A 280,498-nucleotide genomic window follows, 5' to 3' on the forward strand; every position below is an offset into this window, starting at 1 on the left:
ATGAATAGAGTCCTCGGTTACAGACGGTGCAGCATGGCGATTCCACCTAGGAATAGAGTCCTCGATCAGAGACGGTGCAGCATGTCAATTACACCTAGGAATAGAGTCCTCGGTCAGAGACGGTGCAGCATGTTGATTCCACCTAGGAATAGAGTCCTCGGTCAGAGACGTTGCATCATGGCGATTCCACCTAGATATAGAGTCCTCGGTCAGAGTCGGTGCAGCATGGTGATTCCACCTAGGAATAGAGTCCTCGGTCAGAGACGGTGCAGCATGGCGATTTCACCTGGGAATAGCGTCCTCGGTTAGAGACGGTGCAGCATGGCGATTCCCCACCTAGGAATAGAGTCCTCGGTCAGAGACGGTGCAGCATGGCAATTCCCAACCTAGGAATAGAGTCCTCGGTCAGAGACGGTGCAGCATGGCGATTCCACCTAGGAATAGAGTCCTCGGTCAGAGACGGTGCAGCATGGCGATTCCACCTAGGAATAGAGTCCTCGGTCAGAGACGGTGCAGCATTTCGATTCCACCTAGGAATAGAGTCCTCGGTCAGAGACGGTGCATCATGTCGATTCCACCTAGGAATAGAGTCCTCGGTCAGAGACTGTGAAGCATGACGATTCCACCTAGGAATATAGTCCTCGGTTACAGACGGTGCAGCATCTCAATTCCCCACCTGGGAATAGAGTCCTCGGTCAGAGACGGTGCAGCATGGCGATTCCACCTAGGAATAGAGTCCTCGGTCAGAGACGGTGCAGTATGGCGATTCCACCTAGGAATAGAGTCCTCGGTCAGAGATGGTGCAGCATCTCAATTCCCCACCTGGGAATAGAGTCCTCATTCAGAGACGGTGCAGCATCTCAATTCCCCACCTGGGAATAGAGTCCTCGGTCAGAGACGGTGCAGCATCTCAATTCCCCACCTGGGAATAGATTCCTCGGTCAGAGACGGTGCAGCATCTCAATTCCCCACCTAGGAATTGAGTCCTCGGTCAGAGACGGTGCAGGATGGCAATTCCCCACCTAGGAATAGAGTCCTCTGTCAGAGACGGTGCACCATGGCAATTCCCCACCTAGGAATAGAGTCCTCAGTCAGAGACGGTGCAGCATCTCAATTCCCCACCTGGGAATACAGTCCACGGTCAGAGACGGTGCAGCATCTCAATTCCCCACCTGGGAATAGAGTCCTTGGTCTGAGACGGTGCAGCATGGCGATTCCACCTAGGAATAGAGTCCTCGGTCAGAGACGGTGCAGCATGGCTATTCCACCTACGAATAGAGTCCTCGGTCAGAGACGGTGCAGCATGGCGATTCCTCACCTAGGAATAGAGTCCTCGGTTAGCGACGGTGCAGCATGACGATTCCACCTAGGAATAGAGTCCTCGGTTACAGACGGTGCAGCATGGCGATTCCACCTAGGAATAGTGTCCTCGGTCAGAGACGGTGCAGCATGTGGATTCCACCTAGGAATAGAGTCCTCGGTCAGAGACGTTGCATCATGGAGATTCCACCTAGGAATAGAGTCCTCGGTCAGAGTCGGTGCAGCATGGCAATTCCCCACCTAGGAGTAGAGTCCTCGGTCAGAGACGGTGCAGCATGGTGATTCCACCTAGGAATAGTGTCCTCGGTCAGAGACGGTGCAGCATTGCGATTCCACCTGGGAATAGAGTCCTCGGTCAGAGTCGGTGCAGCATGGTGATTCCACCTAGGAATAGAGTCCTCGGTCAGAGACGGTGCAGCATTGCGATTCCACCTGGGAATAGAGTCCTCGGTCAGAGACGGTGCAGCATGGCGATTCCACCTGGGAATAGAGTCCTCGGTCAGAGATGGTGCAGCATGGCAATTCCCCACCTAGGAATAGAGTCCTCGGTCAGAGTCGGTGCAGCATGGCAATTCCCCACCTAGGAATAGAGTCCTCGGTTAGAGTCGGTGCAGCATGGCGTTTCCACCTAGGAATAGAGTCCTCGGTCAGAGACGGTGCAGCATGACGATTCCACCTATGAATAGAGTCCTCGGTTACAGACGGTGCAGCATGGCGATTCCTCACCTAGGAATAGAGTCCTCGGTTAGAGACGGTGCAGCATGACGATTCCACCTATGAATAGAGTCCTCGGTTACAGACGGTGCAGCATGGTGATTCCACCTAGGAATAGAGTCCTCGATCAGAGACGGTGCAGCATGTCAATTACACCTAGGAATAGAGTCCTCGGTCAGAGACTGTGCAGCATGTTGATTCCACCTAGGAATAGAGTCCTCGGTCAGAGACGTTGCATCATGGCGATTCCACCTAGATATAGAGTCCTCGGTCAGAGTCGGTGCAGCATGGTGATTCCACCTAGGAATAGAGTCCTCGGTCAGAGACGGTGCAGCATGGCGATTTCACCTGGGAATAGCGTCCTCGGTTAGAGACGGTGCAGCATGGCGATTCCCCACCTAGGAATAGAGTCCTCGGTCAGAGACGGTGCAGCATGGCAATTCCCAACCTAGGAATAGAGTCCTCGGTCAGAGACGGTGCAGCATGGCGATTCCACCTAGGAATAGAGTCCTCGGTCAGAGACGGTGCAGCATGGCGATTCCACCTAGGAATAGAGTCCTCGGTCAGAGACGGTGCAGCATTTCGATTCCACCTAGGAATAGAGTCCTCGGTCAGTGACGGTGCATCATGTCGATTCCACCTAGGAATAGAGTCCTCGGTCAGAGACGGTGCAGCATGGCGATTTCACCTGGGAATAGAGTCCTCGGTTAGAGACGGTGCAGCATGGCGATTCCCCACCTAGGAATAGAGTCCTCGGTCAGAGACGGTGCAGCATGGCAATTCCCCACCTAGGAATAGAGTCCTCGGTCAGAGACGGTGCAGCATGGCGATTCCACCTAGGAATAGAGTCCTCGGTCAGAGACGGTGCAGCATGGCGATTCCACCTAGGAATAGAGTCCTCGGTCAGAGACGGTGCAGCATTTCGATTCCACCTAGGAATAGAGTCCTCGGTCAGAGACGGTGCATCATGTCGATTCCACCTAGGAATAGAGTCCTCGGTCAGAGACTGTGCAGCATGACGATTCCACCTAGGAATAGAGTCCTCGGTTACAGACGGTGCAGCATCTCAATTCCCCACCTGGGAATAGAGTCCTCGGTCAGAGACGGTGCAGCACGGCGATTCCACCTAGGAATAGAGTCCTCGGTCAGAGACGGTGCAGTATGGCGATTCCACCTAGGAATAGAGTCCTCGGTCAGAGATGGTGCAGCATCTCAATTCCCCACCTGGGAATAGAGTCCTCATTCAGAGACGGTGCAGCATCTCAATTCCCCACCTGGGAATAGAGTCCTCGGTCAGAGACGGTGCAGCATCTCAATTCCCCACCTGGGAATAGAGTCCTCGGTCAGAGACGGTGCAGCATCTCAATTCCCCACCTGGGAATAGATTCCTCGGTCAGAGACGGTGCAGCATCTCAATTCCCCACCTAGGAATAGAGTCCTCGGTCAGAGACGGTGCAGGATGGCAATTCCCCACCTAGGAATAGAGTCCTCTGTTAGAGACGGTGCACCATGGCAATTCCCCACCTAGGAATAGAGTCCTCGGTCAGAGACGGTGCTGCATGGCAATTGCCCACCTAGGAATAGAGTCCTCAGTCAGAGACGGTGCAGCATCTCAATTCCCCACCTGGGAATACAGTCCTCGGTCAGAGACGGTGCAGCATCTCAATTCCCCACCTGGGAATCGAGTCCTTGGTCTGAGACGGTGCAGCATGGCGATTCCACCTAGGAATAGAGTCCTCGGTCAGAGACGGTGCAGCATGGCGATTCCACCTACGAATAGAATCCTCGGTCAGAGACGGTGCAGCACGGCAAATCCCCACCTAGGAATAGAGTCCTCGGTCAGAGACGGTGCAGCATGGCGATTCTCCACATAGGAATAGAGTCCTCGTTCAGAGACGGTGCAGCATGGCAATTCCCCACCTAGGAATAGAGTCCTCGGTCAGAGATGGTGCAGCATCTCAATTCCCCACCTGGGAATACAGTCCTCGGTCAGAGACGGTGCAGCATGGCAATTCCCCACCTAGGAATAGTGTCCTCGGTCAGAGACGGTGCAGCATGGCGATTCCACCTAGGAATAGAGTCCTCGGTTAGAGACAGTGCAGCATGGCGATTCCTCCTAGGAATAGAGTCCTCGGTCAGATACGGTGCAGCATGGCGATTCCACCTAGGAATGGAGTCCTCGGTCAGAGACGGTGCAGCATGGCGATTCCTCACCTAGGAATAGAGTCCTCGGTTAGAGACGGTGCAGCATGACGATTCCACCTAGGAATAGAGTCCTCGGTTACAGACGGTGCAGCATGGCGATTCCACCTAGGAATAGAGTCCTCGATCAGAGACGGTGCAGCATGTCAATTACACCTAGGAATAGAGTCCTCGGTCAGAGACGGTGCAGCATGTTGATTCCACCTAGGAATAGAGTCCTCGGTCAGAGACGTTGCATCATGGCGATTCCACCTAGATATAGAGTCCTCGGTCAGAGTCGGTGCAGCATGGTGATTCCACCTAGGAATAGAGTCCTCGGTCAGAGACGGTGCAGCATGGCGATTTCACCTGGGAATAGCGTCCTCGGTTAGAGACGGTGCAGCATGGCGATTCCCCACCTAGGAATAGAGTCCTCGGTCAGAGACGGTGCAGCATGGCAATTCCCAACCTAGGAATAGAGTCCTCGGTCAGAGACGGTGCAGCATGGCGATTCCACCTAGGAATAGAGTCCTCGGTCAGAGATGGTGCAGCATGGCGATTCCACCTAGGAATAGAGTCCTCGGTCAGAGACGGTGCAGCATTTCGATTCCACCTAGGAATAGAGTCCTCGGTCAGTGACGGTGCATCATGTCGATTCCACCTAGGAATAGAGTCCTCGGTCAGAGACGGTGCAGCATGGCGATTTCACCTGGGAATAGAGTCCTCGGTTAGAGACGGTGCAGCATGGCGATTCCCCACCTAGGAATAGAGTCCTCGGTCAGAGACGGTGCAGCATGGCAATTCCCCACCTAGGAATAGAGTCCTCGGTCAGAGACGGTGCAGCATGGCGATTCCACCTAGGAATAGAGTCCTCGGTCAGAGACGGTGCAGCATGGCGATTCCACCTAGGAATAGAGTCCTCGGTCAGAGACGGTGCAGCATTTCGATTCCACCTAGGAATAGAGTCCTCGGTCAGAGACGGTGCATCATGTCGATTCCACCTAGGAATAGAGTCCTCGGTCAGAGACTGTGCAGCATGACGATTCCACCTAGGAATAGAGTCCTCGGTTACAGACGGTGCAGCATCTCAATTCCCCACCTGGGAATAGAGTCCTCGGTCAGAGACGGTGCAGCATGGCGATTCCACCTAGGAATAGAGTCCTCGGTCAGAGACGGTGCAGTATGGCGATTCCACCTAGGAATAGAGTCCTCGGTCAGAGATGGTGCAGCATCTCAATTCCCCACCTGGGAATAGAGTCCTCATTCAGAGACGGTGCAGCATCTCAATTCCCCACCTGGGAATAGAGTCCTCGGTCAGAGACGGTGCAGCATCTCAATTCCCCACCTGGGAATAGAGTCCTCGGTCAGAGACGGTGCAGCATCTCAATTCCCCACCTGGGAATAGATTCCTCGGTCAGAGACGGTGCAGCATCTCAATTCCCCACCTAGGAATAGAGTCCTCGGTCAGAGACGGTGCAGGATGGCAATTCCCCACCTAGGAATAGAGTCCTCTGTTAGAGACGGTGCACCATGGCAATTCCCCACCTAGGAATAGAGTCCTCGGTCAGAGACGGTGCTGCATGGCAATTGCCCACCTAGGAATAGAGTCCTCAGTCAGAGACGGTGCAGCATCTCAATTCCCCACCTGGGAATACAGTCCTCGGTCAGAGACGGTGCAGCATCTCAATTCCCCACCTGGGAATCGAGTCCTTGGTCTGAGACGGTGCAGCATGGCGATTCCACCTAGGAATAGAGTCCTCGGTCAGAGACGGTGCAGCATGGCGATTCCACCTACGAATAGAATCCTCGGTCAGAGACGGTGCAGCACGGCAAATCCCCACCTAGGAATAGAGTCCTCGGTCAGAGACGGTGCAGCATGGCGATTCTCCACATAGGAATAGAGTCCTCGTTCAGAGACGGTGCAGCATGGCAATTCCCCACCTAGGAATAGAGTCCTCGGTCAGAGATGGTGCAGCATCTCAATTCCCCACCTGGGAATAGAGTCCTCGTTCAGAGACGGTCCAGCATCTCAATTCCCCAGCTGGGAATAGAGTCCTCGGTCAGAGACGGTGCAGCATCTCAATTCCCCACCTAGGAATAGAGTCCTCGGTCAGAGACGGTGCAGCATCTCAATTCCCCACTTGGGAATAGAGTCATCGGTCAGAGATGGTGCAGCATCTCAATTCCCCACCTAGGAATAGAGTCCTCTGTCAGAGACGGTGCAGCATGGCAATTCCCCACCTAGGAATAGAGTCTTCGGTCAGAGATGGTGCAGCATCTCAATTCCCCACCTGGGAATACAGTCCTCGGTCAGAGACGGTGCAGCATGGCAATTCCCCACCTAGGAATAGTGTCCTCGGTCAGAGACGGTGCAGCATGGCGATTCCACCTAGGAATGGAGTCCTCGGTCAGAGACGGTGCAGCATGGCGATTCCTCACCTAGGAATAGAGTCCTCGGTTAGAGACGGTGCAGCATGACGATTCCACCTATGAATAGAGTCCTCGGTTACAGACGGTGCAGCATGGCGATTCCACCTAGGAATAGAGTCCTCGATCAGAGACGGTGCAGCATGTCAATTACACCTAGGAATAGAGTCCTCGGTCAGAGACGGTGCAGCATGTTGATTCCACCTAGGAATAGAGTCCTCGGTCAGAGACGTTGCATCATGGCGATTCCACCTAGATATAGAGTCCTCGGTCAGAGTCGGTGCAGCATGGTGATTCCACCTAGGAATAGAGTCCTCGGTCAGAGACGGTGCAGCATGGCGATTTCACCTGGGAATAGCGTCCTCGGTTAGAGACGGTGCAGCATGGCGATTCCCCACCTAGGAATAGAGTCCTCGGTCAGAGACGGTGCAGCATGGCAATTCCCAACCTAGGAATAGAGTCCTCGGTCAGAGACGGTGCAGCATGGCGATTCCACCTAGGAATAGAGTCCTCGGTCAGAGACGGTGCAGCATGGCGATTCCACCTAGGAATAGAGTCCTCGGTCAGAGACGGTGCAGCATTTCGATTCCACCTAGGAATAGAGTCCTCGGTCAGAGACGGTGCATCATGTCGATTCCACCTAGGAATAGAGTCCTCGGTCAGAGACTGTGAAGCATGACGATTCCACCTAGGAATATAGTCCTCGGTTACAGACGGTGCAGCATCTCAATTCCCCACCTGGGAATAGAGTCCTCGGTCAGAGACGGTGCAGCATGGCGATTCCACCTAGGAATAGAGTCCTCGGTCAGAGACGGTGCAGTATGGCGATTCCACCTAGGAATAGAGTCCTCGGTCAGAGATGGTGCAGCATCTCAATTCCCCACCTGGGAATAGAGTCCTCATTCAGAGACGGTGCAGCATCTCAATTCCCCACCTGGGAATAGAGTCCTCGGTCAGAGACGGTGCAGCATCTCAATTCCCCACCTGGGAATAGATTCCTCGGTCAGAGACGGTGCAGCATCTCAATTCCCCACCTAGGAATTGAGTCCTCGGTCAGAGACGGTGCAGGATGGCAATTCCCCACCTAGGAATAGAGTCCTCTGTCAGAGACGGTGCACCATGGCAATTCCCCACCTAGGAATAGAGTCCTCAGTCAGAGACGGTGCAGCATCTCAATTCCCCACCTGGGAATACAGTCCTCGGTCAGAGACGGTGCAGCATCTCAATTCCCCACCTGGGAATAGAGTCCTTGGTCTGAGACGGTGCAGCATGGCGATTCCACCTAGGAATAGAGTCCTCGGTCAGAGACGGTGCAGCATGGCTATTCCACCTACGAATAGAGTCCTCGGTCAGAGACGGTGCAGCATGGCGATTCCTCACCTAGGAATAGAGTCCTCGGTTAGCGACGGTGCAGCATGACGATTCCACCTAGGAATAGAGTCCTCGGTTACAGACGGTGCAGCATGGCGATTCCACCTAGGAATAGTGTCCTCGGTCAGAGACGGTGCAGCATGTGGATTCCACCTAGGAATAGAGTCCTCGGTCAGAGACGTTGCATCATGGAGATTCCACCTAGGAATAGAGTCCTCGGTCAGAGTCGGTGCAGCATGGCAATTCCCCACCTAGGAGTAGAGTCCTCGGTCAGAGACGGTGCAGCATGGTGATTCCACCTAGGAATAGTGTCCTCGGTCAGAGACGGTGCAGCATTGCGATTCCACCTGGGAATAGAGTCCTCGGTCAGAGTCGGTGCAGCATGGTGATTCCACCTAGGAATAGAGTCCTCGGTCAGAGACGGTGCAGCATTGCGATTCCACCTGGGAATAGAGTCCTCGGTCAGAGACGGTGCAGCATGGCGATTCCACCTGGGAATAGAGTCCTCGGTCAGAGATGGTGCAGCATGGCAATTCCCCACCTAGGAATAGAGTCCTCGGTCAGAGTCGGTGCAGCATGGCAATTCCCCACCTAGGAATAGAGTCCTCGGTTAGAGTCGGTGCAGCATGGCGTTTCCACCTAGGAATAGAGTCCTCGGTCAGAGACGGTGCAGCATGACGATTCCACCTATGAATAGAGTCCTCGGTTACAGACGGTGCAGCATGGCGATTCCTCACCTAGGAATAGAGTCCTCGGTTAGAGACGGTGCAGCATGACGATTCCACCTATGAATAGAGTCCTCGGTTACAGACGGTGCAGCATGGTGATTCCACCTAGGAATAGAGTCCTCGATCAGAGACGGTGCAGCATGTCAATTACACCTAGGAATAGAGTCCTCGGTCAGAGACTGTGCAGCATGTTGATTCCACCTAGGAATAGAGTCCTCGGTCAGAGACGTTGCATCATGGCGATTCCACCTAGATATAGAGTCCTCGGTCAGAGTCGGTGCAGCATGGTGATTCCACCTAGGAATAGAGTCCTCGGTCAGAGACGGTGCAGCATGGCGATTTCACCTGGGAATAGCGTCCTCGGTTAGAGACGGTGCAGCATGGCGATTCCCCACCTAGGAATAGAGTCCTCGGTCAGAGACGGTGCAGCATGGCAATTCCCAACCTAGGAATAGAGTCCTCGGTCAGAGACGGTGCAGCATGGCGATTCCACCTAGGAATAGAGTCCTCGGTCAGAGACGGTGCAGCATGGCGATTCCACCTAGGAATAGAGTCCTCGGTCAGAGACGGTGCAGCATTTCGATTCCACCTAGGAATAGAGTCCTCGGTCAGAGACGGTGCATCATGTCGATTCCACCTAGGAATAGAGTCCTCGGTCAGAGACTGTGAAGCATGACGATTCCACCTAGGAATATAGTCCTCGGTTACAGACGGTGCAGCATCTCAATTCCCCACCTGGGAATAGAGTCCTCGGTCAGAGACGGTGCAGCATGGCGATTCCACCTAGGAATAGAGTCCTCGGTCAGAGACGGTGCAGTATGGCGATTCCACCTAGGAATAGAGTCCTCGGTCAGAGATGGTGCAGCATCTCAATTCCCCACCTGGGAATAGAGTCCTCATTCAGAGACGGTGCAGCATCTCAATTCCCCACCTGGGAATAGAGTCCTCGGTCAGAGACGGTGCAGCATCTCAATTCCCCACCTGGGAATAGATTCCTCGGTCAGAGACGGTGCAGCATCTCAATTCCCCACCTAGGAATTGAGTCCTCGGTCAGAGACGGTGCAGGTTGGCAATTCCCCACCTAGGAATAGAGTCCTCTGTCAGAGACGGTGCACCATGGCAATTCCCCACCTAGGAATAGAGTCCTCAGTCAGAGACGGTGCAGCATCTCAATTCCCCACCTGGGAATACAGTCCTCGGTCAGAGACGGTGCAGCATCTCAATTCCCCACCTGGGAATAGAGTCCTTGGTCTGAGACGGTGCAGCATGGCGATTCCACCTAGGAATAGAGTCCTCGGTCAGAGACGGTGCAGCATGGCGATTCCACCTACGAATAGAGTCCTCGGTCAGAGACGGTGCAGCATGGCGATTCCTCACCTAGGAATAGAGTCCTCGGTTAGCGACGGTGCAGCATGACGATTCCACCTAGGAATAGAGTCCTCGGTTACAGACGGTGCAGCATGGCGATTCCACCTAGGAATAGTGTCCTCGGTCAGAGACGGTGCAGCATGTGGATTCCACCTAGGAATAGAGTCCTCGGTCAGAGACGTTGCATCATGGAGATTCCACCTAGGAATAGAGTCCTCGGTCAGAGTCGGTGCAGCATGGCAATTCCCCACCTAGGAGTAGAGTCCTCGGTCAGAGACGGTGCAGCATGGTGATTCCACCTAGGAATAGTGTCCTCGGTCAGAGACGGTGCAGCATTGCGATTCCACCTGGGAATAGAGTCCTCGGTCAGAGTCGGTGCAGCATGGTGATTCCACCTAGGAATAGAGTCCTCGGTCAGAGACGGTGCAGCATTGCGATTCCACCTGGGAATAGAGTCCTCGGTCAGAGACGGTGCAGCATGGCGATTCCACCTGGGAATAGAGTCCTCGGTCAGAGATGGTGCAGCATGGCAATTCCCCACCTAGGAATAGAGTCCTCGGTCAGAGTCGGTGCAGCATGGCAATTCCCCACCTAGGAATAGAGTCCTCGGTTAGAGTCGGTGCAGCATGGCGTTTCCACCTAGGAATAGAGTCCTCGGTCAAAGACGGTGCAGCATGGCGATTCCACCTAGGAATAGAGTCCTCGGTCAGCGTCGGTGCAGCATGGCGTTTCCACCTAGGAATAGAGTCCTCGGTCAGCGACGTTGCAGAACGGTGATTCCCCACCTATGAATAGAGTCCTCGCTCAGAATTTTGTGTTAGTGGCTTTCTTGCTGGAATAGCTTCCATCCATTTTAAAAGCTTCTCCACTGTTACCAGTATGCCTGAATATCCTTGACACTTGGGCAAAAATAACGTACGTAGTCCACTTCTAGGTGTTAAAATGGACCATGTGGGGCAGGAGCACTTAATTGTTGTAACTTTTGCACTGCTGCTGGATTCGTTTTCTGGCAAGTTCAGTTTATTGTCATTCAAGTGTACACATGAATACTGCCTAATGAAACAACCTGTCGCCAGACCAAGGTGCACAACACAGTACTTGCAACTTATAGGCATAATATTACCACAAGTAAATTAACAAATAATGAATTACATTTATGACACAAGTTAAAAAAAAAGTAAAACATTACTTCTGTGTCATGTGAGATGGGACTGGGTAGTGTCAGGGAGTTCAGTAGGGGGAAGAAGCTGTTTCCCATCCGAACAGTTCTTGTCCAAATGCTACAGTACTTCCTGCCGGATGGTAGGGAGTCAAAGAGATTGCTGGACAGATGGGAGGGATCCTTGTACATGCTTAAAGTCCAGTGTACACAGTGCTCATGATTAATATCTCTGATGGGTGGATGAAAGGCCCCAATGATCCTTTCAAAAGTTACCATGATCCTTTGTAGGGACTTGTGATCAGATGCCTTGCAGTTTCAGTACCAGATGGTGATGCAGCTGCTGGGCACTCTCAATGGTGCTATCATAAAAATTATGTAGAATGGGGCTAAGACAGGGGCGTATCTACGGAAAATAGTGCCTATGGCAAGCACTGAAATAGCACCCCCATCCAAACATCTAACACCCATCTTTTAGATAATTTTACCATAATATTGGCTCAAAAATACAAGTCAAGCTTGTTAATCTTTTAATTAACAAATTATGGCACTACATGAAAATTATCACTGCACCTTCCTTGCTTTCACTGATGCAAATTGGTCTATGATGTGATCAAAGTCAGTTTTTTCAATTTCTTCTCTTTCTACACTCAGCAGGGCAAGATCACAGAGTCTGCCTTGACCCATGGAGGCTCTCAAATATGAAAGTATTAGTTTTAACTTGCTGAATGATCTCTCACAGCTGCCGATGTAAACTGCGATGGTTAGCATTATCTGAATAGCAATGCGAAGATTGGGGAAGACACTGTTATCTCTATACTGAACAATAAATTCAAGAAACTCTTCAGGTCTTGATATTTTCATGTTGACCCGCCTTGATAGCAACATTTTGCTATCCAAAATTTCTTCATATAGCTGCTGTCCATCAACATAAGAGCCATACAATTTGCCCAAATTTTCGCACTTCTTCTTTAGGTCATTACTGTTGGTGCCATAACATAGTCCCTTGACATCAAGAAGGAACCCAAACTTGGCGTCAGTGTCATGCAAATGAGCTAACCTTTCATCCATTTTTCTGTGAAGATGGTCGAGTGTTCCCTTCATGACTCTTTCCATTTCCTCCTTAGCTGTTAACCCAGCATCTCTCGAGTTCTGATCAGCCATTCATTTCTTTTGCCTCTGATGTCTTTCAACTTCAATATTCCATTATTGACAGAGACTGACTCCTTCTTCGAGCGACTCATTGACCAACACTTCTCTTTCATCATAAGAATGATCTCGGAGGACTTTCAAATCCAGGGCAGCATTGTGGAAGCTCATGCTAGGATTCTGCAGCCTCTTTTGAATACAGTCAATGTGAATGAGTACTTTGTTCCAAAATCCTAGCAAAATCAGAAAATCGTAACAACTGCCTTGCGACACTTCTTGTTTCACTGGTCTCGTTTTCATTGTCTGTCATGTCCTGGAGAACTTGAAGTATCTCCTCAAGGTACTTGTTGACGGACTTCTCTGCTTTTGTCCTTGCACTCCACCTGGTTTCGGACTCTGACTTAACAACCCCAGGCACGGCGTTTTTGAGTTTTTCCCAGCGCTGTGTTGAATGAGAGAAAAACACATAGAGGGCTTCGATGATTCCAAAAAACATGACCATCATTGTATCCTGCTTGGCTGCATGTATATTCCGCAAGTTGAATGAGTGATTGTCGCAATTCACAAACACTGCCAGGTTGTTTTTCTCACTTATTCTTTGATGAACACTACTTCTGTGTCCAGCCATCACACCAGCGTTGTCATAGCACTGTGACCGACAATCTTGTAGCTCCACTTCGTCCTTCTCTAGCTGTTTCAAGATGTCTTCAACCAAGCTCTCAGCATCCTTCTGGCTTACCTGGATAAAACCAAGGAAGGACTCTCTAACATGGACTGTTTTTCTCTCAAAATCAACTTCCACATACCTCACTACTTCTGACATCTGCTCACGGTGTGCCTGATCAGGAGCCGAGTCGAACATGAGACCATAGTACTTGGCTTTACGAATGCTTCTCAGTAACCTCTGGTGAACAGTGGATGCCATCACGTGGATGAATTCGTTCTGGACACCCGGTGAAAGATGAGACGTGGATCCAGGATGACTTTCCACATGAGTGAGGTGTTCTTTTATTACAGGGTCAAAGATGGCCAGTAGTTTCAGTAAGCCAAAGAAATTTCCCACATTGGAGCCATCATCTAGCTGAAGTGACTCCCTGTGTCCTCGCAAAGCCAGGTTCTGAGTCGCAAGGAATTTTCTGCAGTGAAGGATTCTCGTCAAGATATCACGCCACTTCTGCTTTTCCTTCTCAATCTATGACTGAAATACTGTGTTAGTAACTCCTGTTTCCAGCTAAATTTCTTTCCATTTCTTTCCACTGTGTGAAGCATTCCCGATGATTCTTGGCATTTTCATGAACACTAATCCTTTCAGGTGCTTTCCACTAGTTGAATCCACTTTCCTGCTCCAATGAGGATTGATGGTCTGACCGGGAATCGGGGAGACAACAGATACAAAATGCAGACTTTTTAGAAGGGGAATAGACCAGCCATGAGCAAGTCACTTCCTCACTACGACCATTTCCCAATGGTCTTGAACCAAGTTTTGTTCATTGAGCGGTTATTTGTTGGTAGGAAAGGCCCCTCACTGTTCTGGAAATACTTCGATCCCAGCTTTATTCTTTCTGTTTTCAATGCATCAGGCAGAATTGCTTTTCCAGTATCCTTGTCGAACTTCAGAAGTCCAATGTCATGCTGTTCAATCATTTCTGGTATGACAGTTTGAGGCTTTTTGACACCATCCAGTTCACTAGGTTCAATGTTGTCAGGTTCAATCTCATCAGGTAAAATCTTGTCAATAAACTCAACATCACCACCACCACCACCACCATCATCTTCCCCTCCTGTCATGTCAACGTTCTCTGTGGCAGCCTCATTCTTAATGTCGTCATACTCGGATTTATCTGACTTGACTTCCTCCTCAGCTTGTGATGCATTTGTACTTGATCCACCTTCGGATTCTAACAAAGCTGTAGCAGGTTGTGATGAGATCTGAAGGACTATTCTAAAGTGGACTGTTCCTTTAAGAGAGAGAGAGAGGGAGCGAACAGCTTGTGTGCTAATTCAGCAGCAGGACGAGAGAGAAAGTCTGTGTGTTGCCTTGGAAACTGAAAAGTGGAGCTATATGATGGACAGCTGGTGTTCCACACTACTGAGATATGTACAAGGTCAGTTGACTTTTTAATCAGACACACAAGACACAGAAGACACACAGGAGACACATGACTCCAGAGGCAAGGAGGCTGATGAGCTTTGTGTACCCACGACAAGAGTGGGGTTTTTGCTCACAGTGTGGACAAAGGGGTGACCGGTGGGGAGCTATCGGTGTGTTTAACCCTGGTCTGGGGTCGATAACTCCACCACAGAAGATGGCATCCCCTTTTTGTAGTCACAGTCAGTGACTTTAAGCTTTGGGAGCAGGAGGACAATGTGGAGGATTGGCATCGGCATCAGCACTGGAAGACAAACCAACACTCTATCTCTCTCTCTCTCTCTCTCCAACTCTACTCAAACCAAATTCCAGAACTGAACTGATTACTTACCATACCACCGTAAGACTGTATCACCTAATCACCTGAGCTGGGGAGCTTGGAAACCTTATTTACTCACCTATATATGCATATACTCTGCTAACCTGTTTACTTTATCTCGTTTTATATTACTTTATTCACGTAGTTACTAATAAAATAGAGTTTATAACAGAAGACTCAGACTCCAGGTGTGTCCATTTCTGCTGGTTCTTTTTAACCCGTTACGGGGTACATAATAAGGTGCATGCAAATCCATGGAACTTGTCCCGAGCTTTTCAAAGAAAGGCATGAAGAACTTGCTGGACTTCTTGGCTTCCTTCGCCTTCAACTTTCATCTCTTCCATCATTCAGCTTCTTCATTCAGTTTCTTCTTCGTGAAGAAATGTTTCATGGTCTTCTTACACAATGCTCTGAAATAAGGCCATCCTATGCTTCTCACCCATGATAATAAAGACAGATCATACATCTGAAGAAAATTCTTTTTTCACTATCCGAGGATGGCTTGTCTAACTTTAATAGAAACTGCTCAGTGGAGTTCCCCCCCTTCAAGTGGCGCCCAGGGTATGTACCATACCTGCCATACCTTAGATACGCCACTGGGCTAAGAAGCCTCACTCACCTCAATTTCCTCAGGAAGTAGAGACACTGCTGTGCTTTCTTGACCAAAAAGGTGATGTTGAGGGACCAGGTGAGATCATCTGTTATGTACATTCCCAGAAATTTGGTACTCTTAATTCTCTCCACAGAGGAGCCATGTATGTGAGGTGAGGAGTGGTCAGCCAGCACCTTGCTAAAGTCCACAATCACCTTTTGGTCTCATCCACGTTGAGCCTGAAGACACAGACTCAATGTTTCAGGAACAGCTTCTTTCCCTCCGCCATCAGAAATCTGGATCAACAATGAACCCATGAACACCACCTCAGTATTTTTCCCTCCGTTTTATTTTGCTCTACTTATTTAATTTATTTTTTATATATACCTATTGCAATTTATAGTTTTTAATACTATGTAGTACACTGTACTGCTGCTGTAAAATAACAAACTTCATGACATAGGCCGGTGATATTAAACCTGATTCTGAATCTGACATCAGCTGTTCCTCTGTGGGACCTTCTTTGCAGACGTATCATTCTGTGCATCAAACTGAGCATAAAAGGCATTCAGCCTATCAGAGATGGCATAGATCTTCAGTGTGGAATCAAATGTGCAGATAAGTCAGCCAACCAGAAAGCTCCTATTCAAATAATACAGCTCCAGAAATGCTCCCAGAATCATACAAATGTAACCAGTAGGGGTCACACTAAACAGCTGCACATACATACTTTGGTCACTAGGAAGCACACTAAGCAGTTACTAGTATATAAGTAATTATACAAAGTACTTCCCAATACTGATGTCAGGCTGATTGGCAGATTCCTGGGTTGACTTTGCTGCCGTTCCCAAACAATAGAGCAACATTAATCACATCTTATCTTTGTTAGTTTCACCAAAGACCTTCCAGATGTCCTTTCTAGCCTGTCACAAAGTCCAAGGATGCAATTGGTCAGGTTTTGGTGATTTGTCCACCCTAATGTGTAGTAGATCTGTAAATACCTCCTTGTCACTGGTAGTATGAATGAACTCCAAAACGTTTCCACTTGTTTCCCTTATTTCTTGAGCAACATGATTTTCACCTCAGTAAACACCAGGGAGAAATATTTATTAAAAATCCCTGGTCTTCTCCCGTGGACCTGTCCTATTCCTTTCCATTGTCTTAGAACTTAGAGTTACAGCCAGTAAAGCCAAAGTGCTCCCATTCTGCTACTTCAGTTATAAGCTCAGCCTTGCTCCTAAGAGTAGGTCCTGTATTTCACTCCTAACTTGGGCCCTCTATGTATTGATTTAGAAATCAATTGATTTAGCAGATAGGGAGACAGATTCTGGAAAGATGCAATAATAACAGGATTGTCGTGGTGGGAGATTTTAATTTACCCAATACTGATTGCCATCTCCCTAGAGCAAGGGGTTTAGATGGAGTGGCGCTTGTTAGTTGTGTTCAGGAAGGTTTCCTTTCTTCGGTATTCACTAAGGAGAAGGATATTGAATTGTGTAAGGTAAGGGAAACTAGTAGGGAAGTTATGGAATCTATGACTTTAAGGAGTATAAAAGTGGATAAATCTCTAGGTCCTGACAGGATATTAATATAATTAATATTCCCTAGGACCTTGAGGGAAGTTAGTGTAGAAATAGCAGGGCTCTGACAGAAATATTTCAAATGTCATTAGAAACGGGGATGGTGCTTGAGGATTGGTGTATTGCTCATGTTGTTCCATTGTTTAAAAAGGGTTCTGTAAGATTGACGTCAGTGGTGGGTAAATTAATGGAAAGTATTCTTAGAGATGGTATATATAATTATCTGGATAGACAGGGTTTGATTAGGAACAGTCAACATGGATTTCTGCGTGGAAGGTCATGTTTGACAAATCTTATTGAATTTTTTGAAGAGGTTACCAGGAAAGTTGACGAGGGTAAAGCAGTGAATGTTGTCTATATGAACTTCAGTAAGGCCTTTGACAAGGTTCCGCATGGAAGGTTAGTTAGGAAGGTTCAATCTTTAATATTGAAATAGAAAAATGGATTCAACAGTGGCTGGATGGGAGATGCTAGAGAGTAGTAGTGGATAATTGTTTGTCAGGTTGGAGGCCGGTGACTAGTGGTGTGCCTTTAGGCCAGTTAGAAGAGTGGGCTGAAAGATGGCAGATGGAGTTTAATGCTGATAATTGTGAGGTTCTACATTTTGGTAGGAATAATCCAAATAGGACAACCATGGTAAATGGTAGGGCTTTGAAGAATGCAGTAGAACAGAGTGATCTAGGAATAATGGTGCATAGTTCCCTGAAGGTGGAATCTCATGTGGATAGGGTGGTGAAGAAAGCTTTTGGTATGCTGGCCTTTATAAATCAGAGCATTGAGTATAGGAGTTGGGATGTAATGTTAAAATTGTACAAGGCGTTGGTAAGGCCAAATTTGGAGTGTTGTGTACAGTTCTGGTCACCGAGTTATAGGAAAGATGTCAACAAAATAGAGAGGATACAGAGGAGATTTACTAGAATGTTACCTGGGTTTCAGCACCTAAGTTACAGAGAAAGATTGAACAAGTTAGGTCTTTATTCTTTGGAGCATAGAAGGTTGAGGGGGGACTTGATAGAGGTATTTAAAATTATGGGGATAGATAGAGTTGACGTTGATAGGCTTTTTCCAGTGAGAGTAGGGGAGATTCAAACAAGAGGACATGAGTTGAGAATTAGAACATAGAACATAGAACAGAATAGTACAGCACAGTACAGGCCCTTCGGCCCACAATGTTGTGCCGACCCTCAAATCCAGCCTTACATATAACCCCCCCACCTTAAATTCCTCCATATACCTGTCTAGTAGTCTCTTAAACTTCACTAGTGTATCTGCCTCCACCACTGACTTAGGCAGTGCATTCCACGCACCAACCACTCTCTGAGTGAAAAACCTTCCTCTAATATCCCACTTGAACTTCCCTCCCCTTACCTTAAAGCCATGTCCTCTTATACTGAGCAGTGGTGCCCTGGGGAAGAGGCACTGGCTGTCCACTCTGTCTATTCCTCTTCATATCTTGTACACCTCTATCATGTCTCCTCTCATCCTCCTTCTCTCCAATGAGTAAAGCCCTAGTTCACTTAATCTCTGATCATAATCCATACTCTCTAAACCAGGCAGCATCCTGGTAAATCTACTCTGTACCCTTTCCAATGCTTCCACATCCTTCCTATACTGAGGCGACCAGAACTGGACACAATACTCCAAATGTGGCCTAACTAGAGTTTTATAGAGCTGCATCATTACATCACGTCTCTTAAACTCTATCCCTCGATTTATGAAAGCTAACACCCCATAAGCTTTCTTAACTACCCTATCTACCTGTGAGGCAACTTTCAGGGATCTGTGGACATGTACCCCCAGATCCCTCTGCTCCTCCACACTACCAACTATCCTTCCATTTACTTTGTACTCTGTCTTGGAGTTTGTCCTTCCAAAGTGTACCACCTCACACTTCTCCGGGTTGAACTCCATCTGCCACTTCTCAGCCCACTTCTGCATCCTGTCAATGTCTTTCTGGAATCTTTGCCAATCCCCTACACTGTCTACAACATGACCAACCTTTGTGTCATCTGCAAACTTGCCAACCCACCCCTCTACCCCGACATCCAGGTTGTTAATAAAAATCACAAAAAGTAGAGGTCCCAGAACAGATCCTTGTGGGACACCACTAGTCACAACCCTCCAATCTGAATGTTCTCCCTCCACCATGACCCTCTGCCTTCTGCAGGCAAGCCAATTCTGAACCCACCTGGCCAAACTTCCCTGGATCCCATGCCTTCTGACTTTCTGAATAAGCCTACCGTGTGGAACCTTGTCAAATGCCTTACTAAAATCCATGTAGATCACATCCACTGCACTACCCTCATCTATATGCCTGGTCACCTCCTCAAAGAACTCTATCAGGCTTGTTAGGCACGATCTTCCCTTCACAAATCCATGCTGACTGTCTATGATCAGACCATGATTCTCTAAATGCCCATAGATCCTATCTCTAAGAATCTTTTCCAACAGCTTTCCCACCACAGACGTAAGGCTCACTGGTCTATAATTATCTGGACTATCCCTATTACCTTTTTTGAACAATGGGACAACATTCACCTCCTTCCAATCCTCTGGTACCATTCCCATGGACAACAAGGACATAAAGATCCTAGCCAGAGGTTCAGCAATCTCTTAGGAGGCAAAAGTTTAGGGGTAACACGAGGGGGAATTTCTGTACTCAGAGAGTGGTAGCTGTGTGGAACAAGCTTCCAGTAGAAGTGGTAGAGGCAGGTTCAATATTGTCATTTAAAGTAAAATTAGATAGGTAAAATTGGATTGGATAGGAAAGGAATGGAGGGTTATGGGCTGAGTGCAGGTCGGTGGGACTAGGTGAGAGTAAGCGTTCGGCATGGACTAGAAGGGCCAAGATGGCCTGTTTCCGTGCTGTAATTGTCATATGGTTATAATATGTAGATAAGCCTACAAGAGGAGAGGCTGTACTTGATCTGCTATTGGGAAATGAATCGGGTCAGGTGTCAAGTCTCTCAGTGAGAGAGCATTTTGGAGATAGTGATCACAATTCTATCTCCTTTACCATAGCATTGGAGTGGGATAGGAACAGACAGGTTAGGAAAGCATTTAATTGGAGTAAGGGGAAATATGAGGCTATCAGGCAGGAACTTGGAAGCATAAATTGGAAACAGATGTTCTCCGGGAAATGTACAGCAAAAATGTGGCAAATATTCAGGGGATATTTGCATTGACTTCTGTATAGGTACATTCCAATGAGACAGGGAAAAGATGGTTGGTAGGGTAGGAACCATGGTGTACAAAGGCTGTTGAAAACCTAGTCAAGAAGACAAGGAAACGTTACGAAAGGTTAAAACAAGTAGGTGATGATAGAGATCTGGAAGATTATAAGGTTGGCATAAAGAGCGTAGGAATGAAATTAGGAGAGCCAGAAGGAGCCATGAGAAGGCCTTGGCAAGAAGGATTAAAGAAAACCCCAAGGTGTTTTACAAGTATGTGAAGAGCAAGAGGATAAGACATGAGAGAATAGAACCAATCAAGTTTGACAGTGGAAAAGTGTGTACGGAACCGTAGGAGGTAGCAGAGGTACTTAATGAATACTTTGCTTCAGTATTCACTATGGAAAAGGATCTTGGCTATTGTAGGGATGAGTTATAGTGGATTGAAAAGCTTGAGCATATAGACATTAAAAAAGAGGATGTGCTGGAGATTTTGGAAAGCATCAAGTTAGATAAGTCTCTGGTACTGGACGAGATGTACCCCAGGCTACTGTGGGAGGTGAGGGAGGAGACTGCTGAGCCTCTGGCAATGATCTTTGCATCATCAATGGGGACAGGAGAGGTTCCAGAGGATTGGAGGGTTGCAGATGTTGTTCACTTCTTCAAGAAAGGGAGTAGAGATAGCCCAGGAAATTATAGACCAGTGAGTCTTACTTCAGTGGTTAGTAAATTGATGGAAAAGATCTGAGGGGCAGGATTTGTGAACATTTGGAGAGGCATAATATTATTAGGAATAGTCAGCATGGCTTTGTCAAAGGCAGGTCATGCCTTACGAGCCTGATTGAATTTTTTGAGGAAGTGACTAAATATGTTGATGAAGGTAGAGTAGTAGATGTAGTAGATATGGATTCAGCAAGGCATTTAATAAGGTACCCCATGCAAGGCTTATTGAGAAAGTAAGGAGGCATGGGATCCAAGGGGAAATTGCTTTGTGGATCCAGAACTGGCTTGTCCACAGAAGGCAAAGAGTGGTTCTAGACGGGTGGTCGGTGACCAGTGGTTTGCCTCAGGGATCTGTTCTGGGACCACTTCGTGATTTTTATAAATCACCTAGATGAGTAGGTGGAGGGATGGGTTAGTAAATTTGCTAATGACACAAAGGTTGAGGGTGTTGTGGATAGTGTGGCGGGCTGTCAGAGGTTACAGTGGGACATCAATAGGAGGCAAAACTGGGCTGAGAAGTGGCAGATGGAGTTCAACCAGGATAAATGAGGGTAAGCATTTGGCACAGACTAGAAGGGCTGAGATGGCCTGTTTCCATGCTGAAATTGTTATATGTGTGAAGTGGTCCATTTTGGTAGGTCAAGTATGATGGCAGAATATAGTATTAATGGTAAGACTCTTGGCAACGTGGAGGATCAGAGGGATCTTGGGGTCTGAGTCCATTGGATGCTGAAAGCTGCTACGCAGGTTGAATCTGTGGGAAGGAGGCATATGATGCATTGGCCTTCATCACCTTGGGATTAAGTTTAAGAGCCAAGAGGTAATGTTGCAGGTATATAGGACAGTGTTCAGTCCCGACTTGGAGTACTGTGCTCAGTTCTGGTTGCCCCACTACAGGAAGAATGTGGAAACTATAGAAAAGGTGCAGAGGTGATTTACAAGGATGTTGCCTGGATTGGGGAGCATGCCTTGTGAGAATAGATTGAGTGAACTTGGCCTTTTCTCTTTGGGGTGGCGGAGGATGAGAGGTGACCTGATAGAGGTGTATAAGATGATCATGTGGATAGTCAGAGGCTTTTTTTCTGGGGCTGAAATGGCTAGAACTAGAGGGCACAGTTTTAAGCTGCTTGGAAGTAGCTACAGAGGAGATGTCAAGGGTAAGATTTTTACAGAGAGTGGTGAGCGCGTGGGATGGGCTGCCGTCAACAGTGGTGGAGGCAGATACGATAGGGTCTTTTAAGAGACTCCTGGATAGGTACATGGAGCTGAGAAAAATAGAGGGCTTTGCGTATCACTAGGTAATTTCTAAAGTAAGTACATGTTCGGCACAGCTTTCTGGGCCAAAGGGCCTGTATTGTGCTGTAGGTTTTCTGTGTTTCTATAATACTAATTGAAAGAAAAACACAGAGCACAGAATCTTAGGTGCCGCAGCTTCCTTTTTGGTGGTTGCAGGAGTTCACTGCAGGGAGTCTAACAGCTCTGGACACCTTTCTTCTGGACATGTTGGCATCCCAAACATTGCATGGCAAGCTTCTCGATCTGCTGATCTATCCCAGGCCACCAGACAAAGCTTCCACCCAATGCTTTCATTTTGTTCATGCCTAGATGACCACACGTGTAGCTCCTCCAACACTTCAGCTCTCAGCTTGGATGGTATACTCTCAATCCCCACATAAGACAACTTCCGTCAAAGGGAAGTTCATCCTGGTGCTGGTAAAAATAGGGAACTGGGATTTCACCTGCACATTCCAGCCATTTTGGGTGGCCATGTAGACCCGAGATAGTTTTTTCTGGTTTCCCTATTTCTGCCGTAATAGGGAAACTTTGATTTCCATTAGGGAGAATTACTGTATGTCAAGAGGAGAGTCCTCTTTTGTAATTTTTTCAGGTATTTCCTTTTCCAAGGGTAAAAGGGACAATCCATCAGCTTTTCTATGATTAGTTGTCCTCTTGAATTCAATCTTGTAATTGTGTGTTCCAAGAAACATAGCCCATCTCTGCACTTATGCTGCTGCTGTTGGTAGAACACCTTTCTGTGGGTTGAAAATGGACACTAGTGGTTGATGATCAGTAATGAGGGTAAACTCTCTTTCAAACGTTTTACATCCCAAACCAGACTCAAGGCTTCTCTGTCAATCTGTGCGTAACTTCTCTTTGCAACAGTAAGGGAATGTGATGCAAAGGCTATGGGGCATTTAATTCTGTCACTGCACCTTTACCATAAGGTGAGTTGTCACAGGCAAGTTTCACTGGACAGTGTTGATTATAAGGTGTGAGTACAGTGTCTGATGTAACCAGTTCCTTTACATTTTGGAAAGCTACCTCACACTGTTTTGTCCATTGCAATTTGTTCCCAATCTGTAGTAATGAGTTCAAGGGGTGGAGCACAGTAGCCAGGTTTGTCTGGAACCGGTTATAGTAATTGACAAATCCTAAAAAAGACTGCAACTGTGACACATCCTTTGGCCTTGGGGCATCCACCACTGCTTGAATTTTCTTAGCATACTTGTGTAAATCTTGTGCCTCAACTGTGTGACCACAGAAAGCAATGCTTGGTATGAAGAATTCAAACTTGTTGCATCATGCTCTGAGCCCACAATATTATAATCTTTTTACCACAGTCTTGAGATTTTATACATGTTCCTTGTCATCCTCACTGGTAACAATGATATCTTCCAGATAACACTGGGTGCCTGGGCAGCCTTGCAGCACCTGGTCTGTAGTTTTCTGCCAGAGTGCAGGTTCAGAAGCTTCTCCAAAAATAAATCTATTGTAGTGATAAAGCCCTTTGAGTGCTTCTGGTGAAAAACACTTTGGACTCTTCTTCCATCTCCATCTGTAGGTAGGCCTCTGCTATCCACTTTGCTGAGGTGGTTCCCTCTAGAAAGTTTTTCAAAGATATCCTCTATATCAAAGACATCTTGGATAGAGGGTATTGATCTACAGAGGGTATCTGGTTCATGGTGACCTTAAAATCACCACAGATCCTAACAGACCCATTTTCCTTTGCTACTGGGACCACTGGTGTTGCCCATGAGCTTTAATCAACCTTAGAAAGAATTCCTTCAGCCTCCATGCAATTAGCTCACTGCCTACTTTATCACAGATAGTAGAAGGAATGGGATACACTTTTTAAAACTTGTGTGCGGCATTTTCATTTAACACTATTTTACCCTTTATGTGTTTGAATTTTCCAGTGCCATCCTTGAACATTGCTGTGGCATCATCCAGTATCTTTCTTAATCTGCTTTCAGTTGACTCCATTTCAGGGGATGTGGCATGCAAATAGTGGATGGATCTCCAATCAAGTTGTCATATGCACAATGCTGCCCTTCTGTTTTTGCCACGTACAAGCCCAATGAGACTTGTATTTCACTGTTACAAATGCCATTCCCAAAGAAGTTACCTTTTCTCCAGACTAATTTCTTGGTTGGATATCTGCAGGCTTCAGTTTAGCATCTTTGAAATGCCATTCATACTAATTTTGTGAAATGACTGAAACAGCCAAGCCAGCGTCCAATTCCATTTTACTTAATTTATCATTCACTTCTGAAGTAAACCATATTGCTTATCTATTGTTAGTCTTCATGCTGTAAATCTCAAGGCTACTCAGTCTCGTGTCACTTATAATTATCAGATCTCTTCATTAAGAGCATGCAGATTAGTGCTCAAGTTTTGAAACTGCAACTTGACTCTTAATCTTTTCTTCCCTGTGCAGTCCACTTATTTTTGTCTGCCCAAAATTGCTCTTTGTATGTGTCCTATTTTGTTGAATTTCCTGCAAGTTTTGCCTTTAAACATGCATTGGTCTGGTGTATGTGAGCCCCTGCCACAATGGTAACACAATTTGTTCAGTCAGGCCATTTTCTGTTTAGATGCTGAAATTTTGTTCACACTTACTTTTATTCCTGAATGTAAATCAATTCCACCTCTGGCTGCTGTTTCCATTGATACAGCTATTTCAACTGCTCTTTTAAATTTTTGTATTTCAGTTAGTAGCTGTTTTTGAATGCTTTCTTGCAAGATTTCACATACTAAATGATCTCTCAGTGCATCATTGAGCCCATGAATGAACTAACAATGCTCAGACAATCTCTTCAATTCAGCCAAGTAAGCTAAAATGGAATTTCCTGTCTTTTGAGTCTGCTTATAAAACATAAAACATTCTGCAATCAACAATGGTTTCAGTTCTAAATGTTCCTGCATTGCTTTCACAGTATAAGCAAAGTTTCTTTCGGCTGGATTGGTTGGAGCAGTCGAAGTTCTAAGGAAACTGTATGCTCTTCCATCTACTACACTCAGCAAAATTGGTACTCATTTCTCATTGGCTATTGCATTTACTTTAAAATATTGCTCAATTCATGCAGTATAGAATATGCAGTTATCTCTTGTGGAATGTATCTATTTTCCAATGTAGCCCGCTGTTTCTGTTTTTTAAATTTATGATTAGTATCATCCAGTACCTTATCTTTATGAATGCATGAATTCATCCATTTTCTGCCTTTTTTTAAACTTACCTGTTTACTCCTCTTGCAAAGAAAGCACTCTGTGCTTTTTTAAAAACCCAAATGCCTTGCTGCGCTTTTTGTTTAACTCAAGCGTCTTGCTGTGCTTCAACAGGTAGGCAGTTATTTCGGGTTCAATTACTTGTCACCACAGTTACTGTATCTTTTGTAACAACAAAACATAAATCTAATTGAAAGAAAAACACTGAGCCGGGAGATGTCTGTCTTAGTTTCATTTTACTTCCCTCTTCTTCTTGTGGTGGTTGGGAGACCAACTTAAGGTGTGTTACCATCACCAACTGATTTAGAGTGTGGAGTAAAGAGACAGGAATTGTATCCACTTCGTGCTCCCCACCAATAAAACCAAATGATATCAAAAAGTCTAATACTTTTCAGAAAGGCAAGTACGTATTTATATACATTACAATGACAGTGATATCCTAACAAACTTTCCATATTAAACTGTGCCTGGCCCAAAGAACTCAATTTAGCAATTAGATGTTTGCTTTGCACCTGCATTCAAACTGTACCATTTCTTGACACGTGCACACCCTACAGATGCCCGTATCATGCTTATTAATTCTGAATTCAACCTTGTTTGTCCACTCTGTAAACATGTAAGTATAACTTCTCACCTTTATACCCATCTCCCAGTTGAGTTCCCACCATCCTCTGAATTTTATATAAATGCCATCCTTTCTTTTCCTTATCCTAACTTTGTTGCCACAGTGATTGAGTAGACTTATTAATTATGGCTTTCACCTCCACCTAATGCAAAGGCACCACTGCATTTATATCCTTAATTATAAGTGATTACTTGGCAAGAATGTCTGCCACCTCATTTCCTTCCACCCCAACATGGACAGGAACCCATATGAAATGTATACCCAGGCCAAGACCCTGCAGCCTCAACAGATGTTACCTAATCCCAAGAAGAATGTCTGGCCTACAGTTTGAAGTACCTGTTTTAATAAATGTCAAGACCAAAAATGAATCAGACCACAGAAGTACATAATTAGGGCATACTTCTTTGACCCAGTCCAAGGTAAAATAATTGCAATCATCTCAGATGTGAGTACTATTTCTTTGTCTGATAATCTTTTCTGAAACTTTGGAACAGAACCAGACACACCTGAACGACCTGTCGCTGGATCTTTTGAACCATCTGTGTAGATATGCAAGAATCCATAATATCTGCCTTGCCTAGCTTGCTGAACTTCCTGTGCCACTGACAAACATTTGTTCCTTGTTGCAAGTATTAAGGCATTTTAGGGAGGTGTTGGCAAGTATTAAGCTGCTTTAGGGAGGTGTTGGCAAGTATTAATGTGTTTTAGGGGTGTTGGCAAGTATTAAGGTGCTTTAGGGGGCTGTTGGGCTAAAAAAGTTTGGGAAACACGGATCTATGTAATACACTGCAAACTCCTCAGACAGCACCTATGAACTTTACTAGTTAGTAGGAAATTGGCATCAATAGCTTGCAAACACCACCATGAGGAAGTTGTCTTCCAAACCACATATTCACTATGGCTGGGACAAGATCCTGGAACTCTCTCCCTCACAGCATTGTGGGTATACACACATCTCAAGACTGTTGCAGTTGAAGAAGCGAGGCCAAAAAGAGATGTGAAATTAAATGTTTCCTCTGCCTACCAACTCCACATCCTTTGATTGAATAAAAAACACTCAACAAGTCAGGCAGCATCTGTAGAAACAGAATCAAAGTCAACTTCTCTTCTGGTTTGGTTTCTCTATTCATAGATGCATGCAACTTGCTGAGAGTTTTCTAGTTTCCAGAAACTAGATTGAGAAATAGTAGCTGAATTTGCCAGCTGTGAGGCTAAGAAGAGTTTAGACCACAGAAATGGGTACAGTCTGAAGGGTGAGAGTTCAAGTAATAAGAGGATATAAGTTTGGAAGATAAGTGGCAGAGAGGGTGCAGAAGAGGAAGAACGGAAAGAATTGTGGAAAATTCTTCAAGAAGGATGAAAAGTTTGGGATTTGAGGTCAGAAATCAGGATTGATCAGGTCAGGATTAGGAGGGTGGCTAGGGGCTGGTATTCTTCAGGAGATGAGATTGAAAGTAGACAAAGGAACAAAATCAAAGCTCACTATCTCTGCTTCAACAGGAGACTAAAGAATTTTGACATCTCCTCTTTGACCCTCACCAATTTTTATCAACTCAGATTCAGATTTATTTATAAGACCATAAGGTTCAGGAGCAGAATGAGGCCATTTGGCCCATTACATCTGCTCTGCCATTTCATCATGGCTGATTCAATTTTTCCTCTCAGCCTCAATCTCCTGCCTCTTCCCTGTATCTCTGCCTCCCCTGACTAATCAAGAATCTATCAACCTCTGCCTTAAATAGACATAAATATTTGGCCTCCACAGCTGCCTGCGGCAAAGAATTCCACAGATTCACTACTCTCTGGGTAAAGAAATTCATACTCATTGCCATTCTACAAGGATGACCCTCTATTCTGAGGCTGTGTCCTCTGGTCTCAAACTCTTCTCACTACAAGAAACATCTTCTCCATATCCACTCTGTCGAGGCCTTTCACCATTCGAAAGGTTTCAAAAAGGTCACTCCTCATTCTTCTAAATTCCAGTGAATGCAGCCTTCAAATGCTCTTCATATGACAAGCCATTTAATCCTGGAACCATTTTCATGAAACTCCTTTGAACCCACTCCAGTTTCAGTACATCTTTTCTAACATAAGGGGCCCAAAATGGCACACAAGACTCCAAGAGAGGCCTCGTTAGTGCTTTATAAAATTTCAACATTACGTCCTTGCTTTTATATTCTAATCCTCTCAAAAGGAATGCTAACATTGCATTTTCTTTCATTACCACTGACTGAACCTGCAAATTAATCTTTAGGGAATCCTGCACAAGGACTTCCAAGTTGTTTTTCCACCTCATATTTTTTAAAATTTTCTCTCCATTTAGAAAATAGTTTACACTTTTATTTCTTTGACCAAAGTGCATGACCATATACTTCCTGGCACTGTATTCCATCTGCCACTTCTTTGCCATTTTCCTAATCTGTCTAAGTTCTTCTGCAGCCTGTCTACTTCCTCAACACTACCTTGATGCACATCCTCTTTCTTAATATCTATATGCTCAAGCTTTTCAGTCTGCTATCAGTCATCCCTACATCACCAAGGTACTTTTTTGTAGTGAATACTGAAGCAAAGTATTCATTAAGTACCTCCACTATCTCGTCCGGTTCTATACACACTTTTCCACTGTCACACTTGATTAATCCTATTCCCTCGCATTTTATTGCTCTTCACGTACTTATAGAATGCCTTGGGGTTTTCCTTAATCCTGCTCGACAAGGCCTTCTCATGGCCTCTTCTGGCTCTCTTAATTTTGTTCTTAAGCTCCTTCCTGCTAGCCTTATTATAATCTTCTAGATCTCTATCATTACCTAGTTGTTTGAACCTTTCGTAAACTTTTCTTCTTGATTAGATTTTCAACAGCCTTTGTACACCATGGTTCCAGTACCCTGCCATCCTTTCCCTGTCTCATTGGAATGTACCTATACAGAACTCCACTCAAATATCCCCTGAACATTTGCCACATTTCTGCCACACATTTCCCTGACAGCATATGTTCCCAATTTATGCTTCCAAGTTCCTGCCTGTTAGCATTGTATTTCCCCTTGCTCCAATTACTGTTTACGATTTATGTCAACGATTTAGATGAAGGCATTGAGAATAACATCAGCAAGTTTGCTGATGATACTTAGCTGGGTGGCAGTGTGACATGTGATGAGGATGTTAGGAGAATTCAGGGTGACTTGGATAGGCTGGGTGAGTGGGCAGATACTTGGCAGATGACGTTTAATGTGAATACGTGTGAGGTTATCCACTTTGGGAGTAAGAACAGGAAGGCAGATTATTATCTGAACTGTGTAAAGTTAGGTAAGGGAGAAATACAAAGACATCTAGGAGTCCTTGTTCATCAGTCACTGAAGGTGAATGAGCAAATGCAGCAGGCAGTGAAGAAGGCTAATGGAATGTTGGCCTTTATTACAAAGGGAATAGAGCAAGGAAATCCTCTAGCATTTGTACAGGGCCCTGGTGAGACCACACTTGGAGTATTGTGTACAGTTTTGGTCTCCAGGGTTAAGGAAGGACATCCTGGCTGTAGAGGAAGTGCAGCGTAGATTTACAAGGTTAATTCCTGGGATGTCAGGACTGTCTTATGCAGAGAGGTTAGAGAGACTGGGCTTGTACACGCTGGAATTGAGATTGAGAGGGGATCTGATTGCAACATATAAGATTATTAAGGGATTGGACAAGATAGAGGCAGGAAATATGTTCCAAATGCTGGGAGAGTCCAGTACCAGAGGGCATGGTTTGAGAATAAGGGGTAGGTCATTTAGAACAGAGTTAAGGAAAAACTTCTTCTCCCAGAGAGTTGTGGGGGTCTGGAATGCACTGCCTCGGAAGGCAGTGGAGGCCAATTCTCTGGATGCTTTCAAGAAGGAGCTAGATAGGTATCTTATGGATAGGGGAATCAAGGGATATGGGGACAAGGCAGGAACCGGGTATTGATAGTAGATGATCAGCCATGATCTCAAAATGGCGATGCAGGCTCGAAGGGCCGAATGGTCTACTTCTGCACCTATTGTCTATTGTCTAAACACTTTCCTAACTTGTCTGTTCCTATCCCTCTCCAAAGGAGGTAGAATTGTGATCACTATTTCCAAAATGCTCTCCCACTGAGAGACCTGACACCTGATCGGGTTCATTTCCCAATACCAGATCAAATACAGCCTCTCCTCTTGTAGGCCTATCTATATATTGTGTCAGGAAACCTTCCTGAACACACCTAACAAGCTCAATCCCATCTAAACCCCTTGCTATAGGGAAATGGCAATCAGTATTGGGGAAATTAAAATCTCCCACCACAACAACCCTGTTATTATTGCATCTTTCCAGAATCTGTCTCCCTATCTGCTCCTTGAAGTCCCTGTTACTATTGGATGGTCTATAAAAACACCAGATAGAGTTATTGACCCCTTCATATTCCTAACTTCCACCCACAGAGACTCAGTAGACAATCCCTCCATGACTTTCTCCTTTTTTGCCAACTGTGACACTATCTCTGATCAGCAGTGCCATGCCCCCACCTCCTCTGCCTCCCTCCCTGTCCTTTCTGAAACATCTAAAGCCTGGAACTCTAAGTAACCATTCCTGCCCCTGTGCTATCCAATTCTCTGTAATGGCCACAGTATCATAGCTTCAAGTACTGATCCACACTCTAAGCTCATCCACTTATTCTGAAAATTCTTCTTCACTGACTGCAGGTATAAGCAGTACCCTTGCAAATCACCATCTGTGAAAGAGAGTGCCATACTCTCCCTGCAAAGAAACTGTGAGAACATTCTTCTTCAAATGTTTTGCTTATATATTTCCAATTTTCCAAAAAAAGTGGACACTGCACTTTTTACCTGATTAAATTGAAATTCTCATCCTGCAGTTTCATATTTAGAATGTTCATTTTGTCATACAGATCAGCTAGGTATGCCACTTCTCCACGTAAAAGTTTAATCTTGTTTCCCAAGCTCTTGTCGATTTTGAGCAAAAATTCAACCACAATGTCAAAAAGGCCAAATAAATATTTCAAGCAGTAGCCTTTTGACAGCCAATGCAAGCCTTCAAACTCTTCATTGTTATTTTGGCATAAATGACAAAATATTCTGCTATTTAATAGATGAATTTTAATTTTGTTGATAGCAGATATTACAAGAGTCATGCTTGAAAAAAGTTGCTGGCTGAGGTTATTGGCTGTGAGATGTTGACGATGAATTACACAATGGATTGCAAACCGATTTGGAATTTCTTTTTTCATAAATGCCACTAAACCAGCATGGTGACCTGTCATATATGAAGCCGCATCTGCTGCACAAGAAATCATGTTCCTACTCTGAATACTTTTATTCTCAATATACATTTTGAGCTCATCCTAGATTGATTCTACATTGATATTTGTTTTTAACTTTTCGGAAAGAGAATCTCTTCATAAACTTTTCCATTTTTGATAAACCATACATATGGCATTAGCAATGTCTCATTGTCTTGCATAGTTGATTCATCCAGTTGTGTCCCAAATTGCTGTTTTTTGTAGTTCTGTGCATAGTTGATACTCAATGCCTTCACTTATTTTGTCAATACGATAAGCTACAGAGTTATCACACAGAGGAACTGAGTTTTAAAATACTGGTATCCATTTTGGGAACAGTGGTGAACAATTCTGATTATTTATCTTTCACCAATTGTATGAGATTTTCCATACTCTGCTATCATTTTGGAAATGTTATAAGAAGCAATGAACCACTATCAAGGCCCTTTTTAACTTTCTTAGCAATTGACTCGAGTGTGCAAGGTTTTTCAAATGCTTCTTTCATCTTCTGGAACTGAGTAATTCCATAAGTAGCCTTTTCAGGGTACCTTTTATGGAAGAGTTCCTGCAATCTTGATGGTTTCATAGCTTCATTAGACAGTACAGTATTACAAATAAGACACATGGGGCATCGCTGATCTGACAGGAATGGAATAAAACCCTACACCAGGCCTTACTCGTTCATAAGGCCAGTGATGTTGTGGGGGTGGAACTGGACTCTCTGACAGTGGTGTCTGAAAAGAGGATGCTGTCCAAGTTGCATGCCATCTTGGACAATGACTCCCACCCACTCCATAATGTATTGGTTAGGCACAGGAGTGCACTCAGCCAGAGACTCATTCCACCGAGATGTAACACTGAGCATCATAGGAAGTCATTCCTGCCTGTGGCCATCAAACTTTACAACTCCTCCCTTGGAGTCTCAGACACCCTGAGCCAATAGGCTGGTCCTAGACTTATTTCCACTTGGCATGATTAACTTATTTAATTATTTATGGTTTTATATTGCTATATTTCTGCACTATTCTTGGTTGGTGCAGTTGTAACGAAACCCAGTTTCCCTCAGGATCAATAAAGTATGTCTGTCTGTCTGTAACATTACATTGACGTACTTTCTGTAGTTTCTGTTTCTTAGCAGGATTAGAGTTTAAAGTTTCACCACTTTCAAGCTACATACGTATTTATCCATCATTAACAGAGCTAAATTAAAATTTAAAATTAACACAAACTGGGAATGCCTATCAGATGTTGATGACATCTTACTCTTACTCGGTGATTTTTATAAATGACCTGACTGAGGAAATGGAGGGATGGGTTAGTAAGTTTGCTGATGACACAAAGGTTGAGGGTGTTGTGGATAGTGTGGACGTCTGTCAGAGGTTACAGCGGGACATTGATAGGATGCAAAACTGGGCTGAGAAGTGGCAGATAGAGTTCAACCCAGATAAGTGTGAGGTGGTTCATTTTGGTAGGTCAAGTATGATGGCAGAATATAGTATTAATGGTAAGAATCTTGGCAGTGTGGAGGATCAGAGGGATCTTTGGGTCTGAGTCCATAGGACACTCAAAGCAGCTGCGCAGGTTGACTCTGTGTTTAAGAAGGCATATGGTGTATTGGCCTTCATCAATTGTGGAATTGAATTTAGGAGCCAAGAGGTAATGTTGCAGCTATATAGGACCCTGGTCAGACCCCACTTGGAATACTGTGTTCAGTTCTGGTCGCCTCACTACAGGAAGGATGTGGAAGCCATAGAAAGGGTGCAGAGGTGCAAAGGACGTTGCCTGGATTGGGGAGCATGCTTTATGAGAATAGGTTGAGTGAACTCGGCTTTTTCTTCTTGGAGCGAAGGATGAGAGGTGACCTGATAGAGGTGTACAAGATGATGAGAGACATTGATCGTGTGGATAGTCAGAGGCTTTTTCCCAGGGCTGAAATGGTTGCCACAAGAGGACACAGGTTTAAGGTGCTGGGGAGCTGGTACAGAGGAGATGTCAGGGGTAAGTATTTTACTTGGAGAGTGGTGAGTATGTGGAATGGGCTGCCGGCAACGGTGGTGGAGGCGAATACGATAGGGTCTTTTAAGAGGCTTTTAGATAGGTACATGGAGCTTAGTAAAATAGAGGGCTCTGGGTATGCCTAGTAATTTCTAAGGTAGGGACGTGTTTGGCACAACTTTGTGGGCCGAAAGGCCTGAATTGTGCTGTAGGTTTTCTATGTTTCTATGACAGCAGCAAGCTGAAACAGATGGAACGATGGTAACAGTGTGCAAAGGAAAGGTGAGGTGGAGATGAAGATGATCACAATAGCAAAAATTACATTGACAAGGATTCAGACTGGAATCTGAATGTTAGTCTGGATAGAGACTTAATAATTCTTGACCTCACCCGCAACATCCTTATTCTAGTCCTTGCCTTCGTACTCCTGCAGTCCTGAAACTCCTTTGAACTATTCTATTTATGTGCTTCAGATGAAAATTACCTCTGAAAAAAAAAATCACCAACTACCTTATTCCCTTTTCCAGAATTCCCTCATTTAAGCTTTGTTTTCACCAATAGAAATTTACGAATGAAACTTGCCAACACTCAACGTCACTTCCCAGGAATATATTGCTCCGAATCACTTTGTTGGAACAGTTTATAACAATGATCCTTGGGACTTCCTTGAAGTTAAAGATCCAGCTGTGATAGGGTTAGGAAGAGTACAGAGGGTATTTGAAGTTAAAGATCCAGCTGTGATAGGGTTAGGAAGGGTACAGAGGGTATTCGCAAAGATGGTGCAATGGCTGGCAAATTTTAGTTATGAGAAGAGATTGTAGTTCTTTATGACTCAGAACATCTGAGCAGAGATTTAATGAGGACTCATAAAATACACATCAGATTTTACTAGAAAACCCTTGCAATAAAATAACTTTTCAAGTTATGAGGTCTCCATTTGCTTGCTTGGCAGATTCTAAAATCTGAACTGGTATTTTGCTTGTCATCATTGTAGTTACTTGATAACACTAGCAAATATGCTTAGGCATAAACTTTTATTGCTGTAACTTTGTTAATCAGTGTCTTATGGCAGTAATAAAGACATATGCTGCATTTCCATAATCAAGACTAAACAATAGTGTGGTTTTCTAAAAATACTTTCTATCTCCTTTCCATGGCTGTTACTGGACAAATATCAACTCAACTCCTGGATACCAATATGACCCGCTAGACTTCCTCCTCTCCACCCCAGACAGATAAATGGCCATTGGGCATCAATGCAGGGCCTGGGACCCCAATACTGGGTGATTGTGTAATGGTTCATTGTCAGATTCAATTGCATGAAGGTACTGCAAAAATGAGGCCTTCACCAAGAAATATGCAGAAAGCATAGCCAAGATGAAGGCACAGCAAAGAATCTAGCCATCAGATGTGAAGTATTCTCAGTATTTCTCTTTCTGACATGACCAGCCTCCCAAGTGGGACTTTGTCAATGGCCTTGCTAAAGTCCATATAAACCATATAACCATATAACAATTACAGCACGGAAACAGGCCATCTCGGCCCTTCTAGTCCATGCTGAACGCTTACTCTCACCTAGTCCCACTGACCCGCACTCAGCCCATAACCCTCCATTCCTTTCCTGTCCATATACCTATCCAATTTTACTTTAAATGACAATACCGAACCTGCCTCTACCACTTCTACTGGAAGCTTGTTCCACACAGCTACCACTCTTTGAGTAAAGAAATCCCCCCCCGTGTTACCCTTAAACTTTTGCCCCCTAACTCTCAACTCATGTCCTCTTGTTTGAATAAAAGTCCACTGTCTCTCTTTCATTGACTTTCTTGGTAACTCCTTGTTAAACACAACCTATTATGCACAAAGCCATGTTGACTATTCTTAATGACATGGGCATGGTATGGTCAAAGCATTCTTGTCTTCTAGAGCAACGGCCTATTCGCAATGGAATTCTGCAGGCTGGTATACTTCAGGGGGTGGTACCATGTTCAACTTCCAGGTGAAGTTTAATTGTCATTCAACTATACCATGAATACAGCCAAATGAAGCAGTGTTCCTCCAGGCCCAAAGTGCAAAGCACATTACCAAAACCCATAGACAGCACAGCACACACAGACATATAACTATGATGGCTGTAAAACATACAGTCACAAATAGAACTCTAGCCCTGGTCCCTGAGTGTCAGAGTCTTGACCTGTAGATTGATGTTGTCCTGGGGCTAGCTTTCTGTACACAACAGTCCTAATCAAGTGTTGGTGTAGCCGTAGGTGAACACAATCCAGCTCATCTTCCACTGATGGAGGGCAGGACCAATGGGAAGGGCCAGCCCCCAATCTAGCCAGGATATTCAACGTGTAACACCACCTCCAATTTCTCCTTCCTGGGCTTTTGCAGCAGGCAATCCCACGGCACGAGGGCCTGGTTTGCGCTACAACTGAGGCCACACAGCTCCCCCACCAAAGACCAGTGAACCACATTTGCAGTATTTTACATTACCAATGCACAATTAGGTCTTGCAATCCCAAGAAAAATGTCCAAGACACTCGTTTGCACCATTTGTTGGACTGTGCACTGCTTCTACACCTTCGCCATGGGTTGCTACAGCAGGCAGCAAAACAGCACACAATCCAGTTCCACCACTATTGAGCAACTCACTACAGGGGTAGATTTGAATGACTTGATTTCCTCAAAATCCAGTAATGCCTTGTAACCTTTAAAATCAGAAGTACAAAACAAACAATTGTACTTTTGGTTGGACCCGGAGAGGCCGCAGTGACTGAATACACTGCCATCTTTGTGTACATACTGAAGCTTGGATCAAACAGCACAAAAACTTGCTGGGGAAAGGTTCTTGTTTAGTGCCCTCCCACCATTGTATAATGTTTAAAGGCTTCTCAGATGGTTTACTCATGAAATGTAAGAAAGGGAACATTGATCTCATGCCAATAAACAGAGAATCTTCTGCATTGGTAGAATGCTCTGCCTTGTATTGTGGAAAGTGTTGCATTCCACATTGCAATTTTTTTGAATAACTTACATTTGGGAAAGATAAACTATGAATATGCCAACTTTTCCAGCAAGACTTTCTTCAGCTTTAATGAATATTAACTGCATATACAAATTATTGTAAGTAATATTTCTGTTTTAATGCATTTAATCCAGGAAATTATAGACCAGTGAGTCTTACTTCAGTGGTTGGTAAGTTGATGGAGAAGATCCTGAGAGGTAGGGTTGATGAACATTTGGAGAGGTATAACATGATTAGTAATAGTCAGCATGTCTTTGTCTAAGGCTTTGTCTTACTAGCCTGACTGATTTTTTTGAGGATGTGACTAAACATATTTATGAAGGTAGAGCTGTAGATGTAGTGTATATGGATTTCAGCAAGGCATTTGCAAGGCTTATTGAGAAAGTAAGGAGGCATGGGATCCAAAGGGACATTGCTTTGTGGATCCAGAACTGGCTTGCCCACAGAAGGCAAAGAGTGGTTGTAGACGGGTCATATTCTGCATGGAGGTCAGTGACCGGTGGTGTGCCTGAGGGATCTGTTCTGGGACCTTTACTCATCGTGATTTTTATAATTGACTTGGATGAGGAAGTGGAGGGATGGTTAGTAAGTTTGCTGATGACACAAAGGTTGGAGGTGCTGTGGACAGTGTGGAGGGCTGTCAGGGGTTACAGCGGGATATTGATAGGATGCAAAACTGGGCTGAGAAGTGGTTCCTTGAGTTAAAATAGAATCATTTCAAACTATCGGTCTGAGCATATCCCTTCTCTATCACCTGCCTATCTTCGCTCTCTCCAAGCCAGCCACCCCTTCCTCTGTCTCTTCAGTTCAGTTCCCACCCCCCAGTGATTCTAGTTTAAACTCTCCCCAATAGCCTTAGCAAACCTCCCTGCCAGGATACTGGTCCCCCTTGGATTCACGTGCAACAAATCCTTTTTGTACAGGTCACACCTACCCCAAAAGAGGTCAAAATAATCCAGAAATTGTGTGGATAGTCAGAGGCATTTCCCCAGGGCTGAAATGGCTAGCACGAGAGGGCACAGTTTTAAGGAGCTTGGAAGTAGGTACAGAGGAGATGTAAGGGGTAAGTTTTTTACACAGAGTGGTGAGTGCGTGGAATGGGCTGCTGGCAATGGTGGTAGAAGCAGCTATGATAGGGAGGTTTTATGAGGCTCATATTTTATGAGGCTCCTCAACAGGTACACCGTGCTCAGAAAATAGAGAGCTATGGGTAACCCTACATAACTTCTTGGGTAAGGACATGTTCGGCACAGCTTTGTGGGCCGAAGTGCCTGTATTGTGCTGTAAGTTTTCTATGTTCTATGCATTTCAAATGATCTTCAGGGAAATGAACATAGAAACATAGAAATATAGAAAACCTACAGTACAATACAGGCCCTTTAGCCCACAAAGTTTTGTCGATCATGTCCCTACCTTAGAAATTACTAGGCTTACCTATAGCCCTCTATATTACTAAGCTCCATGTACCTATCTAAAAGTCTCTTAAAAGACCCTATCATGTCCGCCTCCACCACCATTGCCGACAGCCCATTCCACACACTCACCACTCTCGGAGTAAAAACTTACCCCTGACATCTCCTCTGTACCTGCTCCCCAGCTCCTTAAACCTGTGTCCTCTTGTGGCAACCATTTTAGTCCTGGGAGAAAGTCTCTGACTATCCACATGATCAATGCCTCTCATCATCTTATACACCTCTATAAGGTCACCTCTCATCCTCTCTCGCTCCAAGGAGAAAAGGCCAAATTCACTCAACCTATTCTCATAAGGCATGTTCCCCAGTCCAGGCAACATCCTTGTAAATCTCCTCTGCACCCTTTCTATGGCTTCCACATCCTTCCTGTAGTGAGGCGACCAGAACTGAGCACAGTGGGGTCTGACCAGGGTCCTATATACCTGCAACATTACCTCTCGGCTCCTAAATTCAATTCCACGATTGATGAAGGCCAATACACCATATGCCTTCTTAAACACAGAGTCAACCTGCGCAGCTGCTTTGAGTGTCCTATGGACTCGGACCCCAAGATCCCTCTGATCCTCCACACTGCCGAGAGTCTTACCATTAATACTATATTCTGCCATCATATTTGACCTACCAAAATGAACCATTTCACACTTATCTGGGTTGAACTCTATCTGCCACTTCTCAGCCTAGTTTTGCAACCTATCAATGTCCCGCTGTAACCTCTGACAGCCCTCCACACTGTCCACAACACCTCCAACTTTTGTGTCATCAGCATACTTACTAACCCATCCCTTCACTTCCTCATCCAGGTCATTTATAAAAATCACAGAATAAGGGTCCCAGAACAGATCCCTGAGTCACTCCACTGGTGACTGACCTCCATGCAGAATATGACCCGTCTACAAACCACTCTTTGCCTTCTGTGGGCAAGCCAGTTCTGGATCCACATAACAATGTTCCCTTGGATCCCATGCCTCTTTACTTTCTCATTAAGCCTTGCATGAGGTACCTTATCAAATACCTTGCTGAAATCCATATACACTACATCTACTGCTCTACCTTCATCAACATGTTTAGTCACTTCCTCAAAAAATTCAATCAGGCTTGTAAGGCACGACCTGCCCTTGACAAAGCCATGCTAACTACTCCTAATCATATTATACCTTAACCAAATGTTCATAAATCCTGCCTCTTGGGATCTTCTCCATCAGCTTACCAACCACTGAGGTAAGACTCACTGGTCCATAATTTCCAGGCTATCTCTACTCCCTTTCTTGAATAAAGGAACAACATCCGCAACCCTCCAATCCTCCAGAACCTCTCTGTCCTCATTGATGATGTAAAGATCATCACCAGAGGCTCAGCAATTTCCTCCCTCGCCTCCCATAGTAGCCTGGGGTACATTTCATCCGGTCCCGGCGACTTATTCAACTTGATGCTTTCCAAAAGCTCCAGCACATCCTCTTTCTTAATATCTACATGCTCAAACTTTTCAGTCGGCTGAAAGTCATCACTACAATCACTAAGATCCTTTTCCATAGTGAATACTGAAGTAAAGTATTCATTAAGTACCTCTGCTATTTCCTTGGGTTCCATACACACTTTCCCACTGTCCAACTTGATAGGTCCTATTTTTTCACGTCTTATCCTCTTACTCTTCACCTGGGAGGCAAACTACCATCCGTGTTTCTTTCCTGGGTCCACAGAATCACCTGTCTGACCCCTAACTATAGAGTCCCCTTTCACTACTGCCTTCCACTTCCTCTTCCCTACCCTTCTGAGCCACAGAGCCAGACTCTGTGCCAGAGGAACAAAATAGGCTTTAGTTATAATTTCCTCCTTGAAAGAATTACTTGAATGAAAGAGTAATGAAAGAAAACTGCGAGGTATTTTAATTTCTATGTAGATCTACACAAAATTTCAATTGTCCAGAAAAGTTTTTACTGGACTTTCCTTTGCAAGTCTGACTAGAACAACATTTTAATCAATTCTGTCTGCAGTCGTGACAGACAGGTTTGTGAAGATACGTAGATTGTTTACCAGATCATCCTAGTTTAATAATTAAACCTTGTACAAGCCGGAGGAAGTACTTTTGCAACCATCTTTGGTGGAAGTCTATCTACCACAGAAAACAAAGGGTAGTGTCCTGTGTAGCTTATTCCTTTCAGTGCCCTTCATTATGAAGATGTGGTTTGTACTTTTGTTTATTCTTTTCAATCCTTTTATGGCTGCAGGGTCTAGAGCCACAGCATCGGGTCAGATCTGTTCGAAAGGTATGCTATATTACTGAAGCTCCATATTTGTCAATTTCCATCTTGTATGCTTATATCAATGTAATTATGTGATACATTGCTGTAGCCAATTACATTTATTATTTGACTTTTGGGATCACATAATTTCAGATTTTTAAAATCTAGTTATATATTAAGCAATGCCAAAATCAGATTTAAAATCTCATTCAGAAATGACTGAAACTTACAATGTTATGTAGACTTGGTATGGTTTAGCTTCTTCTCACTCAGCATAAAGACAATCTAAAAGACTTTTATAACAGCATTTGGGATCGAGGGTGAGCCAGTCTGCACAAGATAGTTCATGTAATGGCAGTGACTAGATAATCTGTTCTTGCAACTTTAAAGGATAAACTTTATCTGGAACTACAGCATAGCTCTCTTGATCATCTTCAGCCATGTGTCATCGCCTTGGCCATGGGTTTCTTTAAAGTTCTGAGACAAGAAATGGTCAATGTTTTAACAATTCATTCACAGCTACCTACCCCAGTGCACTGATCCAGCAGTACTGCATGCAAAGTTAGGAGAAATCTCAAGAGTAAAATTTCAGTCTAAAACTTCCTCGCTCAGCTAAGAATACTTCCAGTTTAAGAAAGCTGACATAGTTTTGTAACTGTATTCACCAATACGGGGCATCTTTTGAACAAAAAAATCGGCTTCTGAGTGAGTTTGATATTTTGTTCGTTATCATTCATTTCAGATTCACCAAATGCATTTAAAGTAAGAATCAGCCTGAAGGCAGCTCTTGGAGATGAGGCCGTAAGTTCATCCTCATTAGAGACATGTGTTATAACATGTAAAGTATGGGTGATTTAAACCGACTACAGACTGGAAAAAAATGCTAATAATGTTCTTGGAATCCAAAATGAGTTTTGTGATCAGTACATTAAAGAACTGATACTGGAATAGGCTATTTTAGATTGAACTGTGCAATGACAAAGTTTAATTAAGTAACTGTATCTAATTTTAAAGAGCCCCTTGGTGACCATTAAATGATAGAATTTTAACAGTTATTTCAATATGAAAATAGCATTTTCAGTCAAAACAATTCGAACAATGAAAGTATGAGGCCAAGCTAACTGGGTAGACAGTATGAAAGAGTATGATAATAGTATAATAATGAAAGAGTATAATAGCATAATTAACATGATAATAGTATGATGAAAGCATGCTAATAGCATGATAATAGTATAATAATAGCATGAAAGAGTATGATAATAGAGAAGCAGATGCCAGCATTTTAAAAATATGCAATTTGCAGCATAGATACAATGCTTTAAGGCACAAAGGTACAACAGAAGAAGTGGCTCAACCATGGATTACAGAAGAAATTAAAGATTTATAGGTATATCTTTGAAAGTCTCTACCTTGGAAGGCTGTGAAGTCTCAAGTTAAAGAATTTCTGGATTTTAGAAGGAACATGGAATCCAGCGATGGGGTATAAATGTATTGTTGTAGTAGTTTAGCTTTAACCTCCTCAAAAGGAACATAGAACCATAGAAAACCTACAGCACAATACAGGCACTTTGGCCCACAAAGCTGAGCCAAACATGTCCTTACCTTAGAAATTACCCATAGCCCTCTATTTTTCTAATCTCCATGCACCTATCCAAAGACCCTTAAACTCTTAAAAGACCCTATCGTATCGGCCTCCACCACCGTTGCTGGTAGCCCAGTCCATGCACTCACCACTCTCTGAGTAAAAAACTTACCCCTGACATCCCCTCTGTACCTACTCCCCAGCACGTTAAACCTGTTCCCTTTTGTGTTATCCATTCAGCCCTGGGAAAAAGCCTCTGACTATCCACACGATCAATGCCTCTCATCATCTTATACACCTCTATCAGGTCACCTCTCATCCTCCGTCGCTCCAAGGTGAAAAGGCCGAGTTCACTCAACCTGTTTTCAGACAGATAGACATACTTTATTGATCATAAGGCATGTTCCCCGATCGAGGCTGAAGAAAGCAAGCGCGGAGTCCTGTTTCTACTTATTATATTCTGATTGAGGTTTGTTGGGTAGATAGGGAGAGTTATCTTTCTCTGGTGAGAATCTGAAGTTTGGAGGTAGGTTGTTCAGATTTTTGGTGAGGAAGCAGATTAGATGGAAAGAAAAATGGAAACTTCACAAAGACACAATTAAACCTGAAATCTAACTCTGAATTTCAAAACAGTTAAGGATAAATTATTGTTATGCTCACACAGTCAGGGTAATGGGACTTACACAGGTGCTAAGATTTAAGATTCACATCATATATCTTAATGGTAGAACAGGTTTGAGATATTGAAAAGTTATTACATAACTGTGAAGAGTAAAAGCTGAGCAGAGTTTTATTTATAAACCCAGGAATCTAGGATATGTTTACCTATCCAGCCATTTGTCTTGAGGGATTTAAAATATGTAGAGTTGCCAGTCAGTGCCAGACTGGGTGACTGATTATTCCTGAAATGAGAGATTAACTTTATCACAGCATCTAATGGAAGTGATTCCATGAGAATTTGACAGCTCTTTTAATCTGGCCCTTTTTGTGCAGAGAAGCTTTTACCCTGTACCAAAATCACTGAAGCAGAAGAGTGATAATCATGTGGCTTCAGACAGAGCTGAATGTTAAACATTACTCCCTGTGTTTGCTTTTAGAAAGCGGAGATAGGAAGTAGGGCATGTGAATGCAGGCTTAATGATTTTAATTCTTGTTCAATGACAGTATGATTGGGATGACAATGAGCAGTTCTACTTTCAAGCGACAGTGGCGTATGGTATGAGAAAATTAATGAACCAACCATTCAAGTGAGTACTTTGTTGGTGAATCATGGGACTATGTTTTGATTGTCCCATTTCTTCCAGTATATCCTGTTATCATAACAAAGGCAAACAATGAATTTGTATCAAGTCAATTAGATTGAAGATTCAATCGTAATTCGAGTATATGTATGGAGGATTATGGAAGCCCCAGACAGCCTACGTCAGATCAGGCACTTTTCCCAGTGCTTATGGCTTGCCCGAGTGCGGCCAACCTGTTGTATAGGGCAGAGAAATGTCGAGTCTCCATCTCCCTCTAGTGCTCCCCTCCCCCTTCCTTTCTCCCTAGGCCTCCTGTTCCATGATCCTTTCCCTTCTCCAGCTGTGTAACCATTTTGCTAATCAACTTTCCAACTCTTAGCTTCTCCCATCATTTTGGATCACCCCCTCTCCCTCCCATTTTCAAATCTCTTACTATCTCTTCTTTCAGTTAGATAGGGTCGACGAAGGGTCTCGGCACCAAAACGTCGACTGTAGTTCTTCCTATAGATGCTGCCTGGCCTGTTGTGTTCCACCAGCATTTTGTGTGTGTTGCGAGAATCACAGAGTTACAGGATAGAACAACCTTCACAGGCATTTTCTTCAATAGCCAAATTCTGCTTGATAAGAGATTTTATTTCCCATAGACAAGAGAGCTGCAAATCTATGAGGCAATAAATCACAGGAAGTCTGAAACAGCCTCTTAGACCAGCTCAACCTATGCAGAGTGAGTGTGGGCGATGTGAGTCACCAGGGAGTGAGTGTGGGAGATGTCAGTCCCTGGGGAGTAGGTGTGGGTGAGGTGAGTACCCAGGAAGTGGGTATGGGTAATGTGAGTCCCTGGGGAGTGGGTGTGGGCGATGTGAGTCTCCAGGGAGTGGGTGTGGGAGATGTCAGTCCCCTGGTAGTGGGTGAGGTTCATATGAGTCCCCAGGCAGTGGGTGTGGGTGATGTGAGACTCCAGGGAGTGGGTGTGGGTGATGTTAGTCCCTGGGGAGTGGGTGTGGGTGATGTGAGTCCCCAGGGAGTGGGTGTGGTGATGTCAGTCCCTGGGGAGTGGGTGTGGGAGATGTCAGTCCCCTGGTAGTGGGTGAGGTTCATATGAGTCCCCAGGGAGTGGGTGTGGGTGATGTTAGTCCCTGGGGAGTGGGTGTGGGTGATGTGAGTCCCCAGGGAGTGGGTGTGGTGATGTCAGTCCCTGGGGAGTGGGTGTGGGAGATGTCAGTCCCCTGGTAGTGGGTGAGGTTCATATGAGTCCCCAGGGAGTGGGTGTGGGTGATGTTAGTCCCTGGGGAGTGGGTGTGGGTGATGTGAGTCCCCAGGGAGTGGGTGTGGTGATGTCAGTCCCTGGGGAGTGGGTGTGGGAGATGTCAGTCCCCTGGTAGTGGGTGAGGTTCATATGAGTCCCCAGGGAGTGGGTGTGGGTGATGTTAGTCCCTGGGGAGTGGGTGTGGGTGATGTGAGTTCCCAGGGAGTGGGTGTGGTGATGTCAGTCCCTGGGGAGTGGGTGTGGGAGATGTGAGTCCCTGGGGAGTGGGTGTGGGTGATGTGAGTCTCCAGGGAGTGGGTGTGGGTGATGTGAGTCCATGGGGAGTGGGTGTAGGTGATGTGAGTCTCCAGGGAGTGGGTGTGGGTGATGTGAGTCCCCGGGGAGTGGGTATGGGTGATGTGAGTCTCCTGGGAGTGGGTGTGGGAGATGTGAGTCTCCAGGGAGTGGGTGAGGTTCATGTCAGTCCCTGGGGAGTGGGTATGGGTGATGTGAGTCTCCTGGGAGTGGTTGAGGGAGATGTGAGTCTCCAGGGAGTGGGTGAGGTTCATGTCAGTCCCTGGGGAGTGGGTGTGGGTGATGTGAGTCCCTGGGGAGTGGGTGTGGTGATGTCAGTCCCTGGGGAGTGGGTGTGGGTGATGTGAGTGCCTGGGGAGTGGGTGTGGGAGATGTGAGTCCCCGGGGAGTGGGTGTGGGAGATGTGAGTACCCAGGGAGTGGGTATGGGTGATGTGAGTCCCCAGGGAGTGGGTGTGGTGATGTCAGTCCCTGGGGAGTGGGTGTGGGAGATGTGTGTCCCCGGGGAGTGGGTGTGGGAGATGTGAGTACCCAGGGAGTGGGTGTGGGTGATGTGAGTCTCCAGGGAGTGGGTGTGGGTGATGTCAGTCCCTGGGGAGTGGGTGTGGGAGATGTGAGTCTCCAGGGAGTGGGTGTGGGTGATGTGAGTCCCTGGGGAGTGGGTGTGGGTGATGTGAGTTCCTGGGGAGTGGGTGTGGGTGATGTGAGTCCCCAGGGTGTGGATGAGGTTCATGTGAGTCCCTGGGGAGTGGGTGTGGGTGATGTGAGTCCCCAGGGTGTGGATGAGGTTCATGTGAGTCCCTGGGGAGTGGGTGTGGGTGATGTGAGTCCCTGGGGAGTGCGTGTGGTGATGTCAGTCCCTGGGGAGTGGGTGTGGGAGATGAGAGTCCCTGGGGAGTGGGTATGGGTGATGTGAGTCCCCAGGGAGTGGGTGTGGGTGATGTAAGTCCCCAGGGAGTGGGTGAGGTTCATGTGAGTCCCCAGGGAGTGGGTGTGGGTGATGTGAGTCCCTGGGGAGTGGGTGTGGTTCATGTGAGTCCCTGGGGAGTGGGTGTGGGTGATGTGAGTCTCCAGGGAGAGGGTGTGGGTGATGTCAGTCCCTGGGGAGTGGGTGTGGGTGATGTGAGTCCCTGGGGAGTGGGTGTGGGTGATGTGAGTCTCCAGGGAGTGGGTGTGGGTGATGTCAGTCCCTGGGGAGTGGGTGTGGGAGATGTGAGTCTCCAGGGAGTGGGTGTGGGAGATGTGAGTCCCTGGGGAGTGGGTGTGGGTGATGTGAGTCTCCAGGGAGCGGGTGTGGGTGATGTCAGTCCCTGGGGAGTGGGTGTGGGAGATGTGAGTCCATGGGGAGTGGGTGTAGGTGATGTCAGTCCCTGGGGAGTGGGTGTGGGTGATGTGAGTCTCCAGGGAGTGGGTGTGGGAAATGTCAGTCCCTGGGGAGTGGGTGTGGGTGATGTGAGTGCCTGGGGAGTGGGTGTGGGAGATGTGAGTCCCCGGGGAGTGGGTGTGGGAGATGTGAGTACCCAGGGAGTGGGTGTGGGTGATGTCAGTCCCTGGGGAGTGGGTGTGGTGATGTCAGTCCCTGGGGAGTGGGTGTGGGAGATGTGAGTCTCCAGGGAGTGGGTGTGGGTGATGTGAGTCCCTGGGAAGTGGGTATGGGTGATGTGAGTCCCCAGGGAGTGGGTGTGGGTGATGTGAGTCCCCAGGGAGTGTGTGAGGTTCATGTGAGTCCCCGGGGAGTGGGTGTGGGTGATGTGAGTCCCTGGGGAGTGTGTGTGGGTGATGTGAGTTCCTGGGGATTGGGTGTGGGTGTTTTGAGTCCCCAGGGTGTGGATGAGGTTCATGTGAGTCCCTGGGGAGTGGGTGTGGGTGATGTGAGTTCCTGGGGAGTGGGTGTGGGAGATGTGAGTCCCTGGGGAGTGGGTGTGGGTGTTGTGATTCCCCAGGGTGTGGATGAGGTTCATGTGAGTCCCTGGGGAGTGGGTGTGGGTGATGTGAGTCCCTGGGAAGTGGGTATGGGTGATGTGAGTCCCCAGGGAGAGGGTGTGGGAGATGTGAGTCTCCAGGGAGAGGGTGTGGGTGATGTGAGTCTCCAGGGAGAGGGTGTGGGAGATGTGAGTCCCTGGGGAGTGGGTGTGGGTGATGTGAGTTCCTGGGGAGTGGGTGTGGGAGATGTGAGTCCCTGGGGAGTGGGTGTGGGTGATGTGAGTTCCTGGGGAGTGGGTGTGGGAGATGTGAGTCCCTGGGAAGTGGGTATGGGTGATGTGAGTCCCCAGGGAGTGTGTGAGGTTCATGTGAGTCCCCGGGGAGTGGGTGTGGGTGATGTGAGTCCCCAGGGAGTGGGTGTGGGTGATGTGAGTCCCTGGGAAGTGGGTATGGGTGATGTGAGTCCCTGGGGAGTGGGTGTGGGAGATGTGAGTCCCTGGGGAGTGGGTGTGGGTGATGTGAGTTCCTGGGGAGTGGGTGTGGGAGATGTGAGTCCCTGGGGAGTGGGTGTGGGTGATGTGAGTTCCTGGGGAGTGGGTGTGGGTGATGTGAGTCCCCAGGGTGTGGATGAGGTTCATGTGAGTCCCTGGGGAGTGGGTGTGGGTGATGTCAGTCCCTGGGGAGTGGGTGTGGGTGATGTGAGTCTCCAGGGAGTGGGTGTGGGTGATGTCAGTCCCTGGGGAGTGGGTGTGGGAGATGTGAGTTCCTGGGGAGTGGGTGTGGGTGATGTGAGTCCCTGGGGAATGGGTGTGGGTGATGTCAGTCCCCGGGGAGTGGGTGTGGGAGATGTGAGTTCCTGGGGAGTGGGTGTGGGTGATGTGAGTCCCCAGGGTGTGGATGAGGTTCATGTGAGTCCCTGGGGAGTGGGTGTGGGTGATGTGAGTCCCTGGGGAGTGGGTGTGGGAGATGTGAGTCCCTGGGGAGTGGGTGTGGGTGATGTGAGTCCCCAGGGTGTGGATGAGGTTCATGTGAGTCCCTGGGGAGTGGGTGTGGGTGATGTCAGTCCCTGGGGAGTGGGTGTGGGAGATGTGAGTCTCCAGGGAGTGGGTGTGGGTGATGTGAGTCCCTGGGGAGTGGGTGTGGGTGATGTCAGTCCCTGGGGAGTGGGTGTGGGAGATGTGAGTCTCCAGGGAGTGGGTGTGGGTAATGTGAGTCCCTGGGGATTGGGTGTGGGAGATGTGAGTCCCCAGGGAGTGGGTGTGGGTGATGTGAGTCCCCAGGGAGTGTGTGAGGTTCATGTGAGTCCCCGGGGAGTGGGTGTGGGTGATGTGAGTCCCTGGGGAGTGTGTGTGGGTGATGTGAGTTCCTGGGGAATGGGTGTGGGAGATGTGAGTCTCCAGGGAGTGGGTGTGGGTGATGTGAGTCCCTGGGGAGTGGGTGTGGGAGATGTGAGTACCCAGGGAGTGGGTGTGGGTGATGTCAGTCCCTGGGGAGTGGGTGTGGGAGATGTGAGTTCCTGGGGAATGGGTGTGGGAGATGTGAGTCCCTGGGGAGCGGGTGTGGGTGATGTGAGTTCCTGGGGATTGGGTGTGGGTGTTTTGAGTCCCCAGGGTGTGGATGAGGTTCATGTGAGTCCCTGGGGAGTGGGTGTCGGTGATGTCCGTCCCCAGGGAGTGGGTGTGGGAGATGTGAGTCCCTGGGGAGTGGGTGTGGGTGATGTCAGTCCCCAGGGAGTGGGTGTGGGTGATGTGAGTCCCTGGGGAGTGGGTGTTGGTGATGCGAGTTCCCAGGGTGTGGGTGAGGTTTATGTGAGTCCCTGGGGAGTGGGTGACGGGGATGTCCGTCCCCAGGGAGTGGGTGTGGGTGATGTGAGTCCCTGGGGAGTGGGTGTGGGTGATGTCAGGCCCCAGGGAGTGGGTGTGGGTGATGTGAGTCCCTGGGGAGTGGGTGTGGGTGATGCGAGTTCCCAGGGTGTGTGTGAGGTTCATGTGAGTCCCTGGGGAGTGGGTGTCGGTGATGTCCGTCCCCAGGGAGTGGGTGTGGGTGATGTGATTCCCCAGGGAGTGGGTGTGGGTGATGTCAGTCCCTGGGGATTGGGTGTGGGAGATGTTAGTCCCTGGGGAGTGGGTGTGGGTGATGTGAGTCCCCAGGGAGTGGGTGTGGTGATGTTAGTCCCTGGGGAGTGGGTGTGGGAGATGTGAGTCCCTGGGGAGTGGGTGTGGGTGATGTGAGTCCCCGGGGAGTGGGTATGGGTGATGTGAGTCTCCAGGGAGTGGGTGTAAGTGATGTGAGACTCCAGGGAGTGGGTGAGGTTCATGTCAGTCCCTGGGGAGTGGGTGTGGGAGATGTGAGTCCCCAGGGAGTGGGTGTGGGTGATGTTAGTCCCTGGGGAGTGGGTGTGGGTGTTGTGAGTCCCTGGGGAGTGGGTGTGGGTGATGTGAGTCTCCAGGGAGTGGGTGAGGTTCATGACAGTCCCTGGGGAGTGGGTGTGGGAGATGTGAGTCTCCAGGGAGTGGGTGAGGTTCATGACAGTCCCTGGGGAGTGGGTGTGGGTGATGTGAGTTCCTGGGGAGTGGGTGTGGGTGATATGAGTCCCCAGGGTGTGGATGAGGTTCATGTGAGTCCCTGGGGAGTGGGTGTGGGTGATGTGAGTCCCTGGGGAGTGGGTGTGGGTGATGTTAGTCCCTGGGGAGTGGGTGTGGGAGATGTGAGTCCCCAGGGAGTGGATGAGGTTCATGTGAGTCCCTGGGGAGTGGGTGTGGGTGATGTCAGTCTCCAGGGAGTGGGTGTGGGTGATGTGAGTACCCAGGGAGTGGGTGTGGGTGATGTGAGTCTCCAGGGAGTGGGTGTGGGTGATGCGCGTCTCCAGGGAGTGGGTGTGGGTGATGTGAGTCCCTGGGGAGTGGGTGTGGGTGATGTGAGTCTCCAGGGAGTGGGTGTGGGTGATGTGAGTCCCTGGGGAGTGGGTGTGGGTGATGCGCGTCTCCAGGGAGTGGGTGTGGGTGATGTCAGTCCCCAGGGAGTGGGTGTGGGTGATGTGAGTCCCTGGGGAGTGGGTGTGGGAGATGTGAGTCTCCAGGGAGTGGGTGTGGGTGATGTGAGTCCCTGGGGAGTGGGTGTGGGAGATGTGAGTTCCTGGGGAATGGGTGTGGGAGATGTGAGTCCCTGGGGAGTGGGTGTGGGTGATGTCAGTCCCTGGGGAGTGGGTGTGGGTGATGTGAGTTCCTGGGGAATGGGTGTGGGAGATGTGAGTCCCTGGGGAGTGGGTGTGGGAGATGTGAGTCTCCAGGGAGTGGGTGTGGGTGATGTGAGTCCCTGGGGAGTGGGTGTGGGAGATGTGAGTTCCTGGGGAGTGGGTGTGGGTGATGTGAGTCCCTGGGGAGTGGGTGTGGGTGATGTGAGTTCCTGGGGAATGGGTGTGGGAGATGTGAGTCCCTGGGGAGTGGGTGTGGGAGATGTGAGTTCCTGGGGAATGGGTGTGGGAGATGTGAGTCCCTGGGGAATGGGTGTGGGAGATGTGAGTCCCTGGGGAGTGGGTGTGGGTGATGTCAGTCCCTGGGGAGTGGGTGAGGTTCATGTGAGTCACTGGGGAGTGGGTGTGGGAGATGTGAGTCCCTGGGGAGTGGGTGTGGGTGATGTGAGTCTCCAGGGAGTGGGTGTGGATGATGTGAGTCCCCGGGGATTGGGTGTGGGAGATGTGAGTCCCCAGGGAGTGGGTGTGGGTGATGTCAGTCCCCAGGGAGTGGGTGTGGGTGATGTGAGTCCCTGGGGAGTGGGTGAGGTTCATGTGAGTCCCTGCGGAGTGGGTGTGGGTGATGTGAATCCCCAGGGAGTGAATGAGGTTCATGTGAGTCCCCGGGGAGTGGGTGTGGGTGATGTGAGTCCCTGGGGAGTGGGTGTGGGTGATGTCAGTCCCTGGGGAGTGGGTGAGGTTCATGTGAGTCACTGGGGAGTGGGTGTGGGAGATGTGAGTCCCTGGGGAGTGGGTGTGGGTGATGTGAGTCTCCAGGGAGTGGGTGTGGGTGATGTGAGTCCCCGGGGATTGGGTGTGGGAGATGTGAGTCCCCAGGGAGTGGGTGTGGGTGATGTGAGTCCCTGGGGAGTGGGTGTGGGAGATGTGAGTCCCTGGGGAGTGGGTGTGGGTGATGTCAGTCCCCAGGGAGTGGGTGTGGGTGATGTGAGTCCCTGGGGAGTGGGTGTGGGAGATGTGAGTCCCTGGGGAGTGGGTGTGGGAGATGTGAGTCTCCAGGGAGTGGGTGTGGGTGATGTGAGTCCCTGTGGATTGGGTGTGGGAGATGTGAGTCCCCAGGGAGTGGTTGTGGGTGATGTCAGTCCCCAGGGAGTGGGTGTGGGTGATGTGAGTCCCTGGGGAGTGAGTGTGGGAGATGTGAGTCCCCAGGGAGTGGGTGTGGGTGATGTCAGTCCCCAGGGAGTGGGTGTGGGTTATGTGAGTCCCTGGGGAGTGGGTGTGGGTGATGTCAGTCCCCCCGGAGTGGGTGTGGGTGATGTGATCCCCTGGGGAGTGGGTGTGGGTGATGTGAGTTCCCAGGGAGTGGGTGTGGGTGATGCGAGTTCCCAGGGTGTGGGTGAGGTTCATGTGAGTCCCTGGGGAGTGGGTGTGGGTGATGTGAGTTCCTGGGGAGTGGGTGTGGGTGATGTGAGTCCCTGGGGAGTGGGTGTGGGAGATGTGAGTTCCGGGGGAATGGGTGTGGGAGATGTGAGTCTCCAGGGAGTGGGTGTGGGTGATGTCAGTCCCTGGGGAGTGGGTGTGGGAGATGTGAGTTCCTGGGGAATGGGTGTGGGTGATGTGAGTCCCTGGGGATTGGGTGTGGGAGATGTGAGTCCCTGGGGAGTGGGTGTGGGTGATGTCAGTCCCCAGGGAGTGGGTGTGGGTGATGTGAGTCCCTGGAGAGTGGATGTGGGTGATGTCAGTCCCCCCGGAGTGGGTGTCGGTGATGTGAGTCCCTGGGGAGTGTGTGTGGGTGATGTGAGTTCCCAGGGAGTGGGTGTGGGTGATGTCCGTCCCCAGGGAGTGGGTGAGGTTCATGTGAGTCCCTGGGGAGTGGGTGTGGGTGATGTCAGTCTCCAGGGAGTGGGTGTGGGTGATGTGAGTACCCAGGGAGTGGGTGTGGGTGATGTGAGTCTCCAGGGAGTGGGTGTGGGTGATGCGCGTCTCCAGGGAGTGGGTGTGGGTGATGTCAGTCTCCAGGGAGTGGGTGTGGGTGATGTGAGTCTCCAGGGAGTGGGTGTGGGTGATGTGAGTCCCTGGGGAGTGGGTGTGGGTGATGTGAGTCTCCAGGGAGTGGGTGTGGGTGATGTGAGTCCCTGGGGAGTGGGTGTGGGTGATGCGCGTCTCCAGGGAGTGGGTGTGGGTGATGTCAGTCCCCAGGGAGTGGGTGTGGGTGATGTGAGTCCCTGGGGAGTGGGTGTGGGAGATGTGAGTCTCCAGGGAGTGGGTGTGGGTGATGTGAGTCCCTGGGGAGTGGGTGTGGGAGATGTGAGTTCCTGGGGAATGGGTGTGGGAGATGTGAGTCCCTGGGGAGTGGGTGTGGGTGATGTCAGTCCCTGGGGAGTGGGTGTGGGTGATGTGAGTTCCTGGGGAATGGGTGTGGGAGATGTGAGTCCCTGGGGAGTGGGTGTGGGAGATGTGAGTCTCCAGGGAGTGGGTGTGGGTGATGTGAGTCCCTGGGGAGTGGGTGTGGGAGATGTGAGTTCCTGGGGAATGGGTGTGGGAGATGTGAGTCCCTGGGGAGTGGGTGTGGGTGATGTGAGTCCCTGGGGAGTGGGTGTGGGTGATGTGAGTTCCTGGGGAATGGGTGTGGGAGATGTGAGTCCCTGGGGAGTGGGTGTGGGAGATGTGAGTTCCTGGGGAATGGGTGTGGGAGATGTGAGTCCCTGGGGAATGGGTGTGGGAGATGTGAGTCCCTGGGGAGTGGGTGTGGGTGATGTCAGTCCCTGGGGAGTGGGTGAGGTTCATGTGAGTCACTGGGGAGTGGGTGTGGGAGATGTGAGTCCCTGGGGAGTGGGTGTGGGTGATGTGAGTCTCCAGGGAGTGGGTGTGGATGATGTGAGTCCCCGGGGATTGGGTGTGGGAGATGTGAGTCCCCAGGGAGTGGGTGTGGGTGATGTCAGTCCCCAGGGAGTGGGTGTGGGTGATGTGAGTCCCTGGGGAGTGGGTGAGGTTCATGTGAGTCCCTGCGGAGTGGGTGTGGGTGATGTGAATCCCCAGGGAGTGAATGAGGTTCATGTGAGTCCCCGGGGAGTGGGTGTGGGTGATGTGAGTCCCTGGGGAGTGGGTGTGGGTGATGTCAGTCCCTGGGGAGTGGGTGAGGTTCATGTGAGTCACTGGGGAGTGGGTGTGGGAGATGTGAGTCCCTGGGGAGTGGGTGTGGGTGATGTGAGTCTCCAGGGAGTGGGTGTGGGTGATGTGAGTCCCCGGGGATTGGGTGTGGGAGATGTGAGTCCCCAGGGAGTGGGTGTGGGTGATGTGAGTCCCTGGGGAGTGGGTGTGGGAGATGTGAGTCCCTGGGGAGTGGGTGTGGGTGATGTCAGTCCCCAGGGAGTGGGTGTGGGTGATGTGAGTCCCTGGGGAGTGGGTGTGGGAGATGTGAGTCCCTGGGGAGTGGGTGTGGGAGATGTGAGTCTCCAGGGAGTGGGTGTGGGTGATGTGAGTCCCTGTGGATTGGGTGTGGGAGATGTGAGTCCCCAGGGAGTGGTTGTGGGTGATGTCAGTCCCCAGGGAGTGGGTGTGGGTGATGTCAGTCCCCAGGGAGTGGGTGTGGGTTATGTGAGTCCCTGGGGAGTGGGTGTGGGAGATGTGAGTCCCCAGGGAGTGGGTGTGGGTGATGTCAGTCCCCAGGGAGTGGGTGTGGGTTATGTGAGTCCCTGGGGAGTGGGTGTGGGTGATGTCAGTCCCCCCGGAGTGGGTGTGGGTGATGTGATCCCCTGGGGAGTGGGTGTGGGTGATGTGAGTTCCCAGGGAGTGGGTGTGGGTGATGCGAGTTCCCAGGGTGTGGGTGAGGTTCATGTGAGTCCCTGGGGAGTGGGTGTGGGTGATGTGAGTCCCTGGGGAGTGGGTGTGGGAGATGTGAGTTCCGGGGGAATGGGTGTGGGAGATGTGAGTCTCCAGGGAGTGGGTGTGGGTGATGTCAGTCCCTGGGGAGTGGGTGTGGGAGATGTGAGTTCCTGGGGAATGGGTGTGGGTGATGTGAGTCCCTGGGGATTGGGTGTGGGAGATGTGAGTCCCTGGGGAGTGGGTGTGGGTGATGTCAGTCCCCAGGGAGTGGGTGTGGGTGATGTGAGTCCCTGGAGAGTGGATGTGGGTGATGTCAGTCCCCCCGGAGTGGGTGTCGGTGATGTGAGTCCCTGGGGAGTGTGTGTGGGTGATGTGAGTTCCCAGGGAGTGGGTGTGGGTGATGTCCGTCCCCAGGGAGTGGGTGAGGTTCATGTGAGTCCCTGGGGAGTGGGTGTGGGTGATGTCAGTCCCCAGGGAGTGGGTGTGGGTGATGTGAGTCCCTGGGGAGTGGGTGTGGGTGATGTGAGTCCCTGGGGAGTGGGTGTGGGTGATGCGAGTTCCCAGGGTGTGGGTGAGGTTCATGTGAGTCCCTGGGGAGTGGGTGTGGGTGATGTGAGTCCCCAGGGAGTGGGTGTGGGTGATGTCAGTCCCTGGGGATTGGGTGTGGGTGATGTGAGTTCCCAGGGAGTGGGTGTGGGTGATGTGAGTTCCCAGGGTGTGGGTGTGGGAGATGTGAGTTACCAGGGTGTGGATGTGGTCTACATTAAATTGGTAGCAATTTCTTGCAATGGGCTTTATTTTTAGGTGGTTTTGTTGCTATCAGCCAGCAATCCACTTGCATCCCTGTACTGTCTTTGCTCCCCTCATCTTCATTTTTCCCATTCCAATCTCTAATTACATGGATGTGCTTCTGAAATTGACAATGTCTCAATTATAGTTGCTTGGATGTTTGTCTAGGGCAAGAGCAGTAACCTTCAGACTATTTACTTTCTTTATAGAAGTGCAAACAGGTGGCACCGATTATAATTGGTGGTTCTAAAATAACTAGAAAATTAGGCAGGGAAATTGAATTGTTTTGAAAACTAGCATCGACTCAGTGAACTAAATGGTCTCCATCTATGATAAGGAGAATGCTATTTATAATAATTGTGCAGCATAATAGCATAGTGGTTCGTCCAAAGGCTTACTGTAGCTGCGGGGCAGGTTCAACTCTCACCATTGCCTGTTTAGCAATTGTACATCCTCCCATGTCTGTGTGGGTTTCTCTGGGTGCTCCGGTTTCCTCCCATGGTCTAAAGACAATTAAACTGGGGAATTGGTGGGCAGCTCAGCTCGAAAGGCCAGAAGGGCCTATTCTGTACTGTATCTCAATAAAAAGATTCATTTACCTAAGTTGTTATGTTCCCAGAATGCAGTAACATAGTCTCTTTAAGGGTTTAGCATTGTAGTTTCTGTCATAATAATGTCTGGAGCAAACACAATCTGAAAATGTGCAGTGAACATTATCATGTGAATTTACAATATTTTAAAGGAACAAAGTTCATTTGTTTTATAATAAGCTAGTTTCAACTAGAGTTTCTGGGGGCAATTCAGAAGATGCAGGACAGATACATCCAAAAAATGAAGAAGTATTCCAAATGGAATATGAAGCAACAAGAGAAGTCAAGGACAGCAGTAAAACAAAGACCAGGACAAATAAAAAAACCATAAGGAGAGAAAAGTTGAAGCATGAAGGTAAGCTAGCCAATCATATCAATGAATTCCAAAGTATTTTTCAAACATATAAAGAGTAAGAGAGGTGAGAGTAGATATCGGACCACTGGAGTGGCAGTAATGGTGGGCGAGAAGATGGCAGAAGAGATTAATAAGTATTTTCAAGTCAAGTCAAGTCAAGTCACTTTTATTGTCATTTCGACCATAACTGCTGGTACAGTACATAGTAAAAATGAGACAACGTTTTTCAGGACCATGGTGTTACATGACACAGTACAAAAACTAGACTGAACTACGTAAAAGAAAATAACACGGAGAAAACTACACTAGACTGCAGACCTACACAGGACTGTGTAAAGTGCACAAAAACAGTGCAGGCATTACAATGAATAATAAGCAGGACAATAGGGCAAGGTGTCAGTCGAGGCTTCGGGTATTGAGGAGTCTGATAACTTGGAGGAAGAAACTGTATCATAGTCTGGTCGTGAGAGCCCGAATGCTTCGGAGCCTTTTCCCAGATGGCAGGAAGGAGAAGAGATTGTATGAGGGGTGCATGGGGTCCTTCATAATGCTGTTTCCTTTGCGGATGCAGCGTGTAGTGTAAATGTCCGTGATGGCGGGAAGAGAGACCCCGATGATCTTCTCAGCTGACCTCACTATCCACTGCAGGGTCTTGCGTTCCAAGATGGTGTAATTTCTGAACCAGGCAGTGATGCAGCTGCTCAGGATGCTCTCAATAAACCCCTGTAGGATGGGGGGGTGGGAGATGGACTTTCCTCAGCCTCCGCAGAAAGTAGAGATGCTGCTGGGCTTTCTTTGCTATGGAGCTGGTGTTGAGGGACCAGGTGAGATTCTCCACCAGGTGAGCACCAAGAAATTTGGTGCTCTTAATGATCTCTTTTGTGTCAGTCTTCACTGTGGAGGACACTAGCAGTATGCTAGAAATTCAAGAATGTTAGGAGGCAGCAGTGAGTGCAGTTGCATTGCTAAGGAGAAGGTGCTTGGGAAGCTGAAAGGTCTGAAGGTTGATAAATCACTTGGACCAGATGGGCAACATCCAGTGATTTGAAAGAGGAAACTAAAGAGATTGTGGAGACATTAGGATTAATCATCCAAAAATTACTAGATTCTGGAAAGGTTCTGGAGGACTGGAAAGTTGTAACTGTCGCTCCACTCTTCAAGAAGGGAGGGAGGAAGAAGAAAGGGAAATATTTATTTATTTATTTTTGAGATCCCGTGCAGAGCGGGCCCTTTTAGCCCTCCAATCTGCACCATGCAGCAACCCCCTCATTCAATCGTAGGCTAATACTGAGACAATTTTACAATGACCCATTATCCTACCAACCTCTCGTCTTTGGAGGAAACACATGCGGTCACGGGAAGAACATACAAACACCTTGCAGGCAGTGTCAGGAATGGAACCATGGTCACTGGTACTGTAAAGCATTGTACTAACCACTACACTACCATGCCCCCCATTATAGGCCAGTTAGCCTGTCATCAGTGGTTGGGAAGATGTTGGAGTCTATTATTAAGAATGAAGTTTTGGGGTACTTGGAGGCACGTGATGCAGTAGGTCAAAGTCAGCATGGTTTCCTTAAGGGGAAATCTTGCCTGACAAATCTGTTGGAGTTCTTTGAGGAAATAACAAGCAGGATAGACAAAAGGGAGACAGTGGATGTTCAAGCTACGAGACCATGACATTACAGAAAAGATACTAGCATGGATAGAAGATTGGCTGATTAGCAAGAGTGAGAATAAAGGGGACATTTTCTGGTTGGCAAATGGTGCTGACAAGTAGTGTTCCGCAGAGGTCGGTATTGGGACCTCTTCTTTTTGCATTATATGTCAATGATTTGGATAATAGAATTGATGGCTTTGTGGCCAAGTTTTCTGAAAATGCAAAGATAGGTGGAGGGGTAGGTAGCAGTGAGGAAGTAGGGAGTCTGCAGAAACACTAGGACAGATTGAGAGACTGGACAAAGAAGTGGCAGATGGTTGGAATAATGTGCAGGGGAGGGTATGGACATACACTTAATTTTGAAGTGGGGAGAAAATTCAAAAATCAGAGGTGCAAAGGGTCTCAAGTTGAATTGGTGGTAAGGAAGGCAACTGCAATATTAAATACATTTTGAGAGGGCTAGAATATAAGAGCAAGGATGTGATGCTGAGGTTTCATAAGGCATTGGTCTGATCTCACTTGAGGTATTGTGAGCAGTTTTTGGCCCATTATCTAAGAAAGGATGTGCTGCCAATGGAGAGGATCCAGAGAAGGTCCATGAGAATGATTCCGGGAATGAAAGGGTTAATGATGAGCTTTTGTTGGCTTTGGGTCTGTACTCACTGAAATTTAGAAGAATGTGGGGGGATCTAACTGAAACCTATTGAATATTGAAAGGCCTGGATACAATGGAGGTGGAGTGGATTTTTATTATTTTTGGGAATTCTAGGACCAGAAGGCACAGCCTCAGAATAGAAGGACGTCCATTTTGAACAGAGATGAGGAAGAATTTCTTTAGCCAGAGAGTGGTGAATCTGTGGAATTCATTGCCACAGACAGCTGTGGAGGCCAAGTCATTAAGTACATTTAAAGCAGAGGTTGAGAGGTTTTTGGGTAATCAGAGCATTAAAAGTTACAAGGAGAAGGCAGGAGAATGGGTTTGACAGGGATAATAAATCAGCCATGATGGAATGGCAGAGCAGTCTTCATGGGCGTGTGGTCTAATTCTGCTCCTGTATCTTATAATCTTATAAGATGCACAGACCTAACTGCATTTCAGCTCCAAATCGCTTTAAGATCTGCTGTCAAGTATTTAAAAGGGACATTCTATGTTGTAACATTGTTTAGCTAAGTATATTACTTGCATTACCTATACTTGGTAGCCAGTAAGATTGCACAATCATCTGGTAGTTCCTCTCAGGTTTATCTTACCTTGAACAGATAGCATTCTGCATCATTCCCATTCTCTTCAAAAACAATTGTACCTGCTCCAGAGACTTAACAAAATCTAATCCGGTGAAGGGCTGAAGATATCAGAATCAGGTTTAATATCACCAGCATATGTCATGAAATTTGTTAACTTTACAGCAGTACAATGAATTACTTGTTAACTAAATATGAGTTACATTAAGTATTTATATGTCTGCTAAATAGTTAAGTTAAAATTAGTGCAGAAATAGAAATAGAAAGTACTGAGTTAGTGTTACACGAGGAAATCTGCAGATGCTGGAAATTCAAGCAACACACACAAAATGCTGGTGGAACACAGCAGGCCAGGCAGCATCTATAGGGAGTGCTCCTTGAAGATATCTTGGATACTATGGAGGCTGGCACCCATGATGGAACTGACTAATTTTACAAATTTCTGCAACTTACTTCAATCTTTTGCAGTGACCTCCCACACCAGATGGTGATGCAGCCAGTCAGAATGCTCTTCATGGTGTTATGTACTCCTAGGGTTCATGTTTTCTGTGGACAATCACTTTAAAATGTCAGGAGAATGAGACTGGCTTTTGGACACTGTTTGAGTTGTTATTAAGAGAGAGAGAGAGAGAGAGAGAAGAATGCTCAGAAGGTTGATGTTATGGTTTCTCAGCAGTTTGTTCACATTTCCACAAGGACACTGCCTGCTTGTGAGTTCTTACACAGAGAGAGAAGGGTGGCGCAGTTTGCTGGACCCAAACACATACAGTTTTAGACACTGGATGAGCTTGTTGTGCCCACAGGAAGGTGTGTTTTTGGAGGATCGATCAGGAGAATCGATCAGTGGCTCTTGCAGTGCAGAAAAGGTGCGACCGGTGGGGAGTTATTTGTGTGTCCAACCCTGACTTGGGTTGATAACTCTATCACAGAAAAACGGTCACCTTGATTATGGTCACAGTGGGAGATTTTAAAGGAAGAGAAGAGGAGAGAAGAAGGTTTGAAACAGAAGAAATTTAGTGACAAAGAGGTCACTGTTTGGACTCTCTTCTCTGTAGCCCGTAAGGGTGAGTTTGAGTTCCATTCGAATACAAAGGTGTGACTGTCACGTAGTTAATCCACAGGAGTGGGTTCTGTGGTGAGGAGGAAACCTTTGTGATTACCACTTGTGTGTACCCTTGTCTGGGTGTGGTAGTTCACTGAAGAAAGGCACCCCTGTGGCAAATCACTGTAGGAGTTATTTCGTATGTCGTGGAACTGGATAAGTGGCTATCACAGTTGTGTGTTTGGGGTAACCTTGTGTGAAAACTACCTGTGTGTGATAATACTTGCCTGGGTTGGTAGTTTTACCACCTGAAGATGGTACGTCAGTGATAAGCTACTGTTGGTGATCATCCATACATGGATTCTGTTTGAGTATCCTGTGGCCACCACTTTGGGATGACCCATAGCTGAGTTCGGGTGTGGTACCACTTGTGTTGAAAGGATATTCGTTGAAGATCACTGTCAGTGATACTTCGTGTGTGGAGTAGAACAAGTCCGGAGATAAAACCTACTGCTATTGTTATTTTGGAATATTGACATAATTACCTTCTCACAACATAGGCCTTTGGATTACAAATCTCTCTCTCTCACCAACATTAGCAACCTCATGCATTGAACTGACCTTTCTTACATATCATCGTAAGACTATTCATTTACTCCTATATTTGAAAGAGCCTAGTTTTGTTCCTATTTCCATATATATAATTGCTAACCTGTTCATTATATTTGCATTTATATTACTGTATTGCTTAGTTACTAATAAACACTATTAGTAATACCAGACTGCAGTGCGTTTTCCATTTCTGCTGGTTCTTTAGCCCGTCCCTGGTCCCTGACAATGGTAATTTGTAGTTTTCCAGTGTTTTAGTTGACAAACCAAATCTCCTCAAACTCTGAATGAAATATAGTCGCTGTCTTGCCTTCTTTATAGTTGTATCGATATGTTGGGACCAGTTTAGGTCCTCAGTGATATTGACACCCAGGAACCTGAAATTGTTCACTCTCTCCACTTCTGATCCCTCTATGAGGATTGGTTCGTGTTCCTTCATCTTACCCTTCCTGAAGACCATAATCAGCTCTTTGGTCTTGCTGACACTGAGTGCAAGGTTGTTGTTGCAACACCACTCAACTAGCTGGTATATCTCACTCCTGTACGCCCTCTCATCACCAGCTGAAATTCTGCCAACAATGGTTGTATCATCAGCAAATTTATCGATGCTGTTTGAGCTATGCATAGCTGCACAGTCAATGGTATAGAGAGAGTAGAGCAGTGGACTAAGCACATAAACCTGTGTTGCACCAGTGTTAATTATCAGCAAGCTGGAGATGTTATTTTCAATCCGCACAGATTGTGGTCTTCTGGTTAGGAAGTGAGGATCCAGTTGCAGAGGCAGGTACAGAGGCCCAGGTTCTGTAGCTTTTTAATCAGGACTGATGGTATTAAACTGTGAGCCATAGTCAATAAACTGTATACCAATCTCGGTATGTGTTAGGCTTCTCAAATGAATTGCTGCCTATGAATTATTGACTAGCATTGACTTAGGATCAATGCACTCAACAGGAATGAGGTTGAATGGTATCGAAACAAATAGATTGGCACCAAGAAAACACAAATAAAGCATCTATGGATTCAGAGAAAATGCACGTGTAATAGACTCTGTGAAAAGCACAGGAATATGCAGAACATGGTAGGATGTGGACATTGTGTAGACTGAACAGATTCATTCAGTAGGGGAATTAATTGCTAATTTAGCAGTTTAGTACCACATCATGGACCAAAGGGCCTATTCCTACATTCTAAGGAAGACTGGTGAAGTATTTTCATATGCCACCCTCTTGTTATTTGTGTAAGCTGGATGCCAGGAAATTAATGCAGGGTACAGAGGCCTATAGGCAATAAGTGGCTGGTAATAATCCTCCTGGAAACATGCAATAATAATCCACCCAGAAACATGTAGTAATAATCCACCCAGAAACATGTAGTAATAATCCTCCTGGAAACATGCAGTAATAATCCACCCAGGAACATGTAGTAGTAATAATCCTCCTGGAAACATGCAGTAGTAATCCACCCAGAAACATGTAGTAATAATCCTCCTGGAAACATGCAGTAATAATCCACCCAGAAACGTAGTAGTAATCCTCCTGGAAATATGCAGTAGTAATCCTCCTGGAAACATACAGTAATAATCCTCCTGGAAACATACAGTAATAATCCTCTCAGAAAAATGCCTAGAATTGGATAAAGAAGGCCCTTCTCCTATGTACCAGTTTCTTTCTGGCATTGCAGAGTACAATTTTTAAGCATTTAGGATTCTAAAGCCTCAATGTAGCCTGAAGAACCTTTCAGATCAAACAAATCTTCAATGTTTAATTTTCTAATATTCCCACATTCCAAAGCCATTCGGGTTAGTAGGTACATTGGCCACATGGGTGTAATTGGGTGGCACAGGCTTGTTGGGCTGGGAGAGCCTGTTACTATGCTTTATCTCTAAATAAAATAAATATAACATTTCCATTGTGTTTCTTTTTATATTAAATATATGATACAGCAGTTGCAACATGCCTTACAATTTCAGGATCAGAATTGGGTTTAATATCACGGGAATATGTCATGAAATTTGTTAACTTTGTAGCAGCAGTACAATGCAATACATGATAAATAAATATAGAGAAAAAAATTGAGTTATGTTAGGTATATAATTTGAGGAGAAACTAAATTCCAATATGTTGGTATTTCAGTGGAATAAAAGAAATTACAATGGTATGAGAGGGGAAATGGTCAAGGTTGACTGGAAAGGGACACTAGCAGGAAGGATAGCAGAGCAGCAATGGCTGGAGTTTCTGCAAAAAATGAGGGAAGTGCAAGACAGATATATTCCAAATAAGAAGAAATTTTCAAAGGAAAGAAAGACACTACCATGGCTGACAAGTGAAGTCAGAGCCAAAGTAAAAGCAAAAGACAGGGCATGCAAGGAAGGCAAAGCTAGTGGGAAGATAAAGGATTAGGAAGCTTTTAAAAACTTGCAGAAGGAAACTAAGAAAATCATTAGGAAGGAAAAGATGAATTATAAAAGGGAGCTGGCGACTAATATCAAAGAAGATAGTCAAAGCTTTTTTAAGTACATAAAGGGTAAAAGAGAGTTGAGGGTAGAAATAGGACCAGTAGAAAATGACGCTGGAGATATTGTAATGAGAGATACAGAGATGGCAGGGGAACTGAATGCGTATTTTGCATCAGTCTTCACATTGGAAGACATCTGCAGTGTACCGGACATTCAAGAGTGTCAAGGAAGTGAAGTATGTGCAGTGAAAATTATGACTGAGAAGGTGCTCAGGAAGCTGAGGTCTGAGGATGGATAAATCTCCTGGACCTGATGGTATGCACACTCGGGTTCTGAAGGAAGTACTGGAGAGATTGCGGAGGCATTAACAATGATCTTTCAAGAATTGATAGATTCTGGCATTGTACTGGATGACTGGAAAATTGCAAATGTTACTCCGCTATTTGAGAAGGGTGGGAGGCAGCAGAAAGGAAACTATAGACCTGTTAGCCTGACATCAGTAGTTGGGAGATTGTTGGAATTGTTGGTTAGGGATGAGATTACGGAGTACCTGGAGGTACATGACAAGATAGGCCAAAGCCAGCATGGTTTCCCGAAAGGACTATCCTGCCTGACTAACCTACTGCCATCTTTTGAGGGAATTCCAAGCAGGGTAGACAAAGGAGCTGCAGTAGATTCAGAAGGCTTTTGACAAGGTCCCGCACAAAGGCTGCTTAGCAAGATAAGAACCCATGGAATTACAGGGGAGTTACTAGCATGGGTGGAGCATTGGCTGGTCGGCAGAAAACAGAGTGAGAATAAAAGGATCCAATTCTGGTTGGCTGCCAGTTACCAGTGGAGTTTCACAGGGGTCGAGGTTGGGATCACTGCTTTTTAATGATGTGTGTCAATGATTTGGACTATGGGATTAATGGATTTGTGGCTAAATTTGCCATGGACCTCTAGCACAAGAGGACACAACTTCAGGATTGAAGGATGTACATTTAGAACAAAGATGCAGAGAAATTACTTTAGTCAGAGGGTGATAAATCTGTGAAATTTGTTGCCACGAGCAGCTGTGGAGGCCAAGTCATTGGGTGTATTTAAGACTGAGATAGATAGGTTCTTGATTAGCCAAGGCATCAAAGAGTATGGGGAGAAGGCAGGGGAGTGAGGATGACTGGAAGAATTTGATCAGCCCATGATTGAATGGCGGAGCAAACTCGATAGGCCAAATGGTCTACTTCTGTTCCTATATCTTATGGTCTTATATATATATGTTTATTAAGTAGTTAAGTTAAAATAAGTAGTGCAAAATAATAGAAATAAAGAAGTAGTTAAGTAGTGTTCATGGGTTCAATGTCCATTTAGAAATCAGATGGCAGAGGAGAAGAAGCTATTCCTGAATCACTGAGTGTGTGCCTTCAGGCTTCTGTACCTCCTACCTGATGGTACAGTGAGAAAAGGGTGCCCTGGGTGCTGGAGGTCCTTAATTATGGACAATTTCTCATATATTCTCTTTGTATACCTGCAAAGTCTTTCTCTTATTACAGCACTGTCCTGGGTAAGGTAGGTGTATTAAAAATGTTATTCATAGAGAAGATGTTGAAATTGTACACATTGCTGTTTTACAGTGTATCTGATGTATCAGTCTGTGAGGAAACAAAAAGGATCTCATTTTATTTTGTGGTGACAGATCCATATAATGGATTAAAACCTCTTCCTAAGACAGATGTGGAGAAAGCAATCAGGTATGCTTGGCAGTGTTTTTAGAGAAAAGACCATTTAATTTTTTATAAAAGATTAATTTTTAAGGTATGCTACTCTGTTTTCATTTCAGAATGGTCAAAGCCAGGTTCAATAACGCCTTTTCCCTGGACGAAAACACACTGGAGTTTGTGGGTATCATCCCCACGTTTGCCCCAGTCCCAGAGCCACCTGTCACTGTGTGGCTGATTGTTTTTGGAATCATCATGGGCTTGATAGTGTGTGGTTTAATTATGATAATTGTGACTGGTCAACGTGATAAAATGAAGTAAGTACTTTAAAGCATATTTTCTCCTTTTTCAATCCAGGATGAAATAGTTACGAAGTGAGAATCTTTCACTTATAATGAGAGTAGGGTCCTTGTGAACAGTCAGTTGAAGGCATGTAAAATTGTCCTGAAAGGCATCTCTTGTTTTTGGTTCCTTTCATACAGTTAAAGGAATTATGAAAAAAACACAAGCATTATGAGTTGAGTAAGCCGTGTCTCAAGCTTCCACCAGCAGTCAAAACAATTATCGATCCATTGCTTCAGCTCCACTTTCTGACACCTACAATATAAGATCCAAAAGTCTATCTCATCCCTGAAAGTAGTCAACGAGCCACTGTCACAGCTCCGCCCCCATACGTCAATCACCACACTGCAGTGTAAACGCTTTAAACCATTGTTTCTAATGCTACTTCCATTGTAAATGCATGCGGGTATTTATGTCTTGACACACATTTTATTCCATATCCTTACCTCTAGTTCTTTATATAATTCCTTATTCCTTATCATTGTTGAATATTGTTTTTTGTTGCATGTCGAACTAGTACATCACAGCAAATTCCTAATTCGTGTAAATGTATATGGCAAATAAAATTGACCCTTGACCCTTGGTGTAGTAGAAAATTCTAAAGATTTACAACCCTCCATGAAAAAAAATTATGCTCATCACTATATTCAGGCACTCTGGCAACAGGAGGCCCAGAATCTACACCGTCACACTCTCTGAGAATCTTGCATTCATCTCTCATTCTCCAAACTCAGTAGACCAATTTAATTCAAGATTGGAAGGACAGATTCAATCTATTGAACCTTTATTACATTGATGCATTAGGCACAGACCAGTATAATACATAACTGATAAGGTCTCACAGCTTTCATTCTGGGCTCTGCTGTGTTTTTACCACACGAGGTATCACCTCCCATCAGTCCTCTGCTAAGTCTCCTGACAAGACCACCAAGCCTACCAATCACTCAATCTTTGACTACCCCCTCTGATCCATATCCATCCCTCCTTTGTCCTGTCATCTCTGCTCTTCTCTGTGCTGCAAGACCTAGTTGCAACCGCAGTCACTGCAGCAGTTAACGAGGAAATTTTAAGCAATCATGTTTCTATATTTCCTGCCCCAATAGTTTACCTTTTCTTCAAACAGATGTTCCTCTGGACATGATGTTAGGTTTCCAGAAACTGTTTTGCCTTAGCTATCATTTTAATCCTGAGTGGTATTCTGCATACTGCAGACATGGAGATAATCTGAACACATGCATGCCATATAGATGTTTGAAAATAATTTGAGATAATTGTCTTACAAACAACTCAGGCAGCAGCAGTTTTACAGTTACATCTTTGAGATAGAGCCCTCTGATGCACCATCAATAACTCACGCTGAGACTTAGGAAGCGAGATATCGGCTTTTATTGACTGGAAGAATAAACAACACTACATCCTGGGGAAAATGAGGGAGAGCAGCAGCCCACAGTCGCCTTTATACAGGGGTCTGTGGGAGGAGCCACAGGAGCAGTCAGCAGGGTCTGTGGGAGGAGCCACAGGAGCAGTCAGACAGGTATATCTAGTTCACCACACCCTCCATCAGGAGGAGAAGGAGGAGGAGAGAGGCTTTTGATGTTCAGAGTATGATTGCAACTTCATCACTAAATGTGTACAATCCATTTTTCAGTCCAATCTGGTTAGAAACGCAACAACAGACCAAATTAAAGCCAATTTTTATTCTTCAACTTTATTCCTTTTCAAAAGTGACTACATGTTAGAAATACCACTGGCAACTATAGTGCTCCAGTTTTTTTTGGTTGACAGTTGTTGATGTTTAAGCCATTTTCATGTTCTGTATTTTTGTGCTTTTTCCAAATATTGTTGAAGGGCACAGATTCATCAGTTAAGAGACAAAAGCAGGTTGTTTCCTTAACTACGTTTGACTGGGTGTAATGAGACTTCAAGGAGTCTAGAATCAATGTCAAAGACTCCAAGCCTGTTCAGCACTGTAATGCTGTCTCTGATGCTTGTGATATGCCAGGATGCAGCCAAGGATTTGATGGAGGGCTCTGTATCAAAGATGTATTCATAAAACTGCTGCTGCCTGAGTTGTTTGTAAGACAATTATCTCAAATTATATTCAAACATCTATATGGCAGCATATGGGTTAGAGATTACCTTGATTTCAGAGAATCCATTGTCTAGATCAATGTTGCGTGCTCCCTTAGGTTTCTTAATGTTTTTCTTTAGCAGTTTGGCATTGAATTGAAGTTACTTAATTAGCTCAATTTAACTTTCCACTATTGGTGTAACGCTGACTCAAATGCTGAACACGTGATCTTTATTATGGTTGCACCTCCCTGTTTATTAGTCATTAAAATCTGTATGAGAGTGAAATTTGTATTGGTCATGCAGTCAATGGGTCCAATGTTCAGTAGTAAATGTATGGGGAAGCAACCAGTGCTAACACTCAGCAAGAAGTCATTTGTTTACTATTTTAAAACATCGTTAATCTGCTTTTGAAACTTAGGAACAAGCTTCTGGGAGATAACATGAGATAGTTTTAATTGCTGACTACTATCACTATGATTTGAACAGCTGATGATAGAACCACAGAACGATTCAACAACAAAAAGATTTGTGTAGCAAACTTTACCTTAACATGGTATTCCATACTACACAGGAGCAAAAGCAAGCTGTATGTGGTTAAGGGTAGGAATAATAGAGAGAATAATTAGTGATAGAAATGCATTGTGTGAAAGGGAGATCTTCATACCCTTGGTTTGTTTGCTGCTGTGGAAAGATTCAAGTGCATAATGCAGTCTCAAATCTCTTATACAAATTAAAAGGTTTGTCCCTTAACTTCATCAAATTCTAATTGTTCCAATGAAATCATAATAGGAAATAAATAAACTAGATTTTGTTTCTTTGTCTGGGTTTGGAAAGGGTTTATTCCAACTGCATATGGTCATATATTTTGCTCTAACATGCTGTTGCTGTTGTAGGAAAGCAAAAGCTGCAGAAAAGGAAAGAGAAAACAAAGAGGCAAATTTCACAGGAGCTGAGAACGGAATCTCCTGTCAAACACTGTATCAGACTGAAGGCTGTCAAAATGAAGCATTCCATCCAGATGATGAAAAATTAACAACCCTGTAAAATCAGCTTTCTCCTGTCTGAGGGTCATTGCAGCCTTTGGTACTTTAATGGAAGAATTCACTTGGTCAGTGTTATTAAAATTAAATGATAATCTTTAAATCAGCTCAGTTATACTTTTTCATTTTTAGAGAGTTCATTTGCTTCACACTGAATGAAGACAAATGTGGAGCATTATTAAATGGTGCAGGAAATAAATCAATGTTAAATTGTGTCTAAAGTTCAAGTCCTGTTTATCTCTCTTCCTTTTATGATGAATGTTTACTACTTCAGGGGTATTTCACTGGCACCATCAAATTATAAAAATACCTGGGCTCAAAAAGTATCATTCAAATAAAAAAACATTTTTACCTTGACATGCCTTTTCTTATCCATTTAATTCAAAATAGTTTGAAATAAGATTTTGCTGAAGACTCAGGTACATTAAAATTATATGAAAAATAAAACCTATTTTATGCAAATAAAAAATATCAAAAGACTTAATTCAATATGTCCTTCAATACTTTACAGCCCATATAAAATACAAAAATTTCCGTCTCCATAGTCACGGAAAATTTGCACCATTAGAAGTTATTCAGTCCCATGAGTGTCCACTAGTCAAAAAGGCAATATACAACTTTATCCCATTTTCCAATACTAGGACCCAGCAGATCACAGCTATCAATGTGCACATCCAAGTAATTATCCTGTTGTTGATGACTTCTGTCTAAATTTATATTGACTGTAGCAAGGCCTTCGACAACATCTCACATGCTGGTTTAGAAGGTTCAGTCGCTTGGCATTCAGGCTCAGGGAGTAAACTGAATGCAACATTGGCTTCATAGAAGAAGCCAGAGAGTGGTAGTGAATGGTTGCCTTTCTGATTGGAGGCCTGTAACTAGATGTGTGCTGTAGGGACCGATAGTGGGTCCAGTGGTAAATTGGATCAGCAAATTTGCGAATATCATCAAGATTAGGGGTGTAGTGGACAGGGAGAAAGGTTATAATGACTTGTAGCAGGATGTGGACCAGCTGAAAAAAATGGGTGAAAAATTGCAGAAGGAATTTAATGCAGTCAAGTGTGAGGTTTTCCACTTTGGAAGGTCAAACCAGGGTAGGACTTATACAGTGCATGGTAAGGCACTGAATAGTGTGGTAGAACAAAAGGATCTGGGAATAAAGATTGATAATTGCTTGAAAGTGGTATCACTGGCAGGTAGGATTGTAAAACGAGCTTTAGGCACATAGGTCTTCATAAATCAAAGTACAGAATAAATGACACACACAAAATGCTGGTGGAACACAGCAGGCCAGGCAGCATCTATAAGGAGAAGCACTGTCAACGTTTCGGGCCGAGACCCTTCGGGTCCCTTGACCCTATTGGATAGGGCATGGAGGGCTATGGTCCAGGTGTGGGTCAATGGCACTAGGCAGAATAACAGTTTAGCACAGACTAGGTGGGCCGAAGGGGTCTTTTCCATACTGTAGTGCTTTATGACTCGATAGAAAGATATTGTCTTTGCTCTAAAATTTTATCAATATAAAGCAGTGATTGGATTCAGAAATCTTATCCAATTAAGAAACTGGAATATATCTATATACCTGACAGTAGGCATATCCATAATTGTTTTGTAAAATATTTCTTGTAATAAATAGCAACACACAGATTTTCATATATTATGAAAATAAACTAGCACAAAATATAAAACCAGAAGTAAAAGTTTTTATAATTATATAAAGTGGAAAAGGGTGGTCAAAGTGAACTTAGGTCCCTCAGAGGACAAGAAGGGAGCATTGATCTTGCTTAATGAGGAAATGGCCGAGGCTTTGAATGACTATTTTGTGTGTGGTTTCATGGTGGAGGACACACCTAAAGTGCCAAAGAGAGATGATATGGATGCAATGAGAGGTAAGGACCTTGAAATGTAGTGCTGAACAAATTTGTGGGCCTAAAGATAGACAAGTCCCCTGGTCCTGATGGAATGCATCCCAAAGTACTGAAAGAAATGGCAGAAGTTATAGTAGAGGCTTTGGTGATAATTTACCAAAATTCTCTGGACTCTGGGCAGGTCCTGGCAGATTGGAAGACAGTGAATGTCACGCCACTGTTTAAAAAAGGATGTAGGCAAAAGGCAGGTAACTATAGGCCAGTTAGTTTAACATCTGTAGTTGGGGAAAATGCTTGAAGTTATAAAAGAAATAGTGAGGAAAGAAATGGATCCATCAGGTAGATGCAGCATGGATTCAGCAAAGGAAGGTCCTAGTTGACAAACTTACTGGAGTTCTTTGAGGATACAACAAGCGCAGTGGATAGTGGGAACAGATGGAAATTATTTAATTGGATTTCCAGATGGTGTTCGATAAGGTGCTACATGAAAGTCTTATCAAGAATATAAGGATTCATAGAGTTGGCAATGATGTATTAGCATGGACAGAGGATTGGATAACTAATAGAAAGCAGAGTGTTGGGATACATGGGTGTTAGTCTAGCTGGCAATCAGTGGTGAGCAGTGAGCCGCAGGGGTCGGTGCTGGGCCTGCAACTGTTCACAATATATATTAATGATCTGGAAGAGATCGGGCAGCGGTGTGCTCCTTATGCAGTATGTGGGAGGTCAGGGTCAACACAGTTGTTCCTGATTACCACACCTGCAATAGGTGCATCCAGCTGCAGCTCCTATCAGACCGAGTTAGGGAATTGGAGCAGGAGCTGGATGAACTACGGATCAGTCGGGAGGCAGAGGCAGAGATAGATAAGAGTTATCGGGAGGCAGTCACACCGAAAAGACAGGAGGTAGGCAAATGGGTGACAGTCAAGAGAGGCAGGGGGAGCAGACAGAGAGAGAAGAGCACCCCTGTGGCCGTTCCCATCAAAAATAAGTATACTGTTTTGGATACTGTTGGTGGGGATGACCTACCAGGAACAAGCTGCAGTGGTCCTGTCTCTGGCACTGAGGTTGGACCCTTGACTAGGAAGGGGAGGAGGGAAGGGAAGAGAGCAGTATTGATAGGGGATTCTATAGTCAGGGGGGCGGATAGGAGATTTTGTGGGGAAGATCGGGAGTCTCGGATGGTATGTTGCTTCCCTGGTGTCGGGGTCCGAGACATCTCAGATCGGGTGCAGGTTATTCTCGAGAGGGAGGGCAAGAATCCAGATGTTGTGGTCCATGTAGGGACCAACGACGTGGGTAGGATGAGTGAGGGGGTCCTGCGTAGGGAGTTCAGGGAGTTAGGTGCGAAGCTGAAGAGCAGGACCTCCAGGGTAACAATCTCAGGATTGCTACCTGTGCCACGTGCGAGTGAGGCAAGGAACAGAAGGATTATACAGATTAATACGTGACTGAGAGGATGGTGCAGGAGGGAGGGCTTCAGGTTTGTAGATAATTGGGCTTTGTTCCAGGGAAGGTGGGATCTGTTCCGAAGGGACGGTTTACACCTGAACTGGAGCGGTACTAACATTCTTGCAGGGAAGTTTGTTAGTGCTTCTTGGGGGGGTTTAAACTAAATTTGCAGGGGGCGGGGATCCAGATTGTGAAAGAGGATAGCGAGAGGAAGAATAAAGGACAGGTGGGGACTACACGGTTCCGGAATATTAAGTGTGTAGTAGAGGAAGGTGGGACGGAACAAGTGATAAGGAGGACTCATGTACAGAGGGATGGTCTGACGAAACATGGAGTTAAATGTGTTGAAAGAATAAGTAAATTTAGGAAGGACAACAAAATTCTAGGGGCGTATAGCCCGATGGGAGTTTGGGGAGCTGGGTTAAGCACAATAGGCAGTGATTCAAACAGAGAGAGGAGAAATGGGCTAAAAATTCTATATCTGAATGCACAAAGTGTCAGAAATAAGGCGGATGAGCTTGAAGCCCAGGTGTGAATGGGTAACTATGATGTTGTTGGGATAACGGAGACATGGCTGCAGGGAGATCAGACCTGGGAAATGAATGTACAAGGGTGTACATGCTATCGTAGGGACAGAAATGTGGGCAGAGGGGGTGGGGTGGCCCTGTTGGTGAGGAATGAGATTCAGTCCTTTGCAAGGGGGGACATAGGGTCAGGAGAAGTAGAGTCTGTGTGGATAGAACTGAGGAACAGTAAGGCCAAAAGGACCCAAATGGGTGTTGTCTACAGGCCACCAAACAGTAGCATGGATATTGGGTGCAAGTTGAATAGGGAGTTAACATTGGCATGTGGCAAAGGTAATGTCACAGTAGTTATGGGGGATTTCAACATGCAGGTGAACTGGGAGAATCAGGTTGGTGCTGGACCACAGGATAGGGAGTTTGTAGAGTGCCTACAGGATGCATTCTTGGAACAGCTTGTATGAGAGCCGACCAGGGACAAGACTATTCTGGATTTAGTGTTATGTAATGAACAGGATTTGATAAGCGATCTCACAGTAAAGGAGCCATTAGGAGGTAGTGATCACAATATGATAAGCTTTTATCTGCAACTTGAGAAAGATAAGGGCAGCTCGGAGGTGTCAGTGTTGCAGATGAACAGAGGAAACTATGGAGCCATGAGGGAGGAGCTGGCCAAAGTGGACTGGACGGATAGCCTAGCAGAAAAGACAGTGGAACAGCAATGGCAGGTATTCTTGGGAATAATGCACAAGGTGCAAAATCAGTTCATCCCCCAGAGAAGGAAGGATTCAAAGGGGGGAAAGGGTCCACAGTGGTTGACAAAGGAAGTCAGAGATTGCATAGCATTAAAAAAAAGGAAATATGACAGAGCTAAGGTGAGTGGGAGGACAGATGATTGGGAAGTGTTTAAGGAACAACATAACTAAGTTTAAGGAACTAAAAAGACAATACGGGGAGAAAAAATGAGGTACGAATGCAAGCTAGCCAGGAATATAAAGGAAGATAGCAAAAGCTTTTTTAGGTATGTGAAGAGAAAGAAGATAGTTAAGAACAACGTTGGGTCCTTGAAGAATGAATTGGGTGAAATTGTTATGGGAAACAGAGAAATGGCAGAAGAATTTAATGAGTACTTTAGATCTGTTTTCACTAAGGAAGACACAAGCAATCTCCCAGATGTATGGATGGGCCAAGGACATAGGGTAACAGAGGAAATGAAACATATTGACATTCGGAAGGAAACGGTGATGAGAAGACTGATGGGACTGAAGGCTGACAAATCCCCAGGTCCAGATGGTCTTCACCCTAGGGTACTAAAGGAGGTGGCCCTGGAAATTGCGGATGCATTGGTAATCATTTTCCAATGTTCCTTAGATTCAGGATCAGTTCCTGAGGATTGGAGAATGGCTAATGTTATCCCACTTTTTAAGAAAGGAGGGAAGGAGAAAACAGAGAACTATCGACCTGTCAGCCTGACATCGGTGGTGAGAAAGATGCTAGAGTCCATTATTAAGGATGAAATGGTGGCATATCTAGATAGCAGTGATAGGATTGGGCCGAGCCAGCATGGATTTACCAAGGGTAAATCATGCTTGACTAATCTGTTGGAGTTTTTCGAGGATGTAACCAGGAAGTTAGACGGGGGAGATCCAGTGGATGTAGTGTACCTCGATTTTCAGAAGGCATTTGATAAGGTCCCACATAGAAGATTGGTGGGTAAAATCAAAGCTCAGGGCATCGGGGGGAAGGCATTGACATGGATAGAAAACTGGTTGGCAGATAGAAAGCAAAGGGTAGCGGTGAATGGGTGTTTCTCAGAATGGCAGGTGGTGACTAGTGGGGTGTCACAGGGCTCGGTATTGGGACCACAGCTGTTTAGCATTTACGTTAACGATTTGGATGAAGGCATAGAAAATAACATCAGCAAATTTGCTGATGATACTAAGCTGGGTGGCAGTGTGACATGTGATGAGGATGTTAGGAGAATTCAGGGTGACTTGGATAGGCTGGGTGAGTGGGCAGATACTTGGCAGATGGCGTTTAATGTGAATAAGTGTGAGGTTATCCACTTTGGGAGTAAGAACAGGAAGGCAGATTATTATCTGAACGGTGTAGAGTTGGGTAAGGGAGAAATACAAAGAGATCTCGGAGTCCTTGTTCATCAGTCACTGAAGGTGAATGAGCAAGTGCAGCAGGCAGTGAAGAAGGCTAATGGAATGTTGGCCTTTATTACAAAGGGAATTGAGTACAAGAGCAAGGAAATCCTCTTGCATTTGTACAGAGCCCTGGTGAGACCACACCTGGAGTATTGTGTACAGTTTTGGTCTCCAAGGTTAAGGAAGGACATCCTGGCTGTAGAGGAAGTGCAGCGTAGATTCACGAGGTTAATTCCTGGGATGTCTGGACTGTCTTACACAGAGAGGTTAGAGAGACTGGGCTTGTACACGCTGGAATTAAGGAGATTGAGAGGGGATCTGATTGAAACATATAAGATTATTAAGGGATTGGACAAGTTAGAGGCAGGAAATATGTTCCAGATGCTGGGAGAGTCCAGTACCAGAGGGCATGGTTTGAGAATAAGGGGTAGGTCATTTAGGACGGAGTTAAGGAAAAACTTCTTCTCCCAGAGAGTTGTGGGGGTCTGAAATGCACTGCCTCAGAAGGTAGTGGAGGCCAATTCTCTGGATGCTTTCAAGAAGGAGCTAGATAGGTATCTTATGGATAGGGGAATCAAGGGATATGGGGACAAGGCAGGAACTGGGTATTGATAGTAATTGATCAGCCATGATCTCAAAATGGCGGTGCAGGCTCGAAGGGCCGAATGGTCTACTTCTGCACCTATTGTCTATTGTCTATTGTCTATAAGAGGGGACCAAGTGTAGTGTATGTAAGTTTGTTGTTGACACTAACTTAGGCTACTGTGGGAGGCGAGGGAGGAGATTGCTGAGCCTCTGGCGATGATCTTTGCATCATCAATGGGAACGGGAGAGGTTCTGGAAGATTGGAGGGTTGTGGATGTTGTTCCCTTATTCAAGAAAGGGAGTAGAGGTAGCCCAGGAAATTATAGACCAATGAGTCTTACTTCAGTCGTTGGTAAGTTGATGGAGAAGATCCTGAGAGGCAGGATTTTTGAACATTTGGAGAGGCATAATATGATTAGGGATAGTCAGCATGGCTTTGCGAAAGGCAGGTTGTGCCTTATGAGCCTGATTGAATATTTTGATTCGGAGCAAGAAGGCAGCGGGAAGACATTTTGAGTTCTCAGGGGAAGAGAGAGGCCAGACTGCGCAGGCGCGTGACGTCAGTCAGTTGAGCGCGAACAGTTTAAAAAGAAGGCAGCCATATCCAGTGGGCAGCGGAGTGAGAAGCAGCAGAGTGAAAGGGCTTTGGCTCAACAGGCTTCAGCGGTAACGGGACAAGGTGAGGCAGTTGGTGATTGCAAAAGGAAGTAGTATGTGTGTGAAGGTGGTTTTCTGTGGTCGGTGTCAGATGTGGGAGGTCCTGGAGTCTCCTGGCATCCTGGATGGCCACATCTGCACCCTGTGCATCAAGATGCAACTCCTAAGGGACCGCGTTAAGGAACTGGAGATGCAGCTCAATGACCTTCGACTGGTCAGGGAGAGTGAGGAGGTGATAGAAAGGAGTTATAGGCAGGTGGTCACTCCGGGGCCATGGGGGACAGAGAAATCTGTCACAGTCAGGAGAGGGAAGGGGAAGAGTCAGGTACTAGAGAGTACCCCTGTGGCTGTACCTCTTGACAATAAGTACTCCTGTTTGAGTACTGTTGGGGGGACAGCCTACCTGGGGGAGGTGACAGTGGCCGTGCCTCTGGCACAGAGTCTGGCCCTGTGGCTCAGAAGGGTGGGGAAAGGAAAAGGAAGGCAGTAGTGATAGGGGACTCTATAGTCAGGGGGTCAGACAGGTGATTCTGTGGACACAGGAAAGAAACTCGGATGGTAGTTTGCCTCACAGGTGCCAGGGTCCAGGATGTTTCTGATCGCGTCCAAGATATCCTGCGATGGGAGGGAGAACAGCCAGAGGTCGTGGTACATATTGGTACCAATGACATAGGTGGGAAAAGGGAAGAGGTCCTGAAAAAGACTACAGGGAGTTAGGAAGGAAGTTGAGAAGCAGGACCACAAAGGTAGTAATCTTGGGGTTACTGCCTGTGCCACGCGACAGTGAATAGGAATAGAATGAGGTGGAGGATAAATGCGTGGCTGAGGGAATGAAGCAGGGGGCAGGGATTCAGATTTCTGGATCATTGGGACCTCTTTTGGGGTGGGTGTGACCTGTACAAAAAGGACGGGTTGCACTTGTTCCCAGGGGGACCAATATCCTGGCGGGCAGCTTTGATAGAGCTGTTGGGGAGGGTTTAAGCTTGTTTGGCAGGGGGGTGGGAATCAGAATGTGAGTGTAGGGATTAAGGTGGAAGGACAATGGCATGATGCTAAGAGTTCTGAGTTGATGAGGAAGGACAGGCAGGGGATGAAACATAATTGTAGCCAGTTAAAGGGGTTGAAATGTGTCTATTTCAATGCTAGGGGTGTTAGGAACAAGGAGGATGAACTTAGAGCATGGATTAGTATGTGTAGTATTAGTATGTTGTGGCCGTTACTGAAACTTGGTTGGAGGAAGGGCAGGATTGGATGATGCAGGTCCCGGGGTTCAAGTGTTTTAAAAGGAGTAGGATGGGAGGTAGAAAAGGGGGGGGGGGAGTGGCATTGCTGTTCAGGGATAGTATCACGGCTATAGAAAGGGAGGACGCTGCAGATGGAGTGTCCACTGAGTTGGTCTGGGTGGAAGTCAGAAATAGGAAGGGATCAATCACTGTGCTGGGAGTAGTCTATAGGCCCCCAAATAGCTAGCCCTCAGGACACCGAGGAGCAGATAAGTAGGCAGATTTTAGAATGGTGCACAAAATACAGGGTAGTAGTTATGGGTGATTACAACTTCCCTCATTAATTGACTGGCACCTCCTGAGTGCAAGGGGGATAGATGGGGCTGAATTTGTCAGGTGTACTTGTATTTCCAGCATCTGTAGATTTTCTCTTATTTCTAACATTGCATTTGCCTTCCACACCACCAACTCAACCTACAAATTAACCCTTAGGGAATCCTGCATGAGGACTCCCAAGTCCTTTGGCATCTCAGATTTTTGCATTTTCTCTCCATTTAGAAAATCGTCTACCTTTTCACTTCTTCTCTTCAGTATGCGGACCGGCTGACAAGAGGAGACGCTATACTGGATCTAGTCCTGGGTAATGAACCTGGTCAGGTGACAGACCTCTTGGTGAGGGAGCATTTTGGTGAGAGTGACCAGAACTCCCTTAGCTTCAGCATAGCTATGGAAAGGGATAAAATCAGATGAAGTGGTAAAGTGCTTAACTGGGGAAGGGCTAACTTTGAAGGGATGAGCCAGGAACTAGCGAGAGTAAATTGGAAACAGATGTTCAATGAAGAAAGCACAGAAGTAACGTGGGAGAAGTTTAGGGACCACTTGAGCTGGGTTCAGGATAGGTTTGTCCCACTGAGGCAAGGAAAAAATGGTAGGAAAAGGGAACAGTGGCTGACGAAACATGTGAGACAATTCGTCAAGAGGAAAAAGGAAGCATATGTTAGATACAAGAAGCAGGAAGTAGGAGGGGGCTCATGTGAAATATAGAGTAGCCAGGAAGGAGCTAAAGAAAGGACTTAGGAGAGCTTGAAGGGGGCATGAGAAGGCCTTGGCATGTAGGATTAAGGAGAACCCCAAGGCGTTCTATGCATATGTGAAGAACAGGAGGATAACAAGAACGAAGGTGGGACTGCTAAAGGATAAAATGGACAACATGTGCCTGGAGGCGGAGGAGGTTGGGGAGGTCCTAAATGAATACTTTGCTTCAGTATTCACAAGTGAAAAGGATCTTGATCAGGGTGAGGTCGAAATAGAGCAGGCCTGTAGGCTGGACAATGTGGACATTACGGAAGAAGAAGTGCTGGATCTTCTTAAAAACATCAAGATTGATAAATCCCCAGGGCCGGATATGATACACCCCAGGTTGTTGTGGGAATTGAGAGAAGAGATCGCTGGAGCATTAGCTATGATCTTTAAATCCTCTTTGGCTACAGGGGAAGTGCCGGAGGACTGGAGAATGGCAAATGATAGATAGATAGATAGATACTTTATTCATCCCCATGGGGAAATTCAACTTTTTTCCAATGTCCCATACACTTGTTGTAGCAAAACTAATTACATACAATACTTAACTCAGTAAAAAATATGATATGCATCTAAATCACTATCTCAAAAAGCATTAATAATAGCTTTTAAAAAGTTCTTAAGTCCTGGCGGTAGAATTGTAAAGCCTAATGGCATTGGGGAGTATTGACCTCTTCATCCTGTCTGAGGAGCATTGTATCGATAGTAACTTGTCGCTGAAACTGCTTCTCTGTCTCTGGATGGTGCTATGTAGAGGATGTTCAGAGTTATCCATAATTGACCGTAGCCTACTCAGCGCCCTTCGCTCAGCTACCGATGTTAAACTCTCCAGTACTTTGCCCACGACAGAGCCCGCCTTCCTTACCAGCTTATTAAGACGTGAGGCGTCCCTCTTCTTAATGCTTCCTCCCCAACACGCCACCACAAAGAAGAGGGCGCTCTCCACAACTGACCTATAGAACATCTTCAGCATCTCACTACAGACATTGAAATGTAGTTCCCTTGCTTAAAAAAGGTAATAGGGAGAAACCTGGGAATTATAGACCGGTGAGTCTTAAGTCGGTGGTCTGCAAACTACTTGAAAGGATTCTTAAGGATAGGATCTACGAGCATTTGGAGAAGTACAGTCTACTCATGGATAGTCAACATGGCTTTGTGAAGGGAAGATCGTGCCTCACGAGCCTGATTGAGGTTTTTGAAGAGGTAACAAAAGAAATTGATGAGGTTAGGGCAGTGGATGTGGTCTACATGGACTTTGGCAAGGCATTTGACAAGGTCCCTCACGAGAGACTCATCCAGAAAGTCATGAAGCATGGGATAAGTGGAACCTTAGCTGTTTGGATAAAAAATTGGCTTAAAGGAAGAAAGCAGAGGGTAGTTGTGGGAAGAAAGTATTCTGACTGGAGGTTGGTGACTAGTGGAGTGCTGCAGGGATCTGTCCTGGGACCCCTGCTATTTGTGATTTTTATAAATGACCTGGATGTAGAGGCGGAAGGATGGGTGAATAAGTTTGCGGATGACACGAAGATTGGAGGAGTTGTGGATGGAGATGCAGGTTGTCAAAGGTTACAAGAGGATAAAGTTGGGGGCAGCAAAATGGCAGATGGAGTTCAATCCGGATAATTGTGAAGTGATGCATTTTGGAAGGAGAAGACTGAGTACAGGATTAATGGTCAGTTACTTAAGTGTGTGGATGAACAAAGAGACCTTGGGGTTCAAATCCATACATCCCTCAAGGTCGCTGTGCAGGTTGATAGGGTAGTTAAGAAGGCCTATGGGATGCTAGGCTTCATTAACAGGGGGATTGAGTTCAAGAGTAGAGAGGTCATGTTGCAACTCTACAAATCTCTGGTGAGACCACACAGAGTATTGTGTTCAATTCTGGTTACCTCATTATAGGAAGGGTGTGGAAGCTATGGAGAGAGTGCAGAGGACATTTACCAGGATGTTGCCTGGTTTGGAGAACAAGTCATATGAAGCAACGTTAGCAGAGCTGGGACTTTTCTCTTTGGACCGTAGAAGAATGAAAGGGGACTTGATAGAGGTCTACAAGATTATGAGAGGCATAGATAAGTCAGTACTTGTTTCCCAGGGCACCAATAGCAAACACCAGAGGGCATATGTACAAAATTAAGGGAGGGAAGTTTAGGGGAGACATCAGGAGTAAGTTTTTTACACAGAGGGTTGTGAGTGCCTGGAATGAATTGCCAGGGATGGTGGTGGAGGCTAAAACATCAGGGGTATTTAAGAGCCTCTTGGACAGACACATGGATGAAAGAAAAACAGAGGGTTATGGGGTAGTGTGGGTTTAGTACTTTTTCAAAAGTATTATATGGGTCAGCACAACATGGAGGGCTGAAGGATCTGTACTGTGCTGTAATGTTCTATGGTTCTATGTGACTAAACACATTGATGATGGTAGAGCAGTAGATGTCATGTGTATGGATTTCAGCAAGGCATTTGACAAGGTACCCCATGCAAGGCTTATTGAGAAAGTAAGGAGGCATGGGATCCAAGGTGAAATTGCTTTGTGGAGCAAGAACTGGCTTGCCCACAGAAGTCAAAGAGTAGTTCTAGAGGGGTCATATTCTGCATGGAGGTCGGTCACCAGTGGTGTGCCTCAGGGATCTGTTCTGAGATGTCTTCTCTTTGTGATTTTTATAAATTACCTGGATGAAGAAGTGAAGGGATGGGTTAGTAAATTTGCTGATGACGCAAAGATTGGAGGTGTTGTAGATAGTGTGGAGGGTTGTCAGAGGCTACAGCGGGACATTGATAGGATGCAAAAATGGGCTGAGAAGTGGCAGATGGAGTTCAACCCAGAAAAGTGTGAGGTTTTTCATTTTGGTAGGTCAAATATGATGACAGAATGGTAAGACTCTTGGAAGTGTGGAGGAACAGAGGGATCTTGGGGTCCGAGTTCATAAGACTCTCAAGGCTACTGTGCAGGTAAGGACATGTTTGGCTCAGCTTTGTGGGCCAATGGCCCTGTATTGTGCTGTAGGTTTTCTATGTTTCTATGTTTCTAAATTGAGTGGAGAGTCTGCAGAGAGATATAGATCGGTTAAGTGAGTGGGCAAGGGTCTGGCAGATGGAGTACAGTGTTGGTAAATGCAAGGCCATCCACTTTGGAAGGAAAAATGGAAGATCAGATGATTATTTAAATGGTAAAAAATTGCAGCATGCTGCTGTGCAGGAGGACTTGGGAGTGCTTGTGCATGAATTGCAAAAGGTTGGTTTGCAGGTGCAGCAAACCTGCAAATGTTGGCCTTCATTGCTAAAGGGATTGAATTTAAGAACAAAGAGGTTGTGCTGCAACTGTACAGGGTACTGGTGTGGCCGCATCTGGAGTACTGCATGCAGTTCTGGTCTCCTTACTTGTGGAAGGATATACTGGGTTTGGAGGTGGTGCAGAGGCAGTTCACCAGATTGATTCCAGAGAGGAAGGGGATAAACTATGAGGAGAGATTGGGTCGCCTGGGACCGTACTCGTTGGAATTCAGAAAGATGAGAGGAGATGTTATAGAAACATAGAAAATAATGAAAGGGATAGATAAGATAGAGGCAGGAAAGTTGTTTTCACTGGTAGGTGAGACTAGAACTACTTGACATACCCTCAAGATTTGGAGGAGTAAACTTAGGATGGAGATGAGGAGGAACTGCTTTGTATCTCTGGAATTCTCTGCCCATTGAAGCAGTGGAAGCTACCTCAGTAAATATATTGAGACAAGGTTGGACAGATTTTTGCATAGTAGGGGAATTGAAGGTCATAGGGAAAAGGCAGGTAGCTGGAGATGAATCCATGGTCAGATCAGCCATGATCTTATTGAATGATGGAGCAGGCTCAATGGGCCAGATAGCCTATTCCTGCTCCTACTTCTTATGTTCTTAAGTTCATACAAAATACTGGAGGAACTCAGCAGGCCAGGCAGCATCTATGGAAAAGAGTACAGTTGACGTTTTGGGCTGAGACACTTTTCCTGATGAAGGGTCTGAGCTCTAAACATTGACTGTACTCTTTTCCACAGATGCTGTCTGGCCTGCTGAGTTCCTCCAGTATTTTGTGTGCGTTGCTTGGATTTCCAGCATCTGCAGGTTATTTCTTGTTTGTACAATAAATAATTTTGACTCCCAAGTATTTTTTTCCTCTTCCTGCACAATGAAAGAAAAAGCTTATACTGACAGATGAGATATTTGTACTGCTCTGAAATGGGACATCTAACACTACTGCCCACCCTCCTGACCATATTAATTCTCCTCACCAGGTCCCACTTCTCATTCCTGCTGATCTCATCTTAATTTGTGTCCATGTTGTCTAACTGCTACATATATCATGCGAAACACTTCATTTTTATCGAAGTTGTGTCAGCATTGAGTGGGGGTGGGGTGTGTACACCCTTTTCTCACTCACTTTACCCTTTCTTAGATAGTCCCCTGGAATTCAGAATGACTTGCTTCAATTCTGGCTCTGTGCATCCTGAATAGCAGGTCAGATGGATAGATAGGTTGTGAAATGATGTGTTCTTTCTGTGACTGCAATTGTGTGATCCAAGGGCACCTCTGTCCTCTGTCCTTTGTAGTGATGATGAGACTTTTCCCACAGGTGCCTCCAATATGTCTTCATTCTTCATGAACTGTAATCCTTAACCTGAATCTCCCTATTTCTAACACCTTTCCTCTCAGCCACTCTCTCTTAGTCAAAGCAAGTTCAGGAGTACACGCTGGTCTTTACCTTTCACCAACTGTCCTTGCAATTGCAAAAATCAAAAGTAGCAATTTCTCCAGAGCAGACAAATTTCCACCATCAGTCATCTATTCCTCTTTCCTTTCAGCTTGCTGAAGGGCCTGTTACTTGTACAGTCCCTTATCCACTACCCCACCCCTCTGTTATCTATACAATCCCACATCCACTCCTCTATTCATACCCCTCTGTTACCTACACAATCCCTTATCCACTACCCCACCCCTCTGTTATCTATACAATCCCACATCCACTCCTCTATCCATACCCCTCTGTTACATATACAATCCCTTATCCACTCCTCTATCCACACCCCTCTGTTACGTATATAATCTCTTATCCACTCCTCTATCCCCACCCCTCTGTTACGTATGCAATCCCTTATCTACTCTTCTATCCCCACCCCTCTGTTGCCTATACAATCCCACATCTACTCCTCTATCCACACATCTTTTTGTTACCTATACAATCCCTTATCCACACCCTTATATCCACCCCTCCATTACCTACACAATCCCTTATCCACTCCTCTATCCACACCCCTCTGTTACGTATATAATCTCTTATCCACTCCTCTATCCCCAACCCGCTGTTACGTATGCAATCCCTTATCTACTCCTCTATCCCCACCCCATGTTACCTATACATAGCCCACTCGTAACCTTATGGTAGAAGGAAGATTGTTGATGAAGCAGCTGAAGATGGTTGTGCCTAAGGTATTGCACTGATCAGTTCCTACAGTGATATCTAGTGACTGAAGATAGTTGTGCCTAAGGTATTACCCTGATCAATTCCTACAGTGATATCTAGTGACTGAAGATAGTTGTGCCTAAGGTATTACCCTGATCAATTCTTACAGTGATATCTAGTGACTGAAGATAGTTGTGCCTGAGGTATTACCCTGATCAATTCCTACAGTGATATCTAGTGACTGAAGATAGTTGTGCCTAAGGTATTACCCTGATCAATTCCTACAGTGATATCTAGTGACTGAAGATAGTTGTGCCTAAGGTATTACCCTGATCAATTCCTACAGTGATATCTGGTGACTGAAGATAGTTGTGCCTAAGGTATTACCCTGATCAATTCCTACAGTGATATCTAGTGACTGAAGATAGTTGTGCCTAAGGTATTACCCTGATCAATTCCTACAGTGATATCTGGTGACTGAAGATAGTTGTGCCTAAGGTATTACCCTGATCAATTCCTACAGTGATACCTAGGGATTGACCTTCAGCAACCGTTGCTATCATTCTTAGAGTGAGATATGATTCCAAATGTTTTCTTTTAGATGTTTATTGACTTCAGTTCAACCATACATGGTTAAATGGAGCAAAACCTGGTGAAGGAACATCACACTCACCTCTTCTATAGAATTTCAGCTACTTGGTCCATGTTTGGACTAGGTCTGTGATGACTGCATGATGTAGTACCATACAATGCAATGAAGAGTACTCTTGATGAAAGTGGATTGGGAGGGTTATAGCCCAGAGTAAAGGATGTGAGTTTCTTCCTGTGACATCCTGGAACGGGACCTAATCACAAACTTCCACCGTCACCACCTGGATTACCCTGGACTGTCGGGTGCAGGAGGGGAGCGGTCCAGTCGTACCTCATCTGACCAATGGGGGGGTGGGGGTGTGCAGAGTCCTCCAGACACTGATGACTGATTATTTTCACCTATGTCTTGTTGAGTTGTCGGTGTGCCTGTGACTGCTTTTGTCTATATAAGTTGCTTCTGTTTTGTTCATCATTGATCAGTTTTGAGTTTCCCTCCCCTCCAAGTGCGTAATGATTCTGTTTCGAGTTTCCTGCCCCATGTGTAGTGATTCTGTTTCGAGTTTCCTGACCCGTGTGTGGTGATTCTGTTTCGAGTTTCCTGCCCCATGTGTAGCGATTCTGTTTTGAGTCTCCTGACCCGTGTGTAATGATTCTGTTTTGAGTTTCCTGCCGTGTGTGTGGTGATTCTGTTTTGAGTTTCCCTGCCCTGAGTATAGCGATTCTGTTTTGAGTTTCCCTGCCATGTGTGTAATGATTCTGTTTCGAGTTGAAGAATGCCGTGATTCTGTTTTGAGTTTCCTGACCCGTGTGTAATGATTCTGTTTTGAGTTTCCTGCCCTGTGTGTGGTGATTCCATTTTGAGTTTCCCTGCCCTGAGTATAGCGATTCTGTTTTGAGTTTCCCTGTCATGTGTGTAATGATTCTGTTTCGAGTTGAAGAATGCCGTGATTCTGTTTTGAGTTTCCTGACCCGTGTGTAATGATTCTGTTTTGAGTTTCCTGCAGTGTGTGGTGATTCCATTTTGAGTTTCCTGTCGTGTGTGTGGTGATTCTGTTTTGAGTTGAAGAATGCCTTGGGGTTTTCCTTTACCCTACTCACCAAGGCCTTCTCATGCCCCCTTCTTGCTCTCCTCAGCCTCTTATTTCTTGCTACCCTGTATTCCTCAATAGACTCATCTGATCCTTGCTTCTTAAACCTCACATATGCTGCCTTCTTCCATCTGACTAGATTCTCCACCTCACTTGTCCTTCACCCTACCATTCTTTATCTTCCTCACCAGGTCAAATTTATCCCTAACATCCTGCATGAGATCCCTAAACATCGACCACATGTCCATAGTACTTTTCCCTGCAAACACATCATCCCAATTCACACCCGCATGCTCTAGCCTTATAGGCTCATAATTTGTCCTTCCCCAATTAGAAATTTTCCTGTCCTCTGTGATTCTATCCCTTTCCATGATAATGCTAAAGGCCAGGGAGCAGTGGTCACTGTCCCCCAGATGCTCACCCACTGAGTGATCTGTGACCTGACCTGGTTCGTTATCTAATACTAGATCTAGTATGGCATTCCCCCTAGTTGGCCTGTCAACATACTGTGACAGGAATCCGTCCTGGATGCACTTAACAAACTCTGCCCTGTCTAAACCATTGGAACTAATCAGGTGCCAATCAATATTAGGAAAGTCATCAAATTTTGGCTAAAAAAATGGCATTTAGGGTGTCTTTACTGTTGTCAAATGTCAAAACGAGTCAAATTTGACCCGAACAGTACATGAGTGTTAAATTCCCGAGTATCACTGTCAGAAGACCTGTCCTGGACTCATAACATATATATATATATGTATATATATATATATATATATATATATATATAATTGCAAAGAAGGCACAACAGCACCTTTACTTCCTTAGGAGTCTGCAGAGGTTTGGCACGTCATCGAAAACCTTGGCAAATATCTATAGATATGTGGTGGAAAGTGTGCTGACTGGCTGCGTTACAGCCTGGTATAGAAACACCAATGCCTTTGAATGGAATCTTACAAAAGGTAGTGGATTCGGCCCAGTACGTCACAGGTCAAATCATCCCATCCATTGAGCATATCTACATGAAACATTGCTGTAGGAAAGCAGCATCCATCATCAAAGATCCTCACCACCCAGACCACTCTTTCTCAGTGCTGCCATCAGGTAGAAGGTACAAAAGCCTCGGGACTCACACCACCAGGTTCAAGTACAGTTACTACCCCTCAACCAGGATGATAAAGCTGAGGATGAGCCAGCAAGTTTACAAGTACAAACGTTTGTAGATGATGGGTGTGACTTGAATGTAAGGAAGGAAAAGCCAATCATTGGGTACAAATGCAGACAAAGCAAAGAGTTAAATTATACAACAGAGGCAAAATTCAAAAAGGCAAAGAATGCAGGACTGAAGGTGTTGTATTTAAATGTGCATAGCATTCGGAATAAGGTAGACAAACTGATAGCGCAATTGGAGATTGATTGGTATGACGTGGGCATCACTGAGTTGTGGCTGCAAGAAGGCCATAGCTAGGAGCTTAACATCAAAAGATATACTTTGTCGAAAGGACAGTCAGGAAGGTATAGGCGCTGGTGTGGTTCTGTTGGTAAGAGATGGAATTACCCCTTTAGAAAGAGGTGACATAGGGTCAGAGAATGTTGAACCTTTGTGGGTGGAGTTAAGAAACTGCAAAGCTAAAAAAAAAACAATTATGAGAATCATATATAAACCTCCAAATAGTAGCCAAGGTGTGGGGTTGAGATTGCTAAGGGAGCTGGAAAGGGCATGTAATAAGGGCAATGTCACAATTGTAATGGGAGACTTCAATATGCAAGGAGATTGGGAAAATCAGATTGGTGCTGGATCGCAAGAGAGAGAATTTGTTGAATGCCTATGAGATGGCTTTTTAGAGCGGCTTGTACTTGAGCCTGCTCGGGGAAAGGCTATCTTAGATTGGGTGTTGTGTAATAACCCAGATCTTATTAGGGAGCTTAACGTAAAGGAATCCTTAGGAGACAGTAATCATAATATGACTGAATTCATACTGCAATTTGAGAGGGAGAAGCATAAGTCACATGTATCAGTATCACAGTGGAATAAAGGGAATTATAGAGGCATGGGAGAGGAGCTTGCCCAGGTGGATTGGAGGATGATACTGGCAGGGATGACGGCAGAGCAGAGATGGCTGAAGTTTCTGGGAACCGTTCACAAAATGGAGAATAGACATATTCCCCACAGAAGAACTTGTTCCCAAATGGCAAGGGAAGTTAAGGACTGCATAAAAGCCAGGGAAAGGGCATTTAAGGTAACAAAAGTAAGTGGGAAGTTGGATGACTGTGAAGCTTTTAAAATCCAAGAAAAGGAAACTAAAAAAGCTATAAGAAGGGAAAGGATGAAATGAGGGCAAACTAACCAATAATATAAAGCAGGATACTAAAAGATTTTCAGTTATATAAAGAGTAAAAAGGAGATGAGAGTTGATATTTGATCACTGGAAAATGATGCTGGTGAGGACAAAGAAATGGCAGATAAACTTAATGGGTACTTTGTATCAGTCTTCACTGTGGAAGACACTAGCAGTGTTCCAGAGGTCTGTGAGTGTCAGGGAGCAGGAGTTAGTGCCATTGCTATCACAATGGAAAAAGAGCTGGTCAAATTCAATGGTCTTAAGGTAGATGTCACCTGGACCAGATGGACTACATCCCAGAGTGCTGAGAGAGGTTGCTGAAGAGATAATGGATGCATTGGTCATGATCTTTCAAGAATCACTTGATTCTGGCATGGTCCTGGAGGACTGGAAGATTGCAAATGTCACTCCACCCTTTAAGAAGTGAGGAAGGCAAAAGAAAGGGAGTTATAGGCCAATTAGCCTAACCTCAGTGGTTGGGAAAGTGGGGGAGTCTAACATTAAGGATGAGGTTTCAGGGTACTTGGAGATTAATGATAAAATAAGTCAAAGTCACCATAGTTTCTGTAAAGGGAAACCTTGCCTGATAAATCTGTTAAAGTTTTTTGACGAAGTAACAAGCAGGGTGGACAAAGGAGAGGCTGCGGATATCACTTATTTGGATTTTCAGAAGGCGTTTGATAAGGTGCCACACATGAGGCTGTTTAACAAGATAAAATCAATTGGCATTACTGGCATGGATAGAGGAATGGCTGACAGGCAGAAAGCAGTGAGTGGGAATAAAAGGAGCCTTTTCTGGTTGACTGCCAGTGACTAGTGATGTTCCTCAGGGGTCAGTATTGGGACCGTTACTTTTCACATTGTTTGTCAGTGATTCGGATAATGGAATTGTGGCAAAGTTTGTGGATGACACAAAGATAGGTGGAGGGGTAGATAGTACTGAGAAAAAAATGTGTTTGCAGCTAGACTTAGACAATTTGGAAGAATGGGCAAAAAATGTGGTAGCTGGAATACAGTGTTGGGAAATGTATGATAATGCATTTTGGTAAATGGAACAATGGTTAAGACTATTATCCCTCTGCACCTCTGAAGCTTTAAACATCAGAGGTGCAGAGGGATTTGGGAGACCTCATCCAAGACTCCCAGAAGGTTAATTTACAGGTTGAGTCTGTGGTAAAGAAGGCAAATGCAATGTTGGCATTTATTTCGAGGGGAATAGAATATAAAAGCAAGGAGAAAATGCTGAGCCTTTATAAGATACTAATCAGGCTGCATTTGGAGTATTGTTTTTGGCCCCATATCTCAGAAAGGATGTGTTGTCATTGGAGAGAGTCCAGAGGAGGTTCACAATAACGATTCCAGGAATGAAGGGGTTAACATATGAGGATCACTGGAATCCACAAGAATGCGGGTTGGGGGTGGATTTTATTGAAATTTACCAAATGTTGAAAGGACTAGATAGGGTGGATGTGAAGAGGATGTTTCCTGTGGTGGGGGAATCTAGAACTAGAGGGTACAGCCTCAAAACTGACAGGTGACCTTTTAGAACAGAGGGAAGGAGGAATTTTTTTTTTAGCCAGAGCGTAGTAAATCTGTGGAATGCTCTGCCACAGACTACGGTGGAGTTCATGTCCGTGGGTATATTTAAGGCAGAAGTTAATAGTTTCCTGATCGGCCAGGGCATCAAAGGATATAGTGTATCAAAGGCAGGTGTATGGGCTTGAGTGGGATGGAGGATCGGCTATGATGGAATGGTGGACCAGATTTGATGGTCTGGATGGCCTAATTCTGCTCCAATGTCTTATGGTCTAACCATCAGCTCTTCAATAAAAGGGTATAGTTACACTCATTTAAAGATTGGTATTTCATGCTCGTTATTTATTTATATCTGCATTTGCACAGTGTGATTGCAGTTAAAAGTTCCTGATGTTTACAGTTTATAGTTACTGCTCCATAGAAAACGAACCTCAGGGTTGTATGTGGTAACATGTATGTACTCTGATAATAAATTTTACTTTGAACTTTGAACTTAAATCTCCTCTGTGTTCTTTCTTGTGTAAATATCAGAACACTATCTCACCAGGACAAGCCAGACAAGGCAATAAATAACAACCATCCTACAATGGCATTATACAATTGAAGAGTAAACTGGAGAATTGACAGACATAATGCCACAAACTGGGCAGGATTCTCCTTGCACAGGGAAATGATTTAAATTCTGCAGTTTGAGCTGAAACATTGTCATTGCAATAGATCATATATTCACAATACATTAAAAATCATAATTCAATGTTTGCAGAACAATCTACTTGTGGTTTGTTATGTTTAGTAACTTCAAAACATTAAACAAATTCAAACAATGACAGGGGAATCTGAAATACAGGTCTAACTTCAAATTTACTTTAAGCGAGTCACGTCCACATTTCACGTGCTATTGTGGTGGTGGCATATGCAATTAATGTATTTTACATATTAATTATTTAAATGAACAAGAATAATCATACAATATATATGCAAGATTACTCAAATATAACTGAAATGTTAAATACACAGCACTCCTCCCTGCTAACTCAATAGAGAATGCATCTCAACTATATTTAGTCTATACTATATAATCTAACTACTATAACAGATATCTACAGCATAGTAAACTTTAAATTGTCCCATTCTGGGTTAGAGATGGAGGCTTTCTTACTCTTCTGGGATAATGTCTTTCCTGACAAGAGGGGTCACTCTGCTTGACAGGTGAGACTTGTGGCTGTGAAACAATCTCAGGTTCTGGGTCCTCCACCGTGATGGTTATAGGAGCTGACTCTGGATCTGCAGGAAGTGGTTCCAACAGCTCTGGACACCTTTCTTCTTCTTTTCTCTCTTTAGATCCACTTCGATCACTTTCTTTTTCTTTCTCACACTCTTTCTCTCTTTCACACCATTCTCTTCCTCATTCTCATTCTTTCTCAACATTTTGTCCCTCCTTTTTTGCATTTACCAACATTTTACTCCATCTGCCAGACCCTTGCCTACTCACTTAACCTATCTATATCTCTCCGCAGACTCTCCACTCAATTTAGAAATATAGAAACAAAACCTACAGTACAATACAGACTCTTTGGCCCACAATGCTGTGCCAAACATGTACTTACTTTAGAAATTACCTAGGATTAACCATAGCCCTCTATTTTTCTAAGCTCCGTGTACCTATCCAGGAGTCTCTTAAAAGACTCTGTCATATATGGAGGTATATGGAGGAATTTAAGGTGGAGGGTTATATGGGAGGAAGGGTTTAAGGGTTGGCCCAACGTTGTGGGCCGAAGGGCCTGTACTGTGATGTATTGTTCTATGTATCTACCTCCACCACCATTGCCGGCAGCCCATTTCACACACTCACGACTTTCTGTGTAAAAAACTTACTCCTGACATCCCCTCAGCATCTTTTTCAAAGCACCTTAAAACTATGCCCTCTTGTGTTAGCCATTTCAGCCCTGGGAAAAGCCTCTGACTATCCACATGATCAATACCTCTCATCACCTTGTACACGTCTATCAGGTCACCTCTCACCCTCCATCGCTCCAAGAAAAAAAGGCTGAGTTCACTCAACCTATTCTCGTAAGATATGTTCCCCAATCCAGGCAACATCCTTGTAAATCTCGTCTGCACCCTTTCTATGGCTTCCACATCCTTCCTGTAGTGAGATGATCAGAACTGAACACAGTTCTCCAAGTGGGGTCTGACTAGGGTCCTCTATAGCTGCAACATTACCTCTTGGCTCCTAAACTCAATTCCATGGTTGACGAAGGCCAATGCACTATATGCCTTCTTAACCACAGAGTCAACCTGTGCAGTAGCTTTGAGCATCCTATAGACTGGCTCCCCAAGATCCCTCTTATCCTCCACACTGCCAAGAGTCTTACCATTAATACTATATTCTGCCATCATATTTGACCTACCAAAATTAACTAGCTCACACTTATCTGGGTTGAACTCCATCTGCCACTTCCCACCATAGCCCAGTTTTGCACCCTATCGATGTCCCACTGTAACCTCTGACAGCCCTTCACACTATCCACAACACCCCCAACCTTTGTATCATCAGCAAATTTACTAATCCATCCCTCCACTTCCTCATCCAGGTCATTTATAAAAAGCATGAACTGAAGGGGTCCCAGAACAGAGCCCTGAGGCACACCACTGGTCATCAACCTCGATGTAGAATATGACTCATCTACAACCACTCTTTGCCTTTTATGGGGAAGCCAATTCTGGATCCACAAAGCAAAGTCCCCTTGGATCCCATGCCTCCTTACTTTCTCAATAAGCCTTGCATGGGGTACCTTATCAAATGCCTTGCTGAAATCCATATACGCTACATCTACTGCTCTACCTTCATCAATGTGTTTAGTCACATACTCAAAAAATTCAATCAGGCTTGTAAGGCACGACCTGCCTTGCTGACTATTCCTAATCATATTAGGCCTCTCCAAATGTTCATAAATCCTGCCTCTCAGGGTCTTTTCCATCAACTTACCGACCACTGAGGACTCACTGGTCTATAATTTCCTGGGCTATCTCAATTCCCTTTCTTGAAAAAGGGAACAACATCTGCAACCCTCCAATCCTCTGGAACCTCTCCCATCCCCATTGATGATGCAGTGATCATTACCAAAGGTTTAGCAGTCTCCTCCCTCTCCTCCCACAGTAGCCTGGGGTACATCTCCTCCAGTCCCAGAGACTTATCCAACTTGATGCTTTCCAAAAGCTCCAGCACATCCCCTTTCTTAATGTCTATATGCTCAAGCTTTTCAATCCACTGTAAATCATCCCTACAATTGCCAAGATCCTTTCCCATAGTGAAGACTGAAGCAAAATGTTCATTAAGTACCTCTGCTATCTTCTCCAGTTCCATACACACTTTTCCACTGTCACACTTGATTAGTCCTATTCTCTCATGTCTTATCCTCTTGCTCTGCACATTTTTGTAGAATGCCTTGGGTTTTTTTAAAATCCTGCTAGTCAAGGCCTTCACATATTGTGTCACAAAACTTTCCTGAACACACTTAACAAACTCCACCCCATCTAAAACCCTTGCTCTAGGGATATGCCAATCAGTATTTGGGAAATTAAAATCTCCCACCATGACAACCCTGTTATTATTGCATCTTTCCAGAATCTGTCTCCCTATCTGCTCCTTGAAGTCCCTGTTACTATTGGATGGTCTATAAAAACACCAGTAGAGTTATAGACCCCTTCCTGTTCCTAACTTCCACCCACAGAGACTCAGTAAACAATCCCTCCATGACTTCCTCCTTTTTTGCAGCAGTAACACAATCTCTGATCAGTAGTGCATGCCCCCAGCTCTTTTGTCTCCCTCCCTGTCCTTTCTGAAACATCTAAAGCCTGGCACTCAAAATAATCATTCCTGTCCCCGAGCCATCCAAGTCTCTGTAATAGCCACAACATCATAGCTCCAAGTATTGATCTGCGCTCTAAGCTCATCTACTTTGTTCATGATGCTTCTTGCATTAAAATCATCGGTCTGAGTATGTCCCTTAGAGTGTATTCTTCTTCTAGTTTGTGCATCTTGATCTTGGGAAGGTGCATTTAGTTCACTGGAGTATTCTTGTATTAATCCCTCTATTGCTCCCTTCATGATCTGATCCACCACATTATCTGCCGAACCCTTAGTTTTCATTTCTCCAATGACTCCTTTCTTTTTGGCCTTATATTCATCCAACTGGGCTTTGGTCTTTGCATCTACTTTTACAAGCAGTTTTTTGTCTCCCACTTGAAAGTCCTGCAATGACCTTAATGGACGCAGACTAGAATGCTTGCAAATTTCCTGAAGCTCATTGAACTCTCTTCCAGCTTAAAACTAAGCCACATTTCATCAGTAACTGCCTGATTAACATATCGGAAGCTTTCTCAGTTATGTTGCCTCCGAAAACTGTTGTCGTCAGACCAGTGCTTTTGTTACTTTCACAATTCCTCTGAGCAGCATGGTCCTTCCTTGGTCCAATATATTTTCTAACTAGAGGCACGGAGGATGGCACCAACACCTGTTTGTTCTCTTTGGCAACGGTTCATGGTGTTCAGCATGGAGACAGTTGTGGCATCATTGAGTATCTTTCTTGTTTGCTTTCACATGGTTTCATTGCAGGGGTTGTGGCATGTAAATGGTGGTTGGATCTCCAATCAAGTTGTAGTTGTTTCAGCAAATCACAGCCCCACAATGCTGGCCCTTCTGTTAATACCACATACATGCTCAATGTGGCTTTTTGGTTGTTGTATTTCACAGAGCGTGGATCAGTACTTGGAGCTATGATGTTGTGGCCATTACAGAGACTTGCATGGCTCAGGAGTTATTTTTTCCCCAGTGTAAGTTCTTAGTTGGATATCCACAGGCTTCAGTTTGGTATATTTGAAATGCTGTTCAAACTTATTTTGTGGAGTGACTGAAGCAGCTGAACCAGTGTCCAATTTCATTTTAATTAATTTTCCATTTGCTTCTGGCATAAGCCATAGTGCTTGTTTATTTTTAATTTTCACAATGTAAATCTCAAAGCTTCACAATTTGGTGTAACTCTCATCATTATCAGATTTTTCATCAATAACGTGCAGATTAATGATCTTTTTGAAACTGCAACTTGACTTTTTAGCATTTTCTCTTTCACGAGCAGTCCATTTAGTTTTGTCTGCCTGACAGGTTCTTTGTATCTGACCTACTTTGTTGCATTTTCTGCAAATCTTGCCTTTAAATCTGCATTTGTTTAATGTATGTGAGCCCCTGCCACAATGATAACACAATTTCTTCGGCCATGCCAGTTTCTGTTTATATGCTACAGTTTTGTTCACGCTCTCTTTCATTCCTGACTGCAACTCAATTGAGTTTCTGTCTGTGGTTGCATTGAAACTGCGATTTCCACTGCTCTTGAAAATGTGACCTGTGCTTCAGATAGGAGCTGTTTTTGAATGCTTTCTTGTAAGATTCCACAAACTAAGTGACCTATTGTTGAGGAGGTCTGCCCTGATTGCTTTGCCCCTTTCCTGTCTCCTGTGTCCTGCACCTACGGTGAAACTACCTCTCTATCTGTTACCACCTCAGCCTCCCAAATGACCAGAGTTCATCCAGTTCCAGCTCCATGTCCTTAACACAGAGTGTTAGAAGCTGTAGCTGTATGCACTTCTTGCAGCTGTAGTCGTCAGGGACACTGGAGGTCTCCCTGCCTTCCCACATGCCCCTAGAGGAGCATTCAACAATCCTGCCTGGCATCCTTACTGTCCTAACTGTAAGGGAACAATAAATAAACTGGAAAAAAACATCCACCTACATAAACTTCTCCTCACTGAAGCCTCGAAGAGCTAAAGCCTCAAATAATCACTGTAACACTCTCTGCTCCTACAGTGGCTGCTCAAACAATGGTCACTCCACTTGCCCCCGCCATATTTTATATTTGTTCTTGCCAATCCTTTCCGATCGCTGATTGGCCACTGCTCAAAACACCAAACTGCCGCGAATCGATGTCTTAACTACTTAATCATCGAACTTGAGTGAGCTACTGTTACGTGGGATGAGAAAACCAGATGGAGATGGGGTCCAGAGTTAACCCCCCCCCTGTGAACTATGCTGCAGATGTGAGAGAGAGACAAAGATTTAAAGTTATGACTCCATGGATGATCTAGTATTATGACTTCTTCACTGATTATTTACCTTTGCTACAAGAACACTCTTCTTTGCTCGTTAACATTCTTGCTGAGACAGCAACGAGTGGCCCAGTTTGATGGACATGGACATGGTCAGTTGATGGATGGCTGGTACCCTGGCAGGGGAGATAAAAAGGGAGTCTGCTGAGACACCGGCAGACACGCCACTGGACACTGAACGAGCATTGTGCACCCACAGGAAGGTGGGGGTTTGGAGGATAGATTCGGGAGAATCGATCAGAGGCTCACAATGTGTGAAGGCAGGCCGGTGAGGGCTTGTGAGTGTGTCTGCCCTCGCCTGGGGGACAAGCTCACCACTAAAGAACAGTCTGGTCGTGAACGGAGAGGTCACAGTCGGTGACCACAACAGCACAACAGAACAAGACAATGGAAGGTTTGCCTGCTACAGCTGCTCATCTCTCTCTCCCCCTCTCCCCCTCCACCCCCCAACAGTACAACGGCAACTACCTCGACTTAAACCGAACTGAACTCTGCATCATCTTAAGACTATTCATTTACCCCTAGACTTTGATAGAGCTTGGTTTTGATTTATATTTCCACACTTCTGTATATATCATTGCTAACCTGTTTTATATGTATATTTGCATTTTATTGTACTGTATCACTTAGTTTACTAATAAACACTCTTAGTTACAGTACCACCAGACTCCAACTTATCATTCCATTTCTGCTGGTTTGGTAATCCGGTCACGGGGTACGTGACAAATTGGGGCCTCGTACTGGGATTTGAATATCCAATTGGGGGGCTGTTGAATTGATTGGGGTAAATTCCCTTATCTGATTTGGTTGTGTGGAAAGCCAAAAAGGAAAACAGCAGAAATGGATGTTGAGGGATTTTTGTTAAGTCCAGACCCTGCGGGCTTATGGAAAGCTAAAAAGGGTGAGTTGTGGGAAGTTGTTAATGCATTGCAACTTAAGGCACAGAAAAGTATGACGAAGGTGGAACTCCGAATGATAATAGTGGAGCACTATATTTCTATGAAGCATTTTAGTGAGAAGGAGGTAGAAATGTTTCCTCTAGAGATCCAGATACATCTGGAAGAGATGAGGATATAGAGAATTAAGTTAGAGGTTGCAGAAAGGGAAAGACAGAGACAATTCGAGAGGAAGATGTGGCAGCTGGAAGGTCCAGTGTTGGACACTGATGATTTATATAGCTTGAAGGAGCTGGTTGTTGTTGAGGAATTTGAGGAGTGTATTCCCGATGATGCAAGGACATTCTGAGAGGAAAAGGATGCCGCTACCTTGAGGGAGTTTGCTGGGTTAGCAGACGAGGTTGTTTCAACCCGCAAGGTTGAGTTTACTCCGAAGGGAAGTTTCCCAGAGAGTAACTGGGAGGATCAGGGGAATTTGGAATTTGAAAAGGGGACTGGTATTGAAAGCCTAGAAGAGGCAGATGTCCCATTTGCCTGTGTTCAGGTTGTTGAAGTACCTGTGGATTCACAGGGTACTGAGCCTTGTGTTGAGACTCAGAAATGGTCTGAGGTGTCTGACTTGGTTAAAAAGGAATGCAATCCTTTTGGGTCAGATGGACTTGGTTCAGTGAGTAAGGGGTTAACCCTGGCACCAGTGCAAAGTGAGGATTCTCAGTCACTTGTGTTAGAAGTTGTTCTAAAAGTTAGTGATGAGATGAAAGCTGGTGATGTGAATTTTATGGACAATAGTGAGAAAGGGGCTGTTGTTCAAGATGACAATGTAGAGAAAAAAGATTGTTTTGGTTTTGGGTTTGAGAGACCACCTGTCTGGGTTACTATGGGGACGAATCGAAGTAAAGGTCGAAAAAGCGGAATTAATGGACTGTTTGGGAACTTTCAGAATGTAAACATGGTCTTCCTAAGCTTAATGATAGTGCAGAGATTGGTTAAAAAACATTAAATTGGCACCTAACCAGGGTGAAGTTAGTTTAACAGTTCAGCTCACGAGTAAGCCTGTAGGTGCTGAGGACCCACCTACAAATTTTGAAGTTTATCCCGCCTGCGCAGTTATCCGGAGCATGACAAAAAGGGCTGCTGGAAAAGGCCCTGAGGTAGCTGCAGCAGACGTGGATTTAGCTGAGACGTTTTTACTGACCCTATATCAGAAGGGGTTAGAAGATGAGAAGAAAGGATAGTGGAGCTGAGGAAAGTAAGGGAGAGGAGGTGGATTTACCCTTATCGAGGAAAGAGTTTGTGAGGGAACAGAGGAAAGATGAGGAGCTTGTGGCATTGAAGGAGACAGCTCTCTCTGAAGCGGGAATTAAGAAGGAACCAGTGGGTTACTATATGAAGGAGAGAGTATTAATGAGAAAGTGGAGGCAGATGAGGACTGGGCGGTGGTACACCAGGTGGTGGTTCCGAAGGTTTATTGGGACATAATATTGAACCTGGTCCACAAGATACCCCTAGGTGAACACTTTGGAGTAAGGAAAACTGTACATAGGGTTAAGAGGGACACAATTGAGGAGTCCCTGGGGTTTAGCCCATTTGAGATTGTTTCCGGTCACAGGCCCAAGGGACCTTTGACCTTACGTAAAGGGAAATGGTCTAACCCGGCAGTGCATATCAATATAATCAACTACGTTTTGAAATTTCGAGAGCCTTAGCAGGATATGTGACCTTGCCAAGGAAAATCTACGAGACTCCCAAATTAAAATGAAGCAGTGGTATGATAGACAAACACGAGAACAGGTATTTCAAGTGGGCGATAAGGTCTTAGTTCTGTTCCCATTAGTGACCAACCCCTTACAGGCGAGGTTCCAAGGTCCATACAAGGTAATTAAGAAAATAGACTCTCTGAACTATGTTATCGAAACCCCTGATAGGAGGAAGCCGAGCCAGTTAGTACACATTAAAATGCTAAAAGCTTATCATGATTCCAAAGTAGCCCCAGTCGGTGCTGTCATGAAGACAAATGAAGCTGTAAGGACTGATAATAAGGGGCCAAAGCAGCTTGAAAAGATAAACATAGTGCCCACCAGACTAGAAAACTCTATTGTTTTGGCCAACTTTGCTGATAAGGTATGTCATTTGAAGTCTGAACAGAGGGAGCAGCTGACAAAGCTAATTAACCGGCATGAAGATTCATGTTCAGATGTTCCGAGACGATGCAAGGGAATGGTACATGATGTTATTGTTACTTCAGCCCTGCCTATTAAGCAGCACCCCTATCAGATAAATTTAGAAAAGAGCAAGCTGGTGGAAAAAGAAATTGAACATATGCTAGCTGCTGATATTATTAGGCAATCTTCCTCAGACTGGGCATCTCCATGCGTGGTTGTCCCAAAGCCTGATGGTAGTGTAAGGTTTTGTACAGATTACAGGAAGGTGAATGCCATTACAAAGACTGATGCTTACCCCATCCCAAGAGTGGATGATTGCATTGATAAAGTGGGAAAGGCTAGATACATCAACAAGATTGACTTGCTAAAAGGATACTGGTGTGTTCCTTTAACTGTCGAAGTTAACTGTCCTGACAAAAGGTCTCGGCCCGAAACGTTGACAGTGCTTCTCCTTATAGATGCTGCCCGGCCTGCTGTGTTCCATCAGCATTTTGTGTGTGGTGTTCCTATAACTGACAGGGCTTGAGAAATTTCAGCATGTGTCACTCCATCAGGGTTCTATGAGTATAATGTCTTGCCTTTTGGAATGAAAAACGCTCCAGGGACATTTCAGAGGATGATTGACTCAGTGATAAAAGGGTTAAAGGACACAGGGGCTTACATTGACAATTTAGTGATTTGGAGTGATACGTGGGACGAGCACATTGTGGCTGTGGAGGAACTGTTTAAACGGCTGCCTAAAGCTAATCTCACAGTGAAGCTCGCCAAAAGTGAGTTCGGTCACATACCTGGAGTATGTGGTAGGACAGGGGCAGCTGGCTCCTGTGCAGGCTAAAGAGCAGGCTATTGCTGAAGTTCCCGTCCCGACTAATAAGAGAACTCTGAGAAGGTTTCTGGGAATGGTGGGGTACTATCGGAAGTTTTGTAAGAACTTTGCGGATATTGCCCTCCCTCTTACAAAGCTCTTGCAAAAGAATGAAAAGTTTGTGTGGAGCAATCCTTGCCAAGAAGACTGTGAGAGGCTGAAAAATATACTATGTTACCACCCTGTGTTAAAAGCACCTGACTTTTCGTAACCTTTCTCTCTGGCAACTGATGCAAGTGACGAGGCTGCAGGAGCGGTGTTACTGCAGAGAGCCGAGGACGAAATTCAACACCCAGAGGCTTATTTCTCTAGGAAGTTCAATGTGCAACAGAGAAATTATTCCACTGTAGAAAAAGAATTACTGTCACTTATTCTGGCGTTACAGCATTTTGAGGTTTACATTTGTCTGGCACAGAAGCCATTGGTAGTTTATACTGATCACAATCCATTGGTATTTTTGACTAACGTGAAGGATAAGAATAGATGGTTACTAAGTTGGAGTCTGATGTTACAAGAATTTGATATAAAGATACAACATGTAAAGGGGACTGACAATGTAATTGCTGATTGTTTATCTAGGTGTTAGATTTGAAATTATATCTGTGTTACTCTGTTAGTTAATGACTACTTCTGTATTATATAAAACTCTGTAATGTGCCTTACTATTGAATTTTCCCCCCAGTAAAAATTCTTTTTAAGGGTGGGGGTGTTATGTGGGATGAGAAAACCAGATGGAGACGGGGTCCAGAGTTAACCCCCACTGTGAACTTTGCTGCAGATATGAGAGAGAGAGAAACAAAGATTTAAAGTTATAACTCCATGGATGATTTAGTATTATGGCTTCTTCACTGATTATTTACCTTTGCTACAAGGACACTTCTTTGCTCGTTATACATTATACATGGTTTACCACAAACCCAATTCTCTCTTCATAGCTCAGCCTGCTGAGTACTTTTAGCATTTTGCCTCACATCTAGAACCAGGCTACTCGAGTCTGATTGGAGCCAACTAAATGATGTTTTCTGGTCAGATCTGGTGTATTTTATGGCAACTCTTGGATCCTGCTCAGATCAGATCAGGATGTACTGTGCCAGATCACTATCCGGGTCGGGATAACTCACATTGGATAGGATACACTTGTGTTGATGGCCAGAGACAAGAGCATTCCTCAAGTTCAGGTTGGGGTCAGTTGGCAATAGTGTTGGCTTTAATTTTATAACTGAATACATGCCTACTCCTAATGGATTTAATTGAAAGAGGAAAATGTCTAGAGGAACCATGGGAAGAAAGGACAGACAAATAGAGCAGAGCAAGAAAACACCAAATGTTTGTGTGTACATCCAATGTCTCTTTTCACTCTAAATCTGTAATAATTATGTTGATGGCTCATAAGATACTTCCTACCTCAGAGAGGATACAGATTCCTTCAGACTACAGATAGTAGACTTCCCATTCCATCAAAGATCCCCAACATCTGTGCCAAGCCATCTTCCCATAGTTACCATCAGGCAGGAGATACAAAAACCTGAACTTGCATGCCACCAGGTTCAAGAACAGCTACTTCCCTTAACTATTTGGTTCTTGAACCTACCTGCACAATCCTGATCACTACAACAATAACAACACTTTGACAACAATTTTTGTAAAATTGCATAAAACTTATGTTTTTTGTTTTGAATGATGCATTTCTAATGCTATGAGCCTGTCATGTTACTGCAAGTAAGTTTTTCATTGCAACTGTGCATATGATAACAAACTCAACTTCAACTTTGACTTTGAACTTCCAGCAACTTTTAGATTATTCATTAGTTGTACTGAAGTCCACAAACAGGTTAACTACTTCAGTCTTATCTCATCTGCAGCTAGAGGGCACATTTCAACCAATTAGTTTTCTGAGCCCTTTTTTCTTGTTCAAAGGCCATTATGGTACGGGCTGATTAAGCAGTAGTACTTGGACAAATTAGTCTCACTTGGAGATATTCAACCTGTGGTGAGGATGTTTCTGCAAGGACTGTGTATTCTAAGCTTCACTACAGTTGTACTCTCCCTGTCACCTGAGAAAGAAGCCGGGAAATTTTTGGAGAAGTTTAGTGCAGATGCTGAACATCTGGTCTATCAATCTTCAAAGGCATCGTGGAACTACAATGTCAATATCACTCAGGAAAATGCAGAAGAGATGGTAAGTGTTCTGTTAAGCATGCTCATGAAGTCCAAACTGTGATTAGCAGGTTGGAATATCTACTTTAATCATGAATACTGGAGGCACATGTTTGGGAGATTTCAATGCAGTTGTACCAGGTACTTTGACACCTATCTACTTCACTGTGCTACCTTTTAGCCTCTAAGACATCAAATCAGGCTGGTCCATCAATAGTAGAACAGGCAGAATTTCTCCTTTATGAAAAAACATAGCAAATAAAAACAAGAGTACCATAAGTCTTTCAGCACTTCAAGACTGTGCTGCCATCCAATGGCTGACCTAACTCAATACCTTGTGCCACTGCCTCCCAGCTCCAGAGACCTGGGTTCAATCGTGACTTTGGATGCTGTCTGCGTGGAGTTTGCATGCTCTCCTTCTGATCATGTGAGTTCCCTCGGAGTCTCCAGTTACCTCCCACATCCCAAAGATGTGCTGGTTTGAAGGTAAATTGGCCCAAGTGCAAGTAGATGGCTGGGGAAATAAGGGCAGACTATAGAGCTACAAGAACAAAGTTGGGATTAGTGTAATGGGCAGTGGGGTGTGATGTATCAAGTGCCTGTTTCTGTGCTGTACTTAAATACTTACTGCTCATTGCACTGCTGACATTTAAGACAGCAATGGACATCCTCCATCTCTGTCTGTCCTTGGCCATCTGTGTCCCAACTGTGGTTCAAGGTCTTCATCTCTGTCTCTATGATATGGCACCAAGTTGTCTTTGGTCTCCTGTGTTTCCTCGGCCATTCAGGGCCCATTGAAGTGTAGTATTGATGATGGGGCTGGCCTCTCTTCTGATCAGATGCCCAGCCCATCTCCTCCATATTCTCTGAAGGAGTAGGGTGTGGTTGGAGATCTTTCTTGGCCTCAAGATACAGAGGATCCTCCAGTGGCTTGTGGTGTGAAATGATGACAGCTCAGCAAGGTTTCTCTCTGTCATGTGCCGTACAAGAGTGTTGGCAGGACACAGCTCTGCAACTGCTTCACCTTGGTGTGGACACTGTACTTCGATGATCCCCGTATTCTGCTCATTGTTCTGAAGATGCTTCTACCTTTGATGAGACTTATGGAATCTGACCCAACCATCCTGCCAAATGATGCTGCCCAGGAAGGTGAACCTGCTGGTGCTGGGTAAGTTGACACCATATAAGACACTATATTGAGCATCATGGTCTCAGTTTTCTCTGTTTCTCTGGCTGACTCTGGCCTGTCCACTAAAAGTACACAGGCATTAAGTTTTCTCTTGCATGTTCTGGTGTGTATGTGATAGTAATGCAGGGTCATTTGCAAAGTCAAGGTTTTCTAAAGTAGAGAATAGAGTCCATCTAATGCCTCTCTGCTCATCTTTCATTGCTTGCCTCATAACTCAGTCAATCACCAGGTTTAACAATATCACTGACATCACACAGCCTTGTCTTGCCTTCAGAGTTCAAGCATCTGAATACTACTGTGCAGGTGCTTAGTATAGAGACTCTGGATGAGCTGGACTGGTTTGGAAGGGGTCCCCGATGATCTGAGAATGCAGCAGAGGCTCTCCCTCTGGATGCCATCAAAAGCCTTTTCAAAGTCCACAAAATTTACATACAGTTGTCTCTGCCATTCTGTGCACCGCTCTATGATGTGTGAAGATCTAATCGACATGGCCTCTGTTCTTCCTTAATCACGCATCAACAGCATCTGCAATGACTTTGGTGACAACCCCGATTGACATTGACAAAACTGCAATTCCATGGCAGCTGTTGCAATCACTTAGCAATCCTTTCTTGGTGATCTGAACAATAACTCCTTTTGTCCAGTCCTTGGTACTTATCCCCTTTCCAAGATTACAGTTAAAACTGGTTGCAGGATGGTTGCTGCAACTTTTGGTTCAGCTTTCAAATTGTCAGGTTTTCTCTCTCTCATTCTTTTTCTCACTCTGTTACTCTTTGTTTCTCTCCTTCCCTCTCTTTCTCTGTCTGTTTCTCTCTCACTGCCTGTGTCAGTCTCTCCCTTTCTCTGTTGCTGTTTCCCTCAGTCTGTCTGTCTGTCTTGCTCTGTTTCTCTCTTTACATTTACATTGAGATATATTGTGCAAAGCTGGGACCCATGCACTGATGTCTGTTGTATCCCTATACTCACTGTGTGCTACATGAAAAACCATATAACAATTACAGTATGGAAACAGGCCATCTCGGCCCTTCTAGTCCATGCCAAAAAGGGAGCTGTTTATTCCAGTTCCAATCTCTGTTTCCTATCTGTCACCTAACTCTCCATGCTGGTACAATTCACCAATCCAACATGCTCTAATTTTGCTCTAAAATTCATATCTGGGACTTCCAGATGACTGTGTGGGCAGAAAGCAAAAAGTCAATGACCACCCCCTCTCATGTCAGCAATCCCAGAGCCAGATGCATGTGGGTGTAGAGGTCAGAGGAGCCCACAGGTCAGCAATCCCAGAGCCAGAGGTCCATGCAAAGTTTGAGGACTGGAGTTCGGGGCGCCTTGATCAGCGAGTCCTGGGTTTGATACCAAAGATCAAAGCCGAAGATTGAAGACCAAAGTCGGTGAATCAGGAAGTTGAGACCCAATATCCATGAGTCTGTGAGTCCAGTGGGGAAGCTGGAGACCTGATGTCTCCAAGCCTATTGGCTAGCTGGAGACTGGAGGCCCAGATGTGGCCTGTCTGTATGTGTGAGTGGGTGGGCTGCTGCTGTATTTGTTCTTGTTGCTTGTGTTGCTGAACCTTGTGAACCCTTAATGTGCAGGCCGCTCTTCTCTCATTGTTAATGCAAATGACACATTTCACTGTATATTTCAAAGTGCATGTCATAAATAATTGAGACAGAGTCATAGAGAAGTACAGCACAGAAACAGGCTCCTTGACCCATCTAGTCCATGTTAAACCATTTTATATTACCTAGTCCCATCGACCTCCACTGGGACCATACCCCTTCATACCCCTACTATCCATGAACTTCTCTTAACTGTTGAAATCAAGCTCCCATGCAGCACTTGCACTGGAAGCTCGTTCCATACTCTCACAACCCTCTGAGTGGAGAAGTTTCCCCTTATGTTTCCCTTTAACAGTTCACCTTTCACCCTTAACCCATGACCTCACCCCCCCCCCAGTGGAAAAAGCCCACTTGCATTTATCCTATCTATACTCATCATAATTTTGTATACCTCTATCAAATCTCCTTTCAAACTAGAATATTCCCAACCTATTCAATCTTTCCTTATAACTCAGGTCCTGCAGACCCAGCAACATCACTGTAAATTTTCTCTGTACTCTTTCAGCTTTGTTTACATCTTTCCTGCAGGTAGGTGACCAAAACTGCATACAATATTCCAAATTAGGCTAATGTCTTATATAACTTCAATATAACACACAATTTCCTGTACTCAATACATTCATTTATGAAGACAAATGTGCCAAAAGCTTTCTTCATGGCCCTACCTACCTGTGACGCCACTGTCAACGAATTATGTACCAGTATTCCCAGATCCCTTTGTTCTATCACACTCCTCGGGGCCCTACTGTTCACTATGTAAGACCTACCCTGGTTGGTCCTACGGAAGCACAAAACCTCAACATGTCTCTTTTAAATTCCATTACCATTTTTCTGCTCACTTTTCCAGCTGATGCAGATCTGTCTGCAAGCCATGATAGCCCTCCTCACTGTCCACTACGCCTTCAATCTTGGTGTCATCCACAAATCTGATCCAGTTAACCACATCATTGAGATAGATGACAAACAATAAAGGGCCCAGCATCAATCCCTGTGGCACTCCACCTGTCAAAGGCTTCCAGTCAGAGAGGCAAGTCTTGACAACCACTCTCTGGCTTCTCCCAAAAAGCAGAAGTCTAAACTAATTTACTTCCTCATCCCGAATGTCGAGTAACTGAACCTTCTTGACTTGCCTCCCATATGGAACTTTGTCAAATGCCTTGCTAAAGTCCATGTAGACAACATCCACTGTCTTGCCTTCATCAACTTTCCAGAAAACTTCCTCAAAAATCTCTATAAAATTAGACATGACCTACCACACACCAAACCATGCTGACTATCGTTAACCATGTCTGTCCAAATACTTATATATCCAGTCCCTGTATATCCAATCCCTTAGTAGACATTACAGTAACTTTCCCACTATTAATGTCTGGCTCACTGGCTGATAATTTCCTGGTTTCTGTTTAAGAGCCTTCCTTAAACAGCAGAACAACATTAGCTACCCTCCAATCCTCTGCTATCTCACCCGTCACTAAGGATGATTTAAATATCTCTGATAGGGCCCTGGAAATTTCTGCACTTGCCTCCCCGAGGAAACACCCTGTCAGGTCTTGGGGATTTATTAAGTCAATCTGATCCAACTTTATCAAAGACCTTTTGAAATCCAAACATACCACAACCGCTGGCTCTCCCTTATCTCTTCTGTAAATTTCATCTTCCAGTGGGTATTTCAAATACAATTCCCCTTTCATAATTTATGGTAACTTCGTCTAATCTCATCGCCAGGTGTCCTATAATAGATGCAACATTTTCCCCAACTACTGAAGTTAGGCTAACTGGTCTGCAGTTCCCTGATTTCTCCCCTCTCCTTTTTACATTTGCCATCCTCTTTTCTGAAAGTTATTCTATAATTTATAGAACTGTGGAAGGTGATACCATTGCATCTGATGTTTTCATGGCTACCGGCTTTAGTAATTTAGGATGCAGATTAACAGGCTCTGGAAATTTATCGTATTTTAGTCACTATAATCTCTTCAGTGCCACATTTTTATGAAAATAAATTTCCATTAATTATTTCTGTTCATAACCATATATAATCATATAACAATTAGCATGGAAACACGGAAACAGGCCATCTCAGCCCTTCTAGTCCATGCCAAACACTTAACTCTCACTTTGTCCCACTGACCCGCACTCAGCCCATAACCCTCCATTCCTTTCCCATCCATATACCTATCCAATTTTACTTTAAATGACAATACCGAACCTGCCTCTACCACTTCTACTGGAAGCTCATTCCACACAGCTACCACTCTAAGTAAAGAAATACCCCCTCATGTTACCCCTAAACTTTTGCCCCCTAACTTTCAACTCATGTCCTCTTGTTTGAATGTCCCCTACTCTCAATGGAAAAGGCCTATCCACGTCAACTCTATCTATCCCTCTGATAATTTTAAATACCTCTGTCAAGTCCCCCCTCAACCTTCTATGCTCCAAAGAATAAAGTCCTAACTTGTTCAACCTTTCTCTATAACTTAGGTGCTGAAACTCAGGTAACATTCTAGTAAATCTTCTCTGTACTCTCTATTTTGTTGACATCTTTCCTATAATTCAATGACCAGAACTGTACACAATACTCCAAACTCGGCCTCACCAATGCCTTGTACAATTTTAACATTACATCCCAACTCTTATACTCAATGCTCTGATTTATAAAGGCCAGCATACCAAAAGCTTTCTTCACCACCCTATCCACATGAGATTCCACCTTCAGGGAACTATGCACCATTATTCCTAGATCACTCTGTTCTTCTGCATTCTTCAATGCCCTACCATTTACCATGTATGACCTATTTGGATTATTCCTATCAAAATGTAGCACCTCACACTTATCAGCATTAAACTCCATCTGCCATTGTTCAGCCCACTCTTCTAACTGGCCTAAATCTCTCTGCAAACTTTGAAAACCTACTTCATTATCCACAATGCCACCTACCTTAGTATCATCTGCATACTTACTAATCCAATATTCCACTCCATCATCCAGATCATTAATGTATATGACAAACAACATTGGATCCAGTACAGATCCCTGAGGCACACCACTAGTCACCGGCCTCCAACCTGACAAACAGTTATTCACCACTACTCTCTGGCATCTCCCATCCAGCCAATGTTGAATCCATTTTACTACTTCAATATTAATTCCTAACGACTGAACCTTCCTAACTAATCTTCCGTGTGGAACCTTGTCAAAGGCCTTACTGAAGTCCATATAGACAACATCCACTGCTTTACCCTCATCAACTTTCCTAGTAACCTCTTCAAAAAATTCAATAAGATTTGTCAAACATGACCTTCCACGCACAAATCCATGTTGACTGTTCCTAATCAGACCCAGTCTATCCAGATAATTATATATACCGTCTCCAAGAATACTTTCCATTAATTTACCCACCACTGACGTCAAACTGACAGACCTATAATTGTTAGGTTTACTCTTAGGACCCTTTTTAAACAATGGAACCACATGAGCAGTACACCAATCCTCAAGCACCATCCCCGTTTCTAATGACATTTGAAATATTTCCGTCAAAGCCCCTGCTATTTCTACACCGACTTCCCTTAAGGTCCTAGGGAGTATCCTGTCAGGATCCGGAGATTTATCCACTTTTATATTCCTTAAAAGCGCCAGTACTTCCTCCTCTTTAATTGTCATAGTTTCCATAACTACCCTACTTGTTTCCCTTACCTTACACAATTCAATATCCTTCTTAGTGAATACCGAAGAAATTGTTTAAAATCTCCCCCATCTCTTTTGGCTCCACACATAGCTGTCCACTCTGATTCTCTAAGGGACCAATTTTATTCCTCACTAACCTTTTGCTATGAATATAACTGTGGAAACCCTTTGGATTTATTTTCACCTTACTTGGCAAAGCAACTTCATATCTTCTTTTAGCTTTTCTAATTTCTTTCTTAAGATTCTTTTTACAATATTTATATTCCTTGATCACCTAATTTACTCCATGCTGCCTATATTTATTGTAGATCTCAACACAAAAATACAACTGCAGATGCTGTGGATCAAAGAATACGAACACAACTCTGGAAGAACTCAACAGGTCAGGCAGCATCCGTGAGAAAAGAGTAGCCAATATTTCGGGCCGAGACCCTTCATCTGGACCCTTCCTGATGAAGGGTCTCGGCCCGAAACATCAGCTACTCTTTTCTCATGGATGCTGCCTGACCTGCTGAGTTCTTCCAGTGTTGTATTCTTATTTATTGCAGATCTCTCTCTTTTTCCAAACCAAGTTTCCAATATTCCTTGAAAACCATGGCTCTCTCAAACTTTTAACCTTTCTTTTCAACCTAACAGGAACATAAAGATTCTGTACCCTCAGAATTTCACCTTTAAATGACTGCCATTTCTCTATTACATCCTTCCCATAAAACAAATTGTCCCAATCCACTTCTTCTAAATCCTTTTGCATCTCCTCAAAGTTAGCCTTTCTCCAATCAAAAATCTCAACCCTGGGTCCAGACCTAACCTTCTCCATAATTATATTGAAACTAATGGCATTGTGATCACTGGACCCGAAGTGTTCCCCAACACATACCTCCGTCACCTGACCTATCTCATTCCCTAACAGAAGATCCAACACTGCCCCTTCTGTAGTTGGTACCTCCATGTATTACTGCAAAAAACTATCCTGCACACATTTTACAAACTCCAAACCATCCAGCCCTTTTACAGAATGGGCTTCCCAGTCTATGTGTGGAAAATTAAAATCTCACAATCACAACCCTGTGCTTACTTCAAATATCTGCTATCTCCTTGCAAATTTGCTCTGCCAATTCTCGCTCCCCATTAGGTGGTCTATAATACACCCCTATAAGTGTTACTACACCTTTCCCATTCCTCAATTCCACCCAAATAGTCTCCCTAGATGAGCCGTCTAATCTATCCTGCCAGAGCACCACCATTATATTTTCTCTGACAAACAATGCAACACCTCCCCCTCTTGTCCCTCCGATTCTATCACACCTGAAGCAACAAAATCCAGGAATATTTAGTTGCCAATCACACCCCTCCTGCAACCATGTTTCACTAATAGCTACAACATCATATTTCCAGGTAGCAATCCATGCTCTAAGCTCATCCACCTTTCTTACAATGTTCCTAACATTAAAATAAATGCATTTAAGAAATTCTCCACCTCTTCCTCTGTTTATCTCTAGCGGTGCAAACAACTATCTTCTTTTTCTTCCTTCTCCCATACATCTGTTCCTACACTCTGGTTCCCCTCCCCCTTCGTATCTAGTTTAAATACACTGGAGCCTCTCTAGCAAACCTACCTGCAAGAATATTTGTCCCCCTCCAGTTCAGATGTAAACCATCCAGCCGGAACAGGTCCCACCTTCCCTGGAAAACTGCCCAATTATCTATACATCTGAAGCCCTCCCTCCCACACCATGTCTTCATAAGGTTACTTCCTCCTAGCATTTCTGGAAAATTCACTTCCATGAAAACAGAAGAAATATTTTTGTTTAATTGCTGTTCCATTAATTTGTTCCTCATTAGAAATTCTGCCACTTCTGATTGTAAAGGACTTACGTTTATCTTCACTAATCTTTCCTTTACAGACTGTGTTTGTGTTCCTTCCAAACCTACTCTCAATACTCTAGCTTTACTCTTTCAATTGAACTTTTGTTCCACTTTTGCTTGTTTATAAACTGATCCCATCCTTCAGCCCTGCATTTTCTTGCAACTTTGTATTCCTCCTTTTTACAAATAATACTCTCTCAAACTTCTTTAGTTGGCCATGGTTGGGTCATATTTCCTTCAGTATTTACACTGCACAGAAGAATGAGTAACTGTTGCAGTTCCTCTTCATTCATTCATCAAAACATTAGGAAATCATCACACTAACGGGCCATTTGGCCATGGTATCCATGCCAACCAGTAAATCCCTTCCTACATTAATGGGCCGTTTGGCCACAGTATCCATGCCAACCAGTAAATCCCTCCCTACACTGATGGAGATGGGATCATCCTTCATTTTTGCCAGCTGCAACAAGACCGCACTAGCAGCCATATCTTCTCCTTGCCATGCTTTTCACATTCCGTAGGGGCCACTCCTTCTGTGACTTTCTGATTCACTCACCCCTCTGCCACTTTCATCTGCATCTGTAAGAGGGGCAACACTTTTTTGTATACCTCCTTCCTCGCTAACATCCAAGGACCTAAAGAGCCTTTCCAGGAGAAGCAGAGATTCATAAGCATTTCCTCCAATCTTGGCTACTACATTCGGCGATCCTGATGTGGTCTCCTTCACATCACTAAGACCATTCTCCTCTGGTCCTAACATTTTTGTCCCCTTTCCCATTGAAACTCTACCCCTATGATAAAGGTCTTTTCTCCAGGCCATCGTAAGGGGGCCTAAGGGGACATTGGTGTGCGTCATGGTGGGCAAAAGCAAATAAGGTCAACAGGAACCCAGGAGTGCTGTACGTCATGATGAGAGGTAGGAATAAGTGAAAAGGAATCGAATTTACTGAGGAGGCTGCCTACGTACCAACTCAGCTATGGAGAACTGCAGGTCCTCTTTTGGAGCTCAGCAGGACCCATGGGAGATGATCATGCTAACACTCATCCATCAGGGAAGCCCTCAGAGCAGCCTTTAAGGAGCAGCAAAACCGCTTGCATAGGCCATTGGACTGCGGGTGATACACCATGTTGTGATGTAGCCTAACGCTAAGCTTCTGGGCCATCACAGCCCAAAGGTCTGAAATGAATTGGGGACTATGGTCAAAGGAAATATCAGATGGGGTGCCAAACTGAGCAACCCAGGAGCTAATGTATGCTCAAGCTATGTCTGCAGCTGTTGTTGATGCTAGAGTGATGACCTCTGACCACCTGGTGGTACAGTCCACCATGGTAAGAGGTGCATGAAACTGTGGGGAGGGTGAAGAAGAGAACCAACAAGGTCCACATTGACATGGTCAAATGAGTGCTCAGGGATTTCAAAAGGTGCCAAGGGTGCCTGAACATGATGGTTAATTTTTGCCCTCTGGCACTCCACACTGGCTTTTGTCCAATCATGCATATCCTTTCTAAGACCATGCCACACAAATTTTAGTGTAACCAGTTTCTGTGAGGCCTTTCGGCCTGGATGCAAGAGACCATATTTGGAATCTAAAACAGTCTATCTCCAGTGTCTGGATATTAAAGGGTGAGGGCAACCAGTTGAGACATCACACACAAGAGAAACCCTGGCTTTCTCGAGCTGAATGTCAGCCACCCACAGTTCAGTGACTGCTGTTCAGTGAGTCTGGGCCTCTGGGTCAGTAGCTTGGTTGGCTGCCATGCTGGCATAGTCAACCCCGATGTTTACGGCCTCAGTGGCTGGCTTTGAGAGGCAATTGGCCATGGCATTATATTTTCTCCTGATATATCAGCTGTGAACTCATATTTAAGTCAGGTGGTGCTACTGCTGTGCAGACCAAGAGTCTGATATTTTGGCCATCATATGCACAAGGGGTTTGTGGTCACCAACACTGAAATGGTGACCCTCCAGAGGAAAACAAAAATGGCAAACAGCCAGATAGAGACCAAGAAGCTCACGGTCAAACATGCTGTACTTCTTTTCAAGGGGATGGAGCTGTCGGCTGAAGGTGAGCAGCTGCCACACACATCTGTCCAGCTGTTCGTGCACAGCACAGCTTCAGTAGTGATGGCTTTAGGTGCGTTAGGGAGCAGGTACACCAGTAGAATCACATTGGAAAGAGCTTGTTTGGTATTATCAAATGTCCTGGTCACGTCCACTGACCAGTCGAGCGCGTGATTCCGGGCATTACCTCAAAGTGCACTATACAGGGGAGAGCAAGTTCAGTAGCTCACGGAATGAAGCAGTGATAGAAATTAACCAAACCTGAAAACTCCTGTAGTTTTTTAGTAGTGTGGGGTGGTGGGAAATCCATAATAGCATTTACCTTTAATGGGAGAGGATTTGCACTTTCTGTGGAGATGCAATGGCTGAGAAAGTCAATGGTTGACAACCCAGACTGGCATTTAGTAGGGTTAATAATTAACCCATGTTGGCTTAAGTGCTCAACGTGTGGAGATGAGATACCTGTTCGGATTTGGATGCATTGGCAACAAGTATGTCATCCAGGTAAACTAAAGGAAAATCTAAGTTACTTTAATACAGAATCCATCAGCCTTTGGAAAGTCTGTGCTGCATTTTTCAGCCTAAATGGCATGTGTATAAATTCAGAGACTAAATGGGGTTATCACAGCCTTTTTGGGAATGTCCTCTGAGCACACAGGCACCTGATGGTAGCCCCTAACTAGATCGACTTTGGATAAAATTAACTTCCTGGCTAAAAAGTCTTGGATGTGTGGGACCAGGTAACAATTGGAGGTGGTGACCTTGTTAAGGCATCCCCACTTGGGCAGCAACTACCAGTTTTTCTGGGTCCAGTCTACGCATATGGGCATGTACTGCCAGGCCAGTTGTGGAAATGTGGTGCTTGACCCCATGTTTTGTGACTGGAGTGGAGAATGTGGTCTGGGTGAGGTTTGGGAATTCATCTAGCAGTCAAGTAAATTCACATGTGGTGGTGTATGTGCCTGACAGAGTTCTTGTGGGAAACTTACTGGCAGAGCAGGATAACAACCCAAAGTCCTTGACATCCACAAACATAGGAAAGTAGAAAACCTACAGCACAATATAGGCCCTTTGGCCCACAAAGCTGTGCCCAACATGTACTTAGAAATTACCCATAGTTCTCTATTCTTCTAAGCTCATATACCCATCCAGGAGTCTCTTAAAAGACCCTATTGTATCTGCTTTCACTACTGTTGCCGGCAGCCCATTCCACGTACTCACCACTCTGTGTAAAAAAAATTACACTTGATATCTGGTCTGTACCTACTTCTAAGTACCTTAAAACTGTACCCCCTTGGCAGTTCATAAGATTGACTAACAGTCCTTGGGCATACAGGAAATCTGCACCAAGTAGAGGTCTAGCCACTTTAGCCAGGACAAAGTCCCATGTGTAACATTGCCCACTGAAGCAAAGTTTAACCCATCACATCCCATAGGTCTTGATCCTGTTGCCTTTGGCGGCCTCCATCCAGGTTTCATCACTCTTTGCCTTCTCATCGATAGGCGATGCTGGCAGCACAATCACTTGAATACCTGTGTCACACAGGAAGTGTTGCCCTGAAAGTGTGTCTGTAATGAACAGTAGACATTCCTGCCAGCTGGAGCCCATGGTGTTCACAGACCTCTGTTGTCCTGATGAACTGGCACTGTTGAAACTGCCAGGCAGTCATAACTTCCTAGACTTCGTGCCAAAGTGAGCATGTTAAAACATAGGCCTGATGTTGTCTGTTTCACAGCCATGAGCATCTTTGTATTGGGGGCCTTGCTGACTGGGCTTATTGAGGCAAGGAAAAGAGAAGGATTTATGCACCTCAGCCTGGGTGTGTGCAGACTATCAGCCATTTTAGCAAGCTCCCTATAGTCCATCACGGGGTACATTAGCGAGGGCTTCACAAACTGGATCAGGCATTTACTGCATGAAGAGTTTTTTAAAAATCAAAAAAGGATGGTGATTTCCCATGAGAGACAACATGTGGTCCATTAGCTCCAGAGGCCTAGCATCACCAAGAGCAGAAAGGAGAGCAGCTGCTTGGCGTGCTCAGACTCTGACAGTATGAAAGTCTGTAAAAGGTAAGTTTTCAGCAGTCGGTATTCTCATGTTCAGGAGGGCGTTCTAATAGACTCACCACTCTCGCAGTTGTAGAGTTACTGAGCGATGCTACCACATAGAAATATTTGTCAGCAGTGATTTCTCACAGCGTGGGTCAAGCCTCAGCCTGTGTAAACCAAGCAATGGCATTTTGCTCCCAAAACTCCAGCAGTTTCAAAGCAACTCTGTTGGCCAACATGTTCAATAACTCCAGAATCATCCTAAAGCATCAAAGTAACCAAAGTAGGTTTTCGCAAGTAAAACCGCGAGGTTTTAAGTTTAAGAAAAATTGTAACAACTCAGCTATTGTAGTCCAAACACCTAACACAAAAAGCACAGTACGAGAACTTCACATCATCATGTCAGACGAGCCTTTTAAACTGAACTGCAACTCAACATCGGTGGGTGTGAATTATGTATAACCATATAACAATTACAGCATGGAACCAGGCCATCTCGGCCCTTCTAGTCCATGCTGAACACTTACTCTCACTTAGTCCCACCAAACTGCACTCAGCACATAACCCTCCATTCCTTTCCTGTCCATATACCTATGCAATTTTGCTTTAAATGACAACACTGAACCTGCTTCTACCACTTCTACTGGAAGTTCATTCCACACAGCTACCTCTCTGAGTAAAGAAGTTCCCCCTCGTGTTACCCCTAAACTTTTGCCCCTTAACTCTCAACTCATGTCCTCTTGTTTGAATGCCCCTACACTCAATGGAAAAAGCCTATCCACATCAACTCTATCTATTCCCCTCAATTTTAAATACCTCTATCAAGTCCCCCCTCAACCTTCTACACTCCAAAGAATAAAAACCTAACTTGTTCAATCTTTCTCTGTAACTTAGTTGCTGAAACCCAGGTAACATTCTAGTAAATCTCCTCTGTACTCTATTTTGTTGACATCTTTCCTATAATTTGGTGACCAGAACTGTACACAATACTCCAAATTTGGCTTCACCAATGCCTTATACAATTTTAACATTACATCCCAAGTCCTATACTCAATGCTCTGATTTATAAAGGCCAGCATACCAAAAGCTTTCTTCACCACATGAGATTCCATCTTCAGGGAACTATGCACCATGATTCCTAGATCACTCTGTTCGACTACATTCTTCAATGCCCTACCATTTACCATGTATGTCCTATTTGGATTATTCCTACCAAAATGTAGCATCTCACACTTACCAGCATTAAACTCCATCTGCCATCATTCAGCCCACTCTTCTAATTGGCCTAAATCTCCCTGCAAACTTTGAAAATGCACTTTGTTATCCACTAAACCACTTATCTTAGTATCATCTGCATATTTACTAATCCAATTTACCACCCCATCATCCAGATCATTAATGTATATGACAAACATTGGACCCAGTACAGATCCCTGAGGCACACCACTAGTCACCGGCCTCCAACCTGACAAACAGCTATCCACCACTACTCTCTGGCATCTCCCATCCAGTCACTGTTGAATACATTTTACTACTGCAATATTAATACCTAACGATTGAACCTTCTTAACTAACCTTCCGTGTGGAACCTTGTCAAAGGCCTTACTGAAGTCCACGTAGACAACATCCACTGCTTTACCCTCATCAATTTTCCTAGTAACTTCTTCAAAAAATTCAATAAGATTTGTCAAACATGACCTTCCACACACAAATCCATGTTGACTGTTCCTAATCAGACCCTGTCTATCCAGATAATTATATATACCATCTCCAAGAATACTTTCCATTAATTTACCCATCACTGACGTCAAACTGACAGGCCTATAATTGCTAGGTTTACTCTTAGGACCCTTTTTAAACAATGGAACCACATGAGCAATATGCCAATCCTCCAGCAACGTCCCTATTTTTAATGACATTTGAAATATTTCTGTCAGAGCCCCTGCTATTTCTACACCGACTTCCCTCAAAGTCCTAGGGAATATCTTGTCAGGATCTGGAGATTTATCCACTTTTATATTCTTTAAAAGCGCCAGTACTTCCTCTTCTTTAATCATCATAGTTTCCATAACTACCCTACTTGTTTCACTTACCTTACACAATTCAATATCCTTCTCCTTAGTGAATACCGAAGAAAAGAAATTGTTCAAAATCTCCCCCATCTCTTTTGGCTCTGCACATAGCTGTCCACTCTGATTCTCTAAGGGAAAAATTTTAACCCTCACTATCCTTTTGCTATTAATATAACTGTAGAAACTCTTTGGATTTATTTTCACCTTACTTGCCAAAGCAACCTCGTATCTTATCTTAGCTTTTCTAACTTCTTTCTTAAGATTCTTTTTAAATTCTTTATATTCCTCGAACACCTCATCTACTCCGTGCTGCCTATATTTATTGTAGATCTCTCTTTTTCTGAACCAACTTTCCAATATCCCTTGAAAACCATGGCTCTCTCAAACTTTTAACCTAACAGGAACATAAAGATTCTGTACCCTCAAAATTTCACCTTTAAATGACCCCCATTTCTGTATTACATCCTTCCCATAAAACAAATTGTCCCAGTCCACTCCTAAATCCTTTCGCGTCTCCTCAAAGTTAGCCTTTCTCCAATGAAAAATCTCAACCCTGGGTCCAGTTCTATGCTTCTCCATAATTATATTGAAACTAATGGTATTGTGATCACTGGACCCGAAGTGCTCCACAACACATACCTCTGTCACCTGACCTATCTCATTCCCTAACAGGAGATCCAACACTGCCCCTTCTCTAGTTGGTACCGTTATGTATTGCCGCAAAAAAACTATCCTGCACACATTTTACAAACTCTAAACCATCCAGCCCTTTTACAGAAATGGGCTTCCCAGTCTATGTGTGGAAAATTAAAATCTCCCACAATCACAACCTTGTGCTTACTACAAATACCTGCTGGCTCTTTAAAAATTTGCTCCTCCAATTCTCGCTCCCTATTAGGTGGTCTATAATACACCCCTATAAGTGTTACTACACCTTTCGCATTCTTCAATTCCACCCTAATAGCCTCCCTAGCCTCCCTCTAATCAATCCTGCCAAAGCACCGCTGCAATATTTTCTCTGTCAAGCAATGCAACACCTCCCCCTCTTGCTCCTCTGATTCTATCACACCCGAAGCAATGAAATCCAAGAATAATTAGTTGCCAATCACAGCCCTTCTGCAACCATGTTTCACTGATAGTTATAACATATTTCCAGGTAGCAATCCATGCTGTAAGCTCGTCCACCTTTCTTACAATGATCCTGGCATTAAAATAGATGCATTTAAGAAACTCTCCACCTCTTACTCTGTTTATCGCTAACAGTGCAAACAACTTTATTATCTTTTTCTTCATTCTTCCCTACGTCTTCGGTCTGAGCACTTCCCTTCTCTGTCACCTGCCTATCCTCTCTCACATACTGTCTACTAGCTTTCTCTATTTGTGAACTAACCTCCTCTCTCCTAGTCTCTTTAATTTGATTCCCACCCCCAACCATTCTAGTTTAAAGTCTCCCCAGTAGCCTTTGCAAATCTCCCCACCAGGATATTGGTCCCCCTAGGATTCAAGTGCAACCTTCCTGTTTTGTACAGGTCACACCTGTCTCAAAAGAGGTCCCAATGATCCAGAAACTTGAATCCCTGCCCCCTGCTCCAATCCCTTAGCTATGCATTTATCCTCCATCTCATTCCATTCCTATTCTCACTGTCAGGTGGCACAGGCAATAATCCTGAGATTACTACCTTTGCTGTCCTTCTTCTCAACTGCCTTCCTAACTCCCTATATTCTCCTTTCAGGACCTCTTCCCTTTTTCTACCTATGTCATTGGTACCTATATGTACCACGTCATCTGGCTCCTCACCCTCCCACTTCAGGATATCTTGGATGCGATCAGAAACATCCCGGACCCTGGCACCAGGGAGGCAAACTACCATCCGGGTCTCCTAATTGCTTCCACAGAATCGCCTGTCTGACCTCCTAACTATCGACTCCCCTATTACTACTGCCTTCCTCTTCCTACCATTCTGAGCTACAGGGCCGGACTCTGTGCCAGAGGCATGGCCACTGTTGCTTCCCCCAGGTAGGCTGTCCCCCCAACAGTACTCAAACAGGAGTACTTATTGTCAAGGGGTACAGCCACTGGGGTACTCTGTAGTACCTGACTCTTCCCCTTCCCTCTCCTAACTGTGACCCACTTGTCTGCCTCCCATGGCCCTGGTGTGACCATCTGCCTGTAACTCCTCTCTATCAATTCTTCACTCTCCCTGACCAGATGAAGGTCATTGAGCTGCAGCTCCAGTTCCCTAACACGGTCCCTTAGGAGCTGCAGCTCGGCGCACCTGGTGCAGATATGGACATCCGGGAGGCTAGGAGACTTCAGGACCTCCCACATCCGACACTGAGAACAACAAACTGCCCTCACACTCATAATACCCCTTTCTTCAAATAACAGGAAAAATTGAAAACTAAACCTACCTTGCCTCGCTCATTTCCGCCTAAGTCCATTGAGCCAAAGCCCTTAAGCCTTCACTCTGCTCCCAGCTACCTGAAAATGTTGTTGCCTGCTGTATAAGGCTGTGTTCCTTTTAAATCTTCCGTGCTACACTGCCTGACATCACACGCCTGCGCAGTCCCGCCTCTCTTAACCCCAATGAGAAGAAAAAATCAAAATGGCTCCCACAGCATTCCCACTCCAATTCTCAGACTTCCTTCTCCAAATTCACCGGTATGTTTCCACTGATTACATTATGCTACAGCAGTAATCAGGCTACTGGCAAAACTGAAACCAACAGCAGCATTCCAGTGTTTGAGGCTGTTCTTTACAGAAAGGAGGATCGGTCATGACTTCTTAGGTCAACCATCCCAGTCCCTCCGCAGGTGCTCCTCAAGGAAGTATCCAATGTCCAATCATTTAAAGCTGCTTTGGCAATAACCTTCCTTTCATATGGTCAGAAAAGGATAATTCCACAATAAATGAGACTGGAGAATGAGCTGTTTCCATGCTATTACTAAGGCAATATGTTACTTAAGATGCACTGACCCTTTCATCTTGTTAACCAGCTGTAAGTCCACAGGTTGGAGGTTAATGGGTAGCAGTGTTGCCTCATTAACTTTCTGTTATCTATTAGCACATTAAACAGGTTAGCCAAACTGAATTCACCTCTGGCAAATCCATGTTGGCTCTTCTATTCACAAACTTCACCAAGTCGCTCCTTGAATGTTACTTTGCAGAGTTTCCCCAAGAACAGGTACCTTCAGTTGTCTGGTTTGTCCTTTTACTTATCTTAGCTCCTCCCGAAATCTAGGTTGGCTTGAAATGTTATTGTATGCCTTACGGTATCATCCACCCTCTCCTTCCCTAATCTGGCACCCATCTCATCCAGTACTGGTGAAACTTTTCAACATAACCACCCTTTCTAGTACCATTTCCCTATCAACTTCCACCCACACGTCACTTTTACTGAACTTTGGCAGGATCTTTTTTGTAAAAGACCAAAACAAAGGACCTATTGTGCATTCCAGTCAGGCCCTCAACAGCAAAGTGTTGGTAACTCTGCAATTTATTGTTCAGAACAGGCTGCAAAAGATTGCAGAGAGCTGTGAACACAGCATTCCATGACAGAAACCAGCCTCCCCTCTTTTGTCTGTACTTTATACTATCTTAGGAAAGCAGCCAGCATAATGAAGGATCCCTTCTACCGTGGTGATTCTGAGGCTGGGGCACTCTCTGGTCCAGGAGGAGAGCTATCAGCCTCCTCAGTAAGAGAAAGCTTCATGTTCACTGGAAACTGCAACTGTCACCTTCTGCAATGCCAATCTATCAAGCACAAACAGCACTGAGGCTTGTGTGGAGGTGGTCAAACTCCCAGAGAAGGCCAGACAAACTTGAGCTTCTGTGTGCTCACAGTGCAGATGAGCCCACCCTTCTGCTACATTCTGTATATTCTGGTCAGGTAAAAGCTGGACAAAGTTGGTAGTTTGCTTTCTGCCTAATATTATATCTCAGCCAGAACTCTTCTTCCAATTCTAAGGTATGAAGGTAGTACAAAGGAAAAAGCAAAAATAGACTGCAGAATATGGTATTACTTTTACAGAGAAAGTGCTGTGTAAATAGCCAGTGAGTTTCAAGATCCTTGTTGAGGTTGATTGAGAGATTAGGAGTTCCTTATTGTATAGCTGCCATCATTCTTTTACCAAAGAACTCCACACCTTCAGAACTAAATGACTACTGGCTGCTGGCATTGATGCCAATAATCAAGTGCTTTGAATGGCTGGTAAAAACTCCATTCCGGCCACAATATACTTACCGACAGAACCACTCTGCAACAGATGTCATAGCATCAGTTATACATCTAGTCCTGACACACCTAGAAAACAAGAACTCTTACGTCAGAGTGTTACTTCTGGATTTCATTTCCACATTCAACACTATTGTTCCACAGACCTTGATGAATTCTTTGGTCAAAACAGACTACTGTGCAACTGGGTGATGCACATCCTAACCACCAGATCTCAGATAGTCAGGATACACAACCCCTCCTCCGTTCCCATCATCCTCAACACCAGTGCCACCCAGGGCTGTGTGCCGAGCCCATTGCTGTAAACTCTGCTCACACACAACTGCACAACCAAACTCCTGAGTAATCACATTGACAAGTTTGCCGATGACTCGACTGTGGTGAGGGTCATCACGAGGCAACCTACAGAGCAGAGGTGGAAGAACTCAAGGTTTGGTGCCAGGCAAATAACCTCTTCCTTAATGTCAACAAGGCAAAGGAGATGGCTATCATCTTTAGGAAAACTCGCACCACTCACACCCTCCTTTCAATCGCTGGCATAGCAGTGGAAACTGCAAGCAGTTTCAAACTCCTGGGAATGTACATAGAACATATTATGGTCCCTGAACACATCCTGTACTGTCAATAAAGCCTTTCAACTTTCCAAGGAGGCTGAAGAGGGCTGGACTTCACACGTCCATACTCAGGCCATTCTACAGATGGACTGTTCTGCCAAGCTGCATCACCGCTTAGTATGGAAACCGAACTGATGGATAGGAATGCTCTGCAACAGGCAGTCAAACCTGCCCAATACATCTCCAGCACCAGTCTACCCACCATCAAGGATATATATACACAGAAAGGTACCAGAACATCATGAAGGATCCCACACACCCAGCTCATGGACTGTTTGTCTCACTCCCATCAGGGTGGAGGCTACATAGCATTCATGTCAGGACCACCAGATTCAAAACCTGTAACTTTCATCAATCTACAAGGGTGATCAACACCTCCACCTTCTAACAGCCCTTTACATGCCCAACCCCCAGTACTCTATCATTTCCTGTCAAAGTCACCTTCAGTACAGACACTCCTGTGCCCAGCCTCACTTTATGGACATATAATCAATCTATGTATATAATCTATCTTGTGTATTTATACTTATCGTGTATTTTTATTATGGTGTTCTTAATCTTATTGTGTTTTTTGTGCTGCATTGGATCTAGAGTAACAATTATTTAGTCTCCTTTACACTTGTGTACTGGAAATAACATTAAATAGTCCTGAATCTTGGAAAAGACCATCCAAGAGTTTTATAACAGTAGAATAGAACCTATTCTTAAGCCTGGTGGCATGTGTTCTCAAGTTTATGAATCTTCTGCCCTCACCTCCATTGAACCGAGAGCATAGAACTACACAGCAGTTTGGATCCTTTAGCCAGAATACTGTGCCAACCAATAGAAACCTGCTCTGCCATCAATCTAACCCTTCCTTCCGACACAACCCATAACTCTTTTTTAAATCCATGTGCATATCTAAGAGTCCTTTAAAATGTCTCTTTTGTATCAACATCTGCCACCATCCCTGACAGTATGTTTCAGACACCCACCACTCTGTGTAAAAAAACTTAACTCCCCTAAACTTTCTTCCACTCACCTTAAACTGATAACCTCTGGTATTGGTTATTACTGTACTGAGAAAAGGTGCTGGCTGTCCTCTGTATCCATGCCTTATATAGCTCTGTCCAGTCACTTCTTATTCTCTGTTATGTCAAAGAGAAAAGCCCTAGCTTTTGAGCAAGCTTTTCTCATAAGACATGTATTACTGTCTACTCTTCCTGCCTCTGGAAAGCAGGCAACAGAAACACCCCTCCTTCTCCAGTCATTCTCTCTTTCTGCTTCTTTCAGGCTTGAAAACACCAACCACCAAGCTGAAAGGATATCTTCTATCCTGCTCTTATAAATCTCTTGAATGGACTTTTTGGAAGATAAAATGAACTCATGATCTCTCAATCTACCTTGTCACAGCACTTGAAATTCAATTGTCAACCTGCACGGCACTTTCTCTGTGGCTGTAACACTCATTCTGTTTCTCTTTTGTATTACTTTCATGTACTTTCTGTCATAAGGTGGGCGTTGGGAACAGACCCAAATGCAAGACACAAACACTGAAGTACTAGGGACAGGACTAGGTGTGTCAAGAAAGCAAGGGAAGTGGGGAAGAAACGACGCTGGACAAGACACAGGCCCTGGATGAGACTAGGATACAGGGCCTGGGCTAGGGCTAGTCTAGGAAAGTGGGACCTGGACGAGGAACCAGGGACTTGGAACCTGGACAAGGACTCTGAGCCAGAGACTGGACAAGAACCGGGAACCTGGGTCTTGAATCGGGCTTGGACTCCGGATCTAAGGGAGGACAAGATGTGGCAAGGCAACAGTACTGGACATGGAGGCAGGATGTGGGACTCCTGGGCTGGATGAGGACATGAAGCTCAGACTCGGACTTGGGAGACTGGAACACAGAGCCTTGGTCCTGGGAGACAAGAACGCGGAACAGGATGTAGGGCCAGGACTCATACACAGAAAGCTGAACATGACTAGACAGTTGCAACTCAAGGTAGCAGCAAACAGCCAGACCTACCTAGCAAAGGTGAGGACACAAAAAAACAGTTCCAAACAATGAAAGACAGTTCCTTATCTAAACACAGCAAGGATCCAGTCTTGCTCCAGCAGTAGAACTTGACAGCAAGAATAGGCAAGGACAAACACAGAGCCTTGGTCTTGAGAAACAGGAATGCAGAGGGCGAAAGGTAACCAGCGAGGCCCTAGCCAAGGGCTACAGAAAGAAGGGGAAGGGAAGGGAACAGTCCAGCCTCAGGGTAACAGCAAAGACAGCCTGGCTTACCCAAAGGGGGCAAGGACAAGATACTGACAAGACAAACCAGAACCTACACTCGAACCCAGGGCCACTTATATTCCCAGCCCCAAGACGATCATCAGGTGCCTATGATTAAGCCCAACTAAAACAAGGGACAGCCAGAAGACCTGGAGTCTGGAGACCACGGAGCAGACTGTGAACCGGAACATGGACTTCTCGGACCGGACCATGACACTTACATTTGAAATGATCTGTTTTAATGGCATACAAAATGAAGTTTTTCATTGTTTCTTGATAGATATGACAATAATTCCAATTCGAATATCTCAACACTCCTATAGAATGCCCTTGTGGCAATGCAAAGTGTCTTGCTGATGTATCTCGTGACTTTCTGATTCAGATGTCAGAGTGCTGTACCCTGTCATACTGACATCTGATCTGATGACAGATGGCGAAGCCACACTTGGAGGGTTTGCAGCTTTTGCCACCCTGCATGATTAAATGAGGAAGAGTGCAAAGAAAGATTTAAAGGATATTGCCAGCACAGTGGGTGTGAGTTATAGGGAGAGGGTGAGCAGGCTAGGTCTACATTTCTTAGAGCATTGGCGAAAGAAAGGTGATATTTTAAAGATTTGTAAAACCATGAGGGCCATAGATAAGGTGGATGGTAGCAATCTTTGCCTTGGGGTGGGGTGTCCAAAACTAGAAAGAATAGGTCTAGGGTACAATGGGAAAGATTTAAAAGGAATCTGACTTTTCACACAGAGGGTGTGAATCTATGTAACAAACCGACATAGGAAGTGGTACAATAGGGTAATGAAAGACTTGTAGAGGCAGAGCTTATAGGCTGAATGTGGGCAAATGGGACTGGATGAGTGGACATCATGGTTGGCATGGACTTGTTGGATCTATATCTGTGCTGCACTGACCTATCAATCAATGTTTTATGGTGGGGATACCAGTTGATGGCATTCAGATGATAGATACCAGCAACACCCTTTCTTGTCACTTATTAACTAGGAGATAGAGCTGACTTGTATCAGGAAGCATATCAAAAGATCGTAGACTACAGGGACATTTAATGGAAAAAAAAACAATGAATGATTAACGAGAGCAAGGTGACGGTAATACAAGGTTAAATGTTAGAGACGTAAACAAAGACACAAATATGTCTTGCCACACTGAATTTTGAAGCTGCAGAGCTCTTTTCTAGAATTAGTGTGAGCTGGTAATTGGAACATAAACCACCCTACAGGCCTTTGACAGGGTGCCTCACATTAGGCTGCTTAGGAGCTAAGAGGATTGGTCTGATAGGAAAGACACTGGCATGGATAGAAGAATTTTAAATTCCAATGTAACTGCCATTATATTAATAATGATGATTATTATTAATTCTTTTCTTTTTGTATTTGCACAGTCTGTTATCTTTGAACACTGGTCTCTCTATCCTGTGCAGTTTTTCATTAATTCTTTTGTGTTTCTTTCTATCAACTATGAATGCCCCAAAGAAACCAAATTTCAGGCTACTACATGGTAACATATATCTACTGCGATAATAAATTTACTTTGAATTTTGAACTTTGATTGGCTGATTGGCAGGAGGCAATGAGTGGGAATAAAGGAGTCCTTTTCTGGGTGGCTGCTGATGACTAGTGCTGTTCCACGAGGGTCAGTGTTGGGACTGATTCTTTTCTCGTTAATATGTCAATGATTTGGATGACAGAATTGATGGCTTTATGCCCAAGTTTGCAGATGATACAAAAATAGAGGGGCAGGGTCAAAGTGCAAAGTACATTTATCATCAAAGTATATAAACCATATACAACCTTGAGATTCGTCTTCTTGCAGGCAACTGAAAAACACAGAATAAAACACAATAGTATATGTGAAAAAGCTCACACCACAAAAACCATCAAACAACCAATATGCAATAAAGAGATCAAAGTGTCCAAACAATATAAAAGTATACAAATATCACAGAACATGAATGGCAGAGCCTGAAAGTGAGTCCACAGCCACAGAGCCTGTTCACTACTGCAGCTGGTCCAGGACCCCGATGACTGCAGGTTACAGCCACAGAGCCTGTTCACTATTGCAGCTGGTCCAGGACCCCGATGACTGCAGGTTACAGCCACAGAGCCTGTTCAGTGCTGTAGGTAGTCCAGGAGCCTGATGACTACAGAGCCTGTTCAGTGTTGTAGCCGGTCCAGGAGTCTGATAGCTGCAGGTCACAGCCACAGAGTTAAATCAATGTGTAACGCCTATTGGAGTAGAGAGCTGAACACTGGTTCATCCTTTGCTCATGGCCTCAATGCTTTCATTTTAAAATCTGATTCGGCACTTAAATAGGCTAAACTTCAGTTTGTTTTCACTCCCAGGCCTAGGCATAATTTCAGTCCAGCCTCAGGTCTACTCCAGCAATGGCCACTGTGACCATATCTGCCTACTCATGACTCCAGTTCACCGAACCCTTGAGCATACAGCAAAACAAGCCAGGTTCAAAGCACAATTCCCAAAGGGAAATCACAGGCTGCAGATTGCAGTGATGGTAGTCCAGAGAAGGTATTTTTAGTAGAATAGTTAGTAGTTTAGTGATGGTAGTACAGATAGAGAAGGCATATATAGTAGGATAGTTAGTAGTTTAGTTAGCTGCCTGCACAATGTCACCAGCGCCACTTGGTAGTGTTGAACAAGCAGGGAGACTTCAGAAGAACTTGGAGAGATTAGAGAATGGGCAATGATGTGGTGGATGGAATATGTATGGGCAGGCACTTTTGAAGAGGGAATAAATAAGACCATAAGACAGAGGAGCAGAGTTACGCCATTCAACCCATCAAGCTTACTTTGCCATTTTATCATGGATGATTTATTATCCCCCTTAACCCCAATCTCCTGCCTTCTACCCATAACCTTTGACTGATCAAGAACCTACAAGAACCAAACCTCCACTTTGAATATATCCAATGACTTGGCCTCCTCCACTGTCTCTGGCAATAAAATCAGGGGTGCAAAAGGGACTTGAGAGTCCTCATGCAGGATTCCCTAAAAGTTAACTTGCAGGTTGAGTCAGTGGTAATGAAGACAAATGCAATGATAGCATTCATTTCGAGAAGACTAGAATATGAAAGCAAGGATGTGATGCCGAGGCTTTATAAGGCATTTGTCAGACTGCTTTTGGAGAACTATGAGCAGTTTTAGGCCCCTTATCTAATAAAGGATATGCTGGCATTGGACAGGGTGCAGAGGAGGTTCATGAAAATGATTCTGGGAATAAAAGGCTTATCATATGAGGATTGTTTGATGGCTCTGGGCCTGTACTCACTGGAGATTAAAAGATTGGAGGTGGGGAGGAATATCATTGAACCCTATTGAATATTGCAAGGCCTGGATAGAGTGGATGTAGAAAGGATGTTTCCTATACTGGGGAGCCTAGGACCATATTGCACAGCCTCAGAATAGAGGGATGTCCATTTAGACCAGAGATGAGGAAGAATTTCTTTAATGAGAGGTAGTGCGGAATTTGTTGCGATAAAAGGCTGTGGAGGCCAAGTCATTGGGTTTGCGAGGGATAATGAATCAGCCGTGATGGAATGGAGAAGTGGCCTGCTGAGATGAATGGCCTAATTCTGCTCCTCTGTCTTATGCTCTTTAAAGACCATCCCTCAGGTTCCAATTGACACTCCACCTTCTCAACTTAAAGCAATGCTTGTAGTTCCGACTCTGGGAAAAATACCATGTGCATTCACCCGGTCTATAGCCCCCTTCGAAAGGGCACCCCTCAGTCTCCAGCACTCCAATGAGCTTAGTCCTAGCCGGCCCAACCTCTTGCAGATCTTCAAGGCAGCATGGTGACCCATTAGTCACTGCTGCTGGCTCACTGCTCCAGAGACCTGGGTTTATCCTATCCCCTGGTACCGTCTGTGTGGAGCTCACACGTTCTCCTGGACCTTGTGGATTTCTCCAAGGTACTCTGGTTCCCTTCCACATTCTAAAGATGTGCTGATCAGAAGGTTGATTGGTCAAGTGTAGGTGTTCACACTTGGGGGAGGGGTGCAGGTGCAGGTGTGCTGTTCATAGGCTTGTGTTAGAGAGAATGGTCTCAAAGGAAATAGGGAGAGTGAGACCGATAGGATTTCTCCAAGGACTGGATGACAGAAACATACCTCTATGTCATAAGGAAGTGTACGTTAGCAAAGACATGGAATTAATGTTTGGATTTCAGTGATTGGATCATAAACCCTTTATAAATCCCTCCACGTATTCACTCTTTTTGGCCCTGTTGCCTTTGCCCTGGTAGCTAGGAAGTAGATTAAGAAGCGAACGACCTCTGTCCGACCCACAGACAGGAGAGAAGCTGCAGTCAGCAAAACGTTGAGCTATCCTCAGCAAAATCAAATCTTTACGGCACCTTATAATGTCATAAAAATCCATATAATGAGCATTATGAAATAATAAGTCTCCCTTTGCCAGAACCGAAAATAAAAATTGCAACATGGCAATAACTTATTGGAAGAGTTCTGACGAGCAGAATCAGTTTGTACTTGGGGAGGCAGGGATTAGCGAGGGACACAGTAGTCAGCACAACTTTTTTAAGGGTTGCTCTTTGTCTCGATTATTTGATTAAACCTATGAAAGAGGGAACCAAGTGTGTCTGTATGGACTTTGATAGAGGAAACTAGTCCAATAGTGAGCGAGGGCAATTTTGAAAAATTGGCTTGGTAATTGGAGGCAGAGGATGGTTGTGAAGTGTTGCTTTTGCGATTGAAACCCTATGCTCTATCAGAGGGAATGATGTCAGTTTTATACATCAACAATCTGAATGTGAATGTAGTAAGTTTGCAAATATTGACTTTACATCTTTCAAACCTATTTCTAAGGATTTGAATTCATTTTTTACCAACAGAGCCACACCAGGCACTTTGCCTACCTGCTTATGACAGAAAAGTACAGCATCAAAACAGGCCCTTCGGCTCATCTACTCCATGCTGAAATCATTTAAACTGCCTACACCCATCAACCTGCCCCATAGCCCTCCACACCCATGCCATCCAGGTAGCTTGTAATACTATTCTTAAATGTTATAATCAAACTCACATGCATCACCCAACATCATCACAACATCACATGTTGGCTGCTCACTCAACACTCTCTTGGCCCTCCGAGTGAAGAAATTCTCCCTCATATTCCCGTTAAATGCTTCACTATTCACTTTTAACTCATGACACATTTTTACACATTTCTATGTTTCTATGACCTCTAGTTGTAGTCCCACCCAGCCTCAGTGGTAAGGACTGCTTGCATTTACCCTATCTATGCACATCATAATTTTGTATATCTCTATCCAATCTCCTCTCAGTCTTCTATGTTCTAAGCAATAAAGTCTGAACCTATTCAATCTTTCCTTATAACTCAAGTCCCCCAGTCCTGGCAACATCACCGTAGATTTCTACACATAAATAATACACATAATACTCTAAATTAGGCCTCACCAATGCTTTATATAACTTCACTATAGCATCCCATAACCTGGACTCAATTCTTTGATTTAGAAACATGGAAACATAGAAAACCTACAGCACCTTCGGCCCACAAAGTTGTCCCTACCTTAGAAATTACTAGGGTTACCCATAGCCCTCTATTCTTCTAAGCTCCATGTACTTATCCAAAAGTCTCTTAAAAGGCCCTATCGTTTCCGATATGATACAATAAAATACAATATGATTATGAAAGCCAATATGTTAAAAGGTTTCTTATCGACTCTATATAACTGTGATACCACTTTCAATAAATTAGAGACCTGTATACCCAGATCCCTTTGTCCTATCGCATTCCTCAATGCGTTTCCGTTCACTGTGTAAGATCTAACCCGGTTGGTCCTACCGAAGTGCAACACCTCACACTTGTCTACATTATGTTCCATCTGCCATTTTTCAGACCATTTTTCCAGCTGGTCCAGATCCTACTGCAAGCTCTGATAGTCTTCCTCACTGTCTACTACACTTACAATTTTGTTGTTATCCACAAATTTGCTGATCCAGTTAACCATATTATCATCCAGATCACTGATATAGATGATAAACAACAACAGACTCAGCACTGATTCCTGCAGCACTCCACTAGTCACAGGCCTCCAGTCAGAGAGGCAACAATCTACTACCACTCTCTGGCTTCTCCCACAAAGTCAATGTCTAATCAAATTTATTATGTTATTTTGAATACCAAGCAACTAAGCCTTCTTGACCAGCCTTGCATGTGGGACCTTGTCAAGTGCCTTGCTGAAGTCTACGTAGACAACATCCAGTACCTTGCTTTCATCGGCTTTTCTGGTAACTTTCTCAAAATGCTATGTTTGGTTAGACACGGCTTATCACGCACAAAGCCATGCTGACTATCCTTAAGCAGTCCGTGTCTATCCAAATATTCACATATCCATTCTCTTGGAATATTTTACAATAACTTTCCCACTACTGATGTCAGGCCCACCAGGTTAAATTTCCTGGTTTATTTTTAGAGCCTTTCTTGAACAGTCTAACAATATTGGCTATCTTCCAATCCTCTAGTACCTCACCTGTCACTAAGGATGATTTAAATATCTCTGCTGGAGCACTTGCCTCCCACAAGGCCTGAGGGAACACCCTTGTCAAGCTTTTTGGATTTATCCACCCTAATTTGCCTCAAGTCTGCAAATACCTCCTTTTCTGTAATCCGCATAGAATCCTTGGCTTCGCTGATGCTTTTCCTCACATCAACTCTGTGTCCATCTCCGGTGTCGATACAGATGCAAAAATTCCATTTAAGATCTCTCTCACCTCTTTTGGCTCCATGCATAGATGACCACTCTGATCTTCCAGAGGACCAGTTTTGTCCCTTACAATCCTTTTGCTCATAGCCAGAGAATGACGTTACCATGGGGGACAGTCTCCAGACTTTTTCATCTTTGTTTTCTTTTCAATGTGGTTCTGGCCCTGTTGGAGTCTATGATCTGGAATTTAATGGTGTTGAGTTATCTGGGCTTTGCTGTCTCAGAGAAGATTCTGGGACGCCAGAGGGGTTGAGACCAAGAAGCTTAGAGGCGAACCCCTGATCGAATCCATTTCTTGCCAATTAATATTCCTCGCCTGAAACATCGAGGCGAGTGCGTGTTAGGTGCTGTCTACCAGCCTCTCACTCACTGCTCCTGAGGGAAGCTGTCTGCATTGATGGTCTCTCTCTCTCTCCCTTGATCACTACTCCTGAGGGAAGGTGTTTTCATATGACGGTCTTGCTCTCTCCCTCTCTCTCACACTTACTGCTCCTGAGGGAAGGTATTTGTGTGTGATGCTCTCCCTCTCTCTCTCTCTCTCTCTCTCTCTCTCTCTCTCTCTCTCTCTCTCTCTCTCTCTCCCCTCCCCCCTCGCTTGCTGTTGCTGAGGGAAGGCCCCTGCATTTGAATGGTCAATCTCTTCCTCTATGTTGTCAGAGGACGGAACTGAAGTTCTGGGTGTGTGGTTTGTGGATGGACTAACACTGAGCTGAACTGAGTATGGACTTTTTGATCTTGTGTTTCATTTTCTGTGTTTTTGCATCTTTTTCCTTGTTGCCATTTGTGCGATTCATTTTTATTTGCACATGAGAGGGTTGATGTTGCCGATTGTGCAATTTGTTTTTTTGTGTGGTGAGTTGATGATTTTCTTTGAATGGGTTCTATGGTTTTCTTTGTTTTGTGGTTGTCTGTGAGGAAAATGAGTCTCAGGGTTGAATACTACATACATACTTTATAATAAATGTACTTTGTATCACCTTGTCTTCTAGGGCAACCTCATGCCATGCCCTCATGCCCATAGACCTCTATTTTTCTAAGCTCCATGTACCTATCCAGGAGTCTCTTAAAAGACCCTATCGTATCCACCTCCACCACTGTCGCCAACAACCCATCCCACGCACTCACCACTCTCTGCATAAAAAACTTACCTCTGACATTTCCTCTGTTCCTACTTCCAAGCACCTTAAAACTGTGCCCTCTTGTGTTAGCTATTTCAACCTTGGGAAAAAGCCTCTGACTATCCATACGATCAATGCCTCTCATCATCTTGTACACCTCTATCAGGTCACCTCTCATCCTCCGTTACTCCAAGGGGAAAAGGCCAAGTTCACTCAACCTATTATCATAAGGCGTGCTCCCCAATCCAGGCAACATCCTTGTAAATCTCTTCTGCACCCTTTCTATGGCTTCCACATCCTTCCTGTAGTGAGGTGACCAGAATTGAGCACAGGACTCCAAGTGGGGCCTGACCAGGGTTCTATATAGCTGTAACATTATCTCTTGGCTCTTGAACTCAATCCCATGGTTGATGAAGGCACAGTATGCATTCTTAACCACACAGTCAACCTGCATAGCAGCTTTGAGTGTCCTATGGACTTGATGTTTTGGTGGCCAGTATATACCAGACTGCAGGAATTCATGAAGTTCAGAAAAGAAATTAGAAGGCTCTCTAGTAGTGCAAAAGTCCAATTTAATGTCAGAGAAATGTATACAATATACATCCTAAAATGCTTTTTCTTTGCAAACATCCACAAAAACAGAGAACTGCCCCAAAGATTGAACAACAGTCACAAGGATCAGTGCTGTGTCCATTGTTATTTGTCATCTATATCAATGAACTGGCTGATAATGTGGTAAATTGGATCAGCAAATTTGCTGATGATACAAAGATTGGAGGTGTAGTAGACAGTGAGGAAGGTTTTCAAAGCTTGCAGAGGGATCTGGACCAGCTGGAAAAATGAGCTGAAAAATGGCAGATGGAGTTTAATACAGACAAGTGTGAGGTATTGCACTTTGGAAGGAAAAACCAAGGTAGAACATACCAGGTAAATGATAGTGTGCTGAGGAGTGCAGTAGAACAGAGGGATCTGGGAATACAGATACAAAATTCCCTAAAAGTGGCGTCACAGGTAGATATAGTAGCAAAGAGAGCTTTTGGTACATTGGCCTTTATAAATCAAAGTATTGAGTATAAGAGTTGGAATGTTAAGGTGAGGTTGTATAAGGCATTGTTGAGGCCGAATTTGGAGTATTGTGTGCAGTTTTGGTCACTGAATTACAGGAAGGATATGAATATGGTTGAAAGAGTGCAGAGAAGGTTTACAAGGATGTTGTTGGGACTTGAGAAACTGAGCTACAGAGAAAAGTTGAATAGGTTAGGACTTTATTCCCTGGAGCATAGAAGAGTGAGGGGAGATTTGATAGAGGTATATAAAATTATGATGGGTATAGATAGAGTGAATGCAAGCAGGCTTTTTCTACTGAAACTAGGGGAGAAAAAAACCCAGAGGACATGGGTTAAGGGTGAAGGGGGAAAAGTTTAAAGGGAACATGGGGTGGGGGGGCTTCTTCATACTGAGATTGGTGGGAGTGTGGAATCAGCTGCCAGATGAAGTGGTAAATGCTGGCTCACTTTTAACATTTAAGAAAAACTTGGACAGGTACATGGATGAGAGGTGTACGGAGGGATATGGTCCAGGTGCAGGTCAGTGGGACTATGCAGAAAAATGGTTCGGCACAGCCAAGAAGGGCCAAAAGGCCTGTTTCTGTGCTGTAATGTTCTATGGTTCTTCTATAGTTAAATGTGGGAACCCCAAAGTCCTTCCCAGCTCCCCCTCCTGTGCATAAGCGGCAGCGTGCTGCAATCCCCCTCTCCCCACCGGCAAAAAAAAGCAAGCATCACACTCAAGCATGAGCAAAGCAATAGCAAAGACACAGACTTGTAGTTACCCCAAAGACTTTGCGTTTCATCTGGCATTCAACATACCACAGGCTCTCTCTGTCTCTCTCTCTAATAAGGACGAGGGAGGAGGTTATTGGAGAAAGGTTCTTGGGACAGGACTAATGATCACTTGGAAAGGCAAGGACTGATCAGCAATAATAAGCAAGGCTTTGTCAAGGACAGGTTCTGCTTGACCTATCGGACTGAATTTTTGAGGCCTAGATGTCTCTGCAGTGGAGGCGAATAAAGAGGACAAGACAGAGATATGTAGAATTCTGATGAGCAGACTGCAAGAAACCTTGTCCTTTATCAAAGGTGAATATAACTAAATTGAGGATAATGGATAAGAAGGGATCTGAGGGGTATTTTTCTACTGAGAGTGGAGAGGACCTGGAATACATGACCAGATGAAGGGGTGGAAGCAGAGTCACTGCTGACCATTAAGAATCATCCAGACAAGCAATTGTATCACCCAGGCAGAGAAGGTTTACAAACCAAGTACTGGAAAATGGGATTAATGTGTGTAACACTCGCTTTGCCTAGTGGCATGATCTCGGGGGTGATAACCTCCTGCCTGGCCAAACTTTAGAACTCTCATTCGGGTGGATGCTGCATGCCGTGTCTCCTGTTTCAAACCAGTACCCCGGAATAACAAGCAGTGCACAATATGCGGTTAAACGATTCAGATTTTATATTTGACTATGGGGTTAGTAGAGAAACAAAATATAAAATAAAAGGTGCCAAGAATTTTATTAATCAGCTCGTGCACAACTTGTGCTCATGGTTCCCCTTCACTGATTCCTCCTTCGATTGTCGTTGACCTCCGGCTCCCACCGGAGCCCGGAGTGTCGGGTAGCCCACCGACTCCTCAATTTGCGTTTCGTCTCTTCATTCCCCTCACGCTTTCTTGCCAAAGCTTGCGAAAACTAACAACGTTTATACAGACAAGGAAGAATAATATCTCTCCCTTTGGTTAACAACTGAATTCCAAGTCCCATTATCTCTAGTTATAACCCAAACATGCTGCTACAGAGAACTCATTAGCTCAGCAGTTAACATTACAGAGAAGCCATTTTATTAGCCTTAGCAGTTAACATGAAAAGAAAAACCCTTACATGTGAATGGATTGGTACAGATGTGATAGGCTGAATGGCCTGTTTCCATGAAACCTACACATTCACAGGGAGAACATATCAACAATAAGGAGGCTACTGAGCTACAAGGCACCAACTCTACTCTGCCACCCACATCCTGGATTTGAGGGCTACACACTGAGGACTGGGATTAGTACTTGGCCCATGTTTCCTTGCTGAATGACTACAGCAGGAAAGTGTATACCAACAGAATACAAAGGACTGAACTAAAATGAAAAAGCTAAATGAAACTTTTAAAATTGATTAAAGGATTCAAATGGTCAGTGAAAAAATAATGTCAGCAAGACAATGTATGGGAGAATGAATTGTCAAAAAGCACAACTAGAATCTATATTTGGAGACAGCATTCTGAAACAAAACCAGAAACGAGTGGAATTGCTCAACAAGTCAGGTAGTTCCTGTGGAGAGAAGGACAGACCTGCTGTCAGGTGAATGCAAAACTGAAACTAGACACAATGTATGGCAAAGATTTTGATTCAAATCAACTTCCTTTTTTTTGCAGAATGCGGCAGGTGCTGTGTGGTCTCAGTTTTACCAACAAGCTTCTGATAATGCCAGCAAGATTGACCTCACCCAGATAGAGAATGAAGCAATCAAACAACAACTGAAAATGCTTCGAGACAAAGGATCTGGCATTTTACCCACAAATGATTATAACCTCGTAAGTAACCATCCTCTTTAGAGCAGTTACCCACTGTATTCTATTGAAAATGTTAGCAGATATGCAGAAACAGCTGCCTTGAATTTAATGGTAAGATGGCGCTGCTAAGTGCCAACTCTTTGCATGTAGATCTAATGGGAATCATCAAATATAGTACTACTACAGCTGAAATCCACAGTCACAGTCATGGGGACTTCAGAAAGCAACATTGTTTCAAGAGGTTTTAAAAAATCTATCGGTACTCAAAATTGAAGAACCTCAATTAGCAGATTCAGGTTGTGAGTGCAGTTCCTCTTTAAGAAATTCTAAGCAGGCAGGTTACGCCGGTGCCACAGTTATCACCGACTTCATCAAAACCTGTGTGGATGTGTGGGTGTGCCTTCAAGAATATAGCAGAGATGCCCAAACAAAAGCTGTGGATGAACCAGAACAACAGAGTGATAGATCTTCAAGACCGGTGATCCAGAACTATGCAAGAAGTTCAGGTATGAACAATGGGAGGCTAATTTAAGGGCAAAAAACAATTCTGATTGAGGTTAGAGATGGAATCGGATGCATGTCATCTCTGGCAGGGTTTGCAGGTCACTAGTTCCTACAAGCTGAAACCTAACATCATGAATGGCTGTGATGCTTCACTTTCAGATGAGCTCAATGCCTTTTATGCTCGGTTTGAAAGGGAGAATAAAATTACACCTGTGTGAACCCCTGCAGCAACTGGTGACCTGGTGATCTCTGTCTCGGAGGCCTACATCAGAACATCTTTCAAGAGAGTGAACACTTGCAAGGCATCAAGCCCCTGATGCTGTACCTGGTCAGGCTCTGAAAACCTGTGCCAACCAACTGACTGGACTGTTGCAAATTCAGACAGTTTCATCATGGACACTAGCTTCTCCAGCATCCAGGACATCTTCAAAAGGTGGCATCCATCATTAAGGACCCCCACCACCCAGGACATACCCTCTTCTCATTGCTACCAGCAAGGAGAAGGTTCAGGAGTCTGAAGACACACACTCAACATTTCAGGAATAGCTTCTTCCCCTCCACCATCAGATATCTGGATGGACAATGAACTCATGTGCACTACCTCAGTTTTTCCCTCTCTCTTTTGCACTACTTATTTAATTTGTTTTTTAAAAATATCGATTTCCTGGTGGTGGCTGATGGAGTAGCAGCAATCTCCCATTGCTCCAACTCTAATTATCTTAGTATTTCAACCTGTCTTGAAACTTCCTTTTTAAGTGTGATATTTTTTCATTATTACTACATCAAGGGGTGGCAGAGGTACTAAAAAGGATGATCCCCCTGTTTCTTTAGATTCTATTATAGATTTGCTGCAAAATCATACATGAGAAGCCTCTGAGAAGTTTCAACAATTCAGCTCTGAATTTAAACAAATAGTTGGTAAATTGGATTCTATTCAGCTGTAACACTTACCCAACAGGCTGGTATATGTCTAGGGGAAAAAGAGATCCAGCCACACACCAACCCACCTCCCGTACACGCAGGTGCTGTGAGAATCGCGTTTATGCCTCGCGCCCGCCAACAGTATCAAACCCACAACAAATACCATTATGAAATACACTTTAAAGAGTTTACTAAAATTAAAAGAGTATTAGGCAATACAATATATATATATACAAGAAAAAAAACAAAAGGCGCCAACTTATCAAAGTTCAGTTAGTTTAGTGCACATCGGTGGAGCTCATCCAGCGAACCACTCGACTCCTCGGTGGTTGTCCTCCCGAAACTCCCACTTCGGACTCCCCGGTCGTCGTCCGAGCGCACGTCCTCCTTCCTCGGCGTCTCCCTCCGGACTCTCCTCACACCCCAAGCCCGCGCAACCCCTCCCCCAAGTTCCCAGCCTCACAAAACACAATAACATTCCCCATTCATTAACAAATGAATACAATTACCATATCAGCCATTCTAAAGTGAAACAACGGCGAGAGAAACATTTAACAGACAAAGAAGCATTCCTACTCGTAACAAACCAAAGAAGCCCTTTTTAGTAACATACACAGGACATTGTACATTCTCTCCCCACCAGCAAATGTCATGCCCTCATGGCATTACTAGAGTTCCCCAAAGCTTCTTGCAACACCCAAAACCCAACCCAGGTGCAGAAAGCAGTGACATAACTACCCAGAGCAGTAGAAATCACACTCGGTTCTCCTGGTACCACATATGTCAACCGCTCTGGGGGGGCGCCTAATCCTCTGAGATCTCCATACCCCTTCTGCCCCCCTGGGCTCCCTCTCCACCTGCGAACCCACTGTCTCGGACACCCCAGGTCTTCCTGACAGACCCTCACCCCCTTCCTCACGGGGATCCTCCCTCACCTGAGATCTCTCCGGCTCACGCTCGGGCTCCACCCTCTCTCCCACCACTGTTGGCTGCTTCTCCATCTGACCCTCAAGACCTTCCCTCCTCTCACCCAATTCAGTATGGGAAGGGCCAGAAGCCTCCTCTCCGGGTACTGGAGCACCAGCGAATGGGAACAGGGGCCACTCATCTGAGTCGTCCTCTTCCGAATCAGTAGCCATTTCCGGGCGAGGGACCCGTCCCCGCTCTTCAGCAGCGGTCTCTTCCCTTTCTCTGCACCCTCGTAGAGTCCTTGTACTGGGCGTAACCTCCCACTCTGGCTCTGTATCCACCTGCACCGCTTGACCCAGCGGCAGCAGGTGATTCCGATGGAGTACCTTGATAGGCCCTTTCCCATCCTCAGGTTTCACCCGGTAAACTGGCAGGTTCAGCATCTGGCTCTCTATTACATAGGGGCTGGCCGCCCATCGGTCTGCCAACTTGTGCTTACCAGGGAGTCCCAAATTCCGTAAAAGGACCCGGTCGCCCGGCAATAATTGAACAAACTTCACCTTTCGATCATACCGCATCTTATTCCTCTGATTTTGTTTGGTAGCCGCCGCCTCGGCCAACTCGTGCGCCCGCTGTAACTCCCTCTTCATGTCGGACACATACTTTAGATGGGACTTCCCGGGTAATTCACCCACTTCACCCCCAAAACACAAGTCAATGGGCAACCTCGCTTCCCGCCCGAATATCAGATAATAGGGCGAATATCCTGTAGCATCATTGCGAGTACAATTGTAACAGTGAACCAATTGTCCAATATGACGACTCCACCTGCTTTTCTGCCCAATCTCCAGCGTCCCGAGCATATCCAACAGGGTCCGGTTGAACCTCTCTGGCTGCGGATCTCCCTGTGGGTGATATGGGGTAGTCCTGGATTTCTCAACCCCAAGCATAGTCAGTAATTCATGGATAAGGCGGCTCTCAAAGTCCCGCCCCTGATCGCTATGGATTCGCCTGGGAAGGCCGTAATGAACAAAATACTTCTCCCATAACACCTTCGCCACTGTCGTCGCCCTCTGATCCTTAGTGGGAAATGCCTGAGTGTAATGATCGGTGATGACTAAGACATTCGCGGTGTTGCTGGTGTCAGGTTCAATCGACAGAAAATCCATACATACCAGGTCCAGAGGTCCCGCACTCTGCAAGTGCGACAGTGGAGCCGCCAACGCGGGCAGGGTCTTCCTCCAGATGCAACAACTGCAGCCCCTACAATATTCTTCGACTTCCCCCCTCATCCGGGGCCAGTAGAACCGGTCTTTGAGTAATCCATAGGTCTTTTCCACCCCCAAGTGTCCAGAATCATCATGTAGGGCCTGGAGTACAGCCTGCCGATACTCCTTCGGCAGGACCAGTTGCCATCAGTGGGGTTGGTCCAGAGGCGCCATTACCCGGTACAAGATTTTGTTCTTTAACTTCAACCGAGACCACTCCTTCAACAACAGGGGCACGAATGGGTGTTTCGCCTTCTCAGCCAATGCCCCATCCCCCCTCTCGACCGCTCTCCACACTGTGCCAATGCCCGGGTCATTTTGCTCAGCAGCTGCCACTTCCCCCGGACTCAGTTCCGGCAACTGTTTAGTCCGCAGTGCGGTCAGGTCACAGTAAGCTAGGGGTATGGCGTCGTCAAAACCCCCCAAATGGTCCACGGCTCGTTCCAGCCTCCCTCTTCCCTCGGCCTTCACGGTGATAGCAAACTGACACATTGCCTTCACTCCAGGGGCAGGGACACTCTCCCACTCCTCATCCCTCTCCTGTTCCCACGGCTCCCGACGAGACAAAGCATCCGCCTCGACATTCTTGCTTCCGGGCCGGTACCTCAGGCTGAAATCATATACCGACAAGGCCACCAACCACCGACGTCCTGTGGCATCCAGCTTTGCCGAAGTCAAAATATAAGTGAGCGGATTGTTATCTGTTCGCACCTCAAACTTGGCTCCGTACAGGTAATTGCCCAACTTGTCCACCACCGCCCACTTCAGCGCCAGGAACTCCAACTTGTGAGTGGGATAGTTTCTCTCCGATGGCGACAAGCTTCGGCTGACAAAGGCTACCGGCCTCAATGCTTTGCCATGCTCCTGGAACAGAACAGCCCCGAGACCCTCTCGACTAGCATCCGTGTACAGCACATATGGCTTCTGGGGATCGGCAAAAGCCAACACCGGGGCCTGGGTCAGTGCCCTTTTCAAAGATCGGAACGCCTCTTCACATTGATCATCCCATCTCGAGCCAAAAGGTTCCGCCGGGTTCCAGTATCCTCCAGCGTCCTGCCTCTGGTCCCCCGTCCTTTTCTTTCCCACCGGGGGATAGCCACACAACAGCTGAGTCAATGGGTGACACACTTTGGCGTATCCTTTCACAAATCGCCGGTAATACCCACAGAACCCCAAAAATGAGCGCAGAGCGCCCACTTTCTGGGGTCTCGGCCAGGTGGTCACGGCATCTATCTTGGTTGGATCAGTAGCCACTCCCTCTCGCGAAATGATATGACCAACGTAGCTAACCGACAACTTGCAGAACTGGCATTTGTCCAGGGAAAGCTTCAACCCTTCTTCATTAAGCCGGCCCAACACCTTCAGCAGCCTCTCCTCATGTTCCTCCAAAGTCGATCCAAACACTATCAAATCGTCCAGGTACACCAGCACCTCTAACAGATTCATATCCCCCACAGTTCTCTCCATGAGCTTCTGGAAGGTGGCTGGGGCTCCCGATATGCCTTGGGGCATTCGTTCGAACTGAAAGAACCCCAGCGGGCAGATAAAAGCGGTCTTCTCTTTATCGCCTGGACTCATCGGGATCTGGTAATACCCACTTCTTAAATCCAGCACACTGAACCACTTCGCACCGCTCAGGCAGGCCAGCACATCCTCGACTCTTGGGACAGTATATTGATCAGGGACAGTTCGCCGATTCAACGTCCTGTAGTCAACACACATGCGCACTCGCCCACTCTTCTTCCGTGCCACCACTATTGGGGACGCATAAGGACTTCGGGACTCAGCTATGATTCCAGCCTCCTTCAACTTGCACAAGTGCTGCCGCATGTCCTCAACATCTGCCGGAGCCAGCCGCTGGGATCTCTCTCGGAACGGGGTGTCCTCCGTCACCCGGATGGTGTGGCGAGTGCTTTTGGAGCAGCCAACATCAAACTCGCCCCGAGAAAAAACAGCTTCCATCTTCAGCATCTTCTCCACTAGCCTGTGTTTCCACTCCGGCGACACAGGGGAATCCCCGAAGTTAAAGACTTCAGCGGTCAGCTCCCTTCGATGCTCCGATCCCTCCCCATTAGGGGTCCTCACTGGTGTGCTAGACATTACCGTCACCGGGAACAGATGTGCCAGTGGCATTCCCCTCTTAAAGGTGATTTCTCTTGCCGTGGTGTTCCTGACACTTATAGCTATACGCCTCGCATGTACCACCCCTGGTCTCTGCACTTCGGGCCTCACCAGCGCCCCCGCCGGAAATCGTGTCTCTCCTTCAAGATTGTCCGGGGCGTCTACTAACAGGGCTTCGCCCGTCGGCACTCCTGGGAATCTGGGGGTCCCCATCACTAGTGCTACCTCCCCGGGTCGGATCACCTTGGGCCTCACCTGCGTACACCACACCGTCCCGCGTTTACACTCCGGGTCCAGTCCTAGTGAGGCAACCCTTCTTCGAACACTACTCGAAACACTGGATGCACCGAGAGGGTCTCCAGAAAATCTTCCCCCTGCTTTCTCCTTACAAGCTCCCAGGAGCCGTCGCACAACGGGGGAATTAGTCCCCACCAGGAGGGCAGCACCACCAGTTTCCACCGGGTCAGGACACACCAACTCCAACGTCTCAATAGCTTCGGACACTCCCACATCGCCCTCCGAGAACTCCAATCTCACCGATAGGTACCCATTGTACGGGTAGTCACCCTCGCTCACACCCCAAATCTGCAGGGCGTCAAATGGGGTTACGGGCAAATGCTTTAGATATTGGTTGTAGAAAGACCGGTACAATAAGGTCACCTGCGATCCCGTATCCAGAACGGCTTTTGCGTAAACTCCCTCTATCCGTAGACCCACACTGGCACGGGGTCCTACCAGCCCATCTGGAATAGAGGGGTGGGCACCCGGTGGTCCCCTGGCTGATCTCTGGGAACGTGTTCCTCCAGAGGCTCCAGTCCGTTCCCTCACTGAGCCTCTCCTAAGTTTCCCGACACCTCCCCCTTCTTAGTCGCAGGGGGGCTTGTCCTCCACGGAACTCCTTGTCTCTCACAATCCCACCTAAAGTGTCCCTCCTCTCCACAGCTATAGCACACCCTCGGCCGCCCACAGTCCCGCCTGAAATGCCCCTCTTTCCCACAGTTAAAGCACATGCTGCCTGCCACCCCTCCTCTCCCAGGACGACTCCCACTCCCAACCCACGGCACTGGTCGCCCCTGAGAGTGGGTACCTCCCCTGTCCCTCCCCTCCAGAGGGGATTCTTCCTCCACCCAGCCACCACTTCCTGTATCGCTGAGGATTGCTCCCGCAGGCCCGCGCCCCTTTTCCGCCCCAACGCTCTCTCTTCCTCCCGCACCTCTCTAATCAGTTGCCCGAATGATGGAGGGGGGCCTTTCCTATAAGCCTGCCTAATAGTCCACGCCACCTTGTCCTCCTTCAGAGAGCCACTGAATAACTGACTCATCCTCACACTAGCCACGTCAGGCGCCTTCACTACCCCCCGGCGCCGCAGCCCCGAGAGCATCCCCTCCATCCTAAATATGTACTCAGAGAGCTTTTCCCCTCTCCATTGTTCCAGGCATTGGAACTCTGCTAAAAGCAGCCAGGGTTCCCCTGACAACCCAAATGCTCCCTCCAAAACTTCTATACATTCCTCCACTGAGGCCCCAGACTTTTCAGCTTTCCACTCCCAAACTGTTTTGGCTGCTAAACCCCTCAAACTTCCCACCAATCGCTGCCGCTTCTCTTCCTCCGAGCCTGGCCACTCCTCTAACATCAAGGACGTATGCTCGATCCAGGTCTCATAGTCCACCTCCCCATCCAGAGTAGGCTTGGCTCCGGAGAACACCCCCAGCTTCAGCCGTGGCCTCTCGGCCACTCCCACCAGCTTCCACTCTACCTGGGGAGCGGGGCCTAGTCACGACTCCCTCCTCCCTCCTCCCTTTGCTAGTGCCTGCCACCTCTCCGGGGTTTTCCTCTAGCTCTAGCTCCTCCTCCGATGTCTCCTCAGCCTCATCCTCGGAGAGAGTGTAGAGTCCCCACAGCTCCTCCTCCCCCGGTACACTGACCGTCGCCGGCAGTTCCAACGTCCTGACGTCAGCACTCGTACTAACCAACACCCAGCTAGACTCCATCTCTTTACCACACCGTCTAGCTACCAATTCTACCTGCCCCATACCCTTCACCAAACTTAACCCCCGCACTACCGTGTCTCCCAAAACTCGAAAATCCACTCCGCTCACTACGCATGCGTACTGTACCGGTACACCTTCAAATCGGCACCAGCGAACAATTTTCTCTCTCTCCATTTCCGCTCACTACCTGCGCGATTCCACAGCCCTCTGACAATCCAATCCCGGATGAGCCCCCACAAATGTAACACTTACCCAACAGGCTGGTATATGTCTAGGGGAAAAAGAGATCCAGCCACACACCAACCCACCTCCCGTACACGCAGGTGCTGTGAGAATCGCGTTTATGCCTCGCGCCCGCCAACAGTATCAAACCCACAACAAATACCGTTATGAAATACACTTTAAAGAGTTTACTAAAATTAAAAGAGTATTAGGCAATACAATATATATATATATATACAAGAAAAAAACAAAAGGCGCCAACTTATCAAAGTTCAATCAGTTTAGTGCATATGCTCTCTTATAGCTAGGAGGATGCTTTTGTTTAAATGGAAAGATGTTTTTCCTCCTGCTCATGCTCAATGGTTATGCGATGTTATGTCATGTTTAGATTTAGAGAAGATTCATTGTTCAACTTCTGAATCTTGTCAAGACTTTCAAACATAGAGGGGACTTTTCTGAATTATTTTCAAAACCAATTCGTTGTTTAAACTCAGTTGTTGGCTATTACTAATTTTTATTATATAAGAAGGTATTTTACCTTCTTTGCTCCTTAATGAACAGCTTCAGTCTTGGTAGGGATTAGATTCTTTTTTTTTGTAATAAATTAGTATAGTTCAATATAACTATTGATTAACTTATATGAATACAGGGTAATGATATTGTTATTAAGAACAGATGTAATGTAATTGGTAATTTAAAAAAATCTTTTTTGACCTTTTATATACACTTTCTTGTACACTGTATTCTTCTATGGAGAAACTAATAAAAATATTGGAAAAAGAAAGAAAAAATATGTATTTCTTATTGTAATTTACAGTTTGTATTATGTATTATAATATGTATTATGTATTATTGTATAGCTGCTGCGAAACAACAAATTTCACGATATTTGTCAATGATATTAAACTTGATTCTGATTCTGTTTCCGAACTATTATTATATTAGAAACCTATGAATTATGAATTTAGTAGCCTTTATGAATGCATTACAAGGATGGCACAGTGGCGCAACTAATAATTGATAATCTATTTATTATTTATCACATGTACCAAGATACATGGTAAAGCTTTGTATGCCACCCAGACAGATCATTCCAAATAAAATGCAGAATGAAGTGTCACAGTTACAGAGATAGTGCAGCACAGGTAGAGAAATAAAGAGTAAGGTCAATGGAGAGATTAAGAGTTCATTGTGACCATACAAGAAGTCTGTTTAAGACTATGATAACAGTAGAGACAGTAGGAGCTGCTGCTTCACAACTCCAGTGACATGGGTCCAAGCCTAACACCCCCTTGCTGTCTGTGTGGAGTTTGCATGCTGTTCATGTGACCTTGCAGGTTTCTTCTGGATGCTCCCATTTTCTCGAACATTCTGACTGGCCAGTAAATTGTCCCAAGTGTGTGATGGAATCTGGAGTATTGTTAGGAATGGGGAAGATTACAAATTACACAAATAGGTATTTAATGGGCTGTTGGATCAATGAGTTTCAGTGCCTGATTCTGTGCTGTTTAATTCTATGACAAAAATTTTCAACATAATACTTCAGGGATTTTTTGTACTGAAATGTTTCTTCCCATTCACCTTTCAGTGGTTATCATTGTTTGCCAGCACTGAACTAGCCCCTCACATCTTCCACTAGGTGTGGGAGGTGCTGATGAGAACGTGGAAGAGTGGAGGAGTGTGTGTGCTGTTGATTTTGATGCCATTGTCCAGCAGTAGCTAAGTTAACAGGAGGGAAACGGGACAGGGAACAACTCTTGACATTGGCAGGTGGTTGAACCTTGTGACTTGGGTTTGCTGAGTGTTCTGTGACTGTAGGATTTGAAAGGCTAGGTGGGAAGGGGTGTTTTGGGAGTGGGAGAAGCCGAGGTTTTCCTGGAGTAGCAGGTTTCATCTCTAATGTTTCCCAGCATGGAGATTTGCAGATAAAGGACTCAGCAAACAAACAGCTTGCTAGTGTTATTGACAGTAACAATCATGAGAGTGCAAACGTGGGTGTTCACTCTACTCTAGTAGCAAGCAACTCATTGCATGTGATGTCATCACAGCGCTTTGATCACATGACTTATAAAAATTGTTTTGGAAGATGTGTAGACTTCCCTCTGTTACTCCCAGGCAAATGGCTGACTGCCTTCCTTGCACTCAGTGTTTGTTTCTGACTTTTTTTTTTCTGGATCTTACAATTCTCAGCCTTATAACTTGCTTTACTGATGTCCACAGCTCCTGAATAATCAGAATAGATGTTCATTGTCTCAGTGTCATGGCTGTATTGAGACAGTAAAATGCAGATGTTCAAAGCAAAGCACCTTATTAATATTTCTTATTACAGCTGAATAATATTCTGAATAATATGAGCACAATCTACAGCACTGGAACCGTCTGCTATCCAGATCAGCATTCCAACTGCTTGGAACTAGATCCAGGTAATGAAAGCCACTCATGTCTTAACTTCTTCTAATATAGCCCTTCCCATAGATGTACAGTGCACACACACACATACACACTCATAAACTCAACACTCACACTCACAATCACACACTTAACACTCACACACCCAACACACACACACTCAACAAACTCAACACACACAATGCACTCAACACAAACTCACACGCTCACGCACACACAACACAGTCAACACACTCAACACACTCACACACTTAACACTCCCACACTCAATCTCACACTCACACACTCAACACTATCACACTCACACACTCAATTCTCACACACTCAACACTCACACTCACTCAGACACTCAACACGCACACTGAACACTCACACATACTCAACACTGACACTCATACACTCAACACACACACTCACACTCAACACTCCCACACTCACCATTCCCACACTTAACACTCCCACACTCACACTTACACACTGAACACTCCCACACTACAGTCACACTCAACACTCACATGGTTACAGTTTTTTTATTAATATATATTGCAATGTAACAATGTAGGAATGATGGTGTTAAATGCTGAGCTGTAGTCAATAAACAGCATCCTGATGTAAGTATTAGTGTTGTCCAGGTGATCTAAAGCCGATGAAGAGCCAATGAGATTGTATTTGTTGTAGACCTATTGTGGTGATAGGCAAATCGCAGTGGGTACAGATCCTTGCTTAGGCAGGAGCTGATGCTAGCCATGAGCAACCTCTTAAAGGCATATGGACGAAAGAAAAGTGGTGAGCTATGTGGGTGAGGAGGGTTGGGTTGATCTTGGAGTATGTTAAAGGGTTGGCACAACATTGCGGGCTGAAGGGCTTTTACTGTTCTGTGTTCTTTCTCTCTGTCCCTCCTTCTCCTTCCTTCTCTCTCTCTCCCTCTCTCTTCCCCTCCTATCTTGCTCTCTTAAAAGTTTATTAACAATATAACATGATATAATGACTTGATAAACTGGTTTGTATTTTCTTTAAAAATTCACATTGGGCTTGATTATCTGATAGATTATAACTAGAACACAGGACCAGATGAATGAAGTTAAAAGTTGGAATAAAAACATTTAAAGCATGAACAATTGTCAACAAAGGCTTTTGCATTCACAATTTCAACCTTAAACACATACTGGTAACATGGTGTCATAGTTGTATGATTCAGATTTAAACATTCCTCCCACCACTGTTCACTATTGCCCCTAATCCTCCTGCCACCAGCTTTGGTCTGACTGGATAAAGTGCTTAGTGAGGCATTGAAATCACATCCTTCTGATTCAAAAGGATAGCTCGTGATCCAGTTGGAAGCAGACAGCCATTGTGCTCAGTTCAAAGCGCCAAAATCTTCTAGGATCCTCCACATTACTGACTGATAATTCAGCAGTATAGGTGCACAGGTCTGTCAGAGTCAAGGCAGCCAAAGGGGGCCTTCTCAGGGACAAAATAATGCCTTTGGTTGTATTGTGAAGGCTCCTTCATGAGCCTGTTGGACACTTGCTAATACTCTTGCTTCTGTTCAGAGTTGACCAATCTAATGGCCCAAAGCAGAAACTATAACGAGAGGCTGTGGGCCTGGGAAGGCTGGCGAGTTAATGTGGGGAAGAAACTCAGACCACTGTATGAGCAATACGTCATTCTGAAGAACAAGGCTGCCAAGATGAATGGTAAGCAAGTAAACAACGACATGTGAGATGATGAGCAGTCATGTAAGAATGTGTCCAATGATCTAACTGGTTATTCTGTGTAGAATGTGTCCAATGGTCTAACTGGTTATTCAATGCAGGATGTGTCCAATGATCTAACTAGTTACTCTGTGCAGGATATGAAGACTATGGTGACTACTGGAGGCATAACTATGAAACCACTGGCACGGGAAAGTTTGCATACAACTCTAACGAACTGCTGACAGACGTGGAACGGCTGCTCAAAGAGGTTCAGCTTATTTCCATCACTGATCTTGTGTTCTGTCTATACATGGTGCATTGGGATTGTTTATTATGTTTGTTGCTTGTGTCTGTCCAGCCACTAAACTCTCAGGGCATTTCCTGAAACAATTAGCTGAACACATGGGAGAAGCAGCAGGAGATTGCATCCTGGGGTAATTGGTAGGTGGTTCATAATTGTTACGTCCAGCAAGATACAATGAAAAGGTCATTCCATACGCAAATACTTTGGGGTAGCTTTAGTATCTTCTGCCCAGTGGGAGCGTGAATGAAAAGAGAATGACCTGGTGGGAAGAGTCTTTGATTACGGTGACTGTTTTCTTGAGACAGCAGGAAGTGTAAACAGAGTAAATGGAGAGAAGGGTTTCCCCTAAGTGTTTCACCTTTCACCCTTAAACTATAACCTCTAGTTCTAGTACTCCTAATTGAAAAATTAAAATTATTGCTACTGTTTCTCATAAAAATTATTCCATTAGCTTTATGAAAGATGTATCACTGCTGATAACCCAAGTCCATATATATAAAATGTAAGCTGAGTTTATTTCCATAAGTGCATCTATGCACAGGTGCAATAAAAAACTTACTTGCAGCAGCATCACAGACACAGAACATCATAGAAAAAGTTCAGCAAGAAAAAACACAAATACAACAAAGAAAACAGTCCGGTTTAGTGGAAAGTGAACAAAATAGCCATAGTCTTGTAGAGATTAGGGTTGCGACAGTTGGTTCAAGAACAATAGTTGAAGGGAAGCAGCTGTTTTCAAGCCTGGTGCTGTGGGACTTTTGGCATCTGTACCATTTACCCAATGGTAGCTGAGAGAAGATGGCATGGCCCAGGCAGGGTGTTGGTGGGGGGGGGGGGGGGGAATCACTGATGATGGATGCAGTGCCCCCTGTAGATACTACCAATGGTGTGCCCATGATGAATTGGGCAGAGTTCACTACTCTCTGTAGCTTCTTACATTCCTGTGCATTTGAACTGTTACACTAGACTATGATGCAACCAGTCAGGATACTTTCAATAGTAAATCTCCAGAAACCTGTAGATCTAAGTACATTGGTACATCTATAGCCTCCAAAGAAAATAAGCACACTGAAGCACCCTTCCTTGTGATTACGGTACATCTGTGCTGGGCCCAGGATACATCATCCAATAACTCTGACACCCGGGAATTTAAAGCTGCTGATTTCCTCCACTGCCAATCCCTCATTTTAGACTGGTACATATTCACCATCCTTCCCTTGGTGAAGTCTACAACCAGCCCTTTAGTTTTATTGACACAGCAGGAGATTGTTGCTTTGTTACCACTTAACCACCTGAATCATCTAAATCCAGGTGAAGGGTCTCGACCTGAGATGCCTACAGTCTACTTCCCTCATAGATGCTGCTTGATCTGCTGAGTTTCTTCAGCGTTTTGGGTGTTACTATATATAATCAAAATCTCCTTTTACTTCTTATACACTTATATAAGTTTCTGTGATGAAGGCAATGACGTGCCGTTCATTAGGTGCTTCCACTCACCCAAAGAACATTTTCAGTGAATGGTTGATCCAGGATTGTACACCTCTGCTGCACAAGTTATATTTTGCCTGTGTGTGATATCCTGATGCATTTTAAAGAAAATTTAATTCTTCTATTTATCAGTTCCATTGCACAAAACCTGGAGAACTGGGCATCTGTGTCTGATATTTTAAAAAAGGCCCATAATAACAGAGTACCACACCTTTCCTTAATTCCAGGAGAAGTATAATATTGGCCACTAATAATTACTGACATTAAAAGTAAGACATGAAGGCCTTCTGGTTGAGGATAGCATTTTTCCCAGCACCACGTCATGTCATAGCCTGTGATATGCATTGAACTCAGTGTTTTTCTTTATGGGTTAGCTAAGTCCAGCTCTGCAAACCCAGGAAGCAAGACCATCGTGAACTTTGATTTCCGTGTTTCCCAGTATCTCTGCAGGGTTCTGAAATTTCTATCTATCTCCAAAGACCAATATATCTTCTTTCATGGTCTTTACTCCATAGAGTCCTTCCAGAACAGCATCCAGCTTAGGCAGAAATTCCTCTACTGCTGTTTGATTCCAAGTAGAACTTCTTCAATGGTATCTGCTAAATGGTGCATTGAAACAGGAGAAAGTAAACGGTGGGCCATGAACAACTTGACATCAGGAGTAGAGAGATGGCTGGAACTTATGAGTGGGATAGTGGTAATAGGGCACTCAGAAAATAACAATACGATTGTGCAGCGAATGCATTGGTTTATGAAAGGGAAAGCATACTACACTTTTGTTTGTTCTTTGGAATTGTAACCAGCAAAGTAGATAGTGATGAACCAGTTAATGTGGAATTGGACTTTCAAAAGTCCCTGGTTAGGCTCCACACATGGAAATCCTTGAGTAACATTACAGGTTTGAGAATTGTTTAACAGAACACAAGCAGGCAAATATCCAGATCATTTTCTGGCTGGGAGTCTGTGCATACCATGGTGTCAGTTCCAGGTATTTGCAATCTGTATCAAAGATTTATTCAAAGGGATCACTTATAATACATTGCAAGTTATTGATGATACACAAGTCTAGGAATGTGATTGTTAGAAGGATGCAGAGAGGGACATATGAATCTACTGACAGAACATAGAACACTACACCGTAAAAGAGAGGTGAGAGTGGATCTCAGACCTCTGGAAAATGATGCTGGAGAGGTAAAAAGGGGGGACAAGAAAATAGTGGATGAACTGGTTAAATATTTTGCATCACTCTTTACTGTGGAAGACACTAGCAGTATGGTGGAAGTTCCAGATGTCAGGGGCATGAAATGTGTGAATTTACCATAACTAGAGAGAAGCATAACTGTGGAGGGATTAGTAATGATCTTTCAAGAATCGCTAGATTCAGGAGTGGTTCTGGAAGACTGGAAAATTGCAAATGTCACGCCACTCTTCAAGAAAGAAGAGAGGCAGAAGAAAGGACAGTACAGGCCAGTTAGTCTGACCTCAGTGGTTGGGAAAATGCTGGAGCCAATTATTAAGGATGAGGTCTCAGGGTACTTGGAGTCAGCATCGTTTCCTCAAGGGAAAATCTTGCCTAACAAATCTGTTGGAATTCTTTAAAGAAATAACGAACAGGATCGACAAAGGGGAATTGGTTGACAAGGTGCCACACACGAGGCTACTTAACAAGCTACAAACCCATGGTATTACAGGAAAGATTCTAGCATGGATAAAGCAATAACTGATGGTAGGAGGTGAAGAATGAGAATAATGGGAGCCTTTTCTGGCTGGCTGCCAGTGACTAATGATGTTCCACAAGGATCTGTGTTGGGACTGATTCTTTTCACATTATAAGTCAATGATTTAGATGATGGAATTGATGGCTTTGTTGCAAGGTTTGCAGACAATATGAAGATAGGTGGAGGGGCAGATAGTTTTGAGGAAGTAGAGAGGCTACACAAGGACTTAGAGAGATGACGAGAATGGGTAAAGAAGTGGCAGATGGAATGGCAGTGTCTGGAAGTCTATGGTCATGCACTTTGGTAGAAGAAATGAAAGGGTTGACTATTTCCTAAATGGTGTGAAAATACAAAAAACTGAGGGGCAAAGGGACTTGGGAGTCCTTGTGCAGGATTCCTTAAAGGTTAGTTTTCAGGTTGAGCCTGTGGTGAGGAAGGCAAATGCAATGTTAGCATTCATTTCAAGAGGGCTAGAGTATAAAAGCAAGTATGTAATGTTAAGGTTTTATAGAGGTCTGGTGAGGCCTCACTTGGAGTATTGTGAGCAGTTTTGCACCCCTTATCTTAGAAAGGGTGTGCTGAAACTGGAGAGGGTTCAAAGGAGGTTCACAGAATTTATTTCTGGATTGAGTGGCTTGTCATATGAAGAGCATTTGACGGCTTTGGACCTGTAGTCACTGGAATTCAGAAGAATGAGGCGTTGACCTTATTGAAACCTATCGAACGGTGAAACTCTTTGATAGACTGGATGCGGAGAGAATATTTCACATGGTGTAAGAGTCTAAGACCAGAGAACACAGCCTCAGAATAGAGGGGCATCCTTTTAGAATGGAGCAGAGGAGGAATTTACTTAGCCAGAGAGTGGTGAATCTGTGGAATTATTTGCCACAGGCAGCTGTGGAGGCTACGTCTTAATGTATATGTGAGGTAGTGGTTAATAGAGTCTTGATTGGTCAGGACATGAAGGGATATGGGGAGAAGGCAGGAGATTGGGGCTGAGAGGAAAATTGGATCAGCCATGATGAAATGGTGTAGCAGACATGATGGGCCTTATGGCCTAATTTTGCTCCTATTTCTTATGGTTTTATGGTATAATGTACTGGTAACTTCCTCAAAAAAGTTATAAGATTGGTTAGATGCAACCTACCATGCACGAAGCCATGCTGACTATTCCTGATCAGCCTCTGTCAATCCAAATACTCACATATTTGTTCACTGAAAATAGCTTCCAATAACATTTCCACTACTAATGTCATGCTCACTGGTCTATAATTTCCTCATTTAGTTTTAGAGCCTTTTTTAAACAGCAGAACAACATTAGCTCCCCTCCAATCCTCCAGTATCTCACCTGTCACTAAGGATGTTTTAAATATCTCGGCTAGGGCCCCCGAAATTTCTGCACTTGCCTCCCACAAGGTCTGAAAGAACACCTTGTCAGGCCCTGAGGATTTATCTACTCTAATTTGCCTCAAAACAGTAAACACCTCATTCTTTGTCATCTGTATAGGGTCCATTACCTTGCCTCTGCTTTGCTTGACTCGGTGTCTGTTGCCCGAGTAAATATAGATGCAAAATATCCATTTAAGATTTCCCCCATCTCTTATGGCTCGATGCATGGATTACCATTCTGACCTTCCAGAGGACCAGTTTTGTCCATTGCAGTATTTTTGCTCTTAACATATCAGTAGATAACTTGGGATTCTCCTTTGTCTTGTTTGCTGGGGCAATTTTGTGTTTTCTTTTAGCCTCCTGATTTCTTTATTAAGTGTTCTCTTGCATTTCTTACACTCTGTAAGTACCTCATTTGTTCCTACCTGCCTACACCTGCTATACACTTTTTTTTCCTTACCAGGGTCTCAATATCTCTTGAAGCACAAGGTTCCTTATACTTGTTATCTTTACCTTCTATTCTGATAAGCACATACAAGCTTTGTACTCTCAACATTTCACTTTTGAAGGCCTTCCATTTACCAAGTACACCTTTACCAAAAAATAGCCTGTCCAAATCCAGCCTTGCCAGATCCTTTCCGATACCATCAAAATTGACCTTTCTCCAATTAAGAATCTCACCCAATTTTGATTAAAACTTCTTTTTACCATTGTAATACCCTGGGAAAAGTTTCACTGACAACATGATAGTCTTTCTGCAGAAGCAGTGCATGGGTTATGGTTATGGTTTGGAATGTATGCTGGTGGGAGATGAAGAGGGAAGACACTGGAGAGATCTGGCCATAGGATTCGACCCAATGGGAGACTGTGATTTGATGGAGCAAAGTGCCGCAAGGGACTGAGGATCTGTGAATATTACTTTCAGAAGTGTTGAGCTCCAACTTGTGCACATTTGACTGTTTAATGATAATGGGCCCTTTTGGTTTTTTCTTTCTTTTTAACCCTTTGGTTAAGTTAAGATTCATAAATATAATTCCCTTAATCGTACACAATGTGCTGTATGTAGTTTCTTGGTGCTGAGTTGTAACAGGGTAGCAAATTACTCAGCATCCACACAAACTGGGGTTTGGGGTGAGAGATCCACCTCAATCTTACGGGTTTTGTGGGACCAGAGTGTGTATTCCCTAGACCTATGCATCCAAGGAAACCAGCAGGGTTTCATTTGTGGGGGCTCATCTGGGATCAGTTTCTTTGGATACTGTGTGATTGCCTTGAGCATTGCTCCAGTGCGTTGTGTGCTAAACTATTAGATAGATAGATAGATAGATAGATAGATACTTTATTCATCCCCATGGGGAAATTCAACTTTTTTCCAATGTCCCATACACTTGTTGTAGCAAAACTAATTACATACAATATTTAACTCAGTAAAAAATATGATATACATCTAAATCACTATCTCAAAAAGCATTAATAATAGCTTTTAAAAAGTTCTTAAGTCCTGGCAGTAGAATTGTAAAGCCTAATGGCATTGGGGAGTATTGACCTCTTCATCCTGTCTGAGGAGAATTGCATCGATAGTAACCTGTCACTGAAACTGCTTCTCTGTCTCTGGATGTTGCTATGTAGAGGATGTTCAGAGTTATCCATAATTGACCGTAGCCTACTCAGCGCCCTTCGCTCAGCTACCGATGTTAAACTCTCCAGTACTTTGCCCACGACAGAGCCCGCCTTCCTTACCAGCTTATTAAGACGTGAGGTGTCCCTCTTCTTAATGCTTCCTCCCCAACACGCCACCACAAAGAAGAGGGCGCTCTTCACAACTGACCTATAGAACATCTTCAGCATCTCACTACAGACATTGAATGATGCCAACCTTCTTAGGAAGTACAGTCGACTCTGTGCCTTCCTGCACAAGGCATCTGTGTTGGCAGTCCAGTCTAGCTTCTCGTCTAACTGTACTCCCAGATACTTGTAGGTCTTAACCTGCTCCACACATTCTCCATTAATGATCACTGGCTCCATATGAGGCCTAGATCTCCTAAAGTCCACCACCATCTCCTTGGTCTTGGTGATATTGAGACGCAGGTAGTTTGAGTTGCACCAAATCACAAAGTCCTGTATCAGTTTCCTATACTCCTCCTCCTGTCCATTCCTGACACACCCCACTATGGCCGTGTCATCAGCGAACTTCTGCACATGGCAGGACTCCGAGTTATATTGGAAGTCTGATGTGTACAGGGTGAACAGGACCGGAGAGATTATGGTTCCCTGCGGCGCCCCTATGCTGCTGACCACCGTGTCAGACCTACAGTCTCCCAACCGCACATACTGAGGTCTATCTGTCAAGTAGTCCACTATCCAATCCACCATGTGAGAGTCTACTCCCATCTCCGTTAGTTTGTGCCTTAAGATCTTGGGCTGGATGGTGTTAAAGGCACTAGAGAAGTCAAGGAATGTAATCCTCACAGCACAACTGACCCCCTCTAGGTGAGAGAGTGATTTGTGCAGCAAATACATGATAGCATCCTCCACTCCCACCTTCTCCTTATACGCAAACTGAAGAGGATCCTGGGCGTGCCTGGTTTGTGGCCTCAGATTCTGTATTATCAGCCGCTCCATGGTCTTCATCACGTGCGACGTCAAGGCAACAGGTCTGAAGTCATTCAACTCCTTTGGTTGTGGTTTCTTCGGTACCGGGACAATACAGGATGTTTTCCACTGTCTGGGTACTCTTCTCTGCTCCAGGCTCATGTTGAAGATGCGCTGTAGTGGTTCTCCCAGCTCAGTCGCACAGGCCCTCAGTAATCGTGGGGAAACTCCATCCGGTCCAGCCGCCTTGCTAGTACAGATCTTCCTCAGTTGACCTTCCACCTGTGCAGCCGTAATCCTGGGCGTGGGCAAGGTCTCCTGTGAGTGGCTATTATCCAGTAAAGTGATTACAATACATGGTTATGGATGCTGCAGGGACTGAGCGGTGGTGTGAATCCATGGTGTTACTGGTAATGAATGTCTGCGTATTGAGTGGGGTAGACATTCCGATGAATTATTGATTAGGACTCTGAGTACCATTAAAGCATCAGGAACAGTTATAATCATGGAGCGGAGGTTTGACAAAATGGCAGGCAAAGACTTTGTTTTAGTTCAGACTAGCACTGACGTAATGACAGTGAATATGCCTGGTACCAATGGGGCCCCGGGAGAGAGGAGGCTGTGAGCTGTCCGTACTTTCTGGGAGGGGAGTGTAGGTGAGCATACTGAATTGGAACCAGAGTCCTCCGTAGCTGGGGGCGGAGACTTTAAAGACAGGTTGCTCTCATTTCTTCTGACCAAGGGTAAGGGGTGGTCTGTTGTGGAAGGTCTAATGAGTCCTCCAACAAGGGGTGAGCATTCTGAGTTGGAAGCGGCCCTTACCACCCTGGCGAATAAATGACAAAATGCCCAGGTTCAAAGTCCCAGTTATTGTAGGCTCAACATGTTCTTGGAAATAATGCCCACCCCTGTATGAGACTTGGGCAGAGCAGACCTCTCAGATGTTGGATGAGTGGCAGTGCTCTGATGACAGTGATTGGTAGAGAGTTTGAGGGGGCTGTCTGCTGGCGTAGTGAGATCCTTAAAGACACAGAACCCCTTTGCTACTTTTGTGGGCTACATACAAGCACTAGAAAATGTTTTTGGCATGACAGGAAGCCCAATGGAGCTTCTGACAGAGTTTCAAAACATGTTTCAGGAGAAGGGGGAGAAACTTTTTGCCTATGTTTTCTGGCTAGAGTGGCAGCTGAGTTGCTTGCAGAGTGGGGGGGGGGCATTCAAACGGCTGGGGTGAATTGGTTAAGAGTGGACCAAGTGGCGAAAGGCACCCAGTCACATGGCATAACTGCTTCCGGTCTCTGAATGTCTCGTAAGACGAGCCCCCCTCCCTTGTTTATCAAGCTGATCAGAGAAGTAAGAGAGGAGGAGAATGCAAGAGGCCTCTGTTCACAGGGTGCAGCCCTCGGTAATAGCCCCCTTGGCTGAAGTGACCACTGATAATCCACTCATGGAGTGGTAAAGGAGCTCATGGCAGAGTTCAGGACTGAGGTCCTGTTGTTATTGGTGGGTGCGGCCACCCTGCACTATAAAGCCAACAGGGAGTCAGACCCCTTGAAGGGATGGACTACACAGAGGGCTGCAACCAGATCCCACGAGAAGGGAAGTGGCCAGTATTATGTGTTATAACATGTCAGGTGAGACTGCGAAGGTTGGGAAAACCCTCAGAGAGTGAGCTCCCGGGTACCTAAACAGAGAGACCCAGTGAGGGAATGGCCTGGCGTCTTGGGGAGAACACATTCCCAGCAATATAACAAAGAACATTCTAAAGCAAAAAAAAACCCCTCTTCCTGAAGGTTTAGTGGGACCAAGCTCCAGTGTATCGCTACAAATTGAGGGTATTTATACTAGACCCATACTTGACACTGGCTCTCAGGTTACTCTGCTGTACCGTTCATTTTAAACCAGTATTTGACATATTTGCCATTGACACCACGCAGTGCTCTAGAGATCTTGGGTCTTAGTATGGATGACTATCCATACGATGGTTACTTGTCTTTGAAGCTGTTTTCTTTCTTTACTAACCCTTTAGTTAAGATTCATAAACATAATTCCTTGGATTATATGCAGTGTGTTCTCTAAATTTGCAAATTACACAGCCCCCACACAAACCAGTGTTTGGGGTGGGAGAGCTGGCTCAATCTCACGGGTTTAGCGGGGCCAGAGTGTGTCTTCCCTAGACTTATGTAGCTAAGGAAATCAGTAGGGTTTACTATCATTAAATAAAGAAATGTATTGTGTGCTGTAAATCAATATTCTTTATAATTTTCATGTAATGGCCAGAAAGGGAAATGGTTTCACTGGGGATGTGGTCTGGAAGATTCAAAGTCTTTCTGAAAATCCAAGTGAACAACATCCACTGACTCTCCTTTATCTATCCTACCTGTTACTTCCTCAAAGAATTCCAACAGACTTGTCAGACAAGATTTCCCCTTAAGGTAACTGTGCTGACTTTGAGCTAATTTACCTCCAATAATGTGCCTCCAATTACCCCCAAACTCCAACCTGAATAACACTGGACAGAAATTATTTTCAAAAGTGTTGCTTCATCAAATATCATTTATGGTTATGAGAGACCACTTGAAGCTGAACACAAATATAATTTCAGACAACCTGCATGATATAGAAATTTAGAGAAACAAGAAATTAACTTTTATTGTATATAATGGGTTTAATTGCAAAATGGTGTTGATGCTTTACAATAGTTCAACTAAGCTAAAAATGTTTTGTTGGTCATTTTCATTTGTGTTCAGCTTAAGTGCCAAACAGTAATCAGCCAGTCACAAATAAGCAAAAATCTGCAGATGCTGGAAATCAAAGTAATACACACAAAATGCTGGGAGAACTCAGTAGGCCAGGTAGCATCTATGGAAAATAGTAAACAGTCAACATTTTGAGCTGAGACTTTTCCCAAAACGTTGACTGTTTACTCTTCTGTAGATACTGTCTCCAGAATTTTGTGTGTGTTATAATAATCAGCTAGTATTGATGGATTCAAGTTGCCCTGATACCATTTCTCCATGACCACAATGTCCTGGTGAAACCTTTCACCATGCTCGTCACTGACAGTGCCAAGATTTTCAGGGAAGAAGTCTAAATGGGAATGCAGAAAATGAATCTTTAGTGACATGTTGTACTTCATGGTTTTGTATGCTTGAAGCATTTTGTCAACCAGCTGCACATGGCCAGTCTAGTTGCCAAGACAATTTTTAACAACATCCTTGAATTCCTTCCATGTGATTTTCTTTGGTCCCACTAGAAGTTCTTGTCATTGATGACCTATTTGATTTGTGGACCAACAAAAATGTCTTCTTTAATCTGGTATCAGTTATTCTGGGAAACATCTGTCTCAGATTTTGAAATCCTTCACAGAATTTTTTTGTGCCTGGTGACAGAAGATTCCATCCTTGTAGTATTGAACCCAGGAATTCTACTTTTGCCTTTGACAAACCCAAGTCTCTGACCAGGTCATTTAACTCAGATTGAAGCTCACTCAACATAAAGAGTCAAAATCTGTATTAGTATCAGTGTCGTTTTCCATTCTTGGCTCATGCATCATGGCATCTTCATCTGTCTCCTCTAGACTCCATGCATCTGGAGGCTTGGATACAGCAAGATTATTGTCATGTGGCACAGATCTCAGAGAGATTGGGGTATTCAATGATTTCTTGTCTTCAGCAGAGAAACCAGACACACCAGTTAGACAGAAGTAGCCATCTATCACTTGATCCTTCTGCTCGTGCTATGTCATTGGGACAGCAAAAGGCATCAACTTCCAAGTACTTCTAAGCCAAGGTCTAAAATCAATGTACATGTTGTGCAACAAATGTGAGGAGCACAGGCTTTGTCTTAGTCACCAATTTTACACCCAAAGTAGAGCTCAAAGGTTTTCTTAATAAGAGGAGTCAGGTTCCATCTTTGAGATTTAAGCGTATACTCACCACAAATATAACAGAAAGTATCGTGGCTGTTGCAACATTGGTGAGACACTTTGCTATCCACAAATACTCCTGAAAATACAATTACTTTATTATAATGAGTACACATGATATTCTGTGCGCGTAGAGCAGGTGCATCAATATAATCACAAATTGATATATGTGTAAGCACAATGTATACAACAGTGCATGCACGCTGATTTTACAGCCTTTCTAAAGCTTGTCCTGCCATGAAGCATCTGCCCTGCTTAAGCATGTCCGCACATGTCTGGACAAGATAGAAAACTTCTCAGCTTATTTTGAAGGCAACATTTTAATTGACATAAATTACGAATTGAAATAATAAATATAGGTGATTTCAAAACAATGGTGCACGATAGGGAAATTTTGTGGTGATGTTCATGATCAGCAGTCCAAAATGCATAAGATACACACACAAGTATTCAGAAAGCAAAGTTTTTGTGGTCAAATATAATGGATTCCAACATCTTACCAACCACCAAAATCAGGCTCACTGGCCTATCATTTCCTATTTTTTGCCTCCCTCCTTTCTTAACAGGGGAGTGACAATTACAACAGACATGTGTTCTAAGTTCATCACCCTTGTTCCTGATACTTCTTTCATTAAAACAGGCACACTTCAACCCATCCTACTGACTGCAATTTTGCTTTATTAACTGCCTTTTCTGCCTCACAGTCTTGTACACCAACGGCCCCTTTCACTCCAGTTCCTACCCCCCACCAAATTAGTTTAAACCCTCCCCAAAAGCTCTCGTGAATCTGCCTGCAAGGATATTGGTCGCCCTTGAGTTCAGGTTTAACCAGTCGCTTGTGCATACCTCCCCTAGAAGAGGTCCCAATAATTCACAACTCTAAAGCCCTGCCCTCTGCACCAATTCTTCATCCATTTTGAAGGGGTAACAATATGGTAGATGGAACATAGTGTAGAAGACTGTGAGGTCAGTAATTGTGATGGTAAATATAGAAGACAGTGAGAGTTGAATAGTGACAGTTGAAAGATATTGGTATCTGGAAGGAACTGAGTGTCCTTCTACAAAAATCAATGGAAAGGATAATGTAAAGGCAGAAAATACGCTGATTTTTGTTGCAAGTGGAGCTGAGTACATCTTCTCCCAGTTACATGGAGCTTACTCCTGGATTCCACAAACGTGTAACTTGTAAAACTGCCATTATCTGTGAGCATTCATAGCATGCTTCAGCTATTGATGACTCTCCCTACTCCTGATTCCTTGTAATGGACATGTGAAGGCCAACTCTTTAACCTCTGGATAGGTTAACATCTGCTGATAATGTGTGGAATGCATTCTTGAGGGTTTTGTGATAAGATGCACTTCACTTTCGTTTTGTGATCAATGATACACAGTAACATACTCATTTAGCTCTTTTATCTACTGTGGCCAACTCAGTGCACCTTGTAAACTCACTGTCCAGTAGCAAGTTACTTGCAGCTCAAGCATCCTTATGTATTCCAGTGGACACTCTCTTTTTGAACCTCACCGCTCAGTATACACTCAAGTCTTATTTCAGTGGGGTGGGTTCACACCAAGGGTTTGCTATTCCACTTCAGAGGTTCAATCTATGTTTCATTCAGTGTATTTCCTTCTAAAATAGAGGAAAACAGGTAGTCATTTAAACAAGGGAAATCTATTGGAAGAAGACAGTATTCTCTTTCATGGCCTTCCACAGAGACAGGCAGACTCTGCAACTTCCACACTGAACAATGCTTTAATAGCTTGTTACATGGTACTAAAGTTTTATAATACACATGTCCAGCCTCACAGCATCCTGAACAACATCTCGTCACCACTCTTACTCCAACACCAGGGGTTGTGGTTACACTGTTCACCATCTATTAAAAACACACACCATTCAACAGGGTTTCTTCAATAACACTTGACAATAGGTCTCTGTATGTTTCATTCAAAGGCATACACCATTCTGATGTGTAAATCATGGAATTCCCTCATTAACAATACTGTGAATGTGGTTTCACTAACTAGACCACAGAGTTATTACCATATAACCATATAACAATTACAGCACAGAAACAGGCCATCTCGGCCCTTCTAGTCCGTGCTGAACGCTTACTCTCACCTAGTCCCACCGACCTGCACTCAGCCCATAACCCTCCATTTCTTTCCTGTCCATATACCTATCCAATTTTTTTTTAAATGACAAAATCAAACCTGCCTCTACCACTTCTACTGGAAGTATAACTTCCATAACTTGTACTATAACATATATTACATAACTTGCTGAATCTTGAGCATGCCATAAGATTTCTTAATCAATAACTAGGCAATGATTTCTGTTGGATCGCACTAGGCTGAATGCTATGTTGCAATGCCTGAAGAGCATGATCAGCTGTAATGTACTAATGATCTCAAATATAATCTGAACTTTCTGTGAAAAGCACAATTTTTGTAGGCATCCGTATCAATAGCAATATTGTACTTATTTTCACCATTACAGGAGCCACGAAATCTGCTTTCTAAATTAATCATGGCTTAGAACAAAAATATTACTGTAATGCTGAGTGTTATATATTTAATAAGTGATTCATGTGATCGTTCATTAACATACTAATAACTACAAACTATTCCTCCAACGCCATTAGATAATGCCACTGTACAAGGAACTGCATGCGTATGTAAGAGCAAAGCTCAGCGATGTCTTCGGTTCACAACGTATCAGTCCAAAAGGATGCCTCCCTGCTCACTTATTAGGTAAGATCATCTTGTTGTCTAAAGAGCATGCAATTACATGAGAACAGCTTGACAAAACACTAATATTCAGATGTAGGTTCAAATGCTGTTGAGATCATTGCACCTGGTGTAGTACAGCACCATTTGTTAGTGAAATGTTCTTATTTAATGCTTGGAATTAAATCCAGGCATCAGATTATAAGTGAGCCACTGTTAACCTGAAACCTGGCACCAGGAAGCTCTGCAGAACGATTTCAATTTCCAAATAACGACTTACGACTACTTTCATTGAATTTGTTTTCTGTAAGAGGCCACCTACTGGCAATTTTATTAAGTTTAAACAGACAACCTTTGCCCGCTGTATCCATGGCGCAAGCAGAAATGAAGTATTCAATATCCATTAAAATGAAACCACATGGTTACCACATTCTTTTTATCTCAAATATTAACTGATCACTGTACAAAGCAGATTCCAAAGTCACATGTTTGGTAACAAAAGATCATAGGAAACAAATATATATAGCACTGGAATTATAAAACTATGATTTTTTAAGTAGACACTGGTAGAAGAGGAAGGCCCTAGTAAACCTGCAACTATTGGGATAATGCCCATACATTCTTCTAGGTGACACACAGTTTATCAATATCTTTTCATGCTGACCTTTCCCTAGATATTGAATATCATTGGGCTGTCATATTTCCCGAAGTACAATGGCTACTGATAGTTGAAATACATCAACCTATGATATTGTGTGAAAACTCACTATTCCACGTTCATGTAGATAACTTCCTTGGGGTTTTTCCCATCATCTCATTGCTGTTGCACACTGGCAAGAGCTTTTGGACTTCACTAGGCTTTGTACTTTTGACCAACTAACACTGCTGCTTCCCCTTTTGCTGAACTTTCTTGTGGCCCTTGAATATCCTATGTTTACAAATTCACAGACACCTTACTCAAAAGTCTAAGTTTGAATCCTTCTTCCTAGGTGTCCTCCACAGTGTTGAAAGTTTCTGATCAAAGTCTCTCCTAATTTTGTGATTTAACAATGTCATCCTCCTCCAACACCTCTTCACGTTTTAATCTCCTTTATCTGGTCTCACATTTACATAAATAGTTGTAAGCAGAGAACTACCTACAATAATTACTCCTCTCACGTTTCCTCTTTTACTTCTGATGTTCTCTGAGGATTCATGCATGGGCCTTGTCTATTTCTCATCAATGTAATGCCTTTCAGCAGTTATGAAACATTTTTGCCCAGTGAATTGCATCACGTGTCTACAACCTTTGTGCTATAATTGATGGGGAATTGAGCTGATCTGCCATCTTTATCTTTGCCATTATTGCCCATGTTCGCCCCTGTTGCATTAGTTATCCTTTATCTAAGGGAGGTTGAGCAATCTCAAGAGTTTAGAGGTCTAACCTCCATGACCTTTCCCCTCCAAGATACCTCGCTTTCCCAGCTCTAGTTTGTCAATCATTCCTAAATTTAATTGCTCCACTGTTAACAATTAGCACCTATAAACTATCAGGACCAAAGGAGCACAAGATATAGGAGCAGAAGTAGACCATTTGAGCCATCGAGGCTGCTCTGCCATCACATCATGTCTGTTTTATATCCCACTCAACCCCATTCTCCTATCCTCTACTAACCTTTGATGCCCTTACTAATCAAAAAACTATCAAACCTATCAAATTACATTAAATTACTTGGAACTTATAGCTGCCTGTGGCAATGAATTCCACAGATTCGCCACCATCTGATTAAAGAGATTTCTCCACATTTTTGTTCTAAAGGGACATCCTTCTATTGTGAAGCTGTGCCCTCTGGACCTAGAGTCCTCCACTATATGAAACATGCTCTCTATGTTCACTCTGTCTAGGCCTTTCAATATTCGTTAGGTTTCAGTGAGATTCCCCCCTCATTCTTCTAAACTCCAGCAAATACAGGCCCAAAGCCATCAAACACTTCTCACATGCAAACTCTTTCATTCCCTGGAGCATATTTGTGAATCTCCTCTGCATCCTCTCGAATGCCACCACATCCTTTCTTAGAAAAGGGGCCAAAAACTACTCACAATACTCCAAGTGTGGTCTAACCAATGCGTTAAAAGCCTCACCATTACATCCTTGATTTATATTCTAGTCCTCTCAAATTGAATGCAAACATTGCATTTGCCTTCCTTACTACTGATCTTTAGGGAATCCCAAGTCCCTTTGCACCTCTGGCTTTTGGATTTGCTCCATTTAGAAAATAGTCTACATCTTTATTCCTTCTATCAAAGTGCATGACCATATACTTACCTACACTGTAATCAAACTGCTACTTCTTTATCCACTCTCCTTATCTGTTTAAATCCTTCCTCCGCACTACCAGCCACTCCACCTATCTTTGTATCATCCATAAGCTTGGCCACATAGCCATCAATTCTATCATCCATTGACGTACAACACAAAAAGCAGTCCAATATCAAATTCTGTAGTAAAATGCTCCTGTGAAATGTCAACACAATTTGCAAATTAATGGTGCTGCAAAGAAAAAAAAGTTATTTTCAAAAACAGTTACTCTTTGAAATTTTTGATTGTAATTAGTACAAGAGTTCCAGCACCTCACACTTACCTTTGTAACATGCAATACCTCACATTCATTTAAAAAGCAATGATTTGACCATAAGACATAGGAGCAGAATTAGGCCATTCATTCCATTGAGTCTGTTCCATTTTATCATGCTTAATCCATTTCCCTCTAAACCCCATTCTCCTGCTTTCTCTACATAACCTTTCACATCCTGACTAATCAAGAGTTGATCAAAATCCACCTTAAATACACCAAATGACATGCCGTGTCCCGACACTGTATTCCATCTGCAGTTCTTCGCTCATTATTCTAATCTGTCTAAGTCTTTCTTCAGCTTCCCTGCTTCCTCAACACTACCTACTCCTCCAACTATCTTCATGTCATTTGGGCACCAACAAAGCATGTCCAAAAATGACTAACTCTAACCATACTTCTTTGGACTGTGGGAGGAAACCAGAGCACATCTATGCAGTCTCCTTATAGACAATGGCAGGAATCAAACCCCAATCAGTGATCACTGGCATTGTAAAGTTTTTGCACTGCTATGTTACTGTGCCCCAAAACCCTATTTGATCAACCTCCAATTTAAGTATACTCAATGACTTAAATGCTCCTCATACATTAACCCTTTCATTCCTGGAATTATTCTCATGAACCTCTCCAATGTCACAGCTTTTCTTATGAAATCCTTTTTACTGGGCGTGTCTAGAGTTGTGGCTCACAGCCACAGGACTCAGTGGTAAAAAACCACCTTTCTCAGACTCCATACATCTATGGTATATATGACTTGGGTCCTGTCAAACCCGTGAGATTGAGATGTATCGCCCTCCCGAACCCCAATTTGTGAAAATGCTGTGTAATTTACTGTCCCCATGCAATCGCCCATCAGCAAGAAATAACAGACCGTACACTGTATACAATTATTAAGAAAATATATTTATGAACATTAACTTAATCAAACAGTTATTAACGAAAAGAAATTTAAAAAACAAAAGGGCCCATCATAATTAAACAGTCAAATGTGCACAGGTTGGAGCTGAAATCTTCCAAAGTCATTGTGTCCGATGTACCAATTCATATTCACCAATCTGCTCTTGGGCTCCATCAGATCACACATTCCCATCTGATAGAATCCTAATGCCAGTTCTCTCGAACTTCTTCTCTCTCCATCTCCCACCAAAAAAGACATTAACCCACCTCAGTGTCTATTACAAAACCTCTCCCCTAGCATTCTCTAGAACCTTCTCCCAGTTCCCTCACCCTGATTGAATGGTACAACATTCCTAAGCATCCCCCAACTTTAACTGTCACCCAAACACTACCAGCAGAACACACAGTTTCTGTAGAAAACCATTAAATGAAATTAGCAACATTAGCAGTAAAATCTTTACCATGGTGTTACACTTAGATAAGGGGCTTAAAACTGCTCATAATACTCCAAGTGTGATCTGACCAATGCCTTATAGAGCCTCGGCATCACATCCTTGGTCTTACATTCCCATCCACTCAAAATGAATGCAAACATTGCATTTTCCTTCCTACCACAACTGAACCTACAAGTTAACCTTTAGGGAATTCTACACAAGGACTCCCAAGTCCTTTTGCACATCTAATTTTTTAAATTTTCTCAATTAGAAAATAGTCTATGCCTTTATACCTCACACTAATGTCCATGACCATACAGTTCCCTACACTATATTCCATCTGCCACTTCTTCTAATCTGTCCAGGTCCTGATGCAGACTCCCTGCTTCCTCAACGCTACCTGCACCTCCATCTATCTTTGTACTATCTGAAAACTTGGCCACAAAGCCAAGAATTCCATCATCCAAACAATTGACATATAACATGCAAAGAAGCAGTCACAATAACACCCCTTGCAAAAAACCATTAGTCACCAGCAGACAACCACAAAAGTCCCCTCTTTATTCACAGTATTTGCCTCCTGCCAGTCACCCAATCTTCAATCCATACTAGAATCTTTCCTGTAATACCATGTTAAGCAGCCTTATGTGTGGCACCTTATCAAAGGCCTTCTGAAAATCCAAATAATCAACTCCTTTTTCTATCTTGCCGGTTTTTTCCTCAAAGCAATCCAACAGATTTGACAGGTAAGATTTCCCCTTGAAGAAACCATGCTGACTTTGGCCTAATTTATTCTGTGCCTCCAAGTACCACAAAACCTCATCCTTAATGATGGACTCCAACATCTTCCCAACCAGTGAAGTCAGGCTAACTGGCCTGTAAATTTCTTTCTTCTGCCTCCCTTCTTAAAGAGTACAGTGACCTTTACAATTTTCCAGTGCTCTGGAACATGCCAGAATCTATTGATTTTTGAAAGGTCATCTCTCCACAATCTGGTCAGCCACCTCTTTCAGAATCTTGGGGTGTAATCCTTTCACTCTTTATATACCTGAAAAAAATGCTTCATATCCTCTTTGATATTATTAGTTATCTTCTTACCTTAGCTTCATCTTTTACCTTTTCTCTCCTTGTGGCTTTTTGTTGTGTTTTGTTGTTTTTTAAAAGCTTCCCAAACCTTTAACTTTGCAGTAATTTTTGCTGTATTATATGCCCTCTCTTTTGCTTTTATGGTGGCCTTGTCACCTACAGTTGCATCATCCTGCCTTTTAGATTACTTCTTCATCTTTGGGATGTATCTATCCTGCACCTTCCGAATTGTCCCCAGAGCATTGCTGCTCTGCCATCATCCCTGCTAGTGTCCCCTTCCAGTCAACTTTGGCCAGCTTGTCTCTCATGCCCCTGTAATTCCCTTTACTCCATTGTAATATCTATGACTTTATCTTCTCCCTTTCAATTTGCAAGGTGAAGTAGAGCATAGAACATAGAAATCTACAGCACATTACAGGTCCTTCAGCCCACAATGTTGTGCCAACCATGTAACCTACTCTAGAAACTGCCTAGAATTTCCCTACCGCATAGCCCTCTATTTTTCTAAGCTTCGTGTACCTATCTAAGACCCTATTACATCCATCTCTACCACCATCGCTGGCAATGCATTCCATGCACCCACCACTCTCTATGTGAAAAACTTACCTCTGACATCCCCCCTGTACCTACTTCCAAACACCTTAAAACAATGCCCCCTTGTGTTAGCAATTTCAGACCTGGGAAAAAACCTCTGACTATCCACATGATCAATATCTCTCATCATCTTATTCTATCATTTTATGATCATGGCCTCCTAGGGATTCATTTATCTTAAGCTCCCTAATTAAATGCAGTTCATTGCACAACACCCAGTCCAGAATATCTGATCCCCTAGTGCATATATGTCAAACTCAAGGCCCGCGGGCCGGATTTGGCCCGCGGTGGAATTATCTTTGGCCTGCAAGATAATATCTAATTACTATTAAAGCTGGCCCCAGTAATCGAAGCGCCTATGGCGTATGATATGGCTAATGCTGAGTTTATTCAGGTACCAGGTTTTCAGGGTTTTTAGTGTTTATTCGGCAGTCTTGCTCGGCAGTCTTCTTCATAAGAAACGGAATTTGTAAAGTGAAACACTTTGTAGTTATAGCAGAGACTGAGACACATGAGAGCAGGCTGAAAAAACGGAGGCAACGAAAGCTGCATTCGCACGCGTCCAACTGATCCGGCCCGCATGAAGCTGCATTTTGCTCAATCCGGCCCGTGACCTAAAATGAGTTTGTCACCCCTGCCCTAGTGGGTTCAACCATGAGCACATCTTGTATGCACACTAGAAATTCCCTCTCTTGGGATCAAGCACCAACCTTATTTTCCCAATCTACCTGCATATTGAAGTCCCCCATTATTATCGTAACATTGCCCTTTTGACATGCCTTTCCTATTTCCTGTTTCAATTTATAGCCCACACCCTGGCTACTGTTCATAGGCCTACATTAAATCCCATCAGGATCTTTTTATACTTGCAGTTTCTTAACTCTACCCACAAAGATTCTACATCTTTTCTCTTCCATCTGTTTCTAAGAATTTGATTTCATCTTTTACCAACAGAGCCAACCCTCCCCCTCTGCCTACTGCTTGTCATTTCAATACAATATGAATCCTTGGACATTAAGCTTCCAACTATGATCTTCTTTCAGCCATAATTCACTGACGCCCTCAATGTCATAGCTGCCCATCTCTAACTCTGATCATCTACTGCATACTACATGCATTCAAATATAACACCTCCAGTCCTGTAGTCGTCACCCAGTTCAATTTGTATCCCCATTACACTGAAACTCATCCCACTGACTACAATTTTGACCGATCACCTGCCTGTCCTTCCTGAAAATCTCAGTACACACTTCCTCTGTTTGTATACCATCTGCCCTATCCTCAGCCCTATCATTCCAGTTCCCATATCCCTGCCAAATTACTTTAAACTCTCCCCAATAGTTCCAGCAAAACTGTCCACAAGGATATTGGCTCCCCTTTTGTACAGATCATATCTTCCCCAGAAGAATGATCCAGAAATCTGAACCCTGCCCACTGTAACAATTCCTTGGAGATGCATTCATCTGCCAAATCATCCTCACTGGCACATGGCACAGGCAGCAATCCAGAGATTACTACCCTTACAGTTTTCTATCTAGCCCCCTATATTTTCTCTTCAGGACCTCCTCCCTTTTCCTACCCATGACATTGGTGCCAATATATACTAAGATTTCTGGTTGCTCACCCTCTCCCTTTAGGATGCCGTAAAACCAATCTGAAACATCACTGACCCGGGCACCAGGGAGGTAACATGCTACCCAGGTGTCTCTATTGCATCCACAGAATCTCAAGTCTACTCCTGAAACTATGGAATCTCCTATTCCTCCTCTCCCTTATGAGCCACAGTACAAGACTCAGTGCCAGAGACCCATTTGCTGCGGATTCCCCGGTAGGTCAATCACCTCAACAGTATCGTTAAGTGGAATACTTATTATTGAGGGGAATAGCCACAAGAGTACTCTGTACTGACAGTCCATTTTCTTTCCCTCTCCCAACAGTCTCCCAGGTACCTGCCTCTGTAACTTAGTGGTGACTACTTCCCTGTAGCTCCTGTCTATCATCTCCTCAGTTTCCCATATTAAGTATCTGTAGCTGACAATGAGATGTCTTGAGGTCATCAAAGAGGACACAAAAGGCAGGCTCTGTTTCTTTTTTAAATATGTGACCTTCTGAACCATAGATCTGAAATCTCAGAAATGAAATCTCAGTCAGGTTGAGTGAAGGCCTGGCATCAGTTAATAGGGAACTTTCTCAGTCTTGTCCTGTGGCTGTTTTTGGGTTTTGTACTTGGCCATTTGCTTCATGCCATCTTAATGGCAATCTAACCCAAATTCTATTTTATCTTCAGGTGACATGTGGGGAAGATTTTGGGGAAATCTATATAATTGGTCAATTCCATTTCCAGAACAGAAAGATATAGATGTGACATCTGCAATGGTAAATCAGGTAAGTTATTTACTGTCTTTGCTAAGCCCAAGTATCATTGGATTAAGCTAAACCATTCAGAAATAACATATCTTTGATATACTGCTGGTATGAATGGGTCAAGTTATTAGTTAAATCCTTTCTGTGTTTGGAATATTATTGGATTCATTTAATCCATTGCTATGAAATAATTCATAGCAATGTATCGGAGTCATTAATAGTTTTGTTCAACAGGTTCTTCTGAAACTAACATTGTTAATGGGTTTATTTATGCCCAATCAAATGCAACATATCCATTCTACACTGGGACTGTCACCTCGACACTCCCATTAACCATCTTGTTGGACCTTTTCTATCAGTTGGATGTAATTGCATTCTCTTAAATTCACCTTTCTTCCTACCTGGACATCTCCAGGGGACAGAATTCTTTTCATTTGTCTTCCTAGCCCTGGCTATCATTTCCAGATTTACTTAGCTTATAATTCCTTTGACAAGTACCAGTAAGAATATTCACATAATCAAGAATTCCCAATATGCCTTCCCTTGGCACCAAGATAGTTGCTAATTAGCAGAATATCTACCTTGTTGAAAAGTTGATGTACAAAAGTTGTATAGTTACTGAAACTATCACTGACAGAAGTGGTATCAAATGAGGATAAACCCATCAGATTATCTAGAGAATCATCATCAAGAGGTATATAAACCTCATCAAAATCCCCTGGACCAACAATATCCTCATCTTCTCTTCATCAAGAATACCTACAACACTAACACCCTGATTAGAAGCAGCTATCCACCTGATGATTAAACATCTTATTCTTAGCCAGCCCCTCAGGACTGAAATTGACTAACTTCCACTCTGCCATTGTGAGTTTTGAGTGACCAATGAGGCCAATATGGACACTGGCATAGGGAGAACATGCAAACTACACACAGACTTTACCAGCTACATCACTTTCACTTGAGCACAATAAAAAATTAGACAACATGGCACAGAATGCAAGGACCCAGTCAGACTCATTTGAAATATTGTATCAATACACATAGGTTGGAACAAAATTAACAAAACCTGTGGCATCATAGATAAATAGTGTTGTAAAGAAAGCTTCTGGCACATTGCCCTTCATAAATCAAAGTACTGAGTACAGGAAATGGGATGTTATGTTGAAGTTGTATAACATTAGTGAGGCCGAATTTGGAGTATTATGTGCAGTTCTGGTCACCTACCTACAAAAAAGATACCAATAAGATTTAAAAAGTACAGAAAAAATTTACAAGGATATTGCCAGGACTTGAGGACTGAGTATAGGAAAAGGTTGAATAGGTGAGGACTTTGTTCTCTGGAGTGTAAGAAAATGAGGGGAGATTTGATAGAGGTACACAAAATTATGAGGAGTATAGCTAGGGTAAATGGAAACAGGCTTTTTCACTGAGATTGGGTGAAATTATCATAGGTTAAGGGTGAAAGGTGAAATATTTAAGGGAATATGAGGGGAACTTCTTTCCTCAGAAGGTGGTGTGAGGTTGGAACAAGCAGCCAGAGTACATGATGGATGTGGATTTGATTTCAACATTTCTCAGAAGTTTATGTAAGTATGGAGGGCCATGGTCCAGGTACAGGTTGATGGGAGTAGGCAGAATAACAGTTGGACATGCACTATATACTGTGAGAGTAAGCGTTTGGCACGGACTAGAAGGGCCGAGATGGCCTGCTTGCATGCTGTAATTATTGTATGGTTATATGGGTCAAAGGGCTGTTCCTGTGCTGTAGTGCTCTATGACTCTACTGTGGAATATGTAAAACAAAAAGATTAGGTGAAATTAATGAATGTCCCCTACAGACTGAGTCAGAGAAATAGCAGAAAAATTAAACGTCGATCATCAGTGAAGATACAGACTGCTCAGTGTAGAGTAAATGAGGAATTCAAATGCATATGCATTATTGGACAGCTGGATTTTGAGAAAGTAATAGCACTTAAAGCAGACAAATCCAAGAGATCGGCTGACCTGCATGTGAGAATTATCAAGGAGTTGGAGATGGAAATAGCTGATGCTCTGGTTCATCTTCCTAAATTCCATAGATTCTTGAATATTTCCCACAGGTTAGCAAAATATAACTACACTTAATGAAAGAAGGGAGAGAGAATAGATAGGCAAATCAATTTATGTAGTGCATTTGGACTTACAAATCACCTTTAAAATGCCAGAGAAGAAGATATTAACCAAAATTTGAGCACATTGGATTCTGAGGAATAAATTCATTTAGACTATAAAATACAGCATGCCTGTCCTGTAATAGTTTACTGAAGTATTCAAGAACCATGTTATATCACTGTTCAGATTTCAACAATAATCACCCCAAAAACAACATAGCCAATGACTAGGAAATCAGACCAGCCATCTGACAATGCCTGATTCCTTTCACTTGCAGGCTTGGGATCCGAAAAGGATGTTTCAAGAGGCTGATGAATTCTTCCAGTCTTTGGGCCTCAGACCAATGAATAGCAACTTCTGGAAATACTCCATGATCGAGAAACCTACTGATGGACGTAAAGTTATCTGTCATCCAACAGCTTGGGATATGGGCAATGGAGAGGACTTCAGGTACAGCTTGTTCAGAACATGAAACAGTGGATCCTCCATGAACATATCTACAACATAGAGCAAAGAACAGTACAGAACAGGAAACAGACCTCCACTCTACAATGTCTGCACCCAAGTTAACTAAATCTCTTCTGACTGTACATGATCAATATCCCTCCATTCCCTGCATGTTCATGTGTCTTCTAAACACCTCCATGATACCTGCTTCTATCACCAAAGCCCACTTCAGGAACCTACCATTCTCCATAAGAACTTGTCCCAATCATTTCTAACATCCCCTCTCTCACCTTTGTACTTGAGATTTCTTAGACATCCAATGATTAATTTACGTTACATCAGACAGCAATACATTTAGAGAAAATAAAATCTTAATTTTCATATATATTGCAAATTTCCACTTTTGATTAGTGTTGTATTTGGTGCAAGTGTAGTTGATGAAAAAGTCAAATTTATTGAATTTGTTCACACCATGAACTTCTTTCCTTGCCATTGAATATCCATGGAATATCCCTGGAATCACCCTGAGCATTCTCCAGCCTGTCGGCCACATTACAAAATCAGAAATATTCTGAGGGCCTCAAGTGTTAAACAAAATTTTCCTCTGAGTTACACAATCAACCAAAGCTGGATCAAAGAAGGAGAGTTTAAGGAGTGTCTTAAAGGAGAAAAGATTGAAGGCATCAGAAGGTTTTAGGAAGGAATTCTGAGCTATTCATCAAATTCTTGGGCTGTCCACAATGGAGGAGCGATTAAATTCAGGAGTGACCAGCATTATATTTGTTCTTAATATAGAAAAACTAAGTGTGTGTTTATGGTAGAACTATAATGTCCTGGGTAAGATTTCTACTGCTATGCTGTGAGGTATTTTTATTTTAGAAGTTTTCTGAAAAGCAGAATGTCCTGATAGTCAGAGTGTTTTGGGTTCAGCTAAAGATAAGGAGCCATGTTGCCCAAGTTAGTTGTGTCAGCCAATCAGAACTGTCTGGGTACGTTTTGTGATGTCCTGCCCAGTGAGATGCGAGAGAAGATTCTAAAGTGCTGGGCGGAAAGAGATTTCAGAAGGCAGGAGTCCGGTTTGGGGAGTTTTTGGTGGAGGTGTGTAGAGAAGAGCACCAGGGAAGATGCACGGAGGGTCTCATCCAAAGGGGGATCCCTAATGCAAAGAACGCTTTGCAAGACAAAGAATTCCAAGAAGGGAAATTTTACCTGTGGTTGGTGATGAGAATTCATTGCAGTAAATAAAGTGATACACCCAGCTACTACAGAAATGAGTTCCAACGTTTATGTGCACATTTAGACTGGTTTAACTGTAATGGTCCCTTTTATCTTCCTTTTCTTTTACCTTTAACTGTTTGATAGATTTGAAAAACTGGTAAATATACTTCCTTTATAATTTTGTGCTGGTGTATGATCCAGCATTTGTTAGTGACTGATAATTGTGTGTGAGCAGTATTTACACAGCATTCGCTACTATCAATGTTCCTTAATCAGAACATCACATCTTTCCTGTTTGGTTAAACCCCCAATCATACTGACTGTAGATGTATGTTATTTATGAAAAGTGGTCTTCTAATCACTAACTCATGTGATTGTTAGCAGACTTAGTTAATGTGCCAAGTTTGTATACGAACCCTTGTGATAGGGTTACACTTATGGGGGCTCATCCGGGATGCGGATACCACATATCTTCGGTATTCACTAAGGTGAAGGATATTGAATTGTGTAAGGTAAGGGAAACAAGTAGAGAAGTTATGGAAACTATGACAATTAAAGAGGAGGTGCTTTTAAGGAATATATAAGTGGATAAATCTCTGGGTCCTGACAGGATTCCCCAGGACCCTGAGGGAGGTTAGTGTAGAAATAGCAAGGGCTCTGACAGAAATATTTCAAATGTCATTAGAAACGGGGATGGTGCCGGAGGATTGGTGTATTGCTCATGTGGTTCCATTGTTTAAAAAGGGTTCTAAGAGTAAACGTATCAATTATAGGCCTGTCAGTTTGACGTCAGTGATGGGTAAATTAATGGAAAGTATTCTTAGAGATGGTATATATAATTATCTGGATAGACAGGGTCTGATTAGGAACAGTCAACATGGATTTGTGCATGGAAGGTCATGTTTGACAAATCTTATTGAATTTTTTGAAGAGGTCACGAAGAAAGTTGACGAGGGTAAAGCAGTGGATGTTGTCTATATGGACTTCAGTAAGGCCTTTGACAAGGTTCCGCATGGAAGGTTAGCTAGGAAGGTTCAATCGTTAGGTATTAATATCGAAGTAGTAAAATGGATTCAACATTGGCTGGATGGGAGATGCCAGAGAGTAGTGGTGGATAACTGTTTGTCAGGTTGGAGGCCGGTGACTAGTGGTGTGCCTCAGGGATCTGTACTGGGTCCAATGTTGTTCGTCATATACATTAATGATCTGGATGATGGGGTGGTAAATTGGATTAGTAAGTATGCAGATGATACTAAGGTAGGTGGCGTTGTGGATAATGAAGTAGGTTTTCAAAGTTTGCAGAGCGATTTAGGCCAGTTAGAAGAGTGGGCTGAATGATGGCAGATGGAATTTAATGCTGATAAGTGTGAGGTGCTACATTTTGGTAGGAATAATCAAAATAGGACATACATGGTAAATGGTAGGGCACTGAAGAATGCAGTAGAACAGAGTGATCTAGGAATAATGGTGCATAGTTCCCTGAAGGTGGAATCTCATGTGGATAGGGTGGTGAAGAAAGCTTTTGGTATGTTGGCCTTTATAAATCAGAGCATTGAGTATAGGAGATGGGATGTAATGTTAAAATTGTACAAGACAGTGGTAAGGCCGAATTTGGAGTATTGTGTACAGTTCTGATCACCAAATTATAGGAAAGATGTCAACAAAATAGAGAGAGTACAGAGAAGATTTACTAGAATGTTACCTAGGTTTCAGCACCTAAGTTACAGGGAAAGATTAAACAAGTTAGGTGTTTATTCTTTGGAGCGTAGAAGGTTGAGGGGGGATGATAGAGATATTTAAAATTATGAGGGGAATAGATAGAGTTGACATGGATAGTCTTTTTCCATTGAGAGTAGGGGAGATTCAAACAAGAGGACATGAGTTGAGAGTTAGGGGGCAAAAGTTTAAGGGTAACATGAGGGGGAATTTCTTTACTCAGAGAGTGGTAGCTGTGTGGAATGAGCTTCCAGTAGGATTGGTAGAGGCAGGTTTGATATTGTCATTTAAAGCAAAATTGGATAGGTATATGGACAGGAAAGGAATGGAGAGTTATGGGCTGAGTGTGGGTCAGTGGGACTAGGCGAGAGTAAGCATTCAGCACGGACTAGAAGGGCCGGGATGGTCTGTTTCCATGTTATAATTGTTATATAGTTATATGGTTATATGGAATGCTGTTTAAGGATTGATTAAATGATTTATTTGTGTGTTTAAGCCAGTGTTTGTGGAAACTGAGGTGAATTGTAATTCTTTATGATAGATGCTGCGGAGATTAAGGTTTGGTGTGATTTGAAGAGCATATCCATAAGCAATGTTTATGTTCTGAGCTGGGTGGATATTTGAATTCCTGATGAACTGCTACTTAGAGTGTTGAGTTCTGTAAAAGTATTGGGGAAATTTATACTGACTGAATGGCGTTTTAACCAATCAGTGGGTAAGGATGTTGAGTACGTCCAGGCTACCAGAATCGTGACTGAAGATGCACTGCCAATAAGATATAGGCACCTGGAGAGGCGGGGTCATGGGCAGTCCATATTTTTAGAGAAGACAGGCTTTAAAGACAAGTTGTTCTCATTTTTCTAAAGTATGGGAAAGGAACAGTCTGGTGTGAAAGGTCAAATGGGTCTTTCAGCGGTTGATTTAAATTCTGAGCTGGTTTTGGCTATTACATTACTGGTTGATAAATGTCAAAGTGTACGCATTAGGGAGCCAAAGTTATTATAGGCTCAAAGTGTTCTCTGAGCCAAACCCAACCCAATGGCAATGAAGAATACAAGGCTTGGGCAGAGCAGCCATCTCAGTTACTGGATGAGTGGCAGCACTCAGATAACATGAAAAGAACAGCGACTGGTAGAAAGTTTGAAAGGTCAGGCTGCTGAGGTGGTGAGGTCCTTAAAGGCAGAAACCTGTTTGTCACATCTTTGAACTACTGTACATGCAAGTGTTAGAAAACATTTTTGGCAAATGGACAGCCCAGATGAGCTGATGATGAAGTTCAAGCACACATTCCAGGAGAAAGGGGAGAAAGTTTCTGCCTACATTCAGGCTAAAGAAACAGCTGCATTGCTTGTGCCAAAAAGGGGCCATTAAAATGGCTGAGATAGATCGATTTAGGATGGATCAATTGTGTAAGGTGTAAGGTGTAAGGTGTAATACCTGGGTTTCAGCACTTAAGTTACAGAGAAAGGTTGAACAAGTTAAGTCTCTATTCATTGGAGCGTAAAAGGTTGAGGGGAGATTTGATCGAGGTATTTAAAATTTTGAGAGGGATAGATTGAGTTGACGTGAATAGGCTGTTTCCATTGAGAGTAGGGGAGATTCAAACGAGAGGAATGATTTGAGAGTTAGGGGGCAAAAGTTTAAGGGAAACACGAGAGGGTATTTCTTTACTCAGAGGGTGATAGTTGTGTGGAATGAGCTTCCTGTAGAAGTAGTAGAGGCCAGTTCAGTTGTGTCATTTAAGGTAAAATTGGATAGGTATATGGACAGAAAAGGAGTGGAGGGTTATGGGCTGAGTGCGGGTAGGTGGGACTAGGTGAGATTAAGAGTTCGGCACGGACTAGGAGGGCCGAGATGGCCTGTTTCCGTGCTGTGATTTTTATATGATTATATATGATCAAGTTGTGAAGGGCGTGCTGTCACATGGCGTGATCAAATGACTCACAGGAAGTAACTGAGCTGCTCAGGGAAGTAAGAGAGGAGAAAAATATAACGGAGGAGTGGGAGGCCTCCACCAGTCAGACATCTCCGCTCTACCAGTAACCTGATAGAGGTGTACAAGATGATGAGAGGCATTGATCACGTGGATAGTCAGAGGCTTTTTCCCAGGGCTGAAATGGTTGCCACAAGAGGACACAGGTTTAAGGTGCTGGGGAGTAGGTACAGAGAAGATGTCAAGTGTAAGTTTTTACTCAGAGAGTGGTGAGTGCATGGAATGGGCTGTCGGCAACGGTGGTGGAGGCAGATACAATAGGGTTTTTTAAGAGGCTTTTAGATAGGTACATGGAGCTTAGTAAAATAGAGGGCTATAGGTAAGCCTAGTAATTTCTAAGGTAGGGACGTGTTCGGCACAACTTTGTGAGCTGAAGGGCCTGTATTGTGCTGTAGGTTTTCTATGTTTCTATGTTTCTTCATGAGGCTCTTCATTACCTTGACTGAACTCTCTGCTAGGCCTTCGGATTTTGGGTGATGTGGGCTTGAAGTTTTATGTCAAAAGTCCCCAATTATTGGCAAAGGGCTCAATCCACAGCTGGAAAATTGTGGACCGTTGTCTAATACCACTTCACATGGAACTCCATGCCTCGCAAACACAGTTTTCAGGAAGGTGATGATATCATTGCAGTGTAGCAACCTCTGGGTAATTAGAAAAATAGTCTGTTACAACAATATGACTCTTCCTATTACAATCAATCAGATCCAGTCCAACTTTGAACTATGGCCTGTCCGGTACAGGGTTTGGTGTAAGTGGTTCTGCTTGTTGCTTTGATCTGCAGGTAAGGCACATTTCACACAAAGCAGTGATCTGGCAAATTTCTTGGTTCTTCCTTGGCCAGTATATCTCTTCCTGAGCTCTACTTTTACATTTTTCCTCACCAAGCTGCCTTTCATGTATCTTCTAGAACAATTCCTTGTGCAGCGACTCTGGAATCACAAAGCTGTTCCTTTTGAAGACCATACCCTTCTCTACTGACAGACCAGCTCTGCATGCCCAATAATCCTGAATACACATACTTACCTACTGGCCATCCTTTCCATATTGTATCTTTGAGTAATTTCATTGTCTCATCTGATCCTGCTGCTTTCCTAATCTGCTCTGTTCTCTCAGGAGATACTGGAAGGGAGGTGACAATAATGTCAACATAGGCATTAACCTCTGGGTCACTCTTTTCTTTCTTGTTGACTGCTTGAGACAGCATATGAACAGCAAGCATATATTTTCCCAGCGTGTAGATCCTCTTAACATTATATTTCTGCAGCCTTATCAACGTGCGCTGTATCCTCATGGGACAGTCATTCAGTGGTTTGGACATAATTGAGGCCAATGCTAAATGGTCGGCCTCCACTTCACAAGCTTGTCCGTAGATGTACCAATGAACCTTTTGCATGTATATGTAAGAGCAAGAAGCTCTTTCTCTATTTGTGCATAGTTGTCTTCCACACTTGTTAAAGCCCCGATGCATCAACCACAGTTTGCCATGTGTCATCATGCTGCTGCAGTAATACAGCTCCAAGGCCATCCGGGACACATCAGCCGAGATCCTGGTATGCATTTTCACCATAAAAATCCAGCATGGGCTCTTCAGTTATGACTCCTTTCAGCATCTGGAAACACTTGTGAGACCAAATCCATTCATTACGCTGCTCAAGGAGTTACCTAAGTGGTGCTGACACAATTCACATTTAAGGGATGAACTTAGCCAGGTAAGTCACCATCCCCAAGGAACACCTCACTTCCTCTTTGTTCTGGGGCTTCTCCATGTTTTCAATGGCTGCCATCTTGCTTAGGACAGGCTTCACTCCCTCTTCAGATGTAACATCTCCGATGAAAGTCAGTGTCTTAACACCAAACTCATATTTCTCTTTATTTAATTTCAAATTAACATTCTGTGTCATGTCAAGCACTTGTCTCAGTTGTGTATGGTCTCAGCACCAGGTATGCCCTCAAAAACCATGCAGATAATTTTATTGTTGACTTCAGATGCAGACAGAATCCCATATGGTGGCCAAAAAAAAGTGATATCTGCCCTGTGATGTTAAGAATACACAGTCTCTAACTTGCCTCATCAAGCTTCATCTGCCAAAACCCAGATGATGCATTGAGCTTGCTAAATCACTTGGCACCTGAAAACCAGGACGTGATCTCCTCCTGTGTTGGAAAATTTAAATGCACTCTCACCTGATGGCTTTATTGAGATCTCTTGGGACTAGACATATCCACAATGCTCCATTTTTCTTTTGCACAACGACCAGTGAGCTCACCCAATCTATTGGTTCTTCAATCTTCTGAATGGCATTCATCTGTCCTATGCATGCTAGTTCTTGTTTGAGTTTGTTTCTAAGCAGAAACTGAACTTTCCTGTATGCATGGATGACAGGAGCAATAGTCTCATCTACTGAATTTTGTGTACAGCAGGCAATCATCCAAGCCCCTCAAAGACATCTGAATACTTTTTAATGTGGTCATCTTTGGTCCGTGAAGCCACTATGAAAACTCCTTTCACCAGGTTGAGCTTTTCACATGCGGGCAGACCTAATATTTGTTATACTCTGTTTTCTACAATCAGTAGCTGTGACTTTAGGTACTGCCCCTTGTGCTTGATGGTCACTATAGAGCACAAGACATGTCCTGTCCAGTATAGCCAATCACTTTTATCTTCACTGTATAAATTTTGCTCTTTAATGTGAAAGCCTTGTGATCATCCATTGATAACAGATTCACCTGGGTTCTGGTGCCAAGATCGAATGGAATTACTGTCTCACTCACAGTCACTGGAACATCCCATTCTGTTTTACCAGCACCAACAGTCTGTAGAAAATCCACAAAGACTGCTTCTATTTCCTTATTAACCGTGTACACCTTTCTCTTTGGAGCCCCTGCTCTGCAGCACTTTGCAAAGTGATTCTTCTTTCCACAATTATTGCAGGACTTTCCATACGCAGGACACATTTTTGGAATATGACTACCTCTGCATTTGCTGCATTTCCTGTTTGATCCACCCTTTTTGCTTTACTGTTGCTCTGGGAAACATCTTGTGCATTGCTTCTCTGTTTTCACAGCATGCACTGTTGTGTCTGACCTTTGTAGCTTCTTAGCTTGTGCTTGTCTGGTCTCTGCTGCCCTATACGTATTCAGAATCAAAATCAGAATCAGGTTTAATATCACCAGCTCATGTCATGAAATTTCTTAACTTTGTGGCAGTAGTTCAGTGTTTATTATATAGAAAATAAAACTGAATTGCAGTAAGTATGTATCTTAAAAGTATATGCTGAATTGCGTTTTGAAGCGTTTCTAGTTATCAGCTAGAATTCCGATAAATTGCATAGGTGCAGGAGGACTTAGATTATCCACGATGGGAACTCTCGGCCTTTCACCTGAAAGACCTGAATCTCTCTTGCTGAAATTTGAGAACAACGCCCTCTCTCTTCTCACTAGCCAGCTGCTTTCCATCAATTGCTGCTCACACCTTTGTACTCACACTCCCTTTCTCAGTCACGCATGGTATTCATTTACTCTCTATGTTTAGACCTCATGCCGACTCCTGCCTCCATGTTATGTTTGTTCTTAGTAAAGTCAAACTTGGTGTGGGTTTACATTGGAACATTTTACTACTGAACCTAGCTCAACACTGCACATGCACGCCCGGTCACCATTGTAGCTTCTGGTTCCGAGTGAACCACTTGCATTGCCTACTGGGGATTGAAGTTCTTCATTAAGCGCACATACTGTAATAACACAGCCAGGAGGATAGAAAGGGAGGAAGTCAGATCTTAAAGGCTTGTAATCAGATCAGGATGAATATCACTGGCAGACCGTATGCCATGAAATTTGTTGTTTTGTGGCAGTAGTATTGTGCAATACATAATAAAAATCCATAAATTACAGTGAAAAATATAAAATATATATACATATAATAAATTAAATAAGTAGTAGAAAAAGAGAGCAAAATGAAACAGTGAGGTAGTGAATATGGGTTGATTGCCAGTTCAGAAATCTGATGGCAGAGGAGGAAAAGATGCTCCCGAAGCAAATCATTGAGTGTGTGGCTTCAGGCTCCTGTACCTCCTCTCTGATGGCAGGGTGTCCTGGATAATGGGGTCCTTAATGACAGATGCCGCCTAATCCTAGAGATTAAGGAGATATTGTGATACAAGGTCATAGGAGGTTCAAAAGTACCACGGCGAACTTCAGTGCCTGTCACCATGTCCAACCACATACCCATGGTTCTATTTCTACTCACCTCATCATAGAACATTAAATAACAGAGAAGAGCGCAAAATAAACTAACATTAACCCTATTTCTCCCTTTCTACACACGCTGTTTGAATGCTGAGTAGTTCTATCATTTTTTGTTTTTCTCTCTGATTTCCAGCATCCTCAATTTTTTGCTTCTGGTTTCTATTATAAACTCTTTCTGTCAAAAATGAGCTTATTAACTGTTTGAAGGGCAAGGGCAAGTGTATAAAAGCTGGAGCCCAACAGTGGACTCAAATAGGAATTGTCCCATTATGAAAGGAAATGGAGAGAGGAATGTAAGCCTAAATTCTAAATACAGAACCTTGTTTTAAATCCAGGATTAAAATGTGCACTAAAGTTAACATGGAAGACTTCCTAACTGTCCACCATGAAATGGGACATATTCAATACGACATGGAGTATGCGAACCAAACATACTTATTCCGAAATGGAGCCAATGAGGGCTTCCATGAGGCTGTTGGTGAGATCATGTCACTCTCTGCAGCCACCCCAAAGCACTTGAAATCTCTACACCTTCTTCAGGACTCTTTTATTGAAAATAAAGGTATGTACCAACTCTTTATAAAGTTATATCCAGATGTTGAATTCCAGTCTTGGTAATTTTATATTCGAAATGAATATTAGAACATAGAACACTTCAGCACACTACAGGCCCTTCGGCCCACAATGTTTTACCAACCTTTTAACCTGCTCTAAGAATATTGCTGGGTTGCAAATGATAGTGACATTTATTATTGTCAGAGAGTGTGAAAAGCTTTTGTTTGCATGCTATTCCATATGTAAGTACATTGCAGTAGTACAAAAGAAAAACAGTATGTTTAAAATATAGTCTTAGATTAGAGAAAATACAGCGCAGGAAGACAAATAAGGTACAAGGACCATGATGAGGTTGACTGAGACATCAAGCGTTCCGCTTTGGCTTGTTTACTCATGAGTCTGATAACAGCAAAATAGAAGTTGTCCTTCAGCCTGGTGGTACTTGTTCTCAAGCTTTTGTATCTTCTGCCTGATGGAAAGGGCGAGATGAAATCAGGGCAATTCATGTAGTTCCCTTTTGTCAGTGCTTTGAGCAGGCATATTATCTGACAAAGCTGACAATGGAATGTCTAACTTGGATCAACCTTCTGACTGAGAAATTCTTATTGATACGTGTTGAGAATCATTTTGCTGTTTTTTCCACTGCAGTTCAAAAATGTTGTATATGTCTTATTCAGATCTTTCCTACGCCCAGCCCACATCCTCTGATTTCTACAATACTCAACAATCTATGAACTTGAGTCACTAATTCCAGAAAATACTCAGAGACTGAGCCTCAAAAGCTTACTTAGACAAAGAATGTCAAATGTTCATTCCTTGTAGAATGAAGAAATTCTTCCTCATCTCTGACTTCAATGGCTAACTCCTTAAACTGGAGTTAATATCATAATATAGACTCTTCCCATTCCCATTCACATTCCCATTCTTGCCACTGATGAAAATGCTGAAGCTTCATAAGGCATTGGTTATTTCATATGCAGAGTATTGTGAACAGTTTTAAACCCTTATCTAAGGAAGATGTACTGGCATTGGAGAGTGTTCAGAGGATGATTCTAGGAATGAAAGGCTTATATGAGGAGCATTTGATGTTCTGGGCCTGTACATTGGACTTAAGAACAATAGATTTATTGGATTTAGTGGATTTAATCAAAACTTACCAAATATTGTAAGGCCTAGAGAGAGTGGAGGTGAAGAAAATGTATCCAACAGTGGGAGAGTAGAGGACCAGAGGGCACAGACACACATTAGGAGGACATCCCTTCAGAACAGAGATAAGGAGGAATTTCTTTAGCCAGAGGGTGATAAATCTGTGGAATTCACTGGTAATTGACTCTAGAGGCCAAGTCTTTGGCTAAATTTAAAGAGGAGGTTGACAAGTTTTTGATTAGTAAGGGTGCTAAGGTTATGACGAGAAAGCAGGAGAATGGAGTTGAGAGGAAAAATATATCAGCCATGATGGAATGGTGGGGAAAAATGGGCTGACTGGATTAACTCTGCTCCCATGTCTTATGGCCTTCTGGTCTTATTATTCCCAAGCAAGATAATGAGGTCAATGTAACTGACCCACTCCCACTCTAGCAATTGACCCAAAATAGAGGTGTAGATGTTGGCTTATTATTAAAATGTTCAGCATATATTCAACCAGATTTCTCACTGCAGACAATGAGAATGAAAATCAGACATTTGATTTAATAACACCGATTATATACCCAAAACTAAAATACCAGAAGGACTTAACTGAGAATTCCTTTGTTTTGATGGAGTCATTTCACCTTTTAACATTGTTTCCTTCAATAGAGTCATACAGGCTCTCTGGCTCTACACAGCCATGAAATCTGGTCCATGAAAGCTGGCTTGTGTTTGACCTACGTACCTCACAACCTTTCCTATCCACGTGCCTGTCCAAATGTCTTTTAAGTTTTATAATGTTACTTGCATCAATTTGGTAACTCTTTATATAAGCAGATTAACCACTGACTGAAAAGGATGCCCCTCAGGTCCCTTTTAAATCTTGCTCCCCTTACCTTAAAACCCTGGTCTTTAGTTTCTGATTGCCTTTCCCTGCCTCGCTCTATCGATGCCGCCCCTCGCAGATTTTATACACCTCCATAATATCATCCCTCAGTGTCCTAAACTCCAAGGAATAAAGTCCTTAGTGTGCCCAGCCTCTCCCTACAGGACAAATTTTCAAATCCTGGTAATATTCTCATAAATCATTTCCATACTCTTCAGGTACTTAGCTACCAACAGCTGTCCTGAAGGACAATCCGTCCAGTTGATGTTAAGAGGATACTGTTAGCAGGCAAAAGTTAAACATGGCCTGACGGAACAGAAATATCCCACACTGTTTCCCTGAATTAGTCAAAGTACCCAAATCAGTGTTGGCCAAAAGAAATGGCTTCAATATTTCTGAGGGAGACAAAGAGACATTTCCATTTTCCATCCCCATATATTTCTATGACACTTGACCTTGTCACCAATGTGACTTCAGTCACTTTGCCATGAAGAGATCGCCCCAGGAAAGTGATTAACACCTGTTTGAGTGGATCTGCTCCAACTTACCTACTGAAGGAGCAAGTCCATAGCAGGTGCCATCTCATTGGCTCTTCACTCAACCCTGGAACATCTGGGCAGCAAAGTTGCTCTTTATCAATTACATCTCAGCATTTAATACCATTTTCCCCTCAAAACTAATCAGTAAATTCCAAGACCTTGTGAAATTGGATCCTGGCTTTCCTTACTTGTCGACTCCAGTCAGTTTGGATTGGTAAAAACACCTCCTCCACAATCTCCAGCAGCACAGGTGCACCACAGGGCTGTGTGGTTAGCCCTCTGCTCAACTTGTTTACACCTGTGACTATGTGGCTAAGTATAGCTCCCATGCCATATACAAGTTTGCTGATAACACCACTGCTGTGGGCTGCATCAAAGCGGGTAATGAATCAGCATACAGAAAGGGGATTGAACACTTGGCTCAGTGGTGTAGTAGCAATAACCTCTTACTCAGTGTCAATAAGACCAATAAACTGATTGTAGACTCCAAGAGAGGGAAACCAGAGGTCCTTGAGCCAGTACCCAGTGGAGGATCAGAGGCGGAGATGGTCAGTAAGTATCTCTGAGGACCTGTCTTGGACCCATCATATAAATATAATTGCAAAGAAAGCACGACAGCACCTCTACTTCCCCAGGAGTCTGCATGTCATCAAAAACCTTGGCAAACTTCTACAGAAAGTGTGTAGACTGGCTGCATTACGGCCTGGTATGGAAACACCAATGCCTTTGAGCTGAAGGTAGTGGATTTGGCCCTGTACATCACAGGTAAAGCCCTCCCAACCATTGAGCACATCTACATGAAATGTTGCTGTAGAAAAGTGGCATCCATCATCAAAGAACCTCACCACCCAGGCCATGCTCTCCTTTTGCTGTTGCCATCAGGCAGGAGGTACAAGAGCCTCAGGACTTGCACCACCATGTTCAAGATCAGTTACCACCCCTCAGCCATCAGGCTCCTGAAAAAAAAAGAGGATAACTACATTCATTCTATTTCTGGTCTTCCCACAACTGATGATCCCAGTTTAAGGATTCTTTGTCTTCTTACTGAAAGATCAAGAATCCATTTTAATATTTAAGATGTCTATTCAAGTGTCTTATAACACTGGGGTAGAAGCCACTCTGGATCCTGGCCAAGTTAATTTTAAATGTTGTTAATGTATCTGCCTCAACCATTTCTTCTGACTGCCCATTCCTATACAGGCCTTCATTTGGAGTTGGCTTCAGGTAGCTACTAAATCTTCATTTCTCACCTTAAACCAATGTTCTTTAGTTCTTGATTCCCCAACCCTGGAAAAAAGACTGAGTCCTCTCACCTTATCTATTTTATACACCTCTATAAGACTCATTCTCTTCATGTTTTTAACTTTTTAAAAATTGGACTATCTACAGTATGAACAATTTCCATGATATTAATCAGAACATAGTTGTAAAGTAACAGCTGTGAAATCTGTGGTCTCTTCTCTAGAAACTGACATTAATTTCCTGCTGAAGCAAGCCCTGACTATTGTTGGCACTTTGCCTTTCACTTTCATGCTGGAGCAATGGAGATGGAAAATATTCAGAGGAGAAATACCCAAAGATCAGTGGATGAAAAAGTTCTGGGAAATGAAGTAAGTTCTAGCGCCATTCAACATTTAAATCTGATTTCTGAATTCCTCTTACTTGCTGGTTGAAAGAAATAGCATCAGTCTTTAGACCCTTCTTGAATGCTTCAGATGCATTAATATCTTTCCTTAAGTAAGGAGACCTACACTGTAGGCAATACATCAGATGTGGTCTCACTGATATTACTCCATATAATTGAAACATCCAGTATCCCATGTCTCTTTATAACAAAGAAGAAAGCCATTTGACCCACTGAGCCTATGCCAGCTCACATGTTAATTCTATTTCTCTACTGATATTCTTTGTAGGTTATCCTCCCTGAATTCCCATCAGCCCTCAGGTTTGAATTGAAGATTGATGAACATCTTAAAGATTCTCATCCGTATGTTGTTGAGAATTCCATGTAGACACGGGGAGAACATGCAAACACCTCACAGACAGTACTTCAGATCAAGATTGAACATATGTCACTGGAGCTATATGACAGTGCCTCTACTTGTGTGAAGCACAATTTGCCTTTGTATTCATTTCCCATACCAATAAATTATAATGTTCTAGTAATATCTAGTAAGGTGTGTAATTACTTGATATACCAGAACACCAGCCTTTAAGATAACAGGACATCAAAAAGCCTCTTAAAACAAAAGAGATGAGTGTCGAGGCTTTAAAAGTAAGATGAGTTTACAGTAGCATTCATATCAGCGTGAAACCTTCACAGAGTACTTCACAAGTACTGAGCTACAGTGTTTATGGAATTAGTCAGCATGTGAGATAACCATGAGGTTATTCACAAACAATATAACAATGGCCAGGAAGTTCCACATTGATCCACCAGTGAATATTTTAGTCACATTATCACATTTGACTGGGATTAATGTTGACCAACTGGCACACAACAGCTCATATCCAGAGAAGGACCATGGGATGAGCCTCTCGTCTGAAGGATGTACTGCAGTAGAGTGACAGCTCAGGTTTTTATACTCAGATGTTTGAAGTGGAACTTGAAGCCACGATTTTCCACCCTGTAAGCCACAGCTCCCCATATTTATGAACAAAAGTCGAGGCTGCAAATGTATGGGTTGTTTTAAAGCCTTATGTAGCATTGGGTAATCCTCAGCCAGAGCACTATGTCCAGTTACGGTCATATGGAGTGACTGTTTTCTGCAGTGCAGAGAAGGCTGAGGCTAAAGGCAGTTGTTCACACATGGTGAGAATAAGAATTAAATATAATTTCCTGAGCAGACTGTTAAACCCTGATGTCCTGGTTCAGGTTTAATTGCCATGCAACCATACACATGAATATAGCCAAATGAAAAAGCATTCCTCCAGGGCCAAGGTGCAGAACAGGCACACACAGCACACAATGCACAACACATACAGCACATATAATTATGATGCAGTTACAAAAAATATGAAATATAGTACTAGTATAGCTGACAATAGGATGGAGGCAATCAAAGAGAAGTATATTTTATAAAGACCATTAAAGTCTAAATAAAAATATTAGTTTCTCAATATAATATTTGAAAGAGTGTGGGAGAAGATTCAAAACAAAATGTTCAAAGGGGAATTTAATAAATGCTAGAATTGTTAAAGTAGACAGGGCTGTAGGGAAAAGGCCAGATAGTGGGGCTAATTGGAAAGTCCCTTTGTGGGTATGAGGAGGTGAACTGGCTTTCTGTGCTATGTTGTTCTGGAACAGCTCTGCCTTTCATTCCACTGAAGAAATTAATTATTTTCACCTTTCTTTAGACGAGAGATTGTTGGTGTTGTTGAGCCCCTGCCCCACGATGAAAACTACTGTGATCCAGCTGCACTGTTCCATGTTGCCAATGACTACTCCTTCATAAGGTACATATGTTTGCTTGCTCTTCTTCCAGGCACCAGGCACAGACTGAGCCTCGAATAGCACTTCAATCTTTGAATTAGTTGTAAAAGATTTTGGTCAAATGATGTATGCATCCTCGATGGCTGCAGGACTGGAGGGTGGCTAATGTTGTTCCTATGTTTAGGATTGGCAATAGGGTAATCCTGACAATTCTAGACCAGGGAGTCTTTGTCAGTGGTGGGCAAATTATTGGAGAGGATTCTTAGAGACTTACATGGTGAGTGGTGGAGCACTGAGGACTGCACTAGAGAGGGGTCTGGCAATACAGATCCACAATTCTTTGAACATGGTGTCACCGATAGATCAGGCTGTAAAGAAAGCTTTTGACATATTGGTCCTCATCAATCAATGTATTGAGTACAGGAATTGGGATGCTTGCTTTGAAATTGTACAAGACATGCCACAGTGGTGCAATGGTTAGCACAACACTTTATAGCACAACATGGGTTCAATTCCCACTGCTGCCTGTAAGTTCTCCCTGTGACTGCATGGACTTCCTTTGGGTACTCCGGTTTCTTCCCACAGCCCAAAGATGTACTGTTAGGTAGGCTACCGGTCATTGTAAATTATCCCGAGTTTAGACTAGGGTTAAATCGGGGATTGCTGAGGACTGAAAGGGCCTTCTCTGTTCTGTATCTCAGACACAAGGTAAACAAACAAACAAATAAGTGGATAGATAGATTAAAAACAGGCATTGGTGAGGCCCAATTTTCCAGTTTTGGACACCTACCCACATGAAAAATATAAGTAAGATTAAAGACAACAGAGAAAATTTACAAGGATGTTGCCAGGACTTGAGGACATGAATTATAAGGAAAAGTTGAATAGGTTAGGAGTTTATTCCCTGGAGCACAGAAAATTGAGGGAAGATTTGATAGAGGTATACAAACTTATGAGGGGTATAGATAGCGTAAATGCAGGCAGGCTTTTTCCACTGAGGTTGAATGAGTCTAGAACTTGAGGTCATGGGTTAAGGGTGAAAGGTGAACTTTTTAGAGGAACATGAGTGAATTTTTAAGAGGGAACTTCTTCACTCAGAATATGGAGTGAGCTTCCATCACAAGTTATGGGTGTGGGTTCAATTGAAGAGAAATTTGGATAGGTACATTGATGGGAGGGGTATGGCGGGATATGGTCCAGGTGCAGGTCAGTGGGACAAGGCAGATTAATTGTTTGTTACAGACTCGATGGGCCAAAGAGCCTGTTTCTGTGCTGTAGTGTTCTACAAGTTTATTCAAATGACTCTAAGGTAAGTAGGGCATTTATTCACAGTTTCCCAGGATAGGCTCAGTCAGAAAGTCAGAGGGCATGGGATCCAGGGAAACTTGGCTGCATGGATTCAAAATTGACTTGCCCACAGAAGGCAGACTGTGGTTATAGATGGGGCATATTCTGCCTGGAATCTGTTGTGGGGCCTCTGCTCCTTGTGATTTTTATAAATGACAAGTAAGTGTGAAGGAACAGAGGGATCTCGGGGTTCACATCCATAGATCTCTCAAATTTGCAGTGCAAGTTGAGAAAGTACTCAAGGAGGTATATGGTGTGTGTGGATTGAGTTCAAGAACAGCCAGGTAATGTTACAGCTCTACAAAGCTACACTGTTATGTTGTGCATTGGGCAATACTGCAGCTCCATAAAACTCTGCTTAGAGTACAGCAATGCATTGAGGATTGTGTTCAGTTCTGGTCGCCTCATTATGTTTAGGATATGAAAGTTTTAGAGAGGTTGCAGGAGAGAGTTGCCAGGATGCTGCATGGACAAGAGAGAATGTCATATAAGGAGAGGTTTAGCGAGCTATAGCTTTTCTCTTTGGAGGAGCGGAGGATGAAGCGTGGCTTTAAAGAGGTACACCGAAGATAAGAGGCTTGGATAGAGTGGATAGCCAAAGACCTTTCCCAGTGAGGAAATGGCTAATAATGAGGGGGCATAAGTTTAAGATGGTTGAAGGAAAGATGTAGGGGAGATGTCAGATGTAAGTTTTTTTTACGAAGTGTGGTGGGTGTGCAGAACCTGCTGCCGGGGTGGTGCTAGAGGTGGAAACATTAGGGATGTATAATGGACTCTTAGAAAGGCACAAGGTTGGAAAAAATGGATTGCTATGTGGAAAGGAATGGTTAGATTGATCTTAGAGTAGCTTAAAGGGTTGGCATATGGTGATGTTGATGAAGGTGAACAGCAGCGTATATGGATTTCAACAAGGCATTTGATAAGGTACTCCACACAAGGTTTATTGAGAAAGTAAGGAGGCATGGGATCCAAGGGGACATTGCTTTGTGGATCCAGAACTGGTTTGCCCACAGAAGGCAAAGAGTGGTTGTAGACAGGTCATAATTTGCATGGAGGTCGGTGACCAGTGGTGTGCCTCAGGGATCTGTTCTGGGACCCCTACTCTTTGTGATTTTTATAAATGACCTGGATGAGGAAGTGGAGGGATGGGTTAGTAAGTTTCCTGATGACACAAAGGTTGGAGGTGTGGATAGTGTGGATGTCTGTCAGAGGTTACAGCGGGACATTGATAGGATGCAAAACTGAGCTGAGAAGTGGCAGATGGAGTTCAACCCAGATAAGTGTGAGGTGGTTCATTTTGCTGGGTCAAATATGATGGCAGAATATTTGGCAGAATAGTCTTAATATAGTAAGACTCTTGGCAGTGTGGAGGATCAGAGGGATCTTGGGGTCCCAGTCCATAGGACACTCAAAGCTGCTGAGCAGGTTGACTCTGTGCTTAAAAAAGCATAAGGTGCATTGGCTTTCATCAACCGTGGGATTGAGTTTAGGAGCCGAGAGGTAACATTGCATCTATATAGGACCCTGGTCAGACCCCACTTGGAGTACTGTACTCAGTTTTGGTTGCCTCACTATAGGGAGGATGTGGAAACCAGAGAAAGGGTGAGGAGGAAATTTACAAGAATGTTGCCTGGATTGGGGAATATGATTTATGGGAATAGGTTGAGTGAACTCGGCCTTTTCTCCTTGGAGCGATGGAGAATGAGAGGTGACCTGATAAAGGTGTATAAGATGATGAGAGGCATTGATCATGTGGATAGTCAGAGGGTTTTCCCAGGGCTGAAATGGCTAGCATGAGATGGCACAGTTTTAAGACGCTTGGAAGTAGGGACAGAGCAGATGTCAGGTGTAAGTTTTTTACGCAGAGAGTGTGACTGCGTGGAATGGGCGGCCAGCGATGGTGGTGGAGGTGGATACGATAGGGTCTTTTAAGAGAATCCTGGGCAGGTACATGGAGCTCAGAAAAATAGAGGGCTATGGGTAACCCTAGGTAGTTCTAAGGTAAAGACATGTTTGGCACAGCTTTGTGGACCTGTATTGTACTGTAGGTTTTCTATGTTTCTATGGTGGGCTGTACTGTGCTTTATTGTTTTATGTTCTATGTACTATTGTGTCCAGGTACTTCACCAGGACCATCTATCAATTCCAGTTCCAAGAAGCACTGTGTGAAACTGCAAGCCATACTGGTGAACTGTACAAGTGTGATATCACCAATGCCACAAAAGCAGGCACAAAGCTCAGGTAAGCGGTCAGTCTGGATTCTGGGAAACAGGTGTCTGGATGCTTCCAAACTCAAAGTTGTTCTGAAAACAAGGCTGTCTAGAAATTCTGACACGTAGTGCAAAGATTCAAAATGTCATGATATTGTTTCTGACTGATGAAAGAAATCAATTACCACCTGCAAACTTACATTTCCACCACAATCTTCCTTCCATATGGCATGCTCCTGAAGAGAAGCCATTAAATATACTGCAATGGGCTGTTGGTGGGAAACACATGCTGCTGGTATGATATTCTAGTGGTGATTGGCTACAACAAGTAAATATGCACAAGCTAACAAAAATAAATACAATTTCTATGGTTAGAAACTCATAAAAAAGATTTCAATTCCTTAGCTCATTCTCCAGCTGTTTGCTGAAGCTCATTAGTCATCTGGGAGTAATATTTAAATAAGGATCAGATGCCTTCATTTCCCTCATAGAGATCCAGCCCTGAAACAGACCAATCAGCCCACTAAATCCACACTATCCATCAATCTTCCATTTTTCTTGTTCCATTTGCTCTCTTCATATTCTTCCCCTCACCTACACAGCAGCCCCAGCACGTCCTTCGGTTGTTAACACAAGCAACATATTTCACTGTATGTTTCTATAAGAGTTCAGGTGATAACTAAATCTGAATCTGAATCAATCATTCCAGCAGCCTGACCTGTCAGGCATCACCAAGGCAGATACTGAAAAAATACCTCCACTCTATATAAATTAGAGATGTGTTTGCAACTGACAGCAACAGCCAAGTGTTTGCAAACCTTTGCAGAGGTTATAGCTCTGTAAACTGTTAGAAAAAGAAAATACACTTCAGCCCATAATGTCCAGTATGATGCCAAATTAAAGTAAATCTCTTCTGCCTGCTCACCATCCATTCCTGCATATTTGTGCATCTACCATACAGCTTCTCAATTGCCACTATTGTCACAATTAGGCCATTCAGCCCATTATGTCTGCTCCGCCATTGCATCATGGCTGATCCTGGATCCCACTCAACCCCATACACCTACCTTCTCACCACATCTGTTAATGCCCTGACCAATCAGGAAATGATCAACTTCCGCCTTGAATATACACACGGACTTGGCCTCCACCACATTCCATGAATTTACTACTTTCTGGCTAAAAATATTCCTGCTTACTTCTGTTCTAAAAGGTCACCCCTCAATTTTAAAGCTGTGCCCTTTAGTTCTAGATACCCCCAGTATAAAACATCCTCTCCACAACCACCCTGTCTAGTCCTTTCAACATTTGGCAGGTTTCAATGAGATTCCACCCCCCTTCCATTCTTCTATCCTTTGCCTTATGAACTATTCTCAGAAACTTCAGCCATCTCTGCCATCACCCCCCACCAGTATCCCCCTCCAATCCAGCTGGGCAAGCTCCTCTCTCATGCCTCTGTCATTCCTTTTATTCCATTGTGATACTGATACATGTGACTTGTTCTTCTCCCTCTCAGACTGAGTATGAATTCAATTATATGATGATCACTGTCTCCTAAGTGTTCCTTTACATTAAGCTCCCTAATAAGATCTGGGTTATTACACAACTCACAATCTAAGATAACCATTCCCCAGTTAGGCTCAAACACAACTGTTCTAAGAATCCAGCTCATAAGCATTCAGCAAGTTCCCTCTCTTGCGATCTGACACCAGTCTCCTTGCATATTGAAGTCTCCCATTACAATTGTGACATTACCCTAATTACATGCCTTTTCCAGCTCCCTTTGCAATTTCAACCCCACATCTTGGTTACTACTTGGAAGTTAATATATGATTCCCATAATAGTTCTTGAACCCTTGCAGTTCCTTAACGCCACCCACAAAAATTCAACGTTCTCTGACCCGATGTCATCTCTTTCTAAAGATTCCATCTCTTACCAACAGTGCCACACCACCACCTATGTCTTCCTGCCTGTCCTTTTGGTACAAAGTATATCCTTTGATGTTCAGCTCTTTCAGCCATGGTGGTGGCTGCAACATCATACCAATTAATCTGTAATTACACCACGAGTTTGTCCACCTTATTCCGAATGCTACATATATTTAAATACAGCACCTTCAGTATTGCATTTTTTGCCCTTTTGAATGTTGCCTCTGTGGTACAATTTAACTCTTTGCTCTGTCTGCATTTGTACCCAATCATTGGCTTGTCTTTCCTTGCATTCATGTTACACCCATCATCTACTTGTAAACTTGCTGGCTCACCCTCAACTCTATTATACTGGTTCCCATCCCCCTGCCATAATAATTTAAACCACTACCAACAGCTTTAGTAAACCTGCCTGCAAGAATATTGACCCCCCCCCCCCCGTGTAAAAGAAAGCTTAATTTCCACCAAACAATTTAAAGTTCAGCCACCTTGTATTAACCATTTCCTCCATGGGACAAAGGCTCTAGCTATCCACTTGAAGCAAGTACATTTGAGATTCTTAGACAGGCATATGGATGCTAGAAAAATGGAGGGCTGTGTTGGAGGGAAGGGTTAAATTGACCTTAAAGTAGGTTGAAAGATCACCTTGGAGTACATTGAAAGGTCACTGTGTGGAACCAGTAGGTGTGGGTGAGGTTCTAATAAGTACTTCTTGTCTGTACTCACCAAGCAGAGTGGGGTGGTCATTAGTGAGGTAGCTGAAAGTCTAGAGCATGTCATTATTAAAAAGTTATTAGACATCTCAAAATCCATACAGATGGGTAAACTCCAAGGGGAAAATGAAGTCTACCCCAGAATGTATTTAGATATGCACATAAATAGACAAGGCATGTCAATCTCTATATAAAGAAACTTGCTTTGTAAATCTGCTTTTAAACTTTCCTCCTCTACCCTTATAGGTAAACCTTATAATATTTGATATTTCCACCCTGGTTAAAAGACTGACAGTCGATCGTATCTGTGTTCTGTTAGGTCTCCTCTCAGCCTCTAACGTTCCAGAAAAATCAATCCAAGTTTGTTCACCTTTACTCATGGCACATACTCTCTAATCCAGGCAACATCCTGGTGGATCTCTTCTGTTCCCTCTCCAAAGCCTTTACACTCTTTCTGTGATGTGTTGGCCAGAATTGCACACAATCCTCCAAATGTGACGTAACCAGAGTTTTATACAGTTGCCACATGATTCCTCAACTTTTATGTTCACCATCCTGACTGATGAAGGCAAGCACACTGTATGTCTTATTTCCCAGACTATCTGCTTGTGTTGTCATTTTTAGGGAGCTATGGACTTGGATCCCAAGATCCCTCTATGGATCAGTACTTCTGTATAGATCATTTACTGTACACTCTCACATTTGATCTCCCAAAATGCAACACCTCGCACTTATCTGGATTAAACTTCATCTGTCATTTCTTTGACAACATTTCCATTGATCTATATTCTAATGTATTCTCACTATCCTGACAACATCCCTCACTACCCACAACTCAGCCAATTGTTGTGTTATTTGACAATTTAGTAATCAGCCCACCTATACTTTAGCCCAAATCATTTACACCTGCTTGCTAATGCAAATATTTAATCAGACAATCATGTAGCATCACCTCAATGCAGACATGGTCAAGACAATCAGTTGTTGTTCATACCAAACATCAGAATGGGGAAGAAATATGACCTAAGTGACTTGGCGCCAGACAGGGTGGCTTCAGTATCTCAGAAACTGCTGATTTCCTGGGATTTTCACATACAACACTCTCTAGAGTTTACAGCGAATGGTGCCAAAAATGAAAAAGGTCCAGTGATCTTCATTTCTGTGGGCAAAAGTGCTTTGTTGATAAGAGAGCAAGGAGAATGAGGGTGCAGGCCCAGAGGCTGTAGTAGCACAGTGGTTAGTGACAGTTAGGGGCATTGATTTCAGAGTTCAATTCTAGTGCCTTCTGTAAGGAGTTTGTATGTTCTCTCTGTGACCCCTTGGCTTTCCTTCTGGTTTCCTCCCACAGTCCAAAGACGTAATAGCTGGTAGGTTAATTGGTCGTTGTAAATTATCCTGTGATTGATTAAATAGGGTTTGTTGGGCAGCATGGCTTATTGAGTCAGAAGAGCCTGTTCTGCATTCTCTCTCTAAATAAAAATGGCCAGGCAGGTTCAAGTTGATGGGAAAGCAATCCTAACTCAAATAACCACACATTGGTGTGCAGAAGGGCATCTCTGAATGCACAACACATTGAACCTTGAAGTGAATCAGCTACAGCTCACAAATGTACACTCAGTAGCCACTTTATTAGGTACAGGAAGTGCCATTGAGTGTGTGTGTGTGAACAGAAACATAATGCTAAGAAATGTGAAGTGTTTCTATTTTGGCAGGAAGAATGAGAAAAGGCAAAGTAAACCAAAGGAAGCCATTCTAAAAGATTAGAGAGGCCCAGATGTTATAAGTGCACAATTTGTTGAAAGTATCAGGGCAAGTAGCATATGTGGTTAAGAAAGCAAAGCTTTACAAAGAGGGAGATAATCAGACAACAAGAGAATTACAATGATCTTTTATATTTTGGGGGCCGAATGTTTTCAAAAATGTGTAAAGTTTTTGTAGAGAAGATAGAAAAAACTTACCAGAATGATTCTAGGGAATGAGGGAATTGAAATGGAGAAACTAATGAAGCTGGAGTTGTTTTTTAAGAACACAGGAGTTACAAGAGGATCTTCAAATTAAGATAGAGAGAGAGAGAGGAGCCAGTGATAGAGGAGTCAAGGATGCAGTGGGGCGTGAGATAGGGAGTAGTCAAGTCTGGAATGGACTGCTGGGATAGTAGTGGATGCAGTGTTCAAATTGGAGCTGAATAAAGTGTCTGAAACAAAAGGGTTTACAAGAGGACCAACGAGCGAGACTGTCAAATTGCTCCAACACAAAACCAGTATTGGGCTCAACAGGTCAAATGGCTCTGTGACACTTACCATTCATATCATTCAGTATGACCCATACTGCTTGCAGCCTCAATGTCTCATATAAGCCAACATGGAACATTCTTCCCTTGATTGCATGAGACCATAGACTCACAATTCTGTCCTATTTTCTTTGTGCTCTTGTTACTGAAGTAATCATCCAAATCCTTCTCCATCCTCTCCCAGGCTTCTCCATCTGGCCTTGCTTCTATCACCCTTCATCTAGGCTGCCTGCCTATTTCCGCTGATGAGAACAGTATTGACCCACGTGCTGCTGGTTTGTGGGACCATTTCTCAACCATGGCTGGTGGTCTGGAGAAACAGATCTTGCTGATCAATCACGGGGAAATCTGCAGATGTTGGAAATTCAAGCAACACACACAAAATGCTGGTGGAACACAGCAGGCCAGGCAGCATCTATAGGGAGAACCACTGTCAATGTTTCGGGCCAAGACCCCTCATCAGGACTCAATGTTGATCATACAAAAGGACCAGGAGAAAGGCATATAGACCCCAGGCCTGCAACCCACTGTCCTGCCAGGTCCCCATGACCTTCCTATCTCAGCCCTTATTGTACTTATTAATTTGGCCCAACTGTGTGAAGCAGAGAATTCCAAAAATTCCCATAATTTGACAAAAGTAATCCCCCTTCATCTGAGTTATATGGATGTTTAACTATCCTGAGGCTGTAGACTACCTCACCATGAGAAACATCCTCACAGTATCTATCTTGTAAAACTCTGCTATCCTGGGAAGAGCCAATGTAATTGAGGACCTCTTCCATCCCATTCTTCTTCCCCATCAGGCAGAAGGTACAGAAACTTGAGAATACGAATGACCAGCTCAAGGACAGTTTCTATCCCACTGCTATGATTCTCTTAAATACTAAAGGATGAATTCTTGGTCTCTCAGTCTGCCTCACTGTGGCCCTTACATTTTGTTGGTCTACACTGCACTGCACTTTCTCATTAATTGTAACACTCCATACTGCATTCTCTTTTCCTTTATACAATCTGAAATTATCTGTCTGGATGGTACGCAAACAAAACCTTTTCACTGTATCTTGGTACACGTGACAATAATAGGCTAACATCAAGGTCATTATCTTACTGTACATAATACAATAGATCAACTCTCCTCTTTCCAAGCTCCTTCAAATTGTTTTCCCTTATTTTCAAATTATCACACTGTTCCCCTGTAAACTCCACTGGTCACACAATGCTTGTGTTCATCCAGCCAGCCTGTAAGTATCCCACAGCTCCTTCATTCCTCAATGGATGGCAACATCCTCACAGGACTAGACACTCATTTTTGGGTTCTTTTCCAGAACCCCTCAGCCTCAAACTGTCCTTTGTTATTCAAATAACAAGCCATGGGTAACAAAGGACATTAAGGACATCCTGAATGCTAAAAAGAGGGCGTTTAGAGATGGAAATAGGGAGGAGCTGAGGACAATACAGAGGGACCTGAAAGCCAAGATCAGGGAAGCTAAAGACGGGTATAGGAGGAAGCTTGAGTAGAAACTCCAGCAGAACAACATGAGAGAGGTCTGGAATGGGATGAGGACCATCACTGGGTTCCGGCAAACTAGCAACAGAGGAGCTGAAGGCAGCGTAGACAGGGCCAATGAACTTAACCTGTTCTTCAACAGATTTGACACTGTGGCCCCTGCCCGTCCCCCACATGATTCATCTGTTGTCGGCCCCCAACCAACACATACTCCATTCTCCCCTCCTACCCCTCCTCACAGCCCCCACCCCACTCTCATGACTACACCTCTCCCCTACCTGAAACCACCACAGTGGGCTTCACAGCTGAACAGGTGAGAAGACAGCTGAAACGCCTCCACCAAGTAAGGCTGCAGGCCCGGATGGTGTCAGCCCCAGGGTGCTCAAAGCCTGTACTCCCCAGCTATGTGGAGTACTTCACCATGTCTTCAACCTGAGCCTGAGTCTCCAGAGGGTTCCTGTGCTGTGGAAGACGTCCTGCCTCGTCCCTGTACCGAAGATGCCGCGCCCCAGTGGCTCCAATGACTACAGACCGGTGGCATTGACCTCCCACACCATGAAGAACCTGGAGAGATTTGTTCTAGAGCAGCTCCGGCCTATGGTTAGGCCACACTTAGACCCCCTCCAGTTCGCCTATCAGCCCTGACTAGGAGTTGAGGATACCATCATCTACCTGCTGAACCGTGTCTACACCCACCTGGACAAGCTGGCGAGCACTGTGATGGTCATGTTTTTTGACTTCTCCAGTGCGTTCAACACCATCCGTCCTGCTCTGCTGGGTGAGAAGCTGACAGTGATGCAGGTGGATGCTTCCCTGGGGTCATGGATTATTGATTACCTGACTGGCAGACCACAGTACATGCGCTTGCAACACTGTGTGTCAGACAAAGTGGTCAGCAGCACTGGGGCTCCACAGGGGACTGTCCTGTCTCCCTTTCTCTTTACCATCTACACCTCAGACTTCAACTACTGCACAGAGTCTTGCCATCTTCAGAAGTTTTCTGATGACTCTGCCATCGTTGGATGCATCAGCAAGGGAGATGAGACGGAGTACAGGGCTACGGTGGGAAATTTTGTCACATGGTGTGAGCAGAATCATCTGCAGCTTAATGTGAAAAAGACTAAGGAGCTGGTGGTGGACCTGAGCAGGGCTAAGGCACCGGTGACCCCTGTTTCCATCCAAGGGGTCAGTGTGGACATGATGGAGGATTACAAATACATGGGGATACGAATTGACAATAAACTGGACTGGTCAAAGAACACTGAGGCTGTCAACAAAAAGGGTCAAAGCCGTCTCTACTTCCTAAGGAGACTGAGGTCTTTTAACATCTGCCAGACGATGCTGAGGATGTTCTATGAGTCTGTGGTGGCCAGTGCTATCATGTTTGCTGTTGTGTGCTGGGGCAGCAGGCTGAGGGTAGCAGACACCAACAGAATCAACAAACTCATTTGTAAGGCCAGTGATGTTGTAGGGTGGAACTGGAATCTCTGACGGTGGTGTCTGAAAAGAGGATGCTGTCCAAGTTACATGCCATCTTGGTCAATGACTCCCATCCACTCCATAATGTACTGGTTAGGCACAGGAGTACATTCAGCCAGAGACTCATTCCACCGAGATGTAACACTGAGCATCATAGGAAGTCATTCCTGCCTGTGGCCATCAAACTTTACAACTCCTCCCTCAGAGTGTCAGATGCCCTGAGCCAATAGGCTAGTCCTGGACTTATTTCCACTTGGAATAACGTACTTATTATTATTTAATTATTTATGGTTTTATATTGCTATATTTCTACACTATTCTTGGTTGGTGCAACTGTAACAAAACCCAGTTTCCCTCGGGATCAATAAAGTATGTCTGTCTGTCTGTTTACTCTTTCATTTAAAGGCCCTCTCTACACAAGGCTTCTTGTCGTTCTTCTTCCACTGAGTCATAAGGTCAACAGTATGAAAACAGTTTCTTTGGTCCAATTGGTCCATGCTTAACAAGATTTCCATCTAATCTAGTCCCACCTACCAGTGTTTGTGCTATATCCCTCTGAATTATTCCTGTCCAGTGTATTAAATGTTGTTAATGCCCTTCCACTTCCTCTGGAAGCTCACTTCATATACACACCACATTCTGGTTGAAGAATTTGCCCCTCAATTTCCTATTCAATCTTTCCCTTCTGATTCCCCATTGATCTATTCCTGTCTTGATTTTATACACCTCTATAAGATCACTTCTCACTTTCCTATACTCCAATAAACAAAGACCTAGCCTGCTCAACCTCTCTCTATAACTCAGTCCCTTGAGTTCTATAACATCTTTGTGTATATACTGTGTATATTTGCATTCTTTCCAAACCCTCTTATAGCAAGACAACCACAACTGGACACAATATTCCAAATGTAATATCTAATACAATTACAATCTAACATCACAAGTTCTATACTCAGTGCCATGACACACTCAAACGCTTCTTCACCACCCTGTCTACCTGCAGTCCCTCTGTTCTATAACACTACCCAAAGCCCTGTTCTTCACTGTGAAAGTCCTATCTTCATTTGTGTCACCAAAATGTAAAGAACTCACTTATAACATATAACATATAACAATCACAGCACGGAAACTCAGTTGATCTGTAATTCCTAATAACCACCTTCGTTGCCTACAAGCCAACTTACTTTAGTGTAATTTGCTGACTTATTGACCATGCCTTGTGCATTCTTATCCAAGCGTGTGCATGTTGTGTACTGTTTCCATCTTTTACATCTTTGTGATGACATTTAACTTTGCCAACAGTTCCTTTTCTGAACTGGCTTTACCTATTTTTACATACAACTGGAAATCTTAATATGAAGCAATATGGAACTACAGAACTCTGTAAAAGCATGTTTGCCTTTGTTGTCTCTTCCAGTAACATGCTCAAACTCGGGAGCTCCAAACCATGGACCGAGGCACTTTGGCAAGTAACTGGACAGACCAGAATGAATGCCACACCTCTCCTGAACTACTTTGAACCCTTATATACTTGGCTGAAGAAAGATAATCAGAACAATGCTAGATTTGTTGGCTGGGACACCAAATGGAGCCCATGTAAGTGAAGTGATTAATGAAACAACATGGTTATTAACTCTACAGTTTTCATTGCTAGTGACTGTATTTGGCTTTCCTGACAAGAGCAGCTGTTGTTAATAGTTCTGGTAGTAAAAACTGCAATGAGACAAAGGCAATACTGGAGGATCAGGAGAGGGAAAAAAATTGAAATGGTAGGTTGTAGTGACAGGATCTGTAGGTTGCAACAATGGGAAGTTACAATGGATGGAAAATTCTGTGTGGATGATGAGAAAACGGGCAGAGAACAAAAGGGTTTATACACGCTACACTTAAATGTATATGTGTTTCAGACTACTAACTTTCAAATTTTTGTTCATCATCTGAATCACATTTTATGCCCTCTTTTTTTCTCAGATCTAAAAGATTCATTTAAAGTACGGATTAGCCTGAATGCTGCTCTCGGAGAAAATGCCGTAAGACTTACCTTCTCAATATTTCCAAAAATTTCCCTGTGAATCCTCAGATTGTGGTTCAATCTTGGTCCCCAGAGCATGGGTTTGTGAGTGCCAGGCTGTAGGATGGTGAAATAAAGTAGCTTGTTTAGACAATAGTAAATCAGAAGGATTGGGTATCCAAGGTGTTACTTCCCAGCAATTTAACTTACAAAAATAAGCATGCATTTAAGGTGAGAGGGGTTAATTCCAAAGGACAAGTTTTTTTTCCACAGAGTGGTGGGTGCCTGGAATACAATGACTGAGGTGGTGGTAGAGGCAGATACATTAGAGATGTTTAAGAGGTAGGCACATGAACATGAGGAAACTGGAAGGATATAGACATTGTGTAGGCAAAGGGGATTAGTTTAGTTGGCCATTTGATTACTAATTTAATTAGAATGGCACAATACTGTAGGCTGAAAGGCCTGTCCTATGTTGTACATGTTCTATGTTCGAAAAGCAAAATCATTTATGGACAAAATGGGAACACTTTTTAACCTTACTTTTAATACATATACCATAAAATGTGGGAAATACTCACCAGGTCAGGCAACACCTGTGGTGAGTAACAGAGTTAATATTTCACGTTAATGATTCTCCATCAGAACTAGTTCTGACTGTTTCCACCATACTACTGTTTTTATCAGCAATCAAATCGGCGGAGAACCTCAGTAGGTCAAGCAGCATCTGAGGGAATGGTACATGGTTCAGCTTAAATGTCCATGGTTCAGCTTAAAAAACATGATGTAGGGTTTTGAGCCAAAATATCAACAATTCCTTTCATCCTACAGACACTGCTTGGTCCACTGAGGTCCTCTAGCAGATTGTGTGTTTTCTGTTTCAGATTTTCAGCATCTGCAATTTTTAGATTTTCAGACTGTCAATAATATTTAACTGCCTGCTCCCAGAAGCTTTGAATAAATCAGAATGAATCCCTCATATTCTTTCACAATGAGGCCTCCTCAGCCCCAGCAAGGGGTAAACCTCAATGAATCATGCTTTCTCTCACCTCTGGTCACCATACTGTGTTGTAACTCAGTGCAGTGAAAGTTCATCAAAAGGACAGTGTCATTTTATGCAACAACATTATAGACCAGATGCAATTATAGAAACACAGAAACAAAGAAAACCTACAGCACAATACAGGACCTTTAACCCACAAAGTTTTGTCAAACATGTCCCTACCTTAGAAATTACTAGGCTTACCCATAGCCCTCTATTTTTCTAAGCTCCATGTACCTATCGCGTCCGCTTCCACCACCGTTGCTGGCAGCCCATTCCACACACTCACCACTCTCTGAGTGAAAAACTTACCCCTGACATCTCCTCTGTACCTACTTCCCAGCATCTTAAACCTGTGTCTTCTTGTGGGAACCATTTCAGCCCTGGGAAAAAGCCTCTGACTATCCACACGATCAATGCCTCTCATCATCTTATACACCTCTATCAGGTCACCTCTCATCCTCCATCACGCCAAGGAGAAAAGGCCAAGTTCACTCAACCTATTCTCAAAGGCATGCTCCCCAATCCAGGCAATGTCCTTGTAAATCTCCTCTGCACCCTTTCTATGGCTTCCATATCCTTCCTGTAGTGAGGCGACCAGAACTGAGCACAGTACCCCAAGTGGGGTCTGTCCAGGGTCCTATATAGCTGCAGCATTACCTCTCAGCTCCTAAATTCAATTCCACGATTGGTGAAGGCCAATACACCATACGCCTTCTTAACCACAGAGTCAACCTGCACAGCTGCTTTGAATGTGCTATGGACTCGGACACCAAGATCCCTCTGATCCTCCACACTGCCAAGAGTCTTACCATTAATACTACATTCTGCCATCATATTTGACCTAACAAAATGAACCACTTCACACTTATCTGGGTTGAACTCCATCTGCCACTTCTCAGCCCAGTTTTGCATCCTATCAATATCCCGCTGTAACCTCTGACAGCCCTCCACACTATCCACAACACCTCCAACCTTTGTGTCATCAGCAAACCATCCCTCCACTTCCTCATCCAGGTCATTTATAAAAATCACAAAGAGTAAGGGTCCCAGAACAGATCCCCCAGGCACTTCACTGGTGACTGATCTCCATGCAGAATACAGAATATGACCCGTCTGTAGCCATTCTTTGCCTTCTGTGGGCAAGCCAGTTCTGGATCCGCAAAGCAATGTCCCCTTGGATCCCATGCCTCCTTACTTTCTCAATAAGCCTTGCATGGGGTGCCTTAACAAATTCCTTGCTGAAATCCATATACACTACATCTACCACTCTTCCTTCATCAATGTGTTTAGTCACATCCTCAAAAAATTCAATCAGGCTCATAAGGAATGACCTGCCCTTGACAAAGCCATGATGACTATTCCTAATCATGTTATACCTCTCCAAATGTTCATAAATCCTACCTCTCAGGATCTTCTCCATCAACTTACCAACTATTGAGGTAAGACTCACTGGTCTATTACTTCCTGGACTATCTCTACTCCCTTTCTTGAATAAAGGAACAACATTCGCAACCCTCCAATCCTCCAGAACTTCTCCTGTCCCCTTGATGATGCAAAGATCATCACCAGAGGCTCAGCAATCTACTCCCTTGCCTCCCACAGTAGCCTGGGGTACATCTCATCCGGTCCCTGTGACTTATCCAACTTGATGCTTTTCAAAAGCTCCAGCACATCCTCTTTCTTAATATCTACATGCTCAAGCTTTTCAGTCTGCTGCAAGTCATCACCACAATCATTAAGATCCTTTTACGTAGTGAATACTGATATAAAGTATTCATTAAGTACCTCTACTATTTCCTCCGATTCCATACACATTTTCCCACTGTCACACTTGATAGGTCCTATTCTTTCACATCTTATCCTCTTGCTTTTCACATACTTGTAGAATGCCTTAGGGTTTTCTTTAATTCTGCTTGCCAAGACCTTCTCATAGCCCCTTCTGGCTCTCCTAATTTCCTTCTTAAACTCCTTCCTATTAGCCTTATAATCTTCTAGATCTCTAACATTTCCTAGCTCTTTGAACCTTTGTAGGCTTTTCTTTTCTTCTTGACTAGATTTATTACAGCCTTTATACATCACAGTTCCTGTACCCTACCATAACTTCCCTGTCTCATTGGAATGTACCTATGCAGAACTCCACACAAATATTCCCTGAATGTTTGCCACATTTCTTCCGTACTTTTCCCTGAGAACAACTGCTTCCAATTTAAGCTTCCAAGTTGCTGCCTGATAGCCTCATAATTCCCCTTACTCCAATTAAATGCTTTTCTAACATCTGTTCCTATCTCTCTCCAATGCTATTTTAAAGGAGATAGACTTATGATCACTAACTGCAAAATGCTCTCCCACTGAGAGATCTGACTCCTGACCAGGTTCATTTCCCAATACCAAATCAAGTACAGCCTCTCCTCTTGTAGGCTTATCTACATATTGTGTCAAGAAACCTTCCCAAACACACCTAACAAACTCCACCCCATCTAAACCCCTTGCTCCAGGGAGATGCCAATCGATATTTGGGAAATTAAAATCTCCCATCATGACAACTCTGTTATTATTACACCTTTCCAGGATCTGCTTCCCTATCTGTTCCTCGATATCCCTGTTGCTATTTGGCAGCCTATTAAAAAACACCCAGTGAAGTTATTGACCCCTTCCTGTACCTAATCTCCACCCACAGAGACTCCGTAGACAATCCCTCCATGGCATCCACCTTTTCTGCAGCCGTGATACTATCTCTGATCAACAGTGCCACGCCCCCACCTCTTTTGCCTCTCTCCCTGTCCCTTCTGAAACATCTAAAACCCAGCACTTGAAGCGACAATTCCTGTCCTTGAGCCATCCAAATCTCTGTAATGGTCACCACATCATATCTTCAAGTACTGATCCACACTCTAAGCTCATCTGCTTTGTTCACAACACTCCTTGTGTTAAAATAGACACATTTCAAACCTTTGGTCTGAGCGCATCCCTTCTCTATCACCTGCCTATCCTCCTTCTCACACTGTCTCCTAGCTTTCTCTATTTGTGAGCCAGCCGCCTCCTCCCCAGTCTCTTCTCATCTCCCAACAATTCTAGTTTAAAATCTCCCCAGTAGCCTTAACAAACCTCCCTGCCAGGATATTGGTCGCCCTGGGATTCAAGTACAACCCGTCCTTTTTGTTCAGGTCACACCTGCCCCAAAAGAAGACCCAATGATCCAGAAACCTGAATCCCTACCCCCTGCTCCAATCCCTCAGCCACGCATTTATCCTCCACCTCATTCTATTCCTGTCGCATTGCACAGGCAGTAATCCAGAGATTACTACCTTTGCGGTCCTGCATCTCAACTTCCTTCCTAACTCCCTGTAGACTTTTTTCAGGACCTCTTCCTTTTTCCTACCTATATCATTAGTATCAATATGTACCACGACCTCTGGCTGTTCTCCTTCCCACCGCAGGATATCTTGGACAAAATCTGAAACATCCCAGACCCTGGCACCTGAAGGCAAATTACTAACTGAGTTTCTTTCCTGCATCCACAGAATCACCTGTCTGACACCGTAACTATAGAGTCCCCTATCACTACTGCCTTCCTCTTCCTTTCCTTACCCTTCTGAGCCACAGGGCTGGACTCTGTGCCAGAGGCGCGATCACTGTTACTTCCCCCAGGTAGGCTGTCCCCCCCTCAACAGTACTCAAACAGGAGTACTTATCATCAAGGGGTACAGCCACAGGGGTACTCTCTAGTACTTGACTCTTCTCCTTCCCCCTCCTGACTGTGACCCATTTGTCTGTCTCCCGTGGCCTCGGTGTAACCACCTGCCTATAGCTCCTCTCTATCACCTCCTCGCTCTCCCTGACCAGGCAAAGGTTATCAAGCTGCATCTCCAGTTCCCTAACTCCGTCCCTTAGGAGCTGCAGCTCGACACACCTGGTGCAGATATGGCTGTCTGGGAAGCTGGAAGACTCCAGAACCTCCCACATCTGACACCAAGCACAGAAAACTGGCCTCACAACACATACTTCCTCCTTTCCTCAATTAACACAGGTAAAACCTACCTCGCCTCATCCCATTACTGCCTAAGCCCATTGACCAAAGCCCTATCACTCTGCTGCCTCTCACTCCATTGCCCACTGGACGTTGTATGTTAGTCTTAATTAAATGAATTGCATGTAACTCATCAAAGCTCCCCATTTTGCTGACAAGTGTAATTACTTTAATTGCCATCAGAGTCATTATCTTTTAATGATTAACATGGGGGCAAAATCGAAAAGTGTGATGAATACAGGGCTGTAGGTGTTACATTTGAAAACATGCACTTTATAAAATATAGGACCATAAGATATAGGAGCAGAGTTAGGCCATTCCGTCATGGCTGGTCCAATTTTCCTCTCAGCCCCAGTCTCCTGCCTTCTCCCCATATCCCTTCATGCCCTGACAAGTCAAGAATCTATCAACCTCTGCCTTAAATGTACCCATTGACTTGGCTCCTCAACCACCTGTGACATCAACTTTCACAGATTCACCACTATCTGGCTAAAGAAGGATCTCCCAAATCCTGAGGCTCTGTCTTCTGGTCTTAGACTCGCATATCATAGGAAACATCCTCTCCACATTGACTCTATTGAATATGCCCTCTGGTATTTGACATTTCAAGTCTGGAAAAAAGACTCTATATACCTTAGGTACGCCTCTTATAAATTTATAATTTTTTCTCTGGTCTCCATATCAGAGGGCATATAATAGAGAAATAATTAATGGGAAGTTAAAGGATTAGGAAGGTTTTAAAAACCAACAGAAGGCAACTAAAAAAAAGCCATTAAGAAGGTAAAGATGGAATACAAAATCTAGCCAGTAACATTAAAGAGGATACCAAAAATTTCTTCAGATACATAAAGTGTAAAAGAGAGGTGAGAGTGGATATCAGACTGCTGGAAAATGATGCTGGAGAGGTAGTAATGGGGGACAACAAAATAGTGTATGAATTGAATAGGTACCTTGTATCAGTCTTCACTGTGGAAGTATGGTGGAAGTTCCAGGTGTCAGGGAACATGTGGTATGTGAAGTTACCATTACTAGAGAGAAGCTTTCTGAAAAACTAAAAAGGTCTGAACGTAGATAAGTTACCTGGAGCAGTTGGTGTACACCCCAGAATTCTGAAAGAGATGGCTGAAGAGATTGTGCAGGCATTAGTAATGATCTTTCAAGAATCACTAGATTCTGGAATGGTTCCAGAAGAATAGAAAATTGCAAACGTTACTCCATTCTTCAAGAAGAGAGAGAGGCAGAAGAAAGTAAACTATAGACCAGTTGGTCTGACCTCAGTAGTTGAGAAAATGTTGGAATTAATTATTAAGGATGAGATCTCAGGGTACTTGGAGGCACCTAATAAAATAGGCGATAGTCAACATGGTTTCCTCAAGGGAAGAAATAGCTTGCAGGATAGACAAAGGAGAATTGGTTAATGTTGTTTACTTGGAATTTCAGAAGGCCTTTGACAAGGTGTCACACATGAGGTTGTTATGAAGCCAAGGTATTACAGGAAAGATTCTAGCATAGATAAAGCAGTGTCTGATTGGCAGGAGGCATATAGTGGGAATAAAGGAAGCCTTTTCTAGCTGGTTACCAGGGGTTTGTGTTGGGACCAATTCTTTTTACATTATATTTGGATGTTAGAATTGATGGCTTTGTTGCAAATTTATAGACAATATGAAGGAATATGGAGGTTTTGAGGAAGTAGAGAGGCTACAGAAGGACTTAGATAGGAAAATGGGCACAGAAATGGCAGATGGAATTGAGTGTTGGGAAATGCATGCTCATGAATTTTGCAGAAGAAATGAAAGGGTTGACTATTTTCTAAATGGAGAGAAAATAAAAAAAACTGAGGTGCAAAGGGACTCAGGAGTCCTTGTTCAGGATTTCCTAAAGGTTAATTTGCAGTTTGAGTTTGTGGTGAAGAAGGCAAATGCAATATCAACGTTCATTTCAAGAGGACTAGAATATCAAAGCAAGTGTTTTAATGTTGAAACTTTACAAAGCATTGGTGAGGCCTCACTTGAAGTATTGTGAGCAGGTTTGGGCACTTATCTTAGAAAGGATGTGCTAAAACTGGAGAGGGTTCAAAGGTGGTTCACAAAAATGATTGAATGTCTTGTCACATGAAGAGCATATGATGATTCCGAGCATGTATTCACTGAAATTCAGAAGAATGAGGGGGGATCTTATTGAAACCAAATAGTGAAAAGCCTTGATAGAGTGGATATGGAGAGAATGCTTTCTATGGTGGGAGAGTCTAAGTCCAGAGGACATAGCCTCAGAATAGAGGAGCATCATTTTAGAATGAAAAAAAGGAGGAATTTCTTTAGCCAGAGATTAGTGAACCTGTGGAATTCTTTACCACGGGCAGCTTTAGAGGCCAAGTCTTTAGGTATATTTAAGGCAGAGGTTAATAGATTCTTGATTGATCAGAGCATGAAGGGATACAGGGAGAAGGCAGGAGAGTAGGGCTGAGAGGAAAATTGGATCAGCCATGATGAAATGGCGGAGCTGACTCGATGGGCCAAATGGTTCAATTCTGCTCCTACATCTTATGGTCTTTTGGTCTCCCCTCAACTTCTGATGCTTAAGAGATAACAATCTGAGTTTGTCCAATTTCTTCTTATCATCCCGGTAAAATCTTGGTGAACCACTTCTGCACCCTAGGCAAGTCCTCCACATTTGTTTTATAGTGAGTCAATTGGAAGTACACACGTGCAGTTCTGTAGAAGTTGTTTACTATGGGTTTAATATATCATGCTGTAGTTAATGTATTTGGTTCCAATAATAATATTTTGTCTGTTATATCTTTGAAAGCACAGGGTGAGAATGTTAACAGTGCACTGTAATTTGATTTCAGTATACATGGGATTCAAGTGAAAAGTACTTTTTCCAATCAACTGTGGCATTTTCAATGAGAAAATACTGGCAAGAATCTAAAGACCAGCCTACCAACTTTGTGTATGTTACTATCCGTCTCTTTATGTTTCTCTCTTTTACACTGCCGACTTGCTTAGAGTTTAGGTTTTAAGCCAAGTGAATGCTAATGATGCTGGGTTAGGTAAATGTTATACTATTACAAGAATATATAGGGAGCTGTATTGTTTTTGCCCCTGTATGCTATTTAAGACTGAGTTGTTGCTGCTGCCTCACAGAAGGTGAAATCAGACCATTGGATCAACATTTCCAAATTTGAGGCAGGAACCAGGTGAACTTGTTGAACATCTCCTTACGAGTCAGTAAAAGAAACAGTGAATTCACATAAATGGATAGGAGGTTAAAGGCCTAACTCATTTGGAGCCCATTGTAATCAGATGCTATAACTGGGAAGGAAGCTCTTGTAATCACATTGGTCCTTGACTAGTTCTGTGGAAAGAAGCAGTTACACAACAGAAATAACAGAATTTTTAAAAAGGTGGAAAGGCAATGAAGAGGCTGTGGATAATAACATGAGTTCATACTGAAAAAGTATGCCCTGTCCTTGGATGAACCTTTAGATGTGTAAGTTGAAAAGAAAATATAGAGAGGAAATGTCAAAGGAGGAATAAAAGGATTAAATCAGAATAGGCATCCTGTGCAACCTGATGAGGAGTTTATGAATGTACAACACAACTACACTCGCACTGCCTTAGGATGAAGTTTAACTGTGATGTTTGAGATGAGAATGTGATGTTCACTGCATTTCCAAAGACTGTCTATGACCCACCCATGCTAGGAGCACAATGATCAATTAACCGACCAGTCTAGGTTAGATTTAGAACATGTGAGGAAATTGAGCTGTTGGGGGAAACACATGCAGTTAGAGGGAGAACTCCACGCAGGTAGCACCAGGGATTAGATCAAATCCTGGTCTCTGGAGCTGGGTATCAGCAGAACTACCTGCTGTGCCACTGCTCCACCTTTCAGCTTCCTCTGGCCACAGACTGCACTTGTTCATCATAATCTGGCAGCAACAGATAACAGTGACCCCACCTCAGTCTCCCAAATTAGTGAATTTACCAGCCCAGCTGCCAGCTATCTCCTCAGTTACCTGCTGATAGTTCCCTATTCGACGTAATTTCACACCCCTGTTGCATTCTGAATCTCATCAGCCCTCTGTGTGAATTACTTCCTCCTCATTTATTCATTTCAGCATGGTTATTGCTCCACAACTTCTGCAAAACCCTCTGGAAGTTTCAACATCTTTATCACATAAAATTTAAACTGTTTAATTTTTGAAGGGAGATTCAGTGGCTGCAGAAAAGTCATCAGCATTGTGTGTTGCCTCCCGCTGCCGGGGTCAAACGTATTTCTGGATGGCTGCAGATATAGTTCTTGGGAAGAGGATGAGCTACCACAGATTGGCACAAAGGATGAGGGCCTGTAGAATGAGCATAGGGAGTTAAGTAAGACATTAAAATACAAGACGACGAGGGGAGTGACCTCTGGTGCCACATGAAATGGGCCAGATGAATTCATAGAAACTGTAGTGTTCTCGCACAGGTGTAAAAAACTCTGAACTAAACACCAAGTATAAACTGGTCAATGAGGCGCGTTCCCAGTAAGATTAACCATTTACTGTTCACTCTTCCACATTAACGTATGGTGAAAACTGTTGATAAAACAATACAAAATATATACAGTATTTGTTTCCTTCTTGGTATCACATTTACATCATAAATACTTGCAAAAGTAAAACTACAACAACTATATTACATTAAAGTGCAACATACAGTCAGAATCTACCTACGCCATCAACTGCTTTAAATACACTTCAACACAAACTATCCGCAACTCTTTAAATAACAAAGAACATAAACTTTATCAACCGTCATTACTTTTAACAGAATCAACGTTAACATTTTTACTTCAACATATCGAATATCTTAAGAACTTACGACGTTGCTTCTCTGATGTTTCTAGTGCATAGAAAGAAAACTTTTCTCGTGCTGATCCTGCACACATAACCCCCTCCTTCCCGTTTCTCCAAACCGGTATTTTCCCACAAACACAGTGAAACTGGGTGTGATGTCATCGCATGCCGCGATATATCACAGAAAATGAATTTACTTCTAACAGCCTTAACTTTAACTAAAAAATAATTACAAACGAATTACTAAAGCGAAAATATAATAAAGCTAAACAAATGCCTTAAAAGCAACACAGAAACAGAAAACTACAGCAGAGTACAGGCCATTTGGCCCACAATGTTGTGCCAACCCTTAAACCCTGCCTTCCATATAACCCTCCACCTTAAATTCCTCTATCTACCTGTCTAGAAGTCTTTTAAATTTCACTAGTGTATCTGCCTCCACCACTGACTCAGGCAGTGCATTCCACGCACCAACCACTCTCTGAGTAAAAAAAAACATCCTCTAATTTCCTCCTTGAACTTTCCCCCTTACCTTAAAGCCATGTCCTCTTGTATTGAGCAGTGGTACCCTGGGGAAGAGGCACTGGTTGTCCACTCTAGCTATTCCTCTTAATATCTTGTATACCTCTATCATGTCTTCTCTCATCCTCCTTCTCTCCAGAGAGTAAAGCCCTAGCTCCCTTAATCTCTGATCATAATGCATACTCTCTAAACCAGGCAGCATCCTGGTAAATCTACTCTGTACCCTTTCCAATGCTTCCACATCCTTCCTATTGTGAGGCGACTAGAAATGGACACTGTACTCCAAGTGTGGCCTAACCAGAGTTTTATAGAGCTGCATCATTACCCCGCAACTCTTAAACTCTATCCCTCAACTTATGAAAGCTAACACTCCATAAGCTTTCCTAACTACCCTATCTACCTGTGAGGCAACTTTCAGGGATCTGTGGACATGTATCCCCAGATCACTCTGCTCCTCCACACTTCCAAATATCCTGCCATTTACTTTGTACTCTGCCTTGGAGAAGTGTACCACCTCACACTTCTCCGGGTTGAACTCCATCTGCCACTTCTCAGCCCACTTCTGCATCCTATCAATATCTCTCTGCAATCTTCGACAATCCTCAACACTATCTACAACACCACCAACCTTTGTGTCCTCTGCAAACTTGCCAACCCACCCTTCTACCCGCACATCCAGGTTGTTAATAATAATCAGGAAAAGTAGAGGTCCCAGAACCGATCCTTGTGGGACACCACTAGTCACAACCCTCCAATCCGAATGTACTCCCTTCACCATGACCCTCTGCTTTCTGCAGGCAACCCAATTCTGAATCCACCTGGCCAAACTTCCCTGGACTATCCTCATCTATATAACCATATAACAATTACAGCACGGAAACAGGCCATCTCGGCCCTTCTAGTCCATGCCAAATGCTTAGTCTCACCTAGTCCCACTGGCCCACACTCAGTTCATAACCCTCCATTCCTTTCCTGTCTATATACCTATCCAATTTTACTTTAAATGACAATACTGAACCTGCCTCTACCACTTCTACTGGAAGCTCGTTCCACACAGCAACCACTCTCTGAGTAAAAAAATTCCCCCTCGTGTTACCCTTAAACTTTTGCCCCCTCTCAACCCATGTCCTCTTGTTTGAATCTCCCGGGGTGACCAAGGATGGGAGCTCAATATTCAGGAGGGATAGACAGGAAAGAAAAGGAGGTGGGGTAGCATTGCTGGTTAGAGAGGAGATTAATGCAATAGAAAGGAAAGACATTAGCCTGGAGGATGTGGAATCGATATGGGTAGAGCTGCATAACACTAAGGGGCAGAAAACGCTGGTGGGAGTTGTGTACAGGCCATCTAACAGTAGTAGTGAGGTTGGGGATGGCATTAAACAGGAAATTAGAAATGCGTGCAATAAAGCAACAGTAGTTATAATGGGTGACTTCAATCTACATATAGATTGGGTGAACCAAATTGGTAAGGGTGCTGAGGAAGAGGATTTCTTGGAATGTATGCAGGATGGTTTTCTGAACCAACATGTCGAGGAACCAACTAGAGAGCAGGCCATTCTAGATTGGGTATTGAGCAATGAGGAAGGGTTAGTTAGCAGTCTTGTCGTGCGAGGCCCCTTGGGTAAGAGTGACCATAATATGGTGGAATTCTTCATTAAGATGGAGAGTGACATAGTTAATTCAGAAACAAAGGTTCTGAACTTAAAGAAGGGTAACTTTGAAGGTATGAGATGTGAATTAGCTAAGGCAGACTGGCAAATGATACTCAAAGGGTTGACGGTGGATATACAATGGCAAGCATTTAAAGATCACATGGATGAACTACAACAATTGTTCATCCCAGTTTGGCAAAAGAATAAACCAGGGAAGGTAGTGCACCCATGGCTGACAAGTGAAATTAGGGATAGTATCAAGTCCAAAGAAGAAACATATAAATTAGCAAAAAAAGCAGCACACCTGAGGACTGGGAGAAATTCAGGGACCAGCAGAGGAGGACAAAGGGCTTAATTAGGAAAGGGAAAAAAGATTATGAGAGTAAGCTGGCAGGGAACATAAAAACTGACTGTAAAAGCTTTCATAGACACGTGAAAAGAAAAAGATTGGTCAAGACAAATGTAGGTCCTTTACAGTCAGAAACAGGTGAATAGATCATAGAGAACAAAGACATGGCAGACCAAATGAATAATTACTTTGGTTCTGTCTTCACTAAGGAGGAAATAAATAATCTTCCAGAAATAGTAAGGGACCGAGGGTCTAGTGAGATGGAGGAACTGAGGGAAATACATGTTAGTAGGGAAGTGGTGTTAGGTAAATTGAAGGGATTAAAGGCAGATAACTCCCCAGGGCCAGATGGTCTGCATCCCAGAGTGCTTAAGGAAGTAGCCAAAGAAATAGTGGATGCATTAGTGATAATTTTTCAAAACTCCTTAGATTCTGGATTAGTTCCTGAGGATTGGAGGGTGGCTAATGTAACCCCACTTTTTAAAAAAGGAGGGAGAGAGAAACTGGGGAATTATAGACCGGTTAGTCTGACATCGGTGGTGGGGAAAATGCTAGAGTCGGTTATCAAAGATGTGATAACAGCACATTTGGAAAGAGGTAAAATCATCGGACAAAGTCAGCATGGATTTGTGAAAGGAAAATCATGTCTGACGAATCTTATAGAATGTTTTGAAGATGTAACTAGTAGAGTGGATAGGGGAGAGCCAGTGGATGTGGTATATTTAGATTTTCAAAAGGCTTTTGACAAGGTCCCACACAGGAGATTAGTGTGCAAACTTAAAGCACACAGTATTGGGGGTATGGTATTGATGTGGATAGAGAATTGGTTGGCAGACAGGAAGCAAAGAGTGGGAGTAAACGGGACCTTTTTAGAATGGCAGGCAGTGACTAGTGGGGTACCGCAAGGCTCAGTGCTGGGACCCCAGTTGTTTACAATATATATTAATGATTTAGACGAGGGAATTAAATGCAGCATCTCCAAGTTTGCGGATGACACGAAGCTGGGCGGCGGTGTTAGCTGTGAGGAGGATGCTAAGAGGATGCAGGGTGACTTGGATAGGTTAGGTGAGTGGGCAAGTTCATGGCAGATGCAATTTAATGTGGATAAATGTGAGGTTGTCCACTTTGGTTGCAAGAACAGGAAAACAGATTATTATCTGAACAGTGGCCGATTAGGAAAAGGGGAGGTGCCACGAGACCTGGGTGTCATTGTACACCAGTCATTGAAGGTGGGCATACAAGTACAGCAGGCGGTGAAAAAGGCAAATGGTATGTTGGCATTCATAGCAAAAGGATTTGAGTACAGGAGCAGGGAGGTTCTACTGCAGTTGTACAGGGCCTTGGTGAGACCGCACCTAGAATATTGTGTGCAGTTTTGGTCCCCTAATCTGAGGAAAGACATTCTTGCCATAGAGGGAGTACAGAGAAGGTTCACCAGATTGATTCCTGGGATGGCAAGACTTTCATATGAAGAAAGACTGGATCGACTAGGCTTATACTCACTGGAATTTAGAAGATTGAGGGGAGATCTTATTGAAACGTATAAAATTCTAAAGGGATTGGACAGGCTAGATGCAGGAAGATTGGTTCCGATGTTGGGGAAGTCCAGAATGAGGGGTCACAGTTTAAGGATAAAGGGGAAGCCTTTTAGGACTGAGATGAGGAAAAACTTCTTCACACAGAGAGTGGTGAATCTGTGGAATTCTCTGCCACAGGAAACAGTTGAGGCCGGTTCATTGGCTATATTTAAGAAGAAGTTAGATATGGCCCTTGTGGCTAAAGGGATCAGGGGGTATGGAGAGAAAGCAGGTACAGGGTTCTGAGTTGGATGATCAGCCATGATCATACTGAATGGCGGTGCAGGCTCGAAGGGCTGAATGGCCTACTCCTGCACGTATTTTCTATGTTTCTATGTTTCCCCTACTCTCAATGGAAAAAGCCTATCCACGTCAACTCTATCTATCCCCCTCATAATTTTAAATACCTCTATCAAGTCCCCCCTCAACCTTCTACACTCCAAAGAATAAAGACCTAACTTGTTCAACCTTTCCCTGTAACTTAGGTGCTGAAACCCAGGTAACATTCTAGTAAATCTTCTCTGTACTCTCTCTATTTTGTTGACATCTTTCCTATAATTCGGTGACCAGAACTATACACAATACTCCAAATTCGGCCTTACCAATGCCTCGTACAATTTTAACATTACATCCCAACTCCTATATTCAATGCTCTGATTTATAAAGGCCAACATACCAAAAGCTTTCTTCACCACCCTATCCACATGAGATTCCACCTTCAGGGAACTATGCGCCATTATTCCTAGATCACTCTGTTCTACTGCATTCTTCAATGCCCTACCATTTACCATGTATGTCCTATTTGGATTATTCCTACCAAAATGTAGCACCTCACACTTATCAGCATTAAACTCCATCTGCCATCGTTCAGCCCATTCTTCTAACTGGCCTAAATCTCTCTGCAAGCTTTGAAAACCTATTTCATTATCCACAACGCCACCTACCTTAGTATCACCTGCATACTTACTAATTCAATTTACCACCTCATCATCCAGATCATTAATGTAAATGAGAAACAACATTGGACCCAGTACAGATCCCTGAGGCACACCACTAGTCACCGGCCTCCAACCTGACAAACAGTTATCCACCACTACTCTCTGGCATCTCCCATCCAGCCACTGTTGAATCCATTTTACCTCTTCAATATTAATACCTAACATATTAATATTAATACGCCTGGTCACCTCCTCAAAGAACTCTATTAAGTTTGTTAGACATGATCTGCCCTTCACAAAGCCATTCTGACTGTCCCTGGTCAGACCATGATTCTCTAAATGCCCATAGATTCTATCTCTAAGAATCTTTTCCAACAGCTTTCCCTCCACAGATGTAAGGCGTACTGGTCTATAATTACCCAGATTATCCCTATTACATTTTTGAATAAGGGGACAACATTCACCTCCTTCCAATCCTCTGGTACCATTTCTGTGGACAATGAGGACATGAAGGTCCTAGCCAGAGGCTCAGCAATCTCTTCCCTCGCCTCGTGGAGCAGCCTGGAGAATATTCCGTCAGGCCCTGGGGACTTAACCGTCCTAATGTATTTTAATAGCTGCAACACCTCCTCTCCAGAACAACAACCTCACTCATATTGTCCTCACCATCATCAAGTTCCCTCTCATTGGTGAATACCAAAGAGAAGTATTCATTGAGGACCTTGCTCTCTTCCACAGCCTCCAGGCACATCTTCCCACCTTTATCTCTAATCAGTCCTATCTTCACTCCTGTCAACCTTTTGTTCTTCACATAATTGAAGAATGCCTTGGAGTTTTCCTTTACCCTACTCACCAAGGCCTTCTCATGCCCCCTTCTTGCTCTCCTCAGCCCATTCTTAAGCTCCTTTCTTGCTACCCTATATTCCTCAATAAACTCATCTGATCCTTGCTTCCTAAACCTCTGGTATGCTGCCTTCTTCCATCTGACTAGATTCTCCACCTCACTTGTCACCCATTGTTCCTTCACGCTACCATTCTTTATCTTCCTCACGGGGACAAATTTATCCCTAATATCCTGCAAGAGTTCCCTAAATATCGACCACATGTCCATAGCACATTTCCCTGCAAAAGCATCATCCCAATTCACACCTGCAAGTTTTAGCCTTATAGCCTCATAATTTGCCCTTCCCCAATTAAAAATTTTCCTGTCCTCTCTGATTCTATCCTTTTCCATGATAACATTAAAGGCCAGGGAGCGGAGATCACTGTCCCCCAGATGCTCACCCACTGAGAGATCTGTGACCTGACCCGGTTCATTACCTAATACTAGATCTAGTATGGCATTCCCCCAGTCGGCCTGTCAACATACTGTGACAGGAATACTTTGGATCTCTTCTAGGGTAGGAGTGACCTATACGTTGCCACAGACAGCTGTAGAGACTGAGGCAGGAGAATGGGGTTGAGAGGGATACGAAATCAGCCAAGATGGAATGGTGGAGCTGAGTCAATGGGCAGAATGCTCCTATGTCTTTTGGTCCTATAGTCTTATTTTCTCCTCCAGTATGGTCTTCGGTAATCCCTCATCAGTGACATTGGTGTGTAGTTATCAAGTTTATTGTTTATGCCTTTTCTGAATGAGGTACCATCCTTTGTTCTTTAGCATGCTTCCACATCCAAGGAAGACTGGAGCTTGAGATTTGATTTTGTGCTATTTCCATCTCTGCCTTTCTCAGTACCTTAGAATGTATCTGTCCAGACCAGATAACTTGTAAGTTTACCAATCAATTTAGCCTTTCCTCTCAATCTACATTCATTTAATCCAATCTTTTCCTTGCCCTCCCATTGTAACAATCATCCTTTTTAGTGTAGATATGTATCTAGCCAATACCTCAATCATGCCCTTTGCCTCTGCAAGATGGTATCCCTAATTAGCCCATCATTCTTTTAACCATTTTTTTACTTTTCAACCATGTACAAAATGCACTTTAAGATATCTGGTGATGTGGCCTTCGATTATGTTTTGTCCTTAAATCCAGGCCATTTTTGTTGTTCATTATCAATTGTTATTTCACTGTTCCCATGGAGTAAGACTGTGTTGACATTACACTCCTACTGCATAGTTTCTGGTCCACCCGCAGATTCACAGTAGAAGTGGGTGATTAGTAGATTTGCCTTAGAGCCTGGGTGCAATGAAATAGATCATAGAGACCAAGGTCTTCTGGGAAGGAATGGAAGAGAGTTCAGCTTCATGGTTACCTGCAGCAGTGCCAAGGTATGGCACTCTCTGGCAAGTTGGTACCTCACTCCATGCACACAGGTTTGGAGATACACAGGTGTGAAGACTCCTCTTCCTGACAAACCAGTCCCTGAGCTGGCAGCCAGGTAGGCTGTCACTGCGGCAGCCTCTACTTGAAGTCACACTGGGTTCTCATGTTTGCGCACTTTGTTCTAATTTCACATCTCACATAAAGGAAAGCCCAGGTATCAGGCTAGAGTCTGTGCTCAGGCTCCAGAAAGGAACTTGAACATGCAATGTGATTCCACACTGAGTGAGCTCAGGCCAATCTGTCTGAATCCAGTTTGTGATTGGAGCAGGCTGTTGGTCACTCCCACAAGTACTGCCTTCAGTTCACAGTCTAACCACTGTACATGTATGAGTGTATTGAGAATGCGAGGGAGATAGACTACTAACTTTAATCATTGCCTACCTGCTTTTCTTTATTTTCACACAGGGCCGAAAATGTACACATATTCGATGAAACAAAAAGGATCTCATTTCATTTCTTTGTTGTCAACCCAAACAACACAGAGGTTATTCCAAAGGCTGATGTGGAGGAAGCCATCAGGTAGCTACTGGAGGTCCTCATTCACACGGAAAAAATAATCCATATGCACTTTCTGCAAAACAACAGTTCATCTCAGCAGGAAGACTCCACCAGTGCAGTCGGGTGAAACAACAGCATCGCTTCCTTACAGCTTTTAGAAAAATATCAAAGTTGAAAATGAATGTATGGTTCTGACTGAAAGAATAAAGCCACCAATAATCTGAAATCTGCTCCCTCTGTCCTGATCAGCGACCTCGCCTATTGCCTGACTCCCTCTGTCCTGATCAGCAACCTCGCCTATTGCCTGACTCCCTCTGTCCTGATCAGCAACCTCGCCTATTGCCTGTCTCCCTCTGTCCTGCTCAGCAACCTCGCCTATTGCCTGACTCCCTCTGTCCCGCTCAGCAACCTCGCCTATTGCCTGACTCCATCTGTCCTGATCAGCAACCTCGCCGATTGCCTGTCTCCCTCTGTCCCACTCAGCAACCTCGCCCATTGCCTGACTCCCTCTGTCCCGCTCAGCAACCTCGCCTATTGCCTGACTCCCTCTGTCCTGATCAGCAACCTCGCCTATTGCCTGACTCCCTCTGTCCCGCTCAGCAACCTCGCCTATTGCCTGACTCCCTCTGTCCCACTCAGCAACCTCGCCTATTGCCTGACTCCCTCTGTCCCGCTCAGCAACCTCGCCTATTGCCTGACTCCCTCTGTCCCGCTCAGCAACCTCGCCTATTGCCTGACTCCCTCTGTCCTGATCAGCAACCTCGCCTATTGCCTGACTCCCTCTGTCCTGATAAGCAACCTCGCCTATTGCCTGTCTCCCTCTGTCCCGCTCAGCAACCTCGCCTATTGCCTGACTCCCTCTGTCCCACTCAGCAACCTCGCCTATTGCCTGACTCCCTCTGTCCCACTCAGCAACCTCGCCTATTGCCTGACTCCCTCTGTCCCACTCAGCAACCTCGCCTATTGCCTGATTCCCTCTGTCCCGCTCAGCAACCTCGCCTATTGCCTGACTCCCTCTGTCCCACTCAGCAACCTCGCCTATTGCCTGACTCCCTCTGACCAGATCAGCAACCTCGCCTATTGCCTGACTCCCTCTGACCAGATCAGCAACCTCGCCTATTGCCTGACTCCCTCTGACCAGATCAGCAACCTCGCCAATTGCCTGACTCCCTCTGTCCTGCTCAGCAACCTCGCCTATTGCCTGACTCCCTCTGTCCCGCTCAGCAACCTCGCCTATTGCCTGACTCCCTCTGTCCCACTCAGCAACCTCGCCTATTGCCTGACTCCCTCTGTCCCGCTCAGCAACCTCGCCTATTGCCTGACTCCCTCTGTCCCACTCAGCAACCTCGCCTATTGCCTGACTCCCTCTGTCCCGCTCAGCAACCTCGCCTATTGCCTGACTCCCTCTGACCAGATCAGCAACCTCGCCTATTGCCTGACTCCCTCTGTCCCGCTCAGCAACCTCGCCTATTGCCTGACTCCCTCTGTCCCGCTCAGCAACCTCGCCTATTGCCTGACTCCCTCTGTCCCGCTCAGCAACCTCGCCTATTGCCTGACTCCCTCTGTCCCGCTCAGCAACCTCGCCTATTGCCTGACTCTCTCTGTCCCGCTCAGCAACCTCGCCTATTGCCTGACTCCCTCTGTCCTGCTCGGCAACCTCGCCTATTGCCTGACTCCCTCTGTCCTGCTCGGCAACCTCGCCTATTGCCTGACTCCCTCTGTCCCGCTCGGCAACCTCGCCTATTGCCTGACTCCCTCTGTCCTGCTCGGCAACCTCGCCTATTGCCTGACTCCCTCTGTCCTGCTCAGCAAACTCGCCTATTGCCTGACTCCCTCTGTCCCGCTCAGCAACCTCGCCTATTGCCTGACTCCCTCTGTCCCGCTCAGCAACCTCGCCAATTGCCTGACTCCCTCTGTCCTGCTCAGCAACCTTGCCTATTGCCTGACTCCCTCTGTCCCGCTCAGCAACCTCGCCTATTGCCTGACTCCCTCTGTCCCACTCAGCAACCTCGCCTATTGCCTGACTCCCTCTGTCCCGCTCAGCAACCTCGCCTATTGCCTGACTCCCTCTGACCAGATCAGCAACCTCGCCTATTGCCTGACTCCCTCTGTCCCGCTCAGCAACCTCGCCTATTGCCTGACTCCCTCTGTCCCGCTCAGCAACCTCGCCTATTGCCTGACTCCCTCTGTCCCGCTCAGCAACCTCGCCTATTGCCTGACTCACTCTGTCCCGCTCAGCAACCTCGCCTATTGCCTGACTCTCTCTGTCCCGCTCAGCAACCTCGCCCATTGCCTGACTCCCTCTGTCCCGCTCAGCAACCTCGCCTATTGCCTGACTCCCTCTGTCCCGCTCAGCAACCTCGCCTATTGCCTGACTCTCTCTGTCCCGTTCAGCAACCTCGCCTATTGCCTGACTCCCTCTGTCCTGCTCAGCAACCTCGCCTATTGCCTGACTCCCTCTGTCCTGCTCGGCAACCTCGCCTATTGCCTGACTCTCTCTGTCCCGTTCAGCAACCTCGCCTATTGCCTGACTCCCTCTGTCCCGCTCGGCAACCTCGCCTATTGCCTGACTCTCTCTGTCCCGTTCGGCAACCTCGCCTATTGCCTGACTCCCTCTGTCCCGCTCGGCAACCTCGCCTATTGCCTGACTCCCTCTGTCCCGCTCGGCAACCTCGCCTATTGCCTGACTCCCTCTGTCCTGCTCGGCAACCTCGCCTATTGCCTGACTCCCTCTGTCCTGCTCAGCAACCTCGCCTATTGCCTGACTCCCTCTGTCCTGATCAGCAACCTCGCCTATTGCCTGACTCCCTCTGTCCTGCTCAGCAACCTCGTCTATTGCCTGACTCCCTCTGTCCCGCTCAGCAACCTCGCCTATTGCCTGACTCCCTCTGTCCCGCTCAGCAACCTTGCCTATTGCCTGACTCCCTCTGTCCTGCTCAGCAACCTCGCCTATTGCCTGACTCCCTCTGTCCCGCACAGCAACCTCGCCTATTCCCTGACTCCCTCTGTCCCGCTCAGCAACCTCGCCTATTGCCTGACTCTCTCTGTCCCGTTCAGCAACCTCGCCTATTGCCTGACTCCCTCTGTCCTGCTCAGCAACCTCGCCTATTGCCTGACTCCCTCTGTCCTGCTCAGCAACCTCGCCTATTGCCTGACTCCCTCTGTCCTGATCAGCAACCTCGCCTATTGCCTGACTCCCTCTGTCCCGCTCAGCAACCTCACCTATTGCCTGACTCCCTCTGTCCTGATCAACAACCTCGCCTATTGCCTGACTCCCTCTGTCCCGCTCAGCAACCTTGCCTATTGCCTGACTCCCTCTGTCCTGCTCAGCAACCTCGCCTATTGCCTGACTCCCTCTGTCCCGCACAGCAACCTCGCCTATTCCCTGACTCCCTCTGTCCCGCTCAGCAACCTCGCCTATTGCCTGACTCTCTCTGTCCCGTTCAGCAACCTCGCCTATTGCCTGACTCCCTCTGTCCTGCTCAGCAACCTCGCCTATTGCCTGACTCCCTCTGTCCTGCTCAGCAACCTCGCCTATTGCCTGACTCCCTCTGTCCTGATCAGCAACCTCGCCTATTGCCTGACTCCCTCTGTCCCGCTCAGCAACCTCGCCAATTGCCTGACTCCCTCTGTCCCGCTCAGCAACCTCGCCTATTGCCTGACTCCCTCTGTCCTGATCAGCAACCTCGCCTATTGCCTGACTCCCTCTGTCCTGCTCAGCAACCTCGCCTATTCCCTGATTTTTCATTCATGATGTGGCTCATAGGTCAGAGGCGGACAATGAATCAAGTTAAAATGGCATCCAGTGTAACAACCAGACTCATTTTGGTCAAATGTTTGACGTAACAATATTTTCAATTTTAAACATACAGCTAAATTGAAATGGTAATTTGGCCAGCCTCCCCTCATGGGAGGAGGTATAGGAGCCTGAGGGCTCACACTTGGTGTTTTAGTTCTTCCTAAAAGTCAGCCTTCAGGAAGAGGTTCTTCTGTCAGACTACTGAGTGATCCATAAACCCACAAACAGAACCGCATTACCAAGCTTTTCAACTATTTATTATTGTTGTAAGTTACAGTCTTTTTTATGTCTTGTACGGAACTGCCGCCACAAAACAGTAAATTTCACAACATATATCAGTGATAATAAACCTGATTCTGATTCTCACTTCCAGCTGCCTCAGAAGAGCAGCCAGCATAACCTGGGACCCCACCCACCTAGACATTCTCTCTTTTCCGTCCTGTCAGAGCTGAGAACATGCAGCACCAGGATCAAGGACTGCTTTTATCCTGCTTTTAACAGACCTTTGAATAGATCTCTCATACATATGATAAAAATGAACACTTTTGTGATCCTTGCCTTTTATTTATTTGCACAGTAACATTAACACTAAATGCTGCATTCTGCTTTCCCTTTCTGCCACTTCAATGTATTTATGTGCAGAATGATCAGTCTGGATGGCACACAAACAATAGCTTTAAGCTGTGTCTTTGTACATATGTCAGTAATAAAGCAATTCCGATTCCTTTTGCATGGCAGGACTGCAAACTACCCATACTGTCTTTGTGACCTAAGATGTCAAATGGATATTAATTATTGCCTTTTCTATGGCAGATACACACACCAGAGAAACTTTCCTTGAGCAGGTCATTAGTTTAATTTAGAAATGTATTGCAGAATTTCTGAGACTGAACACAAATTACTTTCTGTCACAGGATGAACAGGAATCGATTCAACAATGCATTCCTACTAAACGATGACACACTTGAGTTTGTTGGTATTCCACCCACTTTTGCTCCAGTGAGTGAGGCTTCTGTCACTGTCTGGCTCATTGTGTTCGGAGTTATCATCAGCTTGGTATGCATCGGACTAATCATCTTGATCGTTAGTGGATACAGAGCTAAGAAACTGTGAGTACCCTGGAAAAAGGTATCTTTGGAATTAACTAGGAGAGAGAAAATTGTCTAAAAATAACTAAATTCCATTAACAAGAGAAAATACTTAGAATCTAATATACAGTAAAGAAAAGAGGAACTCCTATATAAATATGTAAAAATAGCTCTTATTTCTAATGTAAAGTGGTAGATGTCAGAAGCAAAAGATGAAAGTACTGTAGAAAAATAGCTATAGAGCAGCAGATAAATAAACAAGGGCATATCAGCAAAGGAATCTTCTGCAACAATAATACTGCAAAATTGTACAGATTACAGAAATTGGAGACAGTACGGTCTATGAAAAAGAGTGTGGATAGATAGAAACAGTAATGATATGGGAAATAGCAAGGAACATGGGGGAAACAAGGGCTTTGGAACAGTAATGGCTATGGGAAAAGGAAGAGTAAAGAGTGATAGTTTATTATAATCCTCATGCAAAATACCTGAAATAGGGATGGTAGTCAAGCAGAATCTGTAGGGAGAGAGAGAGAGAAGGAGATGGAGTTAATTTTGTCTTTGACAGGTAGCACAGTGGCATATCTAATAGAGCCCTGCAGTTCCAGAAGCTCAGGTTCAACCCTGACCTCAGTTGCTGTCAATATGTAGTTTGCACATTCTCTCTGAGACTGTGCTGATTCCTCTAGGTGCTCTGGTTTCCTCCTACATACTGGAGACTTGTGGGATAATAGGTCAGTTTTCCACTATAAATGTCTCTAGTGTGCAGGTAATATGGTAGAATCTGGGTAGAATTGATCAGAATTTGTGGAGAATTAAAAAGGATTAGCGTAGAATCCGTGTCATTGGGGTTTGATAACCAGCACTCTGTGTTCTGTGTTCTGATTGTATGGACTGCTTCTGCGCTGCATATAAGCATATAACAATTACAGCATGAAAACAGGCCATCTCGGCCCTTCTAGTCTGTGCCGAACACTTACTCTCACCTAGTCCCACTGACCTGCACCAGCCTACAACCCTCCATTCCTTTCCTGTCCATATACCTATTCAATTTTACTTAGAATGACAATACTGAACCTACCTCTACCACCTCTACTGGGAGCTCTTCCCACACAGCTACCAGTCTCTGAGTAAAGAAGTTCCCCCTCATGTTACCCCTAAACTTTTGCCCCCAACTCTCAATTCATGTCCTCTTGTTTGAATCTCCCCTACTCTCAATGAAAAAAGCCTATCTATCCCCCTCATAATTTTAAATACCTCTATCAAGTCTCCCCTCAACCTTCTACACTCCAAAGAATAAAGACCTAACTTGTTCAACCTTTCTCTGTAACTTAAGTGCTGAAACCCAGGTAACATTCTAGTAAATCTTTTCTGTACTCTCTCTGTTTTGTTGACATCTTTCCTATAATTCAGTGACCAGAACTGTACACAATACTCCAAATTTGGCCTTACCATTGCCTTGTACAATTTTAACATTACATCTCAACTCCTATACTCAATGCTCTGATTTATAAAGGCCAACATACCAAAAGCTTTCTTCACCACCCTATCCACATGAGATTCCACCTTCAGGGAACTATGCACCATTATTCCTAGATCACTCTGTTCTACTGCATTCTTCAATGCCCTACCATTTACCATGTATATCCTATTTTGATTAGTCCTACCAAAATGTAGCACCTCACACTTATCAGCATTAAACTCCATCTGCCATCTTTCAGCATAATTCTGACCCCATGACATCTCATCAAAATCAGAAACAAAAATTATAGTTAGAAATTAAAATGATGGAGAAGGGAGAGGGGCTGGAGAGAACAATGATGTGAAAGGAGTCAGCAATCTGTGGTGGCAGCCAAGAGAGGACAGTGAAGGTTTATTTGTTGTATCTGGTCTGTCTAGGGGAAGGCATAGAAAGCAAAGACAGAGAACAGAACACAACCAAAAGAAAACATAATGCTAAAACTGTGATAACTGTACCCTGCCACTGGGAGAGTGGCCCCCTCGCCTTCACCATTCCCCATCCCCTTTTCCCTCTCTCACTTTATCTCCTTGCCTGACCATTGCCTCCTTCTGGAGCTCCTCACCTTTTCTTTCTTCCACGGCCTTCTGACCTCTTCCATTAGACTCCTTCCTTCTCCAGCCCTGTATCTCTTTCACAATCAACTTCCCAGCTCTTTACTTCACCCCTCCCCCTCCTGGTTTCACCCATCACTTGGTGTTTCTCTCTCCCCTCCACCCACCTTTTAAATATGAGTCCTCATCTTTTTTTCTCAAGTCCTGTTGAAGGGTTTCAGCCCAAAATGTCAACTGTACTCTTTTCCATAGATGCTGCTTGGCCTGCTGAGTTCCTCTTGCAGTTTGCGTGTGTGTAGGATTTTCAGCATCTGCAGATTTTCTCTTGTTTGACTTGTTACCATTAAGGGTGCATTCGGTATTGAATCCCATGATCAATAATCTGCCCAAAATGAAAATCGGATGCTCTTCCTTAGTCTGCATTCAGTTTCTCCACAGCAGAGGAAACCACATTGTGAGCACCAAATGCAGGACTCTGAATTAGAAAAAGTCCAATTCACCTGAAAGGTAGGAAGGAAAGAGACGAAAAGACAACTGTTGCACCTCCTTCCCTAGCATGGGAAATTGCTGTGGGAGTGAGAGTGAGTATTCGTGGAGATGAAAAAGTGGACCAGAGAGTCACTCAAAATGGAGAAGATGTGCCTTTTGCTGGCATAATGTTGAAAGCAGCATAGTTGTCGAGGATGGAATGGGAGGGTAAGATGAACCCCATCACTTGTTTGTGTGGGGAAACAAGGCGTGAGGTGGAAAAGATGAGATTGGGAAACCTTTGAAGATGAATACAGAGCTAAAAGTTTTATTCCCAGAGGATACAGTAGATCTGAGGACACCGGGAGATTGAAATAAAGTCCTTCCAGGAGGCACAGTGTGCAGAAAGTTTGTCAGGATATCTGTGTGAATTGGTGGAAGTGTGATAGATACTGGTCTCTAACCTGTCCCCTAAGATGGAGGTAGAGGCTCTCAGAGGGGAAGAGTCTAAGAAGGTTATGTGAACATCAGAACAGGGTGGAAATGGGCAGGAGGAAATGGACTAGGAGGGCCGGAATGGCCTGTTTCCGTGCTGTGATTGTTATATGGTATATGGTAAATGATTCAGAAAAACTTAAGCTCTTTAGGAGAGGAGCAAACCGCACCAATATGGTCATACAGTCACAGTGTTATACAGCATAGAGAAGACAGTCCTACAGATCACAGAGTTACACAGCATTAGAGTTACACAGTCAGAGAGGTATACACTCAGAGGGAGATACACTCATATACATTCAGAGAGATATACAGTCAGAGAGATATACAGTCAGAGAGATATACGCTCCGAGAGATATACAGTTGTAGAGATATACATAGAGTCATACACCGTAGAGTTAAGCAGTCACAGAGACATATATCTGGGGCGTCCTACAGCCTTAGAGTCATGCACTCATATAGTTATTCAGAATAGAGTTATACGGGACAGTTTTATACAATTCACAGTGTTATACACACATAGATTTATAGAGTTATACGGTTTTAGGATTACACAGTCAGTCATCAGTTATACAATCGTAGAGTCATACACCATAGAGTTATACAGTCAGAGTTGTACAGACACAGAGTTGTACACATCATAGGGTTATAGCCTTACAGTTATACAGTTGTAGAGTTACACACCATAGAGTTATGCAGCATATTTTTATACGTTCATTGTGTTATACAGTCATAGAGCTCATAGTTATGCAGTCTAGTTACACAGTCACTGAGTCATATGGTCATAGATTCATACATGCATAGAGTTAAACAGCATCATTTAATACATTCATACTGTTATATTGTCATAGAGTTCACAGAGATATGAAGTCTTTGTGTTATACAGTCACTGAGTCATACAGTCATAGAGTTATACAGTCTCAGAGTTATAATGTCAGAGTTATACTGTCATTTATATAGTCACGGAGTTATACAGTCACAGAGTTATACTGTCACCGAGTTATACTGGCACAGAGTTATACTATCAGTTATAAAGTCATAGAGTTATACAGTCACAGTTATACTGTCACTGAGTTATACAGTCTCAGGTTACACTGTCAAAGTTATACTGTCAGTTATACAGTCACAGAATTATACTGTCACAGAGGTATACTGTCACCGAGTTATACTGTCATAGAGTTATACAGTCTCAGAGTTATACAATCACAGAGTCATGCATTCGTGGAGTCATACTGTTGTAGGGTCATACAGTCGTAGGCTCATACTGTTGTAGATTCATACAATCATATAGTATACTCATAGGGTCATACAGTCCATAACCCTCATACAATCAACGAGTTATACAGCATTTCTTTTGAATATTATTACTATGCCTGTATCAATCACTTCTGGAAGTTCATTCCATATACACATCAGCCTCTGAATGAAGAATCTAGCCTTCAAGATCTCTTACCTTGAACCCATGCCTTCTTGTTTTAAGTCCCTCTTTCCCAAAGAAAAAGACTGTGTGAATATACCCTATCTCTCTCCCCGCTTTCAACTTTATAAGGTCATTCCTGAATTTTCTACACTCCAAAGAAAATGGTCAACCTGCCCAACCTCTCCCTATAATTCAGGCCCTCCAGTCATAGCTGCATCCTCAAAACTCTTTTTTGCACTCTTCCCACTTCACTGTTGTCATTCCTATAACAAAGTGACCAAAGCTGTAGCCAATCTTCGTAAGTGTTCTGGAAAAATAGTTATGGAGGTGGGTTGAAATCTAGTGTTCCTCAGAGAGATGGTCAAGCCAGACTCAGCCAAATTCCAACATAGACATCCTTGATGAGGAGAAATTGCATGTTTTTTTTTGGTTTTTATACTGTACATTCACTTTTCAGATTCACAATGTTGCTATAACAGTCCATCTCTTGCTGTAATTGTCCATCTCTGATTGCCCTGAGAAGGTGGTGGAGAGCCTCCTTTGTCAGGCAGGGGAGGGTGGTAGTGGGTGAAAACTGGTCGGGGTTTTGTGATAAGCAATGTAGAGGGATTGGGCATCAGTTAGGACCAAGAAAATGGCAGAGGCATCAGAGATGCTATAAATATAACTGGGATGACTTTGGAGAAGGGGAAAGGGAATAAACAAGGTTAGAAGAAATATGTTCTGTCGGCAAGAATAGGCTGAATACAGGACCTACCCGTTTGTAGATCTTAGGGAGCGTGTGGAGCTGTGCCTGACTGGATGTAATGCTGTTATGGCTGTGGAGGTAATGTTCAGAATCAGAATCAGAATCAGGTTTAATATCAATGGCATGTGTCGTGAAATTTGTTAACTTTGGGTAGATATATAGATACTTTATTGATCCCAAAGGAAATTAAAGCGTCACAGTAGCATTACAAGTGCACAGATTCAGATATTAGAAGAAAAATAAGAAAAGATAAAAAGTAAGTTACCTCAAACGGTCCAACAGGATGGGGGTCATCATTCCCTGGCTATAGGTTGACTCATTATAGAGCCCTATTGCACTATAATATAGTGCATGTATAGCGGTCTTTAGAGCAGTGCAGTTGTCTTAGTCTATTACTAAATGTTCTCCTCTGTTCAGCCAAGGTGGCATGCAGAGGGTGAGAAACATTGTTCAGAATTGTCAGGATTTTCTGTAGGGTCCTTTGTTCCATCACAGCCTCCAGTGTGTGCAGTTTGACTCCTATCATAGAACCTGCCTTTCTAATCAGTTTATTGAGCCTGTTGACATCACCCATGTTGATGCCATTACCCCAGCACACCACAACATAGAAGATTGTACTGGTGATAACAGAATGGTAGAACATGTGAAGGAGGGGCCTGCATACTCCAAAAGACCTCAGTCTCCTCAGGAAGTAGAGGAGACTCTGACCTTTCTTGTACACAGCTTCTGTCTTGGTGCTCCACTTGTCTGTCATCCAGGTGCACCCCTGGTACTTGTAGATCCTCACCTTCAACAGTAACAGGGAGCAATGCAGGCTTAGTCTTCCTAAAGTCCATCACCATCTCCTTTGTCTTACTGATGTTGATCTGCAGGTGATTCAGCTTACAAGTCCTTCACTAGGGCGCTGTGTTCATCCTCCCGTCCTCCCTTTATACATCTAACTATTGCTGAGTCATCAGAGAATTTCTACAGATGACATGACTCAGCTTTGTATCTAAAGTCCAATATACAGGGTAAACAGGAAGGGAGCCAATACAGTCCCTCATGGGACCCCAGTGCTGCTTATAGCCATGTCAGGTAGTCCATTAATCAGGATACAATGGAAGTGCCAACCTGCGCTGAATGGAGCTTTTCCCCCAGCAATGAGGGCTGTATGGAATTGAAGGCACTTGAGAAATCAAAAATCACGACCCTCACAGTGCTGCCCTGCTTACCCAAATGGGAGTAAGCTCTGTTCAGCAGGTAGATGACAGGATCGTTGACTCCAATTTATGGCAGCAATACAATGATAAATAAATATAGAGAAAAAAATGGAATTGCAGTAAGTTCCCAGAGGAAATAAGGTTAGTGACCGACTAGAAGACAGAAGCCTGGAATTCAGTGGTGAAGATGCTGTCTGAAGTGAGATGTGAAGAGCTGTGAGAAAGATGGCCTGAAGGTTGAAGTTAGTTCAGCAAACCAGATCTAAGTCACACTTGTCAGCAGGTATGATGTCAATAGTATAATTAACCCTTGGTAAGAAGAATATTGCAGGCTCAGCACTAAGAACTGTGGAAAATGAGAAGTCAGGAGGATGGGAACAATAAGGATTATAGCCACAGTAAATAAGGACTATGGGGAATAGCAGACTCTTTGGGAACTCTAGGAATGAATGGGGTAATAAAAATTACCATAGCCCATGAAGATCAGTGATGATATGAGGAACATAAAAGACAGCAAAATGTACGGGTAGTTCCTCTATAATGCCACTATTGTGTTCCTAAGAAAACGTGCCTTATAAAAATATGTGCTTTAAAAACTATTGGGCCAATGGGAGCTAAATTTTCTCTGCAGGATTTTTTAAAAAAGGTAATTTTAATAGCTATGTAAATGTTTATTTTGTACTGCCAGCTGAAAGTGCAAAAGGTGGGATGTTACATAATTCAGTAGAATATCACTGCACAATGTCAATAGAAGAGTTTGTTTCTACTGGTCACGCACAATTAAATTGGCAGCCTGGGAACTTAAGACAGGGTGTTGTCTGATTACTGTAGGGCTAGTTTCACCATCAAAATCACTTTTTACTTGGGGAGGGGGGTTGACTCAATAGCGTAGTGGTTAGCTTGAGGCTATTAGATGCCAGAGACCCAAGTTCAATTCCACCACTGTCTTGGAAGAGCTTATATGTTCTCCCCCTGACATAGTGAGTTTCTCCCACATTCCAAAGATGTATTGGTTAATTGGTTGCATGAGTGTAATTGGGCTGTGCAGTTTTGTTGTCTCAAAAAGGCCTATTAGCATGTTACATCTCTAATTAAATATAAATAAATGATTCAGCTTGTGTAATACAGTTTTTCCTAATTCTTCAAATGCATTACATTCAATTCACATAAGGAGACTTGTGTTTTATCAGAACAGTCTTTTCCAACACAAGGTCAGCAGTAGGGGTTCCACAATGTTTAATAGCATTCACAGCTCCGCACTAAATGAACAGCCCAAATCTGCCTCATTGATATTCACAGTCCACACCCATGTCACAGATGCAATCAGCCAATTATTGTCTATTGAGGTTGGAACTTTGAAGTGTTATTTCTTGAATACTGGATTCTGGATCTAATCTGTTGGTTGATGTTCTCATTTCAAATTCAAAGGCAAACTGGCATTGGATATAATTGGATGTTTGTTCTGAGTAATGTTACTCTTCGTTTCTTAATTCCAGGAAAGCAAAAGCACAAAACACTGAAGAAGATGGTGGTGAACTTCACAAGAGCAAAGATGAGGACATCAAGATGGCAGGAGGAATAAAAAATGAAGCTTTCCATCCTGATGAGCCAGTGAATACAGAGATGTAAAAGATCCACTTCCTTATAATTTTCTCTCATTCCCAGGACAAGGTGAATGCCCATTGATTAACCTTTGAACCCATTCCAATTATACTGAAGCTCTTGAACAGATGTGATTATTGCAAGCTGTCCTATTTCCAGCAACAGCATTAGTGCACAATTATCAGTTTAGATATTGCAAGCTGCTGAAATTTATCCCACAGACATTTCCCTGAGAAATCTAGAAATAAAAAAACTACAAGCATATGGCCTCTACAAGCATATCTTCTACAACAGTACTATAGGAGCACCTTCACCGTGAGGACAGCAGGCGTTCAAGAAGGCACCTCACCACTGCCTTCTCATAGGAATAGAGATGGATAATAAATGCTGACCTTGCCAGTGACACTGAGACACCCACCTTCAAAAAAGAAAATAATCCTACTCCATAGTGTCATTTTCATCCTGAAAGAAGGGAGAAGGATCAACTCTGAATTGTAGCAGTGGAAGGATCCTTATCAGTCAGGCTTCACTGGTCTTAATACTTGCCTGGCCATAGAATTTAAAATACCATCTAATATTGTGAGCTGCAGATTCTAGTGATATTTTATTAACCCTAAGAGTAGATGGGACCAAAAACAACAGCATTTGAAGGGATTTAGTGTGAGATCTACTTGTCTCTTGCACACTGGCAACACACTCTTCTCCCACAATCTTCCAAGAACCTCAATCATTCAATAAGAACACCTTGATATAACAAACTGGAGAAGATTCATACTGTTAATAACATGCTGACATCTTCTGTGAACCCTTTCATTTGACTCTCTGCTCCATTTTTGTGCTGTTGAGGTTAGTAAAGTAACATAAAGACATTAAATGAGATCCTAAGGTGATTGTCCAAGCAAGATTTAAAAGCACGTTTTCCCACCACAGACTACGACTGGTGCTCAGCTCTGCTCTTTTAGACAAGTTTCACTGTAACCACTGAATGAAAGTTTCAAATAAATAAAGATATATCAGAGCCCCTTTCTTTGGTTTTCCCATGTGAATATTTACTGTTTTATGGGTAAATATGACCTTCGCTAATTTTTACAGATACACCATAGAAAGCTGTGTATCACAGCTCTGTACCACAACTGCTCTGCCCAAGATCACAAAAAATCTTGTGATCAGTTTATCATGAAAACCAGCCTCTCCTCCATCGAGTCTGTCTACACATCCCACTATCTTGGGAAAACAGCCAATATAATCAAGGACTCTTCCGACCTCAGTCACTCTCTCTTCTCCTACCTCATGTCATACATACCATGGCTTCTATTCCACTCTTGTGGGGCTCTTCATTGAACCTCTCCAAAAGTTCAAAATACATACATGTCTTGATATACTATCCTGAAATTCAGTTTCTTGGGGGCATTCACAGTAAGTACTAAGAAACACAATAGAATCAATGAAAAATCACACAACAAAGTGACACTGTCGGTACCTCCAGTTGAACTTTGTCTTTTTGTGTGTTTTCCCCCTAGCCATCAGTCTGTGGTTTTGTACTGCCATGTGCTCTTGTTTGTTTTCATACCCCATGTGCTCCTATCCCCGTTCCTGCTCTACTCTGGCCCCTGTATTACTGAGTACTCTGCCTCTTACCTGTTTCACATTATTACCTGTTTTCCTGCCACTTCTGTCTCATTGTGCTCCAATTATCATCTGCCTCTCTGTTTATTGCTCAGTGTATTTCAGTCCTGTGTTTTCACCTGTTTGTTGCCAGATTGTGCCAGTGAATTTTCCTGAGCCTTTCTAGCATTCATGTCTGTACTCTGTTCATCTGAATATCGACTCTGCCTGTTTCCCGATTCTGGTTTTTGGATTTCTCTGGATGTTTTGATCTCTGCCTGAATTTGTAGTACCAGAGACCTTAATATTTGACTCTTGCTCATCCCTCTCCTGACTGTTACTCACTTATCTGTCTCCCAAGGCCACGATGTGACTACTTGCCTACAGCTCCTCTCGATCACCTCCTCACTCTCCCTGACCAGACGAAGGTCATCAAGCTACAGCTCCAGTTCTGTAACTCAGTCCCTAAGGAGCTGTAGCTCGACACACCTGGTGCATCTGTGGCTGTCAGGAATGTTGGGAGTCTCCCAAACATCCCACATCCAATGCCCAGCACAGAACATCAGCCTCACAGACATACTTCCTGTTTCTATTCCTCACAAGCAGTTTACCTCGCCTTAATCTGCTATCGCAGAAGCCCCATTGAACCAAAGCCCTCCTACTCTGCCTCCCTCAACTCTATCGCCTGCTCCCTTGGACGCATACTCTACAAAGCTGTCTTTTTAAAAATCGTTCCCACCAGCCTAACTCGCTGATGTCCACACACTTGCACAGTCATGCTTCCGTCAAACTGCTAAGGAAAAATCTGTCTTCTTTTATATCCTTCCCACCAATGAAGGTAGAGCAGTAGATATAGTGTATATGGATTTCAGCAAGGCATTTGACCCCATAAAAGGCTTATTGAGAAAGTAAGGAGGCATGGGATCCAAGGGGACATTGCTTTGTGGATCCAGAACTGGCTTGCCCACAGAAGGCAAAGAGTGGTTGTAGATGGGTCATATTCAGCATGGTAGTCAATGACCAGTGGTGTACCTCAGGAGATCTGTTTTGGCACCCCTTCTCATTGTGATTTTTATAAATGACCTGAATGAGGAAGTGGAGGGATAGGTTAGTAAATTTGATGATGACACAAAGGTTGGGGGTGTTGTGGATAGTGTGGAGGGCTGTCAGAGGTTACAGTGGATCATTGATAGGATGCAAAATTGGGCTGAGAAATGGCAGATGGAGTTCAACCCAGATAAGTGTGAAGTGGTTCATTTTGGAAGGTCAAATATGATGGCAGAATATAGTATTAATGGTAAGACTCTTAGCAATGTGGAGGATCAGAGGGATCATGGGGTCCATGTCCATAGGACACTAAAAGCTGCTGCGCAGGTTGACTGTGTTGATAAGAAGGTGTACAGTGTGTTGGCCAGAAGAAACATCAGTCTGATCAAGAACAGGGGGAGCAGACAAGCCAGTTGTCTTTGTTTCCCCCCATTTTGTGGACTCTGAACAGTTTCTTGGTCTTGGATAATCTAATCAAATAATCTAATCTGTCCACACACAGGAAGCTTCAGGCAATGTTCTGCTAAACCTGAGACCATTCTCAAACAAGTAGCCATTTGTTATGTAAAGGGATTGGACTCTGAACTGATTCTTGCTCTGGGACAATCTAATCAGAGGAATAAACCTGAGACCAGTCTCAAAGGAGTAGCTACTTGTTATGTAAAATGCCAGACCTGCAAACAGTGATTTTGTTAGACTCTGTCTGGGTTGCCCCATTTAACTGGTGTGGACCAGTCAGAGTGTAAAGGCACAAATACACAAGGCTGGGTTGGGCAGAGCTGTGAAACAATGTTGGCTGTAGCCCTGTACAATGACCAGTAAGAAGGTGACCCAGGTAAGTCAGGTGACCTTGAGCCAATAGGATGAGATCCAATGGTTCAATTGATGAGGAACAGTATAGGACTCAGGAGTTCCAAATACAGAGACTCGATAACTCCCCAGCAGCCAGAGACCAACCATTGTAGATAAGGAGGACCCCATGGACACGTGGAGATTGGGACCACGAGGAACACCTGGCCAGTGTAGACTCCTTTCCCGGGAAATACTTTTCTCTTCATTGACTGTTCATGGACTGTCAGGGAATTCTAGTAGGGTGCACAGGGAGACAGCTTGTGAATCCATGTGCTTTTCATTGAAATAATAAAAGTTACTTACATTAAATACAGATTTTCTGTACTTCACTGATCATTATTACAAGGGGAGATTCTTGTAACAGGTGCATTGGCCTTCTTCAACCATGGAATTGAGTTTAGGAGCTGGGAGGTAATGTTGCAGCTATAGAGGACCCTGGTCAGACCCCACTTGGAGTACTGTGTTCAGTTCTGATCATCTCACTACAGGAAGGATGTGAAAACTATAGAAAGGGTGCAGAGGAGATTTACAAGGACGTTGCCTGGATTGTGGAGCATGTCCTATGAGAATAGGTTGAGTGAACTTTGCCTTTTCTCCTTGGAGTAAGAGGTAACCTGATAGAGATGTATAAGATGATGAGAGGCATTGATTGTGTGGATAGTCAGAGGCTTCTTCCCAGGGCTGAAATGGCTAACACAAGAGGGCACAGTTTTAAGGTGTTTGGAAGTAGGTACAGAGGAGATGTCAGGGACAAGTTCTTTTACGCAAAGGGTGGTAAGTGCGTGGAATGGGCTGCCAGCGACGGTGATGGAGGCGGATACACTAAGGTCTTTTAAGAGACTCCTGGATAGGTACATGGAGCTTAGAAAAATAGAGGGTTATGGGTAACCCTGGGTAATTTCTAAAATAAGTACATTTTGGGCACAGCATCATGGACTGGAGGGCCTGCTGTAGGTTTTCTGTGTTTTATGAACCAACACACTTGACCATCGTTACACCACCATCAAGAGCATTTACCGTGTTAGCCCACACCCACACTTTGGAAAGTCTGGTCACTTTGCTGTACTTCTACTCCCTGAGTATAGGCAGAGACTGAAGAATGTAGCACCAGTAGTGAGGGCCAAGAAGGTGCAGACAAGGGAGGCAGAGGAGCATCTACAGGACTGCTTTGAATCGATGGACTGCACTGTATTCAGGGATTCATCTTCAAGTCTGAATGAGTATGCTACAGCTGTTACTGACTTCACTGAAACCTATGTGGATGAGTGTGTGCCTTCAAAAACTTGATGTACATAACTGAATCAAAAGCCATGGATGAACCAGAACCTTCTAATCTGCAGAAGGAAGACTGTGGCATCCAAGTCTGGGGACCCAGCTTTGTACAAGTAAACAAGGTATGATTTGCGGAGGGCTACTTCAAGAGTAAAGAAACAATTCCAAGCGAGGTTGGAGGCGACATTGGATGCACATCAACTCTGGCAGAGTTTGTGGAGACTACTTCATACAAAGTAATTCCCAACTTTATAAACAGCAGCGATACTTCACTCCCAGACAAGCTCAATGCCTTTTATGCACAATTTGAAAGGGAGAATAAAACTACAGCTATGAGGATCCCTGCAGCTCCCGGTGACCCTGGGACCTCTGTCTCCGAGGCTGACATCAGGCTGTCTTTCAGGAGGGTGAACCCACACAAGGTGACAATCCCTGATGGAGTACCTGGTAAGGCTTTGAAAACTTGTGGGGGTGTTCAAAGACATTTTCAATCTCTCTCTGCTACAATCAAAGTCCCCACCTGCTTTAAAAGGGCAACAATTATGCCAGTGTCCAAGAAGAGCAGCATGAGTTGCCTTAACGACCATCATCCAGTAACATTCACTTCTACAATGTTAAAGTGCTTTGACAGGTCAGTTATGGCTAGAATCAACTCCTGCCTCAGCAAAGACATGAACTGATTGCAATTTGTCTGTTGCCATAATAGCTCCACAGTGAATATGATCTCAGTGGCTCTCCATACAGCCTTGGATTTCCTGAACAATACAATACTATATCAGGATGCTGTTTATTGACTACAGCTCAGAAGGCAATCATTCCTACAGTCCTAACCGATAAGCTACAGAATCTACGCCACTGTACCTCCCTCTGCAACTGGATCCTCACCTTCCTAACTGGAAGATCACAATCTGTGTGCATTGGAAATAAGGGCATAGAGGAGCGAGATGTACCAGCTAGTTGAGTGGTGTCATAGCAACAACCTTGCACTCAATGTCAGCAAGATCAAAGAGCTGATTGTGGACTTCAGATGAGGGAACAGAAACCAATCCTCATAGACAGATCAGAAGTGGATCAGATCAGAAGTGAGCAATTTCAAGTTCCTTGGCGTCAATATCTCTGAGGATCTAACCTGGATGCAACGTATTGACACAGCTATATAGAAGGCAAGACAATGCTTATATTAGGAGTTTTGGAGATTTGGTTTTTCAACTAAAACACTCGAAAAGCTTCTACAAGTGTGAGGTGGAGAGCATTCTGATTGGCTGCACTACCATCTATATTGGGGGTAGGGGGGCTACTGCACAAGGCCAAAGTAAGTCGCAGAAACTTCTAAGATTAGTCAGCTCCAACCCCTGTGGTATTGAAGACATTTTCAAGGAGTAGTGCCTTAAGAAGGCAGCTTCCATCATTAAGGATCCCCACCATCCAAGACATGCCCTCTTCACACTGTTACTGTCAGGAAGGAGGTACAGAAGTCTGAAGGCACACACTCAGTGATTCAGGAAAAGCTTCTGCCCCTCTGCCATCCAATTCCTAAATGGACATTGAACATATGAACACTACTTCACTACATTTTTATTTGTTTTTTTTTTTGCACTACTTATTTTAACTTAACTATTTAATAGACATATATATACTTACAATAATTCTGGTTTCTTTTTCTCTGTTTTTATTGATCATGTGTTGTATTGTACTGCTGCCGTAAAGTTTACAAATTTCACAACATACTGTATGCCGGTGATATTAAACCTGATTCTGATGCTGACCTTGCTGACAATCAACACTGGACACCTCAGGGATGTGTGCTTAGCCCACTGCTCTAGTCTCTCTACACCATGACTGTGCGGTTAGGCATAGTTCAAATGCCATCAAAGATTCAACCATTGTTGGCAGAATCTCAGAAGGCGTGCAGGAGCGAGATACATCAGCTAGTTGAGTAGTGTAACAGCAACAACCTTGTACTCAACATCAGTAAGATCAAAGAGCTGCTTGTGGACTTCAGAGAGGGCAAGACAAAGGATCCCTCATGGAGGTTTCAAAAGTGGAGACAGTGAGCAATTTTAAGTTACTCGGTGTCAAGATCTCTGAGCACCTAACCGTGTTCTAACAAATCGATGCCGCTATATAGAAGGCAAGACAGCAGCTATATTTCATTAGGAGTTTGAGAAGATTTGGTATGTCACCTGAAACACTTACAAGTTTCTACAGATTTACCGTGAAGAGCATTCTGACTGGCTGCATCACTGTCTGGTATGTTAGGGGAGGGGGGCTATTGCACAGGATCGAAGTAAGTTGCAGAGAATTGTAAAACTAGTCAGCTCCATCATGCGTACTACCCTCTATAGTATCCAAAATATCTTCAAGGAATGATGCTTCAAAAAGGCGGCATCCATCATTAAGGACCCCCACCACCCAGAACATGCCCTCTTCTTACTGTTACCATCAGGCAGGAGGTACAAAACCTAGAAGACAAATACTCAGTGATTCAGAAAAAGCGTCTTCCCCTCTGCTATCCAATTTCAAAATGAACAATGAACCCTTGAACATAGCTTGTCATTTCTGTTTTTGCACTAACTTAATGTAACTATTTAATAAATATATACTTATTGTTATTCACAGTTTTTTCTATATTCTTATGTACATATTGCATTGTTCTGCTGTCACAAAGTTAAAAAGAGTCATGACATATGCTGACGATATTAAACCTGATTCTGATTCTGAAATGATAATGCTGAGGAATTTAAAGTTGCGATCCACTCCACCTCTGATCCCCTGGCTCAAGGATCTATGTTTTTCTTCTCGTATAGTCAATAATCAGCTCTTTGATTTTGCTAACATTGAGTGAGAGGTTGTTGCTGTGGCACCATTCCATCAGATTTTCAATCTCCTCCTGTATGCTGTTTCGTCACCACCTATGAATATGCCAACAACAGCGGTGTCATCGGTAAACTTAAATGTGGCACTGGCGCTGTACTTAACCACACTGTCATAAATAAGCACACAGCCTGTGGAGTACCATTGCTGACAGTGATTATGGAGGAGATGTTTTGAGGGGATGATAATGTTGAATGCAGAGCTGTGGTCAATGAAGAGCATCCTGACTTATGCATCTTCATTATCTAGCTGTTCCACGGTTGAGTGGAGAGCCAATGCAATGGCATCTGCTATGATGGCAGGCAAATTGGAGTGGATTTAAATTGCTCCTCAGGCAGAAGTTGATATGTTTCATCACCAACATCTCAAAGCACTTCATCACAGTTTGATGAAAGAGCTACTGGATGATGGTCATTGAAGCAGATTACTATGTTCATATTGGGCACCATTATAGTTGAAGCAGATGGGTACCTCAGACTGCCAAAGTGAGAGGCTGAAGATGTCTATAAACACTGCAGCCAGTTCAGTACTCAGCCAGGTACCTTGTGAATCAGATGTTTTCCATGGGCTCACCCTGCTGAAGGACACCTTCAGGGACTGAAATCACAGGGTCATTGGGGACTCTGAGAGTTGACCAAGATGCCAACATGTTTTGAGCTCAATGTCTAAAAGGCACTCATCTCAGCTGGAAGCAAAACCTTGCTGTCACAGACCCATTCAAGCCCTGCCACAGGTGCTGAGCATCCTTCTGTGATGGCTTTCTAGTGGTCGTACCTGGACCTCCTGTATTTTACTTAGTCACCAGACCTGAAAATCGCTGATCTGACACTCAGCAGATTGCAGATCCCTCAGTTCATCCAGGGCTTCTGGTTGGGGAAGACTTTGAATGATTTTGTGTGGATACATTCATCCATGAGTGACTTTATAAAGTCCAAAACACTGACACAAAGGTATCTCATAGCCACTCCTCTACCTTCTGTGTTCACCTCCTTGTTGTCCTTACCCCTGGAGCCTTGCTCTTTAGCCTCTGCTTATACATAGGTAGGAGGAGGACAGCTAGGTGATCAGATTTCCCGAAATGCAGTCTAGGGATGATAGGGTAGGCATTCTTGATTATATTGTAACATTGATCTAGTGTGTTGGGGCCCCTGGAGATGATAATTGGGCAGAGATTTATTCAAACAAGTCTGATTGAAGTCCTTGGCAATGATTTGAAAGGCTTCAGGGTAGGCTTTTTCTCGTTTACTAATCATGGCACTCAATACATCAAGCACTTGCTTAACATTTGCCCTTGGCAGTATATAAATTACAGTCAGGATCACAAAGGAGAACTCTCTCAGTAAGCAGGATGCATGGTATTTAATCATTAAATGTTCCAGATCAGGAGAACATGGGTGCAACAAGACTGCTGTGTCCAAGCATACGATGAGTTTATCATGAAACCCTTACCTTTTGCCTTCCCCAAATGTCCTACAGTTCAGTTCATCTGATGGATTGAGAACCTTTCATACCCAGAGTGACCCACGTCTCCATGAAACAGAAAACGTAGGAACCGTGTTCCCTGAATTAAACTTGTCAAGACTGTTGCATTTTATTTGTTTCTCAGTACTGCACTTTCTCTATAACTGTAGCACTTTATTCTGCATTCTACTTTCCTTTTGTACTAGATTGATGCATGAGATTATGTCTGGCTGGTGAGCAGACCAAAGCTATTCATTGTATCTCAGTACATATGACAATAATAAACTAATTACCAATTGCTTTCACCCATTCTTAAGCAGCCCTTAAAAAATGAAGTTCAGACACATATGACCTATTTTAGGTGCTCCATAGCCACATTTGAATCACATCATTGTGAAGTGCTTCTAGAGGCTTGTCATGATACATGTCAACTACAACTTTCCAGATAACCTCCACCCACTGCAATTTACCTACCACCAAAGCAGGTCTACAGCAGAGACCACCCCCTCCCCCAACCCTACACACATCTCTGGAGCATCTGGACTGTAAAGACGCCAATGTCAGACTATTACTTATTGATTACAATTCTGCCTTCAATGCGAAGAAAACTCAGAATCAAACTTCGGACCTTTGCAGTCTATCCTCACAATTGGACCCTTGACTTCCTGACCAACAGACTGCAATAAGTCAGGATAAGCAGGAACAACTCCACCACAATTATTCTAAACACTAGTGCTTGTTGTGTACCATTCAGTTTGGTCTTCTAATCCACAGAAACAAACTACAACAAATTCAGAGTGGATCACATTAGAGCACATTTATTATTCACTTGCAAGAAAAGTTCTATGTCCAGATGAGTGTCTGGAAAATAGCTTCACCCTTATGTCTTGAACAAAGCACTTTCATACTTTTTACAGAGAACAGCAATTAAATTGCTCCATTCCATAACATCCCTCCTATCCTTTTCTGACGTTTGTTCTTTAGAAGCTCTGTACTGTTTACCTCTGTTGCCAAAACATATCTCCCGCCCCCAATAAAAACACATGCAGTTTCCTATTATTAAACACACAGCTTCCCATCCAAACCAACAAAGCACCTTGGGATTTCATGGGTTCCATTTTTTCACATTAAGTCTTCAGGGTTACAGATCTATTTTCACATATAACCATATAACAATTACAGCGCGGAAACAGGACATCTTGGCACTTCTAGTCTGTGCCAAAAGCTTACTCTCACCTAGTCCCACCTACCTGCACTCAGCCTATAACCCTCCATTCCTTTCCTGTCCATATACATATCCAATTTTTTTCTTTCTTAAGATTCTTTTTACATTCTTTATATTGCTCAAGCACTTCATTTACTCCATGCTGCCTATATTAATTGTAGATCGCTCTCTTTTTCCAAACCAAGTTTCCAATATCTCTTGAAAACCATGGCTCTCTCAAACTTTTAACCTTTCCTTTCAACCTAACAGGAACATAAAGATCCTGTACCCTCAAAATTTCACCTTTAAATGACCTCCATTTCTCTATCACATCCTTCCCATACAACAAATTGTCTCAATCCACTCTTTCTAAATCCTTTTGCATCTTCTCAAAGTGCTCCCCAACACATACCTCTGTCACCTGACCTATCTCATTCCCTAACAGGAGATCCAACACTGCCCCTTCTCTAGTTGGTACCTCTATGTATTGCTGCAAAAAACTATCCTGCACACATTTTACAAACTCCAAACCATCCATCCCTTTTACAGAATGGCTTCCCAGTCTATTTGTGGAAAATTAAAGTCCCCCACAATCACAACTTTGTGCTTACTGCAAATATCTGCTATCTCCTTACAAATTTGCTCATCCAATTCTCACTTCCCATTAGGTGGTCTATAATACACCCCTAGAAGTGTTACTACACCTTTCCCATTCCTCAATTCCACACAAATAGTCTCCCTAGACAAGCCCTCTAATCTATCCTGCCAAAGCACCGCTGCAATATTTTCTCTGACAAGCAATGCAACACCTCCCCCTCTTGCCCTTCCGATTCTATCACACCTGAAGCAACGAAATCCAGGAATATTTAGCTGTCAATCACACTCCTCCTGCAACCATGTTTCACTAATAGCTACAACATCATACTTCCAGGTATCAATCCATGCTTTAAGCTCATTCACTTTTCTTAAAATGCTCCTAGCATTAAAATAAATGCATTTAAGAAATTCTCCATCTCTTACTCTCTTTATCCCTAACAATGCAAACAAATTTACTATCTTCTTTTTCTTCCTTCTCTTCTACATCTTTGGTCTGAGTGTTCCCCTTCTCTATCACCTGCCTGTCTTCTATCAAACACTGTCTACAAGCTTTCTCTTTTTGTGAACTAACCTCCTCTCTCCTAGTCTCTTCAATTTGATTCCCACCCCCCAACCATTCTAGTTCAAAGTCTCCCCAGTGGCCTTAGCAAATCTCCCCACCAGGATATTGGTCCCCCTAGGATTCAAGTGCAACCCGTCTTTTTTGTACAGGTCACACCTGCCCTAAAAGAGGTCCAATTCCTCAGCCACGCATTTATCTTCCACCTCATTCCATTCCTACTGTCACTGTCACATGGCACAGGTAGTAATCCCGAGATTACTACTGGTATGATATGGCAACAATGAATATAGAATTGAGATAGGTTTTTTTATAAACAAAGAAACATTTATTTAAAACTCAGCTCAACGACAAATGAAAAGTAAATAAACAACTAACTTAACCGGAAGCGTCGGTGCGGGCAGCGGAGCGGGAGTAAGGAGTGCTCGTGATTGACATACGACTGGAGATCGGAGGATCAGCCGTTGTAGGTAGGCCGAGACCCTCGGACCTACCTGGAGAATACCTGAGGAGGAAGGTAAAGCTGTGCAAGCGCGGGTGACGTCAGCGGCGGGCGCGGGCTTTAAAAAGCGACCCACTTTCAGGAGCGGGCAACGGAGTGCGCAGGAGCAGAGTGCTGGGCTTTCACTCTGCGGGCTTCGGTGCAAGAGGACTTCGACAAGAAGCCTGTTTTTCATTTATTCTGACTAATCTAGGATCAGGTAATGGGGGAGACAGTTAGAGCAGTGGTGTGCTCCGTATGCAGTATGTGGGAGGTCAGGGTCAACACAGTTGTCCCTGATGACCACACCTGCAATAGGTGTGTCCAGCTGCAGCTCCTATCAGACCGAGTTAGGGAATTGGAGCAGAAGCTGAATGAACTACGGATCATTCGGGAGGCAGAGGCAGAGATAGATAAGAGTTATCGGGAGACAGTCACACCGAAAAGACAGGAGGTAGGCAAATGGGTGACAGTCAAGAGAGGCAGGGGGAGCAGACAGAGAGAGAAGAGCACCCCTGTGGCCATTCCCATCAAAAATAAGTATACCGTTTTGGATACTGTTAGTGGGGATGACCTACCAGGAACAAACTGCAGTGGTCCTGTCTCTGGCACTGAGGTTGGACCCTTGACTAGGAAGGGGAGGAGGGAAGAGAAGAGAGCGGTATTGGTAGGGGATTCTATAGTCGGGGGGCGGATAGGAGATTTTGTGGGGAAGATCGGGAGTCTCGGATGGTATGTTGCTTCCCTGGTGCCGGGGTCTGAGACATCTCAGATCGGGTGCAGGTTATTCTCGAGAGGGAGGGCAAGAATCCAGATGTTGTGGTCCATGTAGGGACCAATGACGTGGGTAGGATGAGTGAGGGGGTCCTGCCTAGGGAGTTCAGGGAGTTAGGTGCGAAGCTGAAGAGCAGGACCTCCAGGGTAACAATCTCAGGATTGCTACCTGTGCCACGTGTGAGTGAGGCAAGGAACAGAAGGATTATACAGATTAATACGTGGCTGAGAGGATGGTGCAGGAGGGAGGGCTTCAGGTTTGTAGATAATTGGGCTTTGTTCCAGGGAAGGTGGGATCTGTTCTGAAGGGACGGTTTACACCTGAACTGGAGCGGTACTAACATTCTTGCAGGGAAGTTTGCTAGTGCTTCTTGGAGGGGTTTAAACTAAATTTGCAGGGGGTGGGGATCCAGAATGTGAGAGAGGATAGCGAGAGGAAGAATAAAGGACAGGTGGGGACTACACGGTTCCGGAATATTAAGTGTGTAGTAGAGGAAGGTGGGGCGGAACAAGTGATAAGGAGGACTCATGTACAGAGGGATGGTCTGACAGAACATGGAGTTAAATGTGTTGAAAGAATAAGTAAATTTAGGAAAGACAACAAAATTCTAGGGGCGTATAGCCCGATGGGAGTTTGGGGAGCTGGGTTAAGCACAATAGGCAGCGATTCAAACAGAGAGAGGAGAAATGGGTTAAAAATTCTATATCTGAATGCACAAAGTGTCAGAAATAAGGCGGATGAGCTTGAAGCCCAGGTGCGAATGGGTAACTATGATGTTGTTGGGATAACGGAGACATGGCTGCAGGGAGATCAGACCTGGGAAATGAATGTACAAGGGTATACGTGCTATCGTAGGGACAGAAATGTGGGCAGAGGGGGTGGGGTGGCCCTGTTGGTGAGGAATGAGATTCAGTCCCTTGCAAGGGGGGACATAGGGTCAGGAGAAGTAGAGTCTGTGTGGATAGAACTGAGGAACAGTAAGGGCAAAAGGACCCAAATGGGTGTTGTCTACAGGCCACCAAACAGTAGCATGGATATTGGGTGCAAGTTGAATAGGGAGTTAACATTGGCATGTGGCAAAGGTAATGTCGCAGTAGTTATGGGGGATTTCAACATGCAGGTGAACTGGGAGAATCAGGTTGGTGCTGGACCACAGGATAGGGAGTTCGTAGAGTGCCTACAGGATGCATTCTTGGAACAGCTTGTACGAGAGCCGACCAGGGACAAGACTATTCTGGATTTAGTGTTATGTAATGAACAGGATTTGATCAGCGATCTCGCAGTAAAGGAGCCATTAGGAGGTAGTGATCACAATATGATAAGCTTTTATCTGCAATTTGAGAAGGATAAGGGCAGCTTGGAGGTGTCAGTGTTGCAGATGAACAGGGGAAACTATGGAGCCATGAGGGAGGAGCTGGCCAAAGTTGACTGGACGGATAGCCTAGCAGAAAAGACAGTGGAACAGCAATGGCAGGTATTCTTGGGAATAATGCACAAGGTGCAAAATCAATTCATCCCCCAGAGAAGGAAGGATTCAAAGGGGGGAAAGGGGCCACAGTGGTTGACAAAGGAAGTCAGAGATTGCATAGCATTAAAAAAAAGGAAATATGACAGAGCTAAGGTGAGTGGGAGGACAGATGATTGGGAAGTTTTTAAGGAACAACAGAACTTAACTAAAAAGACAATACGGGAAGAAAAAATGAGGTACGAACACAAGCTAACCAGGAATATAAAGGAAGATAGCAAAAGCTTTTTTAGGTATGTGAAGAGAAAGAAGATAGTTAAGAACAATGTTGGGCCCTTGAAGAATGAATTGGGTGGAATTGTTATGGGAAACAGAGAAATGGCAGAAGAATTTAATGAGTACTTAAGATCTGTTTTCACTAAGGAAGACACAAGCAATCTCCCAGATGTATGGATGGGCCAAGGACATAGGGTAACAGAGGAAATGAAACAGATTGACATTCGGAAGGAAACGGTGATGAGAAGACTGATGGGACTGAAGGCTGACAAATCCCCAGGTCCAGATGGTCTGCACCCTAGGGTACTAAAGGAGGCGGCCCTGGAAATTGCCGATGCATTGGTAATCATTTTCCAATGTTCCTTAGATTCTGGATCAGTTCCTGAGGATTGGAGAATGGCTAATGTTATCCCACTTTTTAAGAAAGGAGGGAGGGAGAAAACAGAGAACTATCGACCTGTCAGCCTGACATCGGTGGTGGGAAAGATGCTAGAGTCCATTAATGGATGAAAATGGATGATAAAGGATGAAATAGTGGCATACCTAGATAGCAGTGATAGGATTAGGCCGAGCCAGCATGGATTTACCAAGGGTAAATCATGCTTGACTAATCTGTTGGAGTTTTTCGAGGATGTAACCAGGAAGTTAGACGGGGGAGATCCAGTGGATGTAGTGTACCTCGATTTTCAGAAGGCATTTGATAAGGTCCCACATAGAAGATTGGTGGGTAAAATCAAAGCTCAGGGCATCGGGGGGAAGGCATTGACATGGATAGAAAACTGGTTGGCAGATAGAAAGCAAAGGGTAGCAGTGAATGGGTGTTTCTCGGAATGGCAGGTGGTGACTAGTGGGGTGCCACAGGGCTCGGTATTGGGACCACAGCTGTTTACCATTTACGTTAATGATTTGGATGAAGGCATAGAAAATAACATCAGCAGATTTGCTGATGATACTAAGCTGGGTGGCAGTGTGACATGTGATGAGAATGTTAGGAGAATTCAGGGTGACTTGGATAGGCTGGGTGAGTGGGCAGATACTTGGCAGATGGCGTTTAATGTGAATAAGTGTGAGGTTATCCACTTTGGGAGTAAGAACAGGAAGGCAGATTATTATCTGAACGGTGTAGAGTTGGGTAAGGGAGAAATACAAAGAGATCTCGGAGTCCTTGTTCATCAGTCACTGAAGGTGAATGAGCAAGTGCAGCAGGCAGTGAAGAAGGCTAAAGGAACGTTGGCCTTTATTACAAAGGCAATTGAGTACAAGAGCAAGGAAATCCTCTTGCATTTGTACAGAGCCCTGGTGAGACCACACCTGGAGTATTGTGTACAGTTTTGGTCTCCAGGGTTAAGGAAGGACATCCTGGCTGTAGAGGAAGTGCAGCGTAGATTCACAAGGTTAATTCCTGGGATGTCTGGACTGTCTTATGCAGAGAGGTTAGAGAGACTGGGCTTGTACGCGCTGGAATTAAGGAGATTGAGAGGGGATCTGATTGAAGCATATAAGATTATTAAGGGATTGGACAAGATGGAGGCAGGAAATATGTTCCAGATGCTGGGAGAGTCCAGTACCAGAGGGCATGGTTTGAGAATAAGGGGTAGGTCATTTAGGACAGAGTTAAGGAAAAACTTCTTCTCCCAGAGAGTTGTGGGGGTCTGGAATGCACTGCCTCAGAAGGTAGTGGAGGCCAATTCTCTGGATGCTTTCAAGAAGGAGCTAGATAGGTATCTTATGGATAGGGGAATCAAGGGATATGGGGACAAGGCAGGAACCGGGTATTGATAGTAATTGATCAGCCATGATCTCAAAATGGCGGTACAGGCTCAAAGGGCCGAATGGTCTACTTCTGCACCTATTGTCTATTGTCTATTAACTGCTATACGGCAAGCCAAACAGTTCTTAAAGCGATAAATGCGAACACAGTTCTTAAAGTGATAAATGTGAACACAGTTCTTAAAAGTGGTAATTGCGAAAGTCCAAATGATTTACACAGTCAATTAGGAGAGACTTTCATGAAGTAATGAATTCCTCGACAACCTGACGTTACTGCTGATCCCCGTCAAAATATGCCTTGCCCAAAGGATTTATGATGAAGGAAATAAAACGGCTTAAAAGCACTGACCTTTCCTTGACAGATACCACTTTGTTCAGCCCTTCCTGCTTTCAGAATGCAGGGGCTATCTCGGATGCAGGTTACTACCTTCTGAACGAGGATTCAATAAGGTCGATCCTGTATTACCGCTGACAACACCAACTTTACTTGATCCTTCGGGTTTTCCGTACTTCAATAAATTCTTCACTCTCTGTCTGGACTAAAACTGGCAGCATTGTGCGAGACTGCCAGCAATAACCTTTGAGACTTAAGACAGAAAGTAAGACTCCAGTTTAAGACAAAACTGCGTCATGAGACGAATACGCAACGTAACGGAGTAACTGACAAATGAAACCATGAACTGACCTGCGTCACAGCAAGGCTTTCCCCTTTTATACCTGTTGAAACAGGCCATCACATGACCTCTCACTGTGGGAAAATTACATCACCCCACCATCACAAGACCCTTACATCATGCTCATAATACAGTCACAAGATACTGACAGGGTATGTAACACTACCTTTGCGGTCCTTCTTCTCAACTCCCTTCCTAACTCCCTATATTCTCCTTTCAGGACCTCTTCCCTTTTCCTACCTATGTCATTGGTACCTATATGTACCACGACCTCTGGCTCCTCACCCTCCCATGTCAGGATATCTTGGACACGATTAGAAACATCCTGGACCCTGGCACCAGGGAGGCAAACTACCATCCAGGTCCCCTGACTGCGTCCAGAGAATTGCCTATCTGACCCTCTAACTATCGAGTCCCCTATTACTGCTGTCCCTCCAACAGTACTCAAACAGGAGTACTTATTGTCAAGGGGTACAGCCACTGGGGTACTCTGTAGTACCTGACTCTTCCCCTTCCCTCTCCTAACCGTGACCCACTTGCCTGCCTTCCGTGGCCCTGGTGTGACCATCTGCCTGTAACTCCTCTCTATCAACTCTTCACTCTCCCTGACCAGATGAAGGCCATCGAACTGCAGCTCCAGTTCCCTAACACAGTCCCTTAGGAGCTGCAACTCAGCGCACCTGGTGCAGATATGGACATCCGGGAGGCAGCGAGACTTCAGAACCTCCCACATCCGACACTAAGAACAACAAACTGCCCTCACACTCATAATACCCCTTTCTTCAAATAACAGGAAAAATTGAAAACTAAACCTACCTTGCCTCGCCCATTTCCGCCTAAGTCCATTGAGCCAAAGCCCTTAAGCCTTCACTCTGCTCCCAGCTACCTGAAAACGATGTTGCCTGCTGTATAAGGCTGTGTTCCTTTTAAATCTTCCGCGCTACACTGCCCGACATCACACGCCTGCGCAGTCCCGCCTCTCTTAACCTCGATGAGAAGAAAAAATCAAAATGGCTCCCACAGCATTCCCATTCTGATTCTCAGACTTCCTTCTCCAAATTTGGAGAAGGAACATACTCCACAAGATTACACCCTCAGCCCCTACTCTACTCATAGTGCACTACAACACAGAAACAGACCTTTCAGCCCATTTAGTTCTGCCTAGTCGCATCAACCCACACCTAGCCCACTGTATCTCTCCCACCCATGTACTTACCTAAACTTCTCCTAAATGTTGAAATTGAACCAACATCCACCACTTCCACTGGCTGCTTGTTCTACACTCTCATCACCATCTGAATGAAAAAGTTCCCCCTAAGGTTCCCTTTCAATATTTCACTTTTCACCCTTAACTCTTAATCTCTCATTCTAGCCTCACCCAACCTCATACTTCTATACCCCTCATAATTTTGTATACCTCTATCAAATCTCCCTTCACTCCAGGGAATAAAGTCTTAACCTATTCAACCTTTCCCTATAACTCAGATCTTCAAGTCCCAGCAACACCCTTGTAAACTTTCTCTGTTCACTTTTAATCTTATACCAATTTCAACATAACATTCAATTCTTGTACTCAGTACCTTGATTTATGAAAGCCAATGTGTCAAAAGCTCTTTTTACCACCCTATCCACCTGTGGCCCTGTTGTGGCTATGAACAAAGTCACCAGAGAGTTTCTAAAGCTGGTGGATATAGAAGTCTCTATTCAGCAAAACAAGCAGCAGGCATCACATTGGAGACACTCTTGGAAGAAGAGGCCTGCCTGACTCAATATTACATGACATTTTTATATGCTAAAAATCAAAGGTAATAACAGGACAATCCTATACTTACAATGTATCTACAATGCTTCCTTTGAACATACCAGACAGCCAAAATGAATGTTAATTACCACTATCTTTGAGCTGCATTCATGCATATGCAGACATTTCAAGTCTATGGAGTGTTTCCTGGTTTGCAATCGACCCCAGTCTGCAGCTCCAGGAACACCATTGTTCTGAGCTGCTTTTTAACTCACTCTACAATCCACATTCAGATCTGAAGGCTGGTTGCTGTTGAAACTTCAGAATATATAACTCCAGAATATGCGTAACAGTCCCCTGCTCTTAGCCCACCTGGATAAAACTAAATTTGATCTAGGAAAGGCCAAACTTTAAGGAGGATATAATCAACTAGGGCAGCAGAAGTTCCCTTTACTTAAATCTCCTTTCCTGATTACCTATCATATCCCTATGTGCATTTACATCTACACTATCACCCCTAATGGCTTCCTTATTACTGTAAGCCGATATTGTTCCAGAAATTTGATCAACTGTCTTTAAAATGCAGTTTTGTCATGGTATGCCTGTAGCCTCTTTCTCTGCTGGTCGATTTCAGTTAAATCACATTCTTTACCTTCACCTCTTCATTCTCTGATAGCTAAAACTTAGTAGTGGCTACCATTGGTCGCTCTGTGGTCGGGACACCAGCCAGGTAACTCTATCAGGTTCACACTCCATGGTGTGGACTCACCTTGCTGGGCCCCCTCCATGACTGTCCATTCAATCACTAAAAGGGCCCAGTTCATTTGTATTCACTCCCCATTCAGGACAGGGTGACTGCCTTCAGCCTCATTCTTAGCCTGCCAAGCCATGGAAGCTGTGGAATCTGTTATCTCTGGTGTAACAACTAAACAACTATACAACTAATCGTCTATAGTACTTTCAGGAACCAGCCTTCATTACAGAGTATAGTTACTGTTCTACTTTAACACACTGTTCATGGCTTGCTGTCATGTCCTCTTGCTGTCCTCTATATTTGCGGTTGTTGTGTGTCTGCTTCCATCAGATGCAGTCAGAAATGGTGCCCTTCACTTAGTTTTTCTGCAATGACACTGTTATGGGGTGCATTTGATCTCAACAAGAAAGGAGAGTCATTTAACCTGATTTAACCTGGGTCATGTTTCCACTGGCTGCTTTGCTGGGACGGCACACAAACACAGGCATCATTCATCTGGAGCACCTCCTTGGTCCATCCACCTGGGAGGGAAACCTGACTTTGCAGGCAGCGTCCTTACCATGACTTACACCATTTATCCTCTCACCCTTTGGCTCACTCTGATCAGCAATCTGTTGCTGCAGCTTTGCTTGATCCCTCAAAGTGTTACCATGGTTACAGTGGGCCTTCACATCTCCATGTAACCTTGCTAAATTGACGTTTGCAGTTTATTTCTGTACACTTGAAATTCCAGTTGCTTAGTGTTCTCCTGCTGTCCTCTTTGCCCAGATGTCTGCCCACTCATTCCCTTTCTGGTGAGCCTTTACTGCTACCTCCTCAGGCAGTTGTGCTACCTCTGACAGCTCCTGAGTGCTTGGCCCCTGTCTCTCCTCAGCTGTTGTCTCAATGTGAACCATGTTAGCTGCTTTGTTCACTGTCGCTGTCATGTCCATGTTATTTCTCCTTTTCCTGAGTCTATGATAGCACCTGCTTTACTCAGTGTGTCTCTCCTCAGGGTAGTACCTTCATTGTTTGGGCACACCCAGGAATCTACAGGAAGCTGCACTCCCTCAATCTCAAGTACCTGAGGCTGACTTCTCTCTGCCCTCAGTTTCACCTCTTGCACTAAATTGCCTCTCCAGTCGTGGGCAAGGGTAGATCAGTTATCGATAACTGACAACCCTGTGTCTACTAACATTTCACAAAGCCGGCCCCCTAATAAACCTCTTGTCTAGATCCATGCATAACCACCACTGGCAACAGAGGTGACTGTCAGCCATTTACCTGACCTCACCAGCTCTATAATCTGATCAGCAGTCAGATCAGAAAGAAAGGGTGCTGCTATGGATTCTGCCGGATTTGGTGAGTGATTTTCACACCTTCCTCTCTTCAGGACACTGCCTCCAACCATGGACTGAGAAGCCACACTGTAATGAATCATCTCCTTCACCCTCCATCGTCTATTCCAGCAGTTCCTCGCCACCTGTCCCAGTTGCTGACACACAAACCAAGTTCCCTGTGGCATCACAGCAGCTACATTCACTACAATACTTTACGACTTCTCTTCCCCTTCCTCTAGTCTATCACAGCGGCCCGTGATATTATTGTTGAGTAGGTGGATCCCACCACAACACCCATATCTAAAACTCCCAGGTGGCCTGAGCTCAGGTCTTGCTTCAGCATTTTCAGGAAGACTGGATTGTCCCTCCCTGAATTATCCAAACCTGAATACTCTTTGTACTCTCAATACTTACATTCTGCATATCCATGGCTGTCTCATCAGCTCTTTGAATTGCTGACATTATCATTCCCCAGTAACTCTCACCTCCACCACCCCCCCAACATCGCTGCCTCACTTCTACCTTTAAATAAGCGATATCCTTCTTGCTGGCATTTCAGGTAGTTGTCCAGGTACTATCTCAAACCGTTGGGCCATCCTGTCCCACGTATTTCTTGGGCACTTTGCTTTTATCAACACACTTCGAGGTGCATCTGGTGAATTTCAAACATTTCCACAAGCTTACACCAGAATTCTGAATTCCCACAGGTGAATTTAAGTGAGGGCAGCTCTGACAAAATGCTCTGCTTCTTGCCAGAGGTGAAGGGCTTATGGATGGTCATAAACAAGGTCAAGGGCTGGCTCGGGTTGTCAGAGTTCTCTACCTGACATTGCTTGACCTCACCAGGCGCCATCTCAACAGATATATCTCACTATAACCCCCCTCAAATATCTCCCCACCAATTCCCACACCACACTAAATATAAATGATGGATACAAATTCAATACTACACACCGAAAATGGCAGAGTACATACTCTGCAATCTGCTACTTACGTGCATCTGAAATCATTATGCCTGTTGTATTCCTTTGCAATTTAAACTGTTACACCAAGGTTTCACACTTACTCTTAAAACACACAAACACACTCACTAAGGAGTCTGCTACTATATAGTTCCCCAAATGGGTATACACACACCCCACTGGCATTCTGATAGTCTACAACTGATTGCCCTGTGTTATATACCCCTAGGGTTCATTTTTTCTGTGGACTGTCACTTTAAAATGCCGAGAGAATGAGACTGACATTTGGACACTGTTGAATTTCTACTGACTACAAAATTGCTTGGTTACTATGGTGAGAGAGGTGGAGTTACTTGATGGACAATGAATGTTTACATTTTTCCTGCGGCTTGTTTTGAATATGCAAGGACACAGAGACACACACTGTCAGAGTCAGAATGGATTCGGTCAATGGAAGACACCAGTGAGTCGGTCACTGGTTTAAACTTCCAGCAGCCCAAAGGGGTGAGATGAGTTCAATCCAGAGTATTGATAAATTACTCTAACAAGTGCTGCAACTAGAAAAAGTTTGCAGAAAAGAGAAGAGAAAGGTTTGAAACAGAAAAAACCTAGTGACAAAGAGATCACTGTTTGGACTCTCTCCAAATGGCTCGCAAGAATGAGTGTGATTCCATTCAAATACAAAAGTGTGATTGTCACACAGTTAAATCACAGAAGTGGGTTGCCTGGTGAGGAGGAAACCTTTGTGAATACCATGTGTGTGTTTACCCTTTGTCGGGGTGTGGTAGTTTACTGAAGAAAGACCTCCCTGTGGCAAATCACTGTTGGAGTTACTTTGTATGTCATGGAACTGGATCAGTGGCTATCACAGTGTTTGTAAGGGTGATCCTGTGGGAACTACTGGTGTGTCTAACCCTTGTCTGGGTTGGTGGCTTTACCACCTGAAGACGGTACCCTTAGTGTAGTCACATTTGGCTGACTTGAAGGATTCAGAGGACAATGGGAAGATCGACGATACCTGTTCATTTGGATTACAAATATTTCTCTCATACCAACAATAACAATTCTGTGGATTGAACTGAACTTTCTTACATACCATCGTAAGACTGTAACTCTTGCCACCTGAGCTTGAATGAGTTTGGGAATTTTTATTTTCACACCTATATATGCATAACACTGCTGACTCTTGATTTACCTGGTTTAAGTTACTATATTTACAAAAGGAAACTAAGATGGTCATTAAGAGGGAAAAGATGAACTATGAAAGGAAGCTAGCAAATAATATCAAAGAGGATACTAAAAGCTTTTTCAGGTATATAAAGAGTAAAAGACAGGTGAGAGTAGATTTAGGACTGATAGAAAATGATGCTGGAGAAATTGTAATGGGAGATAAGGAGATGGTGGAGGAACTGAATGAGTATTTTGCATCAGTCTTCACTGAGGAAGACATCAGCAGTATACTGGACACTCAAGGGTGTCAGGAAAGAGAAGTGTGCACAGTCACAATTACAACAGAGAAAGTACTCATGAAGCTGAATAGTCTAAGGGTAGATAAACCTCCCTGACCCGCTGGAATGCACCCCTGTGTTCTGAAGGAAGTAGCAGCGGAGATTGCGGAAGCATTAGCAATGATCTTTCAAAAGTCGATAGATTCTGGCCTGGTTCTGGAGGACTGGAAGATTGCAAATGTCAGTCCGCTACTTAAGAAGGGGGCAAGGAAGCACAAAGGAAATTATAGACCTATTAGCTTGACATCAGTGGTTAGGAAGTTGTTGGAGTCGATTGTCAAGGATGTACCTGGAGGCATATGACAAGATAGGCAAAACTCAGCATGGTTCCCGTAAAGGAAAATCCTGCCTGACAAACCTATTGCAATTTTTTGAGGAAATTACAAATAGGCTAGACAAGGGAGTTGCAATGGATGTTGTATATTTGGATATTTAGAAAGCTTTTGACAAGGTGCCGCACGAGGCTGCTAAACAAGATAAAAGCCAATGGAATTACGGGAAAGTTACATACATGGATAGAGTGTTGGTTGATTGGCAGGAAACAGAGAGTGGGAATAAAGGGATCCCGTTCTGGTTGGCCGCCAGTTACCAGTGGTGTTCCACCGGGGTCTGTGTTGGGGCCGCTTCTTTTTACGCTGTATATCAACGATTTGGATTATGAAATAGATGGCTTTGTGGCTAAGTTTGCTGATGATACAAAGATAGGTGGAGGGGCTGGTAGTGCTGAAGAAACAGAATCTGCAGAGAGACTTGGATAGATTGGGAGAATGGGCAAAGAAGTGGCAAATGAAATACAATGTTGGAAAGTGTATGGTCATGCACTTTGGTAGAAGAAATAAACGGGCAGACTATTATTTAAATGGGGAGGGAATTCAAAGTTCTGAGATGCAACGGGACTTGGGAGTCCTCGTGCAGGATACCCTTAAGGTTAACCTCCAGGTTGAGTCGGTGGTGAAGAAAGCAAATGCAATGTTGGCATTCATTTCTAGAGGAATGGAATATAGGAGCAGGGATGTGATGTTGATGCTGTAAAAGGCACTGGTAAGACCTCACTTGGAATACTGTGTGCAGTTTTGGGCTCCTTATTTAAGAAAGGATATGCTGACATTGGAGAGGGTTCAGAGAAGATTCACTAGAATGATTCCAGGAATGAGAGGGTTAACATATGAGGAACGTTTGACCACTCTTGGACTGTACTCCTTGAAGTTTAGAAGAATGAGGGGGGACCTCATAGAAACATTTCAAATGTTGAAAGACATGGACAGAGTGGATGTGGCAAAGTTGTTTCCCATGGTGGGGGAGTCTAGTACGAGAGGGCATGACTTAAGGATTGAAGGGCACCCATTCAGAACAGAGATGCAAAGACATTTTTTTTAGCCAGTGGGTGGTGAATCTGTGGAATTTGTTGCCACGGGTAGCAGTGGAGGCCAAGTCATTGGGTGTATTTAAGGCAGAGATTGATAGGCATCTGAGTAGCCAGGGCATCAAAGATTATGGTGACAAGGTGGGAGAGTAGGACTAAATGGGAGAATGGATCAGCTCATGATAAAATGGCGGAGCAGACTCGATGGGCTAAATGGCCGACTTCTGCTCCTTTGTCTTATAGTCTTATTACATATTTGCTAATAAAGTTGTGTTTTGATAACAGCAAAACCGGACTCCAGGTGTGTTCTATAGTTGCTGATTCTTTTACAGGGTTGCGTGTACATAACACCCTGTCTCACCAAATTACCCAAAAATGTCTAGTCTCTTACATAAACACTCATGCACACACACCACACTACCTTTATATCTACCAGTTCAGTTCTCCACTGTGCTCCTGATACTTTGTGATCTCATGGTCACTGACCCAAACAGACCCAAATGTTAGTACTAATCTTAAGAATATTATAGTAATAGCAGTCACCCACTTTGACTGCTGAGATCACTGGTCACACGGTGAATCACAGATGTATCCCAGATGAGCCCTCAAATGTTGTGACTATGAACAAAGTGACCGGAGAGACACTGTAGCTGGTGGATATAGGAGTCTTTATACAGCAAAACAAGCAGGTATTTCTGGAGACACTCTTTGGAAGAGACTCCCCAAGTCAATATTACATGACATTTATATGCCAAAGATCAAGGTAACACCAAGACAATTCTATAACTACAATGCTTTCTTTGAATTACATATAGTTTTCATACATCTAGATCTTTACACCAACACCCCAGACACCCAAAATGAACATTAATTACCATTTTCTTTGAGTTGCATTCAGCAGCAGGAGCAGGCCACAGCAATAAAGTTTCTCTCAGGTTGGTGATGCTTGTTTAAAGTACAGAAGGAACAAGCAGGGCAGCCATTGTTGGGAGTAGGCCAGTGCTGAGAGTAGGAGTGTCAGGCTTTGGCTCAAAGGAGGCTTCAGCTTAAAAGGCTTTAGATCTGGATAACTTTCTGTTAAGGTTTCATTTTTTCTCTCTTGCTGCACTTAGTGTAGTGAATGGCTGTTGAGTGTTCTTCGTGATGGATGTTGCAGACCTGGGAGACCCAAAGTTCCCAAGGGAACTACATCTACATGGAGATCCAGCTGTAGCTCCTTGAAGATCATGTTAGTGATCTGCAGCAGCAGCTGGATGACCTTCGGCTTGTACAGGAGAGTGAAAATTATAATCGAACTGAGTTACAGGGAAGTAGTCACCCCAAAGCTGCAGGTGGTGAAAATCTGGGTGATAAAGAGAAATAGAAATGTGAATAAGTAGTTAGTGCAGAACACTCCTGTGGCCATTCCCCTCAATAATATATATAATGTTTTGGATACTGTTGTGGGGGATGACCTCCCAGGGGAATGCCATGGAGACTGGGTTACTGGCACTAAGTATGGGTCAGGGGTGGAGAACGGAACGAGGGAGAGGAGCGGAGCGGTAATAGGGGACTCAGTAGTCAGGGGAACAGACAGGAGAATCTGTGGATGTGAATGGGACACCCGAATGGTATGTTGCCTCCCAGGTGCCAGGGTCAGGGACATCTCAGATCATGTCCGTAGCATTTTGGAGAGGGAGGAAGAGCAGCCAGATGCCTCGGTACATATTGGTACTGATGACATAGGAAGGAAAAGCAATGAGGTCTTGAAAAGAGAATTTAGAGAGTTAGGTAGAAAGTTGAGAAGCAGGACCTCCAGGGTAGTAATTTCTGGATTGCTACCTGTGCCACATGCTAGTGAGGGTAGAAACAGGATGATTTGGCAGGTTAATGTGTGGCTGAGAAGCTGGTGCAGGGAACAGGGCTTCAGATTTTTGGATCATTGGGATCTCTTCTGGGAGAGGTATGACCTGTACAAAATTGATAGGTTGCACCTGAACTTGAGGGGGAACCAATATTCTTGCGGGCAAGTTTGTTAGAGCTGTTGGGGAAGTGGTTTAAACTAATCTGTCAAGGGGTTGGAAACCAGAGTGAAGGGACTCAGGATAGGATAGTAAAAAAGCAAAGATAGCATGTAATCAGACTGTCAGGAAGGGCAGGCAGATGATAGGAAAAAATTGCAGCCAGCAGGGTGAGTATCAGTGTATCAGGGATGCAGAATCAAAAAGGGTAGCAAATACAGTACTCAAAGTGTTATATCTCATGCATGGAGTGTAAGAAATGAAGTGGGTGATCATGTTGCACTTTTAGAGATTGTCGGGTTTGATGAAGTGGCCAACACCGAATCATGGCTGAAGGATGATTGTAGTGGGGAGCTGAATGTCCAAGGTTACATATTGTATTGGAGGGATAGGAAAGTAGGCAGAGGAAGAGGTGTGCCTCTGCTGGTAAAGAATGGCATCAAATCAGTAGAAAAATGTGACAGAAGATGTTTAATTCTTGTGGATTGAGTTAAGTACCTGCAAGAGGACCCTGATGGCAGATATATACATGCCTCCCAACAGTGGCTGTGAGGTGGACCACAGATTACAACAGAAATAGAAAAGGTGTGTCAAAAGGGTAATGTATGATAGTCATGGGAGATTTTAACATGCAGGTCGATTGGGAAAATCAGGTTGGAAATAGATCTCAAGAGAGTGAGTTTGCTGAATACCTATGAGATGCTTTTTTAAAAAAAACCCCAGCTTGAAATGAGTCTACAAGTGGACTGGCTACACTGGATTGGGTGTTATGTAATGAAATGGAGGTGATCAGGGAGCTTAAGGTAAAAGAATACTTAGGAGGCAGTGATCACAATATGATTGAGTTCAACTTGAAATATGACAGGGTGAAAGTAAGGTTTGACTTAGCAGTACTTCAAGCAATAAAGGAAATTACAGTGGTATGAGAGAGGAGTTGGACAAAGTAAACTGGAAGAAGATGCTGGCAGGGATGAGAATAAAGCAGCAATGGTGTGAGTTTTTGGGAAAAATGAAGTTGCAGGATAGATGTATTCCAAAAACCGAAGAAATACTCAACTGGCAAAATACTACAACCATGGCTGACAAGGGAAGTCAAAGCTAATGTGAAAGCAAAAGAGGGCATACAACAAAGCAAAAATTAGTGGGATAAGGAAGCTTTTAAAAACCTACAGCAAGCAACTAAAGAATCATTAGGAGGGAAACGATGAAATATGAAAGCAAGCTATCAAACAATATCAAAGTGGATAGTAAAAGCTTTTTCCAGGAATGTAAAAATACAAGATAAATGAGAGTGGATATAGGACCGCTAGAAAATGAGCCCAGAGAAATAACAGTGGAGAACAAGGAGATGGCAGATGAACTGAATGAGTATTTTGCATCATTCTTCACTGTGAAAGAAACTAGCAGTATGCCAGATGTTGAAGGGTGTGAGGGAAAGTAAGTGCATTTACTATTACAAGGGAGAAGGTGCTCAAAAACCTGAAAGACACAAGTCACCCAGTCCAGATGAACTGTACCCTAGGGTTCTGAAAGTGATAGGGATAAAGATTGTAGAGGTATTAGTAATGATCTTCCAAAAATCATTGGACTCTGGCATGGTGCCAGAAGACTGGAAAATTGCAAATGTCACTGCACTCTAAGAAAGGAGGAAGGCAGAAGAATGGAAATTATAGACCACTTAGCCTGACCTCAGTGGTTGGGAAGATGTTAGAGTCAATTCTTAAGGACGAGGTTATGGAGTACTTGGTGACACAGGACAAGATAGGACAAAGTCAGTATGGTTTCCTTAAGGGAAAATCTTGCCTGACAAACCTATTAGAATTCTTTGAGGAGATTTCAAGCAGGATAGATAAAGGGGATTCAGTGAAAGTTGTGTATTTGGATGTTCAGAAGGCAATTGAGGACGCTTACCAAGTTAAGAGTTGTGGTATTACAGGAAAGTTACTGGCATGGTTAGAGCATTGGCTGATTGGTAGGAGGCAGCGAGTGGGAAGAAAAGGATCCTTTTCTGGTTGGCTGCCAATGATTAGTGGTGTTCCGCATGGGTTAGTGTTGCGATTGTTTCTTTTTATGCTGTATATCAGTGATTTAGTTGATAACCATATAACAATTACAGCACAGAAACAGGCCATCTCGGCCTATACTTACTCTCACCTAATCCCACCAACCTGCACTCAGCCCATATCCCTCCATTCCTTTACCGTCCATATACCTACCCAATTTTACTTTAAATGACAATATCGAACCTGCCTTTACCACTTCTACTGGAAGCTCATTCCACACAGCTACCACCCTCTGCGTAAAGAAGCTCCCCCTCATGTTACCCCTAAACTTTTGCCCCCTAGCTCTCAACTCATGTCCTCCTGTTTGAATCTCCCCTGCTCTCAATGGAAAAAGCCTATCCACATCAACTCTATCTATCCCCCTCAATTTTAAATACCTCTATCAAGTCCCCCCTCAACACTCCAAAGAATAAAGACCCAACTTGTTCAATCTTTCCCTATAACTTGGGTGCTGAAACCCAGGTAACATTCCAGTAAATCTTCTCTGTACTCTCTCTATTTTGTTGACACCTTTCCTATAATTCAGTGACCAGAACTGTACACAATACTTGTCACAGGGGGACATGGAGACTGGACCCAAATGCAAGACACAGGCACTGAAGTACTAGGGGCAGGACAGGAACAACTAAAGGATAGAACAAGATAGGGAGACCATAGCATGCAAAGGCAGGACCCTGGAGTTCATGGCAAAGGCAGGTCCTTGTCTAGGCTAAAGGATGGGTCTATGGGACAAGGAAAGCTGGGAGGATAGTCCCATGGGAAGGCCACATTGCTTCTGGGCAGGGCCCAGCCTCCCAGGCAGGAACACAAGGGCCTGGGCAGGTCACAGGGCACCTGGGCAGGATGCAGGGCACAACCAATCAGAAGCAAAGGGTAGGAAAGGGTCAGAATCTCCCACTGGGCAACAGCAGTCCAGCCTGCTTACCCAACAGAGGCAAGGGATCAGAAGGGAGCTCAGTCCAAGGTGAGTACAAGAACAGAATTACAGAACTAGATGATTAACAGTGGGTACTCCAAGCCAGGGTCAAAACAAGATAGCCAGGCAAACAGCAGGAACAAAACAACCCCCAACTAGATTCAGTCCCAGAGCCCCTTATATACACCTGCAAGCCGATAGGCATCAGGTGCACCTCCTTAAGCCAAGTTGATCCTATTTGGGCTTTAGGGTGAAAGGAGGGATGGCTACAAGACCCGGAGTCCGGAGTCCACGGAACGGATCAAGACCAGGAATGCGGGCTCCGAACCAGACCATAACAATACTCCAAATTTGGCCTCACCAATACCGTGTACAATTTTAACATTACGTCCCAACTCCGAGACTCAATGCTCTGATTTATAAAGGCCAACATACCAAAAGCTTTCTTCACCACCCTATCCACATGAGATTCCACCTTCAGGAAACTATGCACCATTATTCCTAGATAACTCTGCTCTATTGCATTCTTCAATCCCCTACCGTTTACCATGTATGTCCTATTTTGATTATTCCTACCAAAATGTAGCACCTCACACTTATCAGCATTAAACTCCACCTGCCATCTTTCAGCCCACTCTTCTAACTGGCCTAAATCTCTCTGCAAGCTTTGAAAACCTACTTCATTATCCACAACGCCACCTATCTTTGTTTCATCTGCATACTTACTAATCCAATTTACCAACCCATCATCCAGATCATTAATGTATATGACAAACAACATTAAACCCAGTATAGATCCCTGAGGCACACCACTAGTCACCAGCCTCCAACCTGACAAACAGTTATCCACCACTACTCTCTGGCATCTCCCATCCAGCCACTGGTGAATCCAATTTACTACTTCAATATTAATACCTAATGATTGAACCTTCCTAACTAACCTTCTGTGCAGAACCTTGTCAAAGGCCTTACTGAAGTCCACATAGACAACATCCACTGCTTTACCCTCGTCAACTTTCCTCATAACCTCTTCAAAAAATTCAATAAGATTTGTCAGACATGACCTTTCACGCACAAATCCATGTTGACTGTTCCTAATCAGACCCTGTGTATCCAGATAATTATATATACCATCTCTAGCAATACTTTCCATTAATTTACCAACCACTGACGTCAAACTTACAGGCCAATAATTGCTAGGTTTACTCTTAGAACCCTTTTTAAACAATGGAACAACATTAGCAATACGACAATCCTCCGGCACCATCCCTGTTTCTAATGACATTTGAAATATTTCTGTCAGAGCCCCTACTATTTCTACACTAACTTCCCTCAAGGACCTATGGAAGATCCTATCATGGCCCAGAGACTTATCAACTTTTCTATTCCTTAAAACCACCAGGACTTCCACTTCTTTAATCATCATAGTTTCCATAACTTCCCTACTTGTTTCCCTTACCTGAAACAATTCAACATCCTTCTCCTTAGTGAATACGGATGAAAAGAAATTGTTCAAAATCTCCCCCAGCTCTTTTGGCTCCACACATAGCTATCCACTCTGATTCTCTAAGGGACCAATTTTATCCCTCCCTATCTTTTTGCTATTAATATAACTGTAGAACTCCCTTGGGATTTATTTTCACCTTAGTTGCCAAAACAAACTCATATCTTCTTTTAGCTTTTCTAATTTCTTTCATAAGATTCTTTTTACACTGTTTATATTCCTCGAGCTCCTCATTTACTCCATGCTGCTCTCTTATTCTGAACCAAGTTTCCAATATCCCTTGAAAACTATGGCTCTCTCAAACTTTTAACCTTTCCTTTCAACCTAACAGGAACATAAAGATTCTGTACCCTCAAAATTTCACCTTTAAATGACCTCCATTTTTCTATTACATCCTTCCCATAAAACAAATTGTCCCAATCCACTCCTTCTAAATCCTTTCACATCTCCTCGAAGTTAACCTTTCTCCAATCAAAAATCTCAACCCTGGCTCCAGACCTATCCTTCTCCATAATTATATTGAAACTAATGGCATTGTGATCACTGGATCCACACATACTTCTGTCACCTGACCTATCTCATTCCCTAACAGGAGATCCAACACTGCCCCTTCTCTAGTTGGTACCTCTATGTATTGCTGCAAAAAACTATCCTGCACACATTTTACAAACTCCAAACCATCCAGCCCTTTTACAGTATGGGCTTCCCAGTCTATGTGTGGAAAATCAAAATCTCCCACAATCACAACTCTGTGCTTACTACAAATATCTGCTACCTCCTTGCAAATTTGCTCCTCCAATTTTCGCTCCCCATTAGGTGGTCTATAATACACCCCTATAAGTGTTACTACACCTTTCCCATTCCTCAATCCCACCCAACTAACCTCCCTAGATGAGTCCTCTAATCTATCCTGCCAGAGCACCGCTGTAATATTTTCTCTGACAAGCAACGCAACACCTCCCCCTCTCACCCCTCCGATTCTATCACACCTGAAGGAACAAAATCCAGGAATATTTAGTTGCCTATCACACCCCTTCTGCAACCATGTTTCACTAATAGCTACAACATCATATTTCCAGGTATCAATTCATTCTCTAAGCTCATCCACCTTTCTTACAATGCTCTGAGCATTAAAATAAATGCATTTAAGAAATTCTCCACCTCTTACTCTCTGTTTATCACTAACAGTGCAAACAACTTTACTATCTTCATTTTCTTCCTTCTCCCATACATCTGTTCCTACACTCTGGTTCCCCTCCCCCCTTGTATCTAGTTTAAATACACTGGAGCATCTCTAGCAAACCTACCTGCAAGAATATTTGTCCCCTCCAGTTCAGACCTAAAACCATCCCACTGGAACAGGTCCCACCTTCCCTGGAAAACTGCCCAATTATCTATAAATCTGAAGCCCTCCCTCCTGCACCATGCCTTCAGCCACATGTTGATCTGCGCTATCTTACTATTTCTAAACCCACCTGCACGTGGCACTGGTAGCAATCCTGAGATTGCTATCCTGGAGGTCCTGTCCTTTAACTTGGTGCCTAACTCTCTAAACTCACCTTTCAGAACCTCCTCACTCTTCCTCCCCACGTCATTGGTCCCTACATGGACCACAACATCCGGCTGCTCACCCTCCCTCTTGAGAATACTGAGAACACGATCCGAGATATTGCAGACCCTGGCACCAGGGAGGCAACAGACCATCCAGAATTCTCGAGCTCTTCCACAGAACTTCTTAACTGTCCTCCTAACTATCGAATCCCCTATCACTACTGCTTTCCTCTTTTCCCTCCTTCCCTTCTGAGCTGAGAGTCCAGTCTCGGTGCCAGAGACACAACCACTGCAACTTGTCCCTGGTAGGTCGTCCCCACCAACAGTACCCAAAACGGTATACTTATTATTGATGGGAACAGCCACAAGGTGCTCTGCTCATTCTCTCTACTCCCCTTCCCTCTCCTGACAGTCACCCATCTACCTGTCTCCTGACTCTTAAAGGTGACTATCTCCCTGTAACTCCTGTCTATTTTTGCCTCTGCCTCCCAAATGATCCGAAGTTCATCCAGCTCCAGCTCCAGTTCCCTTACACGGTTTGTCAGGAGCTGCAACTGGATGCATCTTTTACAGGTGTAGTCATCAGGGACAATAAAGATCAATAAAGATAAAGGTGCTCGCCCTGACTTCCCACATACTGCAAACGGAGCACTCCACTGCCCTAACTGCTGCCTCCATTACCTACACCTAAGCTAATTAGATCAATTAAAGCAGCTTACCCGGCCTTGCCTGAATGGGAGCAAGCTCGTCCTCAGCCTCTGCTTGCCGAAGCCTCTCAAGCCAAAGCCTTCCTATTCTGTCTCCCTCTACTCTGTTGCACGCTATTACGTCACCCGCTCCGTTAATCTGCTCATTTTTTAAATTCTCCCACTGCCTCATGGGTCAACTTTCACATTCTTGCGCAGTCGTGCTCCATTCAAACTGCCGAAGAAATGATGGAGCAGATGTCTTTGTTGTCAAGTTTGCAGATGATACGACAATTGTTGGAGGAGCAGGTAGTGTTGAGGAAATAGGTAGGCTGCAAAATAACTTAGACAGATTAGGAATATGGGCAAAAAAGTGGCAAATAGAATACAATGTTGGAAAAGGCATGGTCATGCACTTTGAATTGAATTGAATTGAATGATCTTTATTGTCATTATACATAGCTACAATGAAACTCTGTTTGGTTTCCTCTCAGGCAATCAAACAAAGCGGTAGATAAAAACAAGACAGTAATAGAAAAACAGTATTAAATAGATAAGTAGCAGAAAATAAGTTGCAGCAACACCAGAATATCACAGTAATGCACAAAGTGCCGTTAGTGCAAGTATTTGAGTCCTTGTATGTGCTCACAGTTTCAGTCATTGTTCTGTGGGAGTGGTGTGATGGAGGCCACAGCTCTGGAGTAGAAACTGTTCCTCAGTCTATTTGTTCTGGCCTCTGGTGTCCTGAACCTTTTGCTGGATGGCAGCGGGTCAAACAGGGAGTGGCCGGGGTGTGTGGTGTCTCTGGTTATGCTGATTGCTTTCCTCCTGAGTCTGCTGGAATAGATGGTGTCCAGTCCTGGGAGCTCCATCCTGACAATTTGCTGGGCTGCCTTTACATGTGATGCAGGTCTTGTTGCTCAGCGGCTGTGCTGCTGGCACACCACACGGTGGCGCTGTTGGTCAGGATGGTTTCAATTGTGCTTCTGTAGAAGTTAAGCAACTGCTTTTGTGGGAGTTTGGTCTGTTTCAGCTTTCTGAGGAAGAAGAGTCTTTGTTGTGCCTTTTTTACAAGCAACGAGGTGTTGGTGGTCCATGTCTAACTAACTAACTCCAAAGAACTTTAGGTTTTCCACACTTTCCACTACCTCTCCATGTATATGGAGTGTGTACTCTATCCTTTAATCTCCTGAAGTCAATGATCATCTCTTTTGTTTTAGAAGTGTTAAGGACCAGGTCGTTGTCCTTACACCACTCCGTCAGATGATCCACCTCAAGCCTATAGGCTGTTTCATCCTCGTCCAAAATCAGGCCAACAACTGTGGTATCGTCCGCAAATTTAATTATGGAGATGGAGGTGTAGATGGGGGTGCAGTTGTGTGTGAAGAGTGTGTAGAGCATAGGGCTCAGCACACAGCCCTGCGGGGTGCCTGTTTTTCAGATGAGGGTGGTGGAGGTGTGCTTACCAACTCTGACTTGCTGTGGTCAGTCTGTGAGAAAGTCCATGACCCATGAGCACAGGGAGGAACAAAGGCCAAGAGTGTTCAGTTTGCTGACCAGTTTATGGGGGATGACTGTGTTAAATGCAGAACTGAAGTCCACAAATAACATCCTCACATAAGTGGTTCCTCTAAGTGAGTCAGAGCAATATGGAGGGCTGTTGTGATTGCATCCTCTGTGGGGCGGTTTGCCCAGTAGGCAAACTGGTGTTTGTCCAGATCAGGTGGGATTATAGCCTTAATGTGTGAGAGCACAAGTCTCTCAAAGCACTTCATGGCTATGGGTGTCTATCTTTAAGGCATGTTGGAACAGCAGTTTGTTTGCAGTGAGAGGTTAAATATACTTGTAAGCACCTCAGCAAGCCGGTCAGCACGTGCTTTCAGTACCCGGCCGGGCACTCCGTCTGGGCCAGCTGCCTTACTCGCGTTCACTTTACTCAGGGTGGATCTCACCCGATGTCGCTTAAGGACCAGTGTGGACTCATCGTCAGGTGGGTTGATGAGTGGAGCAGCCTCCTCCCTCTGAGTATCAAAGTGGGCAAAGAACTGGTTTAGGACATCAGGCAGTGTGGCGTCATCATCTGGCAGCAGATTATTGGTTTTGTAGACTATCATCGCCTTGATGCCTTTCCACATACTGCGGGGGTTGTTGTTATCAAACTGATTTTCAATGCGCAATTTGTATTTGCGCTTTGCATCCCTGATTCCCTGATTTGCGGAGATTCCCCCATGCTTCACTGTAGGCTTGTTTGTCTCCTGACCTGAAGGCTTCATCACGCCCCCACATTGCTGTTAATCCATGGCTTTTGAACAGGAAACACCTTAATTGTCTTTTTTAGAAGTAATATATGTTCAGACTATTTTCTAAGTGGGAAGAAAATCCAAAAACCTGAGTTGCAAAGGGACTTGAGAGTCCTTGTGCAGAACACCCTAAGGATTGACTTGTAGGTTGAGTCAGTGGTGAGGAAGGCAAATACAATGTTAGCATTCGTTTCGAGATCTGGAATATAAGAGCAGGGATGTGATGCTGAGGGTTTATAAGGCACTGGTGAGGCCTCACCTTGAGTATTGTGAACAGTCTTGGGCTCCTTGATTCCAGGAATGAAAGGGTTATCATACGAGGAACATTTGATGGGTCTGGGTCTGTACTCGCTGGAATTTAGAAAGATGAGAGGGGATCTCATTGAAACCTTTTGAGTGTTGTGTTATGAAAGTACCACAGCTCTGAGGGGCCAAAGGGTGCGGGACCAGCCCCCTCCTTCAAGAGAATCGCAAGATTGCTATTAATTCGGGTCTTGGACCCAGGAAATGAGAGACAATGCCACGGAGTTGACCATTGTTCTTAGAGGCACCTGTGTGAATTGCAACTCTATAGTACGTGCCAGCTATCAGGGACATGGACACCCTCGGGCAATGTGGTGTGGGGATGGCCTCACCCTACCTTGATTGACATTTACAAATCTGCCATCCATGATTAAAAGGAGACTGCTGGAGGCGGTACTCCAGTGACACACTAGACGGAGACCATCGCTCATTCCTCTCGTAATAACGGGAAGCTGCTCGGAAGCCACGTGTGATTCGGATCCCCTAGCTAGGGAATCGAGTGGCCAAAAAGGATTTTGGAATGACAACGAGGAACTCCCGTTCTCGATCTCACACTTTGAGTCCAGAAGGCTGGCAAGTTTATTTTCTCTCTCCAACCTGTGAACACCCAGCAGTCCTTCAAGCGGCAAAAAGCCTCCATGAACTGGTGAGACTTTTATATTTCAATTGGACAAATCATTTAACCCCTAGACAACGATAGAGCTTATTTCTTATTGAGTAGTACTACCCTGCGCTTTAGATTGAGTATTGACAACGTATGTTATCTGAATGTTTGTATTAACCTTACGTTTGTGCCCCTTGATAAATAAAAATGTTTAAAAATGGTACCATCAGACTTCAGCGGACCTCTCTATCTTTGCTGGTAAGTGATCCAGTTACGGGAAACGTAACAGTTGAAAGGCCTAAATGGAGTAGATGTGGAAAGGATGTTTCCCATGGTGGGTGAGTCTAGGATAAGTGGGCACAGCCTCAGGATAGAGGGGCATCCATTTAAAACAGAGATGTGGAGAAATGTCTTTAGTCAGGTCATTGGGTGTATTTAAGGCAGTGCTTGATAGGTTCTTGATTGGACACTGCATCAAAGGTTACGGGGAGAAGGCTGGGGAGTGGGGCTGAGGAGAGGAAAAACGAGGAACAGCCATGATTCAATGGTGGAGCACATTTGATGGGCCTAATTCTGCTCTTATATCTTATGGTCTTATATGCAGATATCTCAAGTCCATGGAATGTTTCATGGTTTGCAATCAACCCCAGTGTACCGCTGCATTTTAACTCAATCTAGAATCCACATTGTTTGCTATTAAAATTAATATTTGCTATATTCCATAACTCTAGGATATACTGTAACAACACCGCTTAAAAGGAATTACGGACCTGTATTCTCAGATCATTTTGTTCTACCACAGTCCACAGTGCCCTACCTTTCACAATGTAACACCCACCCTGGTTGGTCTTACCGAAGTGCATCACCTCATACTTGCCTGCATTAAATTCCATCTGCCATTTTTCAGCCCAGTTTTCCATCTGGTCCGGATCTAGCTGCAGGCTCTGATAGTTGGCCTCGCAGTCCACTACACCCCCAGTCTTGGTGTCATTCGCAGTTTTGCTGATTGAGTTTACCACATTATCATCCAAATCATTGATGTAGATGACAAACAAGGGACCCAGCACCAATCCCTGTGGCATTCCACTAATCACAGGCCTCCAGTCTGAGAGGCAATGATCTACAACCACTCTCTATCTTCTCCCCAAAGCCAATGTCTAATCCAATTTACTACTTCATCCTGAACGCTAAGCGACTGATCGGGGACCTTGTCAAAGGCCTTACTAAAGTCCATGTATAAATATCCTCTGCCTTTCCTTTATCAACTTTCTTGGTTACATCTTCGGAAAAACATTTTCTGTAATCAGGCTCTGTCTATCCAAATGCTTATATGTATATCTGGTCCCTTGGTATACCTTCCAATATCTTACACACTACTGACATCAGACTCACCAGCCTATAATTTCCCGATTTATTCTTAGAGACTTTCATTGGCATAATGATTACAGCCATCCTCCAATTATTTGGTACCTCACCTGTGGCTTCAGAAGTTTTAAATACCTTTGCCAGGGCACTTGCAATTTCCCACAAAATCCACAATTTCTCTAGTTTCCCACAAAATCCAAGAGGACACCTCTGTAATCCACTATGGTCCCTGATCTCACTGCCGTTTTACCTTGGTTTAATTGACTCAGTGTTCATTTCCCACTTCTGTGTTCATTTCAGATCTCTTTGCCACATCCCATTCTCCCTTTACTCCCAGTACAGTAGTAAGCTCATGGCCAGATTCTGCTCTAACAAGTTTGTAGACATATCTCAATGAGTTGGAGTTGGTGTGCAGAAAGGCAATCAAGAGCTTAGTCACATGGTATCATGACGACAACTTTTCCTTCTATATCAATAAAATAAGAGAGTTTGTCATTGACTTCAAAAAAGGAGGCTGCTCATGTTTAAGTGAATGGTGATGAGCTTGAGAGGGCTGAGAGCTTCCAGTTCCTAGGAATAAACATCACCAATAGTCTGTCCTGATCCAATCACATTGATGTCACAGCAAGAATGCTCACCAATACTTCTCTTTGCTCAGGAGGTTATTGAATTGACTATGCCCCCTTTGACCTGCAGCATCTTTTATTAATGCAATATAGAAAGCATCCTGGCTGGATGCATAAACACAAGAGATTCAGGACCCTTCATCTGGATTCATTTCTATAGATGTGGCCTGACCAGCATTTTGTATATGTTATCTATCTATATGTTGTCATTTGTATATGGTTTGGTATGGCAAATGCTCTGTAGACAAATATCAGCACATCACTGAAATCAGCTTCCCCTCCAGGGACTCTGTCTATACTTTGCACTGATTCAGTAAAACACCTAGCGTATTCAAAGACCCCATGCCTGACATTCATTCTCCCCCCACCCCTTCCATCAGGTAGAAGATACAACAGCCTGAAAGCATGTACCATCAGGCTCAGTTCAGTTTCTGTCCCACTGTTATCAGACTCTTGAATGGACCTCTTGTACAATAAGATGGACTCTTGACCTCACAATCTACTTTAATGTCATCTTGCCCTTAGTCATTTACCGGCACCACACATTCTCCGTAGCTATTATACTTTACTCTACCTCAATGCACTGTGAGATGATTTGATTTGTATAAAACAAGCTTTTCACTATTTCTTGGTACATGTGACAATAATTAATCAATACCAATACCAAACCACTAACATATGGCACCAATAAATGATGACTTTTAGTGTGCAACTCTGATGGGAATCATGAAATATTCCCATTTAAATATATTATAGCTGACATCCACAGTCTTCATTTTGGGTACCCTAATGGGTTCTTCATTTTAAGATGTTTAAAAAAATCCATCAATACTCAAAATCAATGGATCCCAGACTGGAGTCTCAGGTCATGAGTATATTTCCCTTTAAGAAATGCAAGTGTGGAAAATGAGGCAGCCTGCAGGTGCGAAGCCTTAGACGCCCACACCCAGTTACCCTGCTGGCAAATGTACAATCGCTAGAAAATAAATTGGAAGACTTCCGAGCAAGACTGCAGTGCCAGGAACTGCTGTGTACATTGCTTCACAAAATGAGGTTCACCCTCACTGCTCTGCAGCCTGGAGGTTGCACTATTCGCTGAAAAGACAGGACAACTGAGTCTTTCAGAGGAGGCAGTGTATGCACAGACAGGGCAGTTCTGTCTCAGTCCTGCTCACCTGACCTGGAACATCTAGCAGAGAAGTCTTGTTTTCATCATGGTAACTGTGCACATTCCACCTATGGCCAATGTCAGACAGGCTCTGGACGAGCACAGTGTTCAGCAATCCTGATTGCCGTACCCTCATTGTGGGGGGGTTTCAACCAGGCCAGCTTAAAGAAGTCTCTGAACAACAGCCTCCAACTTATCACCTGTGGAACCAAAGGAGCCAACTTGCCCACTGTTATACCACCATCAAGAATTCTTACCATGCCATCCCATACTCAAACTTTAGAAAATCCAGTCACTTGACTCTATTTCGGCTCCTGGCATACAGACAGACACTAAAGACCACAGCACCAGTATGAGGGCTAAGAAGGTATGCTCAAGTGAGGTCGAGGAGTGCTTATAGGTCTGCTTTGATTCAGTGGACTGGACAATATCAGGGGTTCATCTTTGAATCTGAATGAATACATCACAGTTGTCACCAACTTCAAGGCCTGTGTGGATGAGTGTGAACCTTCAAGAACCTACCAGACATACCTAAACCAAAAGTCGTGGATAAACCAGGAGATTTGTAGTCTGCTGAGGGCTAGATCTGTGGCATTCAAGATCAGTGATCCAGAACTAAACAAGAAGTCCAGGTATGATCTTTGGAAGGCAATTTCAAGAGCGAGGAAACAATTCTGATTGAAGTTAGAGATGAACCAGATGTGCATCAACTCTGGTATGGTTTGCAAGCAAGTACTTACTACAAGGTGAAACCTGGCATTGTAAATGTCTGTGATGCTTCACTCCCAGATTAGCTTAACGGCTTTTAACACGCTTTGAAAGAGAGAGTAAAACTACAACTCCCTATGGCCCTGTGATCTCTGTCTTGGAAGGCACCGTCAAGAACATTTTTCAATAGGGTGAACCCTCGCAAGGCGTCAGGCCCTGATCATGTACCCGATAGGACACTGAAAACCTGTGCCAACCAACTGGCGGCAGTGCTCAAGGACATCTTCAATCTCTCACTGCTGCAGTCGGAAGTTCCCATCTGCTTCAAAAGAGTGACAATCATACCAGTGCCCAAGAAGAGCAGTGATGAGGTGCTTTGAGAGATTGGTCATGGACAGAATCAACTCCTGCCTAAGCAATGACCTGAACCCGCTGCAATTTACCTATTGTCACAATAGGTTTATAGTGGATGCAATCTCACTGACTCTCACACAGCCTTGGACCATGCAGACAATAGCAATACCTACATCAGGCTGCTTTTATTGATTATAGCTCAGCTATATAGGACCCTGGTCAGACCCCACTTGGAGTACTGTGCTCAGTTCTAGTAGCCTCACTACAGGAAGAATGTGAAAGCCATAGAAAGGGTGCAGAGGAGATTTACAAGGATGTTGCCTGGATTGGGGAGCATGTCTTATGAGAATAGGTTGAGTGAACGCGGCCTTTTCTCCTTGAAGCGAAGGAGGACGAGAGGTGACCTGATAGAGGTGTATAAGATAATGAGAGGCATTGATCATGTGAAAAGTCAGAGACTCTTCCCCAGCACTGAAATGACTAGCATGAGAGGGCACAGTTTTAAGTTGCTTGGAAGTAGGTACAGAGCAGATGTCAGGGGTATGTTTTTAATGCAGAGAGTGGCGAGTGTGTGGAATGGGCTGCTGGCAACGGCAGTGGAGGCGGAAACGATAGGGTTTTTTAAGAGATTCCTGGATGGCACATGGAGCTTAGAAAAATAGAGGGCTGTGGGTAAAGCCTAGGTAGTTCTAAAGTAGGGACATGTTCGGCACAACTTTGTGGGCCGAAGAGCCTGTATTGTGCTGTAGGTTTTCTATGTTTCTATGTTTCTATTCATCACCACCATACTCTCAGTTCTAATCAATCATCTCCAAAACTGGGCCTCAGTACCTCTGTCTGCAACTGGATCCTCGACTTCCTCACCAGGAGACCACAGTCAGTGAAGATAGGAATTAACATCTGCTGACAATCAGCATTGGCGCACCTCGAGGATGCAAACTTGGCCCTTTGCTCTACACTCTCTACACCCATAATTGTGTGGCTAGACACAGCTTAAATGGCATCTATAAATTTGCTGGCAACACAACAATGGCAGTATTTCAGATGTTGACGAGGGGGTGTATAGGAGTGAGATGGATCAGCTGATTGAGTCTTGTTGCAACAACAACCTTGCACTCAACATCAGCAAGGCCAAAGGGTTGACTGTGGACTTCAGTAGGGTAAGATGAGCTAATACATCGCAGTCCTCATTGAGGGATCAGAAGTGGAAAGTGAGCAGTTTCAAGATCCTGGCTGTCAACATCTCTGAAGTTCTATCCTGGGCCCAACATATTGATGCAGTTGCACAGAAGGCATGACAGTGGCTACATTTCATGAGGAGTTTGTGGAGACTTGATACTGTTAACAAGAATTCTAACTGGTTGCATCACTCTCTAGTATGGAGGGACCACTACGCAGGATTGGAAAAAGCTGCAGAAAGTTGTAAAATCAGCCAGCTCCATCATGGGCAGTAACCTCCCCAGCATCAAGGACATCTTCAAAAGGCAATGCCTCAAAAAAGGAGTAACCATTATTAAGTACCCCCATCACCCAGAACATGCCTTTTTCTCATTGCTATCATCAAGAAGTATGTACAAGATCCTAAAGGTACGCACTCAATATTTCAGATACAGCTTCTTCTCCTCCACCATCAAAGCTCTGAATGGATAATGAACCTATAAACACCACCTCAGTTTTTTTTTACTCTGTTTTTGCACTACATATTTGCATAAAAATATATACATCTTATTATAATTTATAGCCTTTTTATTATTATGTATTGCTATGTAATCTTGTACTCTGCTGCAAAACAACAAATTTCATGACATATGCCAGCGATATTAAACCTGATTCTGATTTTGTATCTGATATTACATCAGACTAGAACAAACTAGAGCAGACCAGAGAACTTACAATTTCCTTCAAATCTTGTATGAGTTAAAACAAGGTGATGAATTAATTACGTTTCTGGGTTGCTTCAACAGCTGGGTGTTCCTTGATGAGGAGTACCTTGCTTAAAGAAGTATGCGCAGAAAGAGACTTTTCTCAAAAGACCTCCAAGTGGTTGAAACTTTGATGGTTTGTACTGCTGTACCACACTGATGGTAGCCACCATCACTGTAGCTGATGCTGCTGAGGCTAAAGTCCATCATGATACAAATATCAGTTTGGCACAGGACAAAGGGATGCATTGAGAAGGTCACATCTAGAGCCAGTGAAACCCTTGTGAAATTTGAGCTGAAATTCTAATAAGGCACAAGTGATGAGGCCTCAGTGCCCATGCACCATGATTTTCTCAATCTACTTTTGACAGATTCACTCTCACCTGTATCAATCCCTTCCAGTAAGCAGAGGTGTTGTGGATAGTGTGGAGGGCAGTCAGAGGTTACAGTGGGACATTGATAGGATACAAGACTGGGCTGAGAAGTGGCAGATGGAGTTCAACCCAGATAAGTGTGAAGTGGTTCATTTTGGTAGATCAAATGTGATGGCAGAATGGTAAGACTCTTGGCAATGTGAGGGACCAGAGGTATCTTAGGGTCCAAGTTCATAAGACGCTCAAAGCAGCTGCGCAGGTTGACACTGCAGTTAAGAAGGCATATGGTATAATGAGCATAAAAAACTAAAGAGAATGGGCTTCACTAATCTGTTTTTCTCCTCATATAAATCAGGACATAGGAGAGGAGTTGCTATTCTTATCTCAAGCAAGCTAAATTTTGAAAAAGTATTCAAAATGGGAGATAAAAACGGCAGATATATTCTGGTAAGGGAGAATATAGACGGCAATTCAGTTACTCTGTTGAATATATACGCACCCCCAGGAAGTGATATTGGTTTCTTTCAGAAAATTACAAATATTATGGTAACAGAAACAGATGGTCTCCTGATATGTGGGGGAGACTTAAATTTACAATTACAACCAAACTTAGACTCTTCCAATAGAAAAACCTATGTAACAAAATCTTTACATAAGAAAGTTAATACACTTTTTGAGGATGTTGTTTTAATTGATATATGGAGGGACCTTTTCTCTGACAGAAGGGATTACACTCATTATTCTGCTCCACATTCTGTACATACAAGAATAGACTATTTCATAACATTTGGAAAAGACAAAGACAAAATAAACACTTGTGGAATTGGGACAATAGATGTAAGTGACCATGCACCTATATATTTATCTGTTGATTTTGACCTACAACCAAAGGTATTTGGATTTTGACCTACAACCAAAACTATTTGGAAACTAAATTCAAGTCTACTCAATGATCTGTACTTTAAGGAACAAATTAAAAAAGAAATTGGTCTCTACTTAGAATTTAATGATAATGGAGAGGTTTCACCTCCCATTTTATGGGATATCTGAAGGCGGTCTTATGAGGGAAAATTATAGCAATATCTTCATATAAGAAAAAAATAAGGAATAAAACATTAGAGGAATTACAAAATAGGCCAAAGGAACTAAAGAAAAAACACAAATTAAATTTGCCACAGGATACATTAGGGGAAATTAAAAGAATTAGGAATGAAATAAATAATTTGGCTACGCAAGAAATCAAGGAAAACTTAATGTTTCTGAAACAGAGACATTATGAAAGTGGATCGAAATCTATGAAAATACTGGCGTGGAAACTGAAAAAAAAGATAGCAGAAAATCCGATTCATAGAATTAGGGACCCAAGAATGAAAATGATAAAAAATAAGCTAAGTGAAATTCAAGAAGCTTTTGAAGTGTTTTACAAAACACTGGGAAAAATGGTTTAACTACATAATGCCTCATAGGCCTGATTTTATTCTCACAAATCGATGAATCTGTTGTAAAAAAAAAATCACTCCCTACTTGTACATAGTTCTTTCCTTTTGCTTGTTTTTTCTTTCCACTCTTTTCTATAAGTGTATACCTCAGATAAATACTTTGTGGAGATTTGTGATATATATGATTATATGATATATATGTACAATGTCTGAAATACATCTTATGGAAATGTTTGATGATGAACTTCAATAAAAAAATAAATTACAAAAATTTTTAAAAAGAAGGCGTATGGTGTATTGGCCTTCATCAATCGTGGAACTGGATTTAGGAGCGGAGAGGTAATGTTGAAGCTATGTAGGACCTTGGTCAAACCCCACTTGGAATACTGTGCTCAGTTCTGGTCACCTCACTACAGGAAGGATGTGAAAACCATAGAAAGGGTGCAGAGGAGATTTACAATGATTGTGCCTGGATTGGGGAGCATGCCTTATGAGAATACGCTGAAATGGTTGCCACAAGAAGACACAGGTTTAAGGTGCTGGGGAGCAGGTACAGAGGAGATGTCAGGGGTAAGTTTTTTTACTCAGTGAGTAGTGAATGTGTGGAATGGGCTGCTGGCAATGGTGGTGATATGATAGGGTCTTTTAAGTGGCTTTTATATAGGTACATAGAGCTTAGTAAAGTAGAGGGCTATAGGTAAGCCTAGTAATTTCTAAGGTAGGGACATGTTCGGCACAACTTTGTGGGCCGAAGGGCTAGTATTGTGCTGTAGCTTTTCTATGTTTCTATAACAAACAACATGAGTAGATATCCCATCTCACCATGAGACTTTGTCATATTCCTCAGTCTCCTGTAGAGTACCTCACTCAGAAGTTCCCATTACAATGGAGAAATATCAACTTCACATTTTACCAGAATAATGAGATAGCTTCGATATCTCAAATTATTTCAGTATCTTCTCATCTGCTGTAGTAAGGAAATACTTACTTTAGAAAGACATCTCTCGATGTTTTAATGGTTCTGAAGGTTTTAGTCGAGTACATTAATAATTGAATTTTGATATTTGTTGCTTATTTATTTATTACTATTATTATTTTTCTCTTTTTTTGTATTTGCAGTTTGTTGTCTTTTGCACATCGGTTGTTTGTCCATCTTTGTCATGTGTGGTTTTTAATTGATTCTATTGCATTACTTTGTATTTACTGTGAATGCCCACAAGAAAATGAATCTCAGGATAGTATGTGATGATATATATGTACTTTGATAATAAATTTACTTTGTACTTTGATGTAATGCATGATATTAGCACAGTTAAGATGTGATGCATGCACAAAGCTAGCAGCTACCACATCAGACAAAATGCTGGTGGAACGCAGCAGGCCAGGCAGCATCTATAGGAAGAAGCACAGTCAATGTTTCTTTCTCTGCCACTCTCACAATCACTCCTTGCCCACTCTCCATCTCCCTCTGGTGCTCCCCTCCCCCTTTCTTTCTCCCTAGGCCTCCCATCCCATGACCCTTTCCCTTCTCCAGCTGTGTATTCCTTTTGCCAATCAATTTTCCAGCTCTTAGCTTCATTCCTCCCCCTCCTGTCTTCTCCTATCATTTCGGATTTCCCCCTCCCCCTCCGACTTTCAAATCTCACTACTATCTCTTCTTTCGGTTAGTCCTGATGAAGGGTCTCGGCCTGAAATGTTGACTGTGCTTTTTCCTATAGATGCTGCCTGGCCTGCTGCATTCCACCAGCATTTTGTGTGTGTTTTCTTGAATTTCCAGCATTTGCAGATTTTCTCGTGTTTGAGCTGCCACATCTGTGTGACATATGTTTAACACATCAGCAGACGTTACATGCCCTAAGTGAGAATGCCTTTGAACGTTGCTAGTGCCCTGAGATTTGCTATTAACAGAGCAAAGTCATGTAATACATCAGTGGAAACCATGGCATTGTCTATAAATGTCCTGGTGCTCTTCCCTTTGACAAGTATATTGATGGCTTGTAAATGACTGCAGCCTAGCAGTCACCTACAAGCTATCTAACAGTCCCAGAAAGACCCATCCTGATACTTGAGTCACCACCCAGTTTCATTTCCCAAAGGGACACTAAGTAATACTTTGTTCCAAATAGAGTGGATTCTGGTAATTGGGCCTCAGTTTATCAGGAAGCTGCTTATTTTGGACAACTCTTAAAGAAACTAATTGAAGAAATAGCCTGGATTCCCTTAATTTATTTGGGACACTATGCCACTTAATTGGGTGAGGAGACTGTTGCCGAACAGCTTCTAACTAGTGTTCATTGCATGCACTTGAATGGCCTTTAGACACTACACCATAATTACAGCAACTAGTTTTTAAATAACATCAGTTGTGTGTGTTTCTGTTCAAAAAGCAGAGATGGTTGGTGAGAAATAAGCAGTAAGACAATTCAGAACTGTTTTTCTCACTGCGGTTTCAAACATTCAGGCTTGGAGATGCCAGAACCAGCCGAGTGAAAGTGAAACAATTTCACTACTTCTATAAGTTTGGAACTACAAAGAATTTGAAGGTATCAACAATCATCTTGAATGTTACAATGAAAGTGAAGATTTGGAAGATGAAATTGTTGAAAGAATTGTATGAAGGCAGTCCATGATCTGCATGAGGTGTCAGTGCTGATTTTGTTTATTTGCAGTCAAACAAAAGAACACAGCACGTACACTGGACGAATTCCTCTGTCAATAACTATTCAGAATCAATACACTGTTTTATAGTACTGTCTTAGTATTGGTAATGTTCTACTTAGTTAAATGGTAGTTTATATCTTTTTAGTTGTTTCCATGAAACTGGCTAATTGGGGCAGCCGTTTACATTGAGTACCAGTCCTGATGTTTTCCAATTAACCAAAATCCATTTATTTACAAAGTTTTCTTGCTTGCACTTTGCAAATTCTGACCCATCTAATCCCTTAGCACTATGATTGTCCCAGTCAATGTTAGGGAAGTTAAAATTACCTGCCAATGCAGTTCTATTATCCCTGCAGCTTTCTGTGACTTCTCTGCATGTTTGAAACTCTAATTCCTTCTCACTATTGGAGGGTCTATAGTACAATCCAATCAAAATGAATGCCCTCACAATGGTATTCACCAGGAAGATCCTCTCTAAATACTGTGGTGCTGTTCTCCCTAATCAATAACACCTCCTCCATTGATCCTGTAGAAACTGTAATCCGGAACACCGAACATCTTTCTCCTCTTTCTCCTCCTTCAACCATGTTTCTGTAGTAGCTATAATACCCTAGTTCTATATACCTATGCATCTCCTGCTTTACCTGTCAGGCTTCCTGCATTAAAATAAATGCAATTTAATCTGTCCAAGATTTCTCACTCCTTGCCTGTCCTAGGCTTACTCAATTTAACTGCTAAATATGCCTAAACTTTCTAATGGAGGCTCAAATGCTCACTACATTAAAGACAAAGGTAACAAAAATCAAGCAATGTGGGGTTTGAGGAAGCAGGCGGTGCTGAGGTAAAAGATTATACTAAATGGTACAGCAGACATGGCTGAATCCTGAGGATACCCTCTCTGGACTTTTATCGTTTGTAATGCTACCAATTGTGATGGTGCTTCTGTCACAACTCATACTTCTCACAATTGTAATAGTTATACAATTACATATTTGGAGACACAGGAGGCTGTAGCCAGAATTCCAATCAAAGAATAATCTGTTTGGAGGAACTCAGTGAACTGAGTGCTTCTGTGGGAGAAAATGTCAACTTTTGAAATGGAAACCCTGCATTTGGACCGAGAGAATCGAGACGAGGTGGCTAGTGGATAGAGGACAACAGGAGTAAGGAGACAGGCAACTGAGATAATTGGTGGACTGAGGAGGGAGGAAATTTGATGTCCAAGATAGGTCAGGTAGAGGAGATGGCATTGGAGTAAGGAGACACTTGCAGGTGGATGACAGTGGGGGGGCAGACAGAGAGATAATAATGAGAAGCAGATGAAATAAGGTTGGGGAATGAGCTGAAGGTAAAGGTGGAAACAACTGCTGGTAAATAAGGGAGATGAGAATGGGAACCATTACGGGAGAGGTGAATAGCAGGTAGAATCAGAACTGGAGTGATAGTGCTGAGGATGAGGCAGTGGGTTTACAAACAGAGGAGGTGTCTATTGAGACTGGTAGTAAGGAGAGGCCAATAATAGGGCAAAATTACAGTCAACAAGATAAGCTGCATTGTAAAAGACAGAGAAAATTGAAAAGAGAGAATACCTAAATGAAGGTGCTATATTTAAATATTTACAGTATACAGAATGAGGTAGATGAACTTGCAAAACAATCACAGATTGGTGTATATGACATCACTGAATCATGGCCGAAAGCAGATTAGAGCTGCGAGTTTTACATCCAACTATACACATTGTATTGAAAGGACAGGTGGGTAGCCAGAAGGGGTGGCATGGCTCTGTTGGTAAAAAAAATGGAATCAAATCTTAGAAAGAGGTGACATAGGGTCGGAAGGTGTTGCATTATCGTGGATAGTGCTAAGGAAGTGCAAGGATAAAAATACCCTAATAGGGGATGCATACAGACTCCAAAACAGCCGTAAAAATGTGGCCTGCAATTTGCAATGTGAGATACAAAATTCATGACAAAAGGCAATTTTATGATTTCAATATGCAGGTAGATTGGAGAAGTCAGGTTTGGTGCTTGATCCCAAGAGGTGGAATTTCTAGAATCCCTAAGCAATGGCTTTTAGAACAGCTCATAGTTGAGCCCACTAGGGGATCAGCTATTCAGGATTGGATGTTATGTAATGAACCAGAAACGATTGGAGAGTTTATGGTAAAGGAACCCTTAGGGGTTAGTGAATATGATAGAATTCAGCCTGCAATCTGAGAAGGAGAAGCTAAAATATGGGTATTGCAGTGGAGTAAAGGGAATTACAGAGACATGAGATGACAGCTGGCTAAAATAGAGTTGATAAGAACATAGGCAGGGATGAAGGCAGAGCAGCAATGGCTGGAATTTTTGGGAGCAATTTGGAAGGCACAGGATATACACATCCCAAAGAGGAAGAAGTATTCTCAAGGAAGGATGACATAACCTTGGCTGACAAGAGAAGTTAAAGCCAACATAAAAGGCAAGTGAGGGCATATAATAGAGCAAAAAATAGCGGGGAAGATTGAGAAGCTTTTAAAAGCCAACAGAAACCAACAGAAGAAATAAAAGGGTAGACTATTTTCTAATTGAAGCAGAAGTTCAAAAATCTGAAATGCAAAAAACTTGGGAGTCCTCATGCAGGATTCTCTAAAGGTTAATTTTCATTTTGAGTCTGTGGTGAGGAAGGCTCATATGATGTTGGCATTCATTTCAAGAGAATTAGAATATAAAAGCAAGGCTGCAATGTTGAGACTTTATAAAGCATTGGTGAGGCCTCATTTCAAGATTTGTGAGGAGTTTTGAGTCCATATCAAAGAAAGGATGTGTTGACATTGGAAAGGATTCAAAGGACATTCACGAAAATGATTCCAGGATTGAAAGGCTTTACAAATGAGGGGTGTTTGATGGCTGTTGTTGTCTACTCACTGGAATTTAGAAGAATGAGGATTGACCTCATTGAAACCTATTGAATGTTGAAAGGCCTCGATAGAATGGATGTGGAGAGGATGTTTCCTATGGTGGGGAATCTAAGACCAGAGGTCCAAGCCTCAGAATAGAGAGGTGTCCTTTTAGAATGGAGAAGAGGAGGAATTTCTTTAGATGGTGAATCTGTGGAATTTGTTGCTACAGGTGGCTGTGGAGGCCAGGTCACTGGGTATATTTAAGGCAGAGTTTGACATATTCTTGATTGGTCAGAGCATAAAAAGATATGGGGAAAAGACAGGAGATTAGGGTTGAGAGGGAAAATGGATCAACCATGCAGAACAGACTCGATGGGCCAAATGCCCTAATTGTGGTCTTATATCTTATGGTCTTATGTTTAAATGGAGTTGTACAAGGGACAGGGTCCTGTGAGGGAATTGAGCAGGTGAAGGGTGGATCAACCAGGAGAGGGATGAATCTGAGTGATGAGGTGGGATGGGAGAGGGGTCAAAAATAGAAGGATCAGACAGAGAAAAGAGCAGAAGAGTTGGGGTTGGAATAATAACCCCACCAAAGTGGAGTGTCAT

General features: G+C 44.0%; 2 protein-coding genes across 2 annotated transcripts; both read left to right on the forward strand.

The window, feature by feature from the left end:
- The first annotated feature begins 39,939 nt into the window (after positions 1 to 39,939).
- Positions 39,940 to 67,678, forward strand: cltrn (collectrin, amino acid transport regulator). The gene is made up of 6 exons (XM_073044609.1): positions 39,940 to 40,130; positions 40,849 to 40,907; positions 42,853 to 42,935; positions 63,783 to 63,899; positions 63,989 to 64,183; positions 67,175 to 67,678. The coding sequence occupies exons 1-6, from the start codon at positions 40,037 to 40,039 to the stop codon at positions 67,323 to 67,325; spliced, it is 699 nt and encodes a 232-aa protein (XP_072900710.1). The 5' UTR covers positions 39,940 to 40,036; the 3' UTR covers positions 67,326 to 67,678.
- Positions 67,679 to 99,828: 32,150 nt separating this feature from the next.
- ace2 (angiotensin I converting enzyme 2) lies at positions 99,829 to 230,931 on the forward strand. Its single transcript, XM_073046158.1, has 18 exons — positions 99,829 to 100,109; positions 133,120 to 133,278; positions 143,523 to 143,616; positions 145,156 to 145,299; positions 145,455 to 145,567; positions 159,364 to 159,472; positions 167,359 to 167,456; positions 169,867 to 170,039; positions 179,544 to 179,770; positions 183,782 to 183,926; positions 185,674 to 185,772; positions 189,215 to 189,337; positions 198,642 to 198,820; positions 199,196 to 199,254; positions 207,156 to 207,256; positions 216,918 to 217,031; positions 221,724 to 221,918; positions 229,800 to 230,931. The coding sequence occupies exons 1-18, from the start codon at positions 99,927 to 99,929 to the stop codon at positions 229,930 to 229,932; spliced, it is 2,448 nt and encodes an 815-aa protein (XP_072902259.1). The 5' UTR covers positions 99,829 to 99,926; the 3' UTR covers positions 229,933 to 230,931.
- Positions 230,932 to 280,498: the final 49,567 nt, after the last annotated feature.

The sequence above is a fragment of the Hemitrygon akajei genome, chromosome 5, assembly GCF_048418815.1.
Source record: "Hemitrygon akajei chromosome 5, sHemAka1.3, whole genome shotgun sequence".
Taxonomy (NCBI): domain Eukaryota; kingdom Metazoa; phylum Chordata; class Chondrichthyes; order Myliobatiformes; family Dasyatidae; genus Hemitrygon; species Hemitrygon akajei.

Coding starts and splice junctions, on each gene's coding strand:
- ace2 (XM_073046158.1), top strand. CDS start 99,927: ATGTTTCTGCAAGGACTGTGTATTCTAAGCTTCACTACAGTTGTACTC. Junction 145,300..145,454: donor CAAGGCTGCCAAGATGAATG/GTAAGCAAGTAA, acceptor TACTCTGTGCAG/GATATGAAGACTATGGTGAC. Junction 199,255..207,155: donor CTGCTCTCGGAGAAAATGCC/GTAAGACTTACC, acceptor ATTTGATTTCAG/TATACATGGGATTCAAGTGA.
- cltrn (XM_073044609.1), top strand. CDS start 40,037: ATGAAGATGTGGTTTGTACTTTTGTTTATTCTTTTCAATCCTTTTATG. Junction 40,908..42,852: donor CAGCTCTTGGAGATGAGGCC/GTAAGTTCATCC, acceptor GTTCAATGACAG/TATGATTGGGATGACAATGA. Junction 64,184..67,174: donor GGTCAACGTGATAAAATGAA/GTAAGTACTTTA, acceptor TTGCTGTTGTAG/GAAAGCAAAAGCTGCAGAAA.